Below are 278191 nucleotides of genomic sequence, written 5' to 3' on the forward strand. Positions count from 1 at the left end.
TTTGCTGAAGAGCCTTCGATGTGGGATCTTGTCAAAGGCTTTCCGAAAATCAAGATACGATATTCCAACTGGATCACCGTCACATGCTGGTTGACACCTTCAAAGAATTCTAATAGATTGGTGAGACGTGATTTGCCTTTAAAAAAGCCATGTTGACTTTTCCCCAACATATCATGTTCATCTATGTGTCTGATAATTCTGTTCTTCACTATAGTTTCAACTAATTTGTCTTGTACTGAAGTTGGGTTTACCAGCTTGTAACTGCCAGGAAAGGCCCTGCCTAGACCCTTTTTTTAAAAAATTGATGTTAGATTGGCTATCCTCAGGTCATCTGGTAGAGGCTGATTTAAGTTATAGGTTACATATTAAATGCTGTGGAATACAGGAGATCAGCCTATATGATCTAATGTCCCTTCTGGCCTTAACCTATATGAAATGTAGAGAAATACTACTATCCTTATTGTTCAGACGGAGAACTCAAATACAGAGAGACTAAAGGAGTTGTCCAAGGTCACACACATAGTCTGTGGCAGAGCAGGGGATTGAATCTTGGTCTTCTGAATCCCAGGTTTGTACCCTAACTGGACAATTCCCCCCAGCCACTAGCAGTACCCATTTCTGTTTCCATGTACAGGATGGCTGCTTCACAGGGTGGAGAGAAGCCTATGGGGGTTTTGTTTTTTTAAATAAAAAATTTGGATTTTTAAAATTTATATTAACTATTTTTCTTTTAAAAAAATACTTATTTAAAATTAAATCTGAAATTATTACAACCTATGTTAAGGTCTAAATTTAAGGTAATCTATTACAACAATTCAAATGAAATAAAAATAATAATCAAGTATGTGTTTGCTGCTGAAGTTTTAAAGAAAGTCAAATGGTGGAAGTCACTGGCTAAGCACCTGGAGCACCAGAGTTTGCTGAAGTGCCAAACCAGCTTTTAACAGCAGTATCCTCTTCTGTAGGTGCACAGAGCATATTTTCTCCATTTCAGTTTATTCAACTAGTTCAGTTTAATAAATAGTTCATTCAAAGTTGAGAACAGCTAGGAAGCTGAAAAAGCAGGAAAGCTTGTTTTCTGCTTCCAATCTATGAATAAAAGTAAGGTGAGGATGAAAAACTGCTGGTTCCAAAATCTTGAAGGACCTGGAGACTAGAAGACTTGTTGTTAGTGCTGTGGAATGTTGTTGCTGGTGCAGTGTTGTTACTGCTTCCAGTATTGCTGTTCTCGAAGCTTCAGCGTCAGCTGCACTAGCAGACAGTGGCATGTTCAATCAGCAGACCTCAATGTTACTCATAAGATCGACCACAGGCTTGGTTCAGTGGCGAAGGCGCTCGGCCAGGTTTATTGTCGATAAAGCACAGTACTAGAGCCCCACAGGAGCTACAGGTACACTAACTAAGGATTACTATGCTGGGATGGGCTCCATCTATCAGATACTGGGAAGGAGAGCTTTAAACTAGGTCCTATGGGAGATGGTGACAAAAACCTGGCCAATGCACACCCAGGCTTAAGTAATGACAACAAGGGGAATGGACTATTTCTGGAGAAGAGACTAGAAATCACAACTGCATTAAAAAGGTAAGGGGAAAAGCAAGAAGGAAGTCTGTGAAATATCTTCAGTGGCTGTATACAAATGCAAGGAGAATGGGAACAAGCAGGATGAACTGGAAGTCATGGTATATAAAGAAAATTATGACTTCACTGGCATTACAGAGACTTGGTGGGACAACTCTCATGAATGGAGTACCAGTATTGATGGATATAGTTGTGCTGTACATCAAAAATATATACATTTGCTCTGACTTCCAAGAGTAAGTGAGCGACAGATCTACTGAGAGTCTCTGGGTGAGGATAAAAAGGGAAAAGAACAGTAGTCATATTATGGTGGTGGTCTATTATAGACCACCAAATCAGGAAGTGGAAGTAGATGAGTCATTCTACAAGCTGGTAACCAGATTAGCTAACACACATGAACTTTTATTAATGGGGGATTTTAACTTCCCTGAGATCTGTTGGAAGACTACTATAGCACAGGGAAAATTTACAAGCTAGAACAAAAGACAATCTAACGCATTTCCTTCCTATTTCTTACAGTTTGTAATCTTAGATGTTTAGTTCAGGTATGGCTTTAGGAGATGTATTTTCCCTGCCCTGCTTCCTCGCTGACCAGGAGAGAACACAAAGAAACACAAAACAAAAACCTTCCCCCAGTGATTTGAAAGTATCTTCTCCCCTTATTGGTCCTTTTGGTCAGGTGCCAACCAGGTTATCTGAGCTTCTTAACCCTTTACAGGTAAAGGAGAGATTTTATGCTACCCTTAGCTGTATGTTTATGACACGCCCCGCAAATCATAGACAGTGCTGGACATCCTGCTCCACATTGGCTGTGAATTCTTCCTAGAGCTCTAGGAGAAAACAGAATTAATAAGACACATGCACCTCTAGAGACACTACTGATTATATAAAAACTAACAATATTTTCCACATTTCAAGGACAATTTTAACCAGTTGATTCTGGGAAACTTTCATGGGAGAGTGCATCAGCCACTTCGTTAGAAGCTCCTAAAATGTGTTGAATTTCAAAATCAAAATCTTGGAGAGCTAAACTCCACCGAATAAGTTTTTTGTTATTTCCCTTGGCGGTATGAAGCCACTGTAGCGCAGCATGGTTGGTTTGCAGGTGGAAACGCCGTCCCCAAAAGTATGGGCGTAGCTTTTCCAGAGCGTAGACAATGGTGTAACATTCCTTTTCGCTGATTGACCAGTGGCTTTCCCTCTCACAGTTTTTTGCTGAGAAACACGACAGGATGGAATTCTTGATCCGGTCCTTCCTGCATTAAAACTGCCCCCACACCACGCTTGGATGCTTCTGTGGTTAGTAGGAAAGGTTTGTCAAAGTCTGGGGCCCTTAGCACAGGGTCAGATATGAGTGTCGCTTTAAGCTGGTTAAACGTTCAGTCCACTGTACTGCATCTGGCTTTCTTTTTGGTTGGGTCTGTCAGTGGGGCGGCAATTTGGCTGTAGCGTGGTACAAATCGCCTGTAATACCCGGCCAAGCCTAAGAAGGATTGGACATGTTTCTTTGACTTTGGGACAGGCCACTTTTGGATAGCATTCACTTTGGCGGGCTGGGGGTTGATACTTCCTTGACCCACGTGGTGTCCAAGGTAAGTCACTCTGTTTAGGCCTATTTGACACTTTTTAGCCTTAACAGTTGGTCATGCCTCCCTTATGTGCTCGAAGACTTTTTTCAGATGCTCCAGGTGTTCTGCCCAGGAATCAGAAAAGATGGCCACATCATCAAGGTAGGCAACTGCAGATTTTCCCAATCCCGCTAGGAGACCATCTACCAGTGTTTGGAAAGTGGAGGGTGCATTTCGCACCGAAAGGAAGCACATTAAATTCATACAGCCCTACATGAGTGATGAAGGCTCACTTTTCCTTGGTGGATTCATCCAGCTGTACTTGCCAGTACCCCTTGGTTAAGTCTAAGATAGAGATGAACTGAGCACATCCCAGTTTCTCCAATAGCTCATCTGTGTGTGGCATTGGATAGTCGTCTGGGCAAGTTACAGCATTTAGCTTATGGTAGTTCATGCAAAAGTATCTCTCTCCATCTGGTTTGGGAATTAGAACCACTGGAGATGGCCATGCACTGTTAGAGGGGCGGATTACACCCATCTGTAGCATGTCCTGGATCTCCCGTTCTATAGCAGTTTTGGCTTGAGGAGACACCCGGTAAGGTTGGGCTCTAATTGGGTGAGCATTACCTGTGTCAATGGAGTGGTATGCCCGTTCAGTCAGTCCTGGGGTGGGTGAGAACATCGGTGTGAAGCTAGTGCACAGCTTCTTGATCTGCTGTTGCTGCATATGACCAAGGGTCATGGAGAGGTTCACCTCTTCCACGCCACCGTCACTTTTTCCTTCGTAGCAGACACCTTCAGGCCACTCAGCATCATCTCCTCCCTGGGCTGTAATCTGACAAACCTTTAATTCTCTGGAATAAAAGGGCTTTAGAAAATTAACATGGTATGCTTTAGGTTTGAGGTGGGGGATGCTATGAGATAATTAACAGCTCCCAGGCACTCTTGGACCGTGAATGGCCCTTCCCATGATGCTTCCATCTTATGGGCCTGAAGTGCCTTCCAGACTATGACCGGGTCCCCTACCAACTGTAATGGCTCCTTAACCTCGTGGCCATATACAAGTTCAAATGGTGAAAACCCTAAACAGGCAAGTGGTACAGCTTTGTACGCAAAAAGCAACTGCTGCAAGACTAGGTCCCAATCATTGGAGTGCTCATTTACAAATCATGGCCCCCAAAGTTCCATTAAACTTCTCCTCCAGGCCATTTGTTTGTTGGTGGTAAGGAGTAGCAACCAAGTGGTTCACCCCATAAGCTTCCCACAGGCTTTTCATGGCCCCTGCCAGAAAATTAGCTCCCGAATCTATAAGGATGTCAGAGGGCCAACCTACCCTGACAAAAATGTCTGTTAATGCCTGGCACACACTTTTAGCCCTGGTGTTGCTTAGAGCTACTGCTTCCGGCCATCGGGTGGCAAAATCCATGAAAGTCAGGATGTACTGCTTTCCTCTGGGTGTCTTTTTCGGAAAAGGACCCAGAATATCCACAGCTACTCACTGAAAGGGAACCTCAGTGATGGGGAGTGGCTGGAGAGGGGCTTTGACCTGGTCTTGGGGTTTCCCCCACTCTTTGGCACACCTCACAAGACCGGACATAAGTAGAAATGTCCTTGCCCATTCCCTCCCAGTGGAATGACCTCCCCAAATAGTCTTTGGTCCTGTTCACCCCAGCATGGCCATTAGGATGATTGTGGACTAAGCTCAAGAGTTTTACCCTGTACTTAGTTGGAACTACCAACTGTCTTTGAGGATGCCAGTCTTCCTGGTGTCCACCAGCAAGAGTTTCCTGGTATAAAAGTCCTCTTTCTACCACAAAACGGGATGGATTAGAAGAGCTGAGAGGCGGTGTGTTGCTCCGTGCTGCGGTCCAAGCTCCCTGGAGGCTTTCATCTGCTTCCTGCTCGGCCTGGAACTGTTCCCTTGATGCTGGAGACCTCAGTTCCTCGCTGGATGGTGGACCTGGGCTTGGTCCCTCGGGAAGCGATGCAGGGGATGGGGCTGGTTCGGGGGATGGTGACCTGCTCTCCACGGGTGCGCTAGGTTGGGGTTCAGGCTCCGGCTGAGCCTCTTAGAATCATAGAATATCAGGGTTGGAAGGGACCTCAGGAGGTCATCTAGTCCAACCCCCTGCTCAAAGCAGGACCAATCCCCAATTAAATCATCCCAGCCAGGGCTTTGTCAAGCCTGACCTTAAAAATTTCTAAGGAAGGAGATTCTACCACGTCCCTAGGTAACGCATTCCAGTGTTTCACCACCCTCTACTGAAAAAGTTTTTCCTAATATCCAACCTAAACCTCCCCCATTGCAACTTGAGACCATTACTCCTTGTCCTGTCATCTTCTACCACTGAGAATAGTCTAGAACCATCCTCTTTGGAACCACCTCTCAGGTAGTTGAAAGCAGCTATCAAATCCCCCCTCATTCTTCTCTTCTGAAGACTAAACAATCCCAGTTCCCTCAGCCTCTCCTCATAAGTCATGTGTTCCAGACCCCTAATCATTTTTGTTGCCCTTCGCTGGACTCTCTCCAATTTTTCCACATCCTTCTTGTAGTGTGGGGCCCAAAACTGGACACAGTACTCCAGATGAGGCCTCACCAATGTCGAATGGAGGGGAACGATCACATCCCTCGATCTGCTGGCTATGCCCCTACTTATACATCCCAAAATGCCATTAGCCTTCTTGGCAACAAGGGCACACTGTTGACTCATATCCAGCTTCTCGTCCACTGTAACCCCTAGGTCCTTTTCTGCAGAACTGCTGCCAAGCCATTCGGTCCCTAGTCTGTAGCGGTGCATTGGATTCTTCCGTCCTAAGTGCAGGACCCTGCACTTATCCTTGTTGAACCTCATCAGATTTCTTTTCGCCCAACCCTCCAATTTGTCTAGGGCCCTCTGTATCCTATCCCTACCTGCCACCGTATCTACCACTCCTCCTATTTTAGTATCATCCGCAAATTTGCTGAGAGTGCAATCCACACCATCCTCCAGATCATTAATGAAGATTTGAACAAAATCGGCCCCAGGACCGACCCTTGGGGCACTCCACTTGATACTGGCTGCCAACTAGACATGGAGCCATTGATCACTACCTGTTGAGCCCGACAATCTAGCCAACTTTCTACCCACCTTATAGTCCATTCATCCAGCCCATACTTCTTTAACTTGCTGACAAGAATACTGTGGGAGACCGTGTCAAAAGCTTTGCTAAAGTCAAGAAATAATAATCCACTGCTTTCCCTTCATCCACAGAACCAGTAATCTCATCATAGAAGGTGATTAGATTAGTCAGGCATGACCTTCCCTTGGTGAATCCATGCTGACTGTTCCTGATCACTTTCCTCTCCTCTAAGTGCTTCAGAATTGATTCCTTGAGGACCTGCTCCATGATTTTTCCAGGGACTGAGGTGAGGCTGACTGGCCTGTAGTTCCCAGGATTCTCCTTCTTCCCTTTTTTAAAGATGGGCACTACATTAGCCTTTTTCCAGTCGTCCAGGACTTCCTCCGATTGCCATGAGTTTTCAAAGATAATGCCAATGGCTCTGCAATCACAGCCGCCAACTCCTTTAGCACTCTCGGATGCAACGCATCCGGCCCCATGGACTTGTGCACGTCCAGCTTTTCTAAATAGTCCTGAACCACTTCTTTCTCCACAGAGGGCTGGCCACCTACTCCCCATGCTGTGTTGCCCAGTGCAGCAGTCTGGGAGCTGACCTTGTTCGTGAAGACAGAGGCAAAAAAAGCATTGAGCACATTAGCTTTTTCCACATCCTCTGTCACTAGGTTGCCTCCCTCATTCAGTAAGGGGCCCACACTTTCCTTGGCTTTCTTCTTGTTGCCAACATACCTGAAGAAACCCTTCTTGTTACTCTTGACATCTCTTGCTAGCTGCAGCTCCAGGTGCGATTTGGCCCTCCTGATTTCATTCTTACATGGCTGAGCAATATTTTTATACTCTTCCCTGGTCATTTGTCCAATCTTCCACTTCTTGTAAGCTTCTTTTTTATGTTTAAGATCCGCAAGGATTTCACTGTTAAGCCAAGCTGGTCGTCTACCTTATTTACTATTCTTTCGACACATCGGGATGGTTTGTCCCTGTAACCTCAATAGGGATTCTTTGAAATACAGCCAGCTCTCCTGGACTTCTTTCCCACTCATGTTATTCCCCCAGGGGATCCTACCCATCAGTTCCCTGAGGGAGTCGAAGTCTGCTTTCCTGAAGTCCAGGGTCCATATTCTGCTTGTGTAGGTTTAGCTGCTGCTGCTGCCAGGGCGGCCTTGGTGGTGCCCTCTGGTGTTGGGGTTGCAGACAGGGTTGCAAGCGCTGGACTCAGTGCTGGCAACGGTTCTGGTGCTGGTTGCTCCGCCAGTTCCGGTTCTGGGCCTGGCTCTGGCTGGGTCTCTGCAACTGGATCCACTACTGCTGTTGCAGACATTGGCATGGAGTCTGGTTCCATCACCTCAGTCTGGGTCTCTGGTAACACAGACGGGGCCCTTGTAGAAGGCTCAGGGACAGAGCTAGGTGTGAAGGTTTGCTTCGCCTGGCTGTGGGTGACCATTCCCACCCTCTGTGCTAGCTTCACATGGTTGGCCAGGTCTTCCCTCAGCAGCATGGGAATGGGATAATTTTTTTATTCCATAAACACTGTTTTATATCATCATTGGTCACAGTCAGGAACTGCTCCTGTATAACTTTGAGGCGCAAGTGGTGTTCTCGTCCATCCTCCCCGTGGAAGGAAAAGGCCAGGGCAGGGACCGTCGAATCGTGGAAGTCAACGAATGGCTACGCAGGTGGTGTCGGAGAGAAGGCTTTGGATTCTTTGACCATGGGATGGTGTTCCATGAAGGAGGAGTGCTGGGCAGAGACGGGCTCCATCTTACGAAGAGAGGGAAGAGCCTCTTTGCGAGCAGGCTGGCTAACCTAGTAAGGAGGGCTTTAAACTAGGTTCACCGGGGGAAGGAGACCAAAGCCCTGAGGTAAGTGGGAAAACGGGATACCGGGAGGAAGTACAGGCAGGAACGTCTGTGAGGGGAGGGCTCCTGCCTCATACTGAGAACGAGGGGCGATCAGCAGGTTCTCTTAAGTGCTTATATACGAATGCACAAAGCCTTGGAAACAAGCAGGGAGAACTGGAGGTCCTGGTGATGTCAGGGAATTATGACGTGATTGGAATAACAGAGACTTGGTGGGATAACTCACATGACTGGAGTACTGTCATGGATGGTTATAAACTGTTCAGGAAGGACAGGCAGGGCAGAAAAGGTGGGGGAGTAGCACTGTATGTAAGGGAGCAGTATGACTGCTCAGAGCTCCGGTACGAAACTGCAGAAAAACCTGAGTGTCTCTGGATTAAGTTTAGAAGTGTGAGCAACAAGAGTGATGTAGTGGTGGGAGTCTGCTATAGACCACCGGATCAGGGGGATGAGGTGGATGAGGCTTTCTTCCGGCAACTCGCAGAAGTTACTAGATCGCACGCCCTGGTTCTCATGGGTGACTTCAATTTTCCTGATATCTACTGGGAGAGCAATACAGCGGTGCATAGACAATCCAGGAAGTTTTTGGAAAGCGTAGGGGACAATTTCCTGGTGCAAGTGCTAGAGGAGCCAACTAGGGGGGGAGCTTTTCTTGACCTCCTGCTCACAAACAGGGAAGAATTAGTGGGGGAAGCAAAAGTGGATGGGAATCTGGGAGGCACTGACCATGAGATGGTCGAGTTCAGGATCCTGACACAGGGAAGAAAGGTAAACAGCAGGATACGGACCCTGGACTTCAGGAAAGCAGACTTTGACTCCCTCAGGGAGCAGATGGGTAAGATCCCCTGGGGGACTAACATGAAGGGGAAAGGAGTCCAGGAGAGCTGGCTGTATTTCAAGGAATCCCTGTTGAGGTTACAGGGACAAACCATCCCAATGAGTCGAAAGAATAGTAAATATGGCAGGTGACCAGCTTGGCTTAATGGTGAAATCCTAGCGGATCTTAAACATAAAAAAGAAGCTTACAAGAAGTGGAAGATTGGACATATGACCAGGGAAGAGTATAAAAATATTGCTCGGGCATGTAGGAATGAAATCAGGAGGGCCAAATCGCACCTGGAGCTGCAGCTAGCAAGAGATGTCAAGAGTAACAAGAAGGGTTTCTTCAGGTATGTTGGCAACAAGAAGAAAGCCAAGGAAAGTGTGGGCCCCTTACTGAATGAGGGAGGCAACCTAGTGACAGAGGATGTGGAAAAAGCTAATGTGCTCAATGCTTTTTTTGCCTCTGTCTTCACTAACAAGGACAGCTCCCAGACTGCTGCGCTGGGCATCGCAACATGGGGAGTAGATGGCCAGCCCTCTGTGGAGAAAGAGGTGGTTAGGGACTATTTAGAAAAGCTGGACGTGCACAAGTCCATGGGGCCGGACGAGTTGCATCCGAGAGTGCTAAAGGAATTGGCGGATGTGATTGCAGAGCCCTTGGCCATTATCTTTGAAAACTCGTGGCGAACGGGGGAAGTCCCAGATGACTGGAAAAAGGCTAATGTAGTGCCAATCTTTAAAAAAGGGAAGGAGGAGGATCCTGGGAACTACAGGCCGGTCAGCCTCACCTCAGTCCCCGGAAAAATCATGGAGCAGGTCCTCAAGGAATCAATCCTGAAGCACTTAGATGAGAGTAAAGTGATCAGGAACAGTCAGCATGGATTCACCAAGGGAAGGTCATGCCTGACTAATCTAATCACCTTCTATGATGAGATTACTGGTTCTGTGGATGAAGGGAAAGCATGCCTGACTAATCTAATCGCCTTCTATGATGAGATTACTGATTCTGTGGATGAAGGGAAAGCAGTGGATGTATTGTTTCTTGACTTTAGCAAAGCTTTTGACACGGTCTCCCACAGTATTCTTGTCAGCAAGTTAAAGAAGTATGGGCTGGATGAATGGACTATAAGGTGGGTAGAAAGTTGGCTAGATTGTCGGGCTCAACGGGTAGTGATCAATGGCTCCATGTCTAGTTGGCAGCCGGTGTCAAGTGGAGTGCCCCAGGGGTCGGTCCTGGGGCCGGTTTTGTTCAATATCTTCATAAATGATCTGGAGGATGGTGTGGATTGCACTCTTAGCAAATTTGCGGATTATACTAAACTGGGAGGAGTGGTAGATACGTTGGAGGGCAGAGATAGGATACAGAGGGACCTGGACAAATTGGAGGATTGGGCCAAAAGAAACCTGATGAGGTTCAATAAGGATAAATGCAGGTCCTGCACTTAGGACGGAAGAACCCAATGCACAGCTACAGACTAGGGACCGAATGGCTAGGCAGCAGTTCTGCGGAAAAGGACCTAGGGGTTACAGTGGACGAGAAGCTGGATATGAGTCAGCAGTGTGCCCTTGTTGCCAAGAAGGCCAATGGCATTTTGGGATGTATAAGTAGGGGCATAGCGAGCAGATCGAGGGACGTGATCGTTCCCCTCTATTCGACATTGGTGAGGCCTCATCTGGAGTACTGTGTCCAGTTTTGGGCCCCACACTACAAGAAGGATGTGGATAAATTGGAGAGAGTCCAGCGAAGGGCAACAAAAATGATTAGGGGTCTGGAACACATGACTTATGAGGAGAGGCTGAGGGAACTGGGATTGTTTAGTCTGCAGAATGAGGGGGGATTTGATAGCTGCTTTCAACTACCTGAGAGGTGGTTCCAAAGAGGATGGTTCTAGACTATTCTCAGTGGTAGAAGATGACAGGACAAGGAGTAATGGTCTCAAGTTGCAGTTGGGGAGATTTCGGTTGGATATTAGGAAAAACTTTTTCACTAGGAGGGTGGTGAAACACTGGAATGCGTTACCTAGGGAGGTGGTAGAATCTCCTTCCTTAGAAGTTTTTAAGGTCAGGCTTGACAAAGCCCTGGCTGGGATGATTTAACTGGGGATTGGTCCTGCTTTGAGCAGGGGGTTGGACTAGATGACCTCCTGAGGTCCCTTCCAACCCTGATATTCTATGATTCTATGAACTAAATCACACATCCCTTCAAAGCTAGTTACACCACTTCCTTTGACCCATTTATCTAACAAACCCTTCATCTGGTTTACATAAGCCACATTACTTTGTCCAGTCCCTCTGTTAAGGGCTGTAAATTTTACTCTGTAAGTTTCAGGTGTAATTTGAAATTGTTTCAAAACCAAATCCTTAAATTTACCATATGTAGGGGCAAGGTTGCCGAAGATTGGCGAGGAGCTAAGTGGTGTTCTAAGTATGTGACTGGATGTAAGCGGAGGATGCAGGCAGTTTCAATGAACTTTGTCCGACAGAACCTGCCAAAAGATATTGTAGCATAGCTTAGCATATTTTTGCCTGTAAACGAGTCAGTTTATGTAATAAGTATAAATTATATATATAAGAATGTAACCAGCTGTTGACCCCATGTAACCCCGAGATACGCGCGGAGAATATAGCTCCGCAGAGGACTCCCCCCAGGTGGAGTCCTGCCTGGTCAGCTGTCCCGAATGGCCAGAGTCCCCTGCAGCCCCTCCACGCGTCCTAGGGGCTCCCTGCGCAGATTGGAGCGTAAGTTCTTCCTTCCTTCAATAAAGCATAGTTTACTATTCTTAGGCCTGAGTGTCCTCCTTTCGCTGGTATCACCCCCCACAGCCCTTGTGGGCACAATTGGCGTCCCGAACAGGACACCAGTGCAGGGATACCTCTTTGGGGAAGGAAGGATAAGGGGGAGGGAGAGAGCCGCATTCCTGGGTGGCCCTCCACGGGATGGTGGGCATCGGTGGCTCGCAAGCTGGTGGGGTTGGTTGCCCCCGCCGCATGGCTGGAGCTAGAGCAGGAGCTGGGGGTTTTACCCCAGTTAGGCTGGAGGAACTGATATCCAAGCTCCAGCTGGACAAAGTAGGACCCATGGAGTGAAAAGCGGCGGGCGACCTGGGATGGGTCTTCCTGACCGCGCTCTGCGCGGTGGACAAGGCGCTGCTGGTTCAGTGCCAGAGGATGGGAAGATTAGAGGCTGATTTGCAGCAAGAAAACGAGGCCCATTCACTAACCCAAGAAGTCATTACTAGTATGGCCGAACGGACCGATTGGTTAGAGCACCGCTGCGCAGTTATGGCGGCTCACCTTGCGAACCGCTGACGGCGAAAGGGAGGATGGCAAGACGTGCGTCCCCTTGCCGTACGCGCACTGGTACGCAAAAGCGACCGGGATCCAGAGACCTGGGATGGGGACATTTGGGAGACGAGCGAGGACGAGTCCCCTGGGGAGGGGGACGGCGGGACGGTACCCACAATTGCGGCCCGTTGTCGAGACACAATATGAGGAAATAACTGCTACTGTTAAAGGTCTGCTCCAGGCGGACATCATTCACCCCGCCATGAGCGCATTTAACAGCCCAATTTGGCCAGTCCATAAAAAGGACGGAACCTGGCGCATGACAGTAGACTACCGCAACCTGAATAGGGTCACCCCAATCCTGACAGTGGCAGTTCCCGACATGGTCTCCATCATGGAGCGCCTTGCGACGCGGGTAGGGCAGTGGCATGTCGTGGTGGACTTGGCAAATGCCTTCTTCTCCATTGCCATTGCTCCACAGAGCCAGGATCAATTTGCCTTTACATGGGAGGATTGGCAGTACACGTTCACTGTGCTGCCTCAGGGCTACAAGCATAGCCCTACCATCTGCCACCAGTTGGTTAGTCGAGACCGGGAGCAGGTGATTCTTCCAGAGGGAGTGGTACTAGAGCACTACATTGATGATGTCCTGCTGAGCGGGCCCCATGAGGCGGCACTCTCCGAGGCCAAAAACAATGTGTTGCAGACTCTGGCAGCCAGGAGATGGGCTGTCAACCCTAGTAAAATCCAGGGGCCCAGCCAGGAGTTGATCTTCTTGGGAATACTTTGGTCGGTGCCCCAACGTAAGATCCCACAAAAAGCCATCGAAACAATTACCCACTTCCCAGAGCCCACTAGCATAAGCCAAGCCCAAACTTTCCTGGGCCTCCTTGGGTATTGGCGCACATTTATTCCCCATCTAGGGAAGATCTTGCAGCCCATACAAGCAGCAGTCCAGAAGAAAGCCACGTTTAGTTGGGAGGCCAAGCAGCATGCTGCATTCCAGCAGGCTAAAGAGGCACTCAGCCAACACGCAGTGCTGAGCCCAGGCAGACGAGGCACCCCCTTTGAACTTGAGTTAACGGTCGTTGACCATGTGGCCTTGTGGGGGCTGTGGCAGCAATCTTCTTCTAGAAAGGAGCCTACAGGCTATTGGTCGCGATCCCTGCGAGGCTCGGCTGAGTGTTATACACCCCTTGAACAGCAGCTGCTTGCAGTAGTGTGGGCCCTGCAGCAAACTGAGCCCATAACGGGTGCAGAGCCTGTAAAGGTGCGTACCCTGCTTCCAATTATGGGTTGGGTCCAGGACGAAAGCCCGCTCACACGGACTGGGGTAGCCCAGACTCAGACCCTATGGAAGTGGAAACACTACCTGCAGCTGCATATGCAAATGACCCAGGCAAGCATTATCAATGTGCACGCGCGGCTTTTCAGTGCTGTCACCTTTGAGGAACTGCCCTCCAGGGCCAGCACACTTATGCTCCCCCGGTCAAAGTGCCTCAACCCCCCGGTATGGAGGCCCCTCCCTACACCTCCTTAACCAAACAACCATGAAAGGTTGCGTGGTTTACTGATGGATTGGCCTTGTACAGGGGGGCAGAACGATGGTGGCGAGCGGCTGCATATAATCCCTGCCTTGAGGAAATACTGTTCGAAACCGGCCGTGGCCTGTCTAGCCAGTGGGCTGAGCTATGGGCAGCGTTCAGGACCATCACAGAGAACCCAGGGCCCCTTTATCTGTATACGGATAGCTGGGCAGTCTACAAAGGCATGACACAGTGGATGGCCGTCTGGCATGCGGCTGGCTGGAAGGTGCACGACAAACCCCTTTGGGTTTGCCTGTAGCCAGAGGCCCATTGCTGTTCGTCATGTAGACGCCCACCTGACAGGGGAATCAGAGGAGGCCCGGTTCAACAGAGAGGTAGATGACACAGTTTATGTAGTAGCTGCCCCCGGCCTGGCCGAGTGGATACATCAAAAGAGTGGTCATCTGGGAGGGGAAAAAGCAGTGCAATGGGCCACCAATTGTGGCTTGCAGACCAAGATCGGTACGCAGCGGGATGCCCGTCAGCACTGCCCACAGTGTGCCAGGCTCTCCCCCCAGCGCTTATGTCAAGGTTCCTCCCCCACTCTGAACTCTAGGGTACAGATGTGGGGACCTGCATGAAAAACCTCCTAAGCTTATCTTTACCAGCTTAGGTCAAAACTTCCCCAAGGTACAAAATATTCCACCCTTTTGTCCTTGGATTGGCCGCTACCACCACCGAACAAATACTGGTTACTGGGGAAGAGCTGTTTGGACACGTCTTTCCCCCCAAAATACTTCCCAAAAACCTTGCACCCTACTTCCTGGACAAGGTTTGGTAAAAAGCCTCACCAATTTGCCTAGGTGACTACAGACCCAGACCCTTGGATCTTAAGAACAATGAACAATCCTCCCAACACTTGCACCCCCCCCTTTCCAGGGAAATGTTGGATAAAAAGCCTCACCAATTTGCATAGGTGACCACAGACCCAAACCCTTGGATCTGAGAACAATGAAAAAGCATTCAGTTTTCTTACAAAAAGACTTTTAATAGAAATAGAAGTAAATAGAAATTAAAAAAAAAATCCCCCCTGTAAAGTCAGGATGGTAGATACCTTACAGGATAATTAGATTCAAAACATAGAGAACCCCTCTAGGCAAAAACCTTAAGTTACAAAAGAGATACACAGACAGAAATAGTTATTCTATTCAGCACAATTCTTTTCTCAGCCATTTAAAGAAATCATAATCTAACACATACCTACCTAGATTACTTACTAAAAGTTCTAAGGCTTCATTCCTGGTCTATCTCCGGCAAAGACAGAATGTAGACAGACACACAAACCCTTTGTTTCTCTCCCTCCTCCCAGCTTTTGAAAGTATCTTGTCTCCTCATTGGTCATTTTGGTCAGGTGCCAGCGAGGTTACCTTTAGCTTCTTAACCCTTTACAGGTGAGAGGAGATTTCCTCTGGCCAGGAGGGATTTTAAAGGGGTTTACCCTTCCCTTTCTATTTATGACACGCCCCCCAAATCTCAGCTAGGGTTAAACACTGGCTGGGATTTCTTCCTGGAGCTCTAGGAAAAACAGAGTTAATAAGACACATGCATCTCTAAATATACTACCAAGTACATAAAGACTAACAATATTTTCCACATCTCAAGGACGATTTTAACCAGTTGATTCTTGGAAACTTTCACGTGAGAGTGCATCAGCCACTTTGTTAGAAGCTCCTGAGATGTGTTGGATGTCGAAATCAAAATCTTGGAGAGCTAAACTCCACCGAAGAAGTTTTTTGTTAGTTTCTTTGACGGTGTGAAGCCACTTCAGTGCAGCATGGTCGGTTTGCAGGTGGAAACGCCGTCCCCAAACATATGGGCGTAGCTTTTCCAGAGCGTAGACAATGGCGTAACATTCTTTTTCAGTGATTGACCAGTTGCTTTCCCTCTCAGACAGGTTTTTGCTGAGAAACACTACAGGGTGGAATTCTTGATCAGGTCCTTTCTGCATTAAAACTGCTCCCACACCACGCTCGGATGCATCTGTGGTTACTAGGAATGGTTTGTCAAAGTCTGGGGCCCTTAGTACAGGGTCAGACATGAGTGTCGCTTTAAGCTTGTTAAAGGCCTTCTGACACTTTTCGGTCCACTGCACAGCATTTGGCCGTTTCTTTTTGGTTAGGTCTGTCAGTGGGGCGGCGATTTGGCTGTAGTGCGGTACAAATCGTCTGTAATAACCGGCCAAGCCTAAAAAGGATTGAACCTGTTTCTTTGACTTTGGGACAGGCCACTTTTGGATAGCATCCACTTTGGCCTGTAGGGGGCTGATAGTTCCTTGACCCACCTGGTGTCCAAAGTAAGTCACTCTGTTTAGGCCTATTTGACACTTTTTAGCCTTAACAGTTAGTCTTGCCTCCCTTATGCGCTCAAGGACTGTTTGTAGATGTTCCAGGTGGTCTGCCCAGGAATCCGAAAATATGGCCACATCGTCAAGGTAGGCGACTGCATATTCTCCTAATCCCGCTAGGAGACCATCTACAAGTCTTTGGAAGGTGGCGGGTGCATTTCGCAGCCCGAAAGGGAGTACATTAAATTCATACAGCCCGAGATGTGTGGTGAAGGCTGACCTTTCCTTGGCAGACTCATCTAGCGGTACCTGCCAGTACCCCTTGGTTAAGTCCAAGGTAGAGATGAACTGGGCCCGTCCCAGTTTCTCTAATAGTTTATCTGTGCGTGGCATTGGATAGTTGTCTGGGCGAATTACAGCATTTAGCTTACGGTAGTCCATGCAAAAACGTATTTCCCCATCTGGTTTGGGAACTAGAACCACTGGAGATGCCCATGCACTTTCAGAGGGGCGGATTACCCCCATCTGTAACATATCCCGGATCTCCCGTTCTATAGCAGTTTTTGCTTTAGGAGACACTCGGTAAGGTTGGACTCTAATTGGGCGAGCATTACCTGTGTCAATGGAGTGGTATGCCCGTTCAGTCAGTCCTGGGGTGGCTGAGAATGTTGGCGCGTAGCTAGTGCACAGCTCCTGGATCTGCTGTCACTGCATACGCCCAAGGGTCATGGAGAGGTTCACCTCTTCCACACCACCAGCACATTTCCCTTCGTAGTAGACACCTGCAGGCCACTCAGCGTCGTCTCCTCCCTGGGCTGTAAACTGACAAACCTTTAATTCTCTGGAATAAAAGGGCTTTAGAGAATTAATATGGTACACCTTAGGCTTTCGGTTGGAGGTGGGGAATGCTATGAGATAATTAACAGCTCCCAGGCGCTCCTGGACCGTGAATGGCCCTTCCCACGATGCTTCCATTTTATGGGCCTGGAGCGCCTTTAAGACCGTGACCTGGTCCCCTACTTTGAAGGAACGCTCTCTGGCATGTTTATCATACCAGGCTTTTTGCTCTTTTTGAGCATCCTGTAAGTTTTCTTTAGCAAGGGCTAAAAAGGTCCGGAGGGTGTTTTGTAGGTTGGTTACAAAGTCCAGAATGTTAGTTCCTGGAGAAGGTGTAAATCCCTCCCATTGCTGCTTCACCAACTGCAATGGCCCCTTAACCTCACGGCCATATACAAGTTCAAATGGGGAAAACCCTAAACTGGGGTGTGGTACAGCTCTGTAGGCAAAGAGCAACTGCTGCAACACTAGGTCCCAATCATTGGAGTGCTCATTTACGAATTTACCTATCATGGCCCCCAAAGTTCCATTAAACTTCTCCACCATGCCATTTGTTTGATGGTGGTAAGGAGTGGCAACCAAGTGATTTACCCCATGAGCTTCCCAAAGGTTTTTCATAGTTCCTGCCAGGAAATTAGTCCCTGCATTTGTGAGGATGTCGGAGGGCCAACCTACCCAGGCAAAAATGTCTGCTAGTGCCTGGCACACACTTTTAGCCCTGGTGTTGCTTAGAGCTACTGCTTCCGGCCATCGGGTGGCAAAATCCATGAAAGTCAATATGTACTGCTTTCCTCTGGGTGTCTTTTTCGGAAAAGGACCCAGAATATCCACAGCTACTCGCTGAAATGGAACTTCAATGATGGGGAGTGGCTGGAGAGGGGCTTTGACCTGGTCTTGGGGCTTTCCCACTCTTTGGCACACCTCACAAGACTGGACATAGGTAGAAACATCCTTGCCCATTCCCTCCCAGTGGAATGACCCCCCCAAACGGTCTTTGGTCCTGTTCACCCCAGCATGGCCACTAGGGTGATCATGGGCTAAGCTCAAGAGCTTGGCCCAGTATTTAGTTGGAACTACCAACTGTCTCTGAGGATGCCAGTCTTCCTGGTGTCCACCAGAAAGAGTTTCCTTGTATAAAAGTCCTCTTTCTACAACAAACCTGGATCGATTAGAAGAGCTGAGAGGCGGTGGGTTGCTCCGTGCCGCCGTCCAAGCTCTCTGGAGGCTTTCATCTGCTTCCTGTTCGGTCTGGAACTGTTCCCTTGATGCTGGAGACATCAGTTCCTCATTGGATTGTGGACCTAGGCTTGGTCCCTCTGGAAGCGATATAGGGGATGGAGCTGTTTCTGTTGACTGTGAACCGCTCTCCGCTGGTGCACTATGTTGGGATTCAGGCTCCGGCTGAGCCTCTTGTGTTGGGTTATCGGCTGCTGCCAGTTCAGGGTCGGTGGGGCCCTCTGGTGTTGAGGTTGCAAGTACTGGATTCAGTGCTGGCAATGGGTCTGGTGTTGGTTGTTCGGCTGGTTCCGGTTCTGGGACTGGTTCCGTCTGGGTCTCTGGGACTGGATCCACTACTGCTGTTGCAGACATTGGTCTGGGGTCCGGGTCCATCACATCTGACCGGGTCCCGATAGAAGTTTCCGGAACAGAGCCAGGCCTCACGGCTTGTTTAGCCTGGCTGCGGGTGACCGTTCCCACCCTCTTGGCCTGCTTCACATGATTGGCCAAGTCTTCCCCCAACAGCATGGGGATGGGATAATCATCATAGACTGCAAAAGTCCACGTTCCTGACCAGCCCTTGTACTGGACAGGCAACTTGGCTGAAGGCAAATCGAAAGAGTTGGACTTGAAGGGTTGAATCGTCACTTGGATCTCTGGGTTGATTAAATTGGGGTCCACTAAGGAAGCATGGATAGCTGACACTTGTGCTCCGGTGTCCCTCCACGTGGTGACCTTCTTCCCGCCCACACTCACAGTTTCCCTCCGCTCCAAGGGTATCTGGGAGGTATCTGGGCCTGTGGACCTCTGGTGTGATTCCGGTGCAATGAACTGTAATCTGTTGGGGTTCTTGGGGCAGTTGGCCTTTACATGCCCCAGCTCATTACATTTAAAACATCGTCCAGCTGACGGGTCACTGGGGCGAGGAGGGTTGCTGGAGAACGGGGTGGTGGGACGATAAGGGGTCTGGAGGGTTCTTTGGGAGGTAGGTGGGGCTTTGGGCGGCCCCCGGTAATAGGGTGTGGCCTGGGGTTGTCCCTTCTGGTCTCCGCTCCAACTGCGACCAGTTTTTTTCTTCTCTGCCACCTCCACCCATCTGGCTCCAATCTCTCCTGCCTCGATTACAGTTTTGGGCTTCCCATCTAGGATGTACCTTTCTATTTCTTCAGGAACACCCTCTAAGAATTGTTCCATTTGCATTAGGAAGGGCAAATTTACTGGAGACTCACCACTTGCTCCTGATATCCAGGCATCCCAATGTTTCACAATGTGGTAGGCATGTCGGGTAAATGACACGTCTGGTTTCCACCTTAGGGCTCTGAACCTCCGACGAGACTGCTCGGGTGTTATCCCCATTCTGACTCTCGCCTTGGATTTAAACAGTTCATACTTGTTCATGTGTTCTTTAGGCATTTCAGCTGCCACCTCAGCTAAGGGTCCACTGAGCTGTGGCCTCAGCTCTACCATGTATTGGTCAGTAGAGATGTTGTACCCAAGGCAGGCCCTTTCGAAGTTTTCTAGGAAGGCCTCAGTATCATCGCCTGCCTTGTAGGTGGGGAACTTTCTGGGATGGGAAGTGGTACTTGGAGAAGGATTGCTAGGGTTTGTTGGGATATTCTGCTGAGCCTTTATCTTCTCTATCTCCTCCACATACTTCCTCTCTTTTTCCTTCTCCTCCAGTTCTTTGTCCCTTGCTTCCATAGCTCTCCTGTGAGCAGCCGCTTGGTGTTGTTCTGCCTCTTTTGCTGCCTCTTTCGCTGCCTCCCTTTCTTGTTCCTTCTCCTCCTTCTTCAGCCGCATGAGTTCTATCTGTCTTTCATGTTCCCTTTGTCTTTCCTCAGCCTGAAATCTGGCTAATTCCAGCTGTAGTCGAGCCGCGGATTTGGTCATTCTAACCTCTCTGTTTTTAACTAACTTTACACCCGAAGTTTAGAAATAAACAAACAAAACTTGGCTGTAAAATTTTGCTGTGCTGGAATAGAATACCTATTCTCTGATAGTGATTGTCAGCCTACAGAAAAAGACAATTCCCTTGTCTCTGCCCTGGGCCCAAATCAAAGCAAAAAACTTCCAACTACTTGGAAACCTGTTTACCCAGCCCAAAGAAAAAACAAGTTTCCTTTTTAAACTTGTGCTCCTTGTAAAAACTCAAAATCCAAAAAAAAACCCCTGCCACTTTTGTCTCCAGGCAAATGGGTAGAACACCCCCCCTTCTATTTACTTTTAGGGAAAAAAAAAACTCTGGGTTGGAAGACTGTGAATTTCCCTGCAGGAGTTAAGTACCCTGCCTCCAGGCAAAGAAAACCTGCAATTCACAAAGATAATCCCCTTTTGTCTCTGCTTGGCCACAAAGCAGAGAAAAACAAGCTGCTTTCTGGACTTCCTTTCCAAAGGAAAAAAAAATCTCCTTTTTTAAAATCTGTATTTCTAGTTCAAAAAATCTCAACTGGATCTCAAAATGATTTCAGGTTAATCCCACCGCTATGCCACCATGTCAAGGTTCCTCCCCCACTCTGAACTCTAGGGTACAGATGTGGGGACCTGCATGAAAAACCTCCTAAGCTTATCTTTACCAGCTTAGGTCAAAACTTCCCCAAGGTACAAAATATTCCACCCTTTTGTCCTTGGATTGGCCGCTACCACCACCGAACAAATACTGGTTACTGGGGAAGAGCTGTTTGGACACGTCTTTCCCCCCAAAATACTTCCCAAAAACCTTGCACCCTACTTCCTGGACAAGGTTTGGTAAAAAGCCTCACCAATTTGCCTAGGTGACTACAGACCCAGACCCTTGGATCTTAAGAACAATGAACAATCCTCCCAACACTTGCACCCCCCCCTTTCCAGGGAAATGTTGGATAAAAAGCCTCACCAATTTGCATAGGTGACCACAGACCCAAACCCTTGGATCTGAGAACAATGAAAAAGCATTCAGTTTTCTTACAAAAAGACTTTTAATAGAAATAGAAGTAAATAGAAATTAAAAAAAAAATCCCCCCTGTAAAGTCAGGATGGTAGATACCTTACAGGATAATTAGATTCAAAACATAGAGAACCCCTCTAGGCAAAAACCTTAAGTTACAAAAGAGATACACAGACAGAAATAGTTATTCTATTCAGCACAATTCTTTTCTCAGCCATTTAAAGAAATCATAATCTAACACATACCTACCTAGATTACTTACTAAAAGTTCTAAGGCTTCATTCCTGGTCTATCTCCGGCAAAGACAGAATGTAGACAGACACACAAACCCTTTGTTTCTCTCCCTCCTCCCAGCTTTTGAAAGTATCTTGTCTCCTCATTGGTCATTTTGGTCAGGTGCCAGCGAGGTTACCTTTAGCTTCTTAACCCTTTACAGGTGAGAGGAGATTTCCTCTGGCCAGGAGGGATTTTAAAGGGGTTTACCCTTCCCTTTATATTTATGACAGCTTAAAAGCGGAGAAGGGGTACCTGAAGCGAGGTCAGAAACCTGGGGAAGTATGGCAGGTGGAATACATCGGCCCGCTGCCTGAAAGTCAGCAACATAAATACGTACTAACTACAGTAGACACATATTCAGGTCTGCTCTTTGTATACCCATGCGCAAGCGCCACACAGGAGCAGACTATAAAGGGGTTGGAAGAACTCATCCGCTACTACGGATCCCCACTTGAGGTGCAAAGTGACCAGGGAACCCATTTTACGGGAATGGAAGTAAGAGAATGGGCTAGGGGATGGCAGATTGTGTGGGTGTTCCACATCGCATACCACCCGTAGGGAGCCGGGCTTATCGAACGCATGAATGGCTTGCTTAAAGAACAGTTATGCAAACTATCTCCCACTGGATCCCTGGCCGGGTGGAGTCGTAATCTCCACCAGGCCACGGCTGCGCTCAGTGACCGCCCTCTGTATGGCTCCACCCTGTAAGCTAGATTCAAGGGGGAGGTCGAGTGGCCCCGTGTTTTGCGAGTGCAGCGCCTGCACCTGCAAGCCCGCCTCCCCATTCAGGCCACCCCGGTAAGTGCTGGTCTCGATTCTGCGGGTCCCTCAAGAGGGCCTCACTCTTTAGCCCAATAGCTGGAACCTTGTAAGTACTGGCTTAGCCATAGGGTTCCTGCAAGGCTATTATGGGTGCATTGCCCCACGCAGCAGTCTGGCCCTTAAGGGCATAGATGTTGCGGCAGGAGTAATCGACACTGACTATACCGGGGAGGTTAAGGTGCTGTTGGTTCACAATGGCCCGCAGGCAGTAACCCTCCCCCAAGGCGAACGTATTGCGCAGTTGATTTGCGAGCGCATTGGGTTGCCTGATGTCCAGGAGGTGGATGTGCTTGCACCCACCACTCGAGCAGGAGGGTTCGGCTCGACTGGACGTGCAGTTTGGGTCCACGACCCCACCAAACATAACCCGCTCGAAGGGGAAATCCTAGTTGATGGTCCTGGGGATACTCACCTCGTACTGCTAAGAGGAGAAGATGCCCCAATTTATGTGCCCTCTAAGTGTCTTTCTTCCAGGCAACCATAACCGCCGCACTGCAGTTTGGATGGGTCCATGGAGCATCCTGGTCACGCCACCCGAAGGCAGACACCGGCGATGGCCCTATGGTGTGTTCGCTACGGAATAATCCTCAAACTGATTTTAGCTGCAATAGGTGCCCAAGCCACATGGCACCACAACTCAGCCATCCAGTGGATGCAATCAGTGGCACTAACAGGTAACAAGTCGGACTGTTGGTACTGCACACATGCCCCTCAATTGGCAAGCACTGGCATTCCATGGGCCGCAGTGCCATGGAATGAATCCTGGGCCCTTAACAACACCACTTTTCTCCCTAAGTATAATGAAACACCCCCTTACTGGCGCCAAGGGACACTGGTAATGATACTGGGGGACAAGTATTGGTGTGTTCAGCGGCCTTCGGCAACAGACGCCGCTCATCCCGTCGGAAAACTTCCCCGTTCCTCGTGCGCAGTGATAGCAGAATACCTGCCAGACACCGGGCAGTTTAACGTTACTGCTGGCCCACCAGAAACGCACAGTGAATGGATGGCGGGAGAGGCATGGGTCTTGAGTGACAATTGCTCCGGTTCCTCTGAAACCAATTTGACTTATACCAATGGCACCACCCTCTGCCAACGGTGGTGGCATTGGGGCGAGTGAGGACTACATACCCGTGGTTTTCTGTATTCCTACAATGCCAGTGCCCCTGTATGGAGAACGCCCCTCAGCACAATTAGGCGCGGGCAAATCCCGCGTGCACATTACTGGTCTCAGTGTGACCAAAGCTCCGATAGTTGGTGTCGCAATGCCTCAGATAGCACATGGCTCCCCACAGCAGGATTGCCGGGGCTGTACTGGCTATGTGGCCATTGGGCATATAAAACCCTACCCAACCAATGGTGTGGACAGTGCACATTGGGATGGCTCCTCCCCTGTACGTATGGAATGCAAACCATGCACGCTCATGCCGTGCATAATTACATATTGGTGGCACGTCCATGACGGAGCCCAAACCCCATTGTGCAGAGACCCATGGGCTTCCATCAGTTTGTCCGCGCTTTCCTCCCCTGGCTAGGGGTGGCCGAACTGGAGCGGTCTATTGTAAATATTTCAGCCACATTGGAGATTATAGAGAATAATACCATAGATGCAATCCAAGCCCTGCAATTAGAAGTAGCTTCTTTGTTGCAAGTTGTATTACAGAATTGTATGGCGTTGGACTACTTATTAGCTGCTCAAGGCGGCATTTGTGCCTTGATTAATGAAAGTTGTTGTTTTTACTCAAATCAGGATAAGCGCGTAGAGACTGATGTTCATAATATGATGGACCACTTGAAGGTGTTACATGACGTAGGCTCTGAGGCTTCTGTAAGGGATGACCCTTGGCGGTGGCTAACCTCCTGGCTTCCGGATCTTGGCACCTGGGGGAGATGCATCAGGCTCCTGCTATTGATTGGACTACTGGGTTTTGCATGGGTGTTTGTCATTCTTCAATGCTGCGTGAATTGCTCCTCCGCCCTCCTAGCCCGACTGGCAACCCCCAAACCAGTGCGCACGCTCGAAGTGCGCTGGTGGCAGTAACTAATACACCTCAGTCTGCCAAGGGGTGGAGTGTAGGGGCAAGATTGCGGAAGATTGGCGAGGAGCTAAGTGGTGGACTGAGTATGTGACTGGATGTAAGCGGAGGATGCAGGCAGTTTCAATGAACTTTGTCCGACAGAACCTGCCAAAAGATATTGTAGCATAGCTTAGCATGTTTTTGCCTGTAAACGAGTCAGTTTATGTAATAAGTATAAATTATATATATATGAATGTAACCCCGAGATAAGCGCGGAGAATATACCTCCGCAGAGGACTCCCCCCAGGTGGAGTCCTGCCTGGTCAGCTGTCCCAAATGGCCAGAGTCCCCTGCAGCCCCTCCGCGCATCCTAGGGGCTCCCTGCGCAGATTGGAGAGTAAGTTCTTCCTTCCTTCAATAAAGCATAGTTTACTATTCTTAGGCCTGAGTGTCCTCTTTTCGCTGGTATCTCCCCCCACAGCCCTTGCAGGCCCAGCATAGTCAGAAGCATCCTCAATAGGCATTTTGTTGAATATGTCCAGAGCTCTGTCAGTCAATTTTGCTACCAACGTGGTCATCTTGTGATCGTCAGGTATTGCACGGAGTTTGCACAGTCTCTCAAAGGTGATGAAATATTCAGCAATATCACTGGATTCATCATACTGTGGACACAGTCGCTCCCATTTGTGGATTTTTGGGGAAGAATTGTTAGGGTTATCCGGTAGATCCATCTTAGCCCTTTCCAGATCTAAGCGCTTCAGCTCTAACTCCGTATCGAAGAGTTTTGCCTCCATTTCCGTCTCCAAGCATTTTGCCTCTGCCTCCGCTTCCAAGCATTTTGCCTTTGCCTCCGCTTCCAAGCGCTTTAAGGCCATCTGCCTTTCATGTTCTTTCTGTCTCTCTTCAGCTTCAAAACTGGCTAATTCTAGTTTTCTCTGGACATCACTTTCTGTAATCCTAGCCTTCCTGCGCTTAACCCAGCCTTACCCAAGAGCTAGAAAGAAAAAAAAAAAACCAGCTTGTGAATTCCCTTGCTATAACTTAACTCCTCTGCCTTCAGGCACAGTAAAAAAAAAAAAAAACTCCAGCTGCTCTCAGCTTTAAAAAAAGAAAGGGCAAAAATAAAAAGTGTCCTTTAAAAAAAACAAACCTCCCTGCTTTCCAAGCAACCAAAAGAAGCAAAAAAAGTCCTTTTATTATCCTGAGGTTTGTGCTTCTGGTTCAAAATGATCCCACCGTGCTGCCACCATGTCAGGGTTCCCTCCCCACTCTGAACCCTGGGGTACAGATGTGGGGACCCGCATGAAAGACCCCCTAAGTTTATTTCTACCAGCTGTGAAAGTAGAATGAATTATATTGAAATTATAATTCATTAAAGAAATACTGCTTGAAGAGTTTGTTGAAATACAGTTGTCAGGAAGAGAAACATTAAGGAGTGTGAGACAATGGGTCCTCAAACTAATTAACTCAGAGTTCCTACTGAGCTAGGAGATTGGTAAACGTTAGTATGCAAATAAGATATGTATGTATATTTGTCAGTTTATGCTTCCTTTTGCATCCTATGCTAAATTGGCTTTGGCTTATCTGTATAAATAAGTTAGCTTGAGCTTTTGCAAGAGGCTCACAATCACATGGGTGCATTGGCAAAGCGCTTTGCTAATAAACAGAGTGATCTGACAAATTCAGTGAGTCTTGAATCTGACTTTGACACAGCTTAGCTTGAAAACTTCCTCAAGGCACAAATCCTTCCCTTGTCCTTGGGTGAGTACTGCTGCCACTACCAAGTGAGTTAGACAAAGATTCAGGAAAAGGACCACTTGGAGTTCCTGTTTCCCCAAAATATTCCTCCAAGCCCCTTCACCCCCTTTCCTGGGGAGGTTTGAGAATCTACCAACCAGATAGGTAAACAAGGTGAGCACAGACCAGACCCTTGGGTTTTTAGGACACTAAAAACTAATCAGATTCTTAAAAAACAGAACTTTATTATAAAGAAAAAAAAGTAAAAGAAACACCTCTGTAAAATCAAGATGGAAGGTAATTTTACAGGGTAGTAAGATTTAAAACAGAGGATTCCCCTCTAGGCAAAAAGTTCAAAGCTACAAAAAACAGGAATAAACCTCCCTCTTAGCACAGGGAAAATTTACAAGCTAGAACAAAAGATAATCTAATGCATTTCCTTCCTATTATTTACAATTTGTAATCTTAGATGCTTAGTTCAGGTATGGCTTTAGGAGATGGATTTTCCCTGCCCTGCTTCCTCGCTGACCCAGAGAAAACACAAAGAAAAACAAAACAAAAACCTTCCCCCACAGATTTGAAAGTATCTTCTCCCCTTATTAGTCCTTTTGGTCAGGTGCCAACCAGGTTATCTGAGCTTCTTAACCCTTTACAGGTAAAGGAGGGATTTTATGCTACCCTTAGCTGTATGTTTATGACACATTCCTTAGAAGTTTTTAAGGTCAGGCTTGACAAAGCCCTAGCTGGGATGATTTAGTTGGGGATTGGTCCTGCTTTGATCAGGAGGTTGGACTAGATGACCTCCTGAGGTCCCTTCCAACCCTGATATTCTATTCTATGATTCTATGATTTCAACTGACTCAAATAGGAAAGACCAATTAGGAATAAATATCAAGCTATTCCAAAGCAGAGCAAAGATAAGAAGAGCCACAGGAGGCCAATGTGGCTGCACAAGGAGCTTTTTAGCTCTCTAAAACCCAAGAGGGACCCATACAGGACATGGAAGGATGGCACGTCACCAAGGAAGTGTACACGGGAAGAGTGTGAGCATGTAGGGACAAAATCAGGAAAGCGAAGGCAAAGAATGAGTTACAGCTGGCAAGGAACGTTAGAGACAACAAGAAGGGGTTCTTCAAATATGTCAGACAAAAAAGAAAGATCAGGGATGATGTGGGTCCGCTGCTCAATGGAGAAGGTGAGCTGGTCACGGAAGATGATAGGAAGGCAGAGCTGCTTAATGCCTACTTTGCTTCAGTCTTCTCACAAAAAATAAGATGTGACCGGATGACTAGTGAAGTTACCACAGACAATAAAGGGGAAGGGATGCAGATTGGGGTAATTAAGAAACCAAAACGCCAGAGATCTACTGACCAATCTGAATTAATTCAGATCAGTGGGGAGACACACTGTTCAACATATTTATGAACAATTTGAAAAAAGGGGTAAACAGTGAAGTGGCAAAATTTGCAGATGAAACAAAACTACTCAGGATAGATGAGTTAAAAAAGCCTCTCTCAAAACTGGGTGACTGGGCAACAAAATGGCGGATGAAATTCAATGTTGATAAATGCAAAGTAATGCACATTGGAAAACATAATCCCAACTATACATATACAATGATGGGGTCTAAATTAGATGTTGTCCGTCAAGAAAGAGATCTTAGAGTCATCGTGGATAGTTCTCTGAAAACATCCGCTCAATGCTCAGTAACAGTCAAAAAAGCTAACAATGTTGGGAATCATTAGGAAAGGGATAGATAAGACAAAAAATATCATATTGCTTCTATATAAATCCATGATACACCCACATCTTGAATACTGCGTGCAGATGTGGTCACCCCATCTCTAAAAAGATATATTGGAATTGGAAAAGATATAGAAAAGGGCAACAAAAATGATTAGGGGTATGGAATAGCTTCTGTATGAGGAGACATTAATAAGATTGGGACATTTCAGCTTGGAAAAGGAGAAGATTAAAGAGGAATATGATAGAGGTCTATAAAATCATGACTGGTTTGAAGACAGTAAATAAGGAAGTGTTATTTTCTCTCTCTCATAACCAAGAACTAGGGGTCACCAAATAAAATTAATAGGCAGCAGGTTTAAAAGAAACAAAAGGATGTATTTCATCACACAACGCACAGTCACCCTGTGGAACTCTTTGCCAGAGGAGGTTGTGAAGGCCAAGATTATAACAGGGTTCAAAAAAGAACTAGATAAATTCATGGAGGATAGGTCCATCAATGGCTATTAGCCAGGATGGGCAGGTATGGTGTCCCTAGCCTCTGTCTGCCAAAAGCTGGGAATGGGCGACAGAGATTGGGTCACTTGATAATGACCTGTTCTGTTCATTCCCATTGGGGCACCTGGCATTGGCCACTGTCAGCAGACAGGATGCTGGGCTAGATGGACCATTAGTATGACCCCGTATGGCCGTTCTTATGTTCTTCTGCTATTCACCCGAGGATACTGAATTAGCTGAAGAAATCTCAGAGCCAATGAAAATAATATTTGCAAACTCATGGATGACAGAAGAGGTCCAGGAAGACTGGAGAAGGGCTAAGGTAGTGCCTATATTTACATGCCCACCAGACATGCCTGGACTTGTGTTCTCCAAGCACATGGGCTGAGGATATAAAATAGGGGACAGAGGTCATGTGATTTCTCCTTTCTCCAATCCCTCCCATGCTGAAGACAATGAGAATGCTGGAGCTGAGGAGATTGGTCCTGAGACTAAAAGGGAAAGCCTGCATATGAAAGACTGTAACCAACCTGCAATATCCAGTCGTGTGAGAAAAAGTGCTTAGTCCAGACATTGTCTAGTCTAATCAGATTGAGAATTTAGACCACGTTTGTCTTTTACTTTCTTTTGGTAACCACTCTGACTTTTGCTTATCACTTATAATCATTTAAAATCCATCTTTTGTAACCAATAAATTTATTCTAATGTTTATCATTACCAGTGAGTTTGACTGAAGTGCTTGGTAAATTAGTAAACTTGCATTGCTCAAGAAAGTGTCTTGAGCAATACAAGACAGCATATTCCAGTGGTACAAGGCTGGGAGCTGTGGGGATTTGGCTGGTGCCTTTCTCTGTGTGATTAGTGAGTGGCTCTGGGAGCATTCATGCAATCTGGCTGGGTGTGGGGCTCCACATGCGGCTGTACTCAGTGGTAACAGCACTTGGAGGGGTTTGCTGCTTACTACCAGTAAGGCATTGTGAGAGACAACCCAGATTAGAGAGTTAAGGGGTCACAGTGGTCCCACAGTCCCAGGTTTCACCTTGGGGATCACATCACAGTATGTTTAGTTGGAAAAGAGGAGATTAAGGAAAGACATGACAGTGGTCTTCAAATACTTGACAGGCTCCCATAAAAAAGATGGAGAAAGGTTGTTCTCTCTTGCCACAGAGGACAGGACAAGAGGCAATGGGATCAAACTACAGCATCGCAGATTTAGATTAAATCTCAGGAAAAACTTCCTAACTGTAAGAAAAGTAGGACAATGGAACAGACTGCCTGGGGAGGTTATGGAAGCTCCTTCACAAGGTTTGCAAAAGGAGGCTGGATCGGTCTTGGATGGTTTAGGCCCAACAAATCCTGCATGTGGGCAGTGGGTTAAACTAGATGACCCTTGCAGTCCCTTCTAACGCTACGATTCTAACACATGTATGCTTGCAACAAGGAACCTGCTCAGTCAGCACATCAGGATGCTGTCCCCTCAGCAAATACAAAGTTGTCCCTCCTATGACTTCTACTTCTATACTCGGATAAAAACACATTACATATCACACTCCAGATGTCGTTAGTTACCTGCTAGTTTGAACAAAACATCCTTATCCATGATCCTGTCATCCCCTCCTCATCTTATAGGGGGTTGGGTGTGTTCCTGTGCCATCTCTTAAAATGTGTTTATGAAGTTACTTGAGACATCTGTGTGTTTTTGTACCACCCTCTCTAGTAAGGAATTTGTTTACTTGGTGTTAGCTGTTACCTAGTGTGGTGTTATTTTGCCAAGGCCTGGCTTACTCTGGTTCACAGCCTTTGGTTCATACTGTTATATATGCCTAAGTCTCCAGCAAGGCCTACAAAATGCACTAACTACAGATAATATTTCCCTTATTTAATATATCAGTTAGTTTTAAATGCAAGACGTTTTGAGAAACCCACTTTTTTCCCTCATGGATCCAGCATATTCAACTAATAAAAAAAAAATTACAAAATCTCTTTTTGTGCATTTTTAATTGAATTCCAATTGCAGCTTGACCAAAATCATATAGTAAATAAGAAATGTGTCATTCACTATTTTCTAACATAAAATAATGTCAAAAAAGAAGAGCCTGAATACATGTAAAGTTATATAATTGCTTAAATAAATGTGTACAGATGTAGTGTATCCTCCTGGTTAGCAGAGAAGTACTGACTTTTAAGGTAAATGCTACGTTCAGTTGCAAATAACAAGGTTTAATGCTTACCAACAATGAGAATCAACTTTTCTATAGGAAAATAACTAAAAAACACAAATGTAAAATAAGATTAAAATTGATTATTTAAATCAAAGTATCTTCTTTGCCGTTTAAAATCATGATTAAAATCTGTGATTTAAATCAATCTACTCTGCTGCCTCAACTCACAGCAACACTGGAATATTAAATGGGCTCACAGTACTGGAGTGCCCAGTCACAGAACTAGGGCAGACACTATTCCTCAAGGTCTTGTGGGGTACTTACCCTTCTGCAGGAGAACTCTTCCAAATGCAGGAAATACCAGTCTCCCAGGACAGGCTGCACAGCAGAGCGGCCCCCATAGATAAACAAGTACTTCTGGCCTAGAAAGAAGACACAGTCAGCTGAACAGAGAAGCTGGATCATGAAAGGTCACGTAGGCAACAGATGCATCTTCTGCCTGGATCACTGCAAGGCAGTTGTCATGGGGGACCTAAATGATATCCACAAGACTGAATGCTTTGTACTCCAGACTTCTAAGAGAGCTTGCAACTGTCTAGCAATTCCACTAGTGTCTGTTCAATCTGTCCCTGCTAGCTGGTGTAGAACTAGACAGCTGGAGGGAGATTCTAGGCATATGCCAGCAATTCCAGGATAGTCAGTCTAACCCACGCCTCTTGTCTGAGCCAATCAGAAGATATTCTTTTCAGGGGTGGCCAACCTGCAGCTCTTCAGAAGATAATATGCGGCTCCTGCTAGGAGCCAACTCTGGGGAAAGAATGGCGAGTGCTCAGCACCCACCTGCAGTCCTATCAGCTCCCCCTCCCTCCCGCAATGCCTCTCACCTGCCGACGGCCCCCCTGATCAGTCCCTCCCCCTCCCTCCTGCCCACTGCGATCAGCTGTTTCACGGCGTTCAGGAGGCTCTGGGTGGGAGGGAGGGAGGGGTGAGGCTGCACACTGCATCCTTGCTCCTCTTCTCCCCCGCCCACCGCGATCAGCTGTTTTGCGATGCGCAGGAGGCTCAGGGGGGTGGGGGAGCAGCGAGGACACAGCTCACTTGGGGGAGGGTTGGGAAGAGGCGGGGTGGAGGTGGGGATGGGGACTTGGAACAGAGCCAGGGGTCCAGCACCCCCTGGCTGGCATCAGTGTCTCCTTGAATAAAGCACAAGGTGACTAGCTGGTCTGGAAATTTTTAATCAAAATTTTTCTTATACCATCTAACACTGGAAAGCAAGTGCAAACAGAAAATAAAATACACAGATGAAAAATCAAGGCTTCCAACAGGAATGGGAGAATAAGTACTTTTTCGTTGAACGTAATGGTAAGGCCACGTGTCTTCTTTGCCAGACATATCTCTCAGTTCAAATCTTCAGACTTGCAGCATCATTTCACTTCTAGCCATGCACATATGGATCAAGAATTCCCACAAGGTTCTGAACTCCGCACTTTAAAACTGAAAACTTTGAAAAAACAAACAGATGTAGGAGACCAGTTGTTAACCAGATTTGCCAACCGATCGCAAACTGTAACGTTAGCCCCCTATTATGTGGCCTGGCACATAGCCCGTGCGAAAAAGCTCTACTCTGAAGGAGAGCTTATAAAAACGTGCCTCACTGATGTGATTTCAATCTTGTCACCAGAGAACAAGAATCAACAGAAGAAAATGTCTAGCCTGCAGCTCTCACGCCACACAACAGAACGCAGAATCTCCGACCTGAACAGTGACATCACATCGCAACTGCACTCGCAACTTCAGCAGTGTGAGTATTTGAGCATCGCTTTGGATAAGTTGTGCCATGCACCGGATTAACCTTATTATTGGTATTTGTCTGCACTGTGTCTGACGATTGCGTTGTAAGGGAAGAACTCCTCAATATTGTGTCACTAAAGGACAGAACTCATGGACGAGATCTAAGCCCTAGTCGACACTAGGAGTTAAGGTCGAATTTAGCAGCGTTAAATCGATTTAACTCTGCACCCATCCACACGACAAAGCCCTTTTTTTTGACTTAATGGGCTCTTAAAATCGATTTCTTTACTCCACCCCCGACAAGGGGATAAGCGCTGAAATCGGCCTTGTCGGGTTGAATTTGGGGTAGCGTGGACGCAATTTGACGGTATTGGCCTCCGGGAGCTATCCCAGAGTGCTCCATTGTGACCGCTCGGGACAGCACTCACAACTCAGATGCACTGGCCAGGTAGACAGGAAAAGGCCCGTGAACTTTTGAATCTCATTTCCTGTTTGGCCAGTGTGGCAAGCTGCAGCGAGTGCAGAGCTCATCAGCAGAGGTGACCATGATGGAGTCCCAGAATCGCAGAAGAGCTCCAGCATGGACCGAACGGGAGGTACAGGATCTGATCGCTGTATGGGGAGAGGAATCCGTGCTATCAGAACTCCATTCCAGTTTTCGAAATGCCAAAACATTTGTCAAAATCTCCCAGGGCACGAAGGACAGAGGCCATAACAGAGACCCGAAACAGTGACGAGTGAAACTTAAGGAGCTGAAGCAAGCCTACCAGAAAACCAGAGAGGCAAACAGCCACTCCGGGTCAGAGCCCCAAACATGCCACTGCTATGATGAGCTGCATGCCATTTTAGGGGGTTCAGCCACCACTACCCCAACCTGTGCTTTGACTCCGTCAATGGAGAGGGAGGCAACATGGAAGCAGGTTCTGGGGACGAGGAAGATGATGATGATGAGGTTGTAGATAGCTCACAGCAAGCAAGCGGAGAAACTGGTTTTCCCGACAGCCAGGAACTGTTTCTCACCCTGGACCTGGAGCCAGTACCCCCCGAACCCACGCAAGCCTGCCTCCCGGACCTGCCAGGCTGAGAAGGGACCTCTGGTGAGTGTACCTTTTTAAATAGTATACATGACTTAAAAGCAAGCATGTTTAATGATTAATTTGCCCTGGCATTCGCGGCCAGTACAGCTACTGGAAAAGTCTGTTAACGTGTCTGGGGATGGAGCGGAAATCCTCCAGGGACATCTCCATAAAGCTCTCCTGGATGTATTCCCAAAGCCTTTGCAAAAGATTTCTGGGTAGGGCAGCATTATTCCGTCCACCATGGTAGGACACTTTAGCAGGCCAGGCCAGTAGCACGTAGTCGGGAATCATTGCAGAACAAAGCACTCCAGCGTATGTTTGCTGGCGTTCAAACAACATCCGTTCTTTATCTCTCTGTGTTATCCTCAGGAGAGTGATATCATTCATGGTCACTTGGTTGAAACAGGGTGCTTTTCTTAAGGGGACATTCAGAGGTGCCCGTTCCTGCTGGGCTGTTTGCCTGTGGCTGAACAGAAATGTTCCCCGCTGTTAGCCATGGGGAGGAGGGAGGGGTTAGCCACGCGGTGGGGGGAGGCAAAATGCAACCTTGTAACAAAAGCACATGTGCTATGTATGTAATGTTAACAGCAAGGTTTACTGTGAAAGAGTGTACCCATTGTTCTATAAAATGTGTCTTTTTAAATACCGCTGTCCCTTTTTTTTTCTCCAACAGCTGCATGTGTTTCAAGGATCACAGGATCTTCTCCTTCCCCGAGGCTAGCGAAGATTAGAAGGCGAAAAAAAAAGCACTCGCAATGAAATGTTCTCTGACCTCATGCTCTCCTCCCACACTGACAGAGCACAGACGAACGTGTGGAGACAGACAATGTCAGAGTGCAGGAAAGCACAAAATGAACGGGAGGAGAGGTGGCGGGCTGAAGAGAGGACTGAAGCTGATAGGTGGCAGCAGCGTGATGAGAGGAGGCAGGATTCAATGCTGAGGCTGCTGGAGGATCAAACTAACATGCTCCAGTGTATGGCTGAGCTGCAAGAAAGGCAGCTGGAGCATAGACCACCGCTACAGACCCTGTGTAACCAACTGCCCTCCTCCCCAGGTTCCATAGCCTCCTCACCCAGATGCCCAAGAACGCGGTGAGCGGGGGCCTCCGGTCACCCAGCCACTCCACCCCAGAGGATTACCCAAGCAACAGAAGGCTGGCATTCAATAAGTTTTAAAGTTTTGAAGTGCTGTGTGGCCTTGTCCTTGCCTCCTCCACCACCCCACCCGGTGCTTCCCTCCTCCACCACCCCTCCCGGGCTACCTTGGCAGTTATCCCCCTATTTGTGTGATGAATTAATAAAGAATGCATGAATGTGAAGCAACAATGACTTTATTGCCTCTGCAAGCAGTGATTGAAGGGGGGAGGGGAGGGGAGGGTGGTTAGCTTACAGGGAAGTAGAGTGAACCAAGGGGAGGTGGGGGTTTCATCAAGGAGAAACAAACAGAACTGTCACACCGTAGCCTGGCCAGTCATGAAACTGGTTTTCAAAGCTTCTTTGATGCACACTGCGCCCTCCTGTGCTCTTCTAACCGCCCTGGTGTCTGGCTGCGCGTAACCAGCAGCTAGGCTATTTGTCTCAACCTCCCACCCCGCCATAAACGTCTTCCTCTTACTGAGCACACAACAAGCGGTAATAACAATGGGAATATTGGTTTTGCTGAGGTCGAAGCGAGTCAGTAAACTGCACCAGCGTGCTTTTAAACCTCCAAATGCACATTCTACCACCATTCTGCACTTGCTCAGCCTGTAGTTGAACAGCTCCTGACTACCGTCCAGGCTACCTGTGTATGGCTTCATGAGCCATGGCATTAAGGGGTAGGCTGGGTCCCCAAGGATAAAGCTGTAGCTCACAAAAGCTTATGTGCAAATAAATTTGTTAGTCTCTAAGGTGCCACAAGTACTCCTTTTCTTATAGGCATTTCAACATCCCCAACGGTTATTTTCTGGTCTGGGAAGAAAGTCCCTTCCTGCAGCTTTTGAAACAGACCAGAGTTCCTGAAGATGCGAGCATCATGTACCTTTCCTGGCCATCCCACGCTGATGTTGGTGAAATGTCCCTTGTGATCCAGCAGTGCTTGCAGCACTATTGAAAAGTACCCCTTGCGGTTTATGTACTCGCCGGCTTGGTGCTCCGGTGCCAAGATAGGGATATGGGTTCCGTCTATGGCCCCACCACAGTTAGGGAATCCCATTGCAGCTAAGTCATCCACTATGACCTGCTCATTTCCCAGACTCAATACCCTCGATATCAGCAGATGTTTGATTGCGTTGGCTACTTGCATCACAGCAGCCCCCACAGTAGATTTGTCCACTCCAAATTTCAAGGTGCCCCTGACAGACCTCACCAAAACTATTGTGGGCCGTTGATTTCACAGAGGGAGGGAGGGAGACTATAAGGTGGATAGAAAGTTGGCTAGATTGTCGTGCTCAACGGGTAGTGATCAATCACTCCATGTCTAGTTGGCAGCTGGTATCAAGTGAAGTGCCCCAAGGGTCGGTCCTGGGGCCGATTTTGTTCAATATCTTCATAAATGATCTGGAGGATGGTGTGGATTGCACCCTCAGCAAGTTTGCAGATGACACTAAACTCGGAGGACAGGTAGATACGCTGGAGAGTAGGGATAGGATACAGAGGGCCCTAGACAAATTAGAGGATTGGGCCAAAAGAAATCTGATGAGGTTCAACAAGGACAAGTGCAGAGTCCTGCACTTAGGACGGAAGAATCCCATGCACCGCTACAGACTAGGGACCGAATGGCTCGGCAGCAGTTCTGCAGAAAAGGACCTAGGGGTTACAGTGGACGAGAAGCTGGATATGAGTCAACAGTGTGCCACTGTTGCCAAGAAGGCCAAAGGCATTTTGGGATGTATAAGTAGGGGCACTACCAGCAGATCGAGGGACGTGATCATTCCCCTCTATTCGACATTGGTGAGGCCTCATCTGGAGTACTGTGTCCACTTTTGGGCCCCACACTACAAGAAGGAGGTGGAAAAATTGGAAAACGTCCAGCGGAGGGCAACAAAAATGATTAGGGGACTGGAACACATGACTTATGAGGAGAGGCTGAAGGAACTGGGATTGTTTAGTCTGCGGAAGAGAAGAATGAGGGGGATTTGATAGCTGCTTTCAACTACCTGAAAGGGGGTTCCAAAGAGGATGGATCTAGACTGTTCTCAGTGGTAGCAGATGACAGAACAAGGAGTAATGGTCTCAAGTTGCAGTGGGGGAGATTTAGGTTGGATATTAGGAAAAGCTTTTTCACTAGGAGGGCGGTAAAACACTGGAATGCGTTACCTAGGGAGGTGGTGGAATCGCCTTCCTTAGAAGTTTTTAAGGTCAGGCTTGAGAAAGCCCTGGCTGGGATGATTTAGTTGGGGACTGGTCCTGCTTTGAGCAGGGGGTTGGACTAGATGACCTCCTGAGGTCCCTTCCAACCCTGATATTCTATGATTCTATGAGAGAGGGGGGAGCAAATGAATACAAAACAAATCTAGTCTATTTCTTTGGCTGGCAGCAGACGGTACAGTAGGACTGCTAGCCATTCTCATCTCCTGGCTGCTCGCCAGAAGATGGTGCAATATGACTGCCGGCAGGACTCAAGAGAATGTCCTGGTCGAGTCACTCCTATTTTAGTCCCTGCGCCCATGTCTGCCCAGGCGCTCCTGACCAACCTTACCGAGGTGGCCAAGAGCACCTCGGACACGATGACGATGGTTATCATGTTATACCAATAAATTAAAAACCAGCAGGATCTTATTAAAGGGAAAAAGGCAAAATACCACATTTATTGTGAATACAGAAAGAATCATAGTAAGCAGTTAGTTATAGCTATAACATTCCATTCAATCTCATATTTCTTCACACATTCATTCATATACACACACACACACACACACAGGTTCTGCAAGGTTGTTATCATAGTTACCAGCCTTAGAGTTGCTCATGCCAAGCCACTGGCCAGGTGGCCTGGACATGAGGAGGGAGCAGGGCCTTGTCAGATGCTCATCTGATGCTCCTGGAAGTTGGTTTGCAGAATCAGACCCCAAAGTTCTCACCTTTTAAGAGTCTATTTTTATAGGAATTTCTTCCTATGCCAGTCTATGGGAATTGCTTCATCATGCTGTTGCTGAATCAATCAGCAGATAGCACATTCCTGACGGCTCCGTGCTGCTAGATGTTATCTTGTTCTTTGGTTCTCCCATTCTTGAGGCTGTTGGGTGGATTCCAGTCTGCCCTCCGGGGTCCTCTGGTTATTTCCACTTGACGCCTTCTTCAGCCGATGGACACTGGATTCTTAGGCTGGCACCTCCCTGATCATTCAGTTCTTATCCACACCAAGCATCCATCCACATCCATCCTCTATCTCTATTTTAATCACAGTTGTTAATACAACAAAAGGGCGGGGAGTCTCTGGGTGCTGTGTCTGTTGTTAGAGTATTGCTTTGAGTCTCTCTCTGTGAATTGCTTTGAGAACAGACTCTGTCTTAGAATGTACTAACGCAATTAGCAGCTTGCAAGTTTCACATACAGAGGGAGAGAAACAGTACCAAAAACCAAGAGACCTCTTAATTAGTAATACCCTGGAATTTAAACTATGGGGAATCAAACTCATTTGTGATTTTAATACAGAACTTCTTTAATATGATCCAACAATCAGGCCTATTGCACTGTCTGCTGCCACAAGGCAATGAGCTGCTTCCTCTTCTAGCAATGCAGTACCACGTCTGCCAGCACCCAGGAGACATATGGTGACAGTGAGCTGAGTGGGCTCCATGCTTGCCGTGATATGGCGTCTGCACAGGTAACTCAGGAAAAAAGGCGCGAAACGATTGTCTGCCGTTGCTTTCACGGAGGGAGGGAGGGAGGGCCTGACGACATGTACCCAGAACCACCCGTGACAATGTTTTTGCCCCATTAGGCATTGGGATCTCAACCCAGAATTCCAGTGGGCGGCGGAGACTGCAGGAACTGTGGGATAGCTACCCACAGTGCAACACTCTGAAAGTCGACGCTAGCCTCGGTACTGTGGAAGCACTCCGCCGAGTTAATGCACTTAATGCACTTAAGAGCATTTTGTGTGGGGACACACACAATCGACTATATAAAAACGATTTCTAAAAACCCGACTTCTATAAAATTGACCTAATTTCGTAGCGTGGACATACCCTAAGGGAGGCGCTGATGTTGTTAGTTGCGAACAGCCACTTGTCTTTACAGAAACTCACTGCCATTGCAACGGACGGGGCTCTGTCCATATGGGGATCTGTGAATGGATTAGTAGGGCTTTGTAAGTCAGACAAGAGCTTTCCCGAATTTTGGACATTTCACTGTATTATACATCGGGAGCAATTGGTATCTAAAAATCTCAAATTTGATCACATCATGAAACCTGTCTTTCACATTGTGAAATTCATTCTCTCAAATGCACTCAATCACAGACCATTTCAAAATCTAATTGAAAAACTGGATGAAGACAACTCCCCTGCCAATTTGCCATTTCACTGTGCAGTTCGATGGCTCTCGAGAGGTAAAGTTATTTCCAGTTTTTTCAAGCTCCTGGAACGAGTAAAATTGTTTATGGAGGAGAAGCACAGAATACAACCCGAGTTTACAAATCCAAGGGGGGTTCTAGACTTCGCATTTGGTGCATTTGGATAAACTAAACGTGGACTTACAAGGAAAAATTCCGATTGCTGTCTGATCTAGTGCAAGGCATATTTGCGTTCATGAACAAACTGCAGTTGTTTCACAGACAAATGCTTGAGGGAGAGCTGACACACTTTCCCTCAATGTCACAACTTCAAGCCAGATCAAAAGATGCAGGAGAATGCCTAAAACTGAGCACAACTAGGTATGCGAGCGTGATTAAAGATCTTAAGGACAGTTTTGAGGAAAGATTCCCAGATTTGCAGCGGAAAAGACCTCAAATCAGATTTCTGATTGATCCTTTTAACACTGAAGCCGATTGTCTGAAGCCCCCTTTAGTCACTGATGAAGCAACATCTCAGATGAAAATAATAGAACTTTTGGAAGATGACAGATTGAAATCTGTCCAGAAGACAGAGGGGACCCTTACATTCTGGAAATCTGTTCCAAAGGATAAATACCCCAACATCAGAGGTGCAGCCCTGAAATTAATTTCGATGTTTGCCTCGACCTGTCTTTGTGAGTCTGCTTTCTCGACACTCAAACATGTGAAATCCAAGCACCGACCCGTTTTGACAGACAGCCACTTAAGAGAACTGCTGCGTATTAGCACAACTGAACACAAACCAAGCTTCAAGGGAATTATCTAAAGCAAAGATTGACAGAAATCCCACTAAGTAAGAGGTTAAGTTGTTGTTATTATCATTAACTATACATTATAAATGTATAATAAATATACATTATCAACTTTTATAATGATTATGTGTGTACATATATATATACACACTACACACACACACACATATATAATCATTACATATTACTGGTTTCAGAGTAGCAGCCGTGTTAGTCTGTATTCGCAAAAGAAAAGGAGTACTTGTGTACACAAGTACTCCTTTTCTTTTTACATATTACTGTGGCTCTTTGGCAATGTACATTGATAAATTCTGGCTCCTTGTCAGGCTCAGGTTGGCCACCCCTCCTTTAGATGCATCATAATATGTTAAAATGAATGCATTTTCCTGAATCAATGACAGTTTTTCTAATGCCAGCGCCTTTATGGACTTGGGCCAGGAACCTTTTTATTCTAAGTCACTGTGAGGCACAGCAATCTTTTGAGAAAGGACTAGTCGTAGCTGAAGCAATATGCCCCTGCCTGCAATAACAGAATTAGAACTGGCACTGCATATCCCCCAGACCTCATTCCTTAAACAAAGGAATGAAATGAAGATACTGTAACAAGTTTTTGTAGAAAAACCCCAGCCTTTTAAAAACCTCTTGGTGCTTTTTAAAGTTTTTCCCTGTGTGCAAAAGCAACCCCAAACTGCTCTAAAGATTTTCATAGATTAAAAGGCTAAAAGGGACCATTGTGATCTAGTCTGATGACCTGGATAGCACAAGCCAGAGAACTTTCCCCCAAATAATTCCTAGAGTAGATCTTTTAGAAAAACAGCCAAGCTTGATTTAAAAATTGTCAGTGATGGAGAATCCACCATGACCCTGGTAAATTGTTCCAATGATTAACAACTTGCACCGTTAAAAATGTATGCCTTCTTAACTGTCTGAATTTGTCAAGTTTCAACTTCCAGCCATTGAATCATATTGCATCTTTCTCTGCTAGATTGAAGAGCCCATTATTAAATATTTGTTTCCCGTGTAGGTACTCATAAACTGTAATCAAGTCACCTCTTAACCTTCTTTTTGGTAGACTCTAGCTCAGGGGTCTCAAATACACGGCCCGCGGAGTTATTTGCTGTGGCCCGCCAAGCTCCCCGCGTCTCTGGAGTTATTTCCTGCAGCCGCCAAGCTCCCCTCCCCCACCACCCCCCTTTCCCTCCCCCAGTGTGCCACATCCCCACTCCTCTGCCTACCTCCAGGCACCTCCTGCCGCCAAACAGCTGTTTGGTGGCACTTAGCGCTTTCCAGGGGGGAGGAGGGAGCCGCGTGCTCAGGTGTTAAGGAAAAGTTAGCACATGTGACTCCATTTTGGTTTGGGGCCCACCATTGTCTAAAAGCAAGCACATCATGCACCAGGAGGAGTGTTCCTTAGACACTGCATCCCTGTGAAAATCCTCCTCCTTGTCTCCAGCCTGCCTTGATTCCCAGTATCTGTTTTTTTGTCAGTCTCTAACTCCCTATCTCCTGGCCTTTGATGTGAGGCTTCCCATCCTGATAATAAAAGTTACTGATGCACGACTTTAGGACCATGCTGTGTAATTAACATACTGGTTTAGCACGAGGAATGCACCAAGCAGGGATAGGTGGTAGATAAGAAAAGGGTTTGTTTATTGGCTAAGGTTTCCGATGCACGAGGGCAACATGCTTTGCTAATAAGTATATAACCTTTGTATAATCTGTATTCGGGGTCCCCTCCTGGCTAGCAGGGGGGCACCACGCTTGAGCGTAATAAACTTGGTGTTTTTTGGAAACTCTGCAGTTGTGGACTTTGTTTATGTGCCTCAGCCTAGATTCGAACTGTGCGTGACCTACCAGGTATAATTCGCAGCATTTGTGTGCTTGTCCTACCAGGTGTAATTCGTAGCATTTGTGTGCGTGTCCTACCAGGTGTAATTCGCAGCAGTTGTGTGCGTGACCTACCAGGTATAATTCACAGCAGTTGTGTGCGTGTCCTACCAGGTATAATTCGTAACACAGGGGAGGAGGCAGAAAAGAGGTGGGGCAGGGGTGGGGATTTGGGGAAGGGGTTGGAATGGGGGCAGGGAAGAGGTGGGAAGAAGCAGGGCCTCATGGTAGGGGTGGAGTCAGGGCGGGGGGGGGGGGGCTTTTGTACCTTTATATGAAAAGGTGTCAGTGATGCGGCTCTAGGGCCAATGTACTAGTCCTCATGTGGCCCTCATAGTTATTTGAGTTTGAGATCCCTGGTCTAGCTCAATCTGTTTAGCTTAACACTGTAAGGAATGCTTTCCAATGTGCATTACTTTGCATTTATGAACATTGAACTACATCTGCCATTTTGTTGCCCAGTCACTTAGTTTCGAGAGATCCTTTTGTAGCTCTTCGCAGTCTTCCTGGGACTTAACTATTGTGGCAGAGCTCCTACCTTGTCCCCATGGGTCCCGCGCTTCCAGGCGGTTTATGCTAGCCTCAGAGGCTCACTGTGACCCTCCACGGAGCCCTTCTCTCTCTAGGGCTGGGGTTACAGTCTACTGAGCCCTTTTCATCATAAGCCAGCAAGGAGGTTGGTGAGAGAATTCCCCCAGGCTCTGTTGTCCCTCTCAAAGGCTAGGAGGTATGCCTCTAAATTATCCTCCTGCGTCATTTTCTACCGCCAATTGATGGCCCATATGATCTGCATCCCATCATGGCCGCGGTTCAGCTCTGTAAGGGCCTTTACCTGGTTTACCAGTTTCTGCAACATAGCCCGGTCTTGAGCAGCCTGGTCCATCAGCAGGCAATTAGTCTCTTGCTGCAGCTGTACTGCCTCCTGTTGGGTGGCTGCCTAGACACGGGTAGCCTCCTGCTGGGCCACTGTGGCTTGTATCAGTGCCCGCACTAGCTCATCCATTGTGGTGGTGGGGGGAAAAAAAAAAACCCTCTCTTTTTTTTTTTTTAAACCACCCTTCTTCCACCACGCTGTGCACCTAATCCCACTCTTGACGCCAGTTGTGGCAAAGCTCCTACCTTGTCTCAGTGGGTCCCGCGCTTCCAGGCGGTTTATGATAGCCTCAGAGGCTCACTGCAACCCTCCACAAAGCCCTTTTCTCTCTAGGGGATTGGGCCAAAAAGAAATCTGATGAGGTTCACTAAGGACAAGTGCAGAGTCCTGCACTTATGATGGAAGAATCCCATGTACCGCTACAGACTAGGGATCGAATGGATAGGCAGCAGTTCCGCAGAAAAGGACCTAGGGGTTACAGTGTACGAAAAGCTGGATGAGTCAACAGTGTGCCCTTGTTGCCAAGAAGGCCAATGGCATTTTGGGATGTGTAAGTAGGGGCATTGCCAGAAGATCGAGGGAAGTGATCGCTCCCCTCTATTCAACATTGGTGAGGCCTCATCTGGAGTACTGTGTCCACTTTTGGGCCCCACACTACAAGGAGGTGGAAAAAAACGTCCAGCGGAGGGCAACAAAAATGATTAGGGGACTGGAACACATGACTTATGAGGAGAGGCTGAGGGAACTGGGATTGTTTAGTCCGTGGAAGAGAAGAATGAGGGGGGATTTGATAGCTGCTTTCAACTACCTGAAAAGGGGTTCCAAAGAGGATGGCTCTAGACTGTTCTCAGTGGTAGCAGATGACAAAACGAGGAGTAATGGTCTCAAGTTGCAGTGGGGGAGGTTTAGGTTTTTCACTAGGAGGGTGGTGAAACACTGGAATGGGTTACCTAGGGAGGTGGTGGAATCTCCTTCCTTAGAATCATAGAATCATAGAATATCAGGGTTGGAAGGGACCCCAGAAGGTCATCTAGTCCAACCCCCTGCTCGAAGCAGGACCAATTCCCAGTTAAATCATCCCAGCCAGGGCTTTGTCAAGCCTGACCTTAAAAACCTCTAAGGAAGGAGATTCTACCACCTCCCTAGGTAACGCATTCCAGTGTTTCACCACCCTCTTAGTGAAAAAGTTTTTCCTAATATCCAATCTAAACCTCCCCCATTGCAACTTGAGACCATTACTCCTCGTTCTGTCATCTGCTACCATTGAGAACAGTCTAGAGCCATCCTCTTTGGAACCCCCTTTCAGGTAGTTGAAAGCAGCTATCAAATCCCCCCTCATTCTTCTCTTCTGCAGACTAAACAATCCCAGCTCCCTCAGCCTCTCCTCATAAGTCATGTGCTCTAGACCCCTAATCATTTTTGTTGCCCTTCGCTGGACTCTCTCCAATTTATCCACATCCTTCTTGTAGTGTGGGGCCCAAAACTGGACACAGTACTCCAGATGAGGCCTCACCAGTGTCGAATAGAGGGGAACGATCACGTCCCTCGATCTGCTCGCTATGCCCCTACTTATACATCCCAAAATGCCATTGGCCTTCTTGGCAACAAGGGCACACTGTTGACTCATATCCAGCTTCTCGTCCACTGTCACCCCTAGGTCCTTTTCCGCAGAACTGCTGCCTAGCCATTCGGTCCCTAGTCTGTAGCGGTGCATTGGATTCTTCCATCCTAAGTGCAGGACCCTGCACTTATCCTTATTGAACCTCATCAGATTTCTTTTGGCCCAATCCTCCAATTTGTCTAGGTCCTTCTGTATCCTATCCCTCCCCTCCAGCGTATCTACCACAGAAGTTTTTAAGGTCAGGCTTGACAAAGCCCTGGCTGGGATGATTTAGTTGGGGATTGGTCCTGCTTTGAGCAGGAGGTTGGACTAGATGACCTCCTGAGGTCCCTTCCAACCCTGATATTCTATGATTCTAGGGCCAGGGTTACAGTCTACTGAGCCCTTTTCATCATAAGCCAGCAAGGAGGTTAGTTAGAGAACTCCCTCAGTCTCTGTTGTCCCTATGGGCTTATTCAAGAACAGTTTAGCCTCCTGTCCTGACAGGGGCCTGTCTTCCCCTCCCAAGAGGTGTTTCTGTAGTGGCGGGTTGGGGGGAACCCGGGCCCGCCCTCTACTCTGGGTTCCAGCCCAGGGACCCTAGTGGCAGCAACTGTTGGCAGCCGACCTTTCACCGCCAGAGCTGTTACATTTCCCTGGGCCACTTCCCCCCAGCTCTACCACTTCTCTTTCTTAATGCCTTCTTCACCCTTACCTTAGGGCTCCCTTTTCCTTCCAGTGGTTTGAGGGTGTCTTCATTACCCAGCCCTTCAGCCGCACTTCCTTTCCTCTGGGTCCCTTTTCCTTCCCCCAGCCAGACCGGAGTGAGCTCTTTTACAGTATCAGAGGGGCCTTAGAGTCAGGTGTTCACATTAGTTTAAAGACCTCACCTGTTAGAATGTCATAGCAAACATTTACATTGTATACACCAGTGTAATTAAATAACCCATCAAACGAGTAAGAAGCCTTGAGTAATACAAATGAAGAACTTTAACGGGAAAATGCTAATTTTTGTGCATTTGAAGGCAAGTAGTGCTTGTGTGGGATGATGAAAGACTCTCAATGCATTCCTCTCTCTCAACCCTCAAAGAAAGAGCCCAGGTGGGTAGTGATCTAGTCAACTTGTTTTCTGAAAGAAGAAGCTATAAGTATGGATACAAGGGAAAAAATTTCACCCTCTGAACAGTTTGGAGTCTAACAGGGCAGAATAACTGAAGGAGAAGACTGAGATTCCCCCTAGTTATTCTGGGTACACCTGAGAGACTGTTGGGAAACTGGCAGATACTACATTTCTGCTACCATTTGGAGTTACAGACTATGACTCACCTGTACATACTTTTTACCTACTGTAACCTCTCAATAACGCTCATTCCTTTTTCTTAGCTAATAAACCTTTAGTTAGTTTACTATAGAATTGGCTGCCAGCGTTGTCTTTGGTGTGAGATCTAGGATGCAAAATTGACCTGGGTGAGTGACTGGTATCTTAGGACTGGGTGTAACCTGGAATATTGTGTGATTTTTGGTGTAAGTGACCATTTATCACACAGCCCAGCTTGCCTCTGTGGCAAGACAGACTGTCCCTGCCAGTCTAAGGGGACTTTCTGTGACTCCATTATAAGACTATTATAGTACTTTAGGAGTTCACATTTGGTAACGGGTTGGTGAAATCTAATTATATAACATACCCCTAGTTTGGAGTGTCTGCTCTGCTTTTGATAGTCTGCCCTGAAGAAGCGGCGAAGAGTCCTGTGGCACCTTATAGACTAACAGATGTATTGGAGCATAAGCTTTCGTGGGTGAATACCCACTTCGTCGGCTGCATGAAGAAGGCACTCACGGTTGTGAGCTACTCAAGACAGCGTGACACTGGTGTCCACATTTCAAAAAAGATGTTGAAAAACTGGAGCAGGTGCAGAGAAGAATCACAAAAATTATTCATAGGGCTGCACAAGTGCCTTACAATGAGAGACTTAAGATAAACAGACTGAGCTCTTTATCAAAAACAAGTTTGAGAGGTTACTTGATTACACTGTATAGATACCTTCATGGGGAGAAAATAATGGGTGCTGAATGGCTTGTCAGTCTAGCAGAGAAAGGCAGAACAAGAACCAGTCACTGGAAGTTGAAGCCAAACAGATTTAAATAGAATTAAGACACAAACTTTTAACAGTGAAGGTGATTGGAACAAACTACCAAGGAAAGTGATGGATTCTCCAACACTTGGACTCTCTATATCAAGACTGTCTCTCTCTTTCTGAAATATATGATCTAGTTCAACTGATAGTTATTGTGGGAGATGGAGGAATCTGCATCTTGGTAACATTCACTAGATAAAATTATATGGCCTGCATTATACAGGTCAGACAAAATTACCATAATTATTCCTTCTGGCCTCAAAATCTATGAACAGGACAAGGCTAGCCCATGAGTCTGGGGATTTCTATATCCTCAGGTACTTGTACAGCCCATCTCCCTGTCATAACTAAGCATTCTTCCCCCACTGACTGAGGAAATTCTCTTTTTTGCCCTTTTACCTTGGCACGTCACTTCGGTTGTAGTATGTCTCCAGCGCGATGAGGCTAGGTCCTCAGCAGACTGTGGGCTCACAAGTTCCACCACAACACAATCTGGGTCTGAGGCAGTCATGGATTCAGGAAACCTTAGCCAAAGGATCCCCAAATCTGCATTCATTGGGGACATTCGCCCTCCCACTGCCAGGGCCTGGCTTCCAGAAACACACGTCACAGTATGGAACAACCGTCCACCTGCAGAGAGAGAACACCAAGATTCAGATTGATACCTCTCAGGAAGACTGAGGGTTACCAGACCAAAGGCTTCAATCCCCTCTACCCTTCACTGCTGAGCACTGATAGTACAGTACGAATCTCCCCCTCCCCCTCCGGGGTTACCCCATTAATATTAGAGATCTCTGCATGTGCTCCACCCTAGGTGGAGAACGCACCCCAGGTGTTACCAGGTTTTTCCATTCTCACGCTTCCAACTCGCCAGTTGTCTTCGTGTCTGATTAGGACATGGAAATCTCTTAGGCGGCAGTGTCGTCCATCCTGCTCCCCGAAGCCTCCAGTAGTGAGGACCACATGTGGTTTGATAAGTACAGAGTGGTGGCCATACCGCCTCAGGCCAGCAATTTCAGAATCTATTGTGCACACAGATGCAGAGATGCTACCAGCAACTCTGGGAGGGTCATCAGCAGAGAAAGCTGCAATCCAAAGAGAATCAGACTGAGGTATAGGGGTTTGTTTGCAGCAGTGCCCCATACATGACACACACAAGAACAGAGATTACCCTCTAGCCAGAAAAAAGTGAGAGCTCAAATTCTTCCACTTATCAAAGAGAATGAGAGGTGACTTGATTACAGTACGTAAGTACCTTCACGAGGGGAAAATAGAACAAGAACCAATTACTGCAAGCTGTTATGAAGCAAATTCAAATAGAAATAAGACACATCATTTTTAATGGTGAGGGTCATCAGACATTGGAACAAACTACCACGGGGGTGGTGGATTCTGCATCTCTTGTGATCTTCAAACTCAGATTAATCCCTTTCTGGATGTTGCTTTAGTCAAACAAAAGATTTTTATGCTTGATACTGGAGTAACTTGTTGAAATTTTCTGGCCTGTGTTATACAGGAGGTCAGATCAGATGATCTAATGCTCCCTTCTGCCCTCTAAATTTATGAATTAGCAAAAGTTTGGGAACAAAACTGATGCTGTACACACAGCAATGCCATACTGTATGTGTCAGGAGGACACCCCATCATAGGCAGAGCAGGGTAAATTAGTTCAATTAACCTTATATGCTGCACCTGGAGCCAGGGATCAATTAAAAATTAATAGATGATGAAAATCAGCTCGGAAGGAGCAGGTTGGGCCTGTATAAAGGGATGAAACTGAGAAAAGAAAGGGGCTACAGGGGAAATAGCTTGCAGTCACTCCCTGACAAAAGGGAGATTTGTTTGGGGCTACAGGGTCTGGCAAGAAATCAAAGAGGGGAAGTTTGGGATGATAAACTGGGGGGGTAGGGCAGAAATAGAGAAGGGAAGTAGGAAGGAGTCCAAGGAAATAACAGGGTCAGGTAGCCAACAGACCATAGTTATAGGATATAAGGTCCCTGGGCTGGAAGTCAGAGTAATGGGTGGGCCCAGGTTCCCCTCCCAGCCACTGGGAAAAGGCAAAGGACCTGTCACTGGATCAGAAGACTGCCTGGGACAGCATGCGGACAGCTGATCCAGTGGGATCTATAAAGCGGGAGGACTACGAGCAACCTGGCTGGACACCTGAGTCATGAAGAGGGAGTTTCACGAGTCCTGGAGAGCGAGGGGGGATGCAGTGTGAGGAGGGCATCTGACCTAAAAGCCAATAATCCCCAGGGGCAGCCAAAAGGAGGTGCCCCAACAGTGAATGACCCACATAACATTGTGCAAGAACTGTGGTCCATCTAGCCCAGTATCCAGTCTCTTTCTGAATGCTGCTAAGTCCTTGGTCTCAATGAGATCCTACAGCCAGAGCCGTCCCTAGGGTACAGAGAATCGGGGAGACCTCTCCAGGCCTGTGTGATTGGCTGGCACAATCGGTCCCGGAAGTGATGGATTCGTCACTTCCGCCCCGGGCCCCAAACTCCCCTAGGGACGGCCCTGCCTATGGCAATGAGCTTGACTGTTCTAATTGCTCTAGAATCTTTATGGTTAATCAGATTGAAATTTGATATACCTCATGAAAGTGGAGGGTAGAGTCAGTGTTGCAAATTTGGGGCCATTTGACCAAGGGGTTTCCGAGATTCAAGCCCTAGTAAAAACCCTGCTTTTCTTAAAGTTGACATGTTCTGGCAATGTTTTTTGTTCACAGATCATCACACCAGGGGTCTCAAATGTTCAAGGGTTCCCCAACAAAGTGCATAACACGCACCAGCCCCTTGGGGGAAATCAAATTAAAATTTATTTGAAAGTTTGCTTCTTCCATCAGGCAAGATAAGGCTCATGCACCTATTCACATGCCTAATGGATTACACGGAGCATGCACAGACAGAGAAATTAACAAGATGTTTAGCCTTTAAAGTTTCATACCAGCTGGATAGCTCATGGGTATAAGCAATAGTCCTTTGAACCTGACCCAGCCAGTGTCAGTTTGAGTTCCACCTTGTGCAAAAATTTAGAAAAGGCTGGAAGGTATATTGCTAAAATCTTTTTCGGTCATGGTTGGGGGTTTTTTGTGTTGTATTTTCAATTTTGGGACTAGTAATTAAAGGGTGTCTGTAAAAAAAAAATTAGATATGCAAATGCTTGCTGGCAGGAAAGGGCATTTTAGGGGGTGGAAGAGCAGGGGAAATAGAAGTGACAGGGGTTTGGGAGCAGCATCGAGGGGAAAGGGATAAATGGAGGTGGATGGTAGTGGGGCTGGGGGAAAACGGGGTGGGGGAGAACAGGGGCAGAGGTGCCTGTCAGCCCTACACTCATTCTGTGTGTGTGGGTGGGTGTCACGATCAGAGAATCTGTGCCCCTCTCCCTATCCCTTGCCATTAGCTGAGATCTGGGGGTTCCTGCTCCCTGGGGGTGACTGAGCCCTGCCGCTGTGTGCGCGCGCCATGATTTGAGATATCTGGGGGGGATCCTGCCAATCCAGGAGGATCTGACTCCCCATCATGTCCCCCCTCATGGGAGCTAGGTTCTGGGGTTCTGAGCCCTACTCCCCAACCTCACTTCATGGGAGCTGGAATCTGGGGTACTTTGTCCTTTATAGAAGATACAAAAATTTTGCAGACAATACAAAATTACTCAAAATAGTTAAGTTCAAAGCAGACTGTGGTTAGGGTTTCCTCCCCACTCTGAACTATAGGGTACAGATGTGGGGACCCGCATGAAAGACCCCCTAAGCTTATTTCTACCAGCTTAGCTTAAAAACTTCCCCAAGGCACAAATCCTTCCTTCTCCTTGGATGAGTACTGCTGCCACCACCAAGTGAGTTAGACAAAGATTCAGAAAAAGGACCACTTGGAGATCCTGTTTCCCTAAAATGTCCCCCCAAGTCCCTTCACCCCCTTTCCTGGGGAGGCTTGAGAATAATACACCAATCAAATAGGTAAACCAGATGAGCATAGACCAGACCCTTGGGTTTTTAGGACACTAAAAACCCCAATCAGATTTTTAAAAACAAAACTTTATTATAAAGAAAAAAAGTAAAAGAAGCACCTCTGTAAAATCAGGATGTAAGGTAATTTTACAGGGTAATCAGATTCAAAACACAGAGGATTCCCCTCTAGGCAAAACTTTAAAGCTACAAAAAACAGGGATAAACCTCCCTCTTAGCACAGGGAAAATTCACAAGCTAAAACAAAAGATACTCTAATGCATTTCCTTGCTATTACTTACTGTTTCTGTAAGTTTAGATGTATCATTCAGTAGGAGCTAGATTACTTGCTTGGTCTCTCTCTTTGTCTCCAGAGAGAACACCCAAGCCCAAAACAAAAACCTTCCCCCACAGATTTGAAAGTATCGTCTCCACTTATTGGTCCTTTTGGTCAGGTACCAACCAGTTTATTTGAGCTTCTTAACCCTTTACAGGTAAAGGAGGGATTTTATGCTACCCTTAGCTGTATGTTTATGACAACTGTGAAGAGTTACAAAAGGATCTCAAAAAGAACAGGAGTACTTGTGGCACCTTAGAGACTAACAAATTTATTTGAGCATAAGCTTTCGTGAGCTTCAGCTCACTTCATCGGCTGTATTCAGTGGACTCTCACAAAAGGATCTCACAAAACTGAGTGACTGGGCAAGAAAGTGGCAGATGAAATTCAGTGTTGATAAGTGCAAAGTAATGCATATTAGAAAACATAATCCCAACTATACATACAGAATGATGGGTCTAAATTAGCTGTTGCAACTCAAGAAAGATGCTGGAGTCATCGTGGACAGTTATCTGAAAATATCCGCTCAGTGTGCAGCAGCAGGCAAAAAAGCTAACTGTGTGAGGACTCATTCGGAAAGGGATAGATAATAAGACAGGAAATATCATAATGGCACTATACAAATCCATGTTTAAAACAAACAAAAGGAAGTACTACTTAACAAAACACACAGTCAATCTGTGGAACATGTTGCCAGGGGATGTTGTGAAGGCCAAAAGTGTAACTGAGTTTAAAACAGAATTAGATACATTCATGGAAGATAAGGCCATCAATGGATATTAGCCAAGATGGTCAGGAACCCAACCCAATGATCTGGTGTCCCTAAACCTCTGACTGTAGGAAGCTGTGAATGGACAACAGGGACGGATCACTTGATCCGTTACAAACCAGCTGAGCAGCGAACAGCAGAGCAGCTAACGAAAGGAGTTTGCCTGGGATCTGCCTGAGAGGAGGTACGCTAAGGGCTGCATTAAGGAGACTGTGTTGGTGAGTATCCGAGTGTTTGTTGTGAGGACAGTGTGACTGTGTGCTGTGTGCTTGATTGGTTGTTTGAAAAGGGCGGGAACTGGGTGTGCTTTGTTCCAGGTGAGCCTTAAGTGGGCCTGACTGCATAAAAAGCCAGTCAGTTGCGAACCAGCTGAGCAGCTAACAGCTGAGCAGCTAACAAAAGGAGTTTGCCTGGGAGTTCGCCTGGGGAGAGCCCACTGAGGCTTACATCTTGCCAGATTCTCTGAGTAATTACTACAACTCCTGAGGAAGCTCGTAGAAGGAAGGTAATATGGATGGGGGGTGTTCAGCTGTTGTGACCTGCACTGGATGTGCTATGTTTGTCTTTCTTCCACAGGACAGATGCGACTTTGTTTGTACAAAGTGCAAGCTGGTCTCCATATTGGAAGAGAAGGTTCAAGGTCTGGAGCAACAGGTATCGACCCTGCGTTGCATAAGAGAAACTGAAGATTTCCTGGACGGATGTCAGGATAGGCTTCTACGGGCACAAGGTTCTGAAGATTCAGAGCAGGCTGCACATCGGGGACAGAAGGATGGTGAAGAAATTTGGCATCATGTGACCTCCAGAAGAAAAAGGGGAACGTCCATGTACCAGCAGGGCAGAAACAGGTAAGTAACCGTTTTCATGTTCTCTCCACAGGTACTAATGCGGAGAGTGGACCAGATGATACGTCTGAGGGAAGGGAGCAGAAGGAGACTCCGCCGATTGGAAGGCATGGGATGCACTGTCCTAGGGTTGGGGTTCCACGACCACCGTTCCCAAGAGGAGGCGGGTGGTGGTGGTCGGGGACTCTCTCCTCAGGGGGACTGAGTCATCTATCTGCCGCCCCAACCGGGAAAACCGAGAAGTCTGCTGCTTGCCAGGAGGTAAGATTCGCGATGTGACGGAGAGACTGCTGAGACTCATCAAGCCCTCAGATCGTTACCCCTTCCTGCTTCTTCACGTGGGCACCAATGATACTGCCAAGAATGACCTTGAGCGGATAACTGCGGACTACGTGGCTCTGGGAAGAAGGATAAAGGAGTTTGAGGTGCAAGTGGTGTTCTCGTCCATCCTCCCCATGTAAGGAAAAGGCCTGGGTAGAGACCGTCGAATCATGGAAGTCAACGAATGGCTACGCAGGTGGTGTCGGAGAGAAGGCTTTGGATTCTTTGACCATGGGACGGTGTTCCAAGAAGGAGGAGTGCTAGGCACAGACGGGCTCCACCTAACAAAGAGAGGGAAGAGCATTCTTGCTGACAAGAATACTGTTAGGGGTCTCCCACAGTATTCTTGTCAGCAAGTTAAGGAAGTATGGGCTGGATGAATGCACTATAAGGTGGGTAGAAAGCTGGCTAGATTGTCGGGCTCAACGGGTAGTGATCAATGGCTCCATGTCTAGTTGGCAGCCGGTGTCAAGTGGAGTGCCCCAGGAGTCGGTCCTGGGGCCGGTTTTGTTCAATATCTTCATAAATGATCTGGAGGATGGTGTGGATTGCACTCTCAGCAAATTTGCGGATGATACTAAACTGGGAGGAGTGGTAGATACACTGGAGGGGAGGGATAGGATACAGAAGGACCTAGACAAATTGGAGGATTGGGCCAAAAGAAATCTGATGAGGTTCAATAAGGATAAGTGCAGGGTCCTGCACTTAGGATGGAAGAATCCAATGCACTGCTACAGACTAGGGACCGAATGGCTAGGCAGCAGTTCTGCAGAAAAGGATCTAGGGGTGACAGTGGACGAGAAGCTGGATATGAGTCAACAGTGTGCCCTTGTTGCCAAGAAGGCCAATGGCATTTTGGGATGTATAAGTAGGGGCATAGCGAGCAGATCGAGGGACGTGATCGTTCCCCTCTATTCGACACTGGTGAGGCCTCATCTGGAGTACTGTGTCCACTTTTGGGTCCCACACTACAAGAAGGAGGTGGAAAAATTGGAAAACGTCCAGCGGAGGGCAACAAAAATGATTAGGGGACTGGAACACATGACTTATGAGGAGAGGCTGAGGGAACGGGGGATGTTTAGTCTTCAGAAGAGAAGAATGAGGGGGGATTTGATAGCTGCTTTCAACTATCTGAAAGGGGGTTCCAAAGAGGATGGCTCTAGACTGTTCTCAGTGGTAGCAGATGACAGAACAAGGAGTAATGGTCTCAAGTTGCAGTGGGGGAGATTTAGGTTGGATATTAGGAAAAACTTTTTCACTAGGAGGGTGGTTAAACACTGGAATGCGTTACCTAGGGAGGTGGTAGAATCTCCTTCCTTAGAGGTTTTTAAGGTCAGGCTTGACAAAGCCCTGGCTGGGATGATTTAACTGGGAATTGGTCCTGCTTTGAGCAGGGGGTTGGACTAGATGACCTTCTGGGGTCCCTTCCAACCCTGATATTCTATGATTCTATCATTCTATGATTCATCTTCGCAAGCAGGCTGGCTAACCTAGTGAGGAGGGCTTTAAACTAGGTTCACGAGGGGAAAAAGACCAAAGCCCTGAGGTAAGTGGGATACCGGGAGGAAGCACGAGCAGGAGCGCGTGAGAGGGGAGGGCTCCTGCCTCATACTGAGAAAGAGGGGCGATCAGCAGGTTACCTCAAGTGCCTATATACAAATGCACGAAGCCTGGGAAACAAGCAGGGAGAACTGGAAGTCCTGGCACAGACAAGGAATTATGATGTGATTGGAATAACAGAGACTTGTTGGGATAACTCACATGACTGGAGTACTGTCATGGATGGATATAAGCTGTTCAGGAAGGACAGGAAGGGCAGAAAAGGTGGGGGAGTTGCACTGTATGTAAGAGAGCAGTATGACTGCTCAGAGCTCAAGTATGAAACTGCAGAAAAACCTGAAAGTCTCTGGATTAAGTTTAGAAGTGTGAGCAACAAGGGTGATGTCGTGGTGGGAGTCTACTACAGACCACCAGACCAGGGGGATGAGGTGGACGAGACTTTCTTCCGGCAACTCACAGAAGTTACTAGATCGCAGGCCCTGGTTCTCATGGGAGACTTCAATCACCCTGATATCTGCTGGGAGAGCAATACAGCGGTGCACAGGCAATCCAGGAAGTTTTTGGAAAATGTAGGGGACAATTTCCTGGTGCAAGTGCTGGAGGAACCAACTAGGGGCAGAGCTCTTCTTGACCTGCTGCTCACAAACCGGGAAGAATTAGTAGGGGAAGCAAAAGTGGATGGGAACCTGGGAGGCAGTGACCATGAAATGGTCAAGTTCAGGATCCTAACACAAGGAAGAAAGGAGAGCAGCAGAATACAGACCCTGGACTTCAGAAAAGCAGACTCTGACTCCCTCAGGGAACTGATGGGCAAGATCCCCTGGGAGAATAACATGAGGGGGAAAGGAGTCCAGGAGAGCTGGCTGTATTTTAAAGAATCCTTATTGAGGGTACAGGGACAAACCATCCTAATGTGTAGAAAGAATAGTAAATATGGCAGGCGACCAGCTTGGCTTAACAGTGAAATCCTTGCTGATCTTAAATACAAAAAAGAAGCTTACAAGAAGTGGAAGATTGGACAAATGACCAGGGATGAGTATAAAAATATTGCTCGGGCTTCCAGGAGTAAAATCAGGAAGGCCAAATCACATCTGGAGTTGCAAATTGCAGGAGATGTTAAGAGTAACAAGAAGGGTTTCTTCACGTATGTTAGCAACAAGAAGAAAGTCAAGGAAAGTGTGGGCCCCTTACTGAATGAGGGAGGCAACCTAGTGACAGAGGATGTGGAAAAAGCTAATGTACTCAATGCTTTTTTTGCCTCTGTCCTCACGAACAAGGTCAGCTCCTAGACTACTGCACTGGGCAGCACAGCATGGGGAGAAGGTGACCAGCCCTCCGTGGAGAAAGAAGTAGTTCGGGACTATTTAGAAAAGCTGGATGAGCACAAGTCCATGGGGCCAGATGCGTTGCATCCGAGAGTGCTAAAGGAGTTGGCGGATGTGATTGCAGAGCCATTGGCCATTATCTTTGGAAACTCATGGCGATGGGGGAAGTCCCAGATGACTGGAAAAAGGCTAATGTAGTGCCCATCTTTAAAAAAGGGAAGAAGGAGGATCCTGGGAACTACAGGCCAGTCAGCCTCACCTCAAGTCCCTGGAAAAATCATGGAGCGGGTCCTCAAGGAAACAATTCTGAAGCACTTAGAGGAGAGGAAAGTGATCAGGAACAGTTAGCATGGATTCACCAAGGGCAAGTCATGCCTGACTAATTTAATTGCCTTCTATGACAAGATAACTGGCTCTGTGGATGAAGGGAAAGCAGTGGACGTGTTGTTCCTTGACTTTAGCAAAGCTTTTGATACGGTCTCCCACAGTATTCTTGCCAGCAAGTTAAAGGACTATGGGCTGGATGAATGGACTATAAGGTGGATAGAAAGCTGGCTAGATTGTCGGGCTCAACGGGTAGTGATCAATGGCTCCATGTCTAGTTGGCAGCTGGTATCAAGTGGAGTGCCCCAAGGGTCGGTCCTGGGGCCGATTTTGTTCAATATTTTCATAAATGATCTGGAGGATGGTGTGGATTGCACCCTCAGCATGTTTGCAGATGACACTAAACTGGGAGGACAGGTAGATATGCTGGAGGGTAGGGATAGGATACAGAGGGACCTAGACAAATTGGAGGATTGGGCCAAAAGAAATCTGATGAGGTTCAACAAGGACAAGTGCAGAGTCCTGCACTTAGGACGGAAGAATCCCATGCACCGCTACAGACTAGGGACCGAATGGCTCGGCAGCAGTTCTGCAGAAAAGGACCTAGGGGTTACAGTGGACGAGAAGCTGGATATGAGTCAACAGTGTGCCCTTGTTGCCAAGAAGGCCAATGGCATTTTGGGCTGTGTAAGTAGGGGCGTTGCCAGCAGATCGAGGGACGTGATCGTTCCCCTCTATTCGACACTGGTGAGGCCTCATCTGGAGTACTGTGTCCACTTTTGGGTCCCACACTACAAGAAGGAGGTGGAAAAATTGGAAAACGTCCAGCGGAGGGCAACAAAAATGATTAGGGGACTGGAACACATGACTTATGAGGAGAGGCTGAGGGAACGGGGGATGTTTAGTCTTCAGAAGAGAAGAATGAGGGGGGATTTGATAGCTGCTTTCAACTATCTGAAAGGGGGTTCCAAAGAGGATGGCTCTAGACTGTTCTCAGTGGTAGCAGATGACAGAACAAGGAGTAATGGTCTCAAGTTGCAGTGGGGGAGATTTAGGTTGGATATTAGGAAAAACTTTTTCACTAGGAGGGTGGTTAAACACTGGAATGCGTTACCTAGGGAGGTGGTGGAATCTCCTTCCCTAGAAGTTTTTAAGGTCAGGCTTGAGGAAGCCCTGCCTGGGATGATTTAGTTGGGGATTGGTCCTGCTTTGAGCAGGGGGTTGGACTAGATGACCTCCTGAGGTCCCTTCCAACCCTGATATTCTATGATTCTATGGTAAACTGCCCTGTTCTGTTCACTCTCTCTGATTAATCTGGCACCAGCCACTGACCCACTATGGCCATTCTTATGTTCTTAAACTCCTGTCCTTCTAGGAGGTTTCAGCCCACCTCCTGCCAGAGATCCTCATTCAGTGCACAGGATCGATCAGGGTTGTGTAGTAAAAGAGGATGTGATATGTAGGACCTTATCTCAGTGATTGCAAAAGTTGGAAAATGTGTGGTGAATGAAGCAGGGAACTGCAAGAAGAAAGGATGGTGTCACAGAATCATAGAACTGAAAGGGACCTTGTGAGGTCATCTAGTCCAGTCCCCTGCACTCGTGGCAGGAGTAAGTATTACCTAGACCATTCCTGACTGGTGTTTGTTTAACCTGCTCCTAAAAACCTCCAACGACGGAGATTTCACAACCTCCCTAGACAATTTATTCTAGTACTTAACCACCCTGATGGTTAGGAAGTTTTTCCTAATATCCAGCCGAAACCGCCCTTGCTGCAATTTAAGCCCACCGCTTCTTGTCCTATCCTCAGAGGTTAAGAAAAACAATTTTTCTCCCTCCTCCTTGTAATAACCTTTTACATACTTGAAAACTGTTATGTCCCCTCTCAGTCTTCTCTTTTTCCAGACTAAACCACCCCAGTTTTTTCAATCTTCCCTCACAGGTCATGTTTTCAACACCTAGAATTATTTTTGTCACTCTTCTCTGGACTCTTTCCAATTTGTCCACATCTTTCCTGAAAGGTGATGCCCAGAACTGGACACAATACTCCAGCTGAAGCCTAATCAGCATGGAGTAGAACCGAAGAATTACTTCTCATGTCTTGCTTACAACACTCCTGCTAATACATCCTAGAATGATTTTTGCTTTTTTTGCCACAGCGTTACACTGTTGACTCATATTTAGCTCTTGTCCACATTGACCCCCAGATCCCTTTCAGCAGTACTCCTTCCTAGGCAGTCATTTCCCATTTTGTAAATATGCAACTAATTGTTTCTTCCTAAGTGGAGTACTTTGCATTTGTCCTTTTTGAATTTCATCCTGTTTACTTCAGACCATTTCTCCAGTTTGTCCAGATCATTTTGAATTTTAATCCTATCCTCCAAAGCACTTGCAATCCCTCCAAGCTTGGTACATAAGAATGGCTTGACTGGGTCAGACCAAAGGTCCATCTAGCCCAGTATCCTGTCTTCCAACAGTGGCCAGTGCCAGGTGCTTCAGAGGTAATGAACAGAATAGGTAATCATCAAGTGATCCATCCCGTCGCTCATTCCCAGCTTCTGGCAAACAGAAGCGAGGGACACCATTCCTGCCCATCCTGGCTAATAACCATTGATGGACCTATCCTCCATGAATTTATCTAGTTCTTTTTTGAACCCTGTTATGGTCTTGGCCTTCACAACATCCTCTGGTAAAGAGTTCCACAGATTGACTGTGCGTTGTGTAAAAAAAACTTCCTTTTGTTTCTTTTAAACCTGCTGCCTATTAATTTCATTTGTTCACCCCTAGTTCTTCATCATTTTATATGTATAGTTGGGATTATGCTTTCCAATGTGTATTACTTTGCATTTATCAACATTAAATTTAATCTGCCATTTTGTTGCCCAGTCACCCTGTTTTGAGAGATCCTTTTGTAGCTCTTCGCAGTCTGCCTGGGGCTTAACTATCTTTAGTAACTTTGTATCATCTGCAAGTTTTGCCACCTCACTGTTTACCCCTTTTTCCAGATCATTAATGAATATATTGAATAGGACTGGACCCCGTACAGACCCCTGGGGGACACCACTATTTACCTCTCTCCATTCTGACCATTTATACCTATCCTTTGTTTCTTATCTTTTAACCAGTTACCAATCCATGAAAGCACCTTCCCTCTTATCCTGTAGCAGCTTACATTGCTTAAGAGCCTTTGGTGAGGGACCTGATCAAAGGCTTTCTGAAAATTTAAGTAGTCTATATCTACTTGATCCCCTTCGTCCACATGCTTGTTGACCCCCTCAAAGAATTCTAGTAGATTGGTGAGGCATGATTTCCCTTTACTAAAACCATGTTGACTCTTCCTCAACAAATTACGTTCATCCATATGTCTGACAATACTGTTCTTTATTATAGTTTGAACCGGTTTGCCCAGTACTGAAGTCAGGCTTACAGGCCTGTAATTGCCGGGATCACCTCAGGAGCCCATTTTAAAAATTGGCGTCACATTAGCTATCCTCCAATCATCTGTTACAGAAGCTGATTTAAATGATAGGTTACAGACTAGTTAGTAGCCATGCAATTTCACATTTGAGTTCCTTCAGAACTCTTTGGTGAAGACCATCTGGTCCTGGTGACTTATTACTGTTTAGTTTATCAAATTGTTCCAAAACCTCCTCTAAATGATACCTCAATCTGGGACAGTTCCTCAGATCTGTCACCTAAAAAGTATGGCTCAGGTCTGGGAATCTCCCTCACACCCTCAGCCGTGAAGACCGATGCAAAGAATTCATTTAGTTTCTCAGCAATGGCCTTACCGTCCTTGAATGCTCCTTTAGCACCTCAATCGTTCAGTGGCCCCACTGGTTGTTTAGCAGGCTTCCTGCTTCTGATGTACTTTAAAAAAAAATTTGCTATTACTTTTTGAGTCTTTGGCTAACTGTTCCTCAAATTCTTTCGGGGCCTTCTTTTTTGGCCTTCCTATCATCCACAAACTTTATAAGTGTACTCTCTATGCCATTATCTAAATCATTGATGAAGATATTGAACAGAACCGGACCCAGAACTGATCCCTGTGGGACCCCACTCGTTATTCCCTTTCAGCATGACTGCGAATCAATGATAACTACTCTCTGGGAACGGTTTGCCAACGAGTTTTGCACCCACCTTATAGTAGTTCCATCTAGGTTGCATTGCCCTAGTTTGTTTATGAGACGGTCATGTGAGAGTATCAAAAGCTTTACTGGAGTCAGGATATACCACGTCTACCGCTTCCCCGCTATCCACAAGGTTTGTTACCCTGTCAAAGAAAGCTATCAGGTTGGTTTGACACATTTGTTCTTGACAAATCCATGCTGACTGTTACTTACCACCTTATTATCTTCTAGATGTTTGCAAATTGATTGCTTAATTATTTGCTCCATTATCTTTGATCCGGGTACAGACATTAAGCTGACTGGTTTGTAATTCCCCAGGTTGTCCTTATTTCCCTTTTTATAGATATGGGCACTATATTTGCCCTTTTCCAGTCTTCTGGAATCTCTCCCGTCTTCCATGACTTTTCAGAGATAATCGCTAATGGCTGAGATATCTCCTCAGTCAGCTCCTTGAGTATTCTAGGGTGCATTTCATCAGGCCCTGGTGACTTGAAGACATCAAATTTGTCTCAGTAACTTTTAACTTGTTCTATTCCTATTTTAGCCTCTTCTGATCCTATCTCATTTTCATTGGTATTCACTACGTTAGACGTCCAATCAACACCAACCTTTTTGGTGAAAACCAAAACGAAGAAGTCATTAAGCACCTCTGCCATTTCCACATTTTCTGTTATTATTTCCCCCGCTCACTGAGTAATGAGCCAACCCTGTCCTTGGTCTTCCTCTTGCTTCTAATGTACTTGTAGAATGTTTTCTTGTTATCCTTTATGTCTCTAGCTAGTTTGATTTCGTTTTGTGCCTTGGCCTTTCTAATTTTGTCCCTGCATACTGTGTTTATTTGTTTATATTTATCCTTTCTAATTTGACCTCGTTTCCACTTTTTGTAGAACTCTTTTTTGATTTTTAGATCATTGAAGATCTCCTGGTTACACCAGGCTGATCTCTTGGCATGTTTCCTATCTTACCTATGCAGTGGGATAGTTTCCTCTTGTGCCCTTTATAATGTGTCTTTGAAAAACTGCCAACTGTCTTCTGTTGTTTTCCCCCTTAGACTTGCTTTCTATGGGATCTTACCTACCAACTCCCTGAGTTTTCTAAAGCCTACCTTCTTGAAAGCCATTGTCTTTATTCTGCTGTTCTCCCTCCTACCATTCCTTAGAATCATGAACTCTGTCATTTCATGATCACTTTCACCCAAGCTACCTTCCACTTTCAAATTCTCAACCAGTTCCTCCCTGTTTGTCAAAATCAAGTCTAGAACAGCCTCTCCCCTATTAGCCGTCTCCACCTTCTGAAATAAAAATTTGTCTCCAATACAGTCCAAGAACTTTATTGGATAATCTGTGTCCTGCTATGTTATTTTCCCAACAGATGTCTGGGTAGTTGAAGTCCCCCATCACCACCAAGTCTTGTGCTTTGGATGATTTTGTTCGCTGTTTAAAAAAAAAAACTTCATCCACCTTTTCCTCCTGGTTTGGTGGTCTGTAGTAGACCCCTACCATAACATCACCCTTGGTTTTTTACCCCTTTTATCCTTACCCAGAGACTTTCAACAAGATCTTGTATCTATCTCAACCTCAGTCCAAGTGTATATATATTTAATATATAAGGCAACACCTCCTCCTGTTTTTCCCTGCCTGTCATTCCTGAGCAAGCTGTACCCTTCTATACCAATATTCCAGTCATGTGTATTATCCCACCAAGTCTCTGTGGGCCATATGTCATAGTTGTGTTTATTCACTAGCATTTCAAGTTCTTCCTGCTTACTCCCCATACTTCTTGCATTAGTATACAGACATCTAAGATACTGATTTGATCCCCCTCCACACCAGTTGTCTTGTCTCTCCTTTATCCCTGCTCTAACAGCCCCTGCTCCCCCCAAATTCCAAACCTTCTCCCAGGTCTCCATGTTCTTGACTTACCTGTGGGCTTTGGTCACCTGCCCCCTTTGAACCTAGTTTAAAGCCCTCCTTGCTAGGTTAGCCAGACCATATCCAAATAAGCTCTTCCCCTTCCTCGATAGATGGACCCCATCTCTGCCTAACAGTCCTTCTTCCTGGAACAGCATCCCATGGTCAAGGAAGCCGAAGCCCTCCTGGTAACACCATCCTTGCAGCCAGGCATTCACCTCCAGGATGCCTCTGTCTCTGCCTGGGCCTCTACCCTTGACCAGAAAGATTGAAGAGACCACCACCTGTGCTCTGAACTCCTTCACCCTTACTCCCAGAGCCCTGTAGTCATTTCTGATCTGCTGAGGGTCATACCTCGCAGTATCATTAGTGCCCACATGGATGAGTAGCATGGGGTAGTAGTCAGAGGGCCGGATGATCCTTGACAATCCCTCCATAATGTCTCGGATACGGCCCCTGGCAGGCAGCATACCTCCCGGGATGCCATGTCAAGGTGACAGATGGGTGCTTCCGTCCCCCTCAGAAGAGAGTCACCAACCACCACTACCCTAAGTTTCCTCCTGGGAGTGGTGGCTGTGATCCTCCCAGTCTTGCGGGTACATGGCTTCTCCGCCGCCTCCTCCAGGGGCGACTCCTCATCACTCGTTGCCAGGGCAGCATAACAGTTTTCCATCACCATGGTGGGTGGGTTGGGAGTAGGGGTGGAGCACTGTCAGCTGCCTGAAGTAACCAGCAGCCAGTGTCCTCCCTGTGACAGAGCCATTATCCTCTTCCCCCACTGGTGTGACAGCAATCCTCAGTAACTGGATAGCTTCCTCAGCCTTGGATGTCTCCATGTGAATACTCTCGAGGAATTCCTCCTGTGCACAGATGCTCTTCAGCCTAGCCACCTCTTCCTGTAGCTCTCCCACCTGCTTCCTGAGAGATTCCACCAGCAGGCCCCTTTTGCACTGGATGGTCCCCCTAGCCTGGCTTTCCGAGAGTGGGAATTGCAGGCCACAGTCTCTGCAAATCCACACCAGGATCTGGGTAGAGGCGTCCATGGTTAGGTTGTCTGTCTGGATACAGGCGCAGGTGGAGGAGACAGGAGCAGCGCTGGCACTGGTGATGGGGCCCTTCCTAACCATAGCGACTATATTACAACTCCCTCTCAAACTCCCCTGTTTGCAGTCCCCTTTTCACTAGCCATGGTTAAAGTAGTTTAACACTCCCCTGGATAAATGGATTTTACCCCTGCCTCTGCCACAGAGTTACTATGTGGTGCTAGGCAAGTCTGATTTGCAGAAGTGCTGCACATTCACAGCTGCAAATGAAGTCAGTGGGTGATCTGAACATATGAAGTGCTATATAATGCTAAATATTCAGAAAAACTCAAACCCTAGGTACCTCAAATCGGTCACCCAAAATTAGTGGATACTTCTGATCTTAATCTCTCTGTGGGTCAATTGCCCGTCTGTAAAACAGGGATAATACCACCACTGCTCCTCACAGAGATGTTGTGAAAATACTTTTCATGAATGTTTATGAAGCACTCAAATACAACTGGTAAGCTTATGAAGAAATAAATAATGCTGTGTGCGGAGCAGTGTTTGAAAACTGCTATACTTGAGGCATGGGGCCACACATTGAACAATGAGGACAAAACAAAATACTAAACAGCTGTTCATCCTATGCGGAATGAGGCAGGAGTCCTGTAGAAAATAGTAGTATGTTGGGGTGGCCAAGCTTACTAACCCTCTGAGCCACATATGATAACTTTCAGAAGTTTGAGAGCCGCAAGACCGGGAAGAATTAGTAGGGGAAGCAAAAGTGGATGGGAACCTGGGAGGCAGTGACCATGAGATGGTCGAGTTCAGGATCCTGACACAAGGAAGAAAGGAAAGCAGCCGAATATGGACCCTGGACTTCAGAAAAGCAGACTTTGACTCCCTCAGGGAACTGATGGGCAAGATCCCCTGGGAGAATAACATGAGGGGGAAAGGAGTCCAGGAGAGCTGGCTGTATTTTAAAGAATCCTTATTGAGGTTACAGGGACAAACCATCCCGATGTGTAGAAAGAATAGTAAATATGACAGGCAACCAGCTTGGCTTAACAGTGAAATCCTTGCTGATCTTAAATACAAAAAAGAAGCTTACAAGAAGTGGAAGATTGGACAAATGACCAGGGATGAGTATAAAAATATTGCTCGGGCATGCAGGAGTGAAATCAGGAAGGCCAAATCACATCTGGAGTTGCAGCTAGCAAGAGATGTTAAGAGTAACAAGAAGGGTTTCTTCAGGCATGTTGGCAACAAGAAGAAAGCCAAGGAAAGTGTGGGCCCCTTACTGAATGAGGGAGGCAACCTAGTGACAGAGGATGTGGAAAAAGCTAATGTACTCAATGCTTTTTTTGCCTCTGTCTTCACAACAAGGTCAGCTCCCAGACTACTGCACTGGGCAGCACAGCATGGGGAGGAGGTGACCAGCCCTCTGTGGAGAAAGAAGTGGTTCTGGACTATTTAGAGAAGCTGGACATGCATAAGTCCATGGGGCCGGATGCGTTGCATCCGAGAGTGCTAAAGGAGTTGGCGGATGTGATTGCAGAGCCATTGGCCATTATCTTTGAAAACTCATGGCGATCCGGGGAAGTCTCGGATGACTGGGAAAAGGCTAATGTAGTGCCCATCATTAAAAAAGGGAAGAAGGAGAATCTTGGGAACTACAGGCCAGTCAGTCTCACCTCAGTCCCTGGAAAAATCATGGAGCAGGTCCTCAAGGAAACAATTCTGAAGCACCTAGAGGAGAGGAAAGTGATCAGGAACAGTCAGCATGGATTCACCAAGGGCAAGTCATGCCTAACTAATTTAATTGCCTTCTATGACGAGATAACTGGCTCTGTGGATGAAGGGAAAGCAGTGGACGTGTTGTTCCTTGACTTTAGCAAAGCTTTTGACACGGTCTCCCACAGTATTCTTGCCAGCAAGTTAAAGAAGTATGGGCTGGATGAATGGACTATAAGGTGGGTAGAAAGTTGGCTAGATTGTTGGGCTCAACGGGTAGTGATCAATGGCTCCATGTCTAGTTGGCAGCCGGTATCAAGCAGAGTGCCCCAAGGGTCGGTCCTGGGGCCGCTTTTGTTCAATATCTTCATAAATGATCTGGAGGATGGTGTGGATTGCACCCTCAGCAAGTTTGCAGATGACACTAAACTCGGAGGACAGGTAGATACGCTGGAGGGTAGGGATAGGATACAGAGGGACCTAGACAAATTGGAGGATTGGGCCAAAAGAAATCTGATGAGGTTCAACAAGGACAAGTGCAGAGTCCTGCACTTAGGACGGAAGAATCCCATGCACTGCTACAGACTAGGGACCGAATGGCTCGGCAGCAGTTCTGCAGAAAAGGACCTAGGGGTTACAGTGGACGAGAAGCTGGGTATGAGTCAACAGTGTGCCCTTGTTACCAAGAAGGCCAATGGCATTTTGGGCTGTGTAAGTAGGGGCGTTGCCAGCAGATCGAGGGACGTGATCGTTCCCCTCTATTCAACACTGGTGAGGCCTCATCTGCAGTACTGTGTCCACTTTTGGGTCCCACACTACAAGAAGGAGGTGGAAAAATTGGAAAACGTCCAGCGGAGGGCAACAAAAATGATTAGGGGACTGGAACACATGACTTATGAGGAGAGGCTGAGGGAACTGGGGATGTTTAGTCTACGGAAGAGAAGAACGAGGGGGGATTTGATAGCTGCTTTCAACTACCTGAAAGGGGGTTCCAAAGAGGATGGCTCTAGACTGTTCTCAGTGGTAGCAGATGACAGAACAAGGAGTAATGGTCTCAAGTTGCAGTGGGGGAGATTTAGGTTGGATATTAGGAAAAACTTTTTCACTAGGAGGATGGTGAAACACTGGAATGCGTTACCTAGGGAGGTGGTGGAATCTCCTTCCTTAGAAGATTTTAAGGTCAGGCTTGAGAAGGCCCTGGCTGGGATGATTTAATTGGGAATCGGTCCTACTTTGAGCAGGGGGTTGGACTAGATGACCTCCCGAGGTCCCTTCCAACCCTGATATTTTATGATTCTATGAAGACATGCACGACCTTTATACATGCATTTAAAATATTAACATCCTACTTACTGAATCACAGCGAATTACTGCTTGACCTAGAGGCCTTGTGGGTCTCCATCCTGGTCGTAAGTCTTTGGAAATCTGGTTGCTATGTTGTCAAGGTGGTGTGGAGGAGCTCGGTCAGAGGTTTCGATTTTACAAACTTCATCATGGAGTACAGCGATTCACAGCAGTATGTTGTGCTGAAAACTAAAATGAGTCGCACACTCGTCTTCTTGAGTTAGTCTACTTCCTTTTGGGCACTTGCTTCTAGAACATGATTGCAGACTGTGACTTACACATCACCTTTCGAGCCTGATCCTCCTGGAGTTCCAATAGTTCCATTTCTACAGTAGATCCTTCTGTAACCATGGTTTTGGGGAATCGGACAGCCATTGTTGTTCACATCAAGCATGAATGGGTTTATAAGAAAGGCGAAGCAGGATCTCAACTTCTGCAAGTTTTCAAACTTGCCCCCAAAATCATCAAGCAGACCTTGTAATTTACCTCTGTATTCCTCGTGTTTATGATCTTCTACTTCGAATTCAGGGAATGTGTTTACCCTACTCTTGAGATGGGGAAAGTGATTGAACTGTCTTGACACTATGTCTCCCTGCAGAAGCTTTAACTTGTTCTAGAAGCTGAAGACTGTTTGAGTAAGGTCAGAAATAATCTTATCCTACCCTTGGAATGCCAAGTTGAGTTTGCACAGATGCTGCATAATATCAGTGAAAAACATCAGATCCTACATCCATTGCTCATCTTTCAGATGTGGATAGGACTTTTCCTTTTCTTCAAGGGAAGCATTAATAGGTTCCAACATTCCACAAGCCTATATATGACATTGCTGGTTGATAACCACCCCACAATACAGTAGAAAGAGACGTTGTTAGGTTTCTCTTCAAGATCCAGCTCTTTGATTAAATTTTTGAACTGTTGATGAGTCTTCCCATTCACGTGGATGAACCTGACAATTTCTATGACCATTTTCATACTTGAAATATCTGCCTGTGAGATGTTCATGATGGATGATGCAATAAACAGGGAAAAACTCCAGAAATTTGGGATTGCTTTTCAAGAATATGATAAGGCCTACTTTTTTTCCCCACCATTACAGGTGCTCCATCCATTGCAATGCTGACGAGTTTATCCAGCGGTATATCAGCATGTGTAAATGCTTTGTCAAGTGCATTCTTTACATCAATACTGCAGGTTGTTTCTTTTAGCGCCATTGAGTTCAATATTTCTTCTTTCACAATTACATCCACGGAAACATAGCGAACAAATATCGTTAGTTGTGGTTTACCTTGTATATCTGTGGATTTTTCAACAACTAGACTGAATGCTAGAGAATTCTTTAGATTGTTTTGCAGCTTGCTTGCAACATCAGCACTGATCTGGGAAATATGGCTCTCCATAGTGTGGTGCAAAATTTAAATTTGCGTTATTAGTTGAAGTTTTTTGTTAGTTGCATCCAAAATTGCAACCACTTCTGCAATATTCTTCTTAAATTCCCCATCACAATATGGATGTTTAGCACGAGCGATATTCCATGACATAACTAAATTAACTTCAGTCATTGTGTCAGCTTCCTTACTGAATGCCAAAAGTAGTGTTTGTTGACTGTTTAGGCGTAATTTTAATGTGGTTAGCTTGTTTTTCCTTAATTCTGATTCAGGAAGGTATTTAGATGAAAAGTTATTGTGATTCATTTCGTAGTGACATTTCAAGTTGCTTGCTTTGTAGTGAGTGAGCAAGGCATTGCAGATAAGGCACAGGGGTTTGCCATCTTTAACAGTGAATGCAAAATCTTCCTCCAATACTGGCTTAAAACTTCCGTTTTCTTCTTCATACTTGCATTTCTTACCATTTTGAAGATGTCCTTAGAAAATAGATATTCAGGCCTGCCTGTAAAGGCCTATACTTTAAGAACTTTGGTGTATTTTTATCACTTAGCTAGTTATAGAGGTATAAGAAACAAAATCACAAATCCGCCTGTGTATGGGCCTTCTCTCACCAAGATAGTCTGAGGCCTTGTGCAGGGGTAGCCATAAGCTCGGAAGCGTATGGTCACATCCTCACATTCCAAACCAGTCACATTGAAATAAGGTGGTATTGGGCTGTTAGGAAGATGATCCTTTCCTGATAGTGCCCACCACCACCAGATAAAGAAACAGATCTTAAGATGGTTAAAGAAAACTTAGTTTGATAGCATCTTGTCTGGCAAGAAATCACTTATCAATGGTTGTGAAACTCTCATTTCAGTATTGTTTTATCTTTATGGCCCCCACTTTTCTATTGTGAATCTGTCTGGTTCTCTAATTGTTTCTGTCTGCTGTATAATTAATTTTGCTAGGTGTAAGTTAATTGAGGTAGTGAGATATAATTGCAAAAAGAAAAGGAGTACTGGTGGCACCTTACAGACTAACAAATTTATTTGAGCATAAGCTTTCGTGAGCTACAGGTCACTTCATCGGATGCATGAAGTGAGCTGTAGCTCATGAAAGCTTATGCTCAAATAAATTTGTTAGTCTCTAAGGTGCCACAAGTACTCCTTTTCTTTTTGCAGATACAGACTAACACGGCTGCTACTCTGAAACCTGAGATATAATTGGTTAGAGAATTATGTTACAATATGTTAGGATTGGTTAGTTAAATTTCAGTAAAATGATTGATTAAGGTATAGCTGAGAATATTACTATATAAACTGGGGTCAAACAGGAAGCGGGTGGGAAATTGGAATCATGCTTGCTGGAAATTAACCCCAATAAACATTGCATTGTCTGTACTTCGGACTTCTGGTCTTTTGCTGCTTGCTGTCTGCGTGACAAGAACCAGGGAAGTGGCAGGGTGAAGGGAAAGCCCTCTAACAATTGTCATCCACGAAATTAACACAGGGTTAACACTTAAATCTAAAACTATTCAAATGCGACTTACGAACAGTAAACACAGTCTGTATTCTGCAGATGCAGGGAGATCATGAGCATACAAGGTCCACACAGCGCAACATCTGAATACAGAATGATGCAATTTCCTTATATAATGCGCATGGGCAAATTTCTCTATCAGTCTCACTCTCATGCTATTGGGTTCACCAGGGTTTAAATTCTCTTGAATTATTTCCTGGAGGCCCGAGCACCATTCCTCTGCCTACCAGATTCGGGAGGTGGGGGAAGCTCAGACGTTCAGCCCCGCAGGAGGCCCCGGGCCTTCAACCCCATGGGGCAGAAGCCTCTGCCCAACGTGGGGTTAAAGCCCTGAGCCCCACCACCCCGCCACATGGCAGAAGCCCGAGCTCCCAACCCCTAGTCTAGTAGGCAGAAAATGGTCTGGGGGCTGCACAAGCCGCACTTTAACAGTAAAAAAGCTGCATGCAGCTCATGAGCCGCGGTTTGGCCAAGCCTGCTATATATATATATATGAGAGAGAACAGGATGGCCTACAAGGCCTTGTGGGGAGGCAGAAGTGAGGAAATCAGAGACACGGAGTCTAAAGAATGCCACAAATGAGCAGTGGGTGGGAGGGAGGAGTTGCAGCCACCATCCAGAATAACTCAAAACTAGGAGAGTAACAACCTGAAGGAATGAAAAGCTCTCACCACTCAGTCCCACTGAGCCAGAACACCAACATCGCAGGGTGCAAATCTGACCTCAGTGCTACTGTCAGTGCTACTGCCACTCTGAACTCTGGGGTACAGATGTGGGGACCCGCATGAAAGACCCCCTAAGCTTAAGGTCTACCAGCTTAGGTTAAAAACTTCCCAAAGGCACAAATTCCTTTCCTTGTCCTTGGACAGTATTGCTGCCACCTCCAAGTGAATTACACAAAAATTCAGGGAAGGGTCACTTGGAATCCCTATCCCCACAAGCCCCTTTACCCCCTTTCCTGGAGAGGCTTGAGAATAATATATCAACTAATTGCCTTAACAATTTGAATACAGACCAGACCCTCTATCTTCAGGACACTAAAATCAATCAGGTTCTTAAAAGAAGAACTTTATTATAAAGAAAAAAGTAAAAGAATCACACCTGCAAAATCAGGATGGAAGGTAACTTTACAGGATAATAAAAAGATTTAAAACACAGAGGACCCCCCTCTGGACTCAGCTTCACAATTACAAAAACAGGAATAAAACTACCTTTGTAGCACAGGAAAATTCACAAGCTAAAACAAAAGATAACCTAATGCATTTCCTTGCCTACTTACAATTTCTGCGATTTTAGATGGATCATTCCAGGTATATTTTCAGGAGATGATGTACCTGCTTGGTCTCTCCCTCCATCCAGAGAGGGAACCATCAAAGAGAGCCACAAACAAACTCTCCCTATCCAGATTTGAAAGTATCTTCTTTTCTCATTGGTCCTTCTGGTCAGGAGCCAACTACGTTATTTGAGCTTCTTAACCCCTTACTGGTAAAGCGATTTAGTACAGCTGCCAAGGAGGGATTTTATGTTACCCTTCTCTCTAAATTTATGACAGCTACAGATTGCAAAGTCATCATGAGCAGGAAGGCTGGAGAGGTCTACTCAGATGGCAGAATCTCATGTGCTCTTTCTGGAGAAAGGCTATACCCCTGGATCTTTTCAGAGGCCTGTGCCAGTGAGAGTCAGTTCATATTTACCTGGCATCTTGGAGAACAGAGGAGTCCAGGCAAGCTCTTTCCCCTTCGATGCAGCCAGGATAAAGTAATGTGAACATTTCAGGTGCCATTCCTGCAGCAAGCCAGAAGAGAGAAACTCAGATCTTTGCAGCAGTGGTGGTGGGGAGTGGGGCACTGAGGGATGTAGGGGAAGGGATGCAGGCCCACAGCAGATGTTAGATTCCCAGATCCTATTAAAAATGATGCCAAAGTCTCCAACAATGCACCAGGAAAGCTCTCCTTTTCCCTGTCTCTGGTGCAGAGACCGCACTGCTGTAATCCGGGCACTTTACCTTAGGTCTGGTCTTGAGCCCACTTGAAGACTGAAGCTAGGGCAGAGGCCCACTCAGGAAGTAAGCTGCAGCACTGGGGCCTGCACTGACTTCTGGGAAGTTTAGGGAACTGGGTCTGACTCTGCCCATGGGATGGGGCCTGTGCAGCCAGCTGTGGGAGCAGGAGGCAGGCAGTCACTGAAACATATATTAAAAGGCCAGAACGTCTGCTGCCTGCCCCAGCTTCATGGGCAGCTTCCCTGCAGGCTCCGTGTTAACTGGGTCTCAGATTCCCAGGGCCTCTTCTGTTTACCCAGTAACACCTATATCCCCAGCAGCACCTGTGCAGCCAGCCCCATGACCACCAGGGAAGCTACAGCCCCTTAAAGCCAGGCCCCTGGTGTAAGAAAGAAAAGGGGTAAAGTTACCTCATATTCATCAAAGGGCTCCAGAGCCTGCACTCTCCGTCGCTCATCTTCGGGGATAAAGCTGGCATAGAACTCATTCATATCAATGATACTGCACTCGGCCCATCCCTAAAACAGAGACCCACATTCCCTCAGGGAGAAAGCCACAACCCGCTCCACTCCCTCACAGCAGGGGCTTCACTCCCCCAGTGACAGACTCACAACCTGCTCCCAATTCTAAAACATATTCAAACTGGCAGTGCTGGCCAGATTCCCATACAATTGGCTGGCCTGAACATGGACAGCTCAATCCCCATGGTGGGGGCATACCTCCTGTCTCCAGGATTCACACTGCAGCAAATGCCCCATCCTGAGCATGTTGCTGTGACTAGCTCAGAGTCGACACTCATTGTACCCCAGCTAATAGGCCCTAAACTTGTGGGATCCTCCGAGGGATGCAGCTTCACCACAATAAGCAGTGTACTAGCTCCTGCATGGAGAGAGCTGTCAGACAAGAGAAGGTGCTCTAAGAGACTGGGCATGGGGAGAGGAGGCCATGTGGCTGCTGGAGTGGATAGTGCCTCTTATCCCTGGCCTGGTTCTGACCAACCCACACCAAAGCCCAGTGGGATCATCCCTGCCTTCTGAAGTTATGCTCTTTCCCAGATGGCTCAGAACCCACACCTGCTCCAGGACCATAACCACCTACCCGCTGGAGAAAGCGTCTCCTCTGCGCCTCACAATTGGGATACTGAGCCAGGGTGTGCAGCACAGAGTTCAGCCGGCTGAAGTGCTGCTGCATGATGCGACCAAAGGGGTCCTCAGGGTGCATCTGCTCATAGACCACAAACTGTGCACAGGGGAAATGCTGAGCTGCCCACTGGATCAAAGCATCCGACCTATCAAAGCCACAGGCAGAGGAGAGAAATTGAGAAGGCTGTGGCCCCAGCAGAGATGGGAACAGGCACCAGGAACCTTTCTACAGAGCCACAGACGGTGCCAATGGAGATGGTTCTTCTGTTTGGAGGGAAGTGTGCTGAGCAGAGAAGAGCCCTCCCCCAGCTGCCCAGAGGGCTCTAGGAGCTGCCAGGATCCAGAGCCATTCCCATTTGAGATGCAGTTCTGCAGATTACCTACTTAATGAAGGGATTTACCCCATGGCAGCTCTAACTAAGGAGCTGCCAGTGGCTTCCACAATTCACCCAGGGAACAGCCAAAAGGCACTAGATATAGGTCTCCAGGATCAGACTTTCCACTCTCAGACCCTCTCCACATACTAATACTGTCCTCACTGCACCCACTTAGGCACCTAGCTAACAGGGAAGAGAGTGAGCCAACCAACCTGCCGATCTCCATGTAAGCGAGCACCACTTCTGCTAAAAGCATGGTGGGAACCTCAAAGTCCAGGCCTGCCTCCTTTAGGGCTTGCTCCAGCTTAGACAGCTCAGATAAATCCACTCCCAGCAATTTATAATCCTCCACAGAAAAGCTCATGGCTCCTGGGGGAAAACAATCAAGACACCCTCATTACAACACTGACCCCTTGCTAATATGCTGGCAGCAGCAGGAGTGACAGGAACACCCACATGAGAGACAACCCACTCTCAACAGTGTCCCCACCCCCACTGACAGCATGTGGGGGCAGAAGCTTAGTTCCCTCTAAGCTGCGCAGCAGCCTATTAAGCGCCACACAGGCGCTCAGGGATGTGGCAGAGAGAGGCGCCCAGCCCCAGACGTGCTGCGGCAGGAAGAGGCGCCCCGTTCCCAGCCCCGGACCTACTGCAGCATGGAGAGGCACCCCTCCCCCAGCTCTGGACCTGCTGCAGTGGGGAGAAGCACCCCTCCCCCAGCCCTGGACCTGCTGCGGCCAGGGAAAGACACCTCTCCTGCCCCAGCCCAGGTGCTGCTGCGAGAAGAGAGAGCTGGGGGGAGTCCTCTCTCCCCACTGTAGCCCCAGGGCAGCCTGCATCCCAAACCCCTCATCCCTGGCCCCATCCCAGAGCCCGCACCCCCAGCTGGAGACCATACCCCCCACTACGACCCTCTGCCCCAGCCCTGAGCCCCTCATCCTCGCCCCACCTCAGAGCCTGCACCCCCAGCCAGGGTCCTCATCCCCCCACACCCCAAACCTCTGCCCCAGCCCTGAGCCCCCTCCCACACTCCAAACCCCTCGACCCAACCCCCGCCACATGAATTTTGTTATGTGCACCAATATGGAGGTGATGTGTCACACATCACCTCCATATTGGTGCACATAACAAAATTCAGTTCACACATGTGTGGGAAAAATTAGAGGAAACACTGGGCAGGAGACTGGGAAAACGCATGCCACAGACTCCCATCACTAATAGGCCACAGAGGGACAATGTCAAGAATGATCTGCAAAAGGCCCAGGAAACTTACAACCAGTGTATTCCCAGTATCCCTTGTGGAAACTCCACCTACATACTCTGCCTCTGCATCAGATGACAGGTAAGTTGCATTCTGGCTAGCCTGCTGCAGCCAGAAATGTCATACCTGATTCTCTCCCTCCAACTCCTCCCACGACCATGGCCAGGTTCTCCGTACCCTTGATCAGAGCAGCTTTCCGGCTTGCCACACTTGGGAAATCTACCTCATACACCACAGTGCAACTCAGAAGACCCACAGCCTTTAGGCGGAAATACAGGGAGTCAAAGCCAGCACCAAAAGAAAGGATCTGCGGGGGGGGGGAAGAGAATGTTATTTAACTCCAGCAGCAGCCTGGCTATTTGCAGGGCACAAAGCACCAGAGTATGTAGGTGCCAACATCCATAGGGCATTAGCCTAGCATGGCAAACCCCCAGTAGTAGGAACATGTACACAGACAGTGCCCCCCTCCCAAGGATTTTGCCTCCTCTGCCCAGGCTCCAAGAACAAAAGTGGGCAACTAATGGTGCCAGTCTTATATACCCATCTGTGCCTTCCTGGGAAGGGATGACAGGGGATATGCCACACTAATGCAGACCACAGACACCAAGGAGGTCTCCCCAGACCCACAATGGGAGCTCAGGCCCTGCACTCCTCCTCCAGAGAATTCACCTGTCTCCTGGGGTAGCCTTGACTCTGTAGCAGAAACTCTCGCACACAATGATCCACAGCTCGGGCCCGGACATAGTAACCCCTAGGAAATAAAATCCAACTGTTGTATCCAGATTTCCCCTTTCACTCAAAAACGCCACACTCCCCTTCTCGTGGGAACTTCACTCCCTTCTTTCAGAACCCATTCCTTTCCCAAAAGGCCTCATTCCCTCCTCCTCTACTTCACACCTCTGTGATTCCCCTGTGCTGCAGAACAGCATGCGTAGCCCATTCCTGCAACTCTAGTCCCTGAAGTGGAGTAGGCAGTCCGGAGCTTGATTCCTCTAATAGAATCATAGGATATCAGGGTTGGAAGGGACCCCAGAAGGTCATCTAGTCCAACCCCCTGCTCAAAGCAGGACCGATCCCCCACTAAATCATCCCAGCCAGGGCTTTCTCAAGCCTGACCTTAAAAACCTCAACGGAAGGAGATTCCACCACCTCCCTAGGTAACGCATTCCAGTGTTTCACCACCCTCATAGTGAAAAAGTTTTTCCTAATATCCAACCTAAATCTCCCCCACTGCAACTTGAGACCATTACTGCTTGTTCTGTCCTCTGCAACCACTGAGAACAGTCTAGATCCATCCTCTTTGGAACCACCTTTCAGGTAGTTGAAAGCAGCTATCAAATCCCCCCTCATTCTTCTCTTCTGCAGACTAAATAATTCCAGTTCCCTCCGCCTCTCTTCATAAGTAATGTATTACAGTCCCCTAATCATTTTTGTTGCCCTCCGCTGGATGCGTTCCAATTTTTCCATATCCTTCTTGTAGTGTGGGGCCCAAAAGTGGACACAGTACACCAGATGAGGCCTCACCAATGTTGAACAGAGGGGAATGATCGTGTCCCTCGATCTGCTGGCAACGCCCCTACTTACACAGCCCAAAATGCAGTTAGCCTTCTTGGTAACAAGGGCACACTGTTGACTCATACCCAGCTTCTCGTCCACTGTAACCCCTAGGTCCTTTTCTGCAGAACTGCTGCCGAGCCATTCGGTCCCTAGTCTGTAGCAGTGCATGGGATTCTTCCACCCCAAGTGCAGGACTCTGCACTTGTCCTTACTGAACCTCATCAGATTTCTTTTGGCCCAATCCTCTACTTTGTTTAATTTGTCTTTCCCCTTTGCTGTCTCCAGGTGGTAAACGTGCTTCTCACAGTCCGGCAGCTACCACTGTCCTTCCTTCCCAAGGCCACTCCAGGCCTACTGAGGACATGGAGGGTCCAGGAGGAGGGCAGAGCTAGTAGCTGAGCAGTTGGGAAGTATGTCCAGGATGTCCTCTGAAGTGAAATGGCCCATTCATTACCACTGGTGTTCTCCTCCCCATCTCCTAGACTCAGCATTACGGGCCTGTGGCCTGCACCAAGCATTCCTATTCCCAGCTCCCAGCACAGATCCAGCCAATTGTGCCTAATGCTGGAAATCAGTGGGCCTCTTCTGGCACAGAACTGATTCATCCTGACCAGGACTCCTGTCCCATCCTCTCTGGTGTCATTTTCACCATGACAGCTAGACCCTCCCACATAAGCCTCTACTATACCAGACAAAAGAAAGACTGAGAGCAACATGCATAGCACACAAAACTCACTAGAGGAGGATTTGAACTCTTCATCCTTTGATTTAAGGAGCAGTGTCTGTTCCCCTAAGGATTCAAATGAGTAAATCACAAAAGAGCTGCTAAGGAAACTACCTGTAAGCAGTGGTGCTAAAGTTTTATAGAGCTGTAAGTTTTGAAATATTTCTAAACTCGGACAATCCAGTGATATAAATTTTATGAAAGTTAATAGCCTTCTTCCCTAGACCTTTGGAAAAAAAGTTTAACTGTGATGGGGTGTCCACACCACATGAGTCCTGAGCATGGTAATGTGTGCCAGAAAGGACCAATTAACCTTCTATGCTGCAGGGGAACCAGACACTGATAAGGTCTAGTGGCAGATGAAGCCCAGCTGAGGGAAGGAGAAGGGATAGGAGGATAAAGCCAGGAAGTGAGAGAAGGAGGGGGTGACAGGGATGACTTCTGCAGTCACTCACTAGAGGAAAAGAGAGTTGGCCAAGGTCAAGGAGTAAATCCAGAGACAGGATAAGCCTTGGATCCTGCCCTGGACTAGGAAATTTGACAAGTGGTTAAGAAGGTGAAGTAGCCACAGAGAGGGGCAGAAGCTCCAGTTGTAAACCCATAGATATGCCAAGGAGATAAAGAGGTGGAGCAGGAAAGAGCCCAGAGAAACAGCAACAGGGTCTGAGACTTAGCAGACCTAAGTTGCTAGTTACAGGGTCCCTGGGCTAGAACCACAGTAGCAGATGGGTCCAGGTTCCCCTACCAGCCACTGCAAAAAGGGCAAACAAACTGGAGCTGGAACAGAAGATTGCCTGAAACAGCATAAGGACAACTTGTCCGGTGAGACTTTGTTACCTCAGAACTGGAGGACTATACAGTGACTTGGCTAAAGGGACGAGTCATGAAGAAGGAGCATCCTGAGTCCCGGAGAGAGAGAGAGGCCACAGCACAAGCAACCAATAGAAAGGGGTGTGAAATGGGTGCGAGGGTTAATTCCCAAACCTAGCCATAAGGAGGTGCACCTGCAGTGAGTGGAACCCTGTTACACAATCTGAAAATTTTAAAACCCATCTTTGGCGGGAACTTCAAATTTCAGGAACTCCATTTCCAAATGGCACTAAAATTGCACCCTAATGTATACTTGTGCCCCTGTTATTGCACAGTAATGTTTAGGACAATCTCACTGCACACATGGATCTTAGAACACTCAGAAAGATTACCTCTTAACATTGAGCATAGCTTTCTGCTCAATCATGACAGTGCATTTCCCTTATTAAAAAAAAGAATGACCAAGACTGAAGGCCAGGCTATGATTTACTGACAATAGAGACCAATGGAAGTTCTACCCACAAAATAAAACCAATCACAGCAATCCCCCCTGCCACTAAGTATCAGTAGCCCCTCCCAAAGGATAGCAAGAACCAAATCAAACCAAAGCCCGTTCCTCACCAATGAATCAGCGGTGCTCGTCTGCATCTCTTGGTAACGAAGTACTGTAGGAAGCCATCCTGGATGTAGCCAAGAGCAGCGGTGGAGCATTTACTGACAATACTGCTGTCGTTAGTGCCCTGAATCTGAACAGGGAACAAGGAGAAGGACTGCTCAATCACATTCAGTCTGCTGATGTCTACCTAGGAGTAGCCACAAGGAAACAGCTGGATCTAAACAGGGCAGCTCAGGCCCTTTCCTTTTTTAGAAAGCAAATTAGTCCATCCCTTGGAAAGTCACAGGCCCAGTGAGTTTCCTCAATGCCCAATTTTCAGAGTAACAGCCATGTTAGTCTGTATTCGCAAAAAGAAAAGGAGTACTTGTGGCACCTTAGAGACTAGTCTCTAAGGTGCCACAAGTACTCCTTTTCTCAATGCCCAAGTGAAACATGCTGCCTGGCAGCAGGGCTAGGGCACTGACAGACTACACACTTCTGCTGTACCCACAGATGCACTATCCCCTCCCACCATACCAGTCATGGGGACTCACCAACAGCTTATGTGTGGTCAGGAGACTAGAGCATCAGTGGCCCAATATGCAGTCCAAATCTGATGCATGAACTCTTTGTGCCACAGCGGAACCCTATGCCATAGGCATCAGAGGCAGAGAGAGTTCCTCTCTTCTTCTGTAAAAACTGTACTAGAAAGGGAGTCAAGACCTTGCTCAGGATCCTGCGTCTACTGCTCTTGCCCCACCCCATGATGGCTAATTCATTGAGATAGTTGCCTAATTTTACAACAGGCTACATAAAAAACACTAGCAAATTCAGTACAAACTACAATTTCATACAGTGACTTGTTTATGAAGCTCTATATACCATACACTGAAATGTAACAATATTTATATTCCAGTTGATTTATTTTCTAATTATATGGTAAAACTTCGAAATTAAGTAATTTTTCAGTAATAGTGTGCTGTGACATTTTTGTATTATTATGTCCGATTTTGTAAGCAAGCAGTTTTTAAGTGAGGTGAAACTTTGGGGTATGCAAGACAAATCAGACTCCTGGAAGGGGTACAGTAATCTGGAAAAGTTGAGAGCCACTGGCCTAAAAACTGCCAAGGGTAGGAACTGAATTCACAGAATGTGCGTATAGTTCATAACCACAGACTGTAACCTTGAGCCCACCCAATTACTGCAACAACAGACTTCCTGTAAACCCTCTAGCTTGCACCAGAACCCCAGTCACTACTCCTGAGGGAATTCTGAGCCAAAAAATTAAAAATTCTGCAAAATCCTGCATATTTTGTCAAAATAACACAATATAATCATGCCATTTTCAATTATTTTGGTAATTTATTTCAAAATACCTGTCAGCAAGCATGTCTGTAACAGTACAGACAACAAAAGATTCAGGAAATGTTTTTTGACAAACAGATTCCTTACAAGCACATCTATATTGCTCCACAGAACAGATTGCAATACTAATATTTCCACGTATGTCAAGCTCAGAAGACTTTAAGAGTATGGCGACAAAGCAAAGAAAAGCCTGTGGCTGGCCCATGCCAGCCAACTCGGGCTCACAGGGCTCAGGCTGCAGGGCTGTTCAGGCTGCTGTGCAGACTTCTGGGCTTGGACTAAAGTTGGAACTCTGGTACCCTCCCACCCTGCAGAGTCCTAGAGACCGGGCTCCATCAATGAAACAGGAAAAACCTCAGGGCCCCGTCTTTCTGTGCCAGGGGCATCACAAGAGTGAGCAAGAGGGACAGAGTCTCAAAGGCACACCCAGCCTTGCTCTCCGATCCATGTGTGAGGCAAGCAGAGCCAGCCCAGCAGTAGCTAAGTGTGGAGGGGCTTAATGTGAGGTCCGTGTGCGGGAGGAACTGGATGCACAGGGGCTTGTTGGGGGGTTCTGGGTGCAGGGGGAATGAGAGACTGCGTGGGTCCAGGTGAAGATGGCTAGGTCTCAGCACAGGAAGTCCAGATGCATGGGGGGACAGCTCTGCATACCGTGACCCCTCCCCTGTGGCTGGGGAGCAATGAGGGCAGGAAGCAGATGGGGTGTGGAGCTTCCTGCAGCCAGGGGAGATTTCTGGGGTCAGCTCTGACCTGGCCATAGGAGCAGCCCATGGTAGTCCTGTCCTCCCCCAACCAGCCCAGCCAGGACTAGCAGCTGGACCTGCCAGGCCGTCCCCAGCCCAGCCCAGCCCAGCCCCTCCTCAGCTCCAGGCACACTGCGATAGTGAGCGAGAGGGACAGAGTCTCTCTCGCTCGCTTCCACGCACAGCCCTGCTGTGATTTACATCTCCAAGGCACCCGCGCTGCTGGGGAGGGGCATGTGACCACTCTTGTGGCTTCTCTTTGCTTTCCTGTCGGAAGTCTTTTTTCTGTGGAGAAGCAAAGAAATCTGCCAGGGACATGAATTCTGCAGATGCGCAGTGGCACAAAATTTCTCTAGAAGTCAGTCATGCCACACGTGCACTTTTCACTCTCTTTGGAGCAACAGTTTACTTCCAAGCTGAGACAGAGTTCTTAACTTAACCCTCAATATCTGAAATACTGCTTTCCCAAATGGCAATGGGTGCTATACACTAGCTCACCATTTCTCAAATGCAGCCACCAGGAGATTTTCTTGCACCCACAGCCTCCCAGGCAGTGTGTGTGTGTGTTGGGGGGGGGGGGGGGGCAAAGCAGTGGATCCTCCCCCAGGGCCACCTCCCTCCTCCCCGTCTGGAGCCAAAATGTCAGAGAAGCAAGCAGCCAGTGAATTCCCCATCTTCCCTGGGATGGTGAAGCTTGGGCTTCAGCCCTGGGGTGGCAGGCAGCAGGCTCTGGTCTTGGAGCTTTGGGTTCTGGCCCTGAGCTCACCACACACACACACACCTCAGTGTCCCTGACCCCTGCTGTCTCTCCCGGCCCCGGAACTCTGGCCACCACCAGTGGGACTGTGGTCTCGGGGCCCTGGCTGCACAGGCACCAGCTCCAGCCCTGGGCTCACCCCCACACACACTGCCCCTGGTCCCCACTGCCACCCCAGACTCCCATGCAGCCTCCCATTACCCCGGCCCCCGCTGTCTCCATGCTCACTTCCCCATCCAGGGTTTAATTTGTCCCCTGGCTTGCAAAGCTGAGTAAGTCCGCTGTGAAAATTTATATTTGTTAATATCAGTTTTCACAGCCTCCAAGCTAGCTAGTAAGTCTGCTGTGAAAAAAGCAACCAAAAAGCAAAAGAAATAACAAAAAACAAGAATGTGCAAAATATCTTATTTGCGTGTCTATTTTGTTTAGGGCAAGTAAAGAAGAGACACAATTGTACATTATTTTTATTATTGAGTCTGCAAAAAAACCCTTCATAAATAAATTAGAATATTTGGACACGTATATGCATATTTGTTTTTCCTAAAGTTAATTAAGAATTTTAGGAAAAATTGTCTGAGTGGCCACCAGCAAGAGTTGGTGGCCTCGCTCTGAGGCCTCCAGAACTTTGTTGTGAGAACCCCTGCACTAACTGATAGCCCTGAAGGGGTGAAACAGTCTGATCCCCATGTGTGCACAAAGCCCAGGTCCGGTATACCACTAGGTGAAGTAGGAGACTGCCTAGGGCGCCAAAATTTGGGGGCACCAAAAAGGGCTCCGGTGGGATGAGCAGCAACGAGCTTGCAGGTGAGAGGCGGCCGGGTGGAGGGGGGTCTCCCCCTGCAGGTGCCAGCCCTGTGCCCAGCTCCCCCGGACCCAAGGAGGTGAGGCGGGCGGCGGCGAGGGAGCGCTGGGTGCCTGGGCTGTGGGGGCGGGGCGAGGGGGAAGACTCGGGCTGCCGGGGAGGGGACTCCATGTGCTGCCCGGGGAGCTCTGCCCGTGGGGGGGAGGGGGGGACAGGCAGGGGCCTGCTAGTGCTGGAGGCTCGGGGGGAGCCTGTGTGCCAGGCTCTGGGGGGAGCGGCGGTGTGGCGTGGCTGGCCGGGCTGGCGGGGAGGCTGTATGCCAAGCTCTGGAGCCGGGGGCAGGGTCCCGTGGGCCAGCCAGGCTGAGGCGCGGGCGAGCTGGGCTGGAGGGGGCTGCGTGCCACGCTTTGGAGATGGGAGCAGGACTCAGCCGTGTGCCAGGCAGGGCTGGGGGCGGGCCTGCTGTGTGCCGGGGGGGAGAAGACGGAGGGGGGCGGTGCTGTGTGCCGAGCAGGGCTGGGGGGAGGAGAAGGCGGAGGGCGGTTAAGGGGGCTGCGTGTCTGGCTGGGCGCTGTGAAGGGGGGCTGTGGGGGCTCTGTGTGCTGGGCTAGACTTGGCTTTGGGGGGCAGGTGGGGGACCAGCAGGCCAAGCCGGCCGCGGAGGGGGCTGTGGAGCGGGGCGGGGTGCGCTGGGCCGGGGGGGGGCGCTGTGGGCCTCGCCAGGTCCGGGGGAGGCCGGGGTTGTGTGCCGGGGGCTCGGGGGAGCCGTTGCCGCTTCTGACAGGCTGTTTGTAGCGCCAAGGTCGCTAGCTTGGGGAGGCTGTCGGCCGAGGCCACTTCCCTTGCGCTGGGTCAGGTCTAAGACTCCGGCAATGGCTGCGGCACCGTTCCGCTGACACTTCGCGCCCGTTGGGCGTGTCCCCGGCCCGGCGCGGCCCCGCCCCGGCCGGCGCCAGGAGCCCGCTGGCCGGTCCGGAAACGGCCGGGGTCCCTCAGCCGCGCGCCCCAGCGAGCTCCAGGCCGCACCGCGGCGAGGCCGAGAAGGTCGAGGCCAGCCCTGGGTGCCAGGCCCTGGGCCCACGCGGCCACGGAGCAGGGCGGGAGGCGCGGGCCGGCGGGCGGGAGCGGGCTCGGCAGCGCCCCCAGGGACGGGTCTGCCCGGGCGCAGCCGAGGCCACGCGCTCACCTACCGCCTGGTCCCGCGCTGCGCGCCGCGCGCTCCGGCTCCGCCCCATCCCGCGGCCGCGGGGCAACCGGCGCCCGCACAACAGCGCTGGCCGGACCGAGTCTGAGCAGTGAGAAACCTCCCGCTGGGCAGAGTGGCCCGCCTGAGACCATAGAGAGCGGCTTCCGGCGGCGCCCAGGGTGACGATAGAGCTCAGCCTCCGGGATGGATAGAGCGGCCCTCCTGGGGCCGGCCGCCACAGGATGAGGGTATTGGTCCGCCTCTCTGGTCGCGGGTGGAGGAAAGGGCGGGGCTAAAGGCTGCTCCATGAAGGGGGCTGGGGGGGAATCGGGGCGTGCCCCCCATTAGCCGAGTCTCGCGGTGGTCCGGTCACGCCCCCAAACCGGGCTCCTCTGCCGCGCTGCCGCCCCGAGTGCTGAGGGGTGGCCGGGGGCAGGGCTGCGAGCGTTGACCCCCCTGGGGCGTCCTGGGCCAAGCCCTTAAAGGGTCTGTGCACAATATTTTAAAAGTTTGCAAAATTCTGCAAGTTTTAATTGCCAAGTAAATGTGGAGGCTGCAGCGTGGCCTCGGGGAGCCCAGGCCCCGGCTGCACCGAGGTGGGAGATCGCCCTGCAGCTGCCCCCAGGACGCGACTCAGCGATGAGGCTGCACCCAGCCCTGACACTGCGCAAGGACCGGGCCTGCCCAGAGACACCCCAGGGCCCTGCCCTCCATGCCACGTGCACCAGGTGTTGGCGGGCAGGCTCAGCAAGGCGGGATCTTAGTGTGGGGGAATCCAGGTGTGGGTTGAGAGGGTTCTGTGTGGGGCACTCTGGGGTGGGTGGCTCAGTGGGGGATCTGGATGTGGGGGGGATTTGGATGCACAGGGGCTTATTGAGGGATTCTGGGTGCAATGGCAATGGGAGTCTGCAGGGCAGTCTAGCTGAAGGTGGTTGGGGCGCAGTGGACAGGGCTCCGGAGAAGAATAGAGCTCAGCAGGGGGGTCTAAGTGTGTGGAGGTCCAGATGCTGGGGGAGTGGGGCTCAGTGGTGGGGGGGATCCAAGAGCGTGTGGCTCATCAGGGTGATGCAGGTGGAGTGGGGTTCATTGGGGGGGGTTCTCAGTGCAGGGGGATGAGGCTTGGCAGGAGGGTCTGGATGACAAGTGGTCTGGATGCATGGGGGTTGGGCAGATGGGGGAGCAGCTTCCTATACAGTGATTCCCTCCCCCTGCAGCTGAGGAGCAATGGTGTGGGAGTGGGGGAGTTTGCAGAGCTTCCTGCAGCTGGGGGAGAAATCTGGGGGTGGGTCTGACCTGGACCCAGATGCCATGCAGGGGAAGAGGAAGACCCATCCTCCCCAGCCCAGCTGGGACTAGCTGCTGAGCCCAGTGCAGGGTAGGAACTACCAGCTGGGTCTGCCCCAGCCCCACCCACTGCCTCACAGTGATTTACCTTTCTACCAGCTGCCCTGGGCACCCAAAACATACTGTTAGGGAGGGTCATATGACCATTCTTGTGGCTTCCCTTTGCTTCTGTGATGTTCCCCTGGTGTTATCTGGATCAGTGATCTGATAGGTCACTCCAGTCCTTGACTCTGGGAGCCAGCTTTCTGCTCTGCTATGAGAACCCCCACTCCTGGGCTGTTCACACACATCCTCTAGCATGTAAGCTGCTCCGTGGATTGTGCAACCGAATGACACTAGCCAATAGCTCCGGCCCCAGACACAACCCTAGGAATCTCCATCTTGCACTGTCCAGTTATGCCTGCTGGATGCTGCAAGCTTACATGAGTTTGTCAGTTTAACAAAGAAATTGATATGCACCAGGCTTGTTATCCCAAAGGGAGTCTGACACCCTTCAAACCAAATGCACTGTTTTAGGTAGAATAAGCAAACACATTTATTAACTACAAAGATAGATGTTAAGTGATAGGCAAAAAGTCAGAGTGGTTACCAAAATAAAATATAAACACGCAGTCTAAACTCTCAACCCTATTAGACTGGGCAACATGTACATTAAGCAGTTTTTCTCACCCCACTGGATATTGCAGTCCTTAATATACAGGTTTGTTCCTTAAACCTGGGCCAACCTACTTTGTTGGAGTCTTGTCTTCTTCTCAGTGGCTTGCAGCGAAGGTGGGGGCAGGAGAAGGGCCCAGTGTGTGTCCACTCTGTATTTTATACCCTCAGTCCAAGTGCTTGGGGAGCACAAGTCCAGACATGTCTGGGGGGCATTGCTGAGTCTCTCCAAGCAAGGCTGAGCAATTCCCCTGGTGTGGCCTCATGCAGGTGAGTCATTGTATTGTAGCTCCCTGGCTGGACAATGGCTGTTAATGGGTTGTTTGACCCCTGGGCATTGGTTACTTTCCTTGCTGTTGCCTCTGGGGAGCTAATATCTGGCTGATTCCCCAACTTACAGCATGTTTTAGTGACCACCATACAACACAATTTTCATAACTTCATATGCATCAATGATACACATATATGGATAGAGAAATGACTTTCAGCAGATCATAACCTTTCTCCTGACACCTTACATGGCATGCTTTATATGTAAGATCACAATTATACAAAAATGAGGAATATGGGGGTATAGAATGTTACAGCTTCCCCATCAGAAAGTCATTTTTCTGCTGGGAAGCAAAGAAATTTGCAGGGGGCATAAATTCTGTGCATGCGCAGTGGCACAGAATTCCCCAAGGAGTAAACTTTGTACTTGAACAAAACTGAACACCCTTGCTCTGCCCCCTGCCCCACCCCTCCACCAGGGCCCCCCCAACTCACTGTATCCTCCACTCCCTCTGTTGCTCGCTCTCCCATCCCTTACTCGCCCGTTTACACTGGGCTGGCTCAGGGGGCTGGAGTGCAGGAGGGGATGAGGTCTCAGGCTGGGGGTGCAGGCTCTGGGGTACGTCCAGAAATGAGTTCAGGGTGCAGGACTGCTAGAGGGTATGAGGGCTCCGGCTAGGTGCAGGCTCTGGGGTGGGGCTGAGGGGTTTGGGGTGCAGGAGGGTGTTCCGGGCTGGGATTGGGGGGTTTGGAGGGTGGGAGGGAGATTAGGGCTGGCGTAGGAAGTTGGGGCGCAGGAGGGGGTCAGGGCTCCGGGCAGCGCTTACTTCAAGCAGCTCCCAGAAGCAGCGGCATGTCCCCCCTCCAGCTCCTACACACAAGCATGGCCAGGACGCTCTGTGCGGTGCGCGCACCCCCATCTGCAGGTGCTGCCCCCACAGCTCCCCTTGGCCACAGTTCCTAGCCAATGGGAGCTACGGAGCTGGCGCTTGGGCCGTTGGCAGTGCACGGAGCCCCTGGCTGCCTCTACACCTAGGAGCCAGGGGGGGGGGGGGGGCATACTTCTGCTTCCAGGAGCCACACAGAGCCAAGGCAGACAGGAAACCTCCCTTACCCCTGCTGCACCACCGACCAGAATTTTAATGGCCCGGTCAACAGTGCTGACCCCTCCAGGGTCCCTTTTTGACTGGGTGTTACAGTCGAAAACCAGACACCTGGCAACCCTAAGGGGGTTGGTCACCGGAGTGTGGATGTGGGCCGGGACCGAGGTAGAGTGGGGAAGGGGGTGATACCAGGGTGGTGTGTGTTGCTTTGTAAGGTGGGGAGTAGATGGTGATCAGGGTGGGGGCTTGTGACTGAATGCACCCCTATATTCACACCCTATACACTATTGTAATAATCCTTCTACAAAATATGCCTTCTTGAGGTATTTGAAAACTAATAACCTGATGGACAATAATATCCAGGGGCGGCTCTACCAATTTTGCCACCGAATTGCCAGCCCCACAACAGCGGCAGAGCTGCCACCAAATTGCCACCGCACCTGGAAGAGCGGCGGAGCTGCCGCCCAAAAGCTGCCGCGGCGGGAAGAGCGGCGGGGCTGCCGTCGAATTGCCGCCACGGGACACGGACTGCCGCCTGACTCTAAATGCCGCCCCAAGCACCTGCTTGGAAAGCTGGTGCCTGGAGCCAGCCCTGATAATATCATGGTGAAATGTGTGTAGCAACTTTATATGTAAAGTTATAAACAAGCTGAAATTAGGTCTGAAACGTGTTTACTAGACAAGGCTGAGTAAACCAGTTTCTCAAGGACAAGGAACAAGCTGTTGCCTGTAGCCAGGTGCCATCAAAGTTGATGGGCAGTCACCTATCAAGCAGCCATTCTTTGCCAAGGAAGGGGGCGGGGCATGATCAGACCAATTTGCATCTTAGCAAACAACAGCATGCAACCTCTTTCACCAGCAGATGCCTTGTCTCTGTCATCACAGCAGGAATGAACTGTATCTAGGAGTAACCCTCAGCAAAATGCATTTTCAAAGGGTAACTGACTTATAAAAGTGAGGGTTAATAATACTCCACGTTATCTCTCATCTCTTTCACCTAAGAAGACAAAAGAAACATCCGTTGAACTTTGAGAGCCAATCCTGGCCTGAGAGTTTGGTCAGCAATGTTACTGGGAACACATGGAAAGGACTTCACCTTAAACCAAGTCTACTTTAAGTTTTAGTACTAGGAAGTGTTTTATCTTTATTTCTCTTGTAACCATTTCTGATTTTAATGCCTTATAGTTGTAGTCACTTAAAAATCTATCTGCTTGTAGTTAAATAATCTTGTTTTATTCTTTAATCAAACTAATCCAGTGTCGTGATCTGTGCAGGTAACTCCATTTAGAGTAGTATCTAGGACAGGGAGTGTGTTGGCCTCATCCTGCAAGTGGTAGCCAAGGCTGATGAAAGCCAGAGTGTGACTGAAGTGTGCTGACCGGCTGCTGGGCCATGGATATACACAGACACTCAGTGTGTGACCTGCATGCTGGCAGGCTGACTGGGAGGTGTGGTGGTTTGTGGGAGGTGGTTAAGAAAAACAAGTTTTCTCCCTCCTCCTTGTAACAACCTTTTATGTACTTGAAAACTGTTATCATGTCCCCTCTCAGTCTTCTCTTTTCCAGACTAAACAAACCCAATTTTTTAAATTTTCCCTCATAGGTCATGTTTTCTAGACCTTTAATCATTTGTGTTGCTCTTCTCTGGACTTTCTCCAATTTGTCCACATCTTTCCTGAAATGTGGCGGCCAGAACGGGACACAATACTCCAGCTGAGGCCTAATCAGCACGGAGTAGAGTGGAAGAATTACTTCTTGTGTCTTGCTTACAACACTCCTGCTAATACATCCCAGAATGATGTTCGCTTTTTTTGCAACAGTGTTACATTGTTGACTCATATTTAGCTTGTTATCCCCTCACTTTCCTTCTGTAGAAATGATCAAATGGAGCAAACCCTGTAGATTCTTGGGGTATTTCCCTATAAGCAAACAACAGATAGTCTTGGGCCCTTTTGTTTGACTACATTCCCAGCACTGATTTCACTGTCCTGTTGAACCTCTCCACCAAACTATTTGTCTCTGAGTGATATGGGGCAGCCTTTAGTTGTTTCATTCCATACAACTTCTTTAATTCATTGAAGAGCTAGGACATGAAATTTGTCCCATGATCTGATAAAATCTCTTTAGGGGAAATTCACTCTGCTGAAAAGGGCTTTTGCCACAGCGTCAGTTTCTGTGTTAGACAGAGCCACTGCCTCTAGTGGTGGCAAAATCCACTACGACCAAGATATATCTTCCTCCTTTGGGCAGGATGTGGTATACAGCCCACAATGTCCATTACCACCTTAAAAATGCCTCTTGTATCACAGGCAAGGGATCCTTGGGGGAGCCCTGCCAGTCTCTCTCTCTTCTGACATAAGTCACAAGATCTGCAATAGTCTCTCACATTATTCTGTATCCCTGGCCAGTAAAAAAATGCTTTTTAAAATCTATTGTAGGTTGTCTGTGCTCCCACCAGCAAAAGGGCAGTCGTGGGCTAGTAATGCTAATTTCCCATGGTGCGGGGCAGGCTGAATATTTCCAGCAAGCATATATAATTTTTCATAGGTCACCCCTATATACCACGCAATAATGTTAATGACCAGCGTGTTACCAGTTCACATATGATACCTTACATGATACTTTTTTAGGCGCAGTTTATGACAATAGTGATATGGGTTACACTGAGCTGCTAGATACCAGGGAGCCCCTTGCCCTCTGGCACTGGGATGCAATTAGGGTCAGAATTGCCTATACAATAATGCTAGGAGCCTGAGTAACAAACAAGAGAAATTAGAATTGCTCATTTATGAAGATAAATTTGAGCTAGTTGTTATTATTGAAACTTGGTGGGATGATTCACACAACTGGAAAGTTAAAAGGGAGGAGGAGTGGCATTGTATGCCAAAAATGGCATTACCTGTTACCAAGTCACTGATAATTTAGGACATTGATCCATAAGCATTCAAAATCATTTTGTTCTAACAGATAAAGCAAAAGATAGAGTATTAGTTTGTGTCTGCTTCTAATGATGCTGCCCTTTGGTGGGACACAACTGGGAGTATCAGTTCAGGACAAATTGCTTAGAGCAGGGCAGTTACAGCCCAAAGCTGGGGTTTCTCCACTTCTAAGGCACACCAAACCAGCCAGACAGAGAGGATTGGTTTTACCCTGCTGGCTAACCATAAGTCATACAAGCAATTCCCTTAGTCACTCCAGTTTCCCAGTATGACCACCAGTGTCACTCATTATGGGGACGAATGGTTATGAAAATCAATACTCCAGTAAAAGAAAAAAGGTTCTCTCAATCCCAAAGGACCAAGCCCGAGACCCAGGTCAATATACAAGTCAAATCTTACCCACAAATCACGCTGTTGCCAATCCTTTAGAATCTAAAGGTTTATTCATAAAAGAAAGAAATATAGATGAGAGCTAAAATTGGTTAAATGGAATCAATTACATACAATAATGGCAAAGTTCTTGGTTCAGGCTTGTAGCAGTGATGGAATAAACTGCAGGTTCCAGTCAAGTCTCTGGAGTTCATCCACAGCTGGGATGGGTCATTCTGTCCTTTGTTCAGAGCTTCAGTTTGTAGCAAAGTCCCTCCAGAAGTAGAAGCAGGATTGAAGACAAGATGGAGGAGTTTCCAGGGCCTTTTATATTCTCTGCCTGTGGAAGGACACCCCTTTGTTCTTACTGTGGAAAATCACAGCAGCAAGATGGAGTCTGGAGTCACATGGGCAAGTCACATGCCCATGCATGACTCAGGTTGCAGGCTGACGCCATTGTTTACATGTTAGTTTGAACGTTCCCAGGAAAGCTCAGATGTGGATTGGTGTCTCCCAAAGTCCATTGTCAGTTAAGTGTTTCTTGACTGGACACTTACTGAGAATAGTCCCTTTTCAAGAAGCTGACCAAATGCTTCACTGAGGCTTCTTAGAATCAAAACACATTGAGATACAAGTACATAGCCAATATTCATAACTTCAACTACAAAAATGATACATGCATACAGATAGCATAATCATAACTAGCAAACCATAACCTTTCCATAGACACTTTACTGGACCTCCTTTGTATAAGATTTGGAGCAACTTTTGGACCGTGGTTGCAACAATGATCTATACGGTCACAGTTCATGTCAATAACGTCACACCCCCAACGCAACATTGATGCAGGAAGGGATGACACAAACATCGCTGACTGCGTCCCAAGAGCTCCCCACCCTTGGTTCTGTCTTACTGCAGCTAGTATTGGTGTGTAACAGAAACGGTTTATCAAAGTCATGGTCAATAACATGATTGAATCTCTTTACAAACTCAAAGTAAAACTTGATTAGAACAATAGTGGATTGGATCTGCTCTTGCAGCACGGTTCCTGTATGCCTCATGTGATCTTGCCAAGAGCTAAAGAAAATAGCTACTTTATTTATACAAACTCTGGTAAATGTTTGGAACCCAATTAATATTGAGTCAATGTAGATATTAATGTTGTCCATAGTATAGGAGTCTTGGCATTTAGCCGTGAAAGCAATATGGTAGTGTGCCTCAGTTTCCCTTTTCATACAGCACATCAGGTCTGGAATGTCTTTTCTCCTGTGAAAAGTTCCAAGACTGTTTACAGGCATTAACAGTGCAGCCTTAGCATTAAAAGTCCTTTTAACATAAAGTGTGTTCTTATGTATCACTCCCAACACGTTCAAGGGATTTTCCAAAAGATGGGGCACATTGTACATTTTTACAGTTCTTGGTAAGAGCAACACATTAGTTACAAAGTATGTCAGCTTAACCAGATTTTTCACACACACTGCCCCGCCCCCCCCCCCGAGCGTTGTAGCTGGGTCAACCTAACTTTTTAGTGTAGACATGGCATAAGGTTAGACATTTGTAATTCAACAGGTCCAGATAAGTTGCATTCAACAATTTTAAAAGGCTTGGCTGAGAAGCTCACTGGATCATTTATGACAGGTTTCAGAGTAACAGCCGTGTTAGTCTGTATTCGCAAAAAGAAAAGGAGTACTTGTGGCACCTTAGAGACTAAGCAATTTATTTGAGCATAAGCTTTCGTGTGAGTTGTAGCTCATGAAAGCTTATGCTCAAATAAATTGCTTAGTCTCTAAGGTGCCACAAGTACTCCTTTTCTTTTTGGATCATTTATGTTGATATTCAATAAGTCTTGGAACTCTAGGGAAATTCCAGAAAACTGGAAGACATCTAATGTTGTGCCATTATTTAAAAAAGATAAATGGGATGACCTGGGTAATTATAGGCATGTCAGCCTGACATTGATAATAGAGCAGCCAATATGGTACTTGACTAATCAAAAGCTAAAAGAGAGTAATGTAATTAATGCTAGGTTTCAGAGTAGCAGCCGTGTTAGTCTGTATTCGCAAAAAGAAAAGGAGTACTTGTGGCACCTTAGAGCCTAACAAATTTATTTGAGCATGAGCTTTCATGAACTACAGCTCACTTCATCGGATATCAACATGGGTTTATGGAAAATAGATTCTGTCAAACTAGTAATCTCATCAAAAAAAGATATCAAATAGGGATGTATGTTACCAGATTTGCTGTTACTTTGGGGTACACTCATTTATTAGGGTTACTCTTCTGGGTGGTGGGGTTCTGTAATTCTGATAATGTACTGCTTGTGTCACTTGTGTTTTCATAGAATCATAGAATATCAGGGTTGGAAGGGACCTCGGGAGGTCATCTAGTCCAACCCCCTGCTCAAAGCAGGACCGATCCCCAATTAAATCATCCCAGCCAGGGCTTTGTCAAGCCTGACCTTAAAAACTTCTAAGGAAGGAGATTCCACCACCTCCCTAGGTAACCCATTCCAGTGCTTCACCACTATCCTAGTGAAAAAGGTTTTCCTAATATCCAACCTAAATCTCCCCCACTGCAACTTGAGACCATTACTCCTTGTTCTGTCATCTGCTACCACTGAGAACAGTCTAGAGCTATCCTCTTTGGAACCCCCTTTCAGGTAGTTGAAAGCAGCTATCAAACCCCACTCATTCTTCTCTTCTGCAGACTAAACAATCCCAGTTCCCTCAGCCTCTCCTCATAACTCATGTGTTCCAGTCCCCCAATCATTTTTGTTGCCCTCCGCTGGACTCTCTCCAATTTTTCCACATCCATCTTGTAGTGTGGGGCCCAAAACTGGACACAGTACTCCAGATGAGGCCTCACCAATGTCGAATAGAGGGGAACGATCACGTCCCCCGATCTGCTGGCAATGCCCCTACTTATATATCCCAAAATGCCATTGGCCTTCTTGGCAACAAGGGCACACGGTTGACTCATATCCAGCTTCTTGTTCACTGTAACCCTTAGGTCCTTTTCTGCAGAACTGCTGCCTAGCCATTCGGTCCCTAGTCTGTAGCAGTGCATGGGATTCTTCCGTCCTAAGTGCAGGACTCTGCACTTGTCCTTGTTGAACCTCATCAGATTTCTTTTGGCCCAATTCTCCAATTTGTCTAGGTCCCTCTGTATCCTATCCCTACCCTCCAGCATATCTACCTGTCCTCCCAGTTTAGTGTCGTCTGCAAGCTTGCCGAGGGTGCAATCCACACCATCCTCCAGATCATTTATGAAGATATTGAACAAAAGCGGCCCCAGGACCGACCCTTGGGGCACTCTGCTTGATACCGGCTGCCAACTAGACATGGAGCCATTGATCACTACCCGTTGAGCCCCACAATTTAGCCAGCTTTCTATCCACCTTAGAGTCCACTCATCCAGCCCATACTTCTTTAACTTGCTGGCAAGAATACTGTGGGAGACTGTGTCAAAAGCTTTGCTAAAGTCAAGGAACAACACGTCCACTGCTTTCCCTTCATCCACAGAACCAGTTATCTTGTCATAGAAGGCAATTAGATTAGTCAGGCATGACTTGCCCTTGGTGAATCCATGCTGACTGTTCCTGATCACTTTCCTCTCCTCTAAGTGCTTCAGAATTGATTCCTTGAGGACCTGCTCCATGATTTTTCCAGGGACTGAGGTGAGGCTGACTGGCCTGTAGTTCCCAGGATCCTCCTTCTTCCCTTTTTTAAAGATGGGCACTACATTAGCCTTTTTCCAGTCGTCCAGGACTTCCACGGATCGCCATGAGTTTTCAAAGATAATGGACAATGGCTCCGCAATCACATCCGCCAACTTCTTTAGCACTGTCGGATGCAACGCATCCGACCCCATGGACTTGTACATGTCCAGCTTTTCTAAATAGTCCTGAACCACTTCTTTCTCCACAGAGGGCTGATCACCTCCTCTCCATGCTGTGCTGCCCAGTGCAGTAGTCTGGGAGCTTACCTTGTTCGTGAAGACAGAGACAAAAAAAGCATTGAGTACATTAGCTTTTTCCACATCCTCTGTCACTAGGTTGCCTCCCTCATTCAGTAAGGGGCCCACACTTCCCTTGACTTTCTCCTTGTTGCTAACATACCTGAAGAAACCCTTCTTGTTACTCTTAACATCTCTTGCTAGCTGCAATTCCAGATGTGATTTGGCCTTCCTGATTTCACTCCTGCATGCCTGAGCAATATGGAGCTCTACTCCTCCCTTCTGCAAGTCCCCTCCCAATGGAGCTATCCTGCAGGACCTAGTTCCCCAGGGCTGGGTTCCTCTAGCCCCGGAATCAGATGAACACACACACACACACACACAATTAACAGAGGAAGTCTGAGTGGACCGGATCAAGCAGCACTTTCAAGCAGACCCCTTATATGTCCCTGGACTCAGTGGGCTGGGCCAAGCAGCACTTTCAAGCTGCCATCCTCATATGTCACAGGTACTGCACTGGAATAGAGCACGCCTGAGCAGGCTGGTCGAACAGCACTTCCAGGCTGCCACCCTCATATGTCACTGGGTAAAAGACAGGAAACAAAGGGTAGGAATAAATGGTCAGTTTTCAGAATGGAGAGAGGTAAATAGTGGTGTCCCCAGGGGTCTGTACTGTGCTCAGTCCTATTCAATATATTCATAAGTGATCTGAAAAAAGGGGTAAACAGTGAGGTGGCAAAATTTGCAGATGATACAAAATTGCTCAAGATAGTTAAGTCCCAGGCAGACTGCAAAGAGCTACAAAGGGTCTCTCAAAACTGGGTGACTGGACAACAAAATGGAAGATGAAATTCAATGTTGATAAATGCAAAGTAATGCACATTGGAAAACATAATCCCAATATACATACAAAATGATGGGGTCTAAATTGGCTGTTACCACTCAAGAAAGAGATCTTGGAGTCATTGTGGATAGCTCTCTGAAAACATCCAATCGATGTGCAGCGTCAGTCAAAAAAGCTAACACAATGTTAGGAATCATTAAGAAAGGGATAGATAATAAGACAGAAAATATCATATTGCCTCTCTATAAATCCATGGCATGCCAACATCTTGAATACTGCATACAGATGTGATCACTCCATCTCAAAAAAAAAATTGGAATTGGAAAAGAAAGGGCAACAAAAATGATTAGGGTATGGAACACCTTCTGTATGAGAAGAGATTAATAAGATTTGGACTTTTCAGCTTGGAAAAGAGATGACTAAGGGAGGATATGATAGAGGTCTATAAAATCATAACTGGTGTCAAGAAAGTAAATAAGGAAGTGTTATTTACTCCTTCTCATAACACAAGAACTAGGGGGTCACCAAATGAAATTAATAGGCATCAGGTTTAAAATAAACAAAAGGAAGTTTTGTTTTTTTTTTACACAACGCACAGTCAATCTGTGGAACTCCTTACCAGAGGATGTTGTGAAGGCCAAGACTAAAACGGGGTTCAAAAAAGAATTAGATAAGTTAATGAAGGATAGGTCCATCAATGGCTATTAGCCAAGATAGACAGGGATGGTGTCCCTAGCCTCTGTTTGCCAGAAGCTGGGAATGGGTGACAGGGAATGGATTACTTGGTGATTACTCGTTCAATTCATTTCCACTGGGGCACCTGGCATTGGCCAGTGTCAGTAGACAGGATACTGGGCTAGATGGACCTTTGGTCTGACCCAGTGTGGCCATTCTTATGTCCACATCTTTCCTGAAATGTGGCACCCAGCACTGGATACACTACTCCAGTTGAGGCCTTATCAGTGCAGAGTGGAAGAATTACTTCTTGTGTCTTGCTTGCAACAGTCATGCTAATACATCCCAGAATGTTCTTTTTTTTTTTTTGCAATAGTGTTCTACTGTTGACTCATGTTTAGCTTGTGATCCACCATGACCCACAGATCCCTTTCCACACTACTCCTTCCTAGGTAGCCATTTCCTATTTCGTATGTGTGCAACTGATTGTTCCTTCCTAAATGGAGTACTTTGCATTTGTCCTTACTGAATTTCATCCTATTTATTTCAGACCATTTCTCCAGTTTGTCAGATCATTTTGAATTTTAATCCCATCCTCCAAAGCACTTGCAACCCCGCCCAGCTTGGTATCATCCAAAAGCTTTATAAGTGTACTCTCTATGCCATTATCTAATCATTGATGAAGATATTGAACAGAACCAGACCCAGGACCAATCCCAAAGAACCCACTCAATATGCCCTTCCCAGCATGATTGTGAACCACTGATAACTACTTTTTCCAACCAGTTATGCACCCACTTTATAGTAGCTCCCTCTAGATTATATTTCCCTAGTTTGTTTATGAGACACACTGCTAGAATGTGATCAGATACTATGGTGATGAGGGAAGTATAAAAATCAGTATAAAACCAGAATGTTATGATATCATCATAGTGGTCACCTCTGGCCTTAAAAATCTATGTAATATCCATAGCCCCCATCCTCTGCTGCAGTGACCAAGCACACAGGACAGCTCAGGTGGTAGGATGCCTTAAACCACCTTTGTGTTCCCTAATCCTGATCTGTTCTGGGGTCTCCCCTGGTTTCATTTAGAGCAGCCAGGGATTGTCCTGGTACAGGGAATCCTTGGCCAGCAGCTGGGAGATGGTATCTGGGAGATGTCACAACTGGGTGATTTTTTGCCCCTGTAAGCAGAGTTTGAATGAGTTCTCTCCTGACAGCTAGTGGTGAGATGAAGGAAAAGGCTTCAGGAACAGACCATATTTGCATAGGCACAGAGACATTGCTCAACATCCTTTTCCAGGGTGAGAGGTGAACTCCTGTGAACACACCTCTGAACTCTGGGTCTTCTCTAACCATGACAGCCATCTGTGAGTGGATACAGCCAGGGGTGAAAGTAAGTTAGAGGACTTACCAGTACGCTGGAGTCCTGAGCAGGGGGCGTGGCCTCAACCAGAAGAGGCAGGGCCTTAAATCCCCGAGCCCTTTAAATCTTGATTTAAAGGGCCAGGGCTACAGCTGGGGTAGTGGTGGCTGGGAGCCCGGGGCCCTTTAAATCACCCCCAAGCTATCACCTGCAGAGGCAGCTGGGAAACCCGGGGCTCAGAGGCGATTTAAAGGGCCCAGGGCTCCAGCTGCTGCTACCGCAGTGGAGCCCTGGGCCCTTTAAATCACTGAGGAGCCCTGGGGGCTCCCGGCTGCCACTGCTACCCCGGGGCTCGGGGCTCTGGCAGAGCTTTAAAGGGCCTGGGGCTTCGCTGTGGTAGCAGCTGCCGGAGCCCCGAGCCCTTTAAATCCCTGCCTGAGCCCTGCTGCCTGAGCCCTGGGGTAGCGGTGGCCGGGCTCCATTGGGGATTTAAAGGGCCCTGGGGCAGTAGCTGCGGCTGAAGCTCCGGGGCCCTTTAAATCCCCGCCAGAGCCCCACCGCCGCTACCCCAGGGCTCAGGCAGCAGGGCTCAGGTGGGGATTTAAAGGGCTTGGGGCTCCAGCTGCTGCTACCGCCCTGGCCCCGGTCCTTTAAATCCCCTCCGGAGCCCCGCCGCCGCTACCCCGGGGCTCGGGCAGCAGGGCTCAGGTGGGGATTTAAAGGGCTTGGGGCTCCAGCTGCTGCTACCGCCCTGGCCCCGGTCCTTTAAATCCCCTCCGGAGCCCCGCCGCCGCTACCCCGGGGCTCGGGCAGCAGGGCTCAGGCCGAGATTTAAAGTGCCCTGGGGCAGTAGCGGCGGCCGGAGCTCCGGGGCCCTTTAAATCCCCGCCAGAGCCCCGCCGCTGCTACCCCAGGGCTCGGGCACAGGGCTCAGGCCGGGATTTAAAGGGCCCCAGGAGGGGGCGGGTAGCGACGGCTGGAGCTCTGGGGCCCTTTAAATCCCCGCCGCAGCCCCACTGCCACTACCCCAAGGCTTTAAATTGCCCTCTCTGAAAGCCGGTCCTGGTATTGCACACCGGCTCTTACTGGTACGCTGTACAAGGGCGTACCAACTTACTTTCACCTCTGGGTGCAGAGGAGGGAGAGGGGAGCTGTGTGTTAAAGGGACAGACATTCGTCGGACTTTCCCACCACCGAGACAAAGGACACAGCCTAATGCATTGTGGGAACAGGTTTGCTTATGGTCACATGCTTTTGAATGTCTTTTCCTAAACTAATGCTTTGTTCCCTTTCCTTTTTAATAAAAGTTTTCTTTTGTTGTACACAGACTCAGTACTTGCGAGTGAGGAAATATTGCCTTTTAGAGGTGCCCAGGCATGGTGTTAAGTTTCCCCAGATTACTGGGCTGGGGATTCAAGCCAATTCTGTTTTGGATTGTGAAGAGGACCCTTTAGATATTGAACCTGGCCCTTGTTGCTCCTGACTCCATCTGGCAGAAAGGTTACCCAACCACTACCCCGCTTGTCTGGTCCACTGACTTTAAGGCTGTTTTGTGGTGATGGAAACCCATAAAGGGGCCATTTTGGAGCTGAGCTAAATGAATTCCTTGCATCAGTCTTCATTGTAGTGGATGTGAGGAAGATCCCCAAACCTGAGCCATTTTTTCAAGGTAACAAATCTGAGGAATTGTCCCAGATTGAGGTGTCAGTAGGGGAGGTTTGGGAACAAATTGATAAATTAAACGCTGTTCACCCAGGAGTTCTGAAGGAACTCAAATGTGAACTTGCAAAACTACTAACTGTGATATGTACCCTGTTTCCTAGATGAGCCTCTGTACCAGCCAATTTTTTTAAAAAGGCTCCTGAGGCTCTCCTGGCAATTACAGGCCGGTAAGCCTAACTTCAATACCAGGCACGTTGTTTGAAAGTATAGTAAAGAACAGAATTATCAGACAGATAGATGAACACAGTATGTTGGGAAAGAGTCAACATGGCTTTTCTAAAGGGAAAATCAATTAGAATTATTTGAGGGTGTCAACAAGCATGTGGAAAAGGGTGATCTGGTGGATATAAAAAGAAAAGGAGTACTTGTGGCACCTTAGAGACTAACCAATTTGTTAGTCTCTAAGGTGCCACAAGTACTCCTTTTCTTTTTGCAAATACAGACTAACACGGCTGCTACTCTGAAACTAGTGGATATAGTGTACTTGGACTTTCAGAAACCATTTGACAAGATCCCTCACCAGAGGCTAAACAAAGTAAACAGTTATGGGATAAAGGGGAAGGTTCTCTCATGGATCAGTACATTTGTTAAAAGATAGGTAACAAAGGGAAGTAATAAATGAGCAGTTTTCACAATGGAGAGGGGTAAATAGAGGGGATCCCCCAAGGATCTGTACTGGGACCTGTGCTGTTCAACATATTCATAAATGATCTAGAAAAGGGGATGAACAGTGAGTTAGCAAACCTTACAGATAATACAAAATTACTCAAGTCCACAGCTGACTGTGAAATGTTACAAAGATCACAATACTGAGTGACTGGGCAACAAAATGGCTGATGAAATTCAGCATCGATAAGTGCAAAATAATGCATATTGGAAAACATAATCATAGAATCATAGACTATCAGGGTTGGACGGGACCTCAGGAGTCATCTAGTCCAACCCCCTGCTCAAAGCAGGACCAATCCCCAACTAAATCATCCCAGCCAGGGCTTTGTCAAGCCTGACCTTAAAAACCTCTAAGGAAGGAGATTCCACCACCTCCCTAGGTAACACATTCCAGTGCTTCACCACCCTCCTAGTGAAAAAGTTTTTCCTAATATCCAACCTAAATCTCCCCCATGCAACTTGAGACCATTACTCCTTTTTCTATCATCTGCTACCACGGAGAACAGTCTAGATCCATTCTCTTTGGAACCCCCTTTCAGGTAGTTGAAAGCAGCTATCAAATCCCCCCTCACTCTTCTCTTCCGCAGACTAAACAATCCCAGTTCCCTCAGCCTCTCCTCATAAGTCATGTGTTCCAGTCCCCTAATCATTTTTGTTGCCCTCCGCTGGACGTTTTCCAATTTTTCCACCTCCTTCTTGTAGGGCGGGGCCCAAAACTGGACACAGTACTCCAGATGAGGCCTCACCAATGTCGAATAGAGGGGAACGATCACGTCCCTCGATCTGCTGGCAGTGCTCCTACTTATACAGCCCAAAATGCCGTTAGCCTTCTTGGCAACAAGGGCACACTGTTGGCTCATATCCAGCTTCTTGTCCACTATAACCCCTAGTACTTTTCTGCAGAACTGCTGCCTAGCCACTCAGTCCCTAGTTTGTAGCAGTGCATGGGATTCTTCTGTCCTAAGTGCAGGACTCTGCTTGTCCTTGTTGAACCTCATCAGATTTCTTTTGGCCCAATCCTCTAATTTGTCTAGGTCCCTCTGTATCCTACCCCTACCTTCCAGCATATCTACTACTCCTCCCAGTTTAGTGTCATCTGCAAACTTGCTCAGGGTCCAACCCACGCCATCCTCCAGCTCATTAATGAAGATATTGAACAAAACCGGCCCCAGGACTGACCCTTGGGGCACTCTGCTTGATACCGACTGCCAACTAGACATGGAGCCATTGATGACTACCTGTTATATATATATACACACACACATATATATATATACAATCCCAAATATATATATACAAAAATGATGGGATCTAAATTAGCTATTACCATGCAGGAAAGAGATCTTGGTGTCATCTTGGATAGTTCTCTGAAAACGTCTGCTCAGTGTGCCATGGCAGTGAAAAAAGCAAACAGAATGTTAGGAACCATTATAAACATGATAGATAAGACAGAAAATATAATGCCATTCTATAAATCCATGGTACATCACACGTTGAATGCTGCGTGAAGTTCTAGTCACCCAATTTGAAAAAAGATATATTAGAATTGGAAAAGATGCAGGGAAGGGCAACAAAATGATTAGGGGTATGGAACAGCTTCCATATGAGGACAGATTTAAAAGACTGGGACTATTCAGTTTAGAAAAGAGACAACTAAGCGGGGATCTGCTATAGGTCCACTAAATCCTGCACGGGAAGGGGGAGTGATTTTTACCCCTTCACATAATACAGGAACCAGAGGACACCTGATGAAATTAATAGGCAGCGGGTTTAAAACTAAGCATTTCTTCAACCAACACACCATCAGCCTGTGGAACTCATTGCCAGGGGATGTTGTGAAGGCCAAAAGTGAAACTGGGTTCAAGAAAAAATTAGATAAGTTCATGGAGGATAGGGCTATGAATGGCTATTACCCAAAATGGTCAGGGACACAACCTAATGCTCTGGGTGTCCCTAAACCTCTAACTGCCAGGAATGGATCACTGAAAATTGTTCTGTGTTGTTTATTCCCTCTGTCAAAGTTCCTTCCCCACTCTGAACTCTAGGGTACAGATGTGGGGACCTGCATGAAAAAACCCCTAAGCTTATTTTTACCAGCTTAGGGTAAAACTTCCCCAAGGTACAAACTATTTTACCTTTTGTCCCTGGACTTTATTGCTGCCACCACCAAGTGTCTAACAAATATATAACAGGGAAAGAGCACGCTTTGAAACATCTTTCCCCCCAAAATCCTCCCAAACCCTACACCCCCTTTCCAGGGAAGGCTTGATAAAAATCCTCACCAGTTTGCATAGGTGAACACAGACCCAAACCCTTCGATCTTAAGAACAATGAAAAAGCAATCATGTTCTTAAAAGAAGAATTTTAATTGAAGAAAAAGTAAAAGAATCACCTCTGTAAAATCAGGATGGTAAATACCTTACAGGGTAATCAGATTCAAAACATAGAGAATCCCTCTAGGCAAAACCTTAAGTTACAAAAAGACAAAAACCGGAATATACATTCCATTCAGCACAACTTATTTTATCAGCCATTTAAACAAAACAGAATCTAACGCATATCTCACTAGATTGCTTATTAACCCTTTACAGGAGTTCTGACCTGCATTCCTGCTCTGGTCCCGGCAAAAGACAACACACAGACAGAGAGAACCTTTGTTTCTCCCCCCCCTCCAGCTTTTAAAGTATCTTGTCTCCTCATTGGAGATTTTGATCAGGTGCCAGCGAGGTTATCCTAGCTTCTTAACCCTTTACAGATTAAAGGGTTTTTCCTCTGGCCAGGAGGGATTTAAAGGTGTTTACCCTTCCCTTTATATTTATGACACGCCCCCCCAAATCACAGATAGGGTGAAACGCTGGCTGTGATTTCTTCCTGGAGCTCTAGGAGAAAACAGAGTTAATAAGACACATGCACCTATAAATATACTACCAAGTATATAAAGACTAACAATATTTTCCACATCTCAAGGAGGATTTTAACCAGTTGATTCTGGGAAACTTTCACGGGAGAGTGCATCAGCCACTTTGTTAGAAGCTCCTGAGATGTGTTGGATGTCGAAATCAAAATCTTGGAGAGCTAAACTCCACTGAATCAGTTTTTTGTTATTTCCCGTGGCGGTATGAAGCCACTGTAGCACAGCATGGTCGGTTTGCAGGTGGAAACGCCGTCCCCAAACATATGGGCGTAGCTTTTCCACAGTGTAGACAATGGCGTAACATTCTTTTTCACTGACTGACCAGTTGCTTTCCCTCTCAGACATCTTCTTGCTGAGAAAGACTACAGGGTGGAATTCTTGATCCGGTCCTTCCTGCATTAAAACTGCTCCCACACCATCCTCGGACGCATCTGTGATTACAAGGAATGGTTTGTCAAAGTCTGGGGCCCTTAGCACAGGGTCAGACATGAGTGTCACTTTAAGCTGGTTAAAGGCCTCTGACATTCTTCGGTCCACTGAATGGCATTTGGCTGTTTCTTTTTGGTTAGGTCTGTCAGTGGGGTGGCGATTTGGCTGTATTGCGGTACAAATCGCCTGTAATACATGGCCAAGCTTAAGAAGGATTGGACCTGTTTCTTTGACTTTGGGACAGGCCACTTTTGGATAGCATTCACTTTTGCCTGTAGGGGGTTGATAGTTCCTTAACCCACCTGGTGTCCAAGGTAAGTCACTCTGTTTAAACCTATTTGACACTTCTTAGCCTTAACAGTTAGTCCTGCCTCCCTTATGCGCTCGAAGACTTTTTGTAGATGTTCCAGGTGTTCTGCCCAGGAATCCGAAAATATGGTCACATCGTCACGGTAGGCAACTGCAGATTCTCCTAATCCCGCCAGGAGACCATCTACAAGTCTTTGGAAGGTGGCGGGTGCATTTCGCAGCCGAAAGGGAGTACATTAAATTCATACAGCCCGACATGTGTGGTGCAGGCTGACCTTTCCTTGGCGGATTCATCTAGCGGTACCTGCCAGTACCCCTTGGTTAAGTCCAAGGTAGAGATGAACTGGGCCCGTCCCAGTTTCTCTAATAGTTCATCTGTGCATGGCATTGGATAGTTGTCTGGGCGAGTTACAGCATTTAGCTTACGGTAGTCCACGCAAAAACGTATCTCCCCACCTGGTTTGGGAAATAGAACCACTGGAGATGCCCATGCACTGCCAGAGGGGCGGATTACCCCCATCTGTAGCATATCCTGGATCTCCCATTCTCTAGCAGTTTTAGCTTGAGGAGACACCCGGTAAGGTTGGACTTTAATTGGGTGAGCATTACCTGTGTCAATGGAGTGGTATGCCCGTTCAGTCAGTCGCATAGCTAGTGCACAGCTCCTTGATCTGCTGTCACTGCATATGCCCAAGGGTCATGGAGAGGTTCACCTCTTCCACGCCACCAGCACTTTTCCCTTTGTAGTAGACACCTTCAGGCCACTCAGCATCATCTCCTCCCTGGGCTGTAAACTGACAAACCTTTAATTCTCTGGAATAAAAGGGCTTTAGAGAATTAATATGGTACACCTTAGGCTTTCGGTTGGAGGTGGGGAAGGCTATGAGATAATTAACAGCTCCCAGGCACTTCTGGACCGTGAATGGCCCTTCCCATGACTCTTCCATTTTATGAGCCTGGAGCGCCTTTAAGACCATGACTTGGTCCCCTATTTTGAAGGAACGCTCTCTGGCATGTTTATCATACCAGGCTTTTTGCTCTTTTTGAGCATCCTGTAGGTTTTCTTTAGCAAGGGCTAAAGAGGTTCGGAGGGTGTTTTGTAGGTTGGTTACAAAGTCCAGAATGTTAGTTCCTGGAGAAAGTGTAAACCCCTCCCATTGCTGCTTCACCAACTGTAATGGCCCCTTAACCTCATGGCCATATACAAGTTACCTAGGGAGGTGGTAGAATCTCCTTCCTTAGAGGTTTTTAAGGTCAGGCTTGACAAAGCCCTGGCTGGGATGATTTAACTGGGAATTGGTCCTGCTTCAAGCAGGGGGTTGGACTAGATGACCTTCTGGGGTCCCTTCCAACCCTGATATTCTATGATTCTATGATTCTAAGTTCAAATGGTGAAAACCCTAAACTGGGATGTGGTACAGCTCTGTAGGCAAAGAGCAACTGCTGCAACACTAGGTCCCAATCATTGGAGTGCTCATTTATGAATTTATGTATCATGGCCCCCAAAGTTCCATTAAACTTCTCCACTATGCCATTTGTTTGATGATGGTAAGGGGTGGCAACCAAGTGATTCACCCCATGAACTTCCCAAAGGCTTTCTATAGTTCCTGCCAGGAAATTAGTTCCTGCATCTGTGAGGATGTCGGAGGGGCAACCTACCCTAGCAAAAATGTCTGCTAGTGCCTGGCACACACTTTTAGCCCTGGTGTTGCTTAGAGCTACTGCTTCCGGCCATCGGGTGGCAAAGTCCATGAAAGTCAGTATGTACTGCTTTCCTCTGTGTGTCTTTTTCGGAAAAGGACCCAGAATATCCACAGCTACTTGCTGAAATGGAACTTCAATGATGGGGAGTGGCTAGAGAGGGGCTTTGACCTGGTCTGGGGGTTTTCCCACTCTTTGGCATACCTCCAAGACCGGACATAGGTAGAAACATCCTTGCCCATTCCCTCCCAGTGGAATGACTTCCCCAAATGGTCTTTCATAGAATCATAGAATATCAGGGTTGGAAGGGACCTCAGGAGGTCATCTAGTCCAACCCCCTGCTCAAAGCAGGACCAATCCCCAATCAAATCATCCCAGCCAGGGCTTTGTCAAGCCTGACCTTAAAAACTTCTAAGGAAGGAGATTCTACCACCTCCCTAGGTAACGCATTCCAGTGTTTCACCACCCTCCTAGTGAAAAAGTTTTTCCTAATATCCAACCTAAACCTTCCCCACTGCAACTTGAGACCATTACTCCTTGTCCTGTCCTCTTCTACCACTGAGAATAGTCTAGAACCATCCTCTCTGGAACCACCTCTCAGGTAGTTGAAAGCAGCTATCAAATCCCCCTTCATTCTTCTCTTCCGTAGACTAAACATTCCCAGTTCCCTCAGCCTCTCCTCATAAGTCATGTGTTCCAGACACCTAATCATTTTTGTTGCCCTTCGCTGGACTCTCTCCAATTTTTCCACATCCTTCTTGTAGTGTGGGGCCCAAAACTGGACACAGTACTCCAGATGAGGCCTCACCAATGTCGAATAGAGGGGAATGATCACGTCCCTCGATCTGCTCGCTATGCCCCTACTTATACATCCCAAAATGCCATTGGCCTTCTTGGCAACAAGGGCACACTGTTGACTCATATCCAGCTTCTCATCCACTGTAACCCCTAGGTCCTTTTCCGCAGAACTGCTGCCTAACCATTCGGTCCCTAGTCTGTAGCGGTGCATTGGGTTCTTCCGTCCTAAGTGCAGGACCCTGCACTTATCCTTATTGAACCTCATCAGGTTTCTTTTGGCCCAATCCTCCAATTTGTCTAGGTACCTCTGTATCCTATCCCTGCCCTCCAGCGTATCTACCACTCCTCCCAGTGTAGTATCATCCGCAAATTTGCTGAGAGTGCAATCCACACCATCCTCCAGATCATTTATGAAGATATTGAACAAAACCGGCCCCAGGACCGACCCCTGGGGCACTCCACTTGACACCGGATGCCAACTAGACATGGAGCCATTGATCACTACCCATTGAGCCCGACAATCTAGCCAACTTTCTACCCACCTTATAGTGCATTCATCCAGCCCATACTTCCTTAACTTGCTGACAAGAATACTGTGGGAGACAGTGTCAAAAGCTTTGCTAAAGTCAAGAAACAATACATCCATGCTTTCCCTTCATCCACAGAATCAGTAATCTCATCATAGAAGGCGATTAGATTAGTCAGGCATGACCTACCCTTGGTGAATCCATGCTGACTGTTCCTGATCACTTTCCTCTCCTCTAAGTGCTTCAGAATTGATTCCTTGAGGACCCGCTCCATGATTTTTCCGGGGACTGAGGTGAGGCTGACTGGCCTGTAGTTCCCAGGATCTTCCTTCTTCCCTTTTTTAAAGATTGGCACTACGTTAGCCTTTTTCCAGTCATCTGGGACTTCCCCCGTTCACCACGAGTTTTCAAAGATAATGGCCAATGGCTCTGCAATCACATCCACCAATTCCTTTAGCACTCTCGGATGCAACTCGTCCGGCCCCATGGACTTGTGCACGTCCAGCTTTTCTAAATAGTCCCTAATCACCTCTTTCTCCACTGAGGGCTGGCCATCTACTCCCCATGTTGTGATGCCCAGTGCAGCAGTCTGGGAGCTGACCTTGTTCGTGAAGACAGAGGCAAAAAAAGCATTGAGTACATTAGCTTTTTCCACATCCTCTGTCACTAGGTTGCCTCCCTCATTCAGTAAGGGGCCCACACTTTCCTTGGCTTTCTTCTTGTTGCCAACATACCTGAAGAAACCCTTCTTGTTACTCTTGACATCTCTTGCTAGCTGCAGCTCCAGGTGCGATTTGGCCCTCCTGATTTCATTCCTACATGCCCGAGCAATATTTTTATACTCTTCCCTGGTCATATGTCCAACCTTCCACTTCTTGTAAGCTTCTTTTTTATGTTTAAGATCCGCTAGGATTTCACCGTTAAGCCAAGCTGGTCGCCTGCCATATTTACTATTCTTTCGACTCATCAGGATGGTGTAACCTCAACAGGGATTCCTTGAAATACAGCCAGTTCTCCTGGACTCCTTTCCCCTTCATGTTAGTCCCCCAGGGGATCCTACCCATCCGTTCCCTAAGGGAGTCGAAGTCTGCTTTCCTGAAGTCCAGGGTCCGTATCCTGGTGCGAATCTTTCTTCCCTGCGTCAGGATCCTGAACTCGACCAACTCATGGTCACTGCCCCCCAGATTCCCATCCACTTTTGCTTCCCCCACTAATTCTTCCCGGTTTGTGAGCAGCAGGTCAAGAATAGCTCCCCCCCTAGTTGGCTCCTCTAGCACTTGCACCAGGAAATTGTCCCCTACGCTTTCCAAAAACTTCCTGGATTGTCTATGCACCGCTGTATTGCTCTCCCAGTAGATATCAGGAAAATTAAAGTCACTCATGAGAACCAGGGCGTGCGATCTAGTAGCTTCTGTGAGTTGCTGGAAGAAAGCCTCATCCACCTCATCCCCCTGGTCCGGTGGTCTTTGGTCCTATTCACCCCAGCATGGCCACTAGGATGATCGTGGGCCAAGCTCAAGAGCTTGACCCGGTACTTAGTTGGAACTACCAACTGTCTCTGAGGATGCCAGTCTTCCTGGTGTCCACCAGAAAGAGTTTCCTTGTATAAAAGTCCCCTTTCTGCAACAAACCTGGATCGATTAGAAGAGCTGAGAGGCAGTGGGTTGCTCCGTGCCACCATCCAAGCTCTCTGGAGGCTTTCATCTGCTTCCTGTTCGGTCTGGAACTGTTCCCTTGATGCTGGAGACATCAGTTCCTCATTGGATTGTGGACCTAGGCTTGGTCCCTCTGGAAGCGATGTAGGGGATGGGGCTGTTTCCGTTGACTGTGAACCGCTCTCCGCTGGTGCACTATGTTGGGGTTCAGGCTCCGGCTGAGCCTCTTGCGTAGGGTTATCGGCTGCTGCCGGTTCAGGTTCGGTGGGGCCCTCTGGTGTTGGGGTTGCAAATACTGGATTCAGTGCTGGCAATGGGTCTGGTGCTAGTTGTTCTGCCGGTTCCGGTTCTGGGACTGGCTCTGTCTGGGTCTCTGGGACTGGATCCACTACTGCTGTTACAGACGCTGGCGTGGGGTCTGGTTCCATCACCTCTGACCGGGTCCTGGTAGAAGTTTCCGGAACAGAGGTAGGCGTGACGGCTTGCTTAGCCTGGCTGCGGGTGACCATTCCCACCCTCTTGGCTAGCTTCACATGATTGGCCAAGTCCTCCCGCAACAGCATGGGGATAGGATAATCATCATAGACTGCAAAAGTCCATGTTCATGACCAGCCCTTGTACTGGACAGGGTACTGTCAACTTGGCTGTAGGCAAATTGAAAGAGTTAGACTTGAAGGGTTGAATTGTCACTTGGATCTCTGCCTCGATTAAATTGGGGTCCACTAAGGAAGCATGGATAGCCGACACTTGTGCTCCGGTGTCCCTCCACGCGGTGACCTTCTTCCCGCCCACACTCACAGTTTCCCTCCGCTCCAAGGGTATCTGGGAGGTGTCTGGGTCTGAGGACCTCTGGTGTGATTCTGGTGCAATGTACTGTAATCTGTTGGGGTTCTTGGGGCAGTTGGCCTTCACATGCCCGGGCTCGTTACATTTAAAACATCGTCCAGCTGACGGGTCACTGGGGCGAGGTGGGTTGCTGGAGAACAGTGTGGAAGGACAATAAAGTGTCTGGAGTATTCTTTGGTGTGTAGTTGGGGCCTTGGGCTGCCCCCGGTAGTAGGGTGTGGTCTGAGGGCGTCCCTTCTGGTATCCACTCCAACTGCGACCAGGGTTGTTCCTCTCTCCTCCCTCCACCCATTTTGTTCCAGCTTGCCCTGCCTCTCTGGCGGTCTGGGATTGCTCGTATCGATCAGCATAAGAAGCAAGACTTTCTGCTGAGTCCATTTCCTTATCCCATAAACACTGTTTTATTTCCTCCTTGGACATATTCAGGAATTGCTCCTGAGCTATCAAATTACACATTCCGTTAAAGCTAGTGACACCCCTTCCTTGGACCCATTTATTTAACAGATCCTTCATCTGGTTTAGATAAGCCACATTACTTAGTCCAGGCCCTCTCTTGAGGGTTTGAAATTTTACTCTGTATGTTTCAGATGTAATTTGAAATTGCTTTAAAACCAAATCCTTGAACTTATTATAGTCAGAAGCCTCATCAATAGGCATCTTATTGAATATGTCCAGAGCTCTTCCAGACAATTTTGCGAGCAATGTGGTCATCTTGTGAGCTTCAGGAATTTTATGGAGAGTGCACAGTCTCTCAAAGGTGAGAAAATATTCAGCAATATCACTGGATTCATTATACTGTGGACATAGTCGCTCCCATTTGTGGATTGTTGGGGAAGGATTGTTAGGGTTATCCAATATATTCTGCTCAGCCCTTACCTTCGCCATCTCCAGTGTATGCTTCCTCTTTTTCCTTCTCCTCCAGTTCTTTTCCCCTTGCCTCCATAGCTCTCCTGTGGGCAGCCTCTAGGACTTTTTCTGCCTCTTTTGCTGCCTCCAGTCTGGTTAACTCCAATTTGTGTTGTGCCTGGGTTTCTGTCATGTTTGCCTCTCTGTTTTTAACTAACTTTACACCTGAGAGTTAGAAATAAAACAAACAAAACAAACAAACAAAAAAAAACTTGGCTTGTCAAAAAAAAAAAATATATATATATATATATGGGTTGTGCTGTAACCGGATCCCGATGTTCTCTGATAGTGATTGTCAGCCTACAGAAAAATCCGTAAAAAAACCCCAAAACTAACACCTTTGTCTCCAGGCAAATAGAGAGAAAACCCCTCTAGTTGCTCTTAGCTAAAAAACAACTTCAGGTCTGTGAAGACTTGTGAATTTCCCTGCAGCAGGTTAACTACCCTGCCTTTAGGTAGAGAAAACTCCAGCTCACAAAAGACAATTCCCTTTTGTCTCTGCTGTGGCCCCCAAGCAGAGACAAAAAAACTCTAACTGCTTTCAGCTTAAAACCTGCTTTCTAGCAGCCCAAAGGAAAAAAAAATGTCCTTTTTTAAAATCTGTGCTTCTGGTTCAAAAAAAATCTCAAATTGATCTCAAAATGATTTCAAGTTAATCCCACCACTCTGCCACCATGTCAAGGTTCCTTCCCCACTCTGAACTCTAGGGTACAGATGTGGGGACCTGCATGAAAACCCCCCTAAGCTTATTTTTATCAGCTTAGGGTAAAACTTCCCCAAGGTACAAACTATTTTACCTTTTGCCCCTGGACTTTATTGCTGCCACCACCAAGCGTCTAACAAATATATAACAGGGAAAGAGCATGCCTGGAAACGTCTTTCCCCCCAAAATCCTCCCAAACCCTACACCCCCTTTCCTGGGGAAGGCTTGATAAAAATCCTCACCAGTTTGCATAGGTGAACACAGACCCAAACCCTTCGATCTTAAGAACAATGAAAAAGCAATCAGGTTCTTAAAAGAAGAATTTTAATTGAAGCAAAAGTAAAAGAATCACCTCTGTAAAATCAGGATGGTAAATACCTGACAGGGTAATCAGATTCAAAACATAGAGAATCCCCCTAGGCAAAACCTTAAGTTACAAAAAGACACAAAAACCAGAATATACATTCCATCCAGCACAACTTATTTTATCAGCCATTTAAACAAAGCAGAATCTAACACATATCTAACTAGATTGCTTATTAACCCTTTACAGGAGTTCTGACCTACATTCCTGCTCTGGTCCCAGCAAAAGACAACACACAGACAGAGAGAACCTTTGTTTCTCCCCCCCTCCAGCTTTTAAAGTATCTTGTCTCCTCATTGGAGATTTTGGTCAGGTGCCAGCGAGGTTATCCTAGCTTCTTAACAAGTCAAAGGGTTTTTCCTCTGGCCAGGAGGGATTTAAAGGTGTATAATCTTCCCTTTATATTTATGACACCCTCCAAAGCATGTGGCACTGGCCACTGTCAGAAGGCAGGATACTGGGCTAGTTGGACCATTGGTCTGACTCAGTATGGCTGTTCTTATCAGGCTCATGGCTCAGACCTCTAGAAATCACTGATGTGACTCTTCTGCAGATAAACTGCCCTTCTTCAATGTCAGTACTAGCCCATAGAAACTGGCTTGAAACTGTCTGGAATGGGATGTATCTGGCAAGGCAGCTTCCACGCATGGCAGTTGGGACAGGTACCTGAGGGCCGCGACTGGAAGGCAGGGAGGGGTGAAGTGAGGAGCAGGTATCAGGGGGCTGTATCTGACCTTGCAGGTGGGAAGGGGGCTGTGATTCAGCATGCGAGGTTCTGAGAAATGCAATGGAGTGGCTTACGTGTGCATCTTTGCGGGCTTTGGGCGGCTGTGAGTTTGGATATTTACCCATAGTTCAGCAGCACAGTGCTGAGGTCGCTAAACTGCACGTTACAGGCAACACAGCAACTTTGACTACATATTAACAAGTGGTTTTGCCTGTTGTAATTAATGAAAATGTAACAATAAGTTTAGCCCAATGGGGTCCTGGTCTGTGACTAGGGCTCCTGGTGATACAGATAATGCACAATACAGATAATAAATAATCATACTAGTAATTACTTTGTAAACTGTTTCAGAGTAGCAGCCGTGTTAGTCTGTATCTGTAAAAAGAAGAGGAGGACTTGTGGCACCTTAGAGACTAACAAATTTATTTGAGCATAAGCTTTCGTGAGCTACAGTAAGTGAGCTGTAGCTCTTGAAAGCTTATGATCAAATAAATTTTTTAGTCTCTAAGGTGCCACAAGTACTCCTTTTTTTTTTTTGTAAACTTTGTAAATAAAAATTACCACTAGATGGAGCGATTTCATACCAGGTTATCTGTTTGTGTGTGTGTGTGTGTCTCTCTCTCTCTCTTTTGCTGCAGTATAGCTAGAGAGTACTGTGTTTGTGGCAGTGTGTATGTGCACTGTTACTATGTTGGCTGATGCCATTTGTTCACCTGTGTGTGTGTAGGGGTGGGGGTGCTTGCTGGGGATATTCGGCATGATCTAGTACTCAGCATGTATGAAGCGTGATAGATAGAACCCAGTTGTCTGTGATTTAAAACCAAGAGGAACCTTATGATTCAGGGTTTGGGTTGTTTTTTTCCTTCTTCCTTCTCTCCCAGGAGGACTCACCAGGCCCCACATGTGTCTCTGCTTCAGAAACCTGTCCCTAAATGGCACCTGAGAGACTAACAAATTTATTTGAGCATAAGCTTTCGTAGGCTAAAACTCACTTCATCGGATGCATGCAGTGGAAAATACAGTTGGAAGATATATATACACCTCTACCCCGATATAATGCAGTCCTCGGGAGACAAAAAAATCTCACCACATTATAGGTGAGACCGCATTATATCAAACTTGCTTTGCCTCCCCCCCCATTCCTTGTTCCCTGACTGCCCCCTGACCGTTTCCTGACCTGCTCCCTGTCCCCTGACTGCTCCGACCCCTATCCACACCTCCCGCCCCCTGACAGGCACTCACCGGCAGCGGCAGGAAGCGGAGCAACGTGGCCCCAGCCCGCTTCATTCCGCCACGTCCCAGCCGCGGCGCTCCGCTTCCCGCCGCTGGTGAGTGCAGGGGTTGGGGAAAGGACGCCCCCCCGCACTCACCAGTGGTGGTAAGTGGTGCGACGCGGCCCCAGCCCTCTCCGCTTTCCTTGCCGCGGCCCCAGCCGTGTCGCTGGCGGGTTGGGGAAAGATCCCGCACACACCGGCAGCGGGAAGCGGAGCGCCGAGGCTGGGAGCTGGTGGAGTAGAGCGGGCTGGGGCTGGGCTGCTCAGCTTCTGCCGCTGCCAGTGAGTGCCGGGGGATCCCTTCCCCCAAACCCCCTCCACCGAGCGACACGTGCTGGGCCGGGGGCGAGGGAAGTGGAGCGGGCTGTTCCCGGCCCCCTGCTAATGCCCCAGGCCACTCTGGAACTGCGGGGCCCCCAAAAGTGCCCCCCCCGCAGCTCGTGCCTCCCACACTCTGGGGGGGAGGGAGCCCCTGACTGCCCCCAAGACCCTCTGCCCCTTATCCAACTCCTCGGCCCCAGCCCAGCCCGGCACCCTTAACACTCTGCTCAGAGCAGCATGTCAGAGCTTTACCACGTTGTATGCGAACCTGCGTTATATCGGCGTAGAGGTGTATATACACAGAAAACATGAAAAAATGTTCTCATAGCTGCACTGCAATGGGTACCCGCAGGGCCCCACAGGATGCCAACATTTTTATGTCTGACTTAGAACAACGCTTCCTCAGCTCTTGTCCCCTAATGCCCCTACTCTACTTGCGCTTCATTGATGACATCTTCATCATCTGGACCCATAGAAAAGAAGCCCTTGAGGAATTCCACCATGATTTCAACAATTTCCATCACACAATCAACCTCAGCTGGACCAGTCCACACAAGAGATCCACTTCCTGGACAGTACAGTGCTAATAAGCGATGGTCAGATAAACACCACCCTATACCGGAAACCTACTGACCGCTATTCCTACCTACATGCCTCCAGCTTTCATCCAGACCACACCACATGATCCATTCTCTACAGCCAAGCTCTATGATAGAACCAACCCCTCAGACAGAGACAAACACCTACAAGATCTCTATCAAGCATTCTTACAACTACAATACCCACCTGCGGAAGTGAAGAAACAGATTGACAGAGCCAGAAGAGTACCCAGAAGTCACCTACTACAAGACAGGCCCAACAAAGAAAGTAACGGAACGCCACTAGCCGTCACCTTCAGCCCCCAACTAAAACCTCTCCAACACATCATCCAGGATCTACAACCTATCCTGAAGGACGACCCATCACTCTCACTTGGGAGACAGGCCAGTCCTTGCTTACAGACAGGCCCCCAACCTGAAGCAAATACTCACCAGCAACCACACACCACACAACAAAAACACTAACCCAGGAACCTATCCTTCCAACAAAGCCTGTTGCCAACTCTGTCCACATATCTTCTCAGGGGACACCATCATAGGGCCTAATCACATCAGCCACACTATCAGAGGCTCGTTCACCTGCACATCTACCAATGTGATATATGCCATCATGTGCCAGCAATGCCCCTATGCCATGTACATTGGCCAAATCAGACAGTCTCTGTGTAAAAGAATAAATGGACACAAATCAGATGTCAAGAATTATAACATTCAAAAACCAGTTGGGGAACACTTCAATCTCCCTGGTCACTCAATTACAGACCTAAAAGTCGCAATATTACAACAGAAAAACTTCAGAAACAAACTCCAACGAGAGACTGCTGAATTGGAATTAATTTGCAAACTGGACACCATTAAATTAGGCTTGAATAAAGACTGGGAGTGGATGGGTCATTACACAAAGTAAAACTACTTCCCCATGCTTATTTCCCACCCTGCCACTGTTACTCACACTTTCTTGTCAACTGTTGGAAATGGGCCATCCTGATTATCACTACAAAATGTTTTTTTCTCCTGCTGATAATAACTCACCTTAATTGATCACTCTCGTTATAGTGTGTATGGCAACACCCATTTTTTCATGTTCTCTGTGTATATATATATATCTTTCTACTGTATTTTCCACTGCCTGCATCCGATGAAGTGGGTTTTAGCCCACAAAAGCTTATGCTCAAATAAATTTGTTAGTCTCTAAGGTGCCACAAGTACTCCTCGTTCTTTTTGCTGATACAGACTAACACATCTACCACTCTGAAACCTGTTCCTAAATGCTAGCCCAGAGCTGAGAAGGCTACTGCATGAGAACAAATTCAGGCACTGATGGGTAATGCCTGGAGATTTTCCTCCTCCCTGCAGTCTCCACACCCCGGCTCCCTGCTCCCAAGCTGGAGAGGTCTGTTGGAGTCAACAGCATGTGGGTGAGTTTCAAGTCGGCTGATCTCAGAGCCTTTCCTTCCTGAACAAACATTTTCCATTCTGAAATAATCCCCTCTCTATATTTAGAAAGCTCCGGATCCTCCAAAGCAACCAGCTTGTTCCTTGAGAAGAGACATTCCCCAAATTGTTTGCTTCCCTTTACAAAACGCCAACAAGCCCCTCGCCACCAGGTTTGCATCTGTCCGTGAGCAGTGTTGATCAAAGGCACATGTTCAACTTGCACCAAAATAACTCAAGTCCCCCAGGCAGCCATTCCTGCTCTCCCCACCCCCAATGGAGTTTGAGATGAAGTCTGTAATCACAATCCACAGCATTTCGGAAACCACCTCCCCATCTTGCTTCCTCCCAGCTGATTTCCAGGGGAACAGAAGGAGACTGTTCGCTACAAGGGAGGAAGTCCAGGCCTAAGTGAGCAGCTTTCTAAGAGGCATCTACCAGAACGAGGCACGTACTGCCGGGTAATCCCTGCCAAGTGAGGTCGCTGTGCTGCAGAAGCATGGAGGAAGAGACTCCGGAGGAGGAGGTTAGAAGAGGCGGCCAGGACAAGAACTAAGAAGAGATGGGGGTTAAGGGCCGTTCTTAAAGTGGGCTGGAAAAAAAGGGTGTGTCTTTGGCACGGGGGGTGTCTATTATCACTCACACATTAGCCCATCTCCCCTGCCCAGCAACTGGTTCACCCCACAACCCCCAAATCAATTCTGCCTCCGCCTCCGTCACTCTGCCCTCACATCAGTTCTTGCCCCTGCCTCCAGCCTCCCCTCTGTTCCTCCTGCAGCTAAGGAGACCTCCATCCCCCTCTCCCCTTCCCAGGCTTAGTGTGCAAGGAGGAACCCGGGGGTGGAGGGGCACAGAGCAGAGGAGCAGCAGGGGAGTGGGGAGAGAGGGGAGCAGCTGTGAGCACTTTGAGAATGTTGAACTCATCCTCGGAGAATGGTGAGGGCTCCTGAGGGATGGGGGAAGAGCTCTGCCTGCTGCCCCCAGCAGCAGCCCTGATCGGTGATTGGCTGCTCTTCCCCAGGAAGAGGGTAACATGGGGAAAGCAGCCAATCAGGATGTTTTCCCCCGGGGTACTAAAAATGTGCACCTCCTAAGTAATCTTCCCCATTTAAAAAAAAATATGTCTGTGACCCAGTGCACTTTTGTGTGTGTGTGTGTGTGTGCGCGCGCGCGCGCGTCTACAGAGCCCCATTTGGGACCCATCTATTGACTATTAACCAAGATGGTCAGGGACACAGCCCCATACCCTGGGTGTCCCTAGGCCTCTGACTGCCAGATGCTGGGGCTGGATGATGGCATAGATCACTCACTGATTGGCCTGTTCTTTTCATTCCTTCTAAAGCACCTAGCACTGGCCACTGTCGGGAGACAGGACACTGGGCTAGATGGACCATTGGTCTGACCCCTTATGGCCATTCTTGTGTTCTTAGGTTATGTTCTTATGGTCTGAAAATTGTGGTAGGAGGGCTATTATAATCTGGGAGCAGCAGCTTTGGTAAAATAGCGCTTAAGGAGCACCCCTCAGCAACTTGGCTCGACTGAATTTTTTTCCATGCATCTGCTCCCTTGTCCCCCCTTCCCTCCTGCCCAGCACACACACACTTTAATCACTGCTAGAAATGTAGGTTTCAATCCTGTCTTGGCTCCCAGATTAGAAGGTGTTTGTTGGTTTCCCCCTTATTCACCTCACAGTTTGACACAGTTCTTCAGTCTAATTGGGAGAATCCCCAAATAACAGCAGGTCCTTCACACTGGGATTCCCAGATAAAGAGATTAGTTGATGTTAAGGCCAGAAGGGCCCATTATAAGCTAGTCTGACCATCTGAATAACACAGGCCAGAGCAGGTCACCCTGTGACTACTGCATCCAGCCCAACAACTTCTGCCTGAGCTAGTGCAAATCTTTTACAACCAGATGCCCAGTCTCTATTTGCAGCCGCCCAGTGACAGCAAATACACCACACCCCTGGGTGAGTTTTTTTAATAGTTCATTCCCTTCCCTGCTATACAGTTGCCTCTTATTTCCTGTTGGAATTTTTCTGCCTAAGTCTGTGAAAGTAAAGAACTGTCTACGATCAGAAATCTTCTCCCCATGTAAGTATTTGCAGACCATGATCAATTCACTGCTTAACCTTTTCCTTGTTAAAATAAATAGATTGATCTCCTTTAGCTTCTCACTGTGAGGCAGGTTTGACCCTTTCCAATTTTTCAACATTCTTTGTAAAGCGTGGTCACCAAACCTGGACACTGTCCAGTGCCGGTTTCACCAAGAGCAGTATACAGAGGTAATATCACCTCCCCACTTCTGCTCAGGATTCCCTGTCTAATGATTTCATATTTGCTTTCTGATCAGTGAAAGCTACTGTAGAACAATTAACCAATTTTAAAGCCATTAAATATGGGCTACAAATATATTGTATAAAACTAATTTTTAATCAGAATGTTGTATGGGACTACATCTCATGCCTTACAGAAGTCTGTTATGTCAACACAATTACCTTTACCAAACAAACTGTGATCTCCTCAGAAAATGATATCAAGTGGATTGAGGTAATTTGTCAATTTTTCCAACTAGCAGCCTTGTGTATTTTCCCACACTACCTGTTATACGTGGAAGTAGCTCTGTGTAATAATCTACAAGGCCACTACATTATTCTCCTTTTAAATCTCCCCTTAAAACCCACTTATGCTGTGGTGTTTTGTAAACACTTGGCAATGGTCAGGCAGCTGCTGTGTTGTGAACACAAACCACTACTGAACATCACAACTGGCTCACAGTTGCCTGGTGCTTCCCATCTGTTTCTTTTATCCACCTGCTGCCTCTTGTCTTGACCTTAGATCATAAACTCTGGGGCAGATACTGTCTTATTGTTGTGTTTGTACAGCGCCTGGCACACTGGCGCCTTGGCCTCTAGGTGGTCCTGTAACACCAAGTGAGCTGTGTTCGGCGCCCAGGACAGGGATAGCAAGCGGGCTGCTAGTTGGAACTGAGGGGCCTTGGCAGAGTTGGCAGGTGGCAACCGAGGGCTGGGATAGGTGAATCAGAATGAACAGGGCCATCACAGACACCTCAGGCTGTGTAGATGCAGCGGCTGCTCACATTATTTGTTGAGTGAGATATTAGGCAGGGAATTGTCTTCCAGAGCATGGGGTGGAAGCTCCCCTGCTCAGAATGGTTAGGACTGGACAGGGCAGAGTCCTAGGAAATAGCCCATAGGGATCGATCCTGTCGTGGGCCCCAGGAGAAGGACTAGCTGAGAGTGGAAGGGAGGGGGCAGGCCAAAGAACCCTCTCTGCAGGGGATCTGCAGCATCAGTGTGATGCAGATGCTGTTGCTCAATCCAGCTGTCTCCAAAGGGGCTGTCAGAGCCATACAGAGTTTCCATGATTGTAAACATTCTTGTAAACAAATTAACAGAAACCATATCCTCCTCCATCTCTCCCCCACCCCTGCAGCAGACAATCTCACACAGCCCTACGATGGGCCTTGCATCAGGGCTTCAGTTTGGGCCTGACCAAAACCTGAAGGATGGGAACATGCAGGAGGCACCCATCAGCAGGAACACTGTGTGGTCATTCATGAGGGCCAACAGAGGAGAGGCAGCCAGATGGTCGGCTCCATGCCTGCACTAACCTTTGGAGAGCCTTGTCCGAACCTGTCCTCGCAGCAATGTGCAAACATAGCTTCGATTCTACATAGCCAAGGTACCAGTTCCCATCACCCAGGCAACATTGCAGGGACATGGGTAAATGGTGTGACCTTAGTGCTGAGGCAGTCTCACCAGGAGTGGAGTGCTGCTACCCAGACAGTTCATTCCCATTGAGGGGAATCCTGCCTCCTCACCCTGGAGCTCCGGGACTCTCATAGACCTAGCAGGTGCCTGATTTCTTCACTTATTTTTAACCTCCATCTGGATGCAGGAAGCTGCTGATGGCTGGGAACATCCGGAATCGGGGCCCAAGCACATCCTGGCAGGATTTCCTGTTTGTGACTTCACCACCAGAGATGCCAGCATAAGAGGTGAGGGTGGGCAGGAGCCTGACACCCAAGGGACTCGGCTGGGCCTCCTGACTGGTTACACCAAACCCCAATTCAAGTGCCAAATTCCATCTACCAGGAAATAGTAACAGGTCAGGCCCTACCCCCTAGGTCATGAAGGGCAGCGTGGCACCTGGCCACAGTGCCCCATTGGGGGCAGAACGTGAGGGGCAGGGCAGCCCCCACACCTCAGTGCCTTGCCAGGGGGCAGGACATGAGAGGCAGCGCAGCCCCCCCCCCCAGTGCCCTGCCAGGGGGCAGGATGTGAGGGGCAGCGCAGCCCCTCCCCCCCATCCTTTCTGAAAGTCCAGTTACAAAAGGCAGGTCCCCTTTATCCACTGTGGTGTTAAGAGGCTCAAAGATTACTGATGAATGATGCTGAAGGGGAACCAGCTCAGTCCTGGCCTCGAGCTGGGAAAGTTGGGCAGGGTCCCCGGCTGTGGCTTGCTTTCTCTCAGGACTGTAGACACAACCTACGAGAAGGGCATCTGCCCAGCCAGGCCCACTCCAGGCAGCCGCTATCCGCACTGCCCGCCTCACCTTGGGGCCATCGGGCCAGCAGCAGCACCCTGTGGCCAGGGATCACGGACCCAAGTTACTCCCACGCTGGGCCTAAGGGAGCAAGTAACTCCCAATCCCTCCCTACCCCCACCCCCCAGCCCAGTGGCCTTCACAGCTGTAGGGACGGGAACAGTTCACAAGAGCAGGGGCCAGAAACTCTGAGATTGGCCCCGGCATTTCTAGGCTGCAGGAGACTCAGACCCCCAGGGCTCTGCTTAGAAAAAGGGCATTTTACTGGGGAGAGAGAAGGCACAACCCCACTCAGCACAGCCTGCTCACAATGCACATTCTCCCCTGTCCCTCCCCTCCCCATCCCGTCTCTGCTCCCCACTCCCTGCCCCATCCCCTCCCTATCCCTTCTCTGCTCCCTCCTCCCTTCCCCATCCCCTCCCTATCCTGTCTCTGCTCCCCCCTCCCTGCCCTCTCCCGTCACTATCTGATCTCTGCTCCCCGCTCCCTGCCCCATCCCCTCAGTATCCCATCTCTGCTCCTCCTCCCTGCCCCCTCCTCTCACTATCCCGTCTCTGCTCCCCCCTCCCTGCCCCATCCCCTCCCTATCCATCTCTTCTCCCTCCTTCCTTCCCCATCCCCTCACTATCCCATCTCTGCTCCCCCCATGCCCCACCCCTCACTATCCCATTTCTGCCCCCCTCCCTGCCCCCTCCCCTCACTGTCCTGTCTCTGCTCCTCCTCCCTGCCCCATCCCCCTCCCCTCACTATCCCGTCTCTGCTCCCCACTCCCTGCCCCATCCCCTCTCTATCCCATCTCTGCTCCCCCCTCCCGTCACTATCTGATCTTTGCTCCCCGCTCCATGCATCCCCTCAGTATCCCATCTCTGCTCCTCCTCCCTGCCCCCTCCCCTTACTATCCCGTCTCTACTCCCCCTCCCCAAGCTGCCCCCTCCCATCAATACCCTGGGTCTGCCCCCCCTCTGCCCATCCCCTCACTGTCCCGTCTCTGCCCCCCCTCCCTGCCCCCTCTTCCTCACCTCACTGTCCCGTCTCTGCTCCCCCCCCGCCCCATCCCCTCAGTATCCCATCTCTGCTCCTCCTCCCTGCCCCCTCCCTCACTATCCCATCTCTGCCCCCCCCGCCCCATCCCCTCACTATCCCGTCTCTGCTCCCAACTCCCTGCCCCATCCCCTCCATATCCCGTCTCTGCTCCCCCCTCCCCTCACTATCCTGTCTTTGCTCCCCCCTACCCCCTCTCCCTCCCCTCACTATCCTGTCTCTGCTCCCCCTCCCTGCCCCATCCCCTCACTGTCCCATCTCTGCTCCTCCTCCCTGCCCCCTGCCCCCTCCCCTCACTATCCCATCTCTGCTCCCCTGCCTCACCCCTCCTCTCACTTTCCTGTCTCTGCCCCCCCTGCCCCCTCCCCTAACTATCCCATCTCTGCTCCCCGTCCTTACCCTGCCCTCTCCCATCACTATCCTGTCTCTGCCCCCCCTGCCCACTCCCGTCACTATCCCATGTCTGCTCCCCCCAACCTGCCCCATCCCCCTCCCCTCACTATCCCGTCTCTGCTCCCCCCGCCTCACCCCTCCTCTCACTGACCCTTCTCCGCTCCCCCTCCCTGTCCTGCCCCCTCCCCTCACTATCCCGTCTCTGCTCCCCCCTCCCTGCCCTCACCCCTCACTATCCCATCTCTGCTCCCCCCTCCCTGCCCCCTTCCCCTCCCGTCACTATCTCGTCTCTGCTCCTCCTCCCTGCCCCTCACTATCCCGTCTCTGCTCCCCCCTCACCCCTCCTCTCACTATCCAGTCTCTGCTCCCGCTCCCTGTCCAGCCCCCTCCCTTCACTATCCCGTCTCTGCTCCCCCTCCCTGCCCCCTTCCCTCACTATCCCGTCTCTGCTCCCCCCTCCCCGCCCAGCCCCCTCCTCTCGCTGTCCTTTCTTGTCTCTTCCTCCCATCGCTCCCCTCACACTGTCCCTTCTCTGCTCCCCGGCCCCTCCCTCCCCCCTCCGGCAGGCAGCCCCCAGCCCAGCTGTGCGCGGCTCCCTCTTTCCCCTGGCCCTGCTCCCGGTGGCGCGATGAATCGTGCAGCCTGGGGAGGGGGGATGGAGAGGAAGGAGGGAGCGGGGCGGTGAGGGGCGGGGAGGGGGCCGCCGGATCGGGTTGCAGCAGGAGCCTGCGCTCCCAGCCCAGTGCGGACCCTGCGTCCCCGGCTCCCGAGCAGCCGGCGGAGCTCGAGGACGGAGCCAGCGAAGATCCCTGCAGCGGGCACCGGCGCTCGGCAGCCGCGATGGGGAGTCGGTGCCCGGCTCCGCAGGGGCGCTGTGCGGGGCCGGCTGCGGGGCCGTGACTGCGCCGCGGAGCCCGACGGGTGTAAGTGCTGAGCGCTGGGGCCGGACCCCCTTTCCCCCGACCCTGCGCCTCCCCCCTCGGCTTCCCGCCCCCCCCGGCTCCCCCGACCCTGCGGCTCCCCGTCCCCGCACCCCCCGCTCCGACTCACAGTCCCGCGCCCCCCTCCGCCCCTGCGCCTCCCCCCTCGGCTCCCCGTCCCCGCCCCCCCCCCGGTTCCCCCGACCCTGCGGCTCCCAGTCCCCGCACCCCCCGCTCCGACTCACCGTCCCGCGCCCCCTCCCCCCCTGCGCCTCCCCCCTCGGCTCCCTGTCCCCGCCCCCCCCCCGGTTCCCCCGACCCTGCGCCATCCCCAGGCTCCCCGCCCCCGGCTCCCCGCCCCGCACCCACCCCTCCGGCTCCCAGTCCCGCGCCCCCCTTCTTCCTCCCCCCGGCTTGGCGCCGCGCACGGGGCGGCGCCCAGACACAGCGGGGATGGCCGCTTTGTGCTCTCCTGGCACGGGGACTGGAGCAGGCTCCCGCGGGCCCCAGCCGCGTCCCCGCAGTCCCTTCCCCATTCTCGGCCTCTGCTCCGCATCCCTCTCATGGCCCAGGTACCCGCTCCGGAGCCCAGAGGCCGTTGGGCGCCGCTCCTTTCCGGGGTGGGGGGTAAGAACGGGGTTCCCGGCCCGCTCCGTTTACACGGTCACGGCCCCTCCGGTAAATTCTTGCTGGGGAAACCGAGCGCTTTGTTCTGCTCGGCAGTGCGAGACAATGGGGGTGCGGAGCCTGGAAGGGGGGTACTTGGATGGGGGGGAGGTTGCACATGCTGTGTCTGGAGGGGCAGCGGGTCCAGAGGGTCCCAGGGTCTGGCTTTGGCCACGCTCCGGGAACGTGTCAGGCCACTCGGGTGCTTTGGCTGCGCAGGCTGCGTGGGCAGAGAGGGTGTGGGAGAGACTGTGAGTGTGTGTTTGTGCACTAAACAGCTGTGAGGGTATAAAAGCTGTACGTGTGTGCTAGACACTGTGTGTGCCAGCTGTGAGTGCATTGTGTGTGTGCGTGCACACGCCCACTGAGTGTATTGTGTGTGTTACAGACATTGTGTGTGTGTGCCTGTGTGTGCGTGCCCACTGAGTGTATTGTATGTGTGAGAGACATTGTGTGTGTATGTCTGTGTGTATGCGCACCCACTGAGTGTATTTTGTGTGTGTGAGAGAGACGTGTGTGTGTGAGACAGAGAGAAAGACACACAGTGTGTGTGTGTGTGTGTGTGAGCCAGGTGGGAGTGTATTGTGCGTGTGAGAGTGACATTGTATGTGTGTGTTTGAGAGAGAGAGGGCTGTGTGTGTGCGCGCCAGCTGGGAGTGTGTTGTGTGCATGACAAGGCTGTGGTACACTATCTGAGAGGGTCTGGAGTACGGGTAGATGTTGATCTGGCTGCTCCAGAGCCAGCCTTTGCTCAAGGCATTTGCAGACCCAGACTGCTGGTAAGGGAATGGGGGAGGAGGGCACCAATGTACATAGTAATGGTAGGGAGATGGGGTCATGCTGCAGGCCAGGAGGAGCCGGGGAGGGGCTGGAAGGGGGAGCGGTGGAGAAGGGTCGGGCTGCAGGCCATGGGGGAGCCACGTAGGGACTGGAAGGAGGAGTGTAAGAGAGGGTGTCAGGGTACAGGCCATGGGGGAGCTGGGTAGGGGTTGGAAAGGGGAGCAGTGGATATGGGGTCATTCTGCAGAGCAGGAGGAGATGGACAGGGGTTGGAAGGGGAAGTGGAGAATACGGGGCGGGGGGGCCAGCTGTGCACCAGCTGGGTAGGGGTTGGGAGGCAGAACCACTGCCAGTCATTGAAGGGCTTTGTCTGGCTTTGAAGGCTAGTGGTTTGAAGTTGTGGGTACAGGGCAGTCTGCGTGAAGACTAGGGCTCAATAATATTTTTACACATATAGGGACCTCATAGACTTTAAGGCCAGGACTGACCATCATGATCATCTAGTCAGTGGGCAAGACCCACCAGGAGATACCTGGAGAAGAATTCTCTGTAGTCACTCAGAGTCCTCCCCCCCGTCCCCCCATCTAGTGTCCCGTCTCCAGCAGTTGGGGATTTTTGCTACTGGCAGTCACCGATCGGACACATGCCATTGTACGCAGTCCCATCATACCATCCCCTCTACAAATTTATCAGGCTCAGTCTTGAAGCCAGTTAGGTGTTTTTGCTCCCCTTGGGAGGTGGCTCCAGAACTTCACTCCTCTGATGGTTAGAAACCTTTGCCTAATTTTGAGCCTAAACTTGTTGATGGCCAGTTTATATCCATTTGTTCTTGTGTCCACATTGGCACTTAAATAACTCCTCTCCCTCCCTTGTATTTATCCCTCTGATGTGTATATATAGACAGCAATCGTATCTCCCCTCAGCCTTCTATTGGTTAGGCTAAACAGGCCAAGCTCTTTGAGTCTCCTCTCGTACGGTGGGTTTTCCATTCCTCGGATCATCCTAGTAGCCCTTTGCACCTGTTCCAATTTGAATTCATCTTTCTTAAACATGGGAGACCAGAACTGCACACAGTATTCCAGGGGAGGTCTCACCAGTGCCGTGTGTACTGTGAGCGTATTTCTATGGAGCCAGCATGCAGCATTAGCACTATTTGCATTGTCTTTGACTGTGCCTATGCTGCTTGGTCATACCCTCTGTGCCACTCCCTTCACTGTCCTTCCAGTAGGGGTCATTGGCACCTAATTCACCATGCCTAGTAGATGGCACTTTGGGTAAATCTACACTGGAGCTGGACAAATAATTTCCAGCATGGGTGGACACACTCACTCTAGTGCTAATCAAAATTCTAGCATGCTAAAGTGGTGCACTGACGGCACAAGCAGCAGGACGGGCTAGTTATCTGAAGCAGGATCCTGTCTGAAATCCTGTGTACATCTTCATGGGGTTAACCTGTCCTCCTGCAGCTACAGTTTTTAGCATGCTAGCTCAATCAGAGCTAGTGCAGGTATGGCTACCCGGGCTGGAAATTACACTTCAGGTCCAGTGTAGACATACCCCTAGACATGCCAGGAGACAGAAAATTCTGTAGCTGGATGGACAGTTGCATGTGCTCTCTGTTTTCCTGCTGTTTCCTTCCCCTGCTCATCAATAACCCGCCTCTCCTTCCCCTGGGCCTGGATCTCCCAGTACCTCTGATATGCCAGCCCTGTGCCGGGTATTGGAGGCCCAAGGACATGAGTGAAGCTGGAGGTGCTGTTGCTGGAGGGAACCCAGTGCATTTTAATCCAGAACACAAACCTTGCTAAAGCCCCATCATCTCCCCTGCCTCTTTCCCTCTGCACGCCCCCGCCCCCAGCCCCCAGCTCTGTGGTCTGGAATCCTGGTGTGGCATGGTGGGGGGTGCTGCTGGCTAATGGCTTTCTGCAGGGTGGCTGAGTCTGCCATTGGTTTTATAGGGAGCTCAGTGCCTCGGGAAGGAAGGGGAGTGAGCAAGCGAGCGAGGCAGCCTGGCTCACATTACACAGGCAGGGCTTGGACCAGCCGCGCCAGCCCCTTGCACTGAGCTATCTGCTAATTGGAAGCAGCTGTTGGGATTTGGTGACTCTGCATCCACTGAGGTCACCACAGCCTTCCCCACTGGCCTGAGCCTGTGAGGCTCATCAGGATGCGGGTCTGCCCGCGCCTTGAACAGCCTGCTCCCAACCTCTGCCCAGGACAAGCAGGGAGATCCAACAGCCAGGCCTCCCGGTGTGGGGAGGGGGAACAGGCCTGAACCTCCCAGTCCCCAACCCTACCAGGGCACACATGAGACGGGAGATACGAGTCTGCACACACTCCACACATACCCAGCTGCCCTCGATACCCCTCAGCTTCATTCCTTCCCCAGTCATCCTCCAAATTCACCCAGCGCCTTCCTAGGTTTGCTGCCTTCCTGGCACTAATGGGATTTGCTCTCCTGTGCAAACCCAGCCCTTTCAGCATGGTAGTTCAGAGCACACATGGATAACGAGTTTATCCATGTCTCCTTTGGGAAATATGGAGTTTAGTTTAGGTTAGTTTACCCACTTCTGTTTATATCTCAACAGCATTGAGCCTTGGTCCCTCTGTCACGCTCCAGCTCCCTCTCTCTCCTTTGACTTCCGTGGGACAGACCCTCTGCTCCCCACCTGCCTAGCCTCAGCCAAAGGCCTAAACCCGAGATTCCCCACCTCCCATTGTTCTTAGCCTGACTCAGCATGGGCCCCAGCAAGCCAAGGTTGGGTCACTTGAGACTCATTACAGGCCAAGGGTCTAGCCTGTCTCAACTGCCAAAAATTGTTGCCCCATCCACACACAGAACCCACTGAACCACCCCCAATCTGGGTAAGTATCATTATCACTGCTTTAGCAGGGGGAAGTGAAGTGATTTTTCAAGGCCATTCAGTGACTCAGTGGCATAAGTCCAACTTGAAGCCAGTGCCAGGATATGAGTAAGTCCCACTGACTTCTTGTATCCTGTTGGGAGACGATCGAGCCCCAGGACCCGGGACCCTAGAGCAGTGGATACTAAACCATGGTCCATAGAGAAGCATGGAGTCCCGGGGCACCGGCTGCTCCTCTATGGGTCCAAATGTTGGTCTGTGTTTAAAGAAACTACACGTATAGAAAATGTTTACCTAAGATCGCTTTCCATGTCAGCAATTGTTGCAGCTTACAGGGAAGCTATTTGTATTAGGGCAGATCCACTTCTGGAGCTGGGAATAGAACCCAGGAGTCCTGACTCTCTGTGCCCCCGGAAAGGCTTAATACTGCTATGGGGTGCTTCAGCCGGTCCAGTCACATCCATCTCCCCAGTCACACACTAGTTCATCGCCAGCTGGAAGCCAGCAGCCCCCACCCATCTCCATCCCTGAACGCAGTGAAGTTCCTGCCGCCCCATGTCTGACATGAGCAACTCCTGAGTGTGGTTATGGGACCCACAGCAAATGCTTTCAAGAGAATCCAAGTATGAGCTCATGCTGACGCCATCCCTGCAGACCACTAAGCCCTGCTTCACCGGGGGCTAAGAGCGGCACTGGGGCTTGTGCGCCTTGATGAGCTTCCTGACTGTTAAGTTGCCCTGCCTGCTCCTGGGGCGTGTGAGCCATGCCCCGGGGGCCAGGCAGCCCTCAGGCTCTCGGTGTAGCAGCATCACAGCCACTCCTCCTCTGCCCATCCCTCGCCCACCGCTGCAGTGAGCTGAAGCTACAGTAGGGGGAGTGAAGGGGATGGAGCAAAGGAGCCAGAGAGCCAAGAAGCAGGGAGAAGGAGACAAAGGAGGAGTGCAAGCAGCAGAGGGTGTGTGGGACAGGGAGAAAATGCACGGAAAGCCAGGGCAGCTGTGGGGCTCACAGCCAGCTGCCACATTCCCACTCTGCTGTTACCATCCTGGCACAGTGTCCACTCAGGGGCATCCCAAATCTGTGCCAGGCTAAAATGATGGGCCACTTCTGCTCCAGAGGGACCAGGTTTTAAGCTGGGCAGTCTCTAAATGGTAGATGCCTGCTGGGTGGTAGAGCCCTGCTGATTTATTGGCCACTGGGGCATGAGCCCCCATCCAGCTCAGCTGCACACTGGCACCTTCCAGTTGATATCAGGTTTGGATCCCCCATTTTTCACACCTAACCTCTTTTTCCCCCAGGGGAGTGCCCTGAGAGGGCCTGTCAACATCTCTCGCAGGCTCATACCATGTGCTCCCCAGGTCACTGGCATGTGAGAGCCGAGGAACCAAACCTGGTAATGATGACATTGCTCAGTGCCCTGGCAACCTGCAGTCCTGGGCATCAGCCCCTCTGGAACCCTTCCAGAGCGTAGGGCAGACCCAGCCTGACAGAGCTGACCCATCTATATTCATTTACAGAGGGGGATATTGGGACACAGACAAGGGAAAAGCCTGCTCAAGGTCAGGGTCAGCGCTGGGAATAGAACCCGGGAGTCCTGACCAGCACTCAGCTTCTTTGTGATCCTGCTGCAGAGCCGGGATGGCTCTTGGGAAGAGCACAAGCTGCAATGGGAATGGTCCGTTATAGTGTATAGTACAAGCCTGAACTTCTTGTTAGCTCTGTAGCCTGCCTGGAGCTGGACATGCAGCCCCAGAGGGAGCCCCAGGCCTTCTCCTCAGGCACCAGCAAATGCTTCTGCTCCTCTGTATTGCCCTGGTTTTACTCTTTCTCCTCTGGGTCTAATTTTGTGTAATGACCTCTTTGTCTCATAGGTTTCCTGCTAGAGGGAAAGAAATCAGAGGAAGGAGGCTGGGGGTACCTGGCAGGGCTCCCCTCCCCCTTATGCTTTTCCTGTCCTTTGCTTGCTGCTCCCCTCCTGACCAGCCTCCTCTGATCTGCATTCCTTGCAGGATTAAGGAGCGCACACTGAAAAGGAGACCGAGCCAACCTTCACCTCCGTCCCCAGGGCCTCAGGGAGTTGTTAGTGATGGGGTGCCTGAAAAGATCAGCCCAGTTGCTGCTGCAGCTGCTGCTACTTGGGGGCCTAAGGCCAGGGCAGGGCTCTACTGTGCTGGGCACCCTGGATTTACAGATAGATGAGGAGCAGCCAGCTGGCACCATCATCGGGGACATCAGTGCTGGACTGCCCCCCAGCACCACTGCCTACATGTACTTCATCTCTGCACAGGAGGGCAGCGGTGTCACCACGGACCTGGAGATAGATGAGAACACAGGCATCATCAAAACAGCCCGTGTGCTGGACCGAGAGAGCCGGGACCGTTACAGTTTCATTGCTGTCACCCCTGAGGGCATCACAGTGGAGGTGAATGTCCAGGTGAATGACATCAATGACCATGCACCAGTATTCCCCAAGCACCACCGCACCTTTCAAATCCCAGAGCACACCCACATTGGCAGCAGGTTCCCCCTGGACCCAGCCTTCGATGCTGACAGTGGCCTGCTGAACACCCAGGGTTATGTGCTCAAAGGGGAGAATGTGGGCCAAGCCTTCCGCCTGGAGACCCGCAGGGGCCCCAGTGGGGTCCTGTACTTGGACCTGGTGGTAAGCAACGTCCTGGACCGGGAGAACTGCTCGTCGTATTCCCTGCTGCTGGAGGCCTATGATGGCGGCTCCCCTCCTCGGAGCACTCAGATGAGTTTGGATGTGGCCATACAGGACATCAACGACAATGCACCTGCCTTCAACCAGAGCCGCTACCACACCCTCATCTCTGAGAACTTGAAGCCAGGCAGCAGCATCCTGCAGGTTTTTGCCTCCGACGCAGATGAGGGTGACAACGGGGCTGTGGTGTATGAGATCAATCGTCGGCAGAGTGACCCTGATCAGTACTTCACCATCGACTCCAGGACGGGTGTCATCACGCTCAACAAGGGGCTGGACTATGAGATGAGGAAGGTGCATGAGCTGGTGGTGCAGGCACGGGACAAGGCCATGCACCCAGAAGTCACCACAGCCTTTGTCACCATCCACGTGCGCGACTACAATGACAACCAGCCCACCATGACCATCATCTTCCTGAGCGAGGACGGCTCACCACAGATCTCCGAGGGTGCCCAGCCCGGCCAGTACGTGGCACGCATCTCTGTCTCGGACCCCGACTATGGTGAGTATTCCAATGTCAATGTCTCCCTGGAGGGGGGAGATGGCAAATTTGCCCTCACCACCAAGGACAATATCATCTACTTGATCTGTGTGGACCAGCTGCTGGATCGGGAGGAGAGAGACTCCTATGACCTGCGGGTGACGGCCACTGACTCAGGGACCCCTCCGCTGCGGGCAGAGTCGGCCTTTGTGCTGCAGGTGATGGATGTCAATGATAACCCACCACTCTTTGACCAGCAGGAATACAAGCAGAGCATCCCCGAGGTGGTGTACCCAGGCAGCTTTGTCCTGCAGGTGACAGCCCGTGACAAGGACCAGGGTCCCAATGGGGAGGTACGGTACAGCATCCTACACAGTCAGGACACCCACTCCAACTGGTTTACCATCGACCCAGCCACAGGCATCATCACCACTGCTGCCTCCCTGGATTATGAGAAGGACCCTCAGCCCCAGCTGACGGTGCTGGCCATGGACAGAGGGACACCTGTCCTCTCCTCCACGGCCGTGGTGCACGTGGCCCTGCAGGACATCAATGATAATGAGCCTGTGTTCAGGAGCAACTTCTACAATATATCCCTGAAGGAGAACACACCCGCTGGGACCTGCTTCCTACAGGTGGGGGGACAGCCGGACAGATGGGGGACACCCTGGGGTGCAGGGTGGGGATGGCTGGGCTGGGGGGTGGCCAGGCAGGGGGAGAGGCTTGGAGTGGAGGGTAGCCAGGCAGGCGGAGGGGCTGAGGGTAGCCAGGCATGGGGAGAGGCGTGGCGTGGAGGGCAGGAGGTGGCCAGGCAGCGGGAGAGGCCTGGGGTTCAGAGCAGTCGGATGGTCAGGCTGAAGAGTGGTCAAGGCCAAGGGTGGGGGATATTGTATGTGGGCAGAAGGAGGGGCGTGGAGGGCAGAGGAGATGGGGGGCAATGGGAGAGGAATCAGGGCCTGGGATGGATGAGTTGGGGGGGTGGGGCACTGACCTGGAAGGGGAAGGGGTCAGGGACTAGTGGGTGTATGGGTCAGAGTGGAGTCCCCCGCCTTGTGTGGGGTAGGCAGCAGGGTCTGGGATGGGTAATATTATCAGTAACAGTATTACAGTGGCATTTAGAGCCTGTGACTGAGATCAGGGGCCCCCTTGTGGTGGGTGCCACACAGACCCCGACTGAGATCTGATTTCTGTGAAAGTGTGTGATTAAGTGGCTTTGAGATACGTGGAGCTTCTTCAGTCTGTCAAAGTTGGTCTGTTCAGAGCTGGGAAAAGAACACAGGAATCTAGACTCTCAGTCCCCTGCCCTCATCACTGAACAGTGGTTCCTCCCTAACAATAACCTAGGAGCCAGCGTCAGTGCTCAGTACCATCCAAATCCCGCACAAACCCCTGGGATGCTGCCAGAGACAGAGCATGCTGGAGATGGGATGCTGCTGCTTTGGGCGCCCGTAGCCAGCTGGGAGAGAAAGGAGAGGCCCGGGGTGAAGGGAGGATGAGATCTACAGGTGCAGTCAGGAGGATGAGAGATGCAGGGGGGCAGCTTCGGGGTCAGGAGCAGAGATGGGCAGAGGGAAGGGGTTTGCTCCATAAGATGGCAAGTCCATGCAGGGGGAAATGCCTGGGGAGCTAGTGTGGGGGGGTGTCTGTCTGACATGAGCAAGGGATGAGGGGGGGGCACGGTGGGGAAATTGAGTTATTGGGGGCAGGAGGTGGCTCTGAGGCAGTGGGGGGAAGGTGAGCGGAGGGGGGTGAGGGGTGGCTCTGAGGCAGTGGGGGGAAGGTGACTGGTGTGGGGGAGGGGTGGCTCTGAGGCAGTGGGGGGAAGGTGAGTGGAGGGGGGTGAGGGGTGGCTCTGAGGCGGTGGGGGGAAGGTGAGTGGAGGGGGGTGAGGGGTGGCTCTGAGGCAGTGGGGGGAAGGTGAGTGGAGGGGGGTTAGGGGTGGCTCTGAGGCAGTGGGGAGAAGGTGACTGGTGTGGGGGAGGGGTGGCTCTGAGGCAGTGGGGGGAAGGTGAGTGGAGGGGGGTGAGGGGTGGCTCTGAGGCGGTGGGGGGAAGGTGAGTGGAGCGGGGTGAGGGGTGGCTCTGAGGCGGTGGGGGGAAGGTGAGCGGTGGTGGGTCAAGGGTGGCTCTGAGGCGGTGGGGGGAAGGTGAGTGGAGGGGGGTGAGGGGTGGCTCTGAGGCGGTGGGGGGAAGGTGAGCGGAGGGGGGTGAGGGGTGGCTCTGAGGCAGTGGGGGGAAGGTGAGCGGTGTGGGGGAGGGGTGGCTCTGAGGCAGTGGGGGAAAGGTGAGTGGTGCGGGGGAGGGGTGGCTCTGAGGCAGTGGGGGGAAGGTGAGCGGTGTGGGGGAGGGGTGGCTCTGAGGCAGTGCGGGGAAGGTGAGTGGAGCGGGGTGAGGGGTGGCTCTGAGGCGGTGGGGGGAAGGTGAGCGGTGGTGGGTCAAGGGTGGCTCTGAGGCAGTGGGGGGAAGGTGAGTGGAGGGGGGTGAGGGGTGGCTCTGAGGCAGTGGGGAGAAGGTGAGCGGAGGGGGGTGAGGGGTGGCTCTGAGGCAGTGGGGTGAAGGTTAGCGGAGGGGGGTGAGGGGTGGCTCTGAGGCGGTGGGGGGAAGGTGAGTGGTGTGGGGGAGGGGTGGCTCTGAGGCAGTGGGGGGAAGGTGAGCGGAGGGGGGTGAGGGGTGGCTCTGAGGCGGTGGGGGGAAGGTGAGCGGTGTGGGGGAGGGGTGGCTCTGAGGCAGTGGGGGGAAGGTGAGTGGAGGGGGGTGAGGGGTGGCTCTGAGGCAGTGGGGAGAAGGTGAGTGGAGGGGGGTGAGGGGTGGCTCTGAGGCAGTGGGGGGAAGGTGAGTGGAGGGGGGTGAGGGGTGGCTCTGAGGCAGTGGGGGGAAGGTGAGCGGTGTGGGGGAGGGGTGGCTCTGAGGCAGTGGGGGGAAGGTGAGTGGAGCGGGGTGAGGGGTGGCTCTGAAGCAGTGCGGGGAAGGTGAGCGGTGTGGGGGAGGGGTGGCTCTGAGGCAGTGGGGGGAAGGTGAGTGGAGGGGGGTGAGGGGTGGCTCTGAGGCAGTGGGGAGAGGGTGAGTGGAGGGGGGTGAGGGGTGGCTCTGAGGCAGTGGGGGGAAGGTGAGTGGAGGGGGGTGAGGGGTGGCTCTGAGGCAGTGGGGGGAAGGTGAGCGGTGTGGGGGAGGGGTGGCTCTGAGGCGGTGGGGGGAAGGTGAGCGGTGTGGGGGAGAGGTGGCTCTGAGGCGGTTGGGGAAAGGTGAGTGGAGCGGGGGGAGGGGTGGCTCTGAGGCAGTGGGGAGAAGGTGAGTGGAGGGGGGTGAGGGGTGGCTCTGAGGCAGTGGGGGGAAGGTGAGTGGAGGGGGGTGAGGGGTGGCTCTGAGGCGGTGGGGGGAAGGTGAGCGGAGGGGGGTGAGGGGTGGCTCTGAAGCAGTGCGGGGAAGGTGAGTGGTGCAGGGGAGGGGTGGCTCTGAGGCAGTGGAGGGAAGGTGAGTGGAGCGGGGTGAGGGGTGGCTCTGAGGCGGTGGGGGGAAGGTGAGCGGTGGTGGGTCAAGGGTGGCTCTGAGGCGGTTGGGGAAAGGTGAGTGGAGCGGGGTGAGGGGTGGCTCTGAGGCGGTGGGGGGAAGGTGAGCGGTGTGGGGGAGGGGTGGCTCTGAGGCAGTGGGGGGAAGGTGAGTGGAGCGGGGTGAGGGGTGGCTCTGAGGCAGTGGGGGGAAGGTGAGTGGAGGGGGGTGAGGGGTGGCTCTGAGGCGGTTGGGGAAAGGTGAGTGGAGCGGGGTGAGGGGTGGCTCTGAGGCGGTGGGGGGAAGGTGAGCGGTGTGGGGGAGGGGTGGCTCTGAGGCAGTGGGGGGAAGGTGAGTGGAGCGGGGTGAGGGGTGGCTCTGAGGTGGTGGGGGGAAGGTGAGCGGTGGTGGGTCAAGGGTGGCTCTGAGGCAGTGGGGAGAGGGTGAGCGGAGGGGGGTGAGGGGTGGCTCTGAGGCGGTGGGGGAAAGGTGAGTGGAGCGGGGTGAGGGGTGGCTCTGAGGTGGTGGGGGGAAGGTGAGTGGAGGGGGGTGAGGGGTGGCTCTGAGGCGGTGGGGGAAAGGTGAGCGGAGGGGGGTGAGGGGTGGCTCTGAGGCGGTGGGGGGAAGGTGAGCGGAGGGGGGTGAGGGGTGGCTCTGAGGCAGTGGGGTGAAGGTTACCGGTGTGGGGGAAGGGTGGCTCTGAAGCAGTGCGGGGAAGGTGAGTGGAGCGGGGTGAGGGGTGGCTCTGAGGCAGTGGGGGGAAGGTGAGTGGAGCGGGGTGAGGGGTGGCTCTGAGGCGGTGGGGGGAAGGTGAGCGGTGGTGGGTCAAGGGTGGCTCTGAGGTGGTGGGGGGAAGGTGAGTGGAGCGGGGTGAGGGGTGGCTCTGAGGCGGTGGGGGGAAGGTGAGTGGTGGTGGGTCAAGGGTGGCTCTGAGGCGGTGGGGGGAAGGTGAGCGGAGGGGGGTGAGGGGTGGCTCTGAGGTGGTGGGGGGAAGGTGAGTGGAGGGGGGTGAGGGGTGGCTCTGAGGTGGTGGGGGGAAGGTGAGCGGTGGTGGGTCAAGGGTGGCTCTGAGGCGGTGGGGGGAAGGTGAGCGGAGGGGGGTGAGGGGTGGCTCTGAGGCAGTGGGGGGAAGGTTACCGGTGTGGGGGAGGGGTGGCTCTGAGGCAGTGCGGGGAAGGTGAGCGGAGGGGGGTGAGGGGTGGCTCTGAGGCAGTGGGGGGAAGGTGAGCGGTGTGGGGGTGAGGGGTGGCTCTGAGGCGGTGGGGGGAAGGTGAGCGGAGGGGGGTGAGGGGTGGCTCTGAGGTGGTGGGGGGAAGGTGAGTGGAGGGGGGTGAGGGGTGGCTCTGAGGTGGTGGGGGGAAGGTGAGCGGTGGTGGGTCAAGGGTGGCTCTGAGGCGGTGGGGGGAAGGTGAGCGGAGGGGGGTGAGGGGTGGCTCTGAGGCAGTGGGGTGAAGGTTACCGGTGTGGGGGAGGGGTGGCTCTGAAGCAGTGCGGGGAAGGTGAGTGGTGCGGGGGAGGGGTGGCTCTGAGGCAGTGGGGGGAAGGTGAGTGGAGGGGCGAGCGGTGTGGGAAGGTGAGCATTGGGGCTGAGTCTGCAATGCTGTAGTAGGGTGAGCCATGGGGGCTGGTGTCACACAGCAGTCACCCCTCCCCGGCCTGTACCTCTGAAGGGATGCCTCTCTCAGCACTTTTCTGTTTGGTTCACGAGTTGTGGGGGAAAGGCGGAGCCGGGTTCTGGAAATGCAATTGTGGGAGAAGGGACTGGAGTTCTGTGCCTGTTGGGAGCAGCAAGGGGAAAAGGGGGAAGGGAGCAGGAGAGTCCCTGCCTCAGAGTGAGGGAGGAGGGGGAGCCTGGTTTGCTGGTGCGGGGCCTGGGAAGCAGGAACATTGCCTCTGAAGGCCCCTCTTGTCTCTGGCTGAACTTCCGCAGACTCCGCACCTGCCCTGGAGGGAGGGCAGCTGTGGCTGTTAGGGGCTGGAGCAGGCCCTGGGCAGCAGCCTCCACTCCCTGTGTAATGGGATTGCAGCTGGAGGCTCTTCTTCTGTGAATCATGCAAGTGGAGGGAGCTGTCCAAGCAGGCCAAAGTGGCTGAGGGTTTGGCTGGATTTCGGGCCTTTGGCTCAGTCCTCATGTTTCGTTTGGAAACAGCGGGTCTGGGCCGAGTGCAGGTAACTCCCACGTGGCCACAGCACAAAGCAAACAGCTCACACATCTGCTGCTGCTTCCTCTGAGCCGGGAAACGTGAGAGGATGGGAAAGGAGCCTGGCAGGCAACTAGGCTCGGCACTGGGCCCCAGCAAGGGGGAGCCAGGCCTGAAGAACCGAGCAGAGCCCAGGGGGCACGCATCCATAGCTTTTAGTGCCTCATGATCCAGTCAGACCTCCTGCAGAGTCCAGGCCAAAGAATCCCACTAAATAACTCCTGTGTCCAGCCCAGAACGTCTGGCTGAGCTCGAATGGGTCTTTCAGAAAGGCACCCTGTCTCCATTTACAGATTCTGAATGACGGAGAATCCGCCACATCCCTGGGTAAGTTGTTGCAGTGGTTCATTCCCTGCACTGTTAAAAATCTGCATCTTATTTCCAGTCTGAATTTATCTAGCTACAGCTCCCAGCCGTTGGATCTCATTGTGCCTTTGTGTGTGAGATAAAGAGCCATGTTCTCTCAGAAATCTCCTCGCCATGTAGATACTTCTAGACCGTGATTGAGTCATCTTATTATTATTTATTATTTGTATTGCTGTATTGCCAGGGAGCCCCAGTGAAAACACAGAGCCAAAAGATAGCCCCTGCCCCAAAGAGCTCACAATCTAAGTATAAGACAAAAGGCGACTGGTGGATACAAACTGACGGGAGAAGAAGGAAACAATGAGACAGTTTTGGCAACTTGACTGGTTTCAGCACACCAGCTTGGCCTTCACCTTCTGTTGGATAATCTATATAGACTGAGTTTCCTGAGTCTCTTGCTATATGTCAGGGGGTTCAGGCCTCAAACCATTCCAATAATGGTCTCACCAATGCTGTATACGGAGGTAACACTACCTCCCTACTCCTATTGTGTAGTCCCCTGCTCATACACCCAAGGATCCCATTAGCCTTCTTAGATACAATATCCTGCTGGGAACTCATGTTCAGCTGGTTTTCACCATGATCACTGAGTCATTTTTAATGTCGCTGCTTTCCAAAAATACAGTCTCCCTCCCTTTAACTGTGACCTATGTTCCACCTTGCATTTGGCTATATTAAAACACGTTTTGTTCAAATGAGCTGAATTTGCCAAGTGATATCCAGCAGTGATTTCATATTTTCTACCAAATCATTGATAAAAGATATTGAATAGCATTGGGCTGAGAACAGATCCATACCGTGACTTTTTGTGATCTGTTTGCCAGTTTTTAATCCATTTGTCAGTGAACTGAATTAATATTTGGATCAGAAGATCACATGGTACTGAAGTGCCTTGCAGAAGTCTAAGTCTGTTGTGTCAATACAGTTACCTTTATCAACCAAACTCGTGATTTCATCAAAAAATTATATTAAATATCTGAGCCCTGGAGAGACGAAACCAGACCAAGGGATTATGGCAAATAGTTGAACTGCAGCAACGGCATCTGAGCCCAGCAGAGCCTGGGGGAGTGTATCTGAGACCCACTGAAGAGGAACTGAGTCTGAGAAGCTCAGGGAGTTGTCCAGGCCCTGGAGGGGCACAACGCAGATAGTTTACACAGCCACTCAGCCGCTCTCAACCACTGCAGTTCACTCTTGGCTGAAGACATGTGAGCAGAGGCGAGTGAAGGCATTACCCACCGCCATTGCTGCACAATGGGATGATGGTGCTCCAACAGCCATGCCTGCCTTAGCAGCTCACAGTCAGACCCAGAGCTCCTTACGTACTATAGTACAGAGACTGTTCCATTGAAGAGAGTGATGGGGGGTGGTAAATAATGGTGCATGGACTGTTCCATTGAAGATAGTGATGGGGTGGATTCTATTCCATTCTATTCTATTCTGTGTAGGTTTTCGTACTGCACTCATGACGTAGTATTTGAGTGCCTTCCAGTAGTGCATTAAGCAACATGACCACACATCTGTCATGTGTTGTTTGTTCTCTCATCCTCTCACCAGCTGGAAAAGTGTGTGCAGTGAAGTGTCTTGTTTAGGTATGTTTTTTAAATTTTTTTTTTAAATAAATATAGATGTTACTATGTGTTTGTATTAGAGAAGGTAGGATCAAAGACATGCTCTGCAGTTGGAGGGGAAAGTGGTGAGATTTGTGATGGTTCTTAGTTCCTGGGTGAGTTCGTTCCACAGTCTCATGCTGCGCCTGGAGAAGTTTCTGTCTTTTGCACAGGTAAGCTTCACTCTTATTGTTGAGAGTTCCATTGCTCCAGAGGAGCAAACAGCCAACCACTGTCTTCATCCTAGAACTTTAGATGGTCTTTTAGGTATCCTGGGCCCAGGTCATAGAGCACTTTGAAGATAAGAACTGAGACCTTGAAATTGATTCAGAATGCTAGGAGAAGCCATTGTAGAGAGCAGGGACAGGTGTGATGTTTCTTACCATAGCTTGTGTTGTTGAAGAGCCATTCTGCAGCTTTCTGTACTAGCTGGAGTTTCCTAAGTGCTGAAGGTTTCATGCTGAGGTATATAACATCGTTGTAGTCCAGCTGAGAGGTGATGAAGGCATGAATAACTGAGTCCAGGTCTTTGGCTGTCAGGATGGGATGGAGTCTCCTAGCCAACCAGAGATGGTAGAAAGCATTATTCACTACCATTGCGATGCGAGAGCTCAGCGAGGAATCCAAGAGTTCTCCTAGACTACAGACTGAATTAGCCAATTGTGGATATGAACTTTCAATCAAAGGAGACTGCACCATAGCTGCAAATGCATCAGAATACTTTCCTTTTCCCACCAGTATCACCTTTATCATGCTTGGGTTCAGTTTCAGACAGTTATCTTTCATTCATGAGTTTATTTCATCCAACCTCTGGGTCACGTTGGTGGTAGCATGTGGTGAAGGGTAGGTAAAGCTATGTGTCACCTGCATATTGCTGATGCTTGAGTCCACGGTGTCTGACCACTTAGTGGTTGCATGTAGAGGATGAAAAGGATATCAGAAAAAATATCAGTTGATTCTTGTGGAGCCCTGCAGGTGAGAGGTGTAGTGATGGAGGTGCAGTCTCCCATCACAACTCTTTGGGTGTATCCCTCCAGGGAGGACTCAAACCATTTTAGTGTATTCCCTTGGACGTCTTGATAGTGCTGAATTCTGCAGGGGGGCTGTTAGCTGGTGGGTGCAGGCAGGGCAGATCCGGGCATTTTGAGAAGGCTTCCTGAATGTGTGCGGTAGTTCTTTGCTGCGCTTGGTGCTCAGCTCTGATGCAGACTCTAGGCACCAAAGATTGATGAAGCAGTTTACCACCCTAGATTGCTCCTTGGGGATGAATTTGGCAGTTTCAATGGAGGCTGATAGACAGGTTCTCTTGGCCTGTAATACAGCCTCAGCATAGACTTTGAGGAATTTATGTTTGATCCTTTGTTGGCCAATGGCCTTTGTTTTCTGCCTGTTGCTGCACCTCTGTCTTCATCCAGTGCAGGATGTCAGAAAACCAAGGAGATCTGTGTGAGCAATGGGGAGCAAGGGGCTGTTTGGGGACCAACTTGTCAGCAGTCAAGGCCAGTGTAGAATAGGTTCACCAGCTGCTTGACTCCTTGTGTTGTGAGTGTATGCTGTTGTCCTTTAGCAAGCTTTGGAAATGGTTGAAATCCATGACTCTTTGTGGTTGAATATGGATTATTGGTCTTTTTTGTTGCTGGAAGGTCTCTGGCCACTGCCTTAATGGGTTGATTGTCCAAGACAGCAGCCAGGTTCTAATGTCCTCTGTCTTGATATATGTCCAAGATCAGGTACAGGCTATGACCAGATGTGTAGGGTGGACTAGAGATGACGTGTGAAAGTCCTAGGGAGGCACGTGAGGAGATGAGTTTTTTGGGTTTTGCATCTAATAATAATAATAGTGCACAGGCTATTCCCTGGACAGTGGGAGGGGGGAGGGGGATAATAATGGTGCGCAAACTGTTCTGTTGGAGATAGCAATGGGGGCAGGTGGGAGAAAATTATGGTGCACAAAGTTTTCCATGGGAGAAGGGGTTTGGAAGTGATCCCATTTTCAGAGCTCTGTGCTGCAGATTCCCTCTGAGGGACCTAGTGGGGCAATTCCTGGGAATGGATGGGGAGACGTGGAAGAGGGAGAGAAGAGTGTGGTGATTAGAGGAGAGGCAGGTGGTGGGAGGGGGATGTGCTGGGAAAAAGGAAAGTAGGAGGAGGGATGTATGGGGGCCAGGAGGGTCTATGGGAGGAGGGGAAGGGGCTGTGATGGTACATGGGGGAGGAGAATTGTGAGGGAGGTGAGTGTTGCTGTTACAGCCAGAAGAGCCACGTTTGTTCCAAATTCCTGTGAAAGTTATTTCCTCCCCTTGCCAGCAACCTCCTCCTGGGCTTGGCACGGCAGCCAGCGCCATGATTAATTCAAGTAGCATTTCCCCTGGAGCTGCAGCAGCTTTTCCACTGCAGCGGAGAGGCCCCAGCCCCCTCACACGCTCCTCTCCCCTCCCCCTACTATGCTCCCTCCCCCCCACCCCAATCCCCAGCCCCCTCACATGCTCCCCGCCCCATCCCTAGTCCCCTCACACGCTCCTCTTCCCTCCCCACGCCACCTCCACCCCATCCCCAGCTCTCTCACACCTCCCTTCCTGTCCTGTTCATACATTCCCCTCCTCCTCACACACTCCCCACCCCTCATATATTCCCTTCCCTCCCCCATCCCAACCCCTTTGACAAGCTCCCCATCCCCTCAGACACTCCCCTCCCCATGTCCCTCACACTCTTCTCCCCTCATAAATTACCCTCCTCCACCCCCTTACATGTTCTCCTCCTGTCTCCCTCATACAGCCCCCCACATACATTCCCCCATCCCAACCCCCATTGCCCTCCCACACTTCCCCATATGGTCCCTTCCCACATCCAACCCCCAGCCCTATCACACACTTCCCCCTCCAAATTCTCCCACCCCAGCCCCCTGACACACTCCCCTCCCCCTCAGACACTCCCCTCCCCAACCCCCACTGCCCTCCTGCCCTACCTCCTCCTCACACATTTCCTTCCCCCAACATAGCCCAGCCCTCTGCCCCCATGTATTCCCACTGCTCCTCTCCCGTGCTCCCCCCAACACTCCCCTCACAGATCCTAACCTCCAGCTCCCTCACACACTCCCTGCACTCTCTCACCCAAATCCTCAGCCCCCTCACATGCTCCCATACTTTCCTCCTCTACCTCCGCTATGCCCCCTTCTACGTTCCATGCCTCCTCATATATTCCCCTTTCCCACCCCAACCCCTGCTGCCCTCCCCATCCCCTTGTGCATTCCCCTCACCCCATGGAGTGTGTGGCTGCCCTTGCTGGACCCTCCCCCTTCATTTCACCAGAGCGCTCTCACCAAGACCTCTCATGGCCTTTTCCTCTCTAAGTCTCTTCTCCCTCCTCTCAGGCTTCCTGCACCACCCCTTCTTGGCTCCCCTGTTATCTCTCTGTCCCCCTTGTTGGTGGATCCTCCCTCTGTTCTCTGCCGGGGGTCCCACGGGACTCAACACTCATCCCCCCACAATGACTCCCATCTCTGTTCTGATGTGTCAGATTCTGCTTTGTGGCCTGCTGCTAATGTCTCCTGGTCATCTCATCCTCACCTCTGCATGGCAAAAGCCCAGCCCCAATCCCCTGAACAATTCTCAGTCATTTTCAGCAACACCTACCTGTTCCCACCCTCTCCATCATTCAGGCTCATAACCTAGACATCCTCTTTGAGTCCTCATCGCCTGGCCCCATGCATTCCTCACCACTTCCAGCTCAATCACTGTGCTCCTCCTTTCCAGCCCCATGACACCGCAATGCCCCTGCCCCATACAGCATCCCCACTGCTGTCCCCTCCCAACTCCCTCTTCAACCTGCTGCTCTGCCAGTGGTGCCAGCCTGAGCCACTCAGGTCAGCTTCGCACTCGGTGGTCTCCACGGCTCCCCCACATTGCCCCTATTCATGGATTTCCATACCTGCCAGGCCCACTTCGCAGACACCCACCAGGCCCCAACCCCTGCCTGCCCATGAGATACCACAGCCTCTCAGTGCCCATCCTGAGTGGTGCCGCTTACCTCCACATTCATTCCACATTTGCTTCCCTCCTGAATCCCTACCCTTTTTGTAGTGTCCATAAAGAACTTGCTTCTACCCCTCCCCATTGTCTGTCTGGGGCTCCTGGGGCAGGGTCCCTCCCTTCTTCACTTTGTGCTGAGCGTTCTGGTGCCCCATGGAGCTTGCAGTGCCAGACACTCTGCCCCTTAGCACTGCACCTGCGATCAGTTTCTTGGCCCTTCAGGCACTTTGCAACTCACTTGGCACTGGCTCAGCTCAGCTGCCAGGATACTGTACTCCTGTCTCTGTCCGTCGCCTGAGCTGTTTCTGCCTGGATCCAGCCCCTAGATGTCCCAAGCTGCCCACCATTCCTTGCCCCTCCCTATGAGAATGGGTAATGCTTCATGGACCCTTCTGCCTGCTGGCTCTGGATTAGCTGTGCCTGGGGGCCTAGAACCCGTCAGACTTGCCAGTTAGAAGTCCCTGTGTGTGTGCACTGCTGCTGCCTGGGGCTGTGGGGAATGAGAGCTGTGAGTCTGTGTAGTGGCAGTACGAGTGGCTGTGCAGATGGCCATGCTCTATGCTGCCTTGGGACCTGACCCCTCACCCCAGCCGCATGTGCAGGATGCTCCAGGAGCTGATCCCTGACCCTTCTCCCTCCCCCAAGGCTCAAGCACACTACAGCCCACTGTAGTAGCCGGGAGCTAGAAACAATCCACTCCTGAAATAGAAGCAGTGGCCACTCCCAGGCTGCATTTAGCTGGTCAGCAGCTGTGCCAGGGCTGGGGAGGGCAGAGTGCCTGGCATGCAATCAGGCAGAAGGAGCTGTGCGTGGGATCGCTGACCACACTGGCGCCAGCCTCCCCGCCTCTCCCACCAAGAGCCGTCACTCGCAGGGGCGGGAGCCGAGAGCCAGATGTTTGCCAAGCCACAGCATAACATGTGCACAGCAGAGACTCAGCTGGGGCAGAGTTCCAGCTGGGCTCCCTGCCTGCAGGCTGGGCCTGCTGGTGATAGGGAGGACAGCCTCGAAAGGTGGAGCCAGCCTGAGAGGGGCACAGGGTGACACGCCCCCTCCCTGACACGTCCAGTCTCTGCCCCAATTCACCCCCTGCACCAGGGGCTGCAGGGAGGGAAGCACCAGTGCTAGCACTTGTTTTCTGGGGGTGGGAGTGGCACCAACACTGGGGTTTGGGGAGCTTGGTGTGGTGCTGATGTTTTGGGGCTCTCGTGCTCTCCAAATGGGTTTCTGGAAACAAGTAGGCTCCCTCACTGCATCTGACACATTGACAAAGGGACCCCCGCATACAGTGCCCTGCTCCCCCATCGTACCTTCCCAGTCCTGGGGGGGAAATGGGCACCCTCCTATCCCCATGAATCCCCCTCCCTGTCCCTGCTCAGCACTTCTGGGGGGATAGGGACCCCATGGTGCCCTGCACCCTCTCCCTCCCTGTATCTGCTCAGCGCTGGGTGCTTTCCCTGGATTTAGTACAGGTTTTCTTTGTTTCTAATCCTGACAGGATGTAAAACCTGAGCCACATCTCCCCCTGCCTGGCCCCCGGCTCCACTTCCTGCTGCACAGCCAGGGCAGAGATGAACAGGACTGCTCCCCCTATCCTGACACAGAGCTAGGGGTCTCCAAGAATCTCACCCTCTTCCTCTCCCCAGCAGGCAGCTCCCTCACCAGCCTCTGGTTTGCTAGTCAGCTCTGTGCCCGGTGTTAGCCACAGCAGTTCATGATGAAAGACTCTCAAACCCCAGCTTCAGCAGAGTCAGGCTGGATAAGAGCTTGAATGGGAAACTTCCAGAAATGACCCAGAAGCTGCATGGTGGGGGCTCTCTAGGGGGTGCTCTTCCCTGGCAGTCAGTGCCGGACCCAGTGCCCCAGCACAGCATTAGGGGGTTTGTGCTGCAGTGCGGGGGCTCAGTTGGGAGCACTCTCCCTTCACGGTCACTGCTGACCCCAGTGCCTCAGAGCATGGGGTTCGAGGGCTGAAACGTCATGGGCCCCTGACGTGCGCCTCAGGCACAGATAGACCTATGCTGCCAGATCAGTGTCAGCACTTTGCTGTGAAATCTGAGTCCCAGGTGTGGGATGCTGGGCTCTGCAGAAGGGTCTATTCAGTGCCTGTCTTGGCTGCTCCATTATTCATGTGCTCAGCTCTCCATTGCAGAGGCCTGTGTGGGTGAAAGGGTGTCACCGTGACAGACTCAGTGCTGGCAACTTCAACTCTGCCCCCACCAGGACAGGGAGCTCAGTCACTTCAGAGGTGGAAATAAACCAAGAAGTCACTCCCCTGTCCCAGAGTGGGGGCAGTTTGCTCCGACCAGGCCACTTTCAGCTCCAAGGCCTCACCAGCTCTGCATACCTGCACAGAGCCACCCTTTCTGGGAGACCCATGGTTAACTGTACAGCCGCACTGCTCTGCAGCTTGGGACTGGAAGGCAGGAATCATTTACAAAATGGAAACTACCAGGGAAACTTGAACTCTCTCTGTTTAGATTTGACCAGGACACCTGGATTCACACCTTGTCTTGGGAGCTGAAGGGTCAGTTTTATGTCTCATGTAAAAGATGGTAGGACTGCACTGCGGCATAAGGACCTGCATTTACTGAGAGGGGAGAATGACCCCTACTGAGCCCATCACCCCCACGCTCTGCAGTGCAGAGCCCCATAGATAGGGTTGCCAATTTTGATTGGATGCATTCCTGGAGTTTTCATTTTATTACATAATCTTTAATTAAAAATTAATCTTTAATTCCTGGAGACTCCAGGATAATCCTGGAGAGTTGGCAACTTTACCCCTAGCACTGCACACCAGTGCTTTTTGCCAGAAGAGAGTGCTCCCCTGCTTAGCCCCCACCCCACTGCCTGTACACATGAAATGGATTAAAAGCTGGTTAACTGATAGGTCACAACATGTCATTGTAAATGGAGAGTCAGCACTGGGCAGTGTGTTTCTCGTAGGGTCCCACAGGGATCGGTTCTTGGCCCTTCGCTATTTAACATTTTTATCAGTGACTCAGATTCATAGATTTCAGGGCCAGAAGAGACCATTGTGATCATCTAGTCTGTATAACACAGGCTGTAGGACTTCCCCAAAATAATTCCTAAAGCAGATCTTGTAGAAAAACATCCAATCTTGATTTTAAAATTGTGAGAGATGGAGAATCCACCACAACCCTTGGCAAATTGTTCCAATGATTAATTACTTTCACCATTAAAAATTTATGCCTTATTTCCAGTCTGAATTTGTCTAGTTTCAACTAGCCATTGGATCTTGTTAGAGCTTTCTCTGCTAGACTGAAGAGCCCATTATTAAATATTTGTTTCTCATGTAGGTACTAATAGACTGTGATCTAGTCATAGAATCATAGAATATCGGTTGGAAGGGACCTCAGGAGGTCATCTAGTCCAACCCCCTGCTCAAAGCAGGACCAATCCCCAACTAAATCATCCCAGCCAGGGCTTTGTCACGCCTGACCTTAAAAACCTCAAAGGAAGGAGATTCCACCACCTCCCTAGGTAACCCATTCCAGTGCTTCACCACCCTCCTAGTGAAAAAGTTTTTCCTAATATCCAACCTAAACCTCCCCCACTGCAACTTGAGACCATTACTCCAAATATAGAGGTATAATAACCTCTCTCCTCCTATTCAAGATTCCCCTGTTTATCCTAATCCTTAAATCATTATTGTGGCTCTTCTCTGAACCCTCTCCAACATCATTCTTGAATTGTGAGCACCAGAACTGAACACAGTATTCCAGCAGGGATCGCACCAGGGCCAAATATAGAGGTATAATAACCTCTCTCCTCCTATTCAAGATTCCCCTGTTTATGCATCACAGGATTGCATTAGCTCTTTTGGCTTTAGCATCGACACTGCTTCCCAGAATAGAATCCCGCATCCTGTAAGTATGATCTACAGTCTTTGTTCCTAAATATTTACGTTTACATTTAGCCTTATTAAAATGCACTTTTGTTTTCTTGCACCCAGATTACCAAGCAATACATCGCTTTCTATCAGTGATTTCTTCATTATTTACACCTCCCCCAATTTTGGTGTCACCTGCAAGCTTTATCATTGATGATTTTATGATTTCTTCCAGGTCATTGATAAAAATGTTAACTAGTGTAGGGCCAAGAACCAGTCCTTGTGGGACTTCACTGGAAATATAGCCGCTTGCTGACAAGTTTTATCATTTGATATGACTATATCAGCTGTTTTTTCCCCAAATAGAGAACAGAAATATGTATTGAACACTTCTGCCTTTTCTGCATTATTATTGATAATTCTACCATTTTCATCTAATAATGAACCAATACCATTGTTAGGATTTTTTTGTTCCTAATATATTTTTTTTAAAACCTCCTTCTTATTGTCCTGAACTCTGCTGGCCATAGCTTTCTCCTTGTGTCCTTTTGCTACCCTTATCAATTTTCTGCAATTTCTAACTTCTAATCTATATTCATTGTTGTCAGCTTCCCCTTTCTCCATTTGTTATGTGTGTGTGTGTGTGTGTGTGTGTAATATTTTATAGCTTCCTTCACGTCTCCATACTGCCTTCACGTCCCAGTATGGCCTTCTTCCTTGATTGGGCATATGGGTAGCCATATGACAATGACCCAGCAGAGTCCCTGATATGGAAGATGTTGGACTATATGATGGTCCTGAAACATGTACAGTTGTCATTTAATACCCTTAAGGTCCACCTTGCTGAGATATCTGTGTGTCACACCCTGATACAGTCATACACAGTCTGCTCATACCCTATGACATCAAAATTCCTCAAGGGCTTTCATCATGCCCTCCAGTCAGAGACCCAACTCCCACTTGGGACCACAATGTTGTCCTTCTAAAACAGGGGTGGCCAACCTGGGGCTCCAGAGCCACATGCGACTCTTCAGAAGTTAATGTGCAGCTCCTTGTATAGGCACCGACTCCGGGGCTGGAGCTACAGGCGCCAACTTTCCAATGTGCCAGGGGGTGCTCACTGCTCAGCCCCTGGCTCTGCCACAGGCCCTGCCCCCACTCCACCCCTTCCCACGCCCTCCCCTGAGCCTGCAGTGCCCTCGCTTCTCCCCCTCTCCCCCAGAGCCTCCTTCACGCCACGAAACAGCTGATTGGGAGGTGTGGGGAGGGAGGGGGAGGCGCTGATCAGCGGGGCTGCCAGTGGGTGGGAAGTGCTGGGAGCGAGTGGGCGGAGCTGATGTGGGGGGGTGCTGACGTATTACAGTGGCTCTTTGGCAATGTACATTGGTAAATTCTGGCTCCTTCTCAGGCTCAGGTTGGCCACCCTTGTTCTAAAACATACAGAACCACTGTCTGAGCACTCGGTACACCAACTTATTACATCAGCAAAGAGAGGCAGTGAGCTCCAAAGCCTTATTGCTCAGATTACCTTACACAGCTTTACACATGGACACCCTCTGGCTCTGCACTGTCCTGTGTGAGATGGGGAACTAATCCTGCACAGTGTCCAGATGGGGCTGCACCATTGACTGATACAGAGGGGCATTAGGGATAATCTCTGTATTGTTCTCATCCCATCCTTTGCGCATTCATGTGCCTTGTTTTCTGCTTTGCCTGCGGCTGGGCATTGAGCAGAGGGCTCTGTCGCGCTGCCTACAGTTGTACCCAGCTCCACCCTTGACTCATAGTTAATTTAGGCCCCTATATGTGTACGGGGGGTGATATTGTTCTTCCAGCGTTCATTGCTTTGCAATTCCCAACATTTGATTTCACTTGCCATGTGGATGGGTGGGTGGCTGTGGCTTCCACAAAGGCTAAAAAAGCCAGAAAGCAGATTGTTTTTAAATTACATTTTTTAAAAAGAACAGGCCAATCTCATACTATTTGAATGCTTCAGATTGGCAACACCACCTTCCTCTGGAGCATTTGGGTGTGGCCCCATCAGAGACTGGAGACAGACTAGTGTGGCTTCTTCTTCTTATGACCTAAATCAGGTTTTTTCCAGTGTTGGGCACATCCTATGTCTGGTCTGGAGTTCTGGTGAGATCTTCTGTGTTGCACAGTTCCTCCAGGAGCTGGCAGACCAACAGATGTTCCATGGTTTGTGTTTTACCACAGTCACATGTGCCTAGGTCTTTGGAATAGCCCCACTTCCGCATATGGACTTTTGGCCTTCCAGCTCTTGTTCAGAGGTGATTTTAAACATCTCCAGGTTGACCAGTCGTTCTCTGTACCTGTGGAAGGCATTTGGCAATGTCAGTGTGCCATTTGAAATCCTTGTTTTCAGACTGTGTGCACCACATTTCCAGTTAGTAGCCACTGATGATTCTGTAAGCAGTTCTGTTCCAGTTAGGATGCTTCTCTGTGATTTCAGGCAGCTAACTGCTGCTGTGTGGCGATAGAGTGGATGTCTGGTATCGCCAACCTGTTGTAATCATTCTATTTTGTTTGTGACCACTCTCCTAATATCCAGTGGAGCAATTCCAGCAGGCACATAAAAGCTGTTCACAGTTGTTGGTTTTAGAGATCCTGTGATGTAGTGGTAGCTGTCATTCAGGACAGGGGCCAGGGCTGCCGGGTGGGTTCTGCCTGACCCAAATGGTGCACATTTTTGGCCTTTGTGACGAATCCAGATGTTACAGAATCTGAACTTTTATTTTAAGAGCTGTTCTCTCAGTCTCCTGGTTGGAAGGAACAGTTCTTTACCCTGCAGTAGCTGTGGTTCTTCGAGGTGTTGTAGTCAGTGTGGTTCCCAACGTGGGTGCACATGTGCATGGGGCTGAAGTGTTTTTGACTAGCAGAGTCTGTCAAAGCCATGTATGTGGCCTGTGCCTCCGTCCACTCCTGTAGGAGGACATAAAGAGATTAGTGGCCCTGCCCTGCCCCTACGTCCCAATGATTCTGAGATAAAAAGAAGCTCAAAATAATCCAAACCTCACAGGGTTTGTGATAAAATAGGAGTTGGCAGCACTCTGAAATTGCAAGACACTCCCCCTATGGGCAGTCAGGGCCAAATTCACCCTATGGAAATGAAATGGGGGGGTCAATGCTTTCAGGGGTTACCCCAGGAAGATAACTTGCCCCAAATCCTCAGCTGGGGTGGGCTCTCTCCTGTGGCAGGAGGACTTAGGGACAAACTCTGAGATCTAGTGGTAGGGAACGGGGTCATTGGTTAACAAGTGCCCAGCACCTGACAAGCAGGCACTGCCATCAACTGTAACTGATACTGTGGCTCCATAATGTAATGCCAGGATGCGTTAGCCACTGAGATGCCAGGACATTCCTGGCTCCTGCTCAGCTCCTGGCCCAGGGGGACCTGGTGGCAGTGAGTTCCACAGGCCAGTTATGCACCGGGGCTAGAAACATTTCCTTTGCCCAAGCATAAATTTGGTCCCTGCCAGTGTCAGTGACCCCCCCACCCCCATTCCTGCGTGGCGGTTGGGGTGACATAGGACGTGCCCCAGTCAGACACTATTCTAGCCAGTATTTTCTCTCCCTCCATCCCATCCCCTCTGGCACTAACTCGCATGGCCCGGTCACTCGCTTCCTGGGCAGGAATCTCTCCAAACTCTGATCATTCCCATCTGTGCTGTCACCTGTCCTAGATTGGGGGCCGGGGGAGAGGGCACAATACCAGCACAGTGCCAGAGGAGGGAAGGGGAGAGCAGACCCAGGGCAGTGTTAGGAGGAGGGGTAAGCAGACCCAGTGCTGTGCTGGAGGTGGGGAAGGTGGGGCAGAGCCAGCTAGGTGGTAGGGTGGAGAGAGGAGCAGACCCAGTGGGATGCCGGGGTGTGTGGCGGGAGCAGACTCAGCATGGTACCAGTGGCAGAGAGGGGAGCAGACCCACAGGGGTGCAGGGAAGGGTAACGGAAGCAGACCCAGAACGGTGCAGGGGAGGGTAGTGGGAGCAGACCCAGAGCGGTGCAGGGAAGGGTAGAGGGAGCAGACCCAGAGGGGTGCTGGGGAGGGTAGAGAGAGCAGACCCAGAGCGGTGCAGGAAAGGGTAACGGGAGCAGACCCAGAGTGGTGCAGGGGAGGGTAACGGGAGCAGACTCAGAGGGGTGCTCGGGAGGGTAGAGGGAGCAGACCCAGAGCGGTGCAGGGAAGGGTAGAGGGAGCAGACCCAGAGGGGTGCTGGGGAGGGTAGAGGGAGCAGACCCAGAGCGGTGCAGGGGAGGGTAACGGGAGCAGACCCAGAGCGGTGCAGAGGAGGGTAACGGGAGCAGACCCAGAGGGGTGCTTGGGGTGCTCCGTTGATTCTGGAGCGTGAGGACAGTCTCCGACTTATTCTCCAATATATTTGATTTTGTAATGGGTGCACTGGAGGCAGGGGAGCACTCTGTACATATTGTACCAGAGGGAACCCCAAGGGGCTTGGGACCTTGGCCTGTGGGGACTCAGCTATGTCAGGGCACCTGCTGCATGGTGGGGTGGGAGTGGGGAAGGGTGAGCGCCATGTGAGCTGTCACCCTGATCCAGGGCGCTGCCTGCTGGAATGTGGGAATCTGAGGCTCGTCCAGCTAATCCCGGGTCCCTCTCCCTGTGCAGGATTAATGGGGATTAGGGGGCTCTGCTGCTGCAGCCCCTCCCAAATGCCTCGCATTCCCCCAGCTTGGCCCCATGGCCACCAGGAAGGATCCTGCTTTGTGCCGACTTTGCAGGGAGAGCTGAGAGGTTTGGGGGAAGTGCCCAAGGAAGAAGTGGGCAGGGGCTTGGAGAGTTCAGAGAAGCCTTTTCCCTAGAGATGCTGCTGCACTACCTCCCAGCCCTTAGCAGCTACTGTCAAGCCCTGAGCCACTTGTGAGCACACAGCTAGCGTGAGCCCTGTTCAAGGGACCTTGGGCAGGAGAGTGGAGGAGGCTGGATGTGTTTGTCCCCACAGTCCTGCCCTGGCCCCCATGCCTCTCTCCTCCCCCTGCTCCAGTCTGTCTCCTTCCCTCACTCTTGACCCTGCTGGAGCTGCCCCCCTGCCCTCATCCTCCCATCCCTCCATTTAGGCTCTGCTGCACCAGGGTGGCCTCCCCCCGTGCCCTTAGTTAGAGGCCCCAGCATGTAGGGGGGCAGCATCTGCAGGAGGCTCTTGTTGTCCTGCCTGAAGGGGCAGAGATGGGGCCACTAGCTGGTGGAGACCCCAGCAGCCCACAGTTCCTGCCCTCCAAGATCCAGCAGCACCTGTGCAGCGATTTTACTATGCACCCCGCCACACCCCTGGTTAATTACCCTCACTGTTAAAAGTTTGTGCCTTATTTCCAATCTGTATTTGTCTAACTTCAAATTCTAGCCGTTGGATCATGTTAGGCCTTTGACTGCTAGATTAGATTAGATGCTTTTGTGCCTTTTGACACATGAAGCAACCCATTGTTTCCACCTCTGTCTGGTTAATGCCACATTTCTTTCTCCATTATAGTTGGTTTCCAAGACAATGACATCTTTCCCAATGGTTTTTGTGACATTTTGGGGTCCTCTCAGACCAATAAGGGGTTCTGTCATTGGCTGGCCTGTAACTTAGGGCCTTCGTGCTGTGCCACTATGTTTCAATTCCTTGACACCTGCAGCCTGCCCACAAACACAAGGTCTCACCCTGGCTCTTGTTATTGTGATACCCACATTTTTCCCACCAGTGGACATGAAATATTCTCTGCGAGCATCTCTGATGAAATGTGTTAAATTTCCTGTTGCAGGCTTCTAGCGTTTGCCAAGTTTCAGAAACATACTACAATGTGGGTATCACAATAACATTGTACAGGTATAACTTTCTTGGTTCATGTGTGAACCTCCTTATTTTTCCGAATATTTTCCAGTCTTGAAAAAGCTCCACTTGCCTTCCCAATTCTTGCTTTCATCTCCTTATGGAATTGTCCATCAGCACTGACAGTGCTTCCAAGCTATATTGTTATCCGGGGTTTCTGAACCCAAAGCCCTTAGTAACTTTTACTCTTGGCGAGGTGGTGGCAGGAAATAAATCAATGGGGACACAGCTGTCTGACCAATAGATGGTTGACACAAGCAGTGTAATACAAGAGTGCTTTCACTTAACACTTTATTTAGTCTCAAGCATTTACATCTGCAACAGGTTAATTAAACACCCCAAATTACCCTCAGATTAATATTTACTCAGGGTCTTGAGGAGGTCTTGAGTGAATAACTGTAGATGTGTAGTGGCTAGCCTTCCATCTGCAGAGGAACCTGAGAGGTGTCAAAGCCTTCAAGTGTCCACCAGTCTCAGATTTCTTCCTCTTTTTATATCCAATTTGTTAGTATTACACAGCTTGTTCATCAAAAAACAACAACTGCTGAGCAGAAGCTAAGTTAAGTGTGGAGGTTTCCAACCTGTAGTTTTCCAGCCTATCAGGCAAGGAATTTTCTATCAGTTAACCAGCTGTATTTCACATAGCAATATTTAACTATTGCCAGACTTTCCATCTTGCAAAACTGCATGCTCCAGCAAAAGCTCAAGTCAGGAGGGCAGAGGGTCATGTTTACTCCTCGTGGTCACTCACTTCCCCTTCCCTCCTGGTCTGTTAGTTGTGCTAAGGCTTCAGAAATGTTCATTCTAGCTCCTTTTAGTGACAAGCATATGTCACGGAGTGCACAGGCTGGGTGCTCTGGAACCGCTCTGAATGAAGTCAGACAGGACCCTCTGTAGTGTGACTCCCCCCCAGGGCACACTCTCACTAGGGCAGGTTTCAGAGTAACAGCCGTGTTAGTCTGTATTCGCAAAAAGAAAAGGAGTACTTGTGGCACCTTAGAGACTAACCAATTTATTTGAGCATGAGCTTTCGTGAGCTACAGCTCACTTCTCACGAAAGCTCATGCTCAAATAAATTGGTTAGTCTCTAAGGTGCCACAAGTACTCCTTTTCTTCTCACTAGGGCAAGACTCCTTGGCTTCAGTGCCTCCTTGGGTCTGACCTTGGACCGTTCAGCACCTCTGTTCCATACCAGGAGCTCCCCACAGTGAGTCAACCTGGATAGGACATCTGGTGAAGCTTTACGCACCCCCAATGGCGTCACGTACCCCAAACTTCATAATTAGCAGTGATGCTGAGCCAGCGAGGTAAAACAGAATGGTTGATTAGTTGTGTAGAACACAGCATAGAACAGATCTTGTTAGCACAGAAATCAGGAAGTTACAGCAAAGTCCATCTTGGGGGTGGGGGAGAGCTCTTCCCACAAGGCTCCCCCCGGGCTCTCCCCCCACGTTCCAGCCAGGAGACTGACCAGCTTCCAGCAGCCAAGCTTCAGTCATGCACACCTGCTCTCCTCCTTCCTTTGTCTCTTTCCCAAGCAAACAGAACACCCGACCTCCATCTCTTACTTTGTTCTCCAACACCTCCAGCTGATTCTTGCAGAGAATGGGCCCCAACCATCAGTTGCCAGGCTACAGACTGTCAGCAATTGTCTGTGCCCAGGCAGCCAGATGGCAGTCACAGGGGTCTCTGCAACGATCACTCACCCTTGTCCCACCACCTAGATACTTGAATAACACATAGGGGAAACACATGCAGTATTCAGACAAAACATTAAGAACATTCCCACTTTGTCCCAGCATAACAACTGTGGGCAGTGGTCCAGGCATGTTACTGGGCTCTGAGCTCCAAAAAATCTCCCCCTCCTACAATATGGCCTGATTAATGCGTTTGTAGTCTTCCCCATCAGTTACATATGTACCATCATTGCTGACTCCTCTTTCAATGATCATGACTTTCATTTTCTTTTGGCTGATTTTGAATCCTACTTTAGCATCCTCACATATGATATTGATAGTAGTCTTTTTCATGGCATTGTCATCTGCATCCAACAGAACAATGTCATCTGCAAAGTCAGATATTTCCTCTACTCCACAAACTCTTGTATCTTCCTTTGATGTTACTCTTCACATCATGTAATCTACCACAATGCAAAAAAGAAGAAGCGATAAAATGCAACCCAGCTCTACTCCAGTGATGATATCAAACTAATCCATTCTCCACTTACTGTCATTACACAGTATTTTGAAACTTTCTATAACATCTTGACCAGTGGCACTATCTTTCTAGGAAGCCCATATTATTGCAAGAACTTCCATAGTGATTCTATGAATGCAGTTGAAAGCTTGAAATCTATGAAGTTCAAGACTAATCTTCTCTGGTAGGTGAGCCATTTCTTAGTCAATCATCTCCAGGTAAAGATGTGATCTACACACAATCTTTTCAGTCCAAATCCTGCTTGCTTATTACGCTTTTTCACCTATAACCAGTTTGATTTGGTTCAATAATATACTAGAGAACACTTTCCCATGTGCTAGAATCTTTTGTTCCCTATGTAGGTAATGTGATAGTCCCCTGTTTATACAGCCAAAGCTCATCTTAGCCCTTTCAGCCATAGCATTGCACTGGGAACTTGTTGTGGTCACTGATTATCCATCAGGACCCCCAAATGTTTTTCAGAGTCAGTGCTACCCAGCATAACATCCCCCATCCTGTAAGTATGGCCTGCATTCCTTATTGCTAGATGTGTGACCTTACATTTGTCTGTATTAAAAAGCATATTGTTTGCCTGCACTCAGGTTACCAAGTAATCCAGATTGCTCTTTATTAGTGACCAGTCCTCTTCATTATTTACCACTCCCCCAATCTTTGTGTCATCTGCTGCAAATGTAACAACAATGACGACACTTTCTTCCATTTTTCTGAGAAAAATGTTAAATACCATAGGGCCAAGAACCAATCCCTTCAGGACCCCACTAGAAACCCACACACTCTATGAGGATGGGTATAAACTGGCATGAATACATTTAGGCTGGAAATTAGAAGAAGGTTTCTAACCACCAGAGGACCACGGTTCTGGAACAACCTCCCAGTAGGAGTAGCAGGGGCAAACAACCTAACTAATTTTAAAATACAGCTTGATAAATTTATGAACAAGATTATATGATGGAGTTACCTGTAATAGCAGGACTCTGGACACAGCGATCCAGTCCTGTGTGCTATGATTGCTCATTTAGATAGCATTTAATCCACTGGATGTGTGTCAAGCTGTATTATGCTGGAAGGGCACGAGGCCCCACCAGTTACCCTTACTCTGTGTTAAGGGGCACCTGTGAAGTGTAGGAATGAGGGGACTTTGTGGGCATACTGCACCACCTCTTGGCTAGCAGCTCTGCCCTCCACCTGGTCATCCCTGGCCCCAGTAGGGCTGGAGTGGCTGTGCAGAGGGACAGTGGTAACCAAGGGGCTGTGAGGGGTACATTTATCAGCTGGAGGCCCAAGAGGGAGGGAAGGCACACTGCAGATGCTCTGCTCCCCTTTGGGGGCTAACGGGGAAGGGATTCTGCACAAACCTGAGACCATCCCTTGGAAATGACACCTGAGCTCTGAGAGGTGTGAACTGACCCATTTTCTTCCTCACCCACTCACAGTCTACCCCAGTTTCTGTTGTGGAATACCAACATCTCCCTATGCATGGTTTCAGAGTAACAGCCATGTTCGTCTGTATTCGCAAAAAGAAAAGGAGTACTTGTGGCACCTTAGAGACTAACCAATTTATTTGATCATAAGCTTTCGTGAGCTACAGCTCACTTCATCGGATGAAGCTGTAGCTCACGAAAGCTTATGCTCAAATAAATTGGTTAGTCTCTAAGGTGCCACAAGTACTCCTTTTCTCCCTGTGCATGTGGCTTTTAGAGCACTTTGAAACATAAAAGAAGCTCATTTTGTTAGTGGCTGTTTCTTGGGAACCCTTGCTCAAATGACTCCACATTTGCACCACAAGCTCTACTCCAGCTCCTGATATGGCACCACAGTTTTAAGGCAATTTACATATGCATTTTGAAAATTATAAGCAGCTCATTTTGGGGGAGGGGCTGTATATCTGAAACTGTTGATGAAATTACCAGTTTGCACCACAAAATCTGCCTTCATGCTGCAACGTACCAGTTGTCCAGACAACCTCCCTGTGCATGTGGGTTTTAAAGCATTTTGAATATTAACAATTAAAACCCTAACATGTTGATGTCACATGATTTTCTAAGAGCTGTTCTATGTCGGGAACCCCTTGGTAAACAGCCCCAAATTCGGCTCACTGACACACCCCGGAACCCCACTGAGGCAGAGCACTTTACAAGCAGTCTGAGTCAGCATGTGGATTTTATAGCACTTAGAAAACTTGGCTGTTAACAGTAAGCAACTCTCAACATGTGCTATTATGGTGCTACTCCCTCACTCTAACAAGTGGGTGAATATTGAGTAGGGGTAGGTAGATGGTATGACCTCTACAGGTGTCATGAGTGAGACAGTTAATACCGTGTCCTGTTCTGGGCTTCAGAAAAGAGGTACAAGAATGAGCAGCTGAAGTCTGGAAAACCTGCCTTATAGTGAAAGACCCTTAAAGGGCATGGCTACACTGGAAACTTCAAAGCGCTGTCGCAGGAGCGGTCCCGAGGCAGCGCTTTGAAGTGTGAGTGTGCTGGGAGAGAGCTCTCCCAACGCTCCTGGTAATCCACCTTCAAGAGGGGATTAGCTCCCAGCCTCGGAGCTTGTTTACACTAGCGCTTTAAAGCGCTCTGACTTGCTGCACTCAGGGGGGTGATTTTTCACATCCCTGAGCCAGCAAGTTAGAGCGCTATAAAATGTAAGTGTAGCCAAGCCCTAAAGGAGCTCAGTCTATTTAGAGGTGACTTGATCACAGTCTACAAATACATGCATGGGGAAGAGATTTCTGAGAGCAGGCAGCTCTTTAAGCTCCCATACAAAGGCTGAACAAGGTGCAGTGGCTGAGAGCTGAAGCCAGACAAATTCAGACTGGAAATCAGCTGAAGGTTTTCATCAGTGAGGGTAATTAACCTTAGACAGCTCATCCTGGGGCATGATGGATTCTCCCTCACTTAAAATCAGTAAATGGCTAGTGGATAGTTTTGCTAAAAGACTTGTTCTGGCTCAGCCAGGCATTCTGGGCTGGATGCAGGAGTCACAGGGTGGGATTCTCCAGGTGACGCAAGTGCTCAGACTGGCTCATACTGTGCCTCACTTTTGCGCCCACTGAAGCAGCTGGACCTCACACCCTCTGCCCAACACATCAGCCGACTGTGTAATCTCCCCAAATCCAACTGGCCATGTCACCCCTTCTCACAGCCTGCTGTGCTCTGTCCACTCGTCCCCCATGCCCCTCACCCAACCTGCCATACTCTGTGCACGCCTGCTGCTGGGAGCCGCTTTGCTCCAGGAGCTCCTTGCTTTATGTCCAGTCCCTCCAGTCTCCAGGATGGACAAAACAAAAGAGCAAGGGAGTGGAGAAACAGGAAAAAAAGGAGTGGAAAGGGGGAAGAAGATGGGTGGCTGCTCCAGAGCTCATGTTGCCCGCAGCTGCATGGATTCTGTAGCTGGTGGCAGGAGAAGGGGATCCTGTTACATGGGACTACTTCCAGCAGCTGGAGGGGCAAGGGGAGTAAGATGGGAGGGAATGAGTTCCCTATGAAATGCACACAGGGCTCCAAGGAACCAGGCTCACAATGTGGGGAAGTGCTTGACTACTCCAGTGCAAGCCTCTCTCAGTAGGGGGGCCTGTAGGGAGTCAGGCAGGAGTGCTGGCCGTTGTGGGAGCTCCTGGATACCCCAGTCCCCTCCTCTCCCACCAAGACGTGTTCTAGGGTGAATGGCAGGAGAGGTGGTGGGAGTAAAGCAGGAACTCAGGTTCTGGAGGGAGGGTGCAGCAGGGGGCACTGTAGGGAGTGGGGTGGGAGCTGTGGCTGGTGGGAGGGGTCAGCATGCAGCTCTGTAGGGAGTGGGGCAAGAGTGCTGGGCGGGGGCTCCCCGTTACTCTAGTCTTAGCCTCCCAGCAGGACAGGCCAGTGGTGAAATTGCTGCTGGGGCCTGAGCTGCCTGAGGGGCTGACGTGTGACCCAGGTTAGGAGGCTCCTAAGAGCTGTTTGCAGCTCCCAGCTGGGCCCTTTCTCTGGCGCTCGTCTATGTTCCTGTGCCGCTTGCTCACGGGAGCTGAGGCCCCAGCCCCAGCGTGGGGAGGAGCTGCAGCAATGGAGCGTGAACTTCACTTCTCGGGCCTGTCCCGGCTGCCTCCTTTTCCGGGGTGTGTCTCCCCTCCGAGCTCTCAGCGGGGGATGAGCCCTGGGCAGCATCCCCCGGAGGGGATGTTCTTGGGAAAGGAGCCATTAGTGGCTGACCTGGAACTGCAGGGAACTGGAGGGATCTTGGGGAAGCCTCCCCACACAAAGGAGAGCCCAGGATATTGGGCAGGAGCCCTGGGTTCAAGGAGCAGGGTCTGAACCCCCAGGTGCCCCTGATGCTCTGGCAATGCTGGCTCCGCCTGCCCCTTCGCCTTCTTTCCGGGCCCAGCAGTTGAGAGGGCCAGACCTCCTCTCCTGTCCCTGCCACAGAGAAGCTCAGCACCAAGGAGTCTTTCTGGAAGTTGTGCTGTAGCCCAGCTGGGAGCAGGTGGGCAGGGTGTGCTGGCCTGCAGCTCAGCCTGTCCCTTAAGCCTGTAACAGCCGGCTCCTCACTGCAGCCCTGGCCAGAGGTCTGGGAGTGCTGGCACTTGGGGCCCTGACAGCAGGATGGGATCCTGAGGTGCTGGAGGGATGTTTCCAGCCCCTATGTCCCAGAGAGCACAGTGGGGTGCTCAGAATAAGGCTGACTCTCCTGTCCCTCTTGAAGTTGGGTCACTTGCAAAGAGACCAAGAAGAGGACCTCTGGGCCCCGTGTGCAGCACCAGGCCCCCCAGCAGTGCTGCAGGGGAATGTCCAGCGGGAGAGGGCAGTGGGAGGTGCTGGCTGCTCAGTGGAAGGTGAGGAGCAAGGCCGGGCTAGCTGCTAGCCCTGCAGCATCTCTGGTTTCCTTTCCCATTCCCAGGAGAGGGTGCATGCTGATGAGGCTGGCTGAGGGGGAGGGAGGGTCCTGGGAAACACAGGCTCCATGGAAAGGCTGAGAGTAGTGGGGAGAGCAGCAGGTGAGTGCCAGCCTGTTTAGCACTATGGGACAGGCTCTCATCCCTCAGGCTGGGCTTGGGCAAGGGCACTGGGGTAAATCTGTGGAGCTCAGCCTCTCTGCCCAGTGGCCTTTCCTGGGGCAAGTCCCAAGACCATCTGGGGCCTGGACAGCATAATGATGGGCACCAGAAACAGGGAGGCCATCTAAACTGAGAACATGAGTAGTAACGGCCTGACCCATGGCACCTCCAGCAGCACAGCAACCCTTATTGCTGCAGTGGGGCCAGCTCTGACTGAGGGCAGAAATTCCCGTTACTGAGTCCCCACCCCACTTCCTGCAGCACCCCCAAGTGCTGGGGCGAGCACTGACTGCAAGGGGAGAGCACCTCTGTCTGAGCCCCCTGCCTCCAGTTTGCAAGGCGGGAAGTGCTCCCACCATCCCTTGAAGAACACTGCACTGAGCAGAGTAGCTGCTCTGATCACCTACTGGGGGTGGGGGGGGGGGTAATCAATTTACCTATCCTAGGTGGAATATCTGAGTGCCTCAGTATCTGTAAAGTGTTTATCCTCCCGACCCCCTGTGCAGCATCCCCACTGTATAGACAGGAACGGCAGCCCAGAGAAGCTGTCATTCGCCTGTGGTCACACAAACAGACTTTGGTGGTGCATGGAATTGGACCCGGGCTTCCTGAGTCCTAGCTTAGCCCACTAACTGCTGCCATCCTGCCTCCTGGGGCAGAAGGTCTTGAGCTGCCCTTGGGATGGCCGGGGGAGCTGGGCCTAGCTGCTAGGCTCCAGCCCCACTGCTGCTCCCACTAACATAGAGCCTTTCCACCAGATCACGGCCACAGATGCAGACAGTGGTCCCTTCGGCTCCCTCTCCTACTCCATCGGCTCTGGCATCGGCAGTGTTGTCCCCACACAGTTCAGCATTGATGAGCACACTGGGCAGCTGTGCACGGTGCAGGGCCTGGACCGCGACGAGGGGGCCACTGCCTATGACTTCACTGTCACTGCTGTTGATGGGGTGAGCGCTGATGAAAGCAGGATGGGCCCTGGGGGAAAGGGCTGAGTGATGGGGGATGGGCCAATGGGGAAGGAGGCTGAGTAATGAAGGAAGGGGGTCATGGGACGATGGGGAAAGGTGGGATGGAACTAAGCAATGGTGCAGAGGCAGCTGGGCCCTGGGAGGTGCTGAGTGATGGGGAAAACGGGGGATGGGCAAACGGGGAGTGAGCAATTGGGTGGAGGAGGGAGTTATGCCCCCAGCCTAGTACTATTCAGAAGGTTATCCCTGTCATCCCATCCTCCCAGGGCAATGAGGGCCTCCCAGCAGCCCAGCCCTGGGCAGAGTTATGCCTGGTCCTGTCCTCCTCCAGGGCGGTCTGAACTCCATGGTGTACGTGAAGGTTTTCCTGGAGGATGTGAACGATAACCGTCCGGCATTCTACCCACTGGAGTACGCGGCCAGCATCAGTACACAGAGCATGCCGGGCACTGCCGTGCTGCGTGTCATGGCCCACGACAAGGACGAGGGCCCCCACGGGAAGGTGACGTACCACATTGTCTCGGGGAACTCGCCCCCTCTCTTCTCTCTGCACAAGGACACAGGTAAGAGCCCTTGGCGTCCTGGCCAGGTGTGGGGATGGGTGGGGGGAAGGGAGCTTCCCCAGGGTGATGCTCAGTCAGCCGCAGACAGAGGGTATGGGGGGATGTGACACCTGTCAGTGCTACTGTACAGCATGCTCATCAGCTCCACAGAAGGGCAGCCCCACCACCCACCTCTCTCCTCAGTCTTCCCCCTCCCCTGTTTCCACTATCCCTCCCCTCCCTGCTTGGCCAAGGGTGCAGGGCGGGGGTGAGGGCTAGGGGTGTGGGCTCTGGGGTGGGGCCAGGGATGAGGGGTTTGGGGTGCAGGAGGGGGCTCAGGGCTGGAGCAGGGTGTTGGGATGTGGGAGGGTGCAGACTCTGGGAGAGAGTTTGGGTGCAGGAGGGAGTTCGGGATGCAGGGTCACAGCAGTGCTTACTGCAGCTCTCAGGAAGTGGCCGCCAAGCCCCTGTGGCCCCTAGGCTCCCCTTGTGCGTACAGGCACTGCCCCCGCAGCTCCTATTGGTCACAGTTCCCGACCAATGAGAGCTGCAGAGCCGGCACTGGGGCTGGGGTAGCACACAGAGCCTCCTTGGCTGCTCATTCGCCATGGGGCTGCAAGGACCTGGCGGCCGCTTCCAGGAGCCGCATGGAGCTAGGGCAGGCAGAGAGCCTGCCTTAGCCCCAGGCCCCTGCTGCACAACCAACAGGACTTTTAATGGCCCAGTCAGCGGTGCTGACCTGAGCTGCCAGAGTCCATTTTCGACCAAACATTCCAGTTGAAAACCGGATGCCTGGCAACCCTATTCCCTGCATTCCTGACCACATTGATTGGGCCCAGAAAGGCTCGATACCCATGGCCCATTCCCCAGGGCCCTCAGCACCCCCCCCCCCACCCGTGGCCAGGTCCTGGGCCCTTTCTAGCCTGAACTCCACCCCTCTCCCCTTGTGACATTATTAACATAATCTGTAACCGTGTAGATTACTGTTGCAACCACTGTTATATATTTGCAGCAAATATTGTACAAAGGTTGTCGTGTGAGGTGTCTATGGGAAGGTTATGATCTGCTGGTTATAATTATGCTATGTGTATATGTGTATCAGTTTTGTTGTTGAAGTTATGAATATTGGCTCTCTACTGTCTGTATTTCAAACTTATGCTATGCTTCTGGGGGACACCCCAGACAAGTTGGTGTCAACTCTGCCTAGCCTGTTTCATGGCCCATTAAGGACCATCAGTTATACAATTGACCCGTTGAGAGAAGGCAGACACACCTTGTGACTCAGCAAGGTATGCAGGGACCTGCCTATTGGACAGAACTCTAAGGTTTTTCTATGCCATGTGCTGGATAGCGTGTCCTTGGGACAAAGAAAGCGAAGACCACGTGGCAAGAGACTATAAAAGGGTGATGTCTCATCTCCATCTTGTCTTCAATTCTGCTTCTTGCCTCTGGAGGAACCTTGCTACAAACTGAAGCTCTGAACAAAGGACTGAATGATCCCTCCCAGCTGTGGATGTACTCCAGAGACTTGATTTGAACCTGCAGTTTAATCCATCACTGCTACAAGCCTGAACCAAGAACTTTGACATTACTGTGTCACGGAGTCCCCGGGCGATGCTCTGGAACTGCTCCCTGCGAAGCCAGGCAGGACTCTGGGGAAGTCTCCTTTCTGTGAGCAGACTGTCTTCAGGACACACAGCTCACACAACTTCCACCTTCCCGGGTCTGACCTCGGAGCATTCAGCATCCTCTGCCCCTCCGTGTGCTTCCCCCTGTGACGATGTGATGCAGCAGGGAGGGGGGAGTGTTGACCTGGGAATGTGCCCTGGGGACGGGAGACCTGAGAGCCTGTCACCTGAGCCAGGAGGGGGAGGGGGAAGTGACGCCTCTGCCCAGGAATGTGAAGAGAGGCCGCAGAAGGGAACCTGCTGGGTGGGTTTAGTTTCAGTTTTGTGCTGGGTGGAGGAACACAGGGAGGAACACAGGGAACCCCAGGGCTGGGGTCTAAGCTCCCTGCTCCCCCAGAAGGACTTCACTGAGGGGTCCTGGGTGTACCCACAAGCTCTGTTTTGGACTGTGTTCCTGTTGTTCAATAAACCTTCTGTTTTACTGCTGGCTGAGAGTCTCAGGGAATCCCAGGAAGAGGGGTGCAGGGCCTGGACTCCCCCACACTCCGTGACACCCGCAGCGAGTCCACCCAGGCGGGCTCCTGGGGCAGCCAGAGGGCCCTGCACCCCAACTTCACAGTCAGACGTGACTTTCAGCCAGCCAGTAAAACAGAAGGTTTATTAGACGACAGGAACATGGTCTAAACCAGAGCTTGTAGGTGCAGAGAACAGGACCCCTCAGCCAGGTCCATTTTGGGGGGCAGTGAGCCAGACAACCACGTCTGCACTTCACTTCATGTCCCCAGCCAGCCCCAAACTGACTCTCTCCAGCCCCTCCTCCTCTGGGCTTTGTCCCTTTCCCGGGCCAGGAGGTCACCGGATTCCTTTGTTCTCCAACCCTTTAGCTCTCACCTTGCAGGGGGGAAGGGCCAGGCCATCAGTTGCCAGAAAACAGGGTGTTGGCCATTCTCTGTGTCCAGACCCCTGCACACCCCTGCCCTCTAGGGCTCTGCAATGATCATACCCCCTTATCCCACCCCCTAGATACTTAAGAACTGCATAGGGAAAACTAAGGCACCCCCACAATATTCAGAGGAAACATTAAGAACAGTCCCGCTTCGTCACATACTGTATGTCATTGATTCCATTTAACCAATTCTAGCGCTCATCTATATCTTTTTCCTTTTATGAATAAACCTTTAGATTTTAGATTCTAAAGGATTGGCAACAGCGTGATTTGTGGGTAAGATCTGATTTGTATATTGACCTGGGTCTTGTGCTTGATCCTTTGGTATCGGGAGAACCTTTTTCTTTTACTGGAGTCTTGGTTTTCTTCTTCTTGGTTTTCTTCTTCAAATTGCTTGAAGCAATTTGTCCTGAATTGGTCCTCTCAGAAGTGTACCACCAAGGGCAGATGCTGGCTTTGGTGGGACACAACTCAGTGCCAATTCAGGACAAATTGCTTAAAGCAGGGCAGTTACAGCCCAAAGCTGGGGTTCCTTTGCACACCAAGGCAAACCCAACCAGCCAAACAGAGAAGACATCGTTAGCCAGTGGGCAAAACCGAAAAGTCACACAAGCAATTCCCTTAGACACTCCAGTTTCCCTGTATTACCACAAGTTTTATTCATAAAAGGAAAAAGATATAGATGAGCGCAAGAATTGGTGAATGGAATCAATTACACACAGTAATGTCAAAGTTCTTGGTTCAGGCTTGTAGCAGTGATGGATTAAATTGCAGGTTCAAATCAAGTCTCTGGAGTACATCCACAGCTGGGAGGGATCATTCAGTCCTTTGTTCAGAGCTTCAGTTTGTAGCAAGGTTCCTCCAGAGGCAAGAAGCAGAATTGAAGACAAGATGGAGATGAGACATCACCCTTTTATAGTCTCTTGCCACGTGGTCTTCGCTTTCTTTGTCCCAAGGACACGCTATCCAGCACATGGCATAGAAAAACCTTAGAGTTCTGTCCAATAGGCAGGTCCCTGCATACCTTGCTGAGTCACAAGGTGTGTCTGCCTTCTCTCAACGGGTCAATTGTATAACTGATGGTCCTTAATGGGCCATGAAACAGGCTAGGCAGAGTTGACACCAACTTGTCTGGAGTGTCCCCCAGAAGCAGAGCGTAAGTTTGAAATACAGACAGTAGAGAGCCAATATTCATAACTTCAACTACAAAACTGATACACATATACACATAGTATAATTATAACCAGCAGATCATAACCTTCCCATAGACACCTCACACGACAACCTTTGTACAATATCTGCTGCAAATATATAACAGTGGATGCAACAGTGATCTACACGGTTTCAGATTATGTTAATAACGTCACACCCCTCCATCCCCCCAGGATCAGCGGACTGATCTCCCCACAGCCAGTGCTGACGTAAACGGGGCCAGGTTCACTCTCCCCCTCCAGCCTCTTTTGGCCTTTCTAGGACAGATGGGTCGAGGGCTGAATACAGGGGGAGGGGAGGGAAGGGGAAGGGAGTAGGGTCTCCTCAGACTCCTGTAGAGAGGGGCTGCCCCTCCTTGCTCCCAGATGTAGCCCCCATCTCCCTTCCTTCCCCCTCTGATCTGTGGAGCCAATCTCTGGGGTTGGCATCTCTCTCCCTTGGTTATTCCCAGGCACATGGCTTGTTTCTACATCCCTAGAGCAGGGAGGGAAGGTGCATTTCCTGCTGGGGGAGGGGGACACAGTGTTCAATCCTGTAGCGCTTCCCCTATCAGTTTCTTTCTCTTCCAGGTGTTGTCTCCCTCTCATGGTCCCTGAGTGGCAAAGCCAACACGCTGGTGCAGCTGGTGATCTCAGCACGGGATGGGGGGGGCCTGTCAGCCCAACCCAACGCCCAAGTGAACATCAGCATCGTGGCTGGCACAGTCTCGCCCCCTGTCTTTGAGCAGGCACAGTACTTCTTCACAGTGCCTGAGGACACGCAGCAGGGGGCGAGTGTTGGGGCCGTCCGGGCCCATAACCCCCCAGGTATGGGCCCATCGCAGCCCCAAAAACACGTTGGGCCCATGTTTCCATTTCAGGGGTCCCGCGCTCCTGCCCCACTTCCCACGGTGCCTCCTGCTGATATCTCCCCCATAGCTAGCGGCCTGCCCTCCCCCATGGTGCCTCCTGCTGGGAGCTCCCCTCACAGCTGTGACCTGCCCTTCCCCATGGCACCCCCTGCTGGGAGCTCCCTCCCACAGCCAGTGCCCTGCCCTCCCCCATGGCGCCTCCTGATGGAATCACCCCCCACAACTAGTGGCCTGCCCTCCCCCATGGCTCCCCTTGCTGGGGCAGGCTGGGGGGGTGAGCGGAGTGCTTCTCTCACTGTCCTTGCTCTGTATTCCCTTGTCCCCAGGTCACTCTGATGACATCTTTTATTCCATCTCCTCGGGAGATCCCCATGGTTATTTCTTCATTGACTCCAGCTTGGGACAGCTCCGCACCAGCCTCCCTATCGACCATGAGGTCCAGGCGGTTCTGGTTCTGGACGTGCAGGCCCGGAGTGGCTCGCCGCCTGCCTACAGCAACACACAGGTGAAGATTTCTGTGTCAGACGTGAATGACAATGCACCAGCCTTCCTGGCCCCTTCTGACTCCATCCTGCTGCCAGAGGCCACAGAGGTGGGGGCCACTGTCTACACGCTGCAGGCGGAGGATCGTGACAGTGGTTCCAACGGGCAGGTGCATTTTGAGCTGGTGTCAGGTGGGGACGGCATCTTCAGCGTGGAGCGCTCCTCTGGGACAGTGCGTCTGGTGAGGGCACTGCAGTACGAAGCCAGTGCCGCCTATGGCCTAGCCATAGTGGCCCGGGACAGCGGTGTGCCCCAGCTCAGTGCCACTTTCACCCTGCTGGTGCACGTGCAGGCAGAGCACGACCACGGGCCCATCTTTGACACACTCACCTACCGTGTGGAGGTGCGGGAGGGCACACCTGTCTCCACTCGCTTCCTGCAGGTGCGGGCCCTGGGCCGGGATGCTGGTGCCACGCCCCTCACTTACCACCTGCGTGCCGATGGCGACGCCGCTAGCTTTGGCATCGTGCCCGAGAGTGGCTGGCTCTACATCAAGAGTGCATTGGACCGGGAGACGCGGGACCTGTACATGCTGACAGTGCTAGCATCTGCAGGGGCAGGCAGCACCAGCAGCGAGGCCAGGAAGACGGGCACCAGCACAGTGCGGGTCAGCATCACTGACGAGAATGACAACAGCCCCCGGCTCAGCGAGGAGCGCTACTTCTTCACCATTCCCGAGAACCAGCCACCGGGCAGCAGGGTGGGCAGGGTGACAGCCAGTGACCGGGACACAGGGCAGAACAGCCGCCTCACCTACCGCCTCCTCCAGCATGACCCCAACTTCCTCATTCACATGCAGTCTGGTGAGAGACCGCATGGGCGAGAGAGAGCCCACCGAGATCCGAGTGGGCATGGAGGGGCCTGTGAAGCTCAGCAGGGGGTGACTGTGAGGGTAGAGCAGAGCTGGCCCCAACATGGCACTAGGGGGTGCTGTGCTTCAAGGAGGGAGGTGAGGGTAGCATCATGCTACCTAGTCTAACTCCCGGGTCTGAGAGTTGCCAGAGCCATCCCACAGCAGAGTGCTTTGTCTGGGATTGCCATCCCTCCCACAGAGCTCTCATGGCACGGGTGGTGCCAGCAGCCCTTCAGGCAAAGCCAGGCCCATCACTGAGCTACGGCAGCTGCAGATATGACTGGTGGGGTGGTCCCGCCTTCCACCCACCCAGCCCAGAGCCCGGTGCTCAGGTCAGCAGGGCCCAGCCGGAGCACAGGTGCTGAGACTTAAGGAAGCTTGTCAAGAGGGATATATAATGGGCCCAGGGGTCGTGAAAGGGCGTATGCACAAGGATGGGTTGTCGGGGGGGGGGGGGGGGGGTCACACCTCAGGAGGTGGGTCGGTGTCACCCTGTCTCACAGGAAGTTAGGGCTCACACCCCAGACGAGGTTCAGTGTCACCCTGTCTCACAGGAGGTTAGGGATCACACCCCAGAGGAGGGTCAGGGCATTAGGGGTCACACCCCATAGGTGGGTTGGTGTCACCATCTCACAGGAGGTGGGTCAGTGTCACCCCATCTCATGGGAGGTTAGAGGTCACACCCCAGAGGAGGGCCTGATGCAGCTGGCATGGCTCTCTTGTCATCAGCGTTAGCTCCCCTGCCCTGACCTGGCATCTGCCTCGCATCGTGGTCCTTGGTGGCTGGCACAAAGGGCCATGGCTAAGTGGGGTGCAATAGGGGACCCTTATGCAATTTCAGAGAGCAGCTCTAACCGTGTTCCACCAACCCCAGCTGGCTCCCTTCCCACTGCCCTTTCCCCATGGGCCCTTGTCCTGTCCCCACCATCCCAGGGCCACCTCCCTCTCCATGGCCTGCTCCTTCGGGCAAGCTCTCTTCCCCCCCTCCCTCCTCCCAGCCCATTCCCAAGGACTGTGACTCCATCCCCCTAGTCCAGGGCTATCTCTCTGCCCACAGTCCATTCCCCTGGGCTCTGTCCTGCCTCGCACGCTGGGGCTCCTCTCTTCCCATGGTAGACAGTTCCCCATCTGGAGCTGTCTCCCTGCTGGGAGTCTCCCTTGGGAGCTGGCTCTCTGGGAGCTGAGCTGTGTCCTTGCTTCTCCCTGGTAGGAGAGCTCACTGCCAAGCGCAGCCTGGACCGGGAGCAGCAGTCAAGCTATCAGCTGCTGGTGATCGTGCAGGATGGGGGGACGCCACCACGCAGCGTCACGGGCACCGTCTATGTCACCGTGTTGGATGAGAATGACAATGTGCCAGCTTTCCTTCATGTGCTGGGCGGGCGGGAGCTCCTGGTGCAGGTGAGGGGGGCAGGCAGGCACTTCCACTGCAAGTTGTGAGGGTGGGAGCTTCATGTGCAAGTTGTGGGGTCCAGAGCCCTCAGTACAGATTGGGGGGCAGAGCTCCCAGTGCAGGTTGTGGGGGCCAAGAGCTCTTGGTGGGGGAGTAGAGAGCCCCTGTGCAGGTTGGGTGCGGGGAGGAGGAGAGAGCCCCTGTGCAGATTGGGGTGGGGGGAGGAGACAGTGTGGGGAGGAGGAGGAGGGAGCTAGTTCCTTAAGTACTCTAAAGGCACGTCTTCACCAGCAAAGGCGCTTTAACGAGGCTGTTTAGTCACAGCACTGGACTGGGAGCAGCCTGGACCGGGAGCTATAAAAAAACCACCCCCAGAAGGGGAGTAGCTACCTGCCACTGTCTACACTGCCACTTTACAGCGCTGAATCTTGCAGCGCTCAGGGGGGTGTTTTTTCACACTCCTGAGCGAGACAGTTGCAGCATTGTAAAGTGGCAGTGTAGACAAGGCCTAAGATAAATTTGATCAGGCCTTGATTACTTGAATAATTCTAACTTATCTACATATACTCTCACCTGTTCTTTCCATATTTTGACTTGTGTTCCTTCCCCCTTGTTAATATCGATTGTGTTGAGTATCTGGTCACAATTAATGTCTTTAATGCCTATTTCACTTCAGTCTTCACTAAACACCTCAGCTTTCTTGATGTCATCAGTTATTAGCTCTCCTTCCCCACTGAAGACCTATACTTACCTTTGTCTTTTTCTTGCTCCTGATGCGTTTAAAGACACTCTTCTTGCTGCCTTTTGATATCCTTTGTTAGGTGTTACTCATTTTGTGCCTTAGATTTTCTGATTTTGTCCCTACCTGCATGTGCTACTCTTTTGTACTCCTCCTTAGCAATTAGTCCATGTTTCTACTTTTTGTAGGATTTCTTTTTGATTTTCAGATAATTAAAGAGCTCCTACCAGTTCTCTGAGTTTGTTAAAATCTGCTGCTCTCACTCCTTCCTTTCTTTAGAATCATGAAATCTATCATGATGATGAAGTTCACTGCAGCAGTTGTTGGCAGACAGTGGCTTCTTCTGCTGTCTTTTCCCTGAAGTCTTTTATTTTTAAGAACCCCAGAAAGCGGTATTGGGTGTAATAGTCCATCCTTTTATCATTTTGTCCACCAATAGCCCTAATTTCTGACACAACAATTTTTGATTCATTGATTTCCAGTCCTCTGCTCCTCCTATATATCAGTCATAATCTTGACACAAACCTTGAGTGGTATCAGTGACACCCTTTCTGTACGGACATATTCAGGCTTTCTGTCTCTTTTCCCATCAACATTTGTTGTTATAGGTTATTGTGGCACTTTATAAAGTTTCACTCAGTCTTTACTAAGTTGAACTCACAATTAAGGTACATTTGTAGGCCTGGTTATCACTACCGGGCCTTGCTTAGGAAGACAGTTGGTTCTGAGGTTTGTGCTGTAGGGTGGGGATTACGGGGGTCTGTGCTGGGAGGAGTGTGGAGTGTTGTGAGGTCTGTGCTGGAGGGATGTGGGGGTCTGTGCCGGGAGGATTATGGGATCTGTGTGCTGGAGGATCTGTGGGGGTGTGTGGTGGAATGAGGAGTATAGGATCTATGCTGGTGGGGGGGGATGTCTGTGCTTGGAGGGTCTTGAGCAGCGATGCTGAAACAATTTGTATAGTGCAGGTGCTGAGAGCCATTGAACCAAACTGTAAACCCTGCATATGATGGAAGCCCCTTAAAGCCAGGGGGTGCTGCCACATCCCTAGTTCCAGCATTAGTGGGGCTGTGTGGTGGAATGGGGGGCATGGGGTCTGCTGTGGAGGTGGCTGTACTGGGAGGATTATGGGTTCTGTGATGCGGGGCCTGGGTGCTGGCTGTTATACTATCTCCAGCTCCCCTCTCTGTGTGACAGGTGCTGGAGGAGAAGCCCTCAGGGCTGCTGGTCACCTCCCTTCAGGCCAAGGACCCAGACGAGGGTGAGAATGGGACCATCTTCTACTCACTAACAGGTAATGGGGGAAAGGGGGAAAGCGGTATGGCACCATCACCTCCAGTCATTTGCCTAGGACTATGGGCCTGACCTCCCCACAAACACACACGGACACTCCCAGCATTCCCCAAGCCTGCTCCACACCATGTCTAACCCGCTCTGACCCATGCAACAGCATCTCCCCTTCTCTCCACAGGGGCTTGGGCCGAGCGCTTCACGCTGCATACGGCCACGGGGGAGCTGCGTACAGCCACCGTGCTGCGCCGAACCGACCGGGCCGAGTACATCTTCACTGTGACGGCCAGTGACCGAGGCACAGTGCCCTGCAGCACAGCAGCCACTGTCCGCATCCAGGTACCTGGGCCTCCCAAACCTGCCCCCCCAGGGCTGTCATCCACCTCCATGTACATGGGCCCCCCCAAACCCGCCCCTCCTGGGCTGTCATCCACATCCTGGTACTTGAGCCCCACAGACCCACCACCCCCACGACCGTCATCCACATCCAGGTACATGGGACCCCCAACCCTGCCCCCCAGGGCCGTTATCCACATCCAGGTACATGGGGGGCCCCCTAACCCCTGCCTCCTCCCCATGCCCACCATCTGCATCCAGGTTCATGAGCCCTCCAAGTCCCACCCCCCAACCCCACAGCCATCATCTGAATCCAGGTACAGGGACCTGTCAGACCCTGGGGCACAAATCCATACCAATGAGAACTGTGTCACCACCTGCCCTGTAACCCTGGGCACCTCACAAAGCTTTGGTGTTGTAGCTCCCACATAAGTAGCCTAGCAGCATGCAGGTCACACCCGGATGAGTGTCTGTGTGCTAGACAGCCCTGGTTCAGCAGCTCTGAGCCCAGGAGCCTGTCTACAGTCCTGCAGCCTCGTGCTAACTTCCACCAGCCTGGGTTACAACCAACAAGGTGACCCCAACACACTCCCAGCCCCGAATTTCCCCAAAGGTGTGTGCTCTGCAATGTCCAGCCCGCTCCTGGACAGTTGAGAGACATATATGGTTGGTTTGTTCCTCTACAGACACAGAACACATCGCAACTTATTAACTTGACTGAGTGTAAATACACCCTGCCCTTTAAACTCAGCACTGAGTTGGGTTATGGTAAAAATGAAATAAATGTATTAACAAAATACACATAGGACTAAATGAGTTCAAGTATAAGGAATGAAGACAGAAAGAATTACAAGTAAAACCAAAACAAAATACGCTTCTAAAAATCTCAAATTTAATCTAGAAAGGTACAATCTTTGCCGAAGCAGGTTTGTCCTCTGTATTCAGTTCCCAGAGATTTCAGGCCCACCTTGGATGAAGGACCGATCTTTCTCAGCTTGTGAGAGCTCTTCTTCCTTGTGTCTGTCTCGTGATGGGTGCCTAAAATGGCTTTCTGTCCTTGTTTATATCTCCCAAAGTTTAATGACCTTTCTTCAGGAGGCAGGAAGTCCTTCTGTGTGTTCAGCTTGCTGCGTCCACGAGCAAGCTGACCTCATGCTGTTCCTCCCTTCTTGTGGGTTTCCTTTCCCCTGTCAGTGAACATGGCTTTCCTTGTTTTGATTCTACCATGGTTAGGCCATGTCTATACTACAAAGTTATGCTGACTCAAGTTACATTGGCATATAGCTGCTGCGATTAGTACATCACTTTCCGTGTGCATGCTTGGCTTCTTGTGTTGGCAGAGTGCGTATTATTGCAGAGTGTGATGCACCATTGGTAGATATCCCACTGTGCAACTTGCCACCGTCCAACACGTTGTCTTTTGGGAAGTTTGGCAATGCATGATGGGTCAAAATGAGTTGTGCGGGGTGAGCGGGAGCATGGGTTCAACTTCCCATTTTGCAACTGTCACGGAGTGTGGGGGAGTCAGGGCCCTGCACCCCCCACTTCCTGCGATTCACTGTGACTCTCAGCCAGTAACACAGAAGGTTTATTAGACCAGTGGTTCTCAAAGCCGGTCTGCTGCTTGTTCAGGGAAAACCCTTGGTGGGCCGGACTGGTTTGTTTACCTGCTGCATCCGCAGGTTCGGCCGATCGTGGCTCCCACTGGCCGCAGTTCGCCGTTCTAGGCCAATGGGGGCTGCGGGAAGGGCTGACAGCACGTCCCTTGGCCCGCGCAGCAGATAAACAAACCGGTCCGGCTCGCCAGGGGCTTTCCCTGAACAAGCGGCGGACTGGCTTTGAGAGCCACTGAATTAGATGACAGGAACATAGTCTAAAACAGAGCTTGTAGGCACAGAGAATAGGACCCTTCAGTCAGGTCCGTCTTGGGGGGCAGGGAGCCCAGAGCCCCATCTGGGCCTCCCTCCATTTCCCCAGTCAGCTCCAAACTGAAACCCCCTCCAGCTGTCTCACCCAGCCTCCCCCTGGCTCTTCCTCCAGCCTTTGTCCAGTTTCCCGGGCAAAAGTGTCACCTGGCCCCAACCCCCATCCTGGGCTCAGGTTACATGCTCAGGTATCATCCTTCAAGTGAAGTCACACCCTGATATCCCATCCCCAATGCAGACAGTCCCAGTAAAACTCCCACCCAACATTCCCAGGTCAATCCTCCCCACTCCCTATTCCGTCACAGCAACTGACTTCATCCATTAACATTATCTGTATACCACAATTTTTGCACCTCTTTTCAAAATCCCACAAACCTGTATAGCCCTCCTCGCTCACTGTCTGTCATCTCTGACAGAAGCATGGAGCCTGCACAGCTCTGCACTATTGTCATGAGCATTGCAAGACAGTGCGCATGATTCTAGAGTATTTGCAGAGGTGCAAGAAGAACTGAATGAGTGGGGAGGGAACATGACGATGCCTTGGAGGACAGATTGCTGTGGGACATAGCAAGAACAAATTCCAGGTTGTTGTTGGTGTTCACGGCGCAGCTGCAGATGGTGGAGTACCATTTCTGGGCCTGAGAAACAAGCATGACGGATGGGATCACATCGTAATGCAGGTTTGGGATGATAAGCAGTGGCTGCAGAACTTCCGGATGCTCAAGGCCACATTCCTGGATCTGTGTACTGAGCTTGTCCCAGCCCTCCAATCCTTGACCTCCACCACCTCAACTTCTTCATTCGCAAACTCAAATTTTACAATGTCACGTTGGCAGCAATAATTCCATCTTTAGAAAAGGGCATGTGATTCATATCTCTCAATATGAAGGATACTTACTTTCACATTGATATTCACCCTGCCCACAGATGATTTCTCAGATTTACGGTGGGGTCCAACTGTTTTCAATACAGAGTACTCCCCTTCAGGATAGCAACTGTTCCCAGAGTCTTTACCAAGGTATTTTCAGTGGTGACAGCTCACGTCAGACATCATGGCTTCCTTGTCTTTCCGTACCTCAATGACTGTCTTCTTGCCACCAAATCCCGCCGTGTCAACCTCTATGGTGCTTCACCTCCTCTCTCAGCTGGGAGTCAGAATCAAAGTTGAAAAATCTGTTCTTACTCCCATGATATCTTTGGACTTTGTTGGAGCAACCTTGAATTCTATCACCACTAGCTGTGGAACCTGTCTATGGGCAGGTACACTCATGAATGAAATCAAAACTCACTTCGGATAACAGTCAAAACATGTCTGTCCCGGTCAGCCACATGGCCATGTGCACTTACATCACTGCATTTGCAAGATTCTACCTTCGTTGCCTTCAAACATGGCTACAGTCGGTATACACCTCAAGCCATCACTCCATGAACTTTACACTAACAATTCCAACCAAGGTACTGCCCTCCCTCCTTTGGTGGACCAATCCTCATCATGTATCCGTGGGGTCCCCTTTGTCCCCTCTTCTCCAGACAAAACCATAATTACGGACGCATCCGTATGGGGCTCCCACATGGACAACCACACAGCACAGGAGTATGCACTCGTCTAGAGTCCAGAATGTACATCAGTAACCTGGACGTACAGGCAGTAAGGCAGGTGTGCAAATTATTTCTTCCACTCATTTGCTCTCACCATGTCCTTATACTGTCAGACAACACTAGGACTGTTTTCTACATCAACAAGTAGGGGGAGTGAGATCCACCTGCCTGTGTGCAGAAACAGTCAGTCTCTGGAACTGGGCTATCAGCAGTCAGATCACCCTATCCACAGCCTCAGCAGACACTTCATAGAATCATAGAATATCAGGGTTGGAAGGGACCTCAGGAGATCATCTAGTCCAACCCCCTGCTCAAAGCAGGATCAATCCCCGATTTTAGCCCCTGATCCCTAAATGGCCCCCTCAAGGATTGAACTCACAACCCTGGGTTTAGCAGGCCAATGCTCAAACCACTGAGCTATCCCTCCCCCCAATGATCACAATGATCACGATGATCACGAGTGGGAACTTCATGTCATGGTGCTGCTTGACATTTTCACTCTATGGGGAACCCCAGCCAGAGATCTATTTACCTCCCACCACATATTGCTCCAGAGGCACCCAAGACTACTGCTCCCAGAGTGATGCACTCCACCTTACTTGGTCAGACCAGTTCCACTATGTCTTGGCTCCACTGCTGCTTCTGCCACGAGTGCTACATAAGATCTGACAGGACAGGGTGAAGGTCATCCTGATCTCCCCTTTCTGATCCCCCAACCTCCTATGCATGTTATCTCGCCCACCGATTTCCCTCCCGACATTCCCTGATCTCCTGGCACAGTGCAACGGCAAGATCAAATCCCCCAGTCCATGACTGCTCCACCTCAGGGCGTGGTAGTTGGATGGGCATAATCCCTAGAATGTGCCTGCTCCTCAGCACTTCGAGACATCTCTCCAATAGCAGAAAGAACTCTCTTAGAAAATGTTACCTAGCTAAATGGAAATGCTTTCATCCTGGACACAGCAAAGAAACGTTCTGCCACAAGCTGCAGCTCTTCCCCTCATCTTGGACTATATCCTATTTTTGAAGACATCAGGTCTATCCCTCAGCTCCCTACAAGTCCACTAAGAGGCAACTGGTACATACCATCTACCTGCTGAAGGCTACTCCATTTTCACACACCTTCGAACCATAGATTCTGAAAAGACTTGATAAGAACTTTCCCGCCCCCTCAGAGGATTGCGCCCCAATGGGACCTGAATCTCATTCTTTCAGTATGAACGAGGGTCCCCCTTTGAGCCATTTAGCTACTTGCTCCATGTCCCTCTGTCCAGTGAAGGTCATCTTTCTTGAAGCTATCATGTCAGTGAGAAGGGTTGTCAAACTAGGAGCAGACCCTCTATACACTGTATTCCATAAAGATAAAGTTTTGTTGCACCTGCACCCCAAAGTTATCCCTAAAGTAGTTTTGGATTTCACTTTAATCAATCCATTCACTTACCTGTGTTCTTTTTGAAACTGAACATGTCTGCAGAGAACATAGGCTCCACTCCTCCGGTGTTTGATGAGCCTTGGCCTTTTACATGCAGAGAACAAAGGCAGTCAGGAAGTCCTGAAGACTGTTTGTTACTATAGAAGAAACAGGCAGAGGACTTGCCATCTCCACCCAGAGAATTTCCAAATGGATATCGGGGCTGCATTCTCTTCTGCTATCAGCTCTCAAACCTCCCACCCCACACAGGGTAAGAGCTCATTCCACCAGAGCTCAAGCAGTGACCATAGCATCTCCTCAGGACATATCCCTCCTGGTCATCTGTAAAGCAGCACATGGAGTTCCACTGACACGTTTCCAAGGCATTATGCCCTGGTGCAGGACTCTGCTGCTGATGCCTCCTTTGGTACTGTAGTTCTCTGCTCAACCCTATCATCTTCATCCTCGCACCCTCCCCCTACTTAGGCACTGCTTGTGAGTCACACACAGTGGAATACACTAGGGACCATCACTCAAAGAAGAAAAGGAGGCTACTTACCTGTAACGAGAGGTTCTTTGAGATGTGTGGTCCCTAGCTGTATTCGAGTCCTGCCCTCCTTCCCCTCTGCTTCAGATCTTCTTGATGCACGGTGGAGAAGGAACTGAAAAGGCAGTTGGTTCGCCCCTCCCTTTATCCCCTCAGTCAGAGGCAAGGGCAAGCCAGGACACATGGGCAGACGAACGGACATTACTTTCAAATTGTCCAACTCTGGGCTCATTGTGTGCATGCGTAACCCACAGTGGAATACAGCTAGGAATGACACATCTCGAAGAACCTCCAGTTACAGGTAAGAAACCTGCTCTTTGCACAGAGAAATGAAGGTTAAAGCATAGTCCAAGGGCTTGTCTACACTTGAAATGCTGCAGTGGCACAGTTAATAGGTTCCCAACCCACAGCTATGTGGGCTGGTGTGTGTGTGTGTGTGTGTGTGTGTGTGTGTGTGTGTGACAGGGTCGGGTCAGATGGCTATAGGAGAGTAATAGAAGGCAGATATATTAGCCACAGGCTAAGTAGGTCCCTTTTCCCTGAGTAAGGCAACAGGGAAGGTTCCAGAACAATCAGGAACCTTCTGGAGACAATTAAGACAGGCTGATTAGAACACCTGCAGCCATTCAAGAAGCTGCTGGAATCAATTAAGGCAGGCTAATCAGGGCACCTGGGTTTTAAAAAGGAGCTCACTTCAGTTTGTGGTATGTGTGTGAGGAGCTGGGAGTAAGAGGCACTAGGAGCTGAGAGAGAGAACACGGACTGTCGGAGGACTGAGGTGTACAAGCATTATCAGACACCGGAGGAAGGTCCTATGGTGAGGATAAAGAAGGTGTTGGGAGGAGGCCATGGGGAAGTAGCCCAGGGAGTTGTAGCTGTCGCACAGCTGTTCCAGGAGGCACTCTAGACAGCTGCATTCCACAGGGCCCTGCGCTGGAACCCGGAGTAGAGGGCTGGCCCGGGTTCCCCCCAAATCCTCCCAACTCCTGGTCAGACACAGGAGGAGTCGACCTGGACTGTGGGTTCAGAAAAACGACCAAGCTGAGGGCTGCCGTGAAGGTCCAAGGCGAGCAAATCCACCAATAAGCACAAGACCCACGAAAGTAGAGCAGGAACTTTGTCACAACTGGTGTCGGAAGTGGGATCTGGTGTCCACAGCGCAGCGGAAGAAGGAGGGTGTTTGGAAGGAAGAAAAAAAAAAAGGGAAGAGGGTCTATTTTTATTTTTTTCACCACAATGGAGGAGGTAGTGCGGGCACTGATACAAGCCACAGCTGCCCAGCAGGAGACTACTCTTGTCCAGGCAGCCGCCCAACAGGATGCAGTGTGGCTGCAGCAGGAGACTAATCGCCTGCTGATGGACCAGGCTGCTCAAGACTGGGCTATGTTGCAGGAAATGGTAAACCACATAAAGGCCCTTACAGAGCTGAACCGTGGCCATGATGGGACGCAGATCATGCGGGCCAGCAATTGGCTGCAGAAAATGACGCAGGAGGATGATGTAGAGGCATACCTCCTGGCCTTTGAGAGGACAGCCCTGTGGGAGGCTTGGTCCCAAGAACGGTGGTCTGGCATCCTCGCTCCATTCCTGTGTGTGGAGGCCCAGAAGGCCTACTATGATTTGCCTGAAGAGGCTGCGGCAGACTACCTCCAGCTGAAAGCAGAGATCCTGGCCAGATCTGAGGTAACGACCGCAGTGCGGGCCCAGCGATATCATGAGTGGAGGTACCAGGAAAACAAAACCCCGCGGTCCCAATTGCATGACCTCATCCATCTCGCACGAAACTGGTTACGAACTGAGTCCCAGAGTCCGGAGGAGATACTAGAGGTTCTGGTCATCGACCGGTACATGAGAGGACTACCGCCAGACCTTCGCGCCTGGATAAGCCAGAACAAACCGTGCATCTACGACGAGGTTGTCGCGCTGGTAGAAAGGCAAAGGACGGCGAGGGAGCTGACCCGACCAGTTAAGGAAGAAGCACCCCGGGTTAAACTAGCAGCACCAAGCCCTAGAGCTCGGGTGACTGGGTCACCAGGAGAGCCCAGGTGGAAACAGAGAGGGGCTGAAGGCCCACCAGAAGCCACAAAGAGTCGGAGCACTGAGGGTGAAGAGGATCGTGATGTTAGATTACCCATACCAAGAGACCGGGGAATGCCTAGGGCTCCATACAGATGTTACACCTGCAGGGAGTGGGGACACATAGCTGCACAGTGTCCCAATGCCAAGGAGCCTATGCAGTGTAACCTGGGGAACTGGGTAGACCCATGCTTCCTAATCCACCTTGTGGGGGTCTCACTAACCCCACATATGTACACTAGACCAGTGAAGCTAAATGGGGTAGAGACCACAGCACTGGTTGATTCGGGGAGTGCTATCACGCTTGTCTTGGAGAAGCTCGAAGCTTGTGAAGCATAGTCAGCAGCTGTGGGCTAAGAGTACAGGGATAACATGCGTCCATGGGACAGTTGGTTATTACCCCACCATCCCAGTAAAAATCGAGATTCAGGGCAACACTACTGAGGTAGCAGCAGGTGTAGTCCCTAAACTCCCATACCCAGTGCTCATCGGGAGGGACTTCCCAGGGTTTGGAGACTTACTCCTGGTAGGGGAATTGGAGAAAGGGGGAAGCCCTGAAAGTAGTGAGACATCCACAGTAGACTGTCAACCCCCAACCTTCTCTGAAATATCCCCAGATTTGTTTTCCACTCCCAGACAGCGTAGAAAGATGAAAAGGGAAAGAAGGGCAGCTAAGGCCTTGGGAACCCGAATACTGTCCCAAAACCAGAGGGTCGCTTTCGTAGGTAGGCGGACCCGAGCAGCTGAAAAGGAGGCCACCCAGGAGGGAGAAGCACCCGAGTCTGACCCACACCCTAACGCCTCTGAACCAGTAGAGGCAACAGAGACTGGCCCCCTAGATCTCGGGCAGATTAGCCCTGGGAGAGGAAATTTTGGACAGGACCAGGCTGAAGACCCAAGGTACAGCAACATTAGGAAGGAGGTGACCGAAATAGATGGGGTCCCAATGGAAGGGAAAACCCAGGGACCAGGACCTTACTTCATAACGAAGAAGAATCTCTTATACCAGGTTGCACCAGTACAGAGGCAGAAGGTACAGCAGATCCTAGTATCTCAAAAACACCAGAATACTGTATTAAGTCTGGCCTATAGTCATCTTTTTGGGGGGCATTTGGGGGTAGAGAAGACCCTGGCATGGGTCCTGCAACGATTCTTCTGGCCTGGAGTACATGAAGAAGTGCGGAGGTACTGTGCATCCTGCCCGGAGTGTCAGCTGCACAGTCCCCGTCCCCACTTGAGGGCACCTGTAGTACCCCTTCTCATCATAGAGGTCCCCTTCGAGCGAATAGCCATGGATCTAGTGGGACCCCTGGAGAAGACAGCCCGGGGTCACCAATATAGACTTGTTGTTCTGGATTATGCTACTCACTATCCAGAAGCCATCCCCCTGCGGAACACGGCCTCTAAAATGATAGCTAAAGAGTTGGTGGGGAGTCTTGCCCTAGTGAGGCTACCAAAGGTATCCCATTTATGTCAAAGCTAATGAAGGACCTCTGTATGATGATCCATATACCTATCCTGACAACTTCAGTCTATCATCCGCAGACCGATGGGCTGGTAGAAAGGTTTAACCGAACCCTCAAGGCAATGATAAGGAAAGTGGTAAGTCGAGACGGGAAGGATTGGGACACCCTACTACCCTACCTTATGTTTGTAATCCGGGAGGCACGTCAGGCCTCAACTGGGTTTTCCCCCTTTGAATTATTATACGGACGCCACCCCCGTGGCATACTAGATATTGCAAAAGAAATCTGGGAAGAGGAACCCAATGAGGGGAGAAATATAATTGACCGTGTGTTGCAGATGCGAGAACGGATAGCCCGGGTCACCCCTATTGTACAGGAACATTTGGAAAAGGCGCAGGAGGCCCAGTGAACCCATTACAATCACCAGGCAAAAGTCCGACAGTTCCAACCAGGGGATCGGGTGATGGTGTTGGTACCCACAGCAGAAAGCAAGCTTTTGGCCCAATGGCAGGGGCCCTATGAGGTGGTTGAACCCATGGGGGAAGTAACCTACAAGCTGCGGCAGCCAGGACGCCGGAAACAAGAACAAATTTATCACATTAACCTCTTAAAGCCTTGGCACCAACGAGAGGTGTGTGTAGTGGCCCAAGAGACCCCGATCCAGGGAAATAATATGCACGAGCAGATCAGGATATCCACTGATCTGACACCAAACCAGAAGAAGGAGGTAACTGAGATGAACAACCGATACCAGGACGTGTTTTCAACCAAACCGGGCCGGACCTCCGAAGCGTATCACCACATTTTCACAGACCCTGGGGCAAAGGTAACTTTAAGGCCCTGTCGGGTCCCAGCAGCAAAAAGGGAGGAGATCAAGGCAGAGGTAAAAAGGATGTTGGAGCTGGGAGTCATCGAAGAGTCCCACAGTCGGTGGTCAAGCCCGATTGTGTTGGTGCCCAAACCTGATGGCACCACTAGGTTTTGTAATGATTTTCGCCGGCTGAATGAGATATCCAAATTCGATGCATATCCCATACCCAGTATCGATGAGTTAGTTGACCGCCTGGTCAATGCCCGATTTTTGACCACCCTTGATTTAACAAAGGGATACTGGCAGATTCCCCTTGCCAAAGATGTGAAAGAAAAGACAGCATTCTCTACCCCAGAGGGTCTGTTTCAATATACTATTCTTCCTTTTGGACTGCATCTTTTGTGTAGAAAGAATAGTAAATATGGCAGACGACAAGCTTGGCTTAACAGTGAAATCCTTGCTGATCTTAAATACGAAAAAGAAGCTTACAAGAAGTGGAAGATTGGACAAATGACCAGAGATGAGTATAAAAATATTGCTCGGGCATGCAGGAGTGAAATCAGGAAGGCCAAATGACACCTGGAGGTGCAGCTAGCAAGAGATGTTAAGAGTAACAAGAAGGGTTTCTTCAGGTATGTTAGCAACAAGAAGAAAGTCAAGGAAAGTGTGGGCCCCTTACTGAATGAGGGAGGCAACCCAGTGACAGAGGATGTGGAAAAAGCTAATGTACTCAATGCTTTTTTTGCCTCTGTCTTCACGAACAAGGTCAGCTCCCAGACTACTGCACTGGGCAGCACAGCATGGGGAGGAGGTGACCAGCCCTCTGTGAAGAAAGAAGTGGTTCAGGACTATTTAGAAAAGCTGGACGTGCACAAGTCCATGGGTCCGGATGCATTGCATCCGAGAGTGCTAAAGGAGTTGGCGGATGTGATTGCAGAGCCATTGGCCATTATCTTTGAAAACTCATGGCGATCGGGGGAAGTCCCGGATGACTGGAAAAAGGCTAATGTAGTGCCCATCTTTAAAAAAGGGAAGAAGGAGGATCCTGGGAACTACAGGTCAGTCAGCCTCACCTCAGTCCCCGGAAAAATCATGGAGCAGGTCCTCAAGGAATCAATTCTGAAGCACTTACATGAGAGGAAAGTGATCGGGAACAGTCAGCATGGATTCACCAAGGGCAAGTCATGCCTGACTAATCTAATTGCCTTCTATGATGAAATAACTGGCTCTGTGGATGAAGGGAAAGCAGTGGACGTGTTGTTCCTTGACTTTAGCAAAGCTTTTGACATGGTGTCCCACAGTATTCTTGCCAGCAAGTTAAAGAAGTATGGGCTGGATGAATGGACGATAAGGTGGATAGAAAGCTGGCTAGATTGTCGGGCTCAACGAGTTGTGATCAATGGCTCCATGTCTAGTTGGCAGCCGGTATCAAGTGGAGTGCCCCAAGGGTCGGTCCTTGGGCCGGTTTTGTTCAATATCTTCATAAATGATCTGGAGGATGGTGTGGATTGCACCCTCAACAAGTTTTCAGATGACACTAAACTAGGAGGAGAGGTAGATATGCTGGAGGGTAGGGATAGGATACAGAGGGACCTAGACAAATTGGAGGAATGGGCCAAAAGAAATCTGATGAGGTTCAACAAGGACAAGTGCAGAGTCCTGCACTTAGGACGGAAGAATCCAATGCACCGTTACAGACTAGGGACCGAATGGCTAGGCAGCAGTTCTGCAGAAAAGGACCTAGGGGTGACAGTGGACGAGAAGCTGGATATGAGTCAACAGTGTGCCCTTGTTGCCAAGAAGGCCAATGGCATTTTGGAATGTATAAGTAGGGCATTGCCAGCAGATTGAGGGACGTGATCGTTCCCCTCTATTCGACATTGGTGAGGCCTCATCTGGAGTACTGTGTCCAGTTTTGGGCCCCACACTACAAGAAGGATGTGGATAAATTGGAGAGAGTCCAGCGAAGGGCAACAAAAACGATTAGGGGTCTGGAACACATGACTTATGGGGAGAGGCTGAGGGAACTGGGATTGTTTAGTCTGCAGAAGAGAAGAATGAGGGGGGATTTGATAGCTGCTTTCAACTACCTGAGAGGTGGTTCCAGAGAGGATGGTTCTAGACTATTCTCAGTGGTAGAAGAGGACAGGACAAGGAGTAATGGTCTCAAGTTGCAATGGGGGAGGTTTAGGTTGGATATTAGGAAAAACTTTTTCACTAGGAGGGTGGTGAAACACTGGAATGCGTTACCTAGGGGGGTGGTAGAATCTCCTTCCTTAGAAGTTTTTAAGGTCAGGCTTGACAAAGCCCTGCCTGGGATGATTTAATTGGGGATCGGTCCTGCTTTGAGCAGGGGGTTGGACTAGATGACCTCCTGAGGTCCCTTCCAACCCTGAGATTCTATGATTCTATGATTCTATGAAGTGATCTCTCTCCTGCCGTCCATCTCCACCCTCTGACAAACAGGGGCTAGGGACACCATTCCTTAGGGACACCATTCCTTACCCATCCTGGCTAATAGCCATTAATGGATTTAACCTCCATGAATTTATCCCGTTCTCTTTTAAACTCTGTTATAGTCCAAGCCTTCACAACTTCCTCAGGCAAGGAGTTCCACAGGTTGACTGTGCACTGTGTGAAGAAGAGCTTCCTTTTATTTGTTTTAAACCTGCTGCCCATTAATTTCATTTGGTGACCCCTCGTTCTTATAGTATGGGAACAAGTACATAACTTTTCCTTATTCACTTTCTCCACACCACTCATGATTTTATATACCTCTATCATATCCCCCCTTAGTCTCCTCTTTTCCAAACTGAAAAGTCCTAGCCTCTTTAATCTCTCCTCATATGGGACCTGTTCCAAATCCCTAATCATTTTAGTTGCCCTTTTCTGAACCTTTTCTAATGCCAGTATATCTTTTTTGAGTTGAGGGGACCACATCTGTACGCAGTATTCAAGATGTGGGTGTACCATGGATTTATATAAGGGTAATAAGATATTTTCTGTCTTATTCTCTATCCCTTTTTTAATGATTCCTAACATCCTGTTTGCTTTTTTGACTGCCACTGCACTCTGCATGGATGTCTTCAGAGAACTATCCACGATGACTCCAAGATCTTTCTCCTGATTAGTTGTAGCTAAATTGGCCCCCATCATATTGTATGTATAGTTGGGGTTATTTTTTCCAATGTGCATTACTTTACATTTATCCACATTAAATTTAATTTGCAATTTTGTTGCCCAATCACTTAGTTTTGTGAGATTTTTTTGAAGTTCTTCACAGTCTGCTTTGGTCTTAACTATCTTGAGCAGTTTAGTATCTTCTGCAAACTTTGCCACCTCACTGTTTACCCCTTTCTCCAGATCATTTATGAATAAGTTGAATAGGATTGGTCCTCGGACTGACCCTTGGGGAACACCACTAGTTACCCCTCTCCAGTCTGAAAATTTACCATTTATTCCAACTCTTTGTTCCCTGTCTTTTATCCGGTTTCAGAGTAACAGCCGTGTTAGTCTGTATTCGCAAAAAGAAAAGGAGTACTTGTGGCACCTTAGAGACTAACCAATTTATTTGAGCATAAGCTTTCGTGAGCTACAGTTCTCAATCCATGAAATGATCTTCCCTCTTATCCCATGACAACTTAATTTACATAAAAAGAAAAAAGAAAAGGAGTACTTGTGGCACCTTAGAGACTAACCAGTTTATTTGAGCATGAGCTTTCGTGAGCTACAGCTCACTTCAGAGCTGTAGCTCACGAAAGCTCATGCTCAAATAAACTGGTTAGTCTCTAAGGTGCCACAAGTACTCCTTTTCTTTTTTCTTTTTACGAATACAGACTAACACGGCTGTTACTCTGAAACCTTAATTTACATAAGAACCTTTGGTGAGGGACCTTGTCAAAGGCTTTCTGGAAATCTAAGTACACTATGTCCACTGGATCCCCCTTGTCCATGTGTTTGTTGACCCCCCTCAAAGAACTCTAATAGATTAGTAAGACATGATCTCCCTTTACAGAAGCCATGTTGACTTTTGCGCAACAATTTATGTTCTTCTATGTGTCTGACAATTTTATTCTTTACTGTGGTTTCAACTAATTTGCCCAGTACTGATGTTAGACTTACCGGTCTGTAATTGCCAGGATCACCTCTAGAGCCCTTCTTAAATATTGGCATTACATTAGCTATCTTCCAGTCATTGGGTACAGTAGCTAATTTAAAGGACAGGTTACAAACGATAGTTAGTAGTTCCGCAATTTCACATTTGAGTTCTTTCAGAACTCTTGGGTGAATGCTGTCTGGTCCCAGTGACTTGTTACTGTTAAGTTTCTCAATTAATTCCAAAACCTCCTCTGGTGACACTTCAATCTGTGACAATTCCTCAGATTTGTAACCTACAAAAGACGGCTCAGGTTTGGGAATCTCCCTAACATCCACAGCCCGTGAAGACTGAAGCAAAGAATTCATTTAGTTTCTCTGCGATGACTTTATCGTCTTTTCAATTGTCCAGGGGCTCCACTGGTTGTTTAGCAGGCTTCGTGCTTCTAATGTACTTAAACGTTTTGTTATTATCTTTTGAGCTTTTGGCTAGCTGTTCTTCAAACTCCTTTTTGGCTTTTCTTACTACATTTTTACATTTAATTTGGCAGTGTTTATGCTCCTTTCTATTTACCTCACTAGGAATTGACTTCCACTTTTTAAAAGATGCCTTTGTATCTCTCACTGCCTCTTTTACATGGTTCTTAAGCCACGGTGGCTCTTTTTTAGTTTTTACTGTGTTTTTTAACTTGGGGTATACATTTAAGTTGAGCCTCTATTATGGTGTCTTTGAAAAGTGTCCATGCAGCTTGCAGGGGTTTCACTCTAGTCACTGTACCTTTTAATTTCTGTTTAAGTAACCTCCTCATTTTTGCACAGTTCCCCTTTCTGAAATTAAATGCCACAATGCTGGGCTGTTGAGGTGTTCTTCCCACCACAGGAATGTTAAATGTTATTATATTATGGTCACTATTTCCAAGTGGTCCTGTTATAGTTACCTCTTGGACCAGATCCTACTCTCCACTCAGGACTAGATCAAGAGTTGCCTCTCCCCTTGTGGGTTCCTGTACCAGCTGCTCCAAGAAGCAGTCATTTAAAGTATCGAGAAATTTTGTCTCTGTATTTCGTCCTGAGGTGACATGTACCCAGTCCATATGGGGATAATTGAAATCCCCCACTATTATTGAGTTCTTTATGTTGATAGCCTCTCTAATCTCCCTTAGCATTTCATTGTCACTATCACTGTCCTGGTCAGGTGGTCGATAATAGATCCCTACTGTTATATTCTTATTAGAGCCTGGAATTACAATCCATAGAAATTCTATGGAACACGTGGATTCGTTTAAGATTTTTATTTCATTTGATTCTACATTTTCTTTCACATATAGTGCCACTCCCTGCCCCCCCCCCCCCACATTTCAGTTTGCAGCTCCCAAACCCTCTGTGCCCCTGCTCTGTGGCCATCATCCATGTTCCAGTTCACCTCCCCCCGCCCCCCAGCTCCCTGGCTTGCTGCCATGTGGCCATCATCCACATTCTAGTACACATCCAGTCACATGTGGCTGCCTGCAGCGAATCCAGCCAAGCCAGGCCCCTGTGGGAGGCTGGTACTGCTCCCTTTCAGAGTGCAATGCTTCCAGTGAGTATTTACAGCGACACAGCCTCTGCAAACAGCCTTTGCAAACAAGGAAACAAGTTATAAGTCACCTAGCCTACAGAATGTGCACGTCCTTGGATTAGCACAGAGAGGCAAAAGTTAAGTCATAGTCCATCCTGGCCAAGCCAGAGCCATGTGTCAGCCAAGCTGTAATGGATTCGATCCCAGCACAGGTGCCAACTTTCAGCTTTCCCTGGGGGTGCTCCACCCCAAGGTCCCACCCCCAATCCACCCCATCTCCCAAGGCCCCACCCTCTCTCCACCTCTTCTCACCCCCACTCTGCCCCCTCCCCGAAGCTCCACCCCCACCACACCTCCAGCCCCGGAGCACCCACGTGGAGTCAGTGCCTATGCATCCATGCTCTCCTTTCTGTCCACCCAGGGGAGAACTTCTTAGTGCCTCCAAAGAGTAGCTCTTATCCCAGCCCCCTTTTCCTCTTTGTTCTCCAATTTAGTTCACGTCCTTCGCCTGCCAGGGTTCAGTCACTGGGACGTCCTATTGTCTCTCTGGACCTGCTGTTATTCTGGGTCGGTTTCAACTAGTTAATTAATGACCCTATTTATTCCAACCAGACCACAAGGTGTCACCCAGACTTGTGTCTTCTACAGTGTCCCAGGAGCAGTGTTAACACTTCTGCACCCCACCCCAAGTGGTAACACAAAGTCCAGAGAGAAACTGAGGCACACATAGGTATCATAAAAATATTACAAAAAAATCCCATTTTATCACATCTCTTTCCCTTTCAAAATCAAACTGAGCATTCTCAGAAAAGAGCAAACCAGTTTTCGGAAAGGGTGTGGATGCACAGACCAGATCTTCACTCTACGAAATATAATAGAACAATGCTTACTGGGTAATACGGCGTACAACAAAAGACATGCCAAGAGGCATTAGATCGACAAGGGTACAGCTTACTCAGGAAGAACAGGCAGGGAAAAAAGGGAGGAGGTGTTGCCTTATACATTAAAAATGGACACACTTGGACTGAGGTTGAGACAGAAATAGGAGACAGACTTGTTGAGAGGCTCTGGGTAAGGATAAAAGGGGTAAAAAAACAAGGATGGTGTCATGGTTGGGGTCCACTACAGACCACCTAACCGGGAAGAAGGGGCAGATGAGGCTTTTTTTAAACAACTAAATCCCCTAGGGAAGCGAGTCTAAGGGGAAAAACAACCGAAGACAGTTGGTGGTTTTTCAAAGAGACACTCCCTCAGACAGAGACAAACACCTACAGAATCTCTATCAAGCATTCTTAAAACTATAATATCCACCTGGTGAAGTGAAGAAACAGATTGACAGAGCCAGAAAGGTACCCAGAAGTCACCTACTACGAGACAGGCCCAACAAAGAAAATAACAGAACGCCACTAGCCATCACCTTCAGCCCCCAACTAAAACCTCTCCAATGCATCATCAAGGATCTACAACCTATCCTGAAGGACGACCCATCACTCTCACAGACCTTGGGAGACAGGCCAGTCCTCACTTACAGACAACCTCCCAACCTGAAGCAAATACTCACCAGCAGCTACACACCACACAACAAAAACACTAGCCCAGGAACCAAACCCTGCAACAAACCCCAGTGCCAACTCTGTTTGCATATCTATTCAAGGGACACCATCATAGGACCTAATCACATCAGCCACGCCATCAGGAGCTCGTTCACCTGCATATCTACCAATGTGATATATGCCATCATGTGCCAGCAATGCCCCTATGCCATGTACATTGGCCAAACTACGCAAAAGAATAAATGGACACAAATCTGACATCAGGAATTATAACATTCAAAAACCAGTAGGAGAACACTTCAATCTCCCTGGTCACTCAATAACAGACTTAAAAGTCGCAATTCTTCAACAAAAAAACTTCAAAAACAGACTCCAAAGTGAAACTGCAGACCTGGAATTAATTTGCAAACTGGACATCATCAAATTAGTCCTGAATAAAGACTGGGAGTGGATGGGTCATTACAAAAATTAATTTCTCCTTACTAATTTCCCCCTACTGTTACTCATACCTTCTTATCAACTGTTTGAAATGGGCCACCCTCATTACCACTACAAAAGTGATTTTTCCTCCCTTGGTATTCAACTGTTAATTGAGTTGTCTCATTAGACTGACTGCCCCCCCCCACTTGGCAAGGCAACTCCCATCTTTTCATGTACTATGTATATATACCTGCTCCTGTACTTTCCACTCCATGCATCTGATGAAGTGAGTTCTAGCCCACGAAAGCTTATGCCCAAATAAATTTGTTAGTCTCTAAGGTGCCACAAGGACTCCTTGTTGTTTTTGTTCTGTGTAAATATGCATATAATTAATGCATATGAAGTTATGAGAATTGTGTTGTATGGTTGTAACTAAAATATGCTGTGGGTTTGGGAAGTGACCAAATGCTAGCTCTCCAGAGACAATGCCAACGAAAAGTAACCAACACTCAGGTAGGTGTCAAACCACCATCAACAGCCATTGTCCATCAAGGGAGCTACAATTCAGTGACTCACCTGCATAAGGCCATACAAGGGGAAGTGCTCAACCTTGCCTGGGGACTCAGCAATGCCCTCCAGACATGCCTGGACTTGTGTTCTCCAAGCACATGGACTAAAGGTGTAAACCAGAACACAGGGGGCCAATGCTTCACCTTTCTCCTGCCCCCACCTATGCTGCAAGCAACAAAGACACTCAGAAGACTGAAGATTCCAACAGAGGAGACAGGCCCAGATTTAAGGGACAAACCTGTATATTAAGGACTGCAATATCCAGTAGGGTGAGAAAAACTGCTTAATCTAGATGTTGCCCAGTCTAATAGGGTTGAGAGTTTAGACTGCATGCTTTTAATTTATTTTCTTTTGGTAACTAACTCTGACATTTTGCCTATCACTTATAACCACTTAAAATCTATCATTTTTAGTCAATAAATTTGTTTTACTATTTATCTTTGCCAGTGAGTTTGCGTGAAGTGTTTGGTAAATTTGCTCAGGTTTTACAAAGGCGAGTGTATATCCACTTTCCATTGATGAAGTGGTGAACCAATTAATAAATTTGTACTGCTCATCTTGAGCAGTACAAGACAGTATATTCCTGAGGTATAAGGATGGGAGCTGGGGGAATTTGGCTGGTGCCTTTCTCTGAGTGATTCATGACCGGCTCTGGGAGCATTCATGCAATCTAGCTGGCTGAGGGGCTCCACCTGCTGTTGTGCTGAGTAATCACAGCGCCTGGAGGGGTTTGCTGCTTGTCACTAGCAAAGCATTGTGAAAGACAGCCCAGGCTGGAGAGTTAAGGGGGCACAGAGGTCCCACAGTCCCAGGCTGCACTCCAGGGATCCTGTCACAGGTACTAACTAACTAACTAATTATATTTTTATACTTCATTTGCCAGAGTTTATGCTCCTTTCTATTTTCCTCGCTAGGATTTAACTTCCACTTTTTAAAGGATTCCTTTTTGCCTGTATCTGCTTCTTTTACTTTGTTGTTTAGCCACCATGGCACTTTTTTGGTTCTCTTACTGTATTTTTTAATTTGGTGCATACATTTAAGTTGAGTCTCTCTTATGATGTCTTTAAAAAGTCTCCATGCAGCTTGCAGGGATTTCACTTTTGGCACTGTACCTTTTAATTTCTGTTTAACTAACTTCCATATCTGGACGTACTGCCCACAGACTGATCCACCACTCAGCCCACATTATGTGGATTTTCTTAGGTGCTCAATATACTAATCACATTTTAGGATCAGAGGGACATATTTCATATAATGTTCTAACCTGATCAGGTCTTACAAAGATTCCAGGGTAGTGACACCAGCTCCGTTACCCCACCTGTGGGAGTACTCACCTGTCAGGGTGTCAGCCTTTTGTTCCACTGCACATGCCAAAACCTTTTCCTATAGGTCTTAGGCCACGGTAGGCAATAGGCAGACCGCGGGCCAAATCCAGCCTGCCAGACGCTTTTGAACAGACCACAAAATCTTTCACCTGGACAAAAATAATTGATTATTTCTGCCTTCAGTGTTAGCTCAAACCTAAGCAATAAGGCTCTTTTGAACTGTTTGTAGCTCCCAGTGTCAGTTCTGTTCAGTTGGCTATAGGTGTCAATGGCTTTGGGACCCAGTAAAGGAGTGAGGCAACACATCCCCACTACTGCCCCACAGGTCCCCCCGTGCCACCCCACATCCCCACTACTGCCCCACAGGTCCCCCCCTGCTACCCCACATCCCCACTACTGCCCCACAGGTCCCCCTGCCGCCCCACATCCCCACTGCTGCACTACAGCTCTCTCCTCCCGCCTTACACCCCCACTACTGCCCCACAGGTCCCCCCCTGCAACCCCACATCCCCACTACTGCCCCACAGGTCCCCCCCTGCCACCCCACATCCCCACTACTGCCCCACAGGTCCCCCTGCCGCCCCACATCCCCACTGCTGCGCTACAGCTCTCTCCTCCCGCCTTACATCCCCACTACTGCCCCACAGGTCCCCCTGCCGCCCCACATCCCCACTGCTGTGCTACAGCTCTCTCCTCCCGCCTTACATCCCCACTACTGCCCCACAGGTCCCCCCGTGCCACCCCACATCCCCACTACTGCCCCACAGGTCCCCCTGCCGCCCCACATCCCCACTGCTGCACTACAGCTCTCGCTCCCATCTTACATCCCCACTACTGCCCCACAGGTCCCCCCCTGCCACCCCACATCCCCACTACTGCCCCACAGGTCCCCCTGTCGCCCCACATCCCCACTGCTGCGCTACAGCTCTCTCCTCCCGCCTTACACCCCCACTACTGCCCCATACTTCCCCCTCTCACCTCACCTCTTCCAACGCCACAGGTCCCACTTCAGACTCTCACTCCCCCTTCCCCTCTCTCTTCACCTGCAGGTACTGCCATCCTCCCGGGTGCTGCCACAGCCAGATGCCACTGTGCTTACACTGCATCCGGTGGAAGGGGTCAGACCTGGCTCAGTGATTGGCTCGGTGGCGCCGCCTGAGGCCTCTGCACAGGGGCATCTGACTTACACCCTGCTGGGGGGAGGTGGAGACGGCACCTTTGTGGTGGACAGCGTGACGGGGGAGATCTACGCGGCACGGGAGCTGGACTATGAGTTGGGGGCACAGCACACGCTGCACGTCAGCGCCGAGGACACACAGCGCGGCTACCCTGCCAGCCGGCTGGTGTTGGTGCAGATCCATGTGCAGGACTGTAATGACCAGGCGCCTGCCTTCCCCGAGGACCCCATCACTATTGTGGTGCCCGAGAACACCCAGATCGGTGCCTCCATCTTCACCTTCCAGGCCCCAGATGGAGACGGTGCTGGCCCCAACAGCCAGGTGTGCTACAGGCTGCTGCACCAGGAGCCCCCCGGCTCCCACTTCCAGCTGGATGCCCACTCTGGGCTGCTGAGCCTCCAGCAGGGGCTGGACCGCGAGGCTGCCCCCTCCTTTCTGCTGGTGGTGGAGGCCACAGACCAGGCCCGCAACGTCAGCCAGCGCCGCTCCGCTGCCGTCACTGCCCGCGTCTTTGTGACAGACGAGAACGACAACACGCCCGTCTTCCTCTCACCAGCCACCGTTAGCGTCATGGAGGACCAGCCCACTGGCTTCATGGTGCTGCATGTGGTGGCGCGGGATGGGGACCTGGGCGAAAATGGGCGGGTGAGCTACACGCTGCAGGCAGGCAACGCCGAGGGCCGATTCCACCTCAACCCCAGCACAGGTAAGGGACCTGTGGGGCTGCAGGGAGATGCTGGGGCTGTGGGGGAGAGGAGGGCAAGGGACATGGGAGACACAAGAAGTGAAGGGGAAGAGGTGGCGGATATGGGGGGTGGGAGGGGATATGGGAAATACAAGGGGGGAAGGAAAAGGGGTGATGGATGTGGGGGAGGGGACACGGGAGACACAGGGGGTGAAGGCGAAGAGGTGATGGATGTGGGGGAGGGGACACGGGAGACACAGGGGGTGAAGGCGAAGAGGTGATGGATGTGGGGGAGGGGACATGGGAGACACAAGGGGCGAAGGGGAAGTGGTGATGGCTGTGGGGGAGGGGACATGGGAGACACAAGGGGCGAAGGGGAAGAGGTGACAGATGTGGGGGATGGGAAGACAGGTAGACACAATGGATAAGGAGCATTGGGGAGGCATGGGGACCGAGTGGGAGGATGGGGGCAGTGGTGACAGTAGATTCCTGACCCAGCCCGGAGTGGGTAAGAGATTCCCACCGGGCCCAGGCGGGAGGAGGTGCCCGGCCACAGCATGAGGGACAGAAGCAGGCAGATGCCAGCATGTGCAGGGAGAGCTGGGCGCAGCTCCGCAGCCCAAGGTGTGGGGTTTGTAGTGCTGCGGGGCACCAAGTGTGGAGCCTGACCTCAGTGACCCTGGCTCAGCCCAGCTCCCTGTGACTCCTCTGTCCCAGGCTCAGTCTGTCCTGGTGTCTCCCCAGGTGCCCTCTCCATTGTGCGGACTCTGAACCGGGAGGAGATATCCCAGCACAACCTGACAGTGGTGGCCATGGACCATGGCTTCCCACGCCGCTCGTCCACGCAGCTGCTGACAGTGCTGGTGCTGGACGTTAATGATGAGGCACCTGCCTTCGAGAGGGCTGAGTATGAGGCCAGTGTCATGGAGAATTTGCCAGCAGGCAGCCCCGTGCTGCAGCTGCTGGCCACAGACCGCGACCTGGGTGAGAGCCTTGGGGCTGGAACAGGTGGCCCTGGGGGAGGGAGGTTGGCTGGGTCAAAGCTGCGCCAAAGGCATTGGCCCAGGGGCTGAAGAGTACGTGATCACCACAGGCCTTCCCCTGCTCCTCATCTGCCAAGGCAGTATCCAGGGAGCCCCAGGGTTGGGCGCCTTACCTGCGGGAGATGAGAGAGCCAGTCCCTGAGCATTGAGGGGCATCGGAGATTGGAGCCCTGTCACACTAGACCCACACCGATCCATGTCACAATCGCCTTCGTCCCCACAGTGTGGCCTGGGCCTGAGGGACTGTCACCAGGCAGCCGTCCCTCCCCACCCTCTCCTCCACCTGACCCCCAGCCTGCCCAGGTCCCCTTAGCCTGGCCACAGCTGTCTCCTTTCCTCAGCCTTCCTGACATCTCCACTTCTGCCCCTTCCCTCCTGCCTCTAGGGGTCTTTCCCCACCCAGCCCCCACACTGCTCCCTTGTGGGGAAAGGGAAGGGAGCATGGCCTGGGGCGGGTGGGAGGAGGCACAGTGGGTGCAGAGGCCTGGGGCGGGCAAGTGGAAAGAGGGCCTGGTCCTGGGACCATTGCAGCAGCTGTCTGCACTTACCCCTTCAGACCAGAGGTTTCTCTTTTGCAGGGGCCAATGGGCATGTGTCATATGGGGGCCTCTCTGGGGGTCCCTTCTCCATCCACCCACAGACTGGGCTTGTCACCACCATGCGCTCCCTGGACCGGGAGAGGCGGGAGCAGCACATGCTAACAGGTATGGCCAGACCTGGGGGTTGGGCGTGGGGGGGAAGGTGCTGTATGGGAAGTGGAGAGTGGCAGTGAGGGTAGCAGGGACTAAGGGGAGGAGATGGGAGGGGGTCCAGCTGTGCTCCCAGCTGGCATGGACATCAGCATGTTTGCTGGAGGAAGGAGGCGTATTGTGTGGGGCAAAGAAAGGGAGTGGGGAATGTTCAGGTTTTGATGTAAGAGTGTTGGGTGGGTGAGGCAGGAAGGGAGGGGGACAGGAGAGTGGAGGGACCCAGATTGGGCACAGGGTGCGGGCTGGGGTAGACGGGCCATGGTGGAGCTGCTCCTTGCAGGCGGTGGGTGTGGTCCCTATGGGTGGCACCTAGGGTCTCCAGGACCCCCTCCCTCTCTTCCCACAGTCTATGCCCAGGATGGTGGCCTGCCCCCCAACCTGGCCAAAGTGACAGTGCGGATCTTGGTGGGAGATGAAAACGACCATGCCCCGCGCTTCGAGAGCGAGTCCTGCTCCTTGGAAGTGCCCGAGAACCAGAGCCGCGTGGCGCTCTACACTCTGCGGGCCACAGACTTGGATGCGGGCGAGAATGGGCGTCTGGAGTACCATGTGATGGGTGAGGGCCACCGGGCACATGGCTCACGCTGTACTGGTGCTCCCCCTTCTGACCCCAGGTCCCACATGGGGGTCCTTCGCTGAGACCATTGGCATGAGCAGCAATCCCCCATCTGCCATGTGTGCTGCAGCCCCTGCGGCATGGGGTACAATCCACACTGGCTTGGTTCTGTGCCAGGCAAGGCATGGCTCTTGACTGCTGCCCCTCCGAGGACCTCAGTAGAGTGTGCCTCCAGGGTTGTGAACACTGGCTGCAGTTGCTCCTCCTGGGGCCTCCCCAGTCCTCTCCTATCTGTTCCTGCTGAATCTGTATCGGGGGGGCGGGCTGAGGTTTGCACACAGCTCTGTGGTGAGGTCTCTGCAGCACCAGCCATCTGGGCCAGGTCAAAGCCCTCAAGCTGTGGCTGGTTCTGCTGCCTCGTTCTTGGGGCTCTTGGGGGCCAGTTGAGTGCTGTTCGATGGCAGGAGGAGTGGTTGTGGGGCATGCTGGGATGGGGCTACACTGTGCATGCTGTTTGGGTTTGCCGCTTCTACTCTGCACTGGGGAAGTGTTTGCCACTGAGGTGGTGCCAGTTGTGGGCCATTTTCTGTGCAATTCAGAGGGGAGAGACCCCATCCTGTTTGCACCATGGCTCCCTGCCTGCAGGGGTCTGTCTGCAGAACTACAGGGGCCATATCAGGGAAGGTCCATCATTCCCATCCCCCTCCCACTGGGCAGTATCAGGAAATGTCACTTGCTCCCACTCCCCCTCTGAGCCATATCGGGAGGGTTCCTTGCTCCCATTACCTCCCCCCCCACCCCGGCCCCCAGGCCATATCAGGGAGGTTCTCTCATTCCCATCTCTTCTCTCCCAGATGGAGACCCTGCCCAGGATTTCAGCCTGGACTCTGCTTCCGGTGTGTTCTCCACCTCGCGCAGCCTGGACCGAGAGCTGGTGGCCTCTTACCGTCTGACTGTGGTGGCACGAGACCACGGCACACCCCAGCGCAGTGCCACCATGTCTCTGAATGTGCGGGTGCTGGACCTCAATGACAATGCACCGCACTTTGCGCAGGCAGCCTACACTGTGGAGGTGCCTGAGGACCTGGCTGTCGGGGCACTGGTCCTGCAGCTGGTGGCACTGGACCCGGATGAGGGCACCAACGGGCAGGTCTCCTACTACCTGGGCAATGAGTCGCTGGGCATGTTCCAGGTGGAACCACAGAGCGGGCTCATCACCAGTGCCCAGGCCTTGGATCGTGAGCGCCGCCCGATTTACAGCTTCCTGGCCAAAGCCGTGGACTCGGCACCCTGGGAGCCCAAGAGTGCAGTCGTGCGTGTCACAGTCGTCGTGCAGGACGTCAACGACCATGCACCTGCCTTCCTGTACAGCCCACTCTCCGTCAATCTCTCCCGCCACACGCCACCTAAGCAGGTGGTGGCCACTATGCGGGCTGAGGACAAAGACGCAGGTGCCAACGCCTCCATTCTGTACCGGTTTGCCACACACAACCCCAGCTTCTCCATCAATTCCTACACTGGTGCCATCCAGTTGCTGCAGCCCCTAGGCTCTCTCAGCCAGCGCCAGCGCACCCTTTTCATCCTGGCCACCGACTTGGGCCAACCAGCCCTCTCCTCCACTGGCGTGGTGGTGATCTACCTGCAGGAAGAGAGCTACCAGGGCGTGCGCTTCCCCCGCAGCACCAGAGACGTAGCCATACCTGAGAATGCCGCCACAGGTAGTGCCACCAGCCAGACAGGGCACAGGGTGAACAGTGCGGGGCTGGGCAGGAAACGGCCAGGATCTAGGGATAGGCACTGTGTGCCAGGGGTAACAGGGAACGGCTGGGAGCTGGGGATGGGAACTGGGTGACAGGGGTAACAGAGAACGACCGGGAGCCAGGGATGGGAGCTGGGTGCCAGGGGTAGCAGGGAACGGCCGGGAGCCGGGGAGGGAACTGGGTGCCAGGGGTAACAGGGAAGGGCCGGGCTTTGGGGATGGGAACTGGGCGCCAGGGGTAACAGAGAACAATCGGGAGCCGGGGATGGGAGCTGCGTGCCAAGGGTAGCAGGGAACGGCCGGGAGCTGGGGATGGGAACTGAGAGCCAGGGGTAACAGGGAACAGCTGGGAGCTGGGGATGGGAACTGGGTGCCAAGGGAACTGGGGAACAGTGGGGCACCAGGGACACTGGGGAGCAGCAGAATCCTGGAGTGGGGCAGTGGAAATAACTGGGAACAGCAGGGTGCTGGGACAGGGAGACTGGGGAAAACAGAGAACAGTGGGGCACTAGGGGTATTGCATGGGGTGCCATGGATTCCCAGGGTCAGTGCTACACCCCTAGCTTTGGAACCATCTCTAGGAGGAATGTGCCAGACCTCCAAGGGGTCTCACTCTTCCTGCAGGATCTGCCACACGGCCTCAACACTGCTTCACACTGGAGCTCTGAGACTTCAGCACTCCTCTTCACACTGTGAGCTCTGTGCAGTGAGTCCAAGTGAGACAGACTCCGGGTAGAGTATGTGCACTCTGCAGGGATCAGTGCACCTCACCCAGCATTTGCCATGACACACACACAGCGTTGTCAAAACAGTCAGGTTCATTAGTCAGTGGCGCACAGCACCAGAAGCCCTGACGTTAGCCCATAGAACTGAAGGGGAAAGCACAGGCCATCCTGGTCATCCCAGAGCCCAGCCATGCTGGAGTGAGTCCCATTGTTCAAGTTTTGTGCGTCTCTCCATCTGACTTCACGTTTAGACTCCAGGTGAGAGCCCCAACTCCTTCCAGAAGGCAATTCTCCTCCCCGCCAGCTCACACCTTCCTGTCCTTTGTTCTTGAGTCCAGGAATGTTACTCAGCTTCCCTGTTGGGAGGTGGGGAAATCCATCTCCCTCTGGGTCATTGTTTTCTAGTTGTCCATGTCTTGGTGACTGGGTTTTCCATTGTCTTAACTCTTCCACTGATATGGGGGTCAAGGCCCAGACCGTCAGCTGACGCCCACACCTACGTCTGTTAGCCTGCCCTGGAAGCATTCCTTTTCCACCCCACTGGGTAACAATGCAGCATACAGGATAAACTGAGGCACACATAGAATTCATAAAAATATTACCAAAAATTGCCACTGCCACATCCCTTCCCCATTCGAGCCTGCCCTGCTCTTTGCCTTCTGCCTGCACTGGGGAAGTTCAGGTTCCCGGTTTCATGGCAAGGTATCAGCTATACCATTTTCACTCCGATTAACATGAATCACTTCCATATCGTAATCTTGGAGGGTCAAACTCCAGCTTAGAAGTCTGGCATTAAACCCTTTCATTTCATGCAGCACGTCAGAGTGGAGTGGTCAGTGAGCCTTTCCCAAAAGGACAGCACATAGTCCTCCACCAGTTGCCCTTTGAGGGAGGCCTTCCCCTCCCACGCATCCCTCATCATGTCCAGCGGTCCCCTCACTCTTCTCCCACACAGCAATTCAAAAAGGGAGATCCCTGTAGATTTCTGGGGCACTTCCCTATAAGCAAACAGCAAACACTTATCCGAGTCCTGCTGATGCTGGTCCATAAAAGTCCTCAACACTATCTTCAGGATCCTATTAAACTTCGCCACCAGTCTGTTGGACTGAGGGTGATGAGAAGAGGCCCAGGTGTGCTGGACCCCCAGTTTCTCCCACAAGCCCCAGAGTAGGGCTGACATGACATTGGACCCCTGGTCTGTAAAGACCTCCCGGGTGAACCCAACTCTGCTGAAGATAGTCAGCAGCATGTCTGCCTCAGTGGAGGACAGAGCCACTGCCCCTGGGTGGCGGGTAGCGCAATCAACCACCATCAGAATGTATTTCTTCCCTGCCCGGGTTGCCTTGCTAAGGGTCCCCACTATCGCCACCTTCTGAAAAGGTTCCCTTATGATGGGCAATGATCTCAGCACTGCTTTATACTTCACCCCATCCTCTGGCAGGGGTCACAGGACCTGCAGTACTATTTGACTGTGTCAAAGACTCCGGGCCAGTAGCCTTTGCTGGGTGTGCTATGTCATAGAATCATAGAATATCAGGGTTGGAAGGGACCCCAGAAGGTCATCTAGTCCAACCCCCTGCTCGAAGCAGGACCAATTCCCAGTTAAATCATCCCAGCCAGGGCTTTGTCAAGCCTGACCTTAAAAACCTCTAAGGAAGGAGATTCTACCACCTCCCTAGGTAACGCATTCCAGTGTTTCACCACCCTCTTAGTGAAAAAGTTTTTCCTAATATCCAATCTAAACCTCCCCCATTGCAACTTGAGACCATTACTCCTCGTTCTGTCATCTGCTACCATTGAGAACAGTCTAGAGCCATCCTCTTTGGAACCCCCTTTCAGGTAGTTGAAAGCAGCTATCAAATCCCCCCTCATTCTTCTCTTCCGCAGACTAAACAATCCCAGCTCCCTCAGCCTCTCTTCATAAGTCATGTGCTCTAGACCCCTAATCATTTTTGTTGCCCTTCGCTGGACTCTCTCCAATTTATCCACATCCTTCTTGTAGTGTGGGGCCCAAAACTGGACACAGTACTCCAGATGAGGCCTCACCAGTGTCGAATAGAGGGGAACGATCACGTCCCTCGATCTGCTCACTATGCCCCTACTTATACATCCCAAAATGCCATTGGCCTTCTTGGCAACAAGGGCACACTGTTGACTCATATCCAGCTTCTCGTCCACTGTCACCCCTAGGTCCTTTTCTGCAGAACTGCTGCCTAGCCATTCGGTCCCTAGTCTGTAGCGGTGCATTGGATTCTTCCATCCTAAGTGCAGGACCCTGCACTTATCCTTATTGAACCTCATCAGATTTCTTTTGGCCCAATCCTCCAATTTGTCTAGGTCCTTCTGTATCCTATCCCTCCCCTCCAGCATATCTACCACTCCTCCCAGTTTAGTATCATCCGCAAATTTGCTGAGAGTGCAATCCACACCATCCTCCAGATCATTTATGAAGATATTGAACAAAACCGGCCCCAGGACCGACCCCTGGGGCACACCACTTGACACCGGCTGCCAACTAGACATGGAGCCATTGATCACTACCCGTTGAGCCCGACAATCTAGCCAGCTTTCTACCCACCTTATAGTGCATTCATCCAGCCCATACTTCCTTAACTTGCTGACAAGAATACTGTGGGAGACCGTGTCAAAAGCTTTGCTAAAGTCAAGAAACAATACATCCACTGCTTTCCCTTCATCCACAGAACCAGTAATCTCATCATAAAAGGCGATTAGATTAGTCAGGCATGACCTTCCCTTGGTGAACCCATGCTGACTGTTCCTGATCACTTTCCTCTCATGTAAGTGCTTCAGGATTGATTCTTTGAGGACCTGCTCCATGATTTCCTGCTCCTGATGTCCTGAGAGGATATCATGGGCCAGGTACAATAGTTTGCAGTGGTACCTCTGGGGAATCAACAGCTGCCTCCTGATCCCCGCAAGGTTCAATTTTCCCAGTGGGAACTGATTCCTGGTACAGGAATCTTTTCTCCCACCGGAATCTGTCCCTGCTGTACTCCTTAAGGGATTTTACAGTACTGTGGTCAGCTGTGGCCCTCAGCTTCTCCAAGGAGGGAATCCTTCTGCAGTTCAGTCTGAAATTCAACTCCTGGGGTAGTGAGTGTGACCTGTCCCTCTTTGCTGGTAGGGGCTGGAGTCACAGCAACCTTTGGCTGTGCCTCGGTTTCTAGTCTAACCTCCTTGACAGTGATGACCCTAGATGACCCTTGTAGTCCCTTCTAATCCCATGGTTCTATGTTAATAGAATCATAGACTATCAGGGTTGGAAGGGACCTCAGGAGGTCATCTAGTCCAACCCCCTGCTCAAAGCAGGACCAATCCCCAACTAAATCATCCCAGCCAGGGCTTTGTCAAGCCTGACCTTAAAAACCTCTAAGGAAGGAGATTCCACCACCTCCCTAGGTAACCCATTCCAGTGCTTCACCACTATCCTAGTGAAAAAGTTTTTCCTAATAATCAACCTAAATCTCCCCCACTGCAACTTGAGACCATTACTCCTTGTTCTGTCATCTGGTACCACTGAGAACAGTCTAGATCCATCCTCTCTGGAATCCCCTTTCAGGTAGTTGAAAGCAGCTATCAAATCCCCCTTCATTCTTCTCTTCCGCAGACTAAACAATCCCAGTTCCCTCAGCCTCTCCTCATAAGTCATGTATTCCAGTCCCCTAATCATTTTTGTTGCCCTCCGCTGGACGTTTTCCAATTTTTCCACAACCCTCTTGTAGTGTGGGGCCCAAAACTGGACACAGTACTCCAGATGAGGCCTCACCAATGTCGAATAGAGGGGAACGATCACGTCCCTCGATCTGCTGGCAATGCCCCTTCTTATACATCCCAAAATGCCATTGGCCTTCTTGGCAACAAGGGCACACTGTTGACTCATATCCAGCTTCTCGTCCACTGTACCCCCTAGGTCCTTTTCTGCAGAACTGTTGCCTAGCCATTTGGTCCCTAGTCTGTAGCGCTGTATGGGATTCTTCCTTCCTAAGTGCAGGACTCTGCACTTGTCCTTGTTGAACCTCATCAGATTTCTTTTGGCCCAATCCTCTAATTTGTGTAGGTCCCTCTGTATCCTATCCCTACCCTCAAGCGTATCTACCTCTCCCCCCAGTTTAGTTCCCCACCTCAGGACAAAGTCTCAGGCTCAGCCCCATCCCAGGTAGCATATTCCATCAAGGTGGAGGCTGATTAGCCCCATGCTTGGTAGTCCAGGACCCTGGGTCAGGGTAGTGCTCTCTGGCTCTGGAAAGAACCAGGGTGCTCTTTGCACCATCCGGCCATCATCCAGATCATTTGCCATCAGCACCTTCACTGGTAAATGATCCTAAGCCCCAGCCTCTTTGTGCCCTTCCTTGGCACCCCTATTTCAGGGATATCTTCACTACAGCACCTCACTGTATCTAAACACCCCTCCTCATCGCCAGCTAGTCAATGGGCACAAACTGATCCAGGGCCACCACATCGGGCCATGCCAGAGTCACCTCAGCACCTGTGTCCTGGTACCCCTGGGCCCTCCTCCCATCCACCTCTCTGGGGATGATATGGTGATGGCTGCCCGGTGCACACCCTGTGAGTTGGATACACTGGGTCGTGTGGGTTGACAGCAGAGGCCTGAACATTGCACCCCCCGAGCCACAGGTACACTGTCAGCCCCGGCAACCTGAGGATCTGGCCTTCCTTCCAGCTAGGCTTGCCCCAAGTTAACCCTTCGTTTGGCTACTGTTTCATTAACCCTTGGCAGTTTTGCCCACCTATGCCCTGTTTTCCAACAAACATTACATTTCAGGGCCTGAGCTCACATGGAGAGGGCTACCACATCAGCTGTTACCCTGGTTTGGATTTGCTCATGTCCCACTTCTGGAGCACCCCTGTGTAACCACCGGGTCCCAGATCTGGGCCAATCCCTTTGGGTTTCTTTTCATACCTGGGCCTTCTGTCGACAAATTCATCTGCCAACCAGCCTGCAAGGTGGGGAGTCCCGGCGGTGCTTACCTGGGGCAGCTCCCAGGAAGCATCTGGCAGGTCCCTTTGGCTCCTAGGGGCAGGGGAGCGTAGCTGGGGGGGAGCAGAAGGAGCGGCCGCTCCCCCCACTGATCACATCAAAAGTGGCGCTTTAAGCGCTGACTCCAAGGGTGCTCCGGGGCTGGAGCACCCATGGGGAAAATTTGATGGGTGCAGAGCACCCACCAGCAGCTCCCTGCCCCACACCCAGCCCCAGCTCACCACACCTCCACTCCGCTTCCTCCCCTGAACGCGCCGCCCCGCTCTGCTTCTCCGCCCCAACCCCCGCTTCCTGCCAATCAGCTGTTCGCACTGGAAGCCGGTGGGGGGGGGAGTTGAGAAGCAAGCGGCGGCTTCGCGCTCAGGCATAGGGAAATGGAGGCGGAGCAGAGGTGAGCTGGGGCGGGGGGGCGCGGAGAGGGCCGCCCACACCACAGCAGGTAACCCCGGGGTGGGGGGGGCGCACAGGGGAACCACTCCCCACCCCAGCTCACCTCCGCCACCCTCGGCCTGAGCGCAAAGCCACCGCCTGCTTCTGAGCCCTCCCAGGCTTCCCGTGCGAACTGCTGATTTGCAGGAAGCCGGGGAGGGCGGGGCAGAGAAGCAGAGCGGGGTGGCGCATTCAGGGGAGGAGGTGGAGGCGGAGCAGAGGTGAGCTGGGGCTGGGAGCAGGGCGGGGAGCTGCCAGTGGGTGCTCTGCACCCACCAAATTTTCCCCGTGGGTGCTCCAGCCCTGGAACACCCACGGAGTTGGCACCTAAGGCGCCGCTTTTGGCTGGTTGTTAAATTTAGAAGCCCTTTTTAGAGTCGGCTGTCCCGTGAGGGCTCTAAAAGGGCTTCTAAATTTAACAAGTGGTTCTAGCGAACCAGTACGAATCGGTGCGAACAAGTGGTTCTACGAACCGGAGTGGACGGGCTCCAGCTCACCACTGACCTTATCCCATTAGTGGAGAGATTCTCCCAGCAGGGTGGTGGCAACCATATATGTCGTACCCTGAGTCTTTTACACCCAAAACCTTTTCCTGTGAGCCTCAGGTGTCAACTGAACTTAAGCGTCTCTCACCTGGAGTCTTAAGAGTCTCTCACCTGGAGTCTGACGAAGGAGGTCAGATGGAGAGACACACACAACTTGAACAAAGGGGTTCACTACAGCTTGGCTGGGCGCTGGGCTGACCAGGATAGTCTGTGCTTTAACCTTCATTTCTCTGGGCTTATCTAAGGGCTTCCTGTGCTGTGTGCCACTGACTAATAAATCCAACTGCTGTGACAATGCTGTTTGAGTGTCAATGCAAGTGCTTGGTGAGGTGCATTAATCCCTGCAGAGTGGATAAGTCTCCACCAGGAGTCTGTCTCAGTGAGACTTGCTAAACAGAGCTTACGGTGTGAAATAGGAGTGCTGCAGCCCCAGAGGTCCAGTCTAAGGAGGTTGCGAGGCTGCATGGCTAACCCTGAAGGAAGAGTGAGACCCCTGGGGAGGGTGGTCTGGCACACTAACAGGCATCAGTACTGAGGAACTGCAGGGTGCTAGGGGCACATGGGGCAAGAGGAAACAGCAGGGTTCTAGAAGTGGAGCACGGGCTTCTGGGATGGGGACATGGGGTAACTGGGAACAAGGAGGACTGGGTGCAGGGTCACAGGGCTCTGGGGTAGCTGGAAAGAGTGAGATGCTGGGGACAGGGCATGGGGCACTGGGGTACTTGGGGAAGGGACACAGGACACCAGGATAACTGGGAACAGCGGGGGACTGGGGACAGGGACATAGGTTATCACACTAGCCTTGGACTTGGGAGACCTGGTTTCAGTTCCCTGCTTGGTTATAGGATTCCCATGTGATCTTAGGCAAGTCCCATGAACCAGGCCACAGCGACATTCTGCAGCACAGTCTCTAGGCCTCCATTCCTATCTGTGCAGGGAGGGTAATAGGATCCTAGGGGCAGATTTGGGTTGTTGGAGCACAGATGTCCCAGGCAGTTCAGTGGAGCTCTAGGGACATAACTGGGGCAACAGTAGGGTCAGAGGGGGGTTTGTGACGGGTTACCCCCACTCTGGGGTGCCACTTGATGTACTGGGGTCCCACTGAACCTGCCTGTTCCACCAGCCTGGACTCCCTCACCCTGTCCTGCAGTGCCAGGCAGCCGCGTAGCTGGGTGGAGGGAACAGGGGGAGCGATCGAAAAAAAAGACATCACCCGCTCCAGGGGCGGACCCTCACTCGCTCCAGGTGTCTTCGGCGGCACTGAAGGTCCCGCCGCCAAGGTGCTGCCGAAGACCCGGAGCGCCGCCGGGTGAGTAAAAGTGCTGCAGTGGGTGGCGCCTTTTTTTTGGATCGCTCCCCCTGTTCCCTCAACGGGAGAAAATTTAAAAGGCCCCAAGACATTGACAAGGCGCCACTTGTGCTCAGTGGCAGAGCGGCCGCTGCCCCGCTCCCCCGCTAGCTACGCCACTGGTGCCAGGCCCTCAAGCCTTCTCTAGCACACACAGAGGTAGGGCCACACCCAGCTGCAAAAAGACACAGACACTGAGATCAGCTCTGCATGGGAAGACTCAGCTCGGGGATTGCCCAGCAGTCAAGTGCACGCCCCCTCTGGAGTGTAAACCCAAAATTGTATTGTCTTGCGCTGCTCATGGAAATTCGCTCCCTCCCTCAATGTGGAGGAAGATATGCACAGCTCCCCTCCCTCCCCCAGTTATGAATTGTACAGATTGGGTTTTAGAAAACAAAACAAGTTTATTAACTAGAAAGGATAGATTTTAAGTGATTATAAGGGATAGCAAACCGATCAAAGTAGATTACTGAGCAAATAAAGCAAACACACAAACTAAGCTTAATACACTGAAGAAACTGGCTACAAGTAGTAATTTCTCACTCTAAATTTTGTTTTAAGCAGGTTGCAGAGGTTCTTGCAAACAAACTTCTTTTGCTTGCAGCTTAGAATTCCAGATATTCCTTTCACAGGCCAGACACCTTCTAGCCTGGGTCCAGTTCTTCCCCAGTTCAGTTTTAGGTGTTTTAGCAATCATCTTGGGTGGGGATTCAGTGAAGAATAGACCCTGATTAACTCACTCCCCAGCCTGAAATAGGATTTACGTGTGGCTGGAATCCTTTGTTTCCCAGTTTGATCCCCACCCCCTACTAGTGGAAAAATATCAGCAGTCCAAGATGGAGTCCAGTACCAGGTGACATGATCACATGACCCTGCAGTGTCAAAGCAGCATCCCAGGAAGGTGGGAGATTAGCATCTTCAAAGACCTGTTGTTCTCCCTAATGGTTTATAGACTAACCCGCCAGACTGATTGCATTTTGTCTGGTGGGTGTTCCCAAGGTGCAAACACTTTCGCAATTGATTCATAGTCAATATTCCTAACTTCAGATACAGACATGATACATGCATACAAATAGGATAATCACATTCAGTAAATCATAACCTTTCTAATGATATCTCACATGTCCCATCTTGCATGAAACACATCTTAGTTATCCCATATTCATATCATAACAGTATCTCTATGAAGACTATGGGGCGTAGTGTCACAGGGTTAGTAGGGTTAAAGTGGGTTCCAAGGAGGCAGTGCCGAGGGCATCAGTTGGGTGCATGGCGGGGGGGTCATTGGGGCTCCAGGGGTGGCTCAGACATACAGACTGATCACAGTGAGCCAAGGACGTAACCCAGGCTTCCAGCCCCTCACCTTGCCCACTATCCTCTGCTCCCCTGCCCCCAGAGGCAGGGATAGAACCCAGTCGTCCTGGCTCCCAGGCACCCCCACACATACACTCTAACCCACTCAATCTCTCTCCAAATGACAATGGCAGTCCCCAGGGTTGTCTCGAGGATTTGCCAGCGTCCCCCAGGAGCCATGTGGTTTTGTTCATACACGCACACACCCACGTTCTCTCCCGACCCTTTTCATCCCTTCCCCTCTTTCTGGGGGTGTCACTGTGACACTTATGCTGTCTTCACTCTCCTCCAAGGCACCGTGGTGGTGAGCATCCAGGCCATGCACGCAGGGGGCTCCTCGGGACACATCACCTACAGCATCGTGAGTGGCAATGAAAAGAATGCTTTCCGCATCCAGCCCAGCTCAGGTACGGGGAGAAGGAGGGAACACAGGAGTGGTACTGCACCCTTATGGAGAAGCGTAAATGGAGTGATCTGCAGGGCTCCCCAAGGCCCTGTCTTTGTGTAGGCCTGCCTGCTTGCCTGCACATCTGCCTGGCCCACTCCAGCTGGAAGCCCCTAGGCCAGGAGACGAGGCCTTCTGTGCAGCAGCTGACTTCATCCCACACAGCATTCGTGCTAATTCTTTATCAGACACAATCCCAACGTAGCCCAATGAAATAGATTCAAACAGGCTAGCGGAGAGATCTTAAAAGTAATGGTAAGCAGGGACTCCTCATCCAGAGAGATGTTTGTAGTGGGGTTCTGCAAGTATCTGTTCACAGCCCAGTGCTATTCAATATCTTCATCATTCCTCCATTTCTGGAAGAAAATACAAAGTAACTGCTGAGAGAATAGGCAGGCAACACAAAAATTGGTGGAGTGGTAAATAATGGTGGGGACAGGTCAGTGCTACAGAGCGACTTGGATCACTAGTAAGGTGAGCTTATTTGCACAACATGTTATTTAATGCAGCCAATACTTGGTCATCCTTCTAGGCATAAAGGATGCAAAGCAGTGATGGTGAGCATATCTATGTGAATCGTGGCAAGCTGGAGTGTACACCTATCCTGCACTAGCCTGCTGCGCACTAAGTGTCCATGTGGACTCTGCTGCTGCGCACTAAATGTTCTCTTGTGCTCTTTGATTTACCCTGCTGTGAAACGGGAGTAGAACAAAGTGCATTAGGGAATGGGTAGGGTGGAGCAGGCTAGTGCGGGGTAGATTCAGAAAAGGAGTACTTGTGGCACCTTAGAGACTAACAAATTTATTTGAGCATAAGCTTTTGTGAGCTACAGCTCACTTCATCGGATGCCTGCAGTGGAAAATACTGTAGGGAGATTTTATATACACAGAGAACATGAAACAATGGGTGTTACCATACACACTGTAATGAGAGTGATCAGGTAAGGTGAGCTATTACCAGCAGGAGAGAAAAAAAACCTTTTGTAATGATAATCAAGGTGGGCCATTTCCAGCAGTTGACAAGAACATGTGAGGAACAGCAGGGAGGGAAAATAAACATGGGGAAATAGTTTTAATTTGTGTAATGACCCATCCGCTCCCAGTCTTTATTCAAGCCGAATTTAATAGTGTCCAGTTTGCAAATTAATTCCAATTCAGCAGTCTCTCGTTAGAGTCTGTTTTTGAAGTTTTTTTATTGTAATATTGCAACTTTTAGGTCTGTAACTGAGTGACCAGAGAGATTGAAGTGTTCTCCGACTGGTTTTTGAATGTTATAATTCTTGACGTCTGACTTGTGTCCATTTATTCTTTTATGTAGAGACTGTCCGGTTTCGCCAATGTATAGGGCAGAGGGGCATTGCTGGCACATGATGGCATATATCACATTGGTAGATGTGGAGGTGAATGAGCCTTTGATAGTGTGGCTAATGTGATTAGGCCCTATGATGGTGTCCCCTGAATAGATATGTGAACACAGTTGGCAACGGGCTTTGTTGTGTTTTTGTTGTGTGGTGTGTAGTTGCTGGTGAGTATTTGCTTCAGGCTGGGGGCCTGTCTGTAGGCAAGGACTGGCCTGTCTCCCAAGATCTGTGAGAGTGATGGGTCGTCCTTCAGGATAGGTTGTAGATCCTTGATGGTGCGTTGGAGAGGTTTTAGTTGGGGGCTGAAGGTGATGGCTAGTGGCGTTCTGTTACTTTCTTCGTTGGGCCTGTCCTGTAGTAGGTGACTTCTGGGTACTTTTCTGGCTCTGTCAATCTGTTTCCTCACTTCACCAGGTGGGTGTTGTAGTTGTAAGAATGCTTGATAGAGATCTAGTAGGTGTTTGTCTTTGTCTGAGGGTTTGGAGCAAATGCGGTTGTATCGTAGAGCTTGGCTGTAGACAGTGGATCGTGTGGTGTGGTCTGGATGAAAGCTGGAGGCATTTAAGTAAGTATAGCGGTCAGTAGGTTTCCGGTATAGGATGGTGTTTATGTGACGATCACTGATTAGCACTGTAGTGTCCAGGAAGTGGATCACTTGTGTGGACTGGTCCAGGCTGAGGTTGATGGTGGGATGGAAATTGTTGAAATCATGGTGGAGTTCCTCAAGGGCTTCTTTTCTATGGGTCCAGATGATGAAGATGTCATCAATGTAGCGCAAGTAGAGTAGGGGCATTAGGGGACGAGAGCTGAGGAAGCGTTGTTCTAAGTCAGCCATAAAAATGTTGGCATACTGTGGGGCCATACAGGTACGCATAGCAGTGCCACTGATTTGAAGGTATACATTGTCCCCAAATGTGAAATAGTTATGGGTGAGGACAAAATCACAAAGTTCAGCCACTAGGTTAGCTGTGACATTATCGGGGATACTGTTCCTGATTTAGTGTTTATTTAGACAAGCCCAGTGAAAAGTCCTGATGGAATCCAGCCGAACATGAGCTCCCAGACTGGTGCTCTAGCTGAGAGGGCAGACACAACCCAGGGGGTCTGGATAAACAGGGTAGTATCCAGAAGTAGCAAGGAGGTGATATTACCCCTATACGGGATCAGTGAGACCATCACTGGACACTGAAGAACTGCACTACCTCCAGGACTGCACCCCAATCCAAACTGGGATTGTTTAGTCTGCGGAAGAGAAGAATGAGGGGGGATTTGATAGCTGCTTTCAACTACCTGAAAGGGGGTTCCAAAGAGGATGGATCTAAACTGGTCTCAGTGATAGCTGATGACAGAACAAGGAGTAATGGTCTCAAGTTGCAGTGGGGGAGGTTTAGGTTGGATATTAGGAAAAACTTTTTCACTAGGAGGGTGGCGAAGCACTGGAATGTGTTACCTAGGGAGGTGGTGGAATCTCCTTCCTTAGATATTTTTAAGGTCAGGCTTGATAAAGCCCTGGCTGGGATGACTTAGTTGGGGATCAGTCCTGCTTTGAGAAGGGGGTTGGACTAGATGACCTTCTGGGGTCCCTTCCAACCCTGATATTCTGTGATTCTATGATTCTGTGATTCTATGAGGCCTCACCAATGTCGAAGAGAGGGGAACGATCACGTCCCTCGATCTGCTGGCAATGCCCCTACTTATACATCCCAAAATGCCATTGGCCTTCTTGGCAACAAGGGCACACTGTTGACTCATATCCAGCTTCTCGTCCACTGTAACCCCTAGGTCCTTTTCTGCAGAACTGCTGCCTAGCCATTTGGTCCCTAGTCTGTTGCTTTGCATGGGATTCTTCCGTCCTAAGTGCAGGACTCTGCACTTGTCCTTGTTGAACCGCATCAGATTTCTTTTGGCCCAATCCTCCAATTTGTCTAGCTCCCTCTGTATCCAATCCCTACCCTCCAGCATATCTACCTCTCCTCCCAGTTTAGTGTCCTCTGCAAACTTGCTCAGGGTGCAATCCACACCATCCTCCAGATCATTAATGAAGATATTGAACAAAACCTACCCCAGGACCGACCCTTGGGGCACTCCACTTGATACCGGCTGCCAACTAGACATGGAGCCATTGATCACTACCCGTTCAGCCCGACAATCTAGCCAGCTTTCTATCCACCTTATTGTCCATTCATCCAGCCCATACTTCTTTAACTTACTGGCAAGAATACTGTGGGACACCATGTCAAAAGCTTTGCTAAAGTCAAGGAACAACACATCCACTGCTTTCCCCTCCTCCACAGAGCCAGTTATCTCATCATAGAAGGCAATTAGATTAGTCAGGCATGACTTGCCCTTGGTGAATCCATGCTGACTGTTCCTGATCACTTTCCTCTCCTCTTAAGTGCTTCAGAATTGATTCCTTGAGGACCTGCTCCATGATTTTTCCGGGGACTGAGGTGAGGCTGACTGGCCTGTAGTTCCCAGGATCCTCCTTCTTCCCTTTTTTAAAGATAGGCACTACATTAGCTTTTTTCCAGTCGTCCAGGACCTCCCCCGATCGCCAGGAGTTTTCAAAGATAATGGCCAATGGCTCTGCAATCACATCCGCCAACTCCTTTAGCACTCTCGGATGCAGCGCATCCGGCCCAATGGACTTGTGCTCATCCAGCTTGTCTAAATAGTCCCAAACCACTTCTTTCTTCACAGAGGGCTGGTCACCTCCTCCCCATGCTGTGCTGCCCAGTGCAGCAGTCTGGGAGCTAACCTTGTTCGTGAAGACAGAGGCAAAAAAAGCATTGAGTACATTAGCTTTTTCCACATCCTCTGTCACTAGGTTGCCTCCCTCATTCAGTATGGGGCCCACACTTTCCTTGACTTTCTTCTTGTTGCTAACATACCTGAAGAAACTCTTCTTGTTACTCTTAACATCTCTTGCTAGCTGCAACTCCACGTGTGATTTGGCCTTCCTGATTTCACTCCTGCATGCCCGAGTAATATTTTTATACTCTTCCCTGGTCATTTGTCCAATCTTCCACTTCTTGTAAGCTTCTTTTCTGTGTTTAAGAACAGCAAGGATTTCACTGTTAAGCCAAGCTGGTTGCCTGCCATATTTACTATTCTTTCTACACATCGGGATGGTTTGTCCCTGTAACCTCAATAAGGATTCTTTAAAATACAGCCAGCTCTCCTGGACTCCTTTCCCCCTCATGTTATTCTCCCAGGGGATCCTGCCCATCAGTTCCCTGAGGGAGTCAAAGTCTGCTTTTCTGAAGTCCAGGGTCCGTATTCTGCTGCTCTCCTTTCTTCCCTGTGTCAGGACCCTGAACTTGACGATCTCATGGTCACTGCCTCCCAGGTTCCCATCCACTTTTGCTTCCCCTACTAATTCTTTCCCGGTTTGTGAGCAGCAGGTCAAGAAGAGCTCTGCCCCTAGTTGGTTCCTCCAGCACTTGCACCAGGAAATTGTCCCCTACACTTTCCAAAAACTTCCTGGATTTTCTGTGCACCGCTGTATTGCTCTCCCAGCAGATATCAGGGTGATTGAAGTCTCCCATGAGAACCAGGGCTTGCGATCTAGTAACTTCCGTGAGTTGCCGGAAGAAAGCCTCGTCCACCTCATCCCGCTGGTCCGGTGGTCTATAGCAGACTCCCACCACAACATCACCCTTGTTGATCACACTTCTAAACTTAATCCAGAGACTCTCCGGTTTTTCTGCAGCTTCCTACCGGAGCTCTGAGCAGTCATACTGCTCTCTTACATACAATGCAACTCCCCCACCTTTTCTGCCCTGCCTGTCCTTCCTGAACCGTTTATATCCATTCATGACAGTACTCTAGTCATGTGAGTTATCCCAGCAAGTCTCTGTTATTCCAATCACATCATAATTCCTTGACTGTGCCAGGATTTTCAGTTCTCCCTGCTTGTTTCCCAGGCTTCTTGCATTTGTGTATAGGCATTTGAGATAACTTGCTGTTTGTCCTGCTTTCTTAGTATGAGGCAGGAGCCCTCCCCTTTCGCGTTCTCCTGCTCGTGCTTCCTCCCGGTATCCCACGTCCCCACTTACCTCAAGGCTTTGGTCTCCTTCCCCGGGTGAGCCTAGTTTAAAGCCCTCCCCACTAGGTTAGCCAGCCTGCTTGCGAAGATGCTGTTCCCTCTCTTTGTTAGGTGGAGCCCATCTCTGCCTAGCACTCTTCCTTCTTGGAACTCCATCCCATGGTCAAAGAGTCCAAAGCCTTCTCTCCGACACCACCTGCGTAGCCATTCGTTGACTTCCACGATTCGACAGTCTCTACCCAGGCCTTTTCCTTCTACGGGGAGGAGTTAGATGAGCTTGTAGTTGTCCTTTGGCTAACTTCTCTCTATGAGCTTGCTAAGGAATGGGAGATTTGACAACAAGTGATAGTTGGTTATAACTGACATATCCAGGTAATGTCAGTGTTGGTCACACTGTTGCGTGTTCAGAGGAGGAAGGAAAAAGTTCTCTGCATGAGTCATTGGCCATTACAGTCATCAGTGGCATCATTGCTCATTACTCTCTTTCACCAGCCACAAATGGCAGGGGTCTGGTGCACAAGTCTTGAGTCAAGACTCCTTTGGAGTGTCCAGAACTTCTTGAGGAGTAAATATACTGGACTCCAGGATTTCAGGCAGGCTGTTGGATGGTGAGTGCAGGCAGGGTGGATTCAGGCTGTCTGAGAAGCCTTCTTGACTATGCATGATCTTTCAGCGCAGTAGAATATAGTCCTTTGCAGCACTTGGTGCTGGGTTCAGATGCAGGTTGTAGCCACCCAGAATTGCTGAAGCAGTTTGCCACCCTGGATAGCTCCTCGGGGTGGGATTTGTCAGCTTTAATGGAGCTCATAGGAAGGGTCTCTTGCCATAGGCTTGGAGACATTTGTTATGTTTCATCCTGTCTGCATCAGTCTTTGTTTTCTGCTTTGGCTCTTAAATTTCTGCCGCACTCTCTTCATCTGGCTCAGGGTGTCAGCAAACCAAGGAAAGCTGTGTGGGGAGGAAGAGGCTCTTTGGGGTCAATATGTTGCTGGTTGAGGCTAATGTGGAATGGTAACAATTCACCAGGTCCTCATGCTGTGGGTGGAGTGCTGCTGTCCTTTAGTTGTCTTTGAAATTTAGTAGAGTCCCTGAGTCTTTGCAGCTGAATCAGGATCATAGGTCTGTTTTGTTTCCTGGCAAAGCAGTGACCACCACCTTAATGAGGTGACAGTCTGTGCAGGACATTGGTTGGGTTGTGATGTCTTTGATCTTGACATCTAGGCTGAAGATGGCAGCAATTCCTAGGCTTCACCCAAACTCCCTGTGCGACTGTATAGGGGGTTAGCAGCTCTGCCCTGCAGCACAGGAGTGTGAGGAGAAATGCAGTAACAATTGTGAAGTGACCAGCACTGCAGTTCTAGGGTCACAGATGTGCCACAAATAGCTGGATAGATATGTGGGTGCGTGGAGATGTATATGTAAGGGTGTGTGTGCCCATGCATGGGCCTGCGCACCATCTTAGTCAGCTTTGTGACCCTGGGACTCCATGCACTGGCTTACCCCGTCCTCTCCCAGGTGCCATCTCAGTGCAGGACTCCAGCAGCCTGGACTTCGAGTCAAGCCCTCGGCTGCGCCTCGTGGTTCAAGCAGAGACTGCCGCCTCCTTTGGCTTCATGGCAGTGAACCTCAACCTGCAGGATGTGAACGACAACTTGCCACGCTTCCAGCTGCAGAACTATGTGGCCTTTATCTGGGAGTCACAGAGCTACGACTCCCCCGTCATACAGGTACCACCGGGGGCGGGGGAGCCCCAGGATGGGGCCATGGGAGCCTCACACGTGATGAGTGCAGGGGGCCTGTGGATGGGAAGGGGAGGGCACTGGGCTGGATAGGCCCATTGGTCTAATGGTGGAGGGGAATCGGGGCTGGATGGGCCCATTGGTCTGATCCGGGTGGGGGTGTGGAATCAGGATTGGATGGGCCCACTGGTCTGATTGAGGGGAGGGTCAGGGTTGGATGGGCCCATTGGTCTGATTGGCAGGAGGGTCAGGACTGGATGAGCCCATTGGTCTGACCAGGGGGCGGAACAGAGCCGGATGGGCCCAGTGGGCTGATTGGGGGTGGGTGGGGAATTGGGGCTGGATGGGCCCATTGGTGTGATCAGGGGCAGGAATTGGGGCTGGATGGGTTCATTGCTCTGCTTGGAGGGGTATCAGAGATGGATGGGCCCATTGGTCTGATGGGGGGGGGGAATTGGGGCTGGATGAGCCCATTGGTCTGGCCTGGGGGGTGTAAATTGGGCTGGATGGACCCATTGGTTAGATCGGTGGGAGGGAATTAGGGCTGGATGGGCCCATTGGGCTGATCGAGGAGGGAAAAATCAGGGCTGGATGGGCCCATTGGTCTGACTGGGGGGTATTGAATCTGGATGGGCCCATTGGTCTGATGAAGGGGTCATAGGTCAGGGTTGGATGGGCTCATTGGTCTGACCAGAGGGGTGTAAACAGGGGTTAGATGGTGTCATTGATCTGAGGTGGGGAGAGTAAATTGGGGCCAGATTGGCCCATTGCTCTGATCTGGGGGGTGTAAATTGGGGCTGGAACAGTCCATGGGTCTGAGCCGCAAGCGTGAGATCGGGGCTGGAATGGCCCGTGGGTCTGAGCCGGAAGCGTGAGGTCCGAGCAGGAATGGCCTGTGGGTCTGAGCCAGAAGCCTGAAATTGGGCCGGAACGGCCCATGAGTCTGAGCCGGAAGCATGAGATCGGGGCCAGAGTGGCCTGTGAGTCTGAGCAGGAAGCATGATATCGGGGCTGGAGTGGGTGGCCTGTGGGTGGCCCGAGAGTCTGAGCTGGAAGCATCAGATCGGGGCCGGAATGGCCCGAGGGTCTGAGCCGGAAGCATCTGATCGGGGCCGGAATGGCCCGAGGATCTGAGTCGGAAGTGTGAGATCGGGGCTGAAACAGCCTGTGGGTCAGAGCTCAAAGCATGAGAGCGGGGTCAGAATGGCCCGTACGTCTGAGCTGGAAGCATGAGATTGGGGCCGGAGTGGCCTGTGGCTTTGAGCCGGAAGCGTGAGACCAGGGCTGGAACAGCCCGTGGGTCTGAGCCAGAAGCATAAGGTTGGGGCTGGGGTGGCTCGTGGGTCTGAGCCAGCACATTGAATCCCATGTGCTGTTTTGCAGGTTCTGGCTGACGACCCAGATCAGGGTGCAAATGGTCAGGTGACCTACGCCATCAACCAGTCGCTGCCCATGAACGGGCTGTACCACATTGATGCCCAGATGGGGACCATCACCACTGCAGCCATTCTGGACAGGGAGATCTGGCCACAGACTCGGTGAGTGAAAGCCAGCCAAATGGAATAAGGCGCCGTGTATCCCAGGGAGGCGATTAGGGAGAAGTGGGAAATTCTCCATCTCTTAGTGACTTCAGATCCACATTGGCTGCGTTAGCAAAATTTAGCTGACTCAAGTCACTGGGCTCCATACACAGAGACCTGGGTGGGCATCGCTAGCGTGTGTTATGCAGCCGTTCAGACAAGTTCTGACAGACCCTTCTGGCCATAAACTCTGTGACTCTCACTTGTATTTGGGGCTGGCAGAAAGAACGAATGTCCAGGCACCACACATCTGCCTAGCCTGAACACTCTGGGCATCCCCCAACCCTCTTGCCAAGCTACACACTCTGAGCACCGTTCCCACTGGGCACCATGCTGCCCCATCCCAAGCTCTCTGGGCACCACGTGCCCAATCCCCATATATATCTACCTCTCCCACACCCGCTGGGCAGTATGTAACCACCCCTTCCACAGACCACGAACTGGTCATCATGCCTGCCCTACAGCCCACAAACTCTGGGCACCGTGGCCCCCTCACAGCTCATATACTCTGGGCACCACACACAGAGCCTCCACACAACCCACGTCCTATGGGCACAATGCAAAGACCCCCCCACAGCCCACACAAACCAGACACAATGCAACGACCCCACACAACCCATGTCCTCTGGGCCCCATGCAACACCCTCCTACAGACCACACAAACTGGGCACCATGCAATTCCCCACAGCCCTCGCCCTCTGGGCATCATGCTACGACCCCCCACAGCCCACAACCTCTGGGCACAATGCAACGATCCCCCACAGCCCATGTCCTCTGGGCCCTATGCAACGCCCCCCTACAGCCCACACAAACTGGGCACCATACACCTCCCCACAGCCCATGCCCTCTGGGCACCACACACCTCCCCACAGTCCACGCCCTCTGGGCACCATGCCCCCATTTCCCCTGTAACGATGCTGGTTCTGGTGGGACCCAACTGAGAGTGCCAATTCAGGACAAACTGCTTAAAGCAGGGCAGTTACAGCCCAAGGCTGGGGTTTCTGTGCACATCAAAGCAAACCCAACCAGCCAGACAGATAGGACTTTGGTTTTACCCCACGGGCTAACCACAAGTCACACAAGCCATTCCCTTAGACACTCCACTTTCCCAGTATCCCCACCAGTGCCACTCGTTATGAGGATGAATGGTTATGAAAACCAATACCCCAGTAAAAGAAAAAAGGTTCTCTTGATCCCAAAGGACCAAGCCCCAGACCCAGGTCAATATACAAATCAGATCTTACCCACAAATCACGCTGTTGCCAATCCTTTCGAATCTAAAATCTAAAGGTTTATTCATAAAAGGAAAAAGATAGAGATGAGAGCTAGAATTGGTTAAATGGAATCAATTACATACAGTTATGGCAAAGTTCTTGGTTCAGGCTTGTAGCAATGATAGAATAAACTGCAGGTTCAGATCAAGTCTCTGGAGTATATTCACAGCTGGGATGGATCTTTCAGTCCTTGGTTCACAGCTTCAGTGTAGCAAAGTTTCTCCAGAGGTCAGAAGCAGGACTGAAGACCAGATGGAGGAGCTGCAGCAGCTTTTTATATTTTCTTGCCACGTGGTCTCTGCTTTCTTTGTCCCAAGGACAAGCTGCCCATCCCATGGCCTGGAAACACCTCAGAGTTCTGTCCATAGGCAGGTCCCTGCATGCCTTGCTGAGTCACAAGGTGTGTCTGCCTTCTCTCAATGGGTTAGTTGTGTCGCTGATGGTCCTTAATGGGCCATCCAGCAGGCTGGGCAGAGTTGACACCAACTTGTCTGGGGTGTCACCCAGAAGCATAGCCTAAATTTGAAATACAGACAGAATAGGCCAATATTCATAACTTTTAACTACAAAAATGATACACACATATAGACAGCATAATCCTAATCAGAAAACCATCACCTTGTCTTAGACACCCCATTTGACCCCCTTTATGCAAGATTTGGTGCCACTACAGGACCTTGGTTGCCACAATGATCTATACAGTCCCAGATTATGTCAATAACATCACACCCCCACAGCCCACACACTCAGGGCACGATGCACCCCTCTAGCCTATTCACTCTGGACACTCATCCTCCTGTCTCACAGGCCACGTGTACTGGGCACCCCCCCACCCACAGCTCCATGCCTCCACTAACACTCCCCTCACTCTGAGCACCCAGCCCACACACCTGGGGCTCTGTGCATCATAGAATCATAAAATATTAGGGTTGTGTCACGGAGTGTGGGGGAGTCCAGGCCCTGCACCCCTCTTCCTGGGATTCACCGAGACTCTCAGCCAGCCAGTAAAACAGAAGGTTTATTGGACAACAGGAACACAGTCCAAAACAGAGCTTGTGGGTACACCCAGGACCCCTCAGTGAAGTCCTTCTGGGGGAGCAGGGAGCTTAGACCCCAGCCCTGGGGTTCCCTGTGTTCCTCCACCCAGCCCCAAACTGAAACTAAACCCACCGAGCAGGTTCCCTGCTGCAGCCTCCGTCCACATTCCTGGGCAGAGGTGTCACCTCCCCCTCCCCCTCCTGGCTCAGGTGACAGGCTCTCAGGTCTCCCGTCCCCAGGGCACATTCCCAGGTCAACACTCCCCCCTCCCTGCTGCGTCACATCGTCACATCTCTCCCCCCTTCGAGACTGAACTGAGCGGGGTCACTGTGACCAGTGACCTGGGGAAGTTCGGGGCCCCCTCTCCGGGACAGCGCATCCGCTATCAGGTTGGCACTTCCCTTCACATGGACCACGTCCATGTCGTAATCCTGCAGGAGCAGGCTCCACCTCAGGAGCTTGGCGTTGGCTCCTTTCATCTGGTGCAGCCAGGTCAGGGGAGAGTGGTCGGTGTACACGGTGAAGTGTCGCCCGAAGAGATAGGGCTCTAGTTTCTTGAGGGCCCACACCATGGCCAGGCACTCCTTCTCGATGGCCGCGTAGTGTTGCTCCCGGGGTAGCAACTTCTTGCTCAGGTACACGATGGGGTGTCTCTCCCCCTTTTCATCCTCCTGCATTAACACCGCCCCCAGTCCCGTGTCAGAGGCGTCGGTGAACACCACAAAGGGCTTGTCAAAGTCTGGGTTTGCTAGAACTGGGCCACTGACCAGAGCCTCCTTCAGCGCCCGGAAAGCCTCCTGGCACTGCTCGGTCCAGACCACCTTGTCTGGCTTCCCCTTCTTGCATAGCTCAGTGATGGGGGTGGCTATGGCGCTAAAGTGGGGCACAAATCTTCGGTAGTATCCTGCCATCCCAATAAAGGCTTGGACCTGCTTTTTGGTGTGGGGAGCGGGCCAGTCTCTGATCACCTCCACCTTGGCCGGTTCCGGCTTTAGGCGGCCGCTCCCCACCCGATGGCCCAGGTAAGATACTTCAGCCATCCCCACCTTGCACTTCTCCGCTTTGACAGTCAGCCCAGCCCCCTGGAGTCGGTCCAGCACTTGTCTAACCTGGGACACGTGGTCCTCCCAGGTCTGGCTAAAGACACAGATGTCGTCAATATACGCCACGGCAAAACTCTCCATCCCCCTCAGGAGCTGGTCCACCAGGCGCTGGAAGGTGGCCGGCGCTCCCTTGAGGCCGAAAGGCAGGGTCAGAAACTCATAGAGCCCCAGAGGGGTGATAAAGGCCGATTTCAGCCGGGCATCTGCATCCAGCGGCACTTGCCAGTAGCCCTTTGTAAGGTCCATGGTGGTAAGGTACCGAGCTCCTCCCAGCTTGTCTAGGAGCTCGTCCGGCCTGGGCATGGGGTAGGCATCCGATACAGTGATGGCATTGAGCTTCCGATAGTCCACACAGAACCGGACTGACCCATCCTTTTTGGGGACCAGCACCACCGGCGAGGCCCAAGGGCTGGCCGATGGCTGGATCACCCCCAAAGCCAGCATGTCCCGGACCTCTCTTTCCAGGTCCTGAGCAGTTTTCCCTGTGACTCGGAAGGGGGAGCATCTTATCGGCGGGTGCGACCCTGTCTGCACCCGGTGGACAGTCAGATTAGTGCGTCCAGGCTGGTTGGAAAACAGCTGTCGGTACGGATGCAGCACCCCCCTGACCTCAGCTTGCTGGGCAGGGGTGAGCTGATCCGAGAGGGGGATTGTTTCCAGGGGGGAACCAGCTCTGGTCCCAGGGAATAGATCTACTAAAGGGTCATCTCCCTGCTCCTCCCACTGACCACACACAGCTAACACCACATTCCCCCTGGCATAATATGGCTTCATCATATTCACATGGTACACCCGGCGGTGGTGGGCCCGGTTCGGCAGCTCCACCACATAGTTTACCTCATTGAGCTGCTTGACGACCTTGAACGGGCCCTCCCAGGCGGCCTGTAGTTTGTTCTTTCTCACGGGGATGAGAACCATCACCTGATCCCCGGTGGCGTAGGCACGGGCCCGCGCCGTGCGGTCATACCAGACCTTCTGCTTCCTCTGGGCTCTGGCCAGATTCTCCCTGGCCAGGCCCATGAGTTCAGCCAGTCTCTCTCGGAAGGTCAGGACATACTCCACCACTGACTCTCCATCGGGAGTGGCCTTCCCCTCCCACTCGTCTCTCATCAGGTCCAGGGGGCCCCTCACCCTCCTTCCATATAACAGTTCGAAAGGCGAAAATCCGGTAGACTCCTGGGGCACCTCCCTGTACGCGAACAGCAGGTGAGGTAAGTACTTGTCCCAATCCTGCGGGTGCTGGTTCATAAAGGTTTTCAGCATCATCTTTAGCGTCCCGTTAAACCTCTCCACCAGCCCATTGGACTGGGGGTGATACGCTGAGGCCCAGTCATGCCGGACCCCACATTTCTCCCACAAGCACCGGAGCAGGGCCGACATGAAGTTGGAGCCTTGGTCTGTCAAGACTTCCCTGGGGAGCCCCACTCGGCTTAAAATGGTCAGGAGCGCATCTGCCACGGTGTCTGCTTCAATGGAAGCTAAGGGCACTGCCTCGGGGTAGCGGGTGGCGAAATCTACCACCACCAGAATGTATTTCTTCCCCGACCGGGTCGTCTTGCTGAGAGGCCCCACGATGTCCATGGCCACCTTCTGGAAAGGCTCCTCTATGATGGGCAAAGGTCTCAACGCCGCTTTCCCCTTGTCCCGGGCCTTCCCCACCCTCTGACAGGGGTCACAGGATCGGCAATACTGCCGGACGGTGGTAAAGACCCCGGGCCAGTAAAAGTTCTGTAGCAACCTCTGCCGGGTGCGCCGGATTCCCTGGTGCCCTGCGAGGGGGATGTCATGGGCCAGGGACAGGAGCTTGCGGCGGTACTTCTGGGGGACCACCAGCTGCCTCCTGATCCCACAGGACTCCCCTTCCCCTGGGGGAGCCCATTCTCGGTACAGGAACCCCTTCTCCCACAGGAACCTCTCCTGGCAGCCTCTCCTCATGGTCCGTCCCTCACTGAGGTCGGCCAGGTCCCTGAGCTTCTGCAAGGAGGGATCTTTCCTCAACTCGGCCTGGAACTCAGCGGCTGGGGAAGGGATGGGGCCCGGTTCCCCCTCCGTGGCCAGGTCTGAGGCCGCAGCCTCTCTGAGCCGTGCCCCTCGGCGCTCCCTCCCCACCCGAGTAGGGTCTCGCGCCTCCAGTGTGGTACCCTCCCCAGGGTCAGGTCGCAGTGCCCCTCGCCGGCTCTGGCTACGGGTCACAACCAGGGCGGTCTGGGGGTCGCTTGGCCAGTCCTCTAGGTCTCCCCCCATCAAAACTTCAGTGGGCAAATGGTGGTGTACCCCCACATCCTTGGGGCCCTCCTTGGTCCCCCATTTCAGGTGTACCCTTGCCACGGGCACCTTAAATGGGGTCCCGCCCACCCCCGTCAGGGTCAGGTAGGTGTTGGGCACCACCCGATCTGGGGCCACCACCTCGGGCCGGGCCAGCGTCACCTCCGCGCCCGTATCCCAGTATCCATTGACCTTTCTCCCATCCACCTCCAGGGGAACAAGGCACTCTCTCCGGAGGGACAGCCCCGCACCCACCCTGTAAACCGAGCACCCTGAGTCCAGAGCCTCCAGCCCTCTGGCGGGGCTGGCTGGGGGTACTCTTCCCTCCTGAGCAGGTGGCAAACTGGTAGCCCCCCTTTCCTGGGTCGCCTGCCCCTCGTCCAGCTGAGTCCCTACCCAGTTAACCCTGGGTAGGTTGGGTCTGCTCAGTTTGTCCCGGAGCCCGGGGCACTGGGCCCGTACGTGGCCTCTCTGGCCACAGTGATAGCAGCTCAGGTCACGTTGGTCCCCTCGAACGGGTCGGAGGGGCCCGACACCAGGCGTTCCCCTTTGGAGGGGGTTCTCCCTATTTCCCCGCTGGGAGGCCCCATGGTGACTCTCTCTCTGCATCGGGGGGGGCCTGTTCTTTTGGGACTCCTCCCGGCTACCCCCTGACCGACTGTTCACAAACTCGTCGGCCAGCTGCCCTGCATGCTGGGGGTTCGCGAGCTTTTTGTCCACCAGCCACAGCCTCAGGTCGGAAGGGCACTGTTCATACAGGTGCTCCAGTACAAACAGGTCAAGCAGGTCCTCTTTAGTTTGGGCCCCCGCTGTCCACTTGCGGGCATATCCCTGCATCCTGTTGACCAGTTGTAGGTAGGTGTGACGATGTGACGCAGCAGGGAGGGGGGAGTGTTGACCTGGGAATGTGCCCTGGGGACGGGAGACCTGAGAGCCTGTCACCTGAGCCAGGAGGGGGAGGGGGAGGTGACACCTCTGCCCAGGAATGTGGACGGAGGCTGCAGCAGGGAACCTGCTCGGTGGGTTTAGTTTCAGTTTGGGGCTGGGTGGAGGAACACAGGGAACCCCAGGGCTGGGGTCTAAGCTCCCTGCTCCCCCAGAAGGACTTCACTGAGGGGTCCTGGGTGTACCCCACAAGCTCTGTTTTGGACTGTGTTCCTGTTGTCCAATAAACCTTCTGTTTTACTGGCTGGCTGAGAGTCTCAGTGAATCCCAGGAAGAGGGGTGCAGGGCCTGGACTCCCCCACACTCCGTGACAACTGGTGTTAGCGGTGGGATCTACTGCACCCCGTGAACGGCGCTTCCTGCAGTAAGTGACTGGGGAACAGTAAAACGAAGGGGGATTGACGGGGACCAGGCGTGCTGAAGATTCAGAGAGAGACGGTTTCAGGGGGCGGTTAACCCCTGGGAGTGTGTGACCAGAGAGAAGGACTTTTGCAGTAACAGGGTCCCCCGGGGGATTGCAGCGAGCGGTCCCAGAGGGGCGGAGGAGTCTGCAGCTCGACCCTGGCAAAGAGGTGGTGACCTCAAGAAGGACTGGCACACTAGGGGCTTTTCCTGGAAACCGTGGACAGCTGCCCGGCCTGCGAGTGGCCAGCCGGGAGATGTACGCTAAACGCCTTAAGAGCGACCTGGTGGAGCTGTGCAGGCAGAGGGGGCTGCGCGTCGGGAGGTCCACCAAGGAACAGCTGATTGCCCAGCTGGAGGAGAGGGATCGCTTGGATGACCCAATCCCTGTCCCTGAGGGAAGCCGCCCGGCGGACGCAGCGTGGGCCCTGGGGCCTGACCAGGCTGGGAGGGGTCAGACTGCTGCCCAGGACACCCCGAGACCCTTCCTACCCATGCCTGGGGGAGGGGTTGTGGGAAGCCCAGCGAATACCGAGGGCCCCCTGACCCCAGCAGCCAGCAGGGGATCCTCCCAGCGGAGCTCCCCATCCCTGGAGCGGATGCGGCTGGAATGGGAGAGGGAGAGGAAAATGAGGGAGCTGGAGGATCATGAAAAACAACGTCAACATGAGGAGAAACAACGTCAACATGAGGAGAAACAACGTCAACATGAGCAGGAGGAGAAGGAGAGGGAGCGTCAGGAGAAGGAGAGGGAACGTCAGGAGAAGGAGAGGGAACGTCAACATGAGCAGCAGGAGAAGGAGAAACAAAGACAGCATGAACTGGAGCTGGCCAGGCTGAGGAGCAGTGGGGCCCCGGCTGCGGTGAGTGCGGGGGGACCCAAGACTGCAAGGAGCTTTGATAAGTGCTTCCTGGCCCAGCGGAAGGAGGGGGAGGACATAGATAGCTTCCTGACGGCCTTTGAGAATGCCTGCGAGCTGCACAGGGTTGACCCTGCAGACAGGCTCCAGTTCCTCACCCCCTTACTGGACCCCAAAGCCGTGGAGGTCTACAGCCGGATGACAGGGGCAGAGGCAGGGGACTATGAACTGTTCAAACAGGCCCTGCTCCGTGAGTTTGGGCTGACCCCCGAGATGTACCGGAGAAGGTTCCGGAGTCAGCGTAAAACGCCTGAGGTCACCTACCTACAACTGGTCAACAGGATGCAGGGATATGCCCGCAAGTGGACAGCGGGGGCCCAAACTAAAGAGGACCTGCTTGACCTGTTTGTACTGGAGCACCTGTATGAACAGTGCCCTTCCGACCTGAGACTGTGGCTGGTGGACAAAAAGCTCGCGAACCCCCAGCATGCAGGGCAGCTGGCCGACGAGTTTGTGAACAGTCGGTCAGGGGGTAGCCGGGAGGAGTCCCAAAAGAACAGGCCCCCCCGATGCAGAGAGAGAGTCACCATGGGGCCCCCCAGCGGGGAAATAGGGAGAACCCCCTCCAAAGGGGAACGCCTGGTGTCGGGCCCCTCCGACCCGTTCGAGGGGACCAACGTGACCTGAGCTGCTATCACTGTGGCCAGAGAGGCCACGTACGGGCCCAGTGCCCCGGGCTCCGGGACAAACTGAGCAGACCCAACCTACCCAGGGTTAACTGGGTAGGGACTCAGCTGGACGAGGGGCAGGCGACCCAGGAAAGGGGGGCTACCAGTTTGCCACCTGCTCAGGAGGGAAGAGTACCCCCAGCCAGCCCCGCCAGAGGGCTGGAGGCTCTGGACTCAGGGTGCTCGGTTTACAGGGTGGGTGCGGGGCTGTCCCTCCGGAGAGAGTGCCTTGTTCCCCTGGAGGTGGATGGGAGGAAGGTCAATGGATACTGGGATACGGGCGCGGAGGTGACGCTGGCCCGGCCCGAGGTGGTGGCCCCAGATCGGGTGGTGCCCAACACCTACCTGACCCTGACGGGGGTGGGCGGGACCCCATTTAAGGTGCCCGTGGCAAGGGTACACCTGAAATGGGGGACCAAGGAGGGCCCCAAGGATGTGGGGGTACACCACCATTTGCCCACTGAAGTTTTGATGGGGGGAGACCTAGAGGACTGGCCAAGCGACCCCCAGACCGCCCTGGTTGTTACCCGTAGCCAGAGCCGGCGAGGGGCACTGCGACCTGACCCTGGGGAGGGTACCACACTGGAGGCGCGAGACCCTACTCGGGTGGGGAGGGAGCGCCGAGGGGCACGGCTCAGAGAGGCTGCGGCCTCAGACCTGGCCACGGAGGGGGAACCGGGCCCCATCCCTTCCCCAGCCGCTGAGTTCCAGGCCGAGTTGAGGAAAGATCCCTCCTTGCAGAAGCTCAGGGACCTGGCCGACCTCAGTGAGGGACGGACCATGAGGAGAGGCTGCCAGGAGAGGTTCCTGTGGGAGAAGGGGTTCCTGTACCGAGAATGGGCTCCCCCGGGGGAAGGGGAGTCCTGTGGGATCAGGAGGCAGCTGGTGGTCCCCCAGAAGTACCGCCGCAAGCTCCTGTCCCTGGCCCATGACATCCCCCTCGCAGGGCACCAGGGAATCCGGCGCACCCGGCAGAGGTTGCTACAGAACTTTTACTGGCCCGGGGTCTTTACCACCGTCCGGCAGTATTGCCGATCCTGTGACCCCTGTCAGAGGGTGGGGAAGGCCCGGGACAAGGGGAAAGCGGCGTTGAGACCTTTGCCCATCATAGAGGAGCCTTTCCAGAAGGTGGCCATGGACATCGTGGGGCCTCTCAGCAAGACGACCCGGTCGGGGAAGAAATACATTCTGGTGGTGGTAGATTTCGCCACCCGCTACCCCGAGGCAGTGCCCTTAGCTTCCATTGAAGCAGACACCGTGGCAGATGCGCTCCTGACCATTTTCAGCCGAGTGGGGTTCCCCAGGGAAGTCTTGACAGACCAAGGCTCCAACTTCATGTCGGCCCTGCTCCGGTGCTTGTGGGAGAAATGTGGGGTCCGGCATGACTGGGCCTCAGCGTATCACCCCCAGTCCAATGGGCTGGTGGAGAGGTTTAACGGGACGCTAAAGATGATGCTGAAAACCTTTATGAACCAGCACCCGCAGGATTGGGACAAGTACTTACCTCACCTGCTGTTCGCGTACAGGGAGGTGCCCCAGGAGTCTACCGGATTTTCGCCTTTCGAACTGTTATATGGAAGGAGGGTGAGGGGCCCCCTGGACCTGATGAGAGACGAGTGGGAGGGGAAGGCCACTCCCGATGGAGAGTCAGTGGTGGAGTATGTCCTGACCTTCCGAGAGAGACTGGCTGAACTCATGGGCCTGGCCAGGGAGAATCTGGCCAGAGCCCAGAGGAAGCAGAAGGTCTGGTATGACCGCACGGCGCGGGCCCGTGCCTACGCCACCGGGGATCAGGTGATGGTTCTCATCCCCGTGAGAAAGAACAAACTACAGGCCGCCTGGGAGGGCCCGTTCAAGGTCGTCAAGCAGCTCAATGAGGTAAACTATGTGGTGGAGCTGTCGAACCGGGCCCACCACCGCCGGGTGTACCATGTGAATATGATGAAGCCATATTATGCCAGGGGGAATGTGGTGTTAGCTGTGTGTGGTCAGTGGGAGGAGCAGGGAGATGACCCTTTAGTAGATCTATTCCCTGGGACCAGAGCTGGTTCCCCCCTGGAAACAATCCCCCTCTCGGATCAGCTCACCCCTGCCCAGCAAGCTGAGGTCAGGGGGGTGCTGCATCCGTACCGACAGCTGTTTTCCAACCAGCCTGGACGCACTAATCTGACTGTCCACCGGGTGCAGACAGGGTCGCACCCGCCGATAAGATGCTCCCCCTTCCGAGTCACAGGGAAAACTGCTCAGGACCTGGAAAGAGAGGTCCGGGACATGCTGGCTTTGGGGGTGATCCAGCCATCGGCCAGCCCTTGGGCCTCGCCGGTGGTGCTGGTCCCCAAAAAGGATGGGTCAGTCCGGTTCTGTGTGGACTATCGGAAGCTCAATGCCATCACTGTATCGGATGCCTACCCCATGCCCAGGCCGGACGAGCTCCTAGACAAGCTGGGAGGAGCTCGGTACCTTACCACCATGGACCTTACAAAGGGCTACTGGCAAGTGCCGCTGGATGCAGATGCCCGGCTGAAATCGGCCTTTATCACCCCTCTGGGGCTCTATGAGTTTCTGACCCTGCCTTTCGGCCTCAAGGGAGCGCCGGCCACCTTCCAGCGCCTGGTGGACCAGCTCCTGAGGGGGATGGAGAGTTTTGCCGTGGCGTATATTGACGACATCTGTGTCTTTAGCCAGACCTGGGAGGACCACGTGTCCCAGGTTAGACAAGTGCTGGACCGACTCCAGGGGGCTGGCTGACTGTCAAAGCGGAGAAGTGCAAGGTGGGGATGGCTGAAGTATCTTACCTGGGCCATCGGGTGGGGAGCGGCCGCCTAAAGCCGGAACCGGCCAAGGTGGAGGTGATCAGAGACTGGCCCGCTCCCCACACCAAAAAGCAGGTCCAAGCCTTTATTGGGATGGCCGGATACTACCGAAGATTTGTGCCCCACTTTAGCGCCATAGCCACCCCCATCACTGAGCTATGCAAGAAGGGGAAGCCAGACAAGGTGGTCTGGACCGAGCAGTGCCAGGAGGCTTTCTGGGCGCTGAAGGAGGCTCTGGTCAGTGGCCCAGTTCTAGCAAACCCAGACTTTGACAAGCCCTTTGTGGTGTTCACCGACGCCTCCGACACGGGACTGGGGGCGGTGTTAATGCAGGAGGATGAAAAGGGGGAGAGACACCCCATCGTGTACCTGAGCAAGAAGTTGCTACCCCGGGAGCAACACTACGCGGCCATCGAGAAGGAGTGCCTGGCCATGGTGTGGGCCCTCAAGAAACTAGAGCCCTATCTCTTCGGGCGACACTTCACCGTGTACACCGACCACTCTCCCCTGACCTGGCTGCACCAGATGAAAGGAGCCAACGCCAAGCTCCTGAGGTGGAGCCTGCTCCTGCAGGATTACGACATGGACGTGGTCCATGTGAAGGGAAGTGCCAACCTGATAGCGGATGCGCTGTCCCGGAGAGGGGGCCCCGAACTTCCCCAGGTCACTGGTCACAGTGACCCCGCTCAGGTCAGTCCAGGCCCTGCACCCCTCTTCCTGGGATTCACTGAGACTCTCAGCCAGCCAGTAAAACAGAAGGTTTATTGGACAACAGGAACACAGTCCAAAACAGAGCTTGTGGGGTACACCCAGGACCCCTCAGTGAAGTCCTTCTGGGGGAGCAGGGAGCTTAGACCCCAGCCCTGGGGTTCCCTGTGTTCCTCCACCCAGCCCCAAACTGAAACTAAACCCACCGAGCAGGTTCCCTGCTGCAGCCTCCGTCCACATTCCTGGGCAGAGGTGTCACCTCCCCCTCCCCCTCCTGGCTCAGGTGACAGGCTCTCAGGTCTCCCGTCCCCAGGGCACATTCCCAGGTCAACACTCCCCCCTCCCTGCTGCGTCACATCGTCACAGTAGGTGACCTCTGGCGTTTTACGCTGACTCCGGAACCTTCTCCGGTACATCTCGGGGGTCAGCCCAAACTCACGGAGCAGGGCCTGTTTGAACAGTTCATAGTCCCCTGCCTCTGCCCCTGTCATCCGGCTGTAGACCTCCACGGCTTTGGGGTCCAGTAAGGGGGTGAGGAACTGGAGCCTGTCTGCAGGGTCAACCCTGTGCAGCTCGCAGGCATTCTCAAAGGCCGTCAGGAAGCTATCCATGTCCTCCCCCTCCTTCCGCTGGGCCAGGAAGCACTTATCAAAGCTCCTTGCAGTCTTGGGTCCCCCCTCACTCACCGCAGCCGGGGCCCCACTGCTCCTCAGCCTGGCCAGCTCCAGCTCATGCTGTCTTTGTTTCTCCTTCTCCTGCTGCTCATGTTGACGTTCCCTCTCCTTCTCCTGACGCTCCCTCTCCTTCTCCTGACGTTCCCTCTCCTTCTCCTGACGCTCCCTCTCCTTCTCCTCCTGCTCATGTTGACGTTGTTTCTCCTTCTCCTCCTGCTCATGTTGACGTTGTTTCTCCTCATGTTGACGTTGTTTTTCATGATCCTCCAGCTCCCTCATTTTCCTCTCCCTCTCCCATTCCAGCCGCATCCGCTCCAGGGATGGGGAGCTCCGCTGGGAGGATCCCCTGCTGGCTGCTGGGGTCAGGGGGCCCTCGGTATTCGCTGGGCTTCCCACAACCCCTCCCCCAGGCATAGGTAGGAAGGGTCTCGGGGTGTCCTGGGCAGCAGTCTGACCCCTCCCAGCCTGGTCAGGCCCCAGGGCCCACGCTGCGTCCGCCGGGCGGCTTCCCTCAGGGACAGGGATCGGGTCATCCAAGCGATCCCTCTCCTCCAGCTGGGCAATCAGCTGTTCCTTGGTGGACCTCCCGACGCGCAGCCCCCTCTGCCTGCACAGCTCCACCAGGTCGCTCTTAAGGCGTTTAGCGTACATCTCCCGGCTGGCCACTCGCAGGCCGGGCAGCTGTCCACGGTTTCCAGGAAAAGCCCCTAGTGTGCCAGTCCTTCTTGAGGTCACCACCTCTTTGCCAGGGTCGAGCTGCAGACTCCTCCGCCCCTGGGACCGCTCGCTGCAATCCCCCGGGGGACCCTGTTACTGCAAAAGTCCTTCTCTCTGGTCACACACTCCCAGGGGTTAACCGCCCCCTGAAACCGTCTCTCTCTGAATCTTCAGCACGCCTGGTCCCCGTCAATCCCCCTTCGTTTTACTGTTCCCCAGTCACTTACTGCAGGAAGCGCCGTTCACGGGGTGCAGTAGATCCCACCGCTGCCCCCAGTTGTCACGGAGTGTGGGGGAGTCCAGGCCCTGCACCCCTCTTCCTGGGATTCACCGAGACTCTCAGCCAGCCAGTAAAACAGAAGGTTTATTGGACAACAGGAACACAGTCCAAAACAGAGCTTGTGGGTACACCCAGGACCCCTCAGTGAAGTCCTTCTGGGGGAGCAGGGAGCTTAGACCCCAGCCCTGGGGTTCCCTGTGTTCCTCCACCCAGCCCCAAACTGAAACTAAACCCACCGAGCAGGTTCCCTGCTGCAGCCTCCGTCCACATTCCTGGGCAGAGGTGTCACCTCCCCCTCCCCCTCCTGGCTCAGGTGACAGGCTCTCAGGTCTCCCGTCCCCAGGGCACATTCCCAGGTCAACACTCCCCCCTCCCTGCTGCGTCACATCGTCACAGGTTGGAAGGGACCTCAGGAGGTCATCTAGTCCAACCGCTCAAAGCAGGACCAATCCCCAATTTTTGCCCCAGATTCCTAAATGGCCCCCTCAAGGATTGAACTCACTACCCTGGGTTTAGCAGGCTAATGCTCAAACCACTGAGCTATCCCTCCCCCCATCCCCTAGCACTCCCCACACTCTGAGCACCCAAACACCTGGGGTTCTGTGCATCCTCTTCCAGTGTGCATGCAGGTGCACAGGGTCCTGTACGATGCTGATCCTGCGGCTTTGTCTCTGCCCCGCAGGCTGGTGGTGACAGCGATGGACAGAGGGAACCCGCCCCTCATCGGCTCAGCCACGCTGACCGTGGTGGTGATGGACATCAATGATAACAGCCCCACCATCCCCTTGCCCTGGGAGGTGCGGGTGCCCGAGAGTAAGTGGGGCACAGGGTGGGGGTAGGGTAGCATGGAGGCAAGCACGGTAGGGGCTCAAACCCTGCTACCTGTGCAATCCTGAGATTTAGATATCAATTAATATGTAAAGACTAATTTACATGAATCCTCAACTCCTTGTCCCATTGCCTCAGGGTGCTGTTCCAGTCAAGGTCTCTAGAGAGACTGCTGGAGGACTCTAACCATAGACTTGGAGCTTAACCACAGAGCCGCAGCCCAGAGTGCCCCTTCTGCAGGATACTGGCTGGGTGCTGTTGGACAAGACAGGGCAGCACCTCGCACAGCCCTGGGGGGCACCAGAAGCACTTTCCTACAGAGCCTCTGGCCTGAGCTGTGGCTGTAGCCCTCTCGCTGGAGAGGGGCTGGTCATGGGTGGCTGAAGCCCGCATCCCAAAGTGGTGCCCTCCTGTCAGTCAGCCCCAGGTTTCCCTCACCCTGCTTCCCCTGCCAGTCCTGGCACCCCACAGCTAAAGCCCCACACCTCTTTTCCCGCCCGCCCCAACTCACCCCTTCTGGAACCCCCTGCTCCCTACACCAGCCCTCGCTACCCTTCCATCAATGCCTGTCCCCCTCACCAGCCCCAGCTCCCCTCACAGGAGCCCCCTGCCCTCCCACTCCAGCCCCCATCCGCTGCCACTTAACCCCATGTCAGCCCTGGCTTCTCCCTGCTGGAGCTCCCTCTGACCCCACATGTCACTGCCTTTCCCTATAGACTACAGGTAACATAGCATCCCCTTCTGGCTCAGTGCTGAGCTGGGTTCCTGTCCCCCGCACAAAAAGCCATGCCTCAGTGGTTCCCTCCCAGCACTTTTGGGTGGGGGCAGGACTCCCAGCACTGAGCCTGTGGGCTGCTGACATGGCACCCCTCCTGCAGACACCCTGCTGGGCACTGAGATCACCCAGGTGACAGGGAACGACGTGGACTCAGGCCCAGCACTCTCCTACACGCTGGTGCCGGATGGAGGCACAGCAGGAACCTTCAGCATCCTGCGCTATGGAGGCCGCATCACCCTGACAGCACCACTGGACTACGAGCAGTGCAGCCACTACGTCCTGAGCATCCGCTCCTCTGACTCCCGGCACGAGACCGAGGCCAACCTCACTGTCATTGTGGAAGACATCAATGACAACGCGCCCATCTTCAGCCAGGGCCTCTACCAGGTACTGTGCCGAGCACTGCACTATTGCACCTGCTTCAAGGACACGCGCCCCAGAGCCTGCACCAGGTACCGCCCCGAGCACTGTCCTAGCGCCCCTGCCACAGGGACACACACTCCAGAGCTGCACCAGGTACCGCCCCGGGCACTGTCCTAGCGCCCCTGCCACAGGGGGACACACCCCAGAGCCTGCACCAGGTACCGCCCCGGGCACTGTCCTAGCGCCCCTGCCACAGGGGGACACACCCCAGAGCCTGCACCAGGTACCGCCCCGAGCACTGTCCTAGCGCCCCTGCCACAGGGACACACACCCCAGAGCCTGCACCAGGTACCGCCCCGAGCACTGTCCCAGCGCCCCTGCCACAGGGACACACACCCCAGAGCCTGCACCAGGTACCGCCCCGAGCACTGTCCTAGCGCCCCTGCCACAGGGACACACACCCCAGAGCCTGCACCAGGTACCGCCCCGGGCACTGTCCTAGCGCCCCTGCCACAGGGACACACACCCCAGAGCCTGCACCAGGTACCGCCCCGGGCACTGTCCTAGCGCCCCTGCCACAGGGACACACACCCCAGAGCCTGCACCAGGTACCGCCCCGGGCACTGTCCTAGCGCCCCTGCCACAGGGGGACACACCCCAGAGCCTGCACCAGGTACTGCCCCGAGCACTGTCCCAGCGCCCCTGCCACAGGGACACACACCCCAGAGCCTGCACCAGGTACCGCCCCGAGCACTGTCCTAGCGCCCCTGCCACAGGGACACACACCCCAGAGCCTGCACCAGCTACCGCCCCGGGCACTGTCCTAGCGCCCCTGCCACAGGGACACACACCCCAGAGCCTGCACCAGGTACCGCCCCGGGCACTGTCCCAGCGCCTCTGCCACAGGGGGACACACACCCCAGAGCCTGCACCAGGTACCGCCCCGGGCACTGTCCTAGCGCCCCTGCCACAGGGACACACACCCCAGAGCCTGCACCAGGTACCGCCCCGGGCACTGTCCTAGCGCCCCTGCCACAGGGGGACACACCCCAGAGCCTGCACCAGGTACCGCCCCGAGCACTGTCCTAGCGCCCCTGCCACAGGGACACACACCCCAGAGCCTGCACCAGGTACCGCCCCGAGCACTGTCCTAGCGCCCCTGCCACAGGGACACACACCCCAGAGCCTGCACCAGGTACCGCCCCGAGCACTGTCCCAGCGCCCCTGCCACAGGGACACACACCCCAGAGCCTGCACCAGGTACCGCCCCGAGCACTGTCCCAGCGCCCCTGCCACAGGGACACACACCCCAGAGCCTGCACCAGGGACCGCCCAGCATCACTCACCAGCACCCCCCACAGACAGACAGACACAAACAAACATCGTAGAGCCCTCTACTAGGTATTGCCCAGTGCTACTACACTGGCACCGGCCCCCATGGAACATTGGGACCTTCACCTGCATGTGCCTGGGCCACTCCCAGGTGCCATCTGGGTCAGGGTAGAGAGATTTGCCTGGGTCAATGGCATGAACCTCTGTGTATGGCCCATCTCTCCTGGTAAACCCACTGGTATTTCTCTGCCTCCTCGGATCCAGCCAATAAGCCCATCTGTGATAGACTGGTGCGCTGCACCAAAGGCCCAGACCTGCAGGGCATATTGACAGTATGGGGCAAGTATCTTGAAAACTGGCATCTCGGGGTCACAGTGGAGAAGCAGCTCAGCGTGATCTCCCAGTGTGATGCTGGGACAAAGGGCTAATGCAATCCTTGGATGCGTACACAGGAAACTCTGGAGCAGAGAGGTTATATTACCTCCACTGGCACTGGTGTGGCCACTGTTGGAATCCCGAGTCCAGTTCTGGTGCCCACAATTCAACAAGGATGTTGAACAACGTGGGAGGATTCACAAAAGAGCGACAAGAACAACTAAAGGACTGGAAAACCTGCCTTATAAGAACCGAGGACTGGACGGGACCTCCCGAGTCATCTTGTCCATTCCTCGGCTAGCCCAGGCAGGCTCAGGCAGGCTCTTTCTATATTCCTGTTCACAAACTTATCCAGGTCCGTTTTAAAGCGAGTTGAGTTGTTTGCATCCCCTACACTTATTGGGAGGCTACTCCAAGCCATCCCCACTCTGGTGGTTAGAAACCTTCTGATTCCCAGCCTGAGTTTGCTCCCGGCCAGTTTGTCCCCATTGGTTCTTGTGTCAGCATTGTCCTTTAGCACCCACAGCTCTTCTCTCCCTGGGATTTACCCCTACAGTGTATTTAGAGACAGCAGTCAGAATCCCCGCTCAGCCTTGGTGTTACCAGGCTAACAAGCAAAGCTCTTCCAGTCTCTCTCACAAGGCCCTCTGTTCCCCGGTTCGTCCTAACACCCTTCCATGATGGGTTGGACCTGATGTATAGGGGTCCCACTGAGCCCGCCCGTTCCACCAGCCTGGGCTCCCTCACCCTGTCCTACATACACACACACACACAGGTAGGGACACACCTAGCTGTAGAATCACAGAATCTGCAATCAGCTCTGTGTAGGAAGACTCAGCTCAGGGAATTGCCTAGCACTCAGGTGCAAACACCCTCTGGAGTGTAACCCAAATTTTTATTGTCTTGCACTGTATAGAGATCTATACAGTGTAAGATCATGACATTTACTCTCTCCTGGGCTCAGCCCCTGCCCATTTAGTTCCTTTGTTTCTTCAGGTGTTTTCAGCAGTTTTCCTTTTTGGGCAGGGAGGCAGTGGAGAAGAGCCAAGATTAACTCACTTCCCAGCCTTAAATAGGAGTTGCATATGACGGGAATCCTTTGTTTCCCAGTTTGACTTCCACTCCCTCTTAATGGAAAAACACTAGATGTCCAAGATGGGGTCTAGTACCAGGTGAGACGATCACCTGATCCTGCAGTGTCAAATCAGCATCCCAGGAAACTTCTCAGGAAGGAGGGAGATTAGTATCTTCAGAGTCCTATTGTCCTTCTTAATGGTCCATCCAGGCTGTTTGCATACTGTCTGGTGGGATGTTCCCCAGGTGAAAACACAGCTGTAGTTATTACAGAGTCAATATTTCTAACTTCAGATACAGACATGATACATGCATACAAATTGGATAATCATATTCAGTAAATCTTTCCAATGATATCTCACATGATCTACATTGCATAAAACGTATCTTAGTTATGCCATATTCATATCATAACAATATTTCTGAGAATAATATGGGGTGTAATGTCACACCTCCCCCCTTAGATTACTGCCAGAGGTTTAGTTACTGACTAATGTGAAGGCAGTGTGCCTAAAATTCTCTTTAGGGCTTAAGTATCAGAGGGGTACGCGTGTTAGTCTGGATGTGTAAAAGCGGCAAAGAGTCCTGTGGCACCTTATAGACTAACAGACGTCTGTTAGTCTATAAGGTGCCACAGGACTCTTTGCCTCTTTAGGGCTTAATTATTTAATTTCTTAGTGTTACCAAAAATTGTATTGTTACCCACAGATGTTTTCACAAAGTTCTAGGTTCCTTTTTCCAAGTTGCCTGAAAGCCTTTTATTGTGCAGCATGGTTAACATAATGTAGATATTAATATCTTCTAGAGTGTAGGTGTTTTGGCATTTAGCCACCAACACCATGAGGAGGTGTGACTCAGTTTCCCCTTCCACACAGTAGTCTAGATTGGTTATGCTTTCTCTGCTGTGCCAAGCTCTAAGCCTGTTTACAGGTACTAGCTGAGAAGCAGTATTCTTACAGGACGTCCGTGTTACCACTCCTAGCCTGGACCAAAGTTTCTTCCAAAAATCATGCATGTTACACATTTTTAAAAGATTTACTATGAGTACCAAATTCTTGGTCTCAACCCATAGATCAGGGGTCTCAAAGTCCCAGCCTGCGGGCCATCTGCGGCCCACGGAAACTTTTTAAAAAGTTCTTTCATCTGGCCTTCATGGCTATCGGCTGTGGGGGGAGGGAGGGGAGCAGGCAGGAGAGATTCACATGTCCCTCCCCCTAACGTTGCTCCATCCTGCTGCTCCTGGGACCCTCCCAGGGGTTGCACTTGGCAATGGGCAGTTCCCTATCCCTGCTGTTGCTGGGGAAGCCACAGAGGAGAAACCTATGCAGCCACCCTGCCTGCTGTCTGCTACAGGCGCTGCCCCCCACAGCTCCCATTGGCTGTGGGGAGAGGGACAGAGATACCATCACTAGTTGCTGGGCGGAGTCAGCTGGTGGAGGCAGCATCATTAGTTGTCAGGCAGAGTCAGCCATGGAGGCAGGGTCAGCTGGCGCCGCATGAGGCCAAGGGAGCGAGGGAAAAGGGTGGGAACGGGCTGGGACGTGGTGTGAACACCATCTTCAGTGACATTTTTGGCTCACTGGGAGGATTTGAGGACTGGCACTGGCCCTAAGGTAAATTGAGTTTGAGACCCCTGCCATAGATTGTGTATTAAGAGACATAACTGCAGAAGCAAATTTCATGTCAGGGAAGTGCTTCCAAGTATGATTATCATACCACGCCTTCTGTTTAGACAGTCCAGTTTGTTCAGCATTTATTGTATTTTTCATCCCCTTTCTGTACCAGAGTATGTGTTAATAAGGTGCATATCGTTAACAGTGAGAGGCATTAACCATGGGAACCAAGTACCAGGGGAAGTGATAGATTCTCCATCCCTTGATGCCCAAGGCTGGATTAACCCGTCAGTGGGCCATAGGCACTATACTCTTATGGGCCTTACCTTCTTATGAATAACAACACCCAGCCGTACAATACTCTTGCCATGGCTCGGCTGGCCATGCTGTGGATCCACCGGGATTGGTTGCTCATCCTGCTGCTACTCAGGGCCTGCTGACTATGGCAGTGTTGCAATGCTAATCACTCAAATTGGGCCTGGCCACCCCCATCATGATGGCGGTACAGGGAGACCAAATGTAGGGAGTGGCATTGTGATCCTTGTCATGGTGAGCAGCAGCAGGATGGGCAGCTGGTCTGGTAAATCCACCACATGGCCAGCCCAGTTGCAGCGAACGTACTGTGGGCTGGGTCCCAGGAATGGTACGTTGATCAACCTCATTAATGGCTGTGGCTCCACCCTGCATGCGCCTTCAGGGGTTCAGTCACTCACAGATTACTGGGCTCATGACAGCAGTAACTGGCCTGGTCAGACACAATGATCTGTTGGACCCTTCTGGTCTTACATGCTAACACCCTGCACTCTAGCCAGATCAAGCCAATGTGCCCGTCTAGCCTGCTGTTCCCCACTCCTGGATCAGAGAAGTGGGGCTGCACAGCCTGGTGTGCCTGCCTCTGTCTAGAGCCTGATGCTTCTAGGGCAGGCACGCCCTGCCTGTGACTCCCCCACCAAACTGGGAGCCATTGCCAGAGCTCCGGGGTGAGCCCTAGGAGAAGCCTGAGAGGGGACATAATAACAGTTTTCAAGTATGTAAAAGGTTATTACAAGGAGGAGGGAGAAAAACAGTTCATCTTAACCTCTGAGGATAGGACAAGAAGCAGTGGGCTTAAATTGCAGCAAGGGTGGTTTAGTTTGGACAGTAGGAAAAACTTCCTAACTGTCGGGGTGGTTAAGGACTGGAATAAATTGCCTAGGGAGGTTGTGGAATCTCTATCATTGGAGATTTTTAAGAGCAGGTTAGACAAACACCTGTCAGGGATGGTCTTCTAGACAATACTTAGTCCAGCCATGAGTGCAGAGGACTGGACTAGATGACCTCTCGAGGTCCCTTCCAGTTCTATGATTCCTAGGAGTCTGACGGTTCTGGGCTTTGCTTTCCTTTCAGGTGACATTGCTGGAGCACACACCGGCAGGCAGCACCATCCTCACCGTCAGTGCCATGGACAGGGACTCTGGCAGCAATGGGGAGCTCACCTATCGCCTGGCTGTGCCCAGCTCCGATGTCTCCATCAACCCCAGCAACGGTAGGTGGGAAGGTGCTGCTGTTCCTGGGAGAAGCAGCTCCATCCCATGCCAGCAACAGGGAGCTGTTAACTGGCTTCCTGGGGACAGCGATATCTCTTTCAGGGCCCCACAGCCTGGAGCTTTCTGACTTCCCCCCAGCTGTGACCCCCATCACCAGTGGGAGTGGGTCTGGCCTCCCTATTTTGCCTTGAGGTTAATAAGTCCCCTGACTCTCCTCACCCCAGGGGGTGGGGGTTGCTTCTGGCCCCACCTTCCCCCACTCCCAACACTCTCCCCACCCCTATGCTCACCCATTGGTGCCTGGCAGGCTCTGCGCCCCTGCCCAGGGCTGCACTGACTGACTACTCTGTCCTCACACAGGAACGCTGTTCACCTCCCGCCAGGTGGAGCTGGATGCAAACCAGCCCACGCTGGACCTGGTGGTGGAGGTGTGTGACCATGGCTCTCCCAGCCTCTCGGCCTGGACCACAGTGCAGATCCAGGTGCTGGACGTGAATGACCACAGCCCCACCTTCCAGCAGGCGCATTACAATGCCTGTGTCCCTGAGGACCTGCACCCGGGCACCACCGTGCTGACGCTAGAGGCAGGTGACGCTGACCTGTCCCGGGAGAACGCCGGCTTTGACTACACCATCGTCAGTGGCAACAGTGGCAATGCCTTCCAGGTGGAGAGCCACGTGGGCTGGTCTCGGGGGCACCTGCGCACGCAGGGAGCCGTGGTGCTGGTGGAGGTGCTAGACTTTGAAGCCATCCCCATTTACAATTTGACAGTGGCAGCCTCGGACCGGGGTGTGCCGCAGCGCAGCACCACCGTGCCAGTGCTTGTCACTGTGCTGGATGTCAACGACAACCCGCCAATCTTTGCCCGGGCTGAGTACCACACAGCCGTGAGCGAGAATACCCCCCCGGGCACCGAGCTGCTGCGGCTGGCAGCCCACGACGCCGACTCGGGCCCCTATGGCCAGGTGCACTACAGCATCAGCTCCGGGGATCAGTGCGGGCTCTTCCAGCTGCATGAGGCCACAGGCACCCTGCGCCTGGCACAGCCCCTAGACCGAGAGACCCAGGCCCTGCACAGCCTGGTGGTGCAGGCGTCTGATGGCCCCGGCGGGCATTTCACGCTGGTGCCTATCACCATTGAAGTGAAGGACATCAATGACAACACACCCTACTTCCCGGTGGAGACGCTGAGCACGAGCGTGCAGGAGAATCTGCCGCCAGGCACCCTGGTCACCACTCTGCATGCTATCGACGCCGACACCGGGGCTTTCGGAGAGCTGCACTACGCTGTGCTGGAGCAGGCAGGGGGGGAGCTGGGAGCCCCTGAGGGCAGGGATGTCTTCTTCATTAACCGCTCTTCCGGGGAGCTACGCTCCCGTCTCGCCTTTGACTACGAGCGCGCCAAGGCCTTCCAGCTGCTGGTGCAGGCCACGGATGCTGGCAACGCCTCAGCCACCGTCACCGTGCGGGTGCTGGTGACCGGCGAGGATGAGTACAGTCCTGTCTTCCTGAGCCCGGACTTCAGCTTCGAGGTGCCTGAGGGTGCCCACAAGGGCCAGAGCATTGGCCGGGTGTTGGCCACTGACGAGGACGAGGGTGTGGACGGCGTGGTGCTCTACTCTTTAGCTAAGCCCTCACCATACTTCGGGGTCAACCAGACCACCGGCACCATCTACCTGCGCGTGGACAGCCAGCCAGAGCCAGCAGGGCGCCCCAAGCGGGAGCCACGAGAGATGAGCCTGGAGGTGCAGGCCCGCAGCCCCCTGCCTTCCTCCCGCTCGGCCTCTGCTCAGGTCTCCATTGACATCACCCACACCTCCTTCGGCCTGGCTCCGGACCTCAACTTGCTGCTGGTGGTAGCTGTGGCTGCCTCCCTGGGCGTGGTGGTGGTGCTGGCCGCCGTGGCCATCGTCCTAGTGCTGGTCCGCTCCCGGCACCAACAGGGACACAAGAAGCCAGAGCAGGACTCGCAGCTCAACCGCATGCAGAGTGGCTCCTTGCAGAAGCTAGGCCATGAGGAGCCGGTGCTTCCCGGCAGTGACCGCATCTACCACCAGGCCCTGCCAGGCTATGGCAGTGAGTCAGCTGGACCCTACCCGCGGGGTGGCTCCCTGGACCCCTCCCACTCCAGCGGGCGTGGCTCAGCCGAGGCAGCCGAGGACGATGAGATCCGGATGATTAACGAATACCCACGTGTGGCCAGCGTCACCTCCTCCATGCAGGAGCACATCTCAGCCCGCGGTCCCGACTCGGGCATCCAGCAGGACGCCGACCAGCTCTCTGACATCTCCTGTGAGCCCACCACTCTGGAGAGCGCCCAGTGGTTCAAGACCAAGAAGGGCTCCAGCCTGCTGCTGCCTGGGCAGCCGCCCCAGCTGTACCGCGACGAAGGGGGCAGTAGCACCTTCCTGGGCGTGGGCTGTGGCCTGAGCGTCTCCTCCCACCCCAAGGACTACACCTTCCCCGAGGACGGCAAGCCCTCTGTGGAGGGCTCCCTCACCGCTGTCGTGGCTAGCGAGGAGGAGCTCCGTGGCAGCTACAACTGGGATTACCTGCTGAACTGGTGCCCCCAGTTCCAGCCCCTGGCCAGCGTCTTCACCGAGATCGCCCGGCTCAAGGATGAGAGCTCCCTGCGCAAGCCCTTCCAAGCCAAGCCCAAGGCAGAGCCCAAGCCCCGCATTGATCCGCCGCCCCTTATCACCTCGGTGGCCCATCCCGGGGCCAAGTCAGTGCCCCCCAAGCCAGCAGTGGGCAGGACCTTCCCGCACCTGTCTTCCCTGCGCCGCTCACCCATCAGCCACGAGGGGTCCATCTCCTCCTCGGCCATGTCGCCCAGCTTCTCGCCCTCGCTGTCCCCGCTGGCTGCCCGCTCCCCCGTGGTGTCGCCTTTTGGTGTCTCCCAGGGGCCCTCAGCCTCTGTCATCAGCGCCGAGCACTCGCTGGAGCTCCCTGAGGAAGCTGAGCTCAGGATTTAGCCCCAGGCTTCCATGGACTCTCAGCCCCTCCTGCTATTCTCTGCAGCCTCCAGGTGCGGTGGGGGTGGAAGAGCTGGATCTGCCACCCCCACAGGCTGCTTCATTCTCAGACCCCAGCAGGTTGCTGCTTCTGGTTCCAGTCCCTCCACATGGGCTGCCAGTTCCACTACTAATTTCAGCGCCCCGATAGGTTGCTTGTGGTGGTGCTGGTCCCACTGCCTCGAATGGCTGCCGGTTCTGGTGCTGGTGCCAGTGCCTCCATTAGTGTCAGACCTGCTCTTCCATGGTACTGTTTGCCCTGAGTGGTGTGGGCGGGGGGCGAAGTGGTGTCCTCGCCACCCCTGTGATGGCCATGGCCGCTCGTGACCTCATTCCTCCAGTCCTGTGGGCCAAGCTGCCCAGCCGGGAGTGGCAGCAGCTGTACCTGCCTGGGACGTAGTTTGGGGGGCCAGACTGTGAGCTAGAGGCCGGGAAAGCACTGGGTGAAGGTTTCTGGGGTGGGGACACATTCCAAAGGGGTGGGGGGAGCATGGGCCAGCATACCAGACATCATGCCATGCACATGGACAGAGCTCACTCTGCCACACGGAGCTGGCTGTCTCCCACTCCCCATCACCTCCACCTTGTAGGCCCATCCATGAGAGCTGATCCTGTTCCCTGCAGACCTACCAAGACCCAGAAGAAATCCCATTCCCTGCAGGCCTGTCCAGCCCCAGAATGGGGGGAAATCTGGATACAGGGCAGGGAAACAGGACACAGGGGGATCTGGGGGATGGGATACACTACACCGCAGGTCTGGCCTAATACAGGGTGGAGGGTCCTATTCCCACAGACCCCTCCAGACACAGTGGGGAACAGATCCTGTTCCCTGCAGTCTTGCCAGGGGGAAGGAGGGAGGGAATCCTGTTTCCTGCTGCCCCATCCAGTCCCCAGGGCAGGGGATCCTGTTCCCTGCAGACCCATCGAGACCCCAGGGGGGATCCTGTTCCCTGCCACCCCATCCAGACCCAGGGAAGGAATTCCATTCCCTGCAGGCTCGTCTGGCTCCGGGGGGCAGATCTGGTTCCCCACAGATCATCCACACCAGGAGCTTCCCAGCTCATTGATTCTGTTTTTTGCTGCTGAGACAAGCTGCATGGAGGAAGCAGCTTTAGGAGGGCCAGAGACCCTGAGGGCTGCCACAGAACCACGCCTGTTCCATGGGCATGCCCTGATTCCCAGCCACTTCACCCCTTGGGCATCACCTGTATCAGGGCCAGAGACACGCTTGGGCCCCTCCCATGACTGAGCCGGTCCTGTGGCCCCTGGAGGGACAGGGCAGATGGAGACAGCATGGACCGCACCTGGGGCTTTCAGCAGCTGTAAGCCCCACCTGGGTGTGTTGCTGCACTTTCTCTTTCGGCCGCAAGACAGCATCCAAAAGAGCCCGCCGCCCCCCAGTCTGTGCAGCCACAGTGCCCCCTTCCCCAGGCAGGGGCAGGTCTGTGCCGCCATGAGGACCCCTTCCCCAGGCAGGGGCAGGTCTGTGCAGCCATGAGGACCCCTTCCCCAGCCAGGGTGGGTCTGTGCAGCCATGAGGACCCCTTCCCCAGGCAGGGGCAGGTCTGTGCAGCCATGAGGACCCCTTCTCCAGGCAGGGGCAGGTCTGTGCAGCCATGAGGACCCCTTCCCCAGCCAGGGTGGGTCTGTGCAGCCACAGTGCCCCCTTCCCCAGCCAGGGTGGGTCTGTGCAGCCATGATGCCTTATCCAGGGAAGGGCCTGTGCTCCTGCAATGCCCTGCTGGTGGAGGGGTGGGGGCAGAGGGGGTCTGTGCAGCCACGATGCCCCCTCCCCCACTGGAGGGGGGGTCTGTGCAGTTGAAAGACACCCCCTGCCTGTCTGCCCTTGGGCTGGGGTCCCTGCATCCAGGGCCTCCACTGTAGGAGCCCCATATTCCCCTGTGGGAGGGGTGGACAATTGGTTGTGGCTGCTCATCTCCCCTCCGTGTGGTGCTGTGAGCATGGCACGGGTACATGCTCCCGTGGGGGTTGGTCCCCACCCTCCTGCTGCCACCCGTGTCTCGCTGCAGCCCGTCTTGGTGCCCCAGTGTCACTCTCACATGCTCAGCCCTGGCACCAGAATGTCTTGCACAACCCTGTGTCTTGCACAAGCCTGGGCCATGGGGCTGCACCGACTGGAATTGGACACACGCTGCGAGAGACAGGCAGCATGCTCCCCTGCCATCAAGCACCATGCACAGTACCAAGGCCGGGTCCAGGACCCCTGAGGGGATGACAGAGGCTCTCCATCCTGCCCAGCTACGTTTGGGGGGCTACATCTGTCTGTTCGCTTCCATCCACCAGGCTACAGCAATAACCCGACAGCGGGGCTAGCACCTGGGCACAGAAAGCCATCAGATGCTGGGCTGACAGGGTGAGGCGGGGACAGAGCCGCGCAGGGTGCAGCAGATGTGAACAGGCTGTTGCGGGGGGAGGGTGCAGCCACCTGAGGTGTGACTTGGTGGGTGTGGTTGGGGGAGGGTGCAGCAGGGGAGTGGGTGTGGCTGGGGACAGGTGGGTGTATAACAGCAGGGGATAGAGTGCCCCTTCCCCCAGCTGTGGGAGAAAAACTTTGTGGTTTGATTGTGAAAGTTTCATGCTGGAATTTTGTGGCTCAGCCCTGCCCCTCTCCCTCCATCAGTCCTGACCCCCACCTCTCTGCGCTCAGCCGCCCCCCCTTTGGCCCCACCCGTCTGTGCCCAGCCCCCTCCATCAGCTCAGCTCAGTCACCTTGAGCTGCTTTCCCCAGTGCTCGTTGGGCATTTCAGCCCAAGTGTGGTTCTCTAGCACCCTCACTTATCCTGGAACAGGGACATGCAGGAGTAACCGGGGGTGGGGAGAGCCTGGGGTTGGTGGTGACATGGGGGGTAGGAACCAAGGGGCAGGGTAGTGACCTGGGGGGGGCTGCGGTGACATGGGGGGTGGCCCAGAGGGGGTGCGGTGACATGGGGAGATCCTGTGGCAGGGGTTGACGTCCCCTGGGAAGACAGAACAGAAGGTGCAGTGCAGGGCACTTGCTAAGGTGCAATGCTCCCCTGGCCGCAACAGAACTAAGGGGCTACAGCCCCGGAGCTGGGGCCCTGCCACGCGATCCCCTGTCCCAGGCAGGGCTGGGCTGTGTTCCTGGGGCAGCAGGAGTGGACAGGGGCAGTGGCCCAGAGAATTCTCTGCCCACCCCAGGACTCGGGTATCCCTGTGCCCCTCCCGCAGGGATCTGAAGGGCTTGTCCTCACTCTGCCCCAATGCAGCCCTAAAGCAGGTAACAGGCTCCAAGGGGCTCCTGCCCAAGAGATCCGTCTCCCCAGTGACTGCTGGGTCCCTCACACTAACCCCAATGTGTGTCAAGGCGAGGACATGGATAGTTGTAGCACAGCTCCCAATATGGGGGGGACGTCACACCTGCATCGCTGATGGCAATATGGGGGTGGGGAACAGATGCATACATGCAGCACTGAGTGCAGTATGGGGAGGGAATGGACAGGTATGTGCACTGCAGCTGATTGCAGTATTGCTGGGGGTCGGGGGGAGGAATGGACACATACATGCACCACTGAGCGTAGTATGCGGGGGGGGATAGGCATGTACTTGCACTGCTGCTGAGCGCAGTATGGGGGGGGATGGACACGAACGGGCACTGCTGAGCGCAGTATGGGGGGGATGGACACGAACGGGCACTGCTGAGCGCAGTATGGGGGGGATGGACACGAACAGGCACTGCTGAGCGCAGTATGGGGGGGATGGACACGAACGGGCACCGCTGAGCGCAGTATGGGGGGGATGGACACGAACGGGCACCGCTGAGCGCAGTATGGGGGGGGATGGACACGAACAGGCACTGCTGAGCGCAGTATGGGGGGGATGGACACGAACAGGCACTGCTGAGCGCAGTATACGGGGGGAAGATGGACACGAACGGGCACTGCTGAGCGCAGTATACGGGGGGAAGATGGACACGAACGGGCACTGCTGAGCGCAGTATGGTGGGGGGGATGGACACGAACGGGCACTGCTGAGCGCAGTATGGTGGGGGGGATGGACACGAACGGGCACTGCTGAGCGCAGTATATGGGGGGGATGGACACGAACAGGCACCGCTGAGCGCAGTATATGGGGGGGATGGACACGAATGGGCACTGCTGAGCACCGTATACGGGGGGAAGATGGACACGAACGGGCACCGCTGGGCGCAGTATGGGGGGGATGGACACGAACAGGCACTGCTGAGCACAGTATGGGGGGGATGGACACGAACGGGCACCGCTGAGCGCAGTATGGGGGGGATGGACACGAACAGGCACTGCTGAGCGCAGTATGGGGGGGATGGACACGAACGGGCACTGCTGAGCGCAGTATGGGGGGGATGGACACGAACGGGCACCGCTGAGCGCAGTATGGGGGGGATGGACACGAACGGGCACCGCTGAGCGCAGTATGGGGGGGGATGGACACGAACAGGCACTGCTGAGCGCAGTATGGGGGGGATGGACACGAACAGGCACTGCTGAGCGCAGTATACGGGGGGAAGATGGACACGAACGGGCACTGCTGAGCGCAGTATACGGGGGGAAGATGGACACGAACGGGCACTGCTGAGCGCAGTATGGTGGGGGGGATGGACACGAACGGGCACTGCTGAGCGCAGTATGGTGGGGGGGATGGACACGAACGGGCACTGCTGAGCGCAGTATATGGGGGGGATGGACATGAACAGGCACCGCTGAGCGCAGTATATGGGGGGGATGGACACGAATGGGCACTGCTGAGCACAGTATACGGGGGGAAGATGGACACGAACGGGCACCGCTGAGCGCAGTATATGGGGGGGGATGGACACGAATGGGCACTGCTGAGCACAGTATACGGGGGGAAGATGGACACGAACGGGCACCGCTGAGCGCAGTATGGGGGCTGTGCAGCTGACCACACCAGGAGCTGCGGCTCCAGTTATTTATTTTTACACTTTGTACTAAGCGGTTCTGTTTTCTACTTTGTTTGTAGCCTTTTGTATCGTGTCCGCGCTGAACTGCATGTATTGGGCCCTGCTCGCCTGCCCACGACCCCGGGCTGCTCCAGCATGGCCCGGACCCAAGTGCCAATTTCTCAAAGAAATGCCTTAATAAACCACATGTGTTTGTACAGAGATGTGCCACCCTCAATGCTGTAGGCAGAACCGATGGGGTGAGCCCGGCTTCCAGCCGCAGCACAAAAGAAAGCCAGTCTTAGTGGCCAAGCCAAGGGCACAGCAACGAGCCAAAGGCCCAGTGAGAAACAGGGACCACTACTAGCTACGGGAGCGAGACCCCTGGCACCCAATACCCATGAGGAGGGCTAGAGGGCATTGCCTGCCTGGCCGCTGAGACAGACCCTGGGCTGAAAGACAGCAAATGTGGCTGGCCACTGGGGGGAGGAGTGGGCCCAGGCCCCCACACTTTTGCCATCCACAGGCAGGTGGGGAAGGGGCAGCTCTGGTTTCAATTGTGAAGGGGGGGCCTGGACGCTGCCAGGGTCAATCTGAGCAAGGCACCCAGCTGGCTGCTCACTAGGCCCTGAAGCTGAAGCCTCACTCTGGCCTTTTTCCCTCACAAGGGATGGGGCTGGGCAGGGTCCTGTCACACTGGGAGAGGACAGGCCCCCTCCCCTGGACCCCGCGTTACCTTCTCCCGCAGCACAGACTGAGAGCAGCAGGCTTGACACATTGCAGGTGGGTGCACACGCACTCACCTCTGTGTGTTCATCTGCTTATTGGGGGGGGGGCAAATCAGTGTGAGTGTGCACAGGCCTGAGTATGTGGGTGTGCCCTCATCTGTGTATGCACACATCTCTGTGCATGCAGGTGCAGGGTGTGCAGACATGCATAAGCTTATAGGGGGAGTGTATATTGTGAGTGTGCATGTGCACATCAGTGTGTGTGTATATGTGTGTACACTCATCTGCAGGTGTGTATACGCACACAGCAGCTCATATGCCTCTATGTGTCTGTGTTTGCATGTGCGCGTGCCCCTTATCCATGTGTCTGTGTGCGTGTGCAGCAGTGTCAAGCTGTGCTCATCTCTGGCTCCCATCCTCCTCCCCCGCACCAGCAGGCCAGCTAAATACTAGGCGCACCCGCGAGGTGTAGGAAGGCTCAGACTGAGACTCTCCATGAGGTTTCATGGCTGAGGCTGTGCCGGTGGTTGGAAACTGCTATAACCGCTCCTCCCCAGGCAGTACCTGAAACAAAGTCCCAGGGGACCCCAGTGTTTCAGGGCATGGGGTGGGGGGCTCAGTAGGAGGCCCTGTCCCATGAGTGCTGACCCCAATGCCCTAGCATGGCACTAGGGAACACTGTGTTGCAGGGGGCATTCGCCCTTCCCAGTCAATGCCGACCCCCAGTGCCCAATCAGGGTGCTAGGGGTCCCTGTACTGCTGGAATCTATGCCTCAGACCATCTCCTGATTAAGATACCGGAGGCTACATTACCAGGGTAAATCAGAAATTACACGTTTCCGCCTTTACTCCTGGGGGGATTCTGCGCCAAAAAATTCAAAATTCTGCAAAATTCTGCATATTTTATTTGTCAGAATGATGCAATATAATCACACCAGTTTCAATTGTTTTGGTAATTTATTTAAACTACAATACAGAAAAAAGTCACAATAAGTATTCATCATTTCCTAAACACATGAAAGTGAAATTACAAACGCTTGGTAACTAATACCCTGCCTTCCAGTTATAAGCCTGGATTTTCATTTAAATTACATTACAGAACACCAAACAGCACACACACACACAAAAGTAAAATGGCATTTTAGATTGCTAAGACTTTCACACATGAAAGTCATACAGTTTTGCTAATAATTGTCCTGGACCCGGCGGGGTACTTTGGGAAGTGCTTGGTTCTGATTGTCCTGACATTTTATTGACTGCTTAGTAAATGTTTTATTTGCCCTCAAAGTCTTTTTTTTTTTAAATGAGTAAATTTAATAAATCCTGAGCTGTAATCTAACCCCATTGTGCCACTTTGACACAGGAAATAAGTGAGAAAGCACCTAGATCTTCCCAGCTGCGGATTCCCTTACTGTCATTTATAATAAGGCTCTTTTACATCACTCTGGCAATGTAGGGGCCTTAAAATTTTCACAGGTTTTATGCTCCTGGGGGAATTGACTGAGAATGGGAACCCTTAACTAACAGTAGTAGGCAGGCTGCTACATTTCTGCCTCAGAGAATGAGATCAATTCACTATCAACAGCAACTTTAACAACTTTACTACACAGTCAGGGTGCTACATTTGTGCCTCAGAGAATGAGATCAATTAACTCAAGCAGGCTGCTTCATTTGTGCCTCTTGCCTGCCTCATGCCTACATAGGCCCAGCCCCGCCCTGTGCCCCCCCTTCCCCGGCAATAATCACGCAGTAACGCATGCCCAGCAGCCCCCATCCCTTGTCTCTGAGGCTGCCTGATGCCCACTGGAACAGACCCTCTTCCCAGGCTGCTGGGGAAGTGGTGCATGTCCCCCAGCAGATTTCTTTTGCATTTTTCTGTGTGAGGGGCATAGGAAAATGCGGGCCACATGAATTCTGCACCCCTGCATGGGCACAGAATCCCCCCAGGAATACTCCTTTCACCAGACAACTCCCTCCTGGGCATAACTGGGGCTGGAGTAGCCAGGAGCTCATCCCACAGCCATCACCCTGCACCACTCCTTGCAGCACCCCCTTCTGAGCATAGAATCATAGAACTGGAAGGGACCTCGAGAGGTCATCTATTCCAGTCCCCTGCACTCAAGGCAGGAGTAAGTATTATCTAGACCATCCCTGACAGGTGTTTGTCTAACCTGCTCTTTAAAATCCCCAATGATGGAGATTCCACAACCTCCCTGGTCAGTTTATTCCAGTGCTTAACCACCCTGACAGTTAGGAAGTTTTTCCTAATGTCCAAACTAAACCTCCTTTGCTGCAATTTAAGCCCATTGCTTCTTGTCCTATTCTCAGAGGTCAAGTAGAACAATTTTTCTCCCTCCTCCTAGTAACAACCTTTTATGTACTTGAAAACTGTTATCATGTCCCCTCTCAGTCTTCTCTTCCCCAGACTAAACAAACCCAATTTTTTCAGTCTTCCCTCATAGGTCATATTTTCTAGACCTTTAATCATTTTTGTTGCTCTTCTCATGACTTTCGCGAATCTTTCCTGAAATGTGGCATCCAGAACTGGAATATTTAGCTTGTGATCCACTACGACCCCCAGATCCCTTTCCGCAGTACTCCTTCCTAGGCAGTCATTTCCCATTTTGTGTGTGTGCAACTGATTGTTCCTTCCTAAGTATTTCCCTAGTTTGTTTATGAGAAGGTCATGCGAGACAGTATCAAAAGCCTTACTAAAGTCAAGATATACCATGTCTACCACTTCCCCCCTACCAACAAGGCTTGTTATTTTGTCAAAGAAAGCTATCACGTTGGTTTTACATGATTTGTTCTTGGCAAATCCATGCTGATTGTTATTTATCACCTTATTATCTTCTCAGTGTTTGCAAACTGATTGCTTAATTATTTGCTCCATTATCTTTCCAGGTACAGAAGTTAAGCTGACTGGTCTGTAATTCCCTGGGTTGTCCTTATTTCCCTTTTTAGAGATGGGCATTACATTTGCCCTTTTCCAGTCTTCTTGAATGTCTCCCATAGAATCATAGAATCATAGAATATCAGGGTTGGAAGGGACCTCAGGAGGTCATCTAGTCCAACCCCCTGCTCAAAGCAGGACCAATCCCCAATTAAATCATCCCAGCCAGGGCTTTGTCAAGCCTGACCTTAAAAACTTCTAAGGAAGGAGATTCTACCACCTCCCTAGGTAACGCATTCCAGTGTTTCACCACCCTCCTAGTGAAAAAGTTTTTCCTAATATCCAACCTAAACCTCCCCCACCGCAACTTGAGACCATTACTCCTTGTCCTGTCATCTTCTACCACTGAGAATAGTCTAGAACCATCCTCTTTGGAACCACCTCTCAGGTAGTTGAAAGCAGCTATCAAATCATAGAATCATAGAATATCAAGGTTGGAAGGGACCCCAGAAGGTCATCTAGTCCAACCCCCTGCTCGAAGCAGGACCAATTCCCAGTTAAATCATCCCAGCCAGGGCTTTGTCAAGCCTGACCTTAAAAACCTCTAAGGAAGGAGATTCTACCACCTCCCTAGGTAACGCATTCCAGTGTTTCACCACCCTCTTAGTGAAAATGTTTTTCCTAATATCCAATCTAAACCTCCCCCATTGCAACTTGAGACCATTACTCCTCGTTCTGTCATCTGCTACCATTGAGAACAGTCTAGAGCCATCCTCTTTGGAACCCCCTTTCAGGTAGTTGAAAGCAGCTATCAAATCCCCCCTCATTCTTCTCTTCTGCAGACTAAACAATCCCAGCTCCCTCAGCCTCTCCTCATAAGTCATGTGCTCTAGACCCCTAATCATTTTTGTTGCCCTTCGCTGGACTCTCTCCAATTTATCCACATCCTTCTTGTAGTGTGGGGCCCAAAACTGGACACAGTACTCCAGATGAGGCCTCACCAGTGTCGAATAGAGGGGAACGATCACGTCCCTCGATCTGCTCGCTATGCCCCTACTTATACATCCCAAAATGCCATTGGCCTTCTTGGCAACAAGGGCACACTGCTGACTCATATCCAGCTTCTCGTCCACTGTAACCCCTATGTCCTTTTCCGCAGAACTGCTGCCTAGCCATTCGGTCCCTAGTCTGTAGCTGTGCATTGGGTTCTTCCGTCCTAAGTGCAGGACCCTGCACTTATCCTTATTGAACCTCATCAGGTTTCTTTTGGCCCAATACTCCAATTTGTCTAGGTCCCTCTGTATCCTATCTCTCCAGCGTATCTACCACTCCTCCCAGTTTAGTATCATCCGCAAATTTGCTAAGAGTGCAATCCACACCATCCTCCAGATCATTTATGAAGATATTGAACAAAACCGGCCCAGGACCGACCCCTGGGGCACTCCACTTTACACCGGCTGCCAACTAGACATGGAGCCATTGATCACTACCCGTTGAGCCCGACAATCTAGCCAACTTTCTACCCACCTTATAGTACATTCATCCAGCCCATACTTCTTTAACTTGCTGACAAGAATACTGTGGGAGACAGTGTCAAAAGCTTTGCTAAAGTCAAGAAACAATACATCCACTGCTTTCCCTTCATCCACAGAATCAGTAATCTCATCACAGAAGGCGATTAGATTAGTCAGGCATGACCTTCCCTTGGTGAATCCATGCTGACTGTTCCTGATCACTTTACTCTCGTGTAAGTGCTTCAGGATTGATTCCTTGAGGACCTGCTCCATGATTTTTCCGGGGACTGAGGTGAGGCTGACCGGCCTGTAGTTCCCAGGATCCTCCTTCTTCCCTTTTTAAAGCCATCTTCCATGACTTTTCAAAGATAATTGTTAATGGCTCAGATATCTCCTCAGTCAGCTCCTTGAGTATTCTAGGATGTATTTCATCAGGCCCTGGTGATTTGAGGACATCTAACTTGTCTAAGTAATTTTTTACTTCTTTTTTTCCTATTTTAGACTCTGATCCTATCTCATTTTCACTGGCATTCACTATGTTAGACGTCCAATCACCACCAACCTTCTTGGTGAAAGCCAAAACAAAGAAGTCATTTAGCACCTCTGCCATTTCCACTTTTTCTGTTATTGTCTTTCCCCCCTCATTGAGTAATGGACCTCCTCTGTCCTTGGTCTTCCTCTTGCTTCTAATGTATTTGTAGAATGTTTTCTTGTTTTCTTTTATGTCCCTAGCTAGTTTGATCTTGTTTTGTGCCTTGGCTTTTCTAATTTTGTCCCTACATACTTGTGTTATTTGTTTATATTCATCCTTTGTAATTTGACCACGTTTCTACTTTTTGTTGGACTCTTTTTTGAGTTTTAGATCATTGAAGATCTCCTGGTTAAGCCAGTGTGGTCTCCTGCCATACTTCCTATCTTTCCTATGCAGTGGGATAGTTTTGTCTTGTGCCCTTAATAATGTCTCTTTGAAAAACTGCCTACTGCCTTCAGTTGTTTTTCCTGTTTTTCCCCAACTGTCTTCAGTTGTTTTATGGTGTCTGCATGGGTAACCCATGAAAAAAGGCACGAAACGATTGTCTGCCATTGCTTTCATGGAGGGAGGGAGGGAATGAGGGCCTGACGACATACCCAGAACCACCTGCAACAATGATTTTTGCCCCATCAGGCATTGGGATCTCAACCCAGAATTCCAATGGGCAGTGGAGACTGCGGGAACTGTGGGATAGCTACCCACAGTGCAACTCTCAGGAAGTTGACGCTAGCCTCGGTACTGTGGTTGCACTCCGCCGACTTAATGGTTTTAATGGTTTTAAGTGGGGACACACACAATTGACTGTATAAAATCACTTTCTAAAAATTTGACTTCTATAAATTCAACCTAATTTCTTAATGTAGACATACCCTTAGACTCGCTTCCCATGGGATTTTACCTACCAACTCCCTGAGTTTGCTAAAGTCTGCCTTCTTGAAATCCATTGTCTTTATTGTGCAGTTCTCCCTCCTACCATTCCTTAGAATCATGAACTCTACCATTTCATGATCACTTTCCCCCAAGTTGCCTTCCACTTTCAAATTCTCAACCAGTTCCTTCCTATCTGTCAAAATCAAATCTAGAACAGGCTCCCCCCTAGTAGCTTTCTCCCCCTTCTGAAATAAAAAATGGTCTCCAATACAACTGCAAGAACTTGTTGGATAATCGGTGCCCTGCTGTGTTATTTTCCCAACAGATGTCTGGGGAGTTGACGTCCCCCATCGCTACCAAGTCCTGGGCTTCGGATGATTTTGTTAGTTGTTTAAAAAAAAGCCTCATCCACCTCTTCTTCCCGGTTAGCTGGTCTGTAGTGGACCCTACCATGACATCGCCCTTGGTTTTACCCCTTTTATCCTTACCTAGAGACGTCCCCTTCCTCGATAGGTGAACCCTATCTCTGCTTAACAGTCCTTCTTCCTGGAACAGCATCCAGTGGTCAAGGAAGCCGAAGCCCTCCTGGCGACACCATCCTTGCAGAGAGGCATTCACCTCCAAGATGGCTCTAACCGTGCCAAGGCCCCTAACCTTGACTGGAAGGACTGAAGAGACCACCACCTGTGCTCCAAACTCCCTCAGCCTTACTCCCAGAGCCCTGTAGTCATTTCTGATCTGCTATGGGTCAGACCTCGCAGTATCATTACTGCCCACATGGATGAGTAGCATGGGGTAGTAGTCAGAGGGCCAGATGATCCTTGACAATCCCTCCATAATGTCTCGGATATAGGCTCCTGGCAGGCAGCATACCTCCCGGGATGCCATGTCAAGGTGACAGATGGGTGCTTCCGTCCCCCTCAGAAGAGAGTTACTAACTACCACTACCCTAAGTTTCCTCCTGGGAGTGGTGGCTGTGATCCTCCCAGCCTTGAGGGTACACGGCTTCTCCTCCACCTCCTCCAGGGGCGATTCCTCATCACTCGTTGCCAGGGCAGCATAACAGTTCTCCATCACCATGGTGGGTGGGTTGGGAGTAGGGGTGGAACACTGCCTGCTGCCAAAAGTAACCAGCAGCCAGTGTCCTCCCTGTGACAGAGCCATGTCCTCCTCCTGCGGTGGTGTGGCAGCAATCCTCAGTAACTGGATAGCTTCCTCAGCCTTGGATGTCTCCATGTGAATACTCTCGAGGAATTCCTCCTGTGCACAGATGCTCCTCAGCCTAGCCACCTCCTCCTGTAGCTCTCCCACCTGCTTTCTGAGAGATTCCACCAGCTGGCCCCTTTCCCACTGGATGGTCCCCCCAGCCTGGCTTTCCGAGAGTGGGAAATGCAGACCACAGTCTCTGCAAGTCCACACCAGGATCTGGGTAGAGGCATCCATGGTTTGGTTCTCTGTCTGGATACAGGCACAGGTGGAGTAAATAGAAGCAGTGCTGGCATTGGTGATGCGGCCCTTCCTAACCATAACAATAATATTATGACTCCCTCCTACAAACTCCCTCCTTCGCAGTCCCCTGTTTTGCTAGCTCCCATTGGTCGCTTAGACACTGGCTTTTAAGTCCTTCCCTCCTAGGTCAGCCCTACCCCTGTCGTTAATCACAGAGGGGGAAGGTGATCACAAGGCTGATTGAGGCTGATCAACGATGATCAAAGGAACAACTGCTCAAAATGGCCCCAAACACACAATCCCAATTGACCTTTTGACTGAAATAATCTGAAAGAAAAAGAAAAACAGAAAGAGCCAAATAAACTCACTCACCCCAAGGTTAGTATTCGCACCTTGTTTGTTCAGCAGGGGGATCTCCTTTGCCCTCACTCAAACTCCCCTGTTTGCAGTCCCCAGCATGGCTGGGACTGGAGTAACCAGGAGCTCATCCCACAGCCAGCGCCTTGCACCGCCCCCCTGCTGGGAAGGGGCTGGGAGTGGAATTTGTAGCAGGTTTTTCTCCACCTTTAAATCAAAAGTGGCTGTCTCCATGCTGTTGATTGGCAAGTCATTGGCCTGCAGGAGTCTCAGCACCTTTACTAAGCTTGTACAACAGGGGTGGGCTCCACTGAGCCCAGCAAGCCGACTCCACAGGCCTAGGCTGCAGAGGTGGCCTCTGGCTTGCTGCTGGCCACCCCTCTTGGGTCAGCACCTTCTTCCTGGTCCGGCCCCTCTTCTGTCCCCAGCAGCTGGTACCATATTGAGCCTGGCCTGCCACGGCCCTAGAACAGGGACCCTTGGACTGTGCAGGGCACTGATCTGCTGTGCCCCAAGCTGCTGCCCATGAGGCCCTCAGCCCTCTGCAGCTGCAGGGAAAAAAGGCCAAGAAGGTAGGGGAGATCCCAGCCCTGCCCCATGTTCATTGATGTGGCTTGATGGAGACAGGGCCGGGGGGGGCCCCTGTGGCTGGCACATTGGCCCCTCTCCCTGCTGGGCATACTGTAATGCATGGAGCCACCCACTGAGTTCAAGTCACTGCCATAGGCAGCGGGGCAGCCCCCTGCCATCCCTGGGAAGCCTCATGGCGGGAAGGGCAGAGGTCCGTGGAGGTGTCACTCCTGCAGCCCAGTGTGGGAGGGGGAAACCGGCTGCTTTCTCTCTCTGCTAGGCTGAGCTGTGTGGGTCCCACTGGGAGCAGGGCAGGGCAGGGTCTTTAGGCAGCAGCTGGGGCTTCGCGTGTCCATGACTGCTGTCAGGATTCCCTCCCCACTCTGAACTCTAGGGTACAGATGTGGGGACCCACATGAAAGACCCCCCCCCAAGCTTATTTCTAACAGCTTAGGTTAAAACTTCCCCAAGGCACAAATTCTTTGCCCTTGGAGGGTACGCTGCCACCACCAAGTGATTTAACAAAGAATCAGGGAAAGGACCACTTGGAATTCCTATTCCCCCAAAATATCCCCCAAAGGGGAGGCTTGATAATAATATCCTAAACAATTGGTTACAAAGTGATCACAGACCCAAACGCCTGGGGATAGAGAAATAGAGAAATCAGGTTCTTAAAAGAAGGATTTTATTTAAAAAAAAAGGTAAAAATCACCTCTGTAAAATCAGAATGGAAAATAACTGTACAGGGTAACAAAAGATTCAAAAACACAACAGAACTTCCTCTAGGCTTAGTTTCAAAGTTACAAAAAACAGGACTAAACCTCCCTCCAGCAAAGGAAAAATTCACAAGCAGAAGAAAAGATAACCTAACACGCCTTGCCTGGCTTTTACTTACAATTTTTGTAATATGAGAGACTTTTAGGATGGTTTATAGGAGGAGTTTTCTGACCTGATGCTTCTCTGTTTCCCAAGAGAACACACAAAACAAAGCCTTCCCCCCCTCCAAGATTTGAAAGTATCTTCTTTCCCCATTGGTCCTTTTGGTTAGGTGCCAACCAGGTTATTTGAGCTTCTTAACCCTTACAGGTAAGGAGGAATTCCAGGCTACCCTTAGCTGTATGGTTATGACAACTGCGGCAGGCCCTGTGGCTGTCCTGGCTCCATGCAGTGTGTACAGGAGGGTGAGTTCTGCAGCACCCCAATGCCCTGGCCAGGTGAATGGTGGGATGGGCCAGCTCAGCATCGCCCCCCCAACTCTGGGCCTAGAGATGGTTCGGGCTGGGCTCCTGACCCTGTGACTGGTAGAATGGGCCTGGGGATGATTTGCCCAGTTGGTTCAATCATGTCTCTTGCCCAGGTCTGCCTCCCTCCCCACGGCCTGTTCCCCAGGCCCTGGCCTTGCCCCTGTATGCCTATGGCCAGCTCCTTCCTGACGGTCTGTTCCCCACGTCTCGCCCAGGCCCTGAGCTCTGGGTCGTCCCACACGCAGGAGCTGCTCACCCTGCCTGAGCCAGCTATCACAGATGGGCAGGGTTAGTCTATGCTCCAGTTCTGGAACCAGTGCCTCGGGAGTGACCTGTTATGGGGCTGGGCCCCCAGCACCCAGCGGGCATAACTGGACACTGCAAGAGGGAGGTTCCTAGGGTTGTGTCTGGGACCAGAGATATTGGCTAGTGTCATTCGGTTGCACAATCCAAGCAGTGGCTGGCTAAAAGTGCTCACTCACGTAGCTGGGAGCAGCTTACACGCCAGAGGCTGAGCATGACCAACCCAGGAGTAGGGGTTCTCACAGCAGAGCAAGGTAAGGCTGGCTCCCAGAGTTGCAGATTGGAGTGACCTAGCAGATCACCGGTCCAGATAACACCAGGGGAACGTCACACCCACCCACGCCAGCTGCACCACCCCTGCCCAGGGACACCAGCTGCTGCCTTGGGCTCCCAGAGTCACGGCCCCTAACTATCCCCGCAATATGCACCTCAGGCCATAGGTGTCGACTCCGTGGGTGCTCCGGGGCTGGAGCACCCACGGGGAAAAATTAGTGGGTGCTGTGCACCCACCGGCAGCCAAGCTCCCCTCACCCCCCCCCACTCCCCGAGCACGCCGCCTCCCCACTCCTCCTCCTACCTCCCAGCACCGCCTGTTGCCAGACAGCTGTTTGGTGGTGCTTAGGACTTTCCAGGGACATGTCGTGCTCAGAAGAGGCGGGGCAGGGGCAGGGGCTTTGGGGAAGGGGTGGAATGGGGGCACGGCGAGGGCAGTGCAGGGGCAGGGCCAGGGGCGGGGGTGGGGTCGAGCACCCACCAGGAACAGTGGAAGTCGGTGCCTATGCCTCAGTCCAGCCCCACAGCCCTTCCTCATGCACCAGCTCCTTCGTCCTCCCCGCCTCCTGCCACCAGGCTCCCTCCCGCCCCTGCCCAGCTCTGTCACGGCTCCTCGGGGAGCACAGCCTGCAGAGGCTCCAAGGGCTGAATGGGACGCATGTCCCATCCCCGCCTGTCCCCCCCTGCAGCCGCCCCACCCCGGCTGGCAGGAGCCCAAGCAGCTGCCCCATTGCAAGGGGCTGCACTCAGAGAGGGGAAGGAATTCGCCAGGCCAGGCAAAGTCCGCACAGAGCCAGGAACAGAGCAGGCGTCTCCCTGGCCAGTCACTTCCCCACGGGCCATTGGCTAGAGCAGGAACCCCAGAGCAGGCCAAAGGAGAGGGAGCTTGGCTGAGCTGGGGAGGGGGGTGGTGGTGAGCCAAGCCATGGGGCAGCCACCAGGGGGCAGGGAGCTGCATGACCAGCTGGGGGACTGAAAGACCATTTCCCCAAACACCTCTGGCCCCTGCAGGAAATCATGGGGAAGCAGCAGCTCCTCGGGCTCCGGGCTGGGGAGCGGGCGCTTGTGTGTGAAGGCCAAGGGACCCTATTCTTCCCTCCCCCACCTCCAGTGGCTCCTACAGCAGGGATGCTTGCTGGCACCGCAGGGGGTGGGGGACACGGGCTGGCACCGCAGGGGGTGGGGGACATGGGCTGGCACCGCAAGGGGCAGGAGACATGGGCTGGCACCGCAGGGGGTGGGGGACATGGGCTGGCACTGCAGGGGGTGGGGGACGCAGACTGGCACCGCAGGGGGCGGGGGACACGGGCTGGCACCGCAAGGGGCAGGGGACACGGGCTGGCACCGCAGGGGGTGGGGGACATGGGCTGGCACCGCAAGGGGCGGGAGACATGGGCTGGCACCGCAGGGGGTGGGGGACGCAGACTGGCACCACAGGGGGTGGGGGACATGGGCTGGCACCGCAAGGGGCAGGAGACACGGGCTGGCACTGCAGGGGGTGGGGGACATGGGCTGGCACTGCAGGGGGTGGGGGATGCAGACTGGCACCGCAGGGGGCGGGGGACACGGGCTGGCACCGCAGGGGGTGGGGGACATGGGCTGGCACCGCAAGGGGCAGGAGACATGGGCTGGCACCGCAGGGGGTGGGGGACATGGGCTGGCACTGCAGGGGGTGGGGGACGCAGACTGGCACCGCAGGGGGCGGGGGACACGGGCTGGCACCGCAAGGGGCAGGGGACACGGGCTGGCACCGCAGGGGGTGGGGGACATGGGCTGGCACCGCAGGGGGTGGGGGACACAGACTGGCACCGCAGGGGGCGGGGGACACGGGCTGGCACCGCAAGGGGCAGGGGACACGGGCTGGCACCACAGGCGGTGGGGGACACAGACTGGCCCCGCAGGGGGTGGGGGACATGGGCTGGCACCGCAGGGGGTGGGGGACGCAGACTGGCACCGCAGGGGGCGGGGGACACGGGCTGGCACCACAAGGAGCAGGGGACACGGGCTGGCACCGCAGGGGATGGGGGACACGGGCTGGCACGGCAGGGGGTGGGGGACGCAGACTGGCACCGCAGGGGGCGGGGGACACGGGCTGGCACCACAAGGAGCAGGGGACACGGGCTGGCACCGCAGGGGATGGGGGACACGGGCTGGCACGGCAGGGGGTGGGGGAACATCGGCTGGCACCGCAAGGGGCAGGAGACACGGGCTGGCACCGCAGGGGGTGGGGGACGCAGACTGGCACCGCATGGGGTGGGGGACATGGGCTGGCAACGCAGGGGGTGGGGGACACAGACTGGCACCGCAGGAGGTGGGGGACATGGGCTGGCACCACAGGCGGTGGGGGACACAGACTGGCACCGCAGGGGGTGGGGGACACGGGCTGGCACCGCAAGGGGCGGGGGACACGGGCTGGCACCGCAGGGGGTGGGGGACATGGGCTGGCATGGCAGGGGATGGGGGACACGGGCTGGTACCACAGGGGGAAGGGAACATGGGCTGGAATAGCAGGGGGCGGGTGACACGGGCTGTCATGGCAAGGGGCAGGGGATACACGCTGGCATGGCAGGGAGTAGGGGATATGGGTTGGAATGGCAGGGGGCGGGGGACACAGGATGGCATGGCAGAGGAGGAAACACGGGATGGCACAGCAGGGGGTGGGGGAACATGGGCTGGCACCGCAGGGGCTGGGGCACACAGAGGGGAACAGCAGAGCAGCAAACAGCAGGAGTTTGCCTGGGAGTTCGCCTGGAGTGAGCCCACTGAGGCTTACACCCTAACGACTTCTCTGAGTAATTACTGCATCTCCTGAGGAAGGTAATATGGAAGGGGAGTGTTCAACTGTTGTGACCTGCACTGGATGTGCCATGTTTGTCTTTCTTCCACAGGACAGAAGCGACTTTGTCTGTACAAAGTGCAAGCTGGTCTCCATACTGGAAGAGAAGGTTCAAGGTCTGGAGCAACAGGTATCGACCCTGCGTTGCATAAGAGAAACTGAAGATTTCCTGGACAGACGTCAGGATAGGCTTCTACAGGCACAAGGTTCTGAAGATTCAGAGCAGGCTGCGCAGCACGGACAGGAGGACGGTGAAGAAATCTGGCAGCATGTGACCTCCAGAAGAAGAAGGGGGAAGTCCATGTACCAGCAACGCAGATACAGGTAAGTAACCGTTTTCATGTTCTCTCCACAGGTACCATTGCAGGGAGTGGCCCAGATGATACGTCTGGGGGAAGGGAGCAGAAGGAGACTCCGCCGATTGGAAGGCATGAGATGCGATGTCCTAGGGTTGGGGGTTCCACGACCACCACTCCCAAGAGAAGGAGGCAGGTGGTGGTGGTCGGGGACTCTCTCCTCAGGGGGACTGACTCATCTATCTGCCGCCCTGACCGGGAAAACAGAGAAGTCTGCTGCTTGCCAGGGGCTAAGATTCGCGATGTGACGGAGAGTCTGCTGAGACTCATCAAGCCCTCAGACCGCTACCCCTTCCTGCTTTTCCATGTGGGCACCAATGATACTGCCAAGAATGACCTTGAGCGGATCACTGCGGACTACGTGGCTCTGGGAAGGAGGATAAAGGAGTATGAGGCGCAAGTGGTGTTCTCGTCCATCCTCCCCGTGGAAGGAAAAGGCCGGGGTAGGGATCGTCGAGGGTAGGGATTGTCAGAGAGAAGGCTTTGGATTCTTTGACCATGGGATGGTGTTCCAAGAAGGAGGAGTGCTAGGCAGAGACGGGCTCCACCTAACGAAGAGAGCATCTTCACAAGCAGGCTGGCTAACCTAGTGTCACGGAGTGTGGGGGAGTCCAGGCCCTGCACCCCTCTTCCTGGGATTCACTGAGACTCTCAGCCAGCCAGTAAAACAGAAGGTTTATTGGACAACAGGAACACAGTCCAAAACAGAGCTTGTGGGTACACCCAGGACCCCTCAGTGAAGTCCTTCTGGGGGAGCAGGGAGCTTAGACCCCAGCCCTGGGGTTCCCTGTGTTCCTCCACCCAGCCCCAAACTGAAACTAACCCCCCCCAGCAGGCTCCCTCCTGCAGCCTCCGTCCACATTCCTGGGCAGAGGTGTCACCTCCCCCTCCCCCTCCTGGCTCAGGTGACAGGCTCTCAGGTCTCCCGTCCCCAGGGCACATTCCCAGGTCAACACTCCCCCCTCCCTGCTGCGTCACATCGTCACATCTCTCCCCCCTTCGAGACTGAACTGAGCGGGGTCACTGTGACCAGTGACCTGGGGAAGTTCGGGGCCCCCTCTCCGGGACAGCGCATCTGCTATCAGGTTGGCACTTCCCTTCACGTGGACCACGTCCATGTCGTAATCCTGCAGGAGCAGGCTCCACCTCAGGAGCTTGGCGTTGGCTCCTTTCATCTGGTGCAGCCAGGTCAGGGGAGAGTGGTCGGTGTACACAGTGAAGTGTCGCCCGAAGAGATAGGGCTCTAGTTTCTTGAGGGCCCACACCATGGCCAGGCACTCCTTCTCGATGGCCGCGTAGTGTTGCTCCCGGGGTAGCAACTTCTTGCTCAGGTACACGATGGGGTGTCTCTCCCCCTTTTCATCCTCCTGCATTAACACCGCCCCCAGTCCCGTGTCGGAGGCGTCGGTGAACACCACAAAGGGCTTGTCAAAGTCTGGGTTTGCTAGAACTGGGCCACTGACCAGAGCCTCCTTCAGCGCCCGGAAAGCCTCCTGGCACTGCTCGGTCCAGACCACCTTGTCTGGCTTCCCCTTCTTGCATAGCTCAGTGATGGGGGTGGCTATGGCGCTAAAGTGGGGCACAAATCTTCGGTAGTATCCTGCCATCCCAATAAAGGCTTGGACCTGCTTTTTGGTGTGGGGAGCGGGCCAGTCTCTGATCACCTCCACCTTGGCCGGTTCCGGCTTTAGGCGGCCGCTCCCCACCCGATGGCCCAGGTAAGATACTTCAGCCATCCCCACCTTGCACTTCTCCGCTTTGACAGTCAGCCCAGCCCCCTGGAGTCGGTCCAGCACTTGTCTAACCTGGGACACGTGGTCCTCCCAGGTCTGGCTAAAGACACAGATGTCGTCAATATACGCCACGGCAAAACTCTCCATCCCCCTCAGGAGCTGGTCCACCAGGCGCTGGAAGGTGGCCGGCGCTCCCTTGAGGCCGAAAGGCAGGATCAGGAACTCATAGAGCCCCAGTGGGGTGATAAAGGCCGATTTCAGCTGGGCATCTGCATCCCTTACTGAATGAGGGAGGCAACCTAGTGACAGAGGATGTGGAAAAAGCTAATGTACTCAATGCTTTTTTTGCCTCTGTTTTCACTAACAAGGTCAGCTCCCAGACTGCTGCGCTGGGCATCACAGAATGGGGAAGAGATGGCCAGCCCTCTGTGGAGATAGAGGTGGTTAGGGACTATTTAGAAAAGCTGGACGTGCACAAGTCCATGGGGCCGGACGAGTTACATCCGAGAGTGCTGAAGGAATTGGCGGCTGTGATTGCAGAGCCCTTGGCCATTATCTTTGAAAACTCGTGGCGAACGGGGGAAGTCCCGGATGACTGGAAAAAGGCTAATGTAGTGCCAATCTTTAAAAAAGGGAAGAAGGAGGATCCTGGGAACTACAGGCCGGTCAGCCTCACCTCAGTCCCTGGAAAAATCATGGAGCAGGTCCTCAAAGAATCAATTCTGAAGCACTTACATGAGAGGAAAGTGATCAGGAACAGTCAGCATGGATTCACCAAGGGAAGGTCATGCCTGACTAATCTAATCGCCTTTTATGATGAGATTACTGGTTCTGTGGATGAAGGGAAAGCAGTGGATGTATTGTTTCTTGACTTTAGCAAAGCTTTTGACACGGTCTCCCACAGTATTCTTGTCAGCAAGTTAAGGAAGTATGGGCTGGATGGATGCACTACAAGGTGGGTAGAAAGTTGGCTAGATTGTCGGGCTCAACGGGTAGTGATCAATGGCTCCATGTCTAGTTGGCAGCCGGTATCTAGCGGAGTGCCCCAAGGGTCGGTCCTGGGCCGGTTTTGTTCAATATCTTCATAAATGATCTGGAGGATGGTGTGGATTGCACCCTCAGCAAGTTTGCAGATGACACTAAACTGGGAGGAGTGGTAGATACGCTGGAGGGGAGGGATAGGATACAGAGGGACCTAGACAAATTGGAGGACTGAGCCAAAAGAAATCTGATGAGGTTCAACAAGGAAAAGTGCAGAGTCCTGCACTTAGGACGGAAGAATCCAATGCACCGCTACAGACTAGGGACCGAATGGCTAGGCAGCAGTTCTGCAGAAAAGGACCTAGGGGTGACAGTGGACGAGAAGCTGGATATGAGTCAACAGTGTGCCCTTGTTGCCAAGAAGGCCAATGGCATTTTGGGATATATAAGTAGGGGCATTGCCAGCAGATCGAGGGACGTGATCGTTCCCCTCTATTCGACATTGGTGAGGCCTCATCTGGAGTACTGTGTCCAGTTTTGGGCCCCACACTACAAGAAGGATGTGGAGAAATTGGAAAGAGTCCAGCGAAGGGCAACAAAAATGATTAGGGGTCTAGAGCACATGACTTATGAGGAGAGGCTGAGGGAACTGGGATTGTTTAGTCTACGGAAGAGAAGAATGAGGGGGGATTTGATAGCTGCTTTTAACTACCTGAAAGATGGATCCAAAGAGGATGGTTCTAGACTATTCTCAGTGATAGCAGATGACAGGACAAGGAGTAATGGTCTCAAGTTGCAGTGGGGGAGGTTTAGGTTGGATATTAGGAAAAACTTTTTCACTAGGAGGGTGGTGAAACACTGGAATGCGTTGCCTAGGGAGGTGGTGGAATCTCCTTCCTTAGAAGTTTTTAAGGTCAGGCTTGACAAAGCCCTGGCTGGGATGATTTAGTTGGGATTGTTCCTGCTCTGGGCAGGGGGTTGGACTAGATGGCCTCCAGAGGTCCCTTCCAACTCTGTTATTCTATGATTCTATGATTCTATGACACGGGCTGGCACCGCAGGGGGTGGGCGACATGGGCTGGAATGGCAGGGGGAGGGGGACATGGGTTGGCACGGCAGGGGGCAGGGGATAGATGCGGCACTGCAGGGGGTGGGGCATAAGGGCTGGAATAGCAGGAAATGGGGGACACAGGCTGGTACCACAGGGGTGGGGAACATGGGTTGGAATGGCAGGGGGGGACACGGGCTGGCATGACAAAGGGCGAGGGACTCGGGCTGGCACAGCACAGGGCAGGGGACATGGGCTGGCATAGCAGGGGGTGGGGGACACAGGCTGGCACAGCAGGGGACACGGATTGGGATGGCAGGGGGCGGGGGACATGGGCTGGCACGGCAGGGGATGGGGAACACAGGTTGGAATGGCAGGGGGCGGGAAACACGGGTTGGAATGGCAGGGGTGGGGAACATGGACTGCCACGGCATGGGGTGGGGGACACAGGCTGCCGTGGCAGGGGGCGGGGGACATGGACTGGCATGGCAGGGGGTGGGGGACATGGTGTGACAAAGTGGGACTGTTCTTGATGTTTCCTCTGGATAGTGTGGGGGTGCCTCAGTTTCCCCATGCAGTTCTTAAGTATCTAGGGGGTGGGGTAAGGGTGTATGATCATTGCAGAGACCTAGAGGGTAGGTGTGTGCAGGAGTCAGGACATAGAGAATGGCCGACAAACTGTTTCCTGGCAGCTGATGGCCTGGCCCTTCCCCCCTGCAAGGTGAGAGCTAAAGGGTTGGAGAACAAAGGAATCCGGTTACCTCCTGGCCCGGGAAAGGGACAAAGCCCAGAGGAGTGGGGGCTGGAGAGAGTTTCAGTTTGGGGCTGCCTGGGGACATGGAGTGACGTGCAGACATGTTGTCTGGCTCACTGCCCCCCAAAATGGACCCAGCTGAGGGGTCCTGTTCTCTGCACCTACAAGCTCTGTGTTAGACCATGTTCCTGTTGTCTAATAAACCTCTGTTTTACTGGCTGGCTGAGAGTCACGTCTGTCTGCGAAGTTGGGGGGCAGGACCCTCTGGCTTCCCCAGGACCCCGCCTGGGCGGACTGGCTGTGGGAAGCGCACAGAGGGGCAGAGGATGCTGAATGCTCCGAGGTCAGACCCAGGAAGGTGGAAGCTGTGTGAGCTGTGTGTCCTGCAGACAGGCTGCTCACAGAAAGGAGACTTGCCCAGAGTCCTGACTGGCTTCGTAGGGAGCAGTTCCAGAGCATCACCCAGGGACTCCGTGACACATGGGCTGGCATGGCAGGGGGCGGGGGACACGGGCTGGCACGGCAGGGGGCGGGGGACACGGGTTGGAATGGCAGGGGGCTGGGGACACGGGCTGGCATGGCAGGGAGCAGAGGACACGGGCTGGAATGGCGGGGGGGGGACACGGGCTGGCACGGCAGGGGGCAGGGAACACGGGCTGGAATGGCATGGGGCGGGGGACATGGGTTGGGATGGCAGGGGCCAGGGGACACGGGCTGGCATGGCAGGGGGTGGGGGACATGGGCTGGAATGGCAGAGGATAGAGGACATGGGCTGGAATGGCAGGGGATAGGGGACACAGGCTGGCACGGCAGGGGGTGGGGGACACGGGCTGGCATGGCAGGGGGCGGGGGACATGGGTTGGGATGGCAGGGGGCAGGGGGCAGGGGACACGGGCTGGCACGGCAGGGGTTGGGGGACATGGGCTGGAATGGCAGGGGATAGGGGACATGGGCTGGCACGGCAGGGGGTAGGGGACACGGGCTGGAATGGCAGGGGGTGGGGGACATGGGCTGGCACGGCAGGGGGCAGGGGACACGGGCTGGAATGGCAGGGGGCGGGGGACATGGGCTGGAATGGCAGGGGGCGGGGGACATGGGTTGGGATGGCAGGGGGCAGGGGACACGGGTTGGCATGGCAGGGGGCAGGGGACACGGGCTGGAATGGCAGGGGGCGGGGGACATGGGTTGGGATGGCAGGGGGCAGGGGACACGGGCTGGCATGGCAGGGGGTGGGGGACATGGGCTGGAATGGCAGGGGATGGGGGACATGGGCTGGCATGGCAGGGGGCGGGAAACATGGGTTGGAATGGCAGGGAGCAGAGGACACGGGCTGGCACAGCAGGGAGCAGAGGACATGGGCTGGCACGGCAGGGGGCGGGGGACACGGGTTGGAATGGCAGGGGGCGGGGGACATGGGCTGGCACGGCAGGGGGCAGGAAACATGGGTTGGAATGGCAGGGGTGGGGGACACGGGCTGGCACGGCAGGGGGCGGGGGACATGGGCTGGAATGGCAGGGGATGGGGGACACGGGCTGGCACGGCAGGGAGCAGAGGACATGGGTTGGGATGGCAGGGGGTGGGGGACACGGGCTGGCACGGCAGGGGGCGGGGGACATGGGTTGGAATGGCACGGGGTAGGGGACACAGGCTGGTACCACAGGGGTCGGGGGACATGGGTTGGGATGGCAGGGGGCAGGGGACACGGGCTGGCATGGCAGGGGGCTGGGGACATGGGCTGGCATGGCAGGGAGCAGAGGACACGGGCTGGAATGGCAGGGGGCGGGGGACACGGGCTGGCACGGCAGGGGGCAGGGGACACGGGCTGGAATGGCAGGTGGTGGGGGACATGGGCTGGCACGGCAGGGGATGGGGGACATGGGCTGGCACGGCAGGGGGCAGGGGACACGGGCTGGCACGGCAGGGGGAGGGGGACAGAGGCTGGCACTGCAGGGAGCAGGGTGTTGGGGACACTGGGCATGGCCACTAGGTAATTCGAGGGGATGGAAGACCACGAGGGGTGTTGATGAAGCCCCCTCGCACTAGGCCCAAGTGTCCTTGGCCCCCCCACCTGGAGGCACTCGCAGCAGTTATGCTGAGGATCTGCAACAATATGCTGCGGAGTCAGACTGCCTGAAACTAAACAAGGCCAAACAGGGCAGATATGGAAGAACAATGCTGAAGGAAGCAGCTTTATGTATAGGTTAACAAATGATACAAAAAACAAGGGAACTAGCTGGGAACTGGATTGGCTGGCTAGATGGATACTTAGGGCAGCTTGCTATTGGATAAGTATGCTGAAGAAAGGATGGATAAAAGCCTGTGTAACTTCCTGCTCTGGGTGCAGGATTGGAGATTCTATTCTCCCTGGACCTTGTTTGCAGCTGCAAATAAACTTTTCTGCTTCTCCACCCCGTTGTGATGATTGGGTGACGCACACTGGCCAACGAACCTTGCTGTTGTTCGCCTCTGGCACTGGGTGCCGGCAACAAGGGGACCCAGGCTGGCACTGCAAGGGGCACAGGAGGCAAACAGGTGGGGCAGGAGTTGCAGGGTGGCACCGGACACAGGCTGGTGACAGTGAAACTACCTGTAGGCCTTGCTGGAGCCCTGGGCATAGCTAACAATGGGAACCAAAGACTGAAACCAGAGTAGGCCAGGCCTTGGCCAACTCACAACACACCGGGCAGGACTGGCCTTTCCATGAGGCGAACTGAGGCAGCCGCCTCAGTTGCCAGCCTGTCGGGGGGGGCGCCCCTAGGACCCAGAGTGTAGAAAATGGTGTCTGCTGCTGGTGCATCTGGATTCTCCCTGCTCTGGATGCACAGAGAGGGTGGAGTGCTGGGCTGGAGGGAGGAGGGCACAAGAGACAGAACAGGCGGGCAGGAGACAAGGTGAGAGGGAATCACAGAAAGCAGCAGGAGCTGCAGAGACAGAGAGGAGGAGGATGCTCTTATGTACCTCTCCAGCACCCCAGGAGCCTGGACTGATTAACCCCAGCTGCTCAGGGAGCTTCCTCTTTCCTGCTGCTTCCCTGAACCCACTTGAGGAGAGCAGGCCATCAAGTGGAGTAGTAGGAGCCAGTTAGGCCCTTAAGACGCTGATATCTTCCCTCACTCAGGCCCTGCTACCAGCTTGCTTATTTGTCCCCTTCAAACATATAGTGTTGAGAGCCACTATAGCTGGCACAGAACAGCAGCCAGGAGTGAAAGAAGAAAACGCCCCTCTGGGGCAGCATTCAGAAAAAGAAAGAAAGCAAAGGAAGCTTTTCTATCTAAGCAGGAAGGAGCTCTCCTGAGATACATAGACACAAATAGAAAAGGAGTACTTGTGGCACCTTAGAGACTAACCAATTTATTTGAGCATGAGCTTTCGTGAGCTACAGCTCACTTCATCGGATGCATGCTGTGGAAAGTGTAGAAGATATATAATAAGATCTTCTACACTTTCCACAGTATGCATCCGATGAAGTGAGCTGTAGCTCACGAAAGCTCATGCTCAAATAAATTGGTTAGTCTCTGAGGTGCCACAAGTACTCCTTTTCTTTTTGCGAATACAGACTAACACGGCTGTTACTCTGAAACCTGTCATAGACACAAATGTTCATGGTGAGCCTTCTGGCCCCAGTGAGGAGATGCCTGATCTTCCAGTTAGAATCATAGAATATCAGGGTTGGAAGGGACCTCAGGAGGTCATCTAGACCAACCCCCTTCCTCAAAGCAGGACGAATCTCCAGTTTTTGCCCCAGATCCCTAAATGGCCCCCTCAGGGATTGAACTCACAACCCTGGGTTTAGCAGGCCAATGTCAAACCACTGAACTATCCCTCCCCGTCCCAGGTAGTCCGAGTGCAGGTGACCTGGCAGCTACTGCAGTGTCCATATCCTCATTGCAAATGGATAAGTGTAGCTCAGAGAAGAGTGTGGTGGAGGCACAAGAAACAGCTGCTGCTGAGTTTAGTTCCTTAAGTCTAGAGGATCCAGGACTGTGGACCCACTTGAGCAGTAGCCTGAGGGGCTTCCGTGTACTGCATGGGCCACAGCAAGTGAAAAACTTCATGTTCCCCAAAGACAATGAAAATAGAAGTTTCCATCCAAAACATTACTGGCGTGAAATCACCAATGGTGACAAAGTGGAGAGGCCATGGCTTATGTTCTCAAAAACCCAGAATGCTGCATACTGTTTTTGTTAAAAAAACTCTTCCAGTCTAATGTTCCAGCCACATTGGGGTCTACAGGAACAAAGGACTGGAAACATTTGGCTAGAAATCTGGCATGCCATGAGAAGGCAGCAAATCACCAGAGAGCATTCCACAGGTGGAACGAGCTTGAGATGAGACTAAGGTTAAAGGCCACCATAGATGATCAGCATCAAGAGAAGATTGGTCAGAGTCTCTTTACTGGCAAAATGTTCTGAAAAGGCTCATTGCCATTGTGACAATGCTTGCTACCCAAAACCTAGCCCTGCGTGGCACTGTAGATCGGCTGTATGTGCCAAACAATGGAAACTTCCTTAAAATTGAGGAGCTGATGGTCGAGTTTGATGTTGTACTCCAGAAGCATCTAAGAAGAGTCACCACTGAAGAAATGTACACACACGACTACCTTGGAAAAACAATTCAAAATGAGATCATACAGTTACTGGCAACAAAAGTCAAACAGAAGATTGTGGCAAATCTGAAGTCAGCAAGATATTACTCGGTTATCCTGGACTGCACACCTGACATCAGCCATAAGGAACAAATGACTTTAATGGTGCGTTTTGTAACAACAGAACCTAGTGACAATGTCCCGGCAGTGGTGACTGTCAGAGCATTTTCTAGAATTCATTGACATTGATGATACTACAGGAGCTGGTATGACAAATGTACTTCTTAAGAAGCTGGAAGATATGGGAATTGCGATAGCTGACAGGAGAGGTCAGGGCTACGATAATGGTGCCAACATGAAAGGAAAGAACAGAGGAGCACAGACACGGATCTGAGAGTTAAACCCTCGAGGTTTTTTTGTCCCATGCAGTTCTCATTCATTGAACTTGGTGGTCAGTGATGCAGCATCAGCTTCTAGAGAGGCTGCTGAATTTTTTAATGTAATTCAAAGCATCGATGTATTTTTCTCTGAATCAACTCATCAATGGCAAATTTTGAAGCAACATCTGGGAACATCCTCTCTGACACTGAAACCACTGAGTGCCACATGATGGGAAAGTCGAGTGGAGGTGATAAAGCCAATCAAACACCAAATTGGGAAGATAGATGATGCCTGTGATGAAGTGGGACTGTTCTTAATGTTTCCTCTGAATACTGTAGGGGTGGCTCAGTTTCCCCTATGTATTTCTTAAGTCTCTAGGTGGTGGGATAAGGGGGTGTAATTGTTGCAGAGCAAAGGGCCAGTGTACATAAATGGCCGACACTCTGTTTCCTGGCAACTGATGGCCTGGGCCCTTCCCCCCTGCAAGGTGATAGCTAAAGGTTTTGGAGATCAAAGGAATCAGGTGACCTCCTGGCCCGGGAAAGGGACAAAGCCCAGAGGAGGAGGGGCTGGAGGGTGAGTCAGTTGGGGCTGGCTGGGGACGTGGAGTGAAGTGCAGACGTGGTTATCTGGCTCACTGCCCCCCCAAAATGGACCCGTCTGAGGGGTCCTGTTCTCTGTACCTAAAAAGCTCCGTTTTAGACCGTGTTCCTGTCATCTAATAAACCTCTGTTTTACTGGCTGGCTGAGAGTCACATCTGACTGCGAAGTTGTGGGGCAGGACCCTCTGGCTTCCCCAGGATCCCGCCTGGGTGGACTCGCTGTGGGAAGCGCACGGAGGGGCAGAGGATGCTGAATGCTCCGAGGTCAGACCCAGGAAGGTGGAAGCTGTTTGAGCTTTTTGCTCTGAAGACAGTCTGCTCAGAGGGGAGACTTCCCCAGAGTCCTGCCTGGCTTCGTAGGGAGCAGTTCCAGAGCACCGCCCGGGGACTCCGTGACAATGCCATAGTTGCCATTATGAAGGATAATGTTATGACAGGAACTGTTCGTGCGAGAACAGTGGCAGAGGGAAATGGAATCACCAGAAACATACATCACTTCAAATTTCTGTGTGGCATGACATACTGTTTGAAATAAATGTTGTAAGCAAGAGACTCCAAGTTGTTGACCTTGATATATCTGGAGCAATGAAACAACTGGACAAAGCAAAGTCAGACCTACGGTCTTACCGGTCAGATGAGGGATTTCAAAACGTTCTGAAGAGTGCACAGAAGTTGGGAGAGGAACTTCACACTGAAGCTATTTTCCCACCCATTCAAGAATACAAGAGTCACTAAAGAAGAGGACATTTTGATTACGAGGCATGGGATAATCCCATAAGAGACTCCAAACAACAATTCCAAGTTGAATTCTTTAACCAGGTGTTAGATTGTGCAATACAGTCAGTTGAAGAACGTTTCGTGCAGCTCAAGGAACACAGCAGTATATTTGGGATGTTGTATGATATTCCAAAACTCCTCACTATACCTGAAGAAGACCTACACCAGCAATGCAGGGCACTAGAGACAGTATTGACATATGATGACATGTGCGATATTGGTCATGTGTGGGATATGCCTGCGCCTGCCGCGTAAAATGGTCAGTCATGACTCAAACGTTCCCAACATTCCTCCTGTCCACTTCTAAAGACAAGAAATCAATGCATACCGGCTCCAAAGGTTTGCTGCTGGTGATACTCTTCAGATATGCTGCTCTAGTGGGCAGAGTTTTCCTGTGAACACACCGAGCGCATGTCTCGCATTTCTTGTGTACATCCTCAGTCATCCAGGGCCAGTAGAACCTACCAGGAATAAGTTCTAAGGTTCTCTCCATTCCCAAATGTCCAAAGTCAAAGTACTCCTTTTCTTTTTTCTTTTTACGAATACAGACTAACACGGCTGTTACTCTGAAAAAAGTCATCATGCAGGACCCTATGGCCAGGGCCCTGCACTCTTTTGATAGTACTAGTTGGGTTCGTTGATTTTGTAAAGGATCGGCTGGGATCTGGTGCAGCGCTCCCTGTCTCAGTTTTAGTTTGCTCCATTCCCTCAATAGGAGTCTACCCTCAGGGGTAGATGATATAATTGCAACAGGGTTTCGCCCCTCACACTCTGCAAGTGTGTCAGGAATGTCAGTATCTTGCAGTTGGGCTTTTTTGCCAGTCATCAGCATTGAGCATGGGCAATGGAGACTGGTCCAACACAACATAATTCACTAACGCAGGCGGCACACTCTCCGGGGGAGGCCCAAAGTTTCTGCAACACAACCCTGAAGACTCTCGTGGGCCTCTGACTCTTGACAATGCCCATTGCAAATAGCTCTCACTCCCTCCATAGGAATCACAGCAATTCCCGATGGCAGCGGACGCCGTGACAGCGCATCTGCATCTACTTTGCTTCTCCCGGATCAGCACTGAATGCTGAAATTGTAGCTAACCAAGGCAGCCACCCATCTCTGCCCTGTAGCATCCAGCTTAGCACTTGTCAACACGTAAGTCAACGAATTGTTGTCTGTCCACACTTGAAACCTAGCTCCATACAAGTAGTCAAGAACCTTCTCAGTGATGGCCCATTTCAAGGCCAAGAACTCCAGCTTGTTGATGGGGTAGCGAGTTTCACTATCAGACAGCCCTCGGGTGGCAAAGGCCACAGGTTTATGTTTGCCTTCAACTTCCTGGTATAGGACAGCTCCTAAACCCTCCAAACTGACATCTGTATGTAGGATAAATGGCTTGCTGGGTCAGCAAAGACTGGGACTGGAGCACGAGTTAGGCAAGTAATGATTTCTTGAAAAGCCCTTTCACACTTCTTGTCCCATCATGGTCCAAAGGACTCTAAGCGGCCATTGTGTCTCTGTTCAGGAGGCCTGGGGGACCTCCCCTTACTCTTGGTCCTTCACTTGTTCTTGCTGGATGGGTATCCCCCGGTGAGATCATTCAGAGGCTTTATGATGGTAGCCTAATTCTTCACAAACCTGCGATAGTAGCCACCAAATCCGAGAAATGTCTTAAGCTCTCTGTAAATACTTGGGCATGGCCATATAGCGAGTGCTTCTATTTTACCCAGGTCAGTACTCTGACCCTCTTGGGACATGATGTGACTCACGTACTTCACTGATGTTCTGCAGAACTGGCACTTGTCAATGGAAAGCTTCAGTCCATGTGCCTCCATCCTGTCAAGCAGTTTAAGAAGTCTTTCTTCATGCTCCTCCAAGGTTCTCCCAAACTCAAGCAGGTCATCCAAATAAACCAAGACTTGCAGTAAGTTTACGTCTCCCACAACTTTCTCCATAAGACGTTGGAACATGGCAGGTGCCCCAGAAATCCCTTGGGGCATGCGTTCGAACTGATAAAACCCTAATGGGCAGATGAAGGCTGTCTTCTCCTTGTCTTCTGCTCCCTGAGGGATCTGGTAGTATCCACTTCGAAGATCCAATACTGAGAACCACTGGCTCCCCAGCAAATAGTCTAAGGCATCTTGTACTCAAGGCATGGTGTACTGATCAGCCACAGTACAGTTGTTTAGGGTGAGGTAGCTGATACACATCCGGATTTTCCCATTCCTTTTAAGACCACCACAATGAGTGAGGCATACAGGCTGCGGGACTCAGTAACAATGCCATTTGCAGTCAGCTCCTGAAGATGATGTCACACAACTTACATCTCGGAGAGCGCAATCTTCCCAGATCTCCCCCTGAAGGGTCGGGAGTTGTGTGGTCTGATGTCGTGCTCTACTCCTTTTGCACATCCCACGTCTCACTCATGCAGTGAGAACACCCTGGATCTTTCACAAAGCTTCTTCCTCAGGCGATCCTTCCACTCCTTGGACAACGGCGAGTCTCCGAAGTCAAACTCTGCAGGATCTATCGCTGGAACTTGAGTTTCACACTGGGGTTTTACAATCGACTCAGGCTCAAAGAGGTCTGCTATCTTCTGCCCTTGCTTCACAACAACATCACGACTTGTTTCATTAGCGATCAGTATAATCACTTTTTCCTGGGCTCCAGCAGTAGGGTTATGACTCCACTGGGGACCAGCACTCCTTCCGGGAGTTCTCCTCCCACCGGCTGCTCTACCATTGCTGATGCCCCTTTACTGCCTTTCAGCCAGGTGCTCATGACAAGCACCTCTTGCTCCATCCTTGCAGGCACTACTAAGGGGGTCGTGCCTGCGTACTTCAGTGTCCCAATCGGTAGCTCAGATGTCTCTGTTTTAGTGCTCTTGATTTTCCTATAGGTTTCAGCACAAAGCGTATGGATCCTCAGGATATTCAGGTACTGGTCCCCAGCCCATAGTCTGCAGTAATCCGCAAGTACCCTGAAGAGACTGGAGTTGGTCCCTATCAGCACAGACACATCAGAGGTCCCTTTAGGGTGGCGGCATATTAAGGCAGCGGTGTCACCTCTTCTCTTACCCCAGCAACCTCCTCTGGGAATTCCAGGTGCACTATGACATGTCCTTGGTAGGGATCTTCCTCCATGCTGAGGCCACACAGACCAAGGCCAGTCAGTGGCTGTATAGGCCGGTGCCTAAGCGTGTGTTGGTAGAATGACTGAAATATAATAGTCACCTGAGATCCAGTGTCGAGCCCTGCTTTACACTCTGCCCCTTTAATCCTCACCGTGACCTCTGCTCGAGGCCCTATCAGTCCTGTGGGGATCCCAGCTGAACAGTCTCTTCTCAGGGAGTCCGCAAGTCCTGTGGGTCTGGGTGGCCCCCATCCCCAGACCCTCCGGCAGTTCCCCCAGCCCTCCCAGCTGGTCCTCAGTTTTCCCTACACTAAGGAGGGATTTTCTTCATTACGGCACTTGGCAGCACCGTGCCCATCCTGACCACATTGGTAGCAGAAGAATTGTCCTTTCCCCCTTTGCCTGGGTGGGACTGTGGCTCTAAATGCTGAATTCTCCATCGCCACAGCCAGAGGTCTGGCAGTCTTACTCCGGTCAATGGTGCTTTGCAGCTCATCTGTCTGTTCTGTCAGGGCCTGCCCTTGTTGGGCAAGTATCACAAAGTGTGGGGGAGTCCGGGCCCTGCCCCCCTCTTCCTGGGATTCACCGTGACTCTCAGCCAGCCAGTAAAACGGAAGGTTTATTGGACAATAGGAACACAGTCTAAAACAGAGCTTATGGGTACAACCAGGACCCCTCAGTCAAGTCCTTCTGGGGGGCAGGGAGCTTAGACCCCAGCCTTGGGGTTCCCTGCGTTCGACCACCCAGCCCGAAACTGAAAACCCTCTCCAGCCCCTCCTCCTCTCCGCTTTGTCCCTTTCCCGGGCCAGGAGGTCACCTGATTCCTTTGTTCTCCAAACCTTTAGCTCTCACTTTGGAGGGGGGAAGGGCCCAGGCCATCAGTTGCCAGGAAACAGGGTGTCGGCCATTCTCTGTGTCCAGACCCCTATACACACCTGCCCTCTAGGGCTCTGCAACAATCATACACCCTTCTCCCACCACCTAGATACTTAAGAACTGCATGGGGAAACTGAGGCACCCCCACAATATTCAGAGAAAACATTAAGAACAGTCCCACTTCATCACAGCAAGTTCCTCTCTGGCTCTCACCATCAGTATACTGGCTGTCGGCAGGGGTGCTGTGCTGGCTGGCCCAGATGATTGGGCTTCCCAAAACTCACTGGCAGCCTGCCTTTCTTCCTCCTTTCTGACCTCTTTTATCAGTGGGGAGGAACTAGGGGGACATTCCTGTCATTCTCTTAACTGGAGATCAAGTAGAATCAGGCTCTGATATTGAGTTCCTCTTACAATCTGATCTGGTCTGGTCTGATCCATCTGCTCAGCAGTCACTGCTCCCCTCTGGACAGCTCTCTGAAGTACCCTCTCTAGCTTCTGTATTAAAGGCTGAAACCTTCTCATCCCTTTGCTGTCAGGAATTAAGGAACTTACAATAAATGTCCTCAGAGCCCTCTATGCTCCCAAAGGTGTGATTGAGGGCCTCCAGGCAGTCCTTCACACTGACCCCAGGGTTAGTGAGCTTCAGGGTGCAAATCATATCTAATGTGGGGTCCCTGAGGCTCTCTACTAGACATCTTCACTTCTCGGCATCTGGTATGGCCCACTCCTGCAGCATTTCAGTGGTATGTTCCAACCAGGGTTCAAACTCCTCCTCCCCAGGTATTAGGATGGGAGCCCCAGCAAATAACCTTAACTTATGATAGGAGCTTGATGTAGCATGGGACAACACAACCTTTTCCAGTGCTTGTCCCAGTGGTTTTGCCCACTCATCGGCCAAGGTTGCAGTCCCCAGGCTAGGGGCTGCTGAGTCAGGACCCAACAAACCTGACATATTTGCCATTATACAAACTATGATTTTGCCAAAATATAAACACAATTGTTTTTCCAACATAGTGGATTACTCAAGATGTGCTTGCAAAGGGTACTGACCTAGAGATCCTGGATGAGCCCCCAAAATGTAACCCTTCTGCCAGGTGGAGCCGGCAGCAACCAGGGCCAGGGTCACTACCTAGGGGCTCCTTTTGAACAATTCAACACAGAACCCACCCAGTAACCTGGGACAATTACTTCCCACCCCCTGGGTGCCTCTGAGAGGAAATACTTCCCCTCTCACAAGCACAGAGTCTGAATGTAGCAAAGAAAATTTTAATGAAAGGAGGGAAGTCAACTGGAGTTAATTAGGGAAAATGCCACAAGCAGGATTCAGACACACAACACTGTGAGCAGGACACCCACACCCAGAGTGCATGGGGCACAGCCTTCCGCCTCATGTTCCCGAGTTCTACAACCAACAGTTCCTTTACTGTGCCCCTCCCTTCTCCCTCCACCCACCCCACGCACAGGGGGTGTCCTGGGTCAGTGAGGACCCAGGATTCAGTGGTGCATCCATGTGAGTTCCGCCTCCCACCCGGGGAAGATGGCACCTGGCTTGCTCTGCCATTTGAGCATTTGCTCTGGCTGGCTCCCTCACCAGCCACTTGTTCCACTGGCTACCTGCCAGTCGTCTCTCTGCTGTGACCTCTGCCGGTCAGTCTCTTAATGATTTTTAGCGCTGAGCAGACTGGGCAGAAACATGCCCCACCACAACCGGCCTCAGCTCCCTTTGAACCTTTACAATAACAAAAAGGCTCCTAATAAAGCTTATTTAGCTGTGTCTTTGAACCGTGGGGAGAAACAGGTTAAACCAGACCATGGACTGGGCTCACCTCCTAGCTGGAACCCCTGTCCCCATCCCTCTTACTGTCACCGGGCTCTGGCATTCGAGTCCCTGGCTTAACGAGGTCCTTTCAGCTGAGGGTGACCCCCTCATTTGGGACAGGTTAAGCACAGTTCTGCCCCCCTTTACTCATACAATAAATCAACAACATTGATAACAGCATTTCGTACTCCTGCATTCAGTACTAAAGTGATCTGTGACCCAACACCAGCTAAAGCAACGCTGCTCTGTCTGCTAGATACCTACGCAGAGTAGGTGTGTTCACGGAAATACAGTTTGCTCCTGAAGCCTCTCCCCATCCCAGCCAGGGAATGTGGCTTTTTATGCTAGCTATACTACTACTGCTAGGCTTCAAGGTAACTGCTAGGCCTCAGGCTCACTGAAAGCCTATGCTGAAGCAATCGTTAAGGGTCTTTGCTTACTCCTACTTGCACTGGCACTTTCTTGCCTTTGCACTAATTTAGCAACGCTCATAACTCTTTCTAATACATAAATGATTATTTACCAGGTCACCCGAGCTCAGGTGATGGGACAAAGGTCAACGTCCTGTACAAACAGGTCAGACTGTACACCAGTGTACTGAGAGTTGGTGTCCTTTGTTCTGGGGAGTGGTCAGCCAGAACCCTGACCATCCCGCTGCACAGCAGGGCCTCAGTTGTCCGACAGTCCATTCATGTTCTAAAATGGAATAATTCCATTCCCTGGGGGTTCATTTTTAGCTCAGAAAGTCAGTGGGATGCTTCTCGTTACCTTCCCCTGCTTGCATCAGCACCACTCCCAATCCTGTGTTGGATGCGTCCACGCCCACTCCAAACATTTTGTACCAGTTGGGACTACTCAGAACCAGCTTTCCTGACAGAATTCTCTTGACATCATCAAAGCCTTCCTGAGACGCCTCAGTCCCTGCCACTTTATCAGGTCTGACTGTTTGTAAAGGTCTGTTACAGTGGCCAAATGGTGCTGAAATCCTCCACAAACCTGCAGGAAGGACAATAAGAAGGAGATTTTTAACTATATTAGGGACAAAATGAATCCTGACAATGGTACTGGTCCACTACTAGATGGGAATGGTAGGATTATCAATAATAATACAGAAAAGGCAGATGTGTTCAATAAATATTCATGTTTGTATTTGGAGAAAAATAAATGATATAGTCTCATATCATTCTTTCCATTTCACTAGTATCTCTGGACGATGTTAAACTGAAACTAATCTTGTTAGACATTTTTAAATCAGCAGGTCCAGATAACTTGTATTCAAGAGTTTGAAAAGAGCTGGCTGATGAACTCAATGGACCATTAATGTTGATTTTCAATATGTCTTGGAGCACTGATACTGATCAATGTGGATCACTTGGTAAACAGGGCGCAAGCAAATGATATGCATTTTAATACAGATAAATGTAAATGTATGCATCCGGAAACAAGGAATGCAGGCCTTTCTTACAGGCTGGGAGACTCTATCTTGGGAAGCAGTGACTGTGAAAAAGATTCTGCGTCATGGTGGATAATCAGCTGAACATGAGCTCCCAGTGCGACGCTGTGGCCAAAAAAGCTAATGTAATTCTGGGACACATAAACAGAGAAATCTCAAGTGGGAGGAGAGAGGTTATTTTACTTCTATATATGGTACTGGTGTAAGCACTGCTGGAATTCTGTGTTCGGTTCTGGTGCCCACAGTTCAAAAATGATGGTGACAAACTGGAGAGGGTTCAGAGAAGAGCCATGAGAATAATTAAGGATTAGAAAACCTGCCTGATAGTGACGGATTCAAGGAGCTCAATGTAGTTAGCTTAACAAAGAGAGGCTAAGGGATGACTTGATCGCAGTCTATCAGTAACTACAGGGGGAACAAATATTTAGTAATTGGCTCTTCAATCTAGCAGAGAAAAGTCTGACATGACCCAGTGTCTGGAAGTTGAAGCTAGACAAATTCAGACTGGAAAGAAAGCCTAAATTTTTACCGGTGAGGTAATTAACCATGGGAACAGTTTACCCAGGGGTCATGGTGGATTCTCCATCATTGACTATTTTAAAATCACAATTAGATGTTTTCCTAACAACTCTGCTCTAATAATTATTTGGGGATGTTCTCTGGCCGATGTTGTACAGGAGGTCAGACTAGATGATCACAATGGTCCATCCCTTCTGGCCTTGGAATCTAGAAATCTTACATTTGACAATTTGACTGTCAGACCTGCATCTCTGAGTCACTTCAGCACAGTTCCCATGTGAGTCTTATGATCTGCCCAGGTGTAAGCAGGGTCTGAATGAATGCTTCCCTGACAGCTAGCTGGGAGCGGAAGAGACTATGGGCATGTTTATGTAAATACAGGTTTCAGAGTAACAGCCGTGTTAGTCTGTATTCACAAAAAGAAAAGGAGTACTTGTGGCACCTTAGAGACTAACCAATTTATTTGAGCATGAGCTTTCGTGAGCTGTAGCTCACGAAAGCTCATGCTCAAATAAATTGGTTAGTCTCTAAGGTGCCACAAGTACTCCTTTTCTTTTTATGTAAATACAGTTTGCTCCTGCTCTGTTTACATATTCATCAGATATGTCTATGTCAAAGGATCAACTTTGGCTGGTGCTGGGTACAAATGACCTTAGTACTGAATGCAGGGGTAGTGAAATATGGTTACTAATGTTGTAATTATTTTAGGAATACAGGAAAACAGGACTGTGCTTAACCTGTCCCAAATGAGGGGGACCACTCTCAGTTCAAAGAACCTCATTAAACAGGGGCTTGAATGTCAGTGCCCTGTCAAAGTAAGAGGTATAGGGGCAGGGTTGGCAGTCAGGAGGCTGCTCTGGCTCAAGGGTTATTCTATAGGCTGGTTTAACCTATTTCCCCACTGTTCAAAGACTAGAGCTAAATGGGCTTTATTAGGAGTCTCTTTTGTTATTTTAATTGCTCAATCAGAGCTAAAACCACTTGCGGTAGGACTGCGTTTCTGCCCTACCTGCACAGAGCTGGAAATCACTGAGAGCTGAAATCACTTGTGGCAGGACTGTGTTTCCTGCACAGAGCTCAAATCACAAAGAGATGGCGCAGCTGGTGGGAGCGGTTGGCAGGAGCAAGCATGGTGGTGTTTACCCTACACACACACACACTTGGGGTGGGAGGAGAACTCATGCAGCTGTACTTATGACCCCTGGGTCTGCACTGACCAGGCACAACAACTGTGAGTGGCGTGTTGGAGGGGGCACACTACAGGGACTTGGGTGTTGGACTCAAGAACCTGAAGCAAAGGATGTACTCGGGGGAGGGGGGGTGTTCTTGCTCATGCTTTTATGTTTATGAATACCATGTGTGCTGGTTTCTCAGACTGATGCTAGGTTACTTTTATTAAAGAAACTCTTTCTACCTCTGAATGCATCCGGTGAAGTGAGCTGTAGCTCACAAAAGCTTATGCTCAAATAAATTGGTTAGTCTCTAAGGTGCCACTAGTTTTGCAGTACTCCTTTACATCATTCTGGACAGCTGGACAGTAAAAGCTTTTCTGCAGCCTCCCAGAAGTTCTCTCCTTCCCAGGTGGCCAGCAAGCAGGCACTCATGGGCTAGTAGCAGTAGCTCCCCACAGTGTTTAGTGGGCAATATTTACTAACTGTAGGGTTCCTTGGGGCACCTGTTTTTCCCAGCTGGGGCTTCCCTGTGTATTCTGCCCTCCACCATAAAGAGCCTCCCCCTGTTTTGTCTGTCTGAGGCATTACTAAGGATATCCTCCCTTATGCAACCCAGAGAGCTGTCTTCACTTTGTCCGGCAGCAAACTCTGCTTGGCTTTTGCTTGCACTGAAGGGCTACCTCAGGTAAGGGGGCCAGCTCCTCACCCCACTGCCCTGTGCCATATTGCAATTCTGCTGCTAAGTGTATGGGGGTTTCACCTCTGCGTTCAGCTGCCTCCCCCTTGGCAGGGTGTGGGTCTGGGGCCCCGGGACACTCTTCCTCTTGCTGTGGGTCACAAAATTAACAGTCCTGGACAGTGAAACAATAGAATTCCCCACCAATACAGCTGCAGGTATTTTATTGTAACCCTTCTGCCAGGTGGAGTCGGCAGTGACAAGGGTTGGGTTCAATATTTAGGGGTTTCTCTTAACAATACAACACAGAACTGGCTCAAGTGCAGTTCAGTTGAGGGTAAACCCCTTGTGGCGAAGTGGGATTGTTCTTAATGTTTCCTCTGAATAGTGTGGGGGTGCCTCAGATTCCCCTATGCAGTTCTTAAGTATCTAGGTGGTGGGGTAAGGGTGTATGATCATTGGAGAGCCCTGGAGGGCAGGTGGGTGCAGGGGTCTGGACACAGAGAATGGCCGACACCCTGTTTCCTGGCAACTGATGGCCTGGGCCCTTCCCCCCTGCAAGGTGAGAGCTAAAGGGTTGGAGAACAAAGGAATCAGGTGACCTCCTGGCCCGGGAAAGGGGAAAGCCCAGAGGAGGAGGGGCTGGAGGGTAAGTGAGTTTGGGGCTGGCTGGGACATGGAGTGAAGTGCAGACCTGGTTATCTGGCTCACTGCCCCCCAAAATGGACCCAGCTGAGGGGTCCTGTTCTCTGCACCTGCAAGCTCTGTATTAGATCATGTTCCTGTCTAATAAACCTCTGTTTTACTGGCTGGCTGAGAGTCACGTCTGACTGCAGAGTTGGGGGGCAGGACCCTCTGGCTTCCCCAAGACCCCACCTGGGCGGACTCGCTGTGGGAAGCGCACGGAGGGGCAGAGGATGCTGAATGCTCCGAGGTCAGACCCAGGAAGGTGGAGCCGGGTGAGCTGTGTGTCCTGCAGACAGGCTGCTCACAGAAAGGAGACTTCCCCAGAGTCCTGACTGGCTTCATGGGGAGCAGTTCCAGAGCATCACCCGGGGAGTCCATGACACCCCTCAATTGGGGCATGCCAAGCACAGCTCTGCTCCTTTTGACTGACACAAGAAGGATAACACCCTTTATTACCCCTGCCCCCAATAACAAAGTGACTTGCGATCCAACACCCACCACAAGTGATACTTGGGCAAAGCAGCCCCATCACACTGCGCACCTAGGCTAGGTGGGCATGCCCATGGAAACAAGGTCACTTCCTGAAGTCGTCTCCCCCAGCTCATCACTAGATGTCAGGGGAGAGCTCATGCAGACCCCACTTACGTCATGAAATACCCCCTCTTCAAAATACCTTTTAAACTGTCCCGCTCTAGTTCCACGCAAGCTAAAGGCAAGGTGGGCTTGAATTCCCTAAGGCAAGGAGCTTTACTTTCTCCCCTGGGAGCAGATCAGATTCCTTAATCATATCATTCCTGGCCACCAGGATCTGGGCCCCTGAGTCCCTTCACCCTGTGCACATTTTGCCATTTACCCTGACATCTTTAAGAAATCCTTTGCCCACCTCCAATAGGTCCAATTGGACAAAATTAACTGGGACCCCCACAGGTACCTCTGGGGGCTTTGGATTGAAGGTAGCCACATAAACCTGGGCAATTTATAGACTGGCATCTGGATTCCAGCTACAGAGCGCATTTCAGGGTGTGTGGGAGCTAGGCTGGCACGGCAGGGGGAGTGGGACCAGGCTGGCATCACAAGGGACACAGGACCCAGGCTGGCATCACAAGGGACACAGGACCCAAGCTGGCACGGCAGGGGGTGCGGGGCCCAGGCTGGCATCACAAGGGGCACAGGAACTGGGCTGGCACGGCAGGGGGTGTGGAACCCAGACTGGCATCACAAGGGACACAGGACCCAGGCTGGCACGGAAGGGGGTGGGGGACACAAGCTGGTATCACAAGAGACACAGGACCCAGGCTGGCATGGCATGGGGTGCGGGGCCCAGGCTGGCATCACAAGGGACCCAGGACCCAGGCTGGCACGGAAGGGGGTGGGGGACACAAGCTGGTATCACAAGGGACACAGGACCCAGGCTGGCATGGCATGGGGTGCGGGGCCCAGGCTGGCATCACAAGGGGCACAGGACCCAGGCTGGCACGGCAGGGGGTGTGGGTCCCAGGCTGGTATCACAAGGGAGACAGGACCCAGGATGGCACGGCAGTGCGTGTGGGACTAGGCTGGCATCACAAGGGGCACAGGACTCAGGCTGGCACCACAGGGGGTGTGGGACGTAGGCTGGCACGGCAGGAGGTGGGGGACACAAGCTGGCACGGTGCTGGGCATGGGATGCTGGCCGGCACCACAGGGGGCTGGAGCCGCAGGGGATGTAGGACATAGGTGGCCCCTCCGGTGCAGGTGAGAACCTCTGAGCTCTTGGTGACAACTGGCTCCAACGCTGCCAGGAAGAGCTCCCTGATTAGCAGACAAGCTAATTCCCTGTGGCCCCTGATACGAGTGTCCCCCTGCACTTGGTGAGGGCTGGTTCCAAGGCCACACACTCCTTCCCAGAAATCACCTCCTCAGCCACAGCAGCAGCTGTTTGCCAGATCAACCCCCCTCCCCAGTGCCAGGCCACAGGAACCTG

The 278191-nt window shown here is 51.5% G+C and overlaps 2 protein-coding genes across 3 annotated transcripts in view; one reads left to right on the plus strand and one right to left on the minus strand.

Moving 5' to 3' along the window:
- LCMT2 (leucine carboxyl methyltransferase 2) overlaps nt 1–81925 on the minus strand; it is an 89111-nt gene extending 7186 nt beyond the window's left edge. Inside the window, exons 1-11 of one of the 2 annotated variants that reach the window (XM_074953778.1) lie at nt 81786–81925; nt 76955–77079; nt 73912–73993; nt 73369–73549; nt 72194–72350; nt 71561–71750; nt 70873–70980; nt 70155–70245; nt 46810–47067; nt 46382–46612; nt 30656–30753 (exon numbers count right to left, since the gene is read on the minus strand). In XM_074953778.1, coding sequence (XP_074809879.1) covers nt 30656–30753; nt 46382–46612; nt 46810–47067; nt 70155–70245; nt 70873–70980; nt 71561–71750; nt 72194–72350; nt 73369–73549; nt 73912–73993; nt 76955–77079; nt 81786–81830 — 1566 coding nt within the window. In that variant the 5' untranslated portion in view covers nt 81831–81925. Of the gene's footprint in view, nt 1–30655; nt 30754–46381; nt 46613–46809; nt 47068–70154; nt 70246–70872; nt 70981–71560; nt 71751–72193; nt 72351–73368; nt 73550–73911; nt 73994–76954; nt 77080–81781 lie in introns of both variants that reach the window. The other variant, XM_074953784.1, reaches the window with a different exon arrangement.
- Nucleotides 81926–119926: 38001 nt separating this feature from the next.
- DCHS1 (dachsous cadherin-related 1) lies at nt 119927–238622 on the plus strand. Its single transcript, XM_074953790.1, has 21 exons — nt 119927–120120; nt 126439–128267; nt 157032–157220; nt 157573–157804; nt 162139–162375; nt 162746–163765; nt 165026–165213; nt 167139–167235; nt 167413–167570; nt 187973–188807; nt 189531–189770; nt 190408–190533; nt 190925–191134; nt 191989–192852; nt 202607–202720; nt 209682–209893; nt 211289–211443; nt 225975–226105; nt 226999–227285; nt 233042–233180; nt 233542–238622. Exons 2-21 carry the CDS (start codon nt 126516–126518, stop codon nt 236154–236156), a joined length of 9801 nt encoding a protein of 3266 aa, XP_074809891.1. The 5' UTR covers nt 119927–120120; nt 126439–126515; the 3' UTR covers nt 236157–238622.
- The last annotated feature ends 39569 nt before the right edge of the window (nt 238623–278191 follow it).

The sequence above is a fragment of the Natator depressus genome, chromosome 1 (assembly GCF_965152275.1).
Source record: "Natator depressus isolate rNatDep1 chromosome 1, rNatDep2.hap1, whole genome shotgun sequence".
Lineage (NCBI taxonomy): Eukaryota > Metazoa > Chordata > Testudines > Cheloniidae > Natator > Natator depressus.

Coding starts and splice junctions, on each gene's coding strand:
- DCHS1 (XM_074953790.1), top strand. CDS start 126,516: ATGGGGTGCCTGAAAAGATCAGCCCAGTTGCTGCTGCAGCTGCTGCTA. Junction 157,805..162,138: donor CTCTCTGCACAAGGACACAG/GTAAGAGCCCTT, acceptor TTTCTCTTCCAG/GTGTTGTCTCCCTCTCATGG. Junction 226,106..226,998: donor GGAGGTGCGGGTGCCCGAGA/GTAAGTGGGGCA, acceptor CCCCTCCTGCAG/ACACCCTGCTGGGCACTGAG.